This window comes from Canis lupus, chromosome 15 (genome assembly GCF_011100685.1).
Source record: "Canis lupus familiaris isolate Mischka breed German Shepherd chromosome 15, alternate assembly UU_Cfam_GSD_1.0, whole genome shotgun sequence".
NCBI classification, from domain to species: domain Eukaryota; kingdom Metazoa; phylum Chordata; class Mammalia; order Carnivora; family Canidae; genus Canis; species Canis lupus.
The window spans coordinates 43630390-43918747 of NC_049236.1; the positions used below are offsets into that span (position 1 = coordinate 43630390).

General features: G+C 37.9%; 1 protein-coding gene and 2 long non-coding RNA genes across 10 annotated transcripts; 1 reads left to right on the forward strand and 2 right to left on the reverse strand.

Moving 5' to 3' along the window:
- Positions 1-58956: 58956 nt before the first annotated feature.
- On the reverse strand, positions 58957-95917 carry LOC119869296. The gene is made up of 4 exons (XR_005370749.1): positions 94913-95917; positions 63389-63436; positions 60368-60465; positions 58957-58986 (listed from the first exon to the last, which is right to left on the reverse strand). It is a non-coding gene; the product is annotated as an uncharacterized LOC119869296 (long non-coding RNA).
- On the forward strand, positions 94759-188352 carry HHIP (hedgehog interacting protein). Of its 5 annotated transcripts, none has more exons than XM_038558889.1 (14): positions 94759-95581; positions 101271-101463; positions 107371-107527; positions 108194-108395; positions 151815-151966; positions 152339-152512; positions 153122-153265; positions 157066-157187; positions 159818-159941; positions 160899-161029; positions 163116-163197; positions 178496-178644; positions 181381-181509; positions 182341-188352. In XM_038558889.1, exons 1-14 carry the CDS (start codon positions 95303-95305, stop codon positions 182349-182351), a joined length of 2049 nt encoding a protein of 682 aa, XP_038414817.1. In that variant the 5' UTR covers positions 94759-95302; the 3' UTR covers positions 182352-188352. The 5 variants fall into 5 exon arrangements, with proteins under 5 accessions (XP_038414817.1, XP_038414818.1, XP_038414816.1 ...); XM_038558890.1 differs by having other exon boundaries at positions 181381-181505; XM_038558888.1 differs by having other exon boundaries at positions 181381-188263.
- On the reverse strand, positions 171648-241582 carry LOC119869295. Of its 4 annotated transcripts, none has more exons than XR_005370747.1 (5): positions 241438-241582; positions 228206-229811; positions 216725-216883; positions 203416-203478; positions 171648-171791 (listed from the first exon to the last, which is right to left on the reverse strand). It is a non-coding gene; the product is annotated as an uncharacterized LOC119869295 (long non-coding RNA). The 4 variants fall into 4 exon arrangements; XR_005370748.1 differs by lacking the exon at positions 171648-171791 and adding an exon at positions 172605-172756; XR_005370745.1 differs by lacking the exon at positions 171648-171791 and adding an exon at positions 191264-191291.
- Positions 241583-288358: the final 46776 nt, after the last annotated feature.

A 288358-nucleotide genomic window follows, 5' to 3' on the forward strand; every position in this document is an offset into this window, starting at 1 on the left:
TATAACTGATGGAGCACCTTTTTTAGATAAGAACACCTATCAAGAAATCAGAGTTTCTCTAATCTATTTCTACTATAAAATAGAAATGCACACTAGGGAGAAAAGGGGCAGGCTTCAAACTCCACTAGCATAGGATAGTATAAGGATCAAAAGTTTGTGTTCAGAGTCTGTCCAGCTCAGTTCAAATCAAGGCTTCATGAATGCCTGTGTAACCTGGATGAGTTGCTCATCCTCTATATGTCTCATTCTTCTTAACTACAAAAATGGAGGGAATAGGGACACCTGGGTGGCTCAGTGGTTGAGCATCTACCTTTGGCTCAGGGAGTGATCCCGGAGTCCTGGGATGGAGTCCCACATCGGGCTTCCTACAGGGAGCCTGCTTCTCCCTCTGCCTATCCCCCTGTGTCCCTCATGAATAAATAAATCTTTTAAAAAATGGAGGGAATAACACCATCCAACTCACAGAAATGTTGTGAGGTTTAAATAAATATGTACCTGTAAAGTGCGTTGCACTATTGCCTAGCCAATAATAGCCCACAATAATTATCAGATATTTCTATCACTTTCATTCTTATTTCCAGAGTTTGAGGAAGCCCTGCAGAGGTAGAAGGTGGATAGAATGAAAAGAACAACAGAAGAGGTATGAAGTTGGGAGATACCTCAAAATTCTGAGTGTTATGGCAACATCACAATATAAAAGCTCCACAGAGTAGCAGATAAAACCACTGGATCTCTTCCTTTCCAAGATTTTCCAGCTCTCTATTCAGAGAAGTTGTCCAGGGGAACACATCTCTGATTTTATAATTTAAAAACTCCCAGGTTTCATAAATAAAACCACAATGGAAGACCACTACATATCTATGAGAATAGCTAAAGTGGAAAAAAATAGACAACGCCAAGCACAGGGGAGGGTGTGGAGCAATGGAACTCCAGTACACAGATGGTGGTCACGTAAACTACTAAAAACCACTTTGGAATACTGGTTGGCAGTATCTATGAGAGCTGAGCATATGCATTCTTTGTGATCCAGAAATTCCACCTCTAGGTATATACCCAATAGAAATGAATACATATGTTCACCAAAAGGCATGCACAGAAATGTTCATAGGGACAATATTTATAACAGTCCAAACAGGAAACAACCCAAATTCCATCACAGAAGCATGGGTAAATAAATTGTGGTATATTCACAAAATAGAAGGCTATATATCATAGAGAACAAACAAACCATTGTTACACAACATAGTTGAATCTTACAAACAATATTGAGAAAAGTTGCCATTATATAAAAGAGTGAGTACTTTATGATTCCATTTACACAAAGTTTAAAAGCAGGCAAAACTAAATTATGGTGTTAGAAGTCGGAATAGTCATTGTCCTTCGAGTGAGCTGGTAATGGGAAAGGGAGCCAGGGTACTTCCAGAGTGATCATGCGCTTTATATGTGGTTCTGGGGACAGATCACATGAGTGTGTTCACTTTAGTGAAAATTTGCCAGTATGTGCACATATGTGTACACACACATACATACATGGGTATACAAACAATATATGCATGCTACACTTCAAAAATACACACATATGTGTATGCATGTGCATGTACGTTAAACTTCAGAAAAATTTTAAATGCAAATAGGTGTCTTGAGCAGTTTAACTATTAAGAAACTATCAGGACCTAAGAAGTACTAAGCTCCCCAGGCACTCTCTCCTTTGTGCTACCAATTAACCCTGTATCCTGGCACCTTAACACGATGCATCGAAATTGCTTGCTGAGATGTTTGTGTTCCCTACTCAGCCATAATCTGCTTAAGGCCACAGCCAAATAAGACTGTATCTTATTTATCATTTTATCTCCAGTGTTCAAGGCAGAGCTTGGCACATAGTAGGGTTCTTAGAAATGTTTCTTGAATAAACACAAAATAAAACGAGTAAGAAACGAGATCCTCTTACTTTATATTTCATAGAAATACATTTTGATGCCAAGATGGCTGAAACATCAGTTTTTGTCAAGTGAGCCACCCAATAGTTTATGTCAACTGTCTTCTGAGTTCTCTGCCAGATTTCACCTAAATCATTGACTGTCTTTCCCTGGTTTTATGGTATCATTAAGTAGCTCTTCTGATCAGAGGAAGCAGACAGCATCACCTTCCTCATTAAAGTTTTCTAGTAGATTCCATGATTGAAAGATGAAAACAAAACCTGTACATAGTCTAGCTAACTCTGAAACATAGCAGAGAAATATTATAACCAAACACATGCATGGTTATGTATTTAAATGATGTACTGAACTTCGCAGAGACAAAGTAAGGATGGTGGAAGCTTTCTAGCTTTGTTACACCTAAAACAATTTTCTGAGAGTCACGGTTTATTGCTTTAAGAAGTATCAAGAAAAATGAAGTAATCATCTGAGACACAAGATGCTATATCATTCTGAGTGTGGGCATTTGTGCTTCCCGCCCTGAAGGGCAAGCTCTTATTATTTTTGAGTCAAATCTGTTTAATTCCCTTGATGTCTCTCTCTTTGTAAAAGTGTCCTTACAGACAACTGCAGAGAGCTAGGACACCTCGGCTTTTATCGCATGTTGGCCATAGCTCTTTGCATTTGAGACTTACGGTACAAAGTGGAATTAGAAAAGTCCATTTCTTGAGGCTCAGAAATTAGTTTCATATTTGCTGTCTTGACAGGAGCCAAAAAGGACAAATTATTGCAACATTATGGACCGTCCTGAAAAGGGGGGGTCGGGGGGGGGGGTGGGATGGGAGCAGGAGATTTATGTCATCCGTTCATCAGTGACCCAACCGGAAAAACATTAGTGAACAATTAAAGAAAGATGACCCTAAGGGGAATGCGGGGGGGATTCAGACACTTTGGTCCAAGCCCCGAAATCTAATGTGATTTTAAGCCGGCCTCAACATTCAATTTGTGCAGAACCTCCGAGTCACCTACTCGGCAACGACACGCAGCATAATTGCATCTGAACAGCTTCCAGCACACAGAAGATGCCGTGTTCCAGGCGCCCGTGCCCCCGAGGAGCGCGGCCCAGATGACCACACAGGCGGACAGCCCGGGCGCAGCCTGCCCCCCCGGCCCCCGGCCCCCGGCCCCCGCGCCCCCCGCAGGAAGCACATGCTGCCGCCGACTCCCGCCAGCCCCTGGCTGTCAGGTGGGGCGTCTGCAGCGGCGGCTCCGAGGGCTGCCACCTGGTGCTGTCAGTCGGCCTCAGACCAACAAGAAGAGGGGAGGCATTCATCTATGTGCTTATTTTTCTGTGTTGAGGGTATTTCTTGGGACTCAGAGTGTTCACTTGGCAAGTTCACTGGTCTCTTTAGTTAGGAGGGGAAAAAGGGATTTTGCTTGCTTTCCTTTAACTCAGAATTCCCCTCTTTGGGCAAGCTGTTTAGTAATACCTGGTTCGCCCTCATTAAATCTGTGCAGCTTCGCGGTACAGCAAACTCACTTGAAAATGTGTTTGGAAAGTATATATCCTAATCATCAGAATCTGAGACATAGTCAGTAAGCCCCGTTATTTTTTAGTGTGTAGCTATAAACGACCACGATAGGCAACTACAAAGTTGGAGTTTTAGTGCCATTAAAAAGAATAGACAAAAACAAAACAGCAATAAATGTCTCAGGAGAAACATGGAGCACTCCTTAGAAAAGACCACTTTTTTGGCTCCTGTCTCAATAGTTTACAGCATGCAAAGGAATAAAAGATTCTCAGCGAATGTCAACAGTTAGATAATATTTCGACCTCAAAAAAGGCTGTTTGTTTTGATCCAAAATCAACTTACATGTAGTTTTAACTCCTTACTTGCATTTTGCCTCTACAAATGCAGTACAGCTTACCATGAAACCAGTAAGATATAATGAAACCTGTTAATGAGGAAGCATGATTTGCTTTTACCAGACGGCTTTAAATAGTAGGATAATTTTGAACAGAAATTAGCACTTGGGTAAGAAGAAAGCCTAATAACACAGATCATTTTTTATTTGATTTATGTTTCTGATGCATGACAAAGTTGTAATGATGATCAAATGTGTAAAGATGCTAGGTTAAGGACAGTGTCGGTGATAATAAGAAAATAATAATAGGAAAATAATCAAGCACTGGGTTTGCTCAATAAACTTAGGTGGTATTATCTAAGTACCTATAGGTTTACTTTTTAAAGCAGGCACCCATATCACCACTAGAAAATTACCTGTATCGCTCTAGCTCTGAACCATATCTTTTCCAGCAATTCTTTTCATCATGTGATTCTCTTTTCTTTCTTTCTTTCTTTCTTTCTTTCTTTCTTTCTTTCTTTCTTTCTTTCTTTCTTTCTTTCTTTCTTTCTTTCTTTCTTTCTTTCTTTCTTTCTTTCTTTCTTTCTTTCTTTCTTTCTTTCTTTCTTTCTTTCTTCTTTCTTTTTTGATAACAGGGGATGTTTGAGGAACACAACCATCACCTTATGGCAGAACAGACTGTTCTGAACTTCAAAAACATATTACTATGGAAATTGGTGTTCAGAAAGTCATGTGGAAATTGCCATTAGTTTATTTCTGTCTTAATGGCATTTTTAATACTGGAAAGAATGACAGTGGAGGCAGGATCAGAGAATGCTACATGGGCATATTTATGCACGTTTTCTAGTAAACATAAGCACTCCATCACCTTTATTTACATGGCCATATTTTCATTCTACCTGTGTATTTTTAGGAAGTTCAATAAAATATTTGCTCAGAAAGTATTCCGGACATGTGAAGGTCTGAGGTGCCAAGTCACACAAAGAACTGGATGCAAGGGAGGAACAGGAAGTTGAATGGGTGAAAAGTGGTTGGGCAGAGAAGCACAAAAGGGATTCAAAACACGCAGAATGAACCCTACTTTAAGAATCAGAGGAATCAGACCATAACATTAAAGCAGAAACTGTTCTCGTAACTTCTTTCCGCAAATGGTGTGTCTTGATTATCTTAAAACTCTGGTGAGCTGCCTGGGCTCACCGACACTTGGGGGAAGCCCCGACAGGGAATGAAAGGGATCGGAGCCTGTTGGGAAGTTTTGGAACCGTCTAAACATCTTCTCTGTGCACTTGCTGATTTCCATCTGTCGCTTACCACCGGCCCCCATGCGACAGCCACACTGTCCTGTGAGTTCGTCCAGGTGTGTTTGAACCATCCACTTAGCCTCCCACGGGGGTGCTGGTGGAGAGAAAGCGGCCGGGAGCGGCCGGGGAAGGTCTACGCTGTGTCCCTAAGGAGGGGGCTCTAACGCAGCTCCAGTTGGTGCGTGTGGGCCTCAGGCGCACTGAGGGAGCTCCAGGGGAGCCAGCAGGCCTGTTTGATTTTTCTGAGCTGTGAGAGCATCTGGCTGGCTCGCCGATAAGGGGAAGCTCCAGTCAGCCCCTTGATAGTCTCTCCTCAGGTTTTACAATGAACTAAGAGAACTGCCCTTAGTACGCAGGAGGGATTGCTGCATTTTAGCAAAGGCTCTGACTACAAAGAGTTCCCAAGTGTTTAGGCATATTCTATACTCATGTTCGCAGAAACAATATTCCCCATTACTTGCCTCCCATTCTGCTGGCTCTGAAGTGGAAACACCCATCCCCCTGCGTGCACTGTGAGAAATTCCTAGGTTTTGTTTCATGAATTTTTCATGGAAAGCAAAACAGTATTTTCTTTTTAACAGAAGAGCTTTTGAAATGTCTTGAACTTGCTTTGAGTATTTAATCGGATCAGTTTTCTGCAATGTTGCTTCCCACCCTCCTGTTCTCTCATCCAAACCCCAAACTCTTCAGCCACTAGCTTGCTCAGTGCCCTGGTTTGATAACCCTGCAATTGAAGGGTGGGAGTGGCAGGAAAGGCCTCATACCTTTGTTTTTCTGGTTCTCCCCAACACCCTGGTGGCCTACTTGGGTGTCCCACAAGCTCTCTGTGGAAAATAGTGTGTCCCATTTAGCAACAACTCCACCTAGCATGAGTTCCTGAGCTATACTTAAAAACAAGGGTAAGAGAGAGTTGGAATGATTTGAGGCCTGCATTATGCCATGCGAGGAGAACCATTTTCTCTCCATGGTGGTGGGCCACAAAGTAATTTCTGCTTCTACTTTGGCAACCCCTGGGGTAGAGGGAGTGAAATCATGTTATTTTCCAGTGTGACAAAAATGCAATTGGTGTTCAAGGGCATATTTTCAGGGGAAATTTTCAACAAAGTGGAAAGGGTTTTTTATTATTATTATTATGAGTATGATTATTGGGTTAAAAAAAACAAAAGAAAATTTTTCTGTTTCCTAGGGCTTCTCATAATGTTGGGTTATTTTTTATGTGAAGAAAGAGAAATATATTCTATATAGATCAGAGTATCTATATCCTCATAGCTACACAAAATGACCACACTTGTTCCTACTTTTTCTTCAAAATAGCCGTTGTCTTTTGTATTTTGTAATATTTATAGAAAAATATGGATTAACTTCATAGACCAGCTTTTTAAGAATCTCAACTATTTAGAATGTTTCCCCTATACATTAAAAACATGTTAAGGGAGGAGGAGGCATGAATCTGTCAACATTTGCATCTAGAGTATGGTGAACTGAGTATACTTTCTTCTTCAATGATGGGTCTGAAAAACATCCAAGCAATTTTTTTCTAAGTATGGGGTCACTAAAATTTAACATTCACACCCACCCATAAAAGTACTGTGATACAAAAACTACCCCCGACGTCTGAATTCTCTTACAACATTTCAAAACCTCTTTCTGCCCCCATTTTAATATTATTTACTGCCTTTCCTTTGGGTCCCATGATACTCAATACCTGTCCATCAGTCAGTTATATTTGTTGTAGTATTTTATTGGATAGATCATGACATTAATTTGTTACATGTTTATATTCAATTCAAAAATACAAAGCCTTTAAGTTCTGCAATGATGTTGCACTCATTAAGGAACTTCTAAGGCCAAGGACACACCTAGAATTTACAGATGACTAATAAATGTTGAAGGAAAGAATGAATGGATAACAGAAAGACTGACACAAAGACACACATTATATGTATGTATATAATGCTTTAAATATATATATATATATATATATATATATATGTTTAAAAAGACACCAGAAGAATAAGTGAAAGGACTTTTTGTACACAATTTTGAAAAGAGAAAAATAATTTCTTGGCCTTATCTGTGTATTTTCTAAATAAACTCCCTTTTTGAAGAGCAAACAATACACATGCTTTTACTAAGATGGGGACGTGAAGTACGAGGTGGTGATAATGGAGGAGAGACAGCTAAGTCTGGGCAAGGCTATAGTCCATGCTAAGAGTAAGAAGGGGGATCCTCTCCAGAGTCTTCCTTCAGCACTTTAGATCTTCTACCCTGGGCCACAGTTTTCCCTTATTTTATCACCTTGCTGCTAATGGAAAACCTTGGGTTTTTTGTTAAGGGCTAAAAACTCAAGTGCACCAAATCTGCCTAGTTTGGATTCTACTGGTTGAAAAGAAAGCTTCACCTTCTTGTCTCCTTTCCATGTACTCAGAGGATTGGGCAGAGATGAAATGAACAATGGGTTGAACTCATACACATTACAGTGAAAGCTTAGTAGCATAAAAGACTTCTCTGTCATCAAATTGATGGACATATGAGAGCAGATTTCTTTTAAACAAAACTAAAGTAAAAATGAAAATATATTTACATATGTATATATTGTATATCACTATAAATATAGGTATTCCCTGAGGGAAAAAGTCAAGTTTGTAATTAAGAATATTCAAAATTTAAAAAAAAGAATATTCAAAATTAGGCTTTCGAATCTAAAAGAGTTCTATGAATTACAAAAAGCACTCTGCTATCCCAAAGAGAGGCTTTATAAATAGAAGATTTTGTATATAAGCCTATTTATCTGCAGTCTTGTAAAGAGTTGAGCACTGTCTAGAGAATGTGATCTAAGTAGGCAAACAATTCAGATAATGTAAATTGCAGTTTGAGGTCTAAGAAATAGAGAAAACATGTTTAGTCTAAAAAAATATAGAGACCTAAAATGGCATGCAAAGGCTGAGAAAAGTTTTTCCGGGATGGGATAAGATGAGAACACTAAAATATAAATGAAAATCGAAGAGATTTTGCAGTTTAAAATGGTATGTCAAGGAAGCTCCTCCTAACAATTTGTCCCAAGCTCCCATTCAACTCCCACAGAGACATACAAAATAAAAACGAAGGCCAATTATCTATTACTAGAGTTAGGGATGTATTTTCATAAATGAAGCTAATTCTACAAAAAAAAAAGAAAGAGAGAGAGAGAGAGAGACTGCTTATGCTATGCTTTACTTCTTGAAATAGAGCAGCCTTTTTTACTTAGAAGGGAAGAAGACCTTTTTATTGACATCTAGGTCAGTGACCCAGAGCCCTTTACCAATAAGAAATAGGGGGCATCACTTTTCTGTGGGTCAGAACATGTTTTCTGAGTCCAGCAGAGTACTACATTCCCAGACACACTTTTCATATCCATTTTGTGGCTCTATATCCCAGAAAATAAAGGAGTAATAAGTTGGAAAAATACTGATGATTGCACATTGCTTTCTAGGGGGAAAAAGGTGGGGAGAAGCTGATTGCAGTATGGTTTCATTGGCTGAGTAACTGGAATAACAGTCTACAGTAGAGGAACCTGGCAGTTTTTACTTACTCTGCTGCTCTTCAAGGCCTTATGTTGATTGAGACAAAATTAATGAAAGAAGATCCACATAGAGACATGCTAACTTATCAGTGTGGAAAGATAAGGACAAAGGGAAAATATCCTATTAAAAATCTAGATACAGGGGATCTCTGGGTGGCTCAGCAGTTTAGCGCCTGCCTTTGGCCCAGGTCGTGATCCTGGAGTCCCGGGATCTAGTTCCACGTCGGGCCCCCTGCATCGAGCCTGCTTCTCCCTCTGCCTGTGTCTCTGCACCCCCTCCCCCTCTCTCTCTGTGTCTATCATGAATAAATAAATAAAATCTTTTTTTAAAAATCTAGATAGAGGGATCCCTGGGTGGCGCAGCGGTTTGGCGCCTGCCTTTGGCCCAGGGCACGATCCTGGAGACCCAGGATCGAATCCCACATCAGGCTCCCGGTGCATGGAGCCTGCTTCTCCCTCTGCCTGTGTCTCTGCCTCTCTCTCTCTCTCTCTGTGACTATCATAAATAAAAAAATAAATAAATAAAATAAAAAAATAAATAAATAAAATAAAAATCTAGATAGAAATGCAAGCTGACTACAAGAGGTCTGAAATCAGGTTGGTTTTCTTTGAAATAGGAAAAGTCAGAAGACAATAGAAACATAGCTGCACACAGTTTTACAGGAAGAAACTCAGGTAAAAGTCTGATACCCCAGTGAGGATGTTTTCAGTGTGAGAAAGCAACAGAATGATGCTATTTCTTGGTATGTCAGACCTAAAAACAAACAAACAAAAAGTCAAATGTTCTTCTGGAAAAAATTATACGACACAGTGGTCAAGATTTATTTCAAAAATAAAAGCCTACCAGTTGGAAAGCATTCTATAAAAGCATGGGGGGTAGAACACCCTGAACTCCATTCAATATAGTCGTCTAAGTAATAATATAAATAAATCAAAGACCGGAATGCAAATTTCCCAGGAAAATTTGAAATATCAAACATATAAGCAACTAAAATAATAATAGCCTCTATTGATTGCTCGTATTTGCCAGACACCCTTTTACTGTGCAAATTCACTGAATCTCAACAAGAAAATTTATCAAGTGCTTGCCATTATTATCCCTATTTTCCAGATGAGAAAATTGAGGCAGAGAGAATTTCAGTAAATTGTCCTGAGTTACATAACTAAAAACTGGATATAATAGCCTGAATTTACAAATCTGAGATGTTTTTAACTCAGAAATTGAGAGAAAGTGGGTAGTAAAATCCTTTAGGGGAATTACACATAGTTCAGATAAATGTGGTTAAAATCTCCCTCTCCTTCTTCCCCCCCCCAAATCATTATTTTCCCATCTCTCATCATTTCCCTAAATACTCACACCTTTCATCCATTACTCAAGCCAAAAAACTAGGAGTTATTTTTCATTATTTCCCTTCCTACATAATCTGTGTTTAATCCAACAGAAATGTCCCTTCTTTATCCAATTTGCTCTTTTCTTTGTTACACCCTTAGTGCAAGTAACTACCATTCTTCCCACCTCTGACTGCCTCTGTAACTTCCTAAATGATCTCCCTAACTTTTGTCTTAGCCCCCTTTAATCTTCTCTTCAGCCAGCAATAAAACACAGCACCATCTTTCACATTCTCCAAAGGCTTCCCACTGCTTTTGTAATAGAACGCTGACCCCTTCATGTGTCCTGCATGTTCTGGCCCCACATTGCTGCTTCAACCATATCCTAGATTTAGCATGCCTCTCAGAGCCTTTGACAGCTTTAGTTTTCAATAAATATATTTCATGGAATATTGGAATAATGCAGTGAAGTCATTTGAATCAATATGTATACCTCTTGTCCTTCACTCACTATACTCCAGCCACATTGCTGGATAGTTCCAAATAAATGTTGGATCTAATTGGATAGAAAATTAGAGGGTAACTAAAATATTACTAAAGCAAGGGCAAAATTTATCAACTGTCACCAAAATTCTATGTAAAGATAAGGCCATAGCTGTAAATGCCTTTATTAAAAAATAAGGACTAAAAATAAATTTTTTAAAACTTGCATACAAACTATTTGAAAAATATGCTCCTTTAAAAGAAGACATTCTCTCTCTCTCTCTCTCTCTCTATCTCTCTCTTTCTCTCTCTCTCGAATAAATAAATAAATAAAATCTTTGGGGAAAAAAAAAAAAACAGGGGGCAGCCTGGGTGGCTCAGTGGTTTAGTGCCACCTTCAGCCCAGGGCCTGATCCTGGAGATCTGGGATCGAGTCCCACAACAGCTTCCCTGCATGGAGTCTGCTTCTCCCTCTGCCTCTCTCTCTCTCTCTCTCTCTGTTTCTCATGAATAAATAAATAAAATCTTTTCGAAAAATAAATAAAAGAAGAAATTCTTAGATTTATAAATCATATTGTTTTCTGTTTCTGATCATTTAAAAATAGAAAAAAACTATAAAAGCTTAGTCAGGGAAAACTTCAATCAAATAATATGAGAAAGGACATATAGGAATATATAGGGATGATTTTTTTAATTTTAAAATTATAGAAAATAATTATCCTAATAAAAATTTGGATCTTAATTTTCAGTGCTGATTCCACAGCATCTAGAACAGTGCCTGAGACAGAGAGGTTTTCAAGAAATATTTGATGAATACATAAACTTTACCACAAAGTATTACTTGTCTTGAGAAATATAGAGACTAAAAAGAGCAAAAATTCTAGTGAAGGGAATACTTTATGTTATTAAAGGATTATCTCAAATTCCCAAGCCCTCTCGTTCAGTAGATATTTACTGAGCAATACTATATGCCAGAAGCTATACTAGACACTGAAAATAGGCAACTATGACCACCCAAAATAATTGCCTTCATAAAGTTTTATTCTTTTCCTATTATCAACAACAACAAAAAATGCACACACATACACACATAAACACACAAACAGGTGCTGATATGTGCTGCGAATGAAACTACAACAGAGTGAGAGGAAAGGGGCAGGGAGCCATGGATAGTCATTCCTCAAGGAAGTCAGAGAAGGTCCCTGTGGTGTTATCTAAGCAGCACCCCTGAAGAAATGAAGAGCAACCAATACACACAATGAGCAAAAATAGTTTCAGAGAAGACAAAAAATGAAAGGGCCCTGTAGTAAAAGGTGTGCCCATGTCTGGAGCTGAATGAGTCAGACAAAAGTGATAAGACCCAGGCAGGTCATGTGGGCCTCCAAGGCATTGCACTCTGAATAAGAAGGAAGCCACTGTGTGGTCCTGATCTGACATAATCTAACCTACACTTGAAATCCATACTGTGATCATAGTGTGGAGAATAGACTCTGGGGTACAAGGAGAAAGCTGGAAGAACAGCTAGGTCATTGCTATAATTCCATCAAGAGATGATGGTGGCTGAAACCAGGGTAGTCACAAATGGAAGTAGTAAACCTTGAGTATATTAGTGCCAGATTCTGGATTCATCCTAAATATGGAGCTGACAGGATTTGCTGATGAATGAGGAGAACTTAAACTCTAAGACAGTAAAACATCTTAATAAGCTGTAAAAACAAATAAACACACAAAAACCAAAGCAAACAGTAGAGCACTGGTTCAGTGCAAGGATCAGTAATTAGACCTATGTAAATAGATAACCCATTAACAGATGCTAGATTATATTTTTAAAATTAAGTATATGATAAGCTTGACTTTACAAATCAAATATGTGGAGAAGAAGGAATTAATAAATGGTGCCAAGTTAACTTATAATATATTTTCAAGTCATATTCTTAGCTATTACAAAGCCAAAGAATAGTGGATGGAGTGATACATTTTATGTGATCAATTCTTTAAAGGCAACTATTAATATCTAAAAGAAAATTTGGGGGGCACCTGGGTGGTTCAGTGGTTTGGTTCAGGTCATGATCCCAGGGTCTTGGGATTGAGTCCCTCATCAGGCCCCCCATGGGGAGCCTGTGTGTCCCTCATGAATAAATAAATAAAATCTTTAAAAAAGGAGAAAATTTTGATGAATTTTTATCTGAACTGAGTACCTATAGAACTTCTGAATTTAAGAGCAATAAAAGAAATCACAAAGAAAGAGGATATACTACAGCATAAACTAGATAAAAACATAAAACTTCTATAGATCAAAAGTATATAAACAAAATTAAAACCAAACTAGAAAATTTTGCCAAAAATGACAATAATTTTTTTTATCATATACAAATTTATTTTTTTATAAAAACCAAAACCAAACCCCAACCACCATGACCAGAAATAGGTTTAAAGACCAAGAATAGAAAAGGAACTTTACTGGAATCATGCTAACAATGTTTCTTCCAGAAAACAAATACCGGTGCTGGTCATATTCAGTATTTTCTTAAAATCTTCTGCACTGAAAATGCCACTCAATGTTTCCAGATAGAAGGAATATTGGAAATGTAAAACTGAGATGGTAAATGATAGTATCACAGAACATTCAAGCAGTCAGGTGAGCTATAGGTTAGATATATGGGAAGAATTGCTTTTGGAAAGAAATGCCCAAATGTAATACTTACAAGTGAGACTATCAGTTAGAAATTAGAGTTCTAAGAATCACTGAATGCTGTTTGCTGAATATAAGATACCTAATATTCTGCTGTGGACAAAAGGAGCAATAAAATATGAGATATCAAATGTGAAATGGCATTCAAAACGATAGTGGACAGTCCCTGGAATATTATATGCAATACTGATGGTTAGTGACCCTCTAGAGAGAAAGGAAAATAAAACATCTCAGGGATTGAGAGGCTATGAAAATAAACTTTAGAAAGCAGGATTCTTCCTCACAGGTGCAAAATTAAAATAATAATAATAATAAATGTACTATATGTTTACTGTAAGCCAGGCAATATGGTAAATCTTTGCAATGTTATCCCATTTAGTCCTCCCAACCAGCCTAGGAAGGAGGTATTCCCATCCTCACCCCACAAGTGAGGAGATGGGTCTAAGGGCCTGAGATCACATAACTGGTAGAGCAGAGAAGGGCCTCCAAGAATGGCCTGACTCTGAAGCACGTACTGTTGGTATCTTTAAGTTGCAAAAAAACCAACACGGACTTGTCTTCCACACAGTAGACCTAGAAGGCACTCCGCAAAATTTCAAAAAGGAAAACCCAAGGTTAAGGAATCTGATTCATGGAGGCACCAGTGGAATTCCCTTCCCCAGGAAGTTAGAAGTACAACAAACGCAGAAAGGGATTCATCCATCCATTTCCTCATCTCTTCAACAAATATTTACTGAGACCCTACTATGCACCAAGCACTGTGTTAAGCACTGAATCTTAAATTCACAATCAATTTCTAAGGTCAGAAAGGAATGCTTAGAGTGGACATTCTTGGCTCTTTTATATTGAATTTGCAAAGAACAAGCATGGTTAAAAAGGGAAGCCTTTCCTTCACTGGCGTAGTGAGCATGATAAACCACAAATCTGACCCATGTCCTTCTGCCTAAATTTAAACCAAGTACATTTTGAGAGGTGGAACATTTAGACTATGGGTCTGGTTTTCCGAACACTTGAAGAAAATAGCAGTAGTTCATAATTTTGGAATGGTAAGATGCTGCCTACTTTTTAAATATGAGATCTGCTGAGAATTTTTTGTACATTTATTCCTATATTCCCAGTGGCTAACAAAATAACTTTAGAGCTGGTCTGTTTTCTATGATGATTTATCTCATATTGGCAATGCTTCCTAATCTGTATCTTCCAAGTTTCTCCACCATCTCTCTCATGATTTCAACTTTGGGATTATTGTAATATGCCCTTTATAGACCCTGGGAAGAGAGCCTGGGTTTTCCTTAAGAATATGTAAAAGAGGTTTACTTGGGGTGAAGAGGTTCTTAAAAGCATTATATTCTATATTAGCAAATAAAAACACCAGAATATTTTCCATAATTAAATATTCTCTTAGAAATTATAAAGAAGTTCATTCCATCAACGGAATTTGAGCCTAGATGACAGTTTCCCAATCTGGAAATTTCACGTTTGTATATAACCAGTTTACTTGGAAAATAAAGTGGCTGTATGTTTATCAGCCACCAAAAGCCTACATGTGGGACAACAGATTCCCCAAGAGATGCTCCAGCTCAGTCATCATGAAGGTGAGGCTGGAGCCCAAGAGGGAGAAAATAGATTGCATTGCACATGAGCATGACCTAGTGGCTGATTCATTGAGTGGCATTTATGGCAGTAATAGAAAGGCTATTTGTCTGTTTTCCAAGTGTCAGGGTAAGTGATGTGTATGCAGCTGTTGTTCATGGAGAGGTGAAAAGCTGGGATGCATTATAGCATCCAATAAAGAAGGTGTAGGTAAGAGAAAGACATTCATGACCTCTTAATATTAAGCAGTTGGGACTCCCCACTGCCTCCAGGAATCTGGCCCATTAGAAGCACTTCCTTGCATAAATAAATAGAATGTTCTTACTGATTTGACACAAGGAACCAAAAATGATAAACTTTGTCTCATAGCGGCTCCCAAATCATTGTGGGGAATTTATTTACACTACCAGATACTTAACACAGCTTACCATGGTGAGTATGATTTGCCATCCTGGGTTCATGAGGGGATGACTGGCCAGTGTGCAATTATATTGTTAAATAATATAATGTAAGTGGGAGGCATCAACCTTAGAAAGAATGTAAAAGTGCTACATTATGCCTTGTGGCCAAATAGGTATTATATGTACATATATGCCTAAGTACTTCTGTAGTCCTTTGATAACATGACTTTGGATGCCTGTCAACATTTTTATTAAGGTTGACTACATAGAAAGTTATCTGAAGCGCTTTTTATACTCTTTCAATGATAACCACATTTAATTTTAAATGAGTATTGATACAACAGTTAATATTTTATTCTCATCAGATTTTATAGAACCAGATATTTCCTACCCAGGATCACGAACTTACTACAATATTCATATGATTGGTCTCAGTACTTTTCAGAAAGAAAATAAGGCCAGAGTCCTGCTTTAAAAAATCAACAACAACAACAACAACAAAAAAGTCTCAAACTCTTCATTTGAAAAATATGTGGCATAAATCTGCATATTATTTTCATGAGACTCATCTATATAAATTTAAATAGTTGTTGAGCCATATTGCCAATATACTCAAATTCATCATTAAGTAGTAAACCCCATGAGTGCTAAAAGATTTTTGAAATTATTACATCTCTGATAAGAAGTGAAAGAAATAGCTTTGAAAGTATGGGATAAAGTATGACTTAACAGAATGAGGTTTGTAGGAGTACAGAGACTGGATTCTATTTTCCACTTAGTCACAAATATGCTGCATGATCCAGGCCATCAGTTTCCTGTTCACCAAACATTGTGGGAGGGAGAGACCATAATGTTCTGTATTCAAGTGATTTATATCGCATGGGCAGAAAAATCTAGCTCAAATTATCTGAAAGGATAAGGGATTTTCTGATTTAGGGAGTGTGGGAGTCCAGAGGTAGGGAGGGTTTTAGGGCTGTACTCAGGCTCCATCTCAGTAATATTACGAAGGACTGATTCACCTCATGTCTCCACCCTTGGTGTTGGCTGCATCCTCGGCCTGTCCACCCTCATGGTCACCAAATGGCTGCCAACACCTGAAGATACACATTCAGAGACAACATGTCCGCCTCATATTTGAAGCAAACTGCTTTGCATTTTTCTTCTGATTAGACTAACGGGGACCACTACCCCAAAAGTGCCTTAGCTGCGTGGGAGAAGTGTGCCTGCCCCCTAAAAATCTGACATTTGTTAGAGGGGAGTAAGAAAGAATGGATGCTATGTAGACAACCAACAAACATCCAATATAAGGTTTTTTTACCGATAACGATTCTTCTACTATTCTACTATTCTAATTTCTGCTGTTCTAATTTCCTTGGCCTACACTAAGTTTATGCATTTATTTAATATTTATTAAGAATCTAAATCATGGCTCATGGCCCACCCCCAAGGAGATCATAGTCTGGTTAGAGAGAGAAAGAGAGAGAGATAAGATAATTATTTCAACAGCCAAAGGAGAGATTTATGAAAATAAATACATCAGAAACAAATGGGTGTGGGAAAGCTATAAAAAAGAGAGCGAGGCATAAGACATCAATCTGAGGGGCCTTAAGGAAGAAAGTGGCCAGAGAACAGACTGAATGGGAAAAAAGGCGGAGTGGGGGCAAAAGGACCACAGAGGATTGTTAGGGCCAGATTGTGAAAAGCCACATGCACACGTCTGGAAAGTTTGGATTCGATCTATGGAAATCAGGTAGAAATATTTTGTTTGGGAAGTGGAACATGATTGTAGTTTTCAAAAGTCTAAAAGCATAATTTAGGCCAGAAGGAATTATTTTTATAAGTCTCATTTGGTGCATTGTTGGTGCAAAAGTCTCATTCACAAACAAATGTGTACTCTGCACTCCTACTCCAAACCTCATAAATTAATATAGGTTGTCAACTTATTTTGTTGATTGTTTGCTTTGTTGTGTGGAAGCTTTTTAGTTGGATACTATAGCCTCATTTGTCTATTTTTGCTTTTGTTGCCTGTGCTTTTAGTGTCATATCCAAGAAATCGTTGTCAAGACTTACGTCAAAGAAATATTTCCTTATGTTTTCTCCTAGAAGTTTTAAGGATTCAGGTCTTTTTATTGATTTTAGTTGATTTTTATGTATGGTGTAAAATAAAGGTCCAATTTCATTATTTTGTATGTGGCTAGCAAAGTGTCCCGATACCATTTCCTTTAGGTTAACCTTCCTCCATTGGGCATTCTTGTAACCTTTGTCAAATATCAGTTGACCATATATGTGTGGGTTTATTTCTGGGCTCTCTATTCTGTTTCATTGATTTGTGTATCTGTTTTTTTTTTAAGACTTTATTTATTTATTCATGATAGACATAGAGAGAGAAAGAGAGAGAGAGAGAGAGACAGGCAGAGGGAGAAGCAGGCTCCATGCAGGGAGCCTGACACAGGACTCGATCCTGGGACTCCAGGATCATACCCTGGGCCAAAGGCAGGCACTGAACCACTGAGCTACTCAGCGATCTCCGTGTATCTGTTTTTATATCAGTACCATACTATTTTGATTATTGAAGCTTTGTAATATATTTTGAAATCAGGAAATATATTGCCTGCAGCTTTGTCCTTCTTGTTCAAAATTGCTTTAGCTATCTGTAATCTTTTGTGGTTTCTCATGAATTTTAGGATTGTTTTTTTCTATTTCTATAAAATATGCCTTTGGGATTTTTATAAAGATTGCATTGAATCTGCAGATCACTTTGCAGAAAACATCTGCAATGTATTTGATAAAGGGTTAACATCCAAAATATATAAGGAACCCCTTCAAATCAGTAGCAAAAAAACAAACAACCTGATGAAAAGGGCCAAGAACTAAATAGACATTCCCAAAGAAGACATACAAATGGACAACAGATAAATGAAAAGGTACTCACCATCACTAATGATTAGGAAAATATAAAGCAAAACCACAGTGTGGTATCACCTCACATCTGTTAAGGTGGCTATTATTAAAAAAAAAAAAAAAAAAAAAAAAAAAAAAGTAAGTGTTGGCAAGGACATGGAGAAATGGAAAGAGAATCCTGTTTTTTTAAGATTTTATTTATGTATTCCTGAGGGACACAGAGAAAGAGGCAGACACAGGCAGAGGGAGAAGCACGCTCCATGCAGGGAACCCAATGTGGGACTCAATCTGGGACTCGATCTCAGGATTCCTGGATCACGTCCTGGGTGGAAGGCAGGCACTAAACCACTGGGCCATCCAGGTGTCCCCTAATACACTATTGATAGGACTATGAAATAGGGTAGCCATTATAGAAAACAATATGGCAGTTTCTCAAAAGACTAAAAATAGAACTACTATATAATCTATTAACTGAGCATATATCCAAAGGAATTAAAATCAGTGTCTCAAAGAATTATCTGCACCTCCATGTTCACTGTAGCATTATTCACAACAGCCAAGATATAGAAACAACCTAAAAATCTCTTGATGGTTAAATGCATAAAGAAAATGTGATATACATATAAATCCAATGGAATATTATTCAGCCTTAAAAAAAAGAAAATCCAGCTATTTGCAACAACAGAGATGAACCTAGAGGACATTATGCTAAGTGAAATGAGCCAAACATAGAAGGACAAATATTACAAGATACCACTTATATGAGGAATCTAAAAAAAACAAGCTGATAAAAGCAGAGTGGTTACCAGGGGCTGGGGCAAGGGAAACAGACTAAAATATTAGTCAAAGTGTACAAAGTTTCATTAAGTCAGGTGAGTAAGTCCCAGAGAACTACTATACAGCATAGTACCTATAATTAACAATACTGTATTGTATACTTAAAGATTTGCTGAAAAAAAAAAAAGATTTGCTGAGAGCAAATCTCATGTCAAATGTTCTTATCACAAACAAATGATAATAATAAATAAAGAGGTCAGGAGAAAACCTTCAGAGGTGATGGATATGTTTATGGCGTAGATTATGATGATGGTTGCATATATATACACTTATCTCCAAATATCATCAAATTGTATACATTACATATATACAGCTTTTTGGATATCAATCATTCCCCAAAAAAGTGGTTTTATATCCAAATTACAATGGCCCTGAAACCCAAGTCCCTGTAAAATCCTAGTGCTTTCTATCCTCTACATATATACACCCTTCAAGGCCTCCCCAGTTTTTTTCTGGGGTCTCCACATTGAAAACCAGACTGTCTGCCCCAGTCATTAAGTAGAATCAGTGATGTTCTCCTCCTCTGCCCTGGCTTCTGCTTGTCTGTGTCCTTCTATAAGTAGCCCAAGAAGCTATTTATAGAAACCTCATTTACAACAGGGCTAATCCACTTATGGAGAAAAGAAGCCACTGGTCTGCAAAGCTCTAGAGTGGTGCTGGATTCCAGAGAGAAGGACTCTCACAACTAACTTAGAGCCTGGTTTCCTGAGCTCTGAAACAATTGTCTATGCCCAACAATGCACCAAATGAGACTTTTTAAAAAATAATTCCTTCTCACCTAACCATGGATGTTCATTTATTTTAAGAGACATGGTAGGATCTAAATACTATGATATTTCATATCACCTACCTCCTCAAGGTCCTTATACATATAAAATCTGCCCTCCTGCCACCAGCAACAAAGCCTTCAACCTTATCAAGATGCAGATGGAGATGTGGGGAGGGGGAGGTTGGCTTTTTGCACTACCAGCAAATGGGACCAAGCCTCTGGTGCTTCCATAGACTAATTTAGTACTTATCTTCAGTCCAGTGCCTGACACCTCAAAGGCTTTAAGCGTTACTCTTTGGAGACCTGACCCAGCAGCTTGACCAGCCTGGCCACCCTGAAGAGCTGCGGGAGAGGGATAATGAGGCCAGGCTGAGTGAGCTCAGAGCCCTCTCTATCGTGGTGGGTGACTGAGTCCTCTCTGCCCTTTGGAGATTCCGGGGACACAAGTCCGCCGCTCCGGTCTCTGTCCCTGTCAAGCTTAGGCTCAGGCATGAGCCAGCAAAAGGCCCTCCCCTGAGAGAAGCACAGGGACAGCAGAGCCCCTGCTCTACCTCACCAGCCCTTTGCAGTGACCTGGCACCAGGAGCCCCACACAGGCTGCTATCTCCCCACCCAAGAGCCCAGACAGGTAAGCAGAGCAGAAAAACTCCAGGGGTCTTCTCCCCTCCAAGAGAACCGTCCAGAGGGCATCCTGGCCCAGGGCCTGAGCAAGCTTCCAGCCTTCAAAGGCACCGGCTTTATCTGCTTACCTGGCATCAGCCTTGCTTGTAAGGTCGCGATCACTCTACCTCCAAAGACCCCTGGGGAGGCCACTCACCCTCATTGCCTTTCCACTCCAGACTCCTCTATTCTGACATGGGGAACAAAAGAGCTGTGCTCCCCCAGCCCATAGACCCCCTCTCCTCAGACACCAGCAGGTGACGCCAACTTTGAAAAATATTTCTGAGATGGAGTCACCAGATATTTACAAATGTCTTCCCTTACACCCTTCACCAAGATAGGAAAGAAATAAATGCCAAACAATCAACAAATGTCTTGTACAGGAATTTAGCAATTCCAACTTTCTACAATACTAAATTCCTTGGTCTTCGTCAAATATATACAAAACCAAGAGTCATCATCATTGAGACCTTTCCCAGGGATAACTGGAGTCTCAGGGGACTCTAGAAACTCTAGAAAGCCTTTGGGAAAGCAAAGGTCCAAATACCTGAGAAGCAATAAGGGTCAAGAAGGTTTCCTATGTGGAAGCATTGGGAAATTTAAGAGGCTGTGCTACAGAATGAAAAGTTCAGAACCCGGAAGATGAGAATGTATGAGAAGAAATACCTAGAAAAATAGCTAGCGTAGAAACCTTGGATACCTAGATTTAGATCATAATGCCAGTAAAAATAGTAAAAACAACTACTATCTTTTGTTATGTTCTGATATGTACCAGGCATCATGAAAATCCAGCTATTTGCAACAAATGCTTTACATATGATACTACATATATTTCTCACAACTAGGATGTGAAGGAATATTTCTATCTATGTTAGAGATAAGAACTGAGTCTCAGAAAGATGAAGAACTTTGTTCGAAGCAAATTTCTGGAGTTTTTTATTTCAAAATATGATCGTGTCTGTGGAACTTCATTCTTTAGACGCTGAGAAAATTTAAATTGCTATCACTTTAGAAAAATAATTACAAAATGCCACAATTGCTATGTTATTGCTTGCCAACCAAAGTAATTGACTACATGTAATCCATATCTGATCCTGATAAAAATGAAAATATCAATTTGATATAGACTTTTCTTTTTTCTCATGTGTTCTTCCTTCATAAATGCTTAAAAAAAAAAACCACTTGACAATTTTATAGGCGGTTCCATCACACTTATCCCTAATTCAAGAAGATATGACTTGCCCTCTTGTTGACTCTCTGTTTTCAAGCTCACCTATGTACATGAATCTGACTATGAGTTATTTCTCTTCCCACAAGGAAATATTTTCCCCATTTTCCACAAGGAAATATGCTGTTTTTCAAACACCTATACTATTTAAATATTCTTTGGGAATATAAAAGGATATTAAATACAGAAATTCAAAACTACATGCAAGAGAAACATATAGCAGTAGTCTTGATATTTAATGTGAATCAAACACGAGTTTCTTACTTTAGACTTCAGATCTCACTTCAAATGTCAGATCTCTATTATGAGTCTTAATTGTGTGAGCTTTCAGGTTATTAACAAGGGAAATATATGCAGCATAGACCCATAAACATAGGATTCAATTTGGCTGCAAAATCAGTTATTTCTGATTCCTAATAGTAAGATGAAACTAACAATCCACAGAGCTACGCCTGCTTGGAATTCTCTCTTCCTCTCCCTCTGCCCCTCCCACTTGTGCTCTCTTTCTAAAACAAAAAAGTAAATCTTAAAAAAAATATTTTTTTTTCATTAGTGTCCTATGAGACTCTCTGAATAACTGGAAATCTCTGGGCCCCTGTATTTTCTCCTGTACATTTCAGAACACCTGGAGAAGATATAGTTTTGGAAGAAGAAAAGACCAATATCAAAACAAAGCCCCCAAAGCAGCTGTGCATCCTGGAATCCCCAAGGATCTGGTATATTCCAGACAGACATTCCTTGAGTGTCTTGGAGCTGGACAATTTGACTACAAAGAGAACCCAGTGGTCCAGCTTCTAGTGCTCAGACCCTAGGGTAGTCCCAATGATTACCTCAGGGCCAAAATGTCCTTTCTGTGTTGCTGGGCATCATTTTCATGCCTCAGCTTGATATAGAACAAAAGTCATTGAGTTATGGCTCCATTTCAAGAAAGAGGCCTTGTTAACTAACTGCCTAACTGCCAGGTAGAAATGCACAAATCTATTTCGGAAGGGGAAGTGGTATGCAACCTTGGAATAGAGAGCAACTTTGATGGTCACATAGCTGAGGGCCAGCTGACATTTTCACTTCGTCTTCTGGAAAACTATTCAGCCATGTACATCAACTGGAGTTGGAAAGCAAAACAAGTAGTAAAGAGAAAGGGAAGAATTTTAAAGGAGAATGAAACAACCACAACAGGACAAATAATCCTGAATCACAAATTAGAACGCTCCCATTGGCAGAGACACAAAGGTAATATTTTCACTAGAATGAATAGTCCTAGAAAAATTTGTTCTCCAATATCAGACACAACCAGGCCTTTCCTTCCATAGGAGACATGAATGTCTCCTTTTTCCACTTCATCTTTTTCAGTAATCCAAACAAAATTTTAGCAGCAGAAAAAATAATGAATTTAGTCCATTTAGGTCCAGTATTTCCTCGTTAATGTATTAACGTCCTGGCAGTAGTCAAACGGGGCACTCTGACTCCAGAATATTTCCTTTTCTTTTATCACCTTTGGAATTCCAATGGTGCTGAATAACTAATTATAGTCTACTTAATTCTGTACCAGTGCAAGAAGCAGACACCATAAGAGCACATTAATTTCATCCTTCTAAACCTTTGGGAGGCCTTGTATGGTGCAGAGGCAGACTGCTGCTTGAAAAGTTCTTTTTTTTCCATGTGTGTCAGAACACTTTAATTTCAACCACTCTGCTAAGAGGCTGTTGTTTTAGTTCAAAGTGTACACAAAGGAGAGGATCACCACGTATGAACTAATATTTGCGTAACTGTCTTCATTTCCCTAGTGCCCCACAATTCAAGGGCTCTGTACTTTTTTTTTTTTTAAAGATTTATTTATTTATTCATTCAGAGAGAGCGAAGAGAGAGGCAGAGACACAGGCAGAGGGAGAAGCAGGCTCCATGCAGGAAGCCCGATGTGGGACTCGATCCTGGGTCTCCAGGATCACACCCCTGGCTGCAGGCGGTGCTAAACCGCTGCGCCACCGGGGCTGCCCTGTATTCTTTTCTTTTGCAGTCATGATGGTAAGGAAAGAAAATTGTGTTGTTCCTGAGAAGAACATCTGCCAAAGAGTCTAGTATTTGGCCTAGTGTTTCTAACAACTCTGTGGTAAATAATGCTTTTACTTTTATCAAGACTAAGGAAGCAACAACAGGGTAGAATGTGGCCCAGGGGGTTAGCTCAGGTAAATTCTCTGTCCCTGAGTGGCTGCTCCATACTCCAGAAGCCAGGGTGCCCATTTCTCTGCCTTCATGTGACAATTTTGAAAACCAATAACCACTCCTTGGGTGGTAGGATTAAAGTATACTTAAATACAAAATCAACACCAATAAAAGAAACACACAGAGACAGAGAGAGGAGAGAGGAAGAAAAGGAAGGGAAGAGAAGAAAAGAAAAATTGTCCCTGGAAGATGTGGAAAGGGACCTAAGGCAGCCATTGCAGTAGCTCATGGCCCTCTGCTGCGGGCAGTACTTGGGTACAATCCAGTGTTGTCAATCATTCACTCCCAAAGCTGTCATAGGACCTTAGGTTGCAACACAGAACAGCAATATCAAAGCTTGAAGTGGGGCAAAGAGAGGAAGAAAAACATCGCAGTTCCTTGAATGTTACTACACCGCTGCATTTGAAAAGATTTCAAAGTGCCCTCCATTGCCCTTCTTATCTGTCCTCCACCTGACCTTCATTTTTCCCTTCCCTTGTCTCCTCTTCACTGTGTCTTCAAAGCCCCCTCCCTAGGGAATCTAACCGAAGGGATACAGTCTACATTACGGAGGGTGGTAGAAGGGAAGAAAGACAACCAGTCTGCTTCTTCATACCTCCTGCCCTGCCCATGGGCACCATTGTCTGTTCTTCCTACCAGACTTCCCAGCCACCTTTGACTGCAGCCAGTGGCTCCCTTAACACCAGCTCCAGTGGTAGCCTCCATCATTTCAAAACCAAGATTCTCAACATCACCCTGTCTTTTTGGCCATTTCAGAGATAGTTTTTAGGCTACTCAGACTTTCCAAGATACAAATGCCATATCTTTTTTATCCATCTTTTTACTGCCATTGCTGCTTTGATCCATTCAATTAACCATGCTTAAAGCAAAGCTGTTTATCCTCGGTGCTTAATAACAGCATTGCTAGCAAATAAATAATGTCTATGTATGCCTGTTCCCTTGAGGGTCTCAGCTTTTTTTCAGGGTTATTATACAATAAAGGTCCCATTATAAGATTGTTTTTCAATTGAGAATTTGAAATAGAAAGGGGTAAGACAAGTCGTATTTACCTTCACAGTTTCACACCCATTCATCTCTAGAGAGAGTGTATGTCTCTTTTGGACCACTGGGCATTGCAGACACAGCCAGGAAGTACAAAACTGTGTTCTCCTTCTGCCCATCCATAAACCATGCTTTGCATCCAGAGCCAAGCAAGGGAGCAGAGGTACCACTCTCCATAGCAGCTAAGCCTGTGGTCTCTCCTCCAGGCCTCCCCAGGGAACAGAGCCTAGAACTAGAGTTGATCCACCTCTGAACATAAGTGTTTTACTGTCCTAAGGACAACATTCCCACCCCCAAGTCTTTTTGGATTTCTTCCCTTTACAGGCCCCACTGAGACGTCTCCCCACTCAGTCAACATTTCAGTTGTCTCTGGCTGGGCCCTCTGGGTAGTAAATAGGTCAATTGTGATGAAAAGGTTCCAGTTATTGCTATTGCTTCTTGCTGCAGGTGGAAAGCAGGTTCCTGTGTGTGCTTCACATTGGGTTCTGCTTACTATCACAGTATACCTTACCTGTTTTTTTTCCCCTGCTTCTTTTCTCTGGCCCCTGGCCCATTTCTGTAAAAGTAAGAGCGTCGTTTCTTCAACAAAGGATTTCCTATGCACGCTCATAGGTTTGGTAAAACTCCATTGCTTTAATATTTCTTTTCCCCACTTGGGAGTTCTTTCCAAAAAGCACTACACCACAAGTGCTATTGGATGGCATGCAATGTCAGGCTACTTTTTTTTTTTTTTTAATTTCATTTTGAGTGCAAGCACTTGCAAAAACCTTAGGCACAGAAGTCCCACCATTGCCCATGCCTGAGCTCTTTCCAGGCTGAGGACCCAGTTATGCAGAGATTGCCTATCCCAGTCCTTTTATCTATTTTTTCATTAGGAAAGCAATGGACAGGGAACCAAAATCACAGCAATTTATTTTGCTACTGTCTGATTAATTCTCTTCCTTGGGGAAAAGATGATGCAGAAATAGATTGAAAAGTTAGCTTTTTTAAAGCTTTGAAATAATCTATACATGTAGGTTTATAAATTAATTATTTACTGTGTGTTCACTTCAGGGACTGGCTACAGGCTTATGTGCACTGCCCTTTTAAATCAATACAATCATCTGATGACTGTATTGTTACTGTCTCCATTTTACAGATGTATACATAGGCTCAGACTAAGTAACCTGCATAAGGTCTCAAATGAGAAAATATCAAAGCAGAAATATGAGTATATGTATTTTACTAAATCCAAAGCCTGTGCTCCTAACTTCCTCCCCAAAGAGCCTCTCCTTACTGGCAAATTTATATTATCTAAGTTATCTTAATGATCATTTAAAATTGAAAGCACTATAGCTGCAAGCTTTTATTTATTTGTTTGTTTATTGCTAGCTCCTCTATTTATATTTTTTTTAAAAATCTGTACTGTGGGGCAGCCTGGGTGGCTCAGCGGTTTAGCACTGCCTTCAGTCCAGGGTGTGATCCTGGAGACCCAGGATCAAGTCCCACGTCGGGCTCCCTGCATGGAGCCTGCTTCTTCCCCTCTCTCTCTCTCTCTCTCTCTCTCAAATAAATAAATAAAATCTTTTTTAAAAATCTGTACTGCTGATATTTTTAATAGAGTAATATAAAGCCCCAGGATAATGGGACATGCTCCTGCCCCTCCTTGACCATGTAAGGTCTACGTGCTGAATTGGGAGGTCATCTGTTGACTACTGTGGCCTGTCATGTCTCAGTGTCATGACCTCTCCCATTACAACAGACTGACTGCCTGACAGTTGCAAAACTCCCTCAAATACATCACTAAAATATTTCAAACATGTTACCTGACATGCTAAATGTTCAGCATGGTATTATTGCTCTAGGGTTTTTTTCCTAAGACACTTTAGCATTTGCTCAAATTCCTTGTTAATTCAACTGTACTTCTTATGGCACAACTTTCATAAAGCTGTGCAGATGAGACTAGAAGTCATTCCAGGGAGGCCATGATGTCAATTTCCACATATAAACAATCCGGACAAATTTGTATGGACCCTGATATTTAGAAGACCCTTGGAGTTCTCCTATCTCTATCAACTATTAATAGTAGGCATTTGCACCATTCTTCTTTTAAATTTTTTTTTTGACGGTGAGAGAAACCAAACACAAGCAGAAAGAACAGCAGAGGAAAAGGGAGAAGCAGACTCCCCACTGAGCATGTAGGTTTATAGAGCCCAATGTAGGATCCAGATCATGACCTGAGCTGAAGGCAGATGCTTAACTGACTGAGCCCCCCAGGTGCCCCACACCATTCTTTTAAAGCTGTCTTCACAAAGTATAATCTCATTTAATACCCACAACATCCCTGTGGGTTAGATACTATTATCTCATTTTATAAGTGGAAAAACTAAGGGTCAGAGATCTTAGATAACCTTGCAAGAGCTCATAGCCAGGAGTGATAAAGTTGACAAGCTCAGACCTTTGACTCCAAAACCAAGGCCACTGATTCACCACATTCCTAATGTCAAATTGGCAGGTAGTAAGTCCCTTTCTAGATCTTTATAAGGACCTACAGCAAAAGCCAAAATACATACTTTCTTTTTACCTGAAGGAAGGGCTCCTAGAGTGAGCAAAGAGAGACAAAGCAAAACTTAAGGTCACACCAAATGTCATAAAAAACATCACTGAGATGAGCCATTACCAACTTGTGGGTTTTTATCTTTCTTTTCTGAAGTGAGGGATGATTCTGCTGACCCAATCCCTTATAAAGTTCAAGTCTAGACCTTTGTTGGAGCTAGCAGTCCATGAAATATGCTACTCATGGAAGCCTATTTGAAAAATCTAAGTCACTAGCAAAAATGAATATCATAAACTATGATAAATATATATACCTTAGCTGTTTTGCCTTTTGGAATAACACATTTCCATGCTCACATCAGGTAGGTTTTAAACAACATGTACTTCTACAGGATGGGTTCTTAAAGCTTGAAGGCAAAAAGTAAAGGCCAGTAGATTTGATAAATGAGATAGATTCTGGATATGATGTCTAAAATTTTTTTAACAGTGCTCATTTCTTATTTACTTCCTAGTTAACTACCATTTCCAGGAGTGACAAACAAGTGTCCCACACCTTTCTTCATTTTCTTTTTTTAAAAGATTTTGTTTATTTATTCATGAGAGACACAAAGAGAGAGGCAGAGACACAGGCAGAGAGAGAAGCAGGCTCCATGCAGGGAGCCCAATGTGGGACTCAATCCTGGGTCTCCCAGATAACACCCTGAGCTGAAGGCAGGTACTCAACCACTAAGCCTCCCATGAGTCCCCCCACACCTTTCACTATACCTAACTGTAATAGTTAATATGTCTTGTTCATCCACATTGTCACAAATGGCAGGATCTCATTCCTTTTATATGGCTCAGTAATATTCCAGTGTGTTCATATGTGTGTGTGCATGTCTGTGTGTGCCATATCTTCCTTATCCATTCATCTATCAATGGACATGGATTGCTTCCATATCTTGTCTATTATAAATAATGTTGCAATAAACACAGAGTGTATATATCTTCTCAAACGAGTGTTTTTACTTTCAGTGGGTAAATATTCAGTACTGGAGTTACTGGATCATATGGTATTTTCTATTTGTAATTTTTTGAGGAACTTCCATACTGTTTTCACAGTGGCTGCACCAGTTTGCATGCCCATCAACAGTGCACAAGGGTTCCTTTTCCTACACATCCTCACCAAAGCTTATTATGTTTTGTGTTTTTGATTTTAGCCCTTCTGACAGGTGTGAGGTGATATCTCATCATGGTTTTTTTAATATATTTTTTAATTTTTATTTATTTATGATAGTCACAGAGAGAGAGAGGCAGAGACACAGGCAGAGGGAGAAGCAGGCTCCATGCAGGGAGCCTGATGTGGGACTCGATCCCAGGTCTCCAGGATCACACCCTGGGCTGGGCTGAAGGTGGCGCTAAACCGCTGAGCCACCCGGGGAAGCCCTCTCATCATGGTTTTGATTTGCATTTCCCTGATGATGAGTGATATTGAGCATCTTTTCATGTGTCCATTGGCTATCTGTATGACTTCTTTGGAAAAATGTCTCTTCAGCTTCTCTGTCCATTTTTAAATTAAATTATTTATTTCGTTTTAAGTTGACTTGTCTAAGTTCTTTACATATTTTGTATATTAACCTCTATCAGATATACCATTTGTAAATATCTTCTCCCATTCAGTAGGTTGCCTTTTTGTTTCATTGATGGTTTCTTCTGCTATGCAAGCACCTTTTATTTTGGTATAGTCCCCACAGTTTATTTTTGCTTTTGTTTCTCTTGCCTGAGGAGACATATCCAGAAAATTGTTGCTGGGGCCAATGTCCAAGAGATTATTGCCTATGTTTTCTTTCAGAAGTTTTGTGGTGTCAGATCTCACAGTTAGATCTTTAATCGATTTTGAGTTTATTCTTTAATATGATGCAATAAAGTGGCCCAGTTTTATTCCTTTGTGTGTTGCTTTCCAGTTTTCCCAACACCATTTGTTAAAGAGACTGTCTTTGCCCCATTATATATCCTTGCCTCCCTTGTCATAGATTAATTAACCATATAAGTGTGGGCTTATTTCCAGGCTCTCTATTGTTTCATTAATCTATATGTCTATTTTTTTTTTTTTGCATGTGCCAGCAACATTCTATTTTGATTACTACAGCTTTGTAGTATAGTTTGTAGTATACTTTGTAGTATAGTTTGTATATAGTTTGTAGTATAGTCTGGGATTGAGCTACCTCCAGCTTTGTTCTTCTCATGCCAAGATTTTTTTGGATTATTCAGGATTTTTTTGTGGTTCTATATGAATTAAAAGATTATATATTCTAAATTTTAGATTTGACATTAACTTTCCCAATAAGCTTTCTCTGATATTGCTTCCCCTCTTCTCTAGCCAATCTATATTAGAATATGGGGTACTTTATATAAAAGCATTCACACACTCACTTAAATTTTTGTTAAGTATCTGGTTACTGCTCTGGATTCTAGAGTGAACAAGAGAGACACAGTCTCTGCTATCATTCTAGTTGGTAGAACAAGAAAATAAATTAGTTAATTAATAAATAAGTACTAATTAGTACACAGGAGAAATTTAGCTAGGACAGGCCCACAATCCTTTACCCAAAACCATAGGACTATACATATTTTCAAATTCAGGGTTTTTTTTTAATTTAGAAAGGTAATATAGTGCTCATACTATTTGTTGAACCAACAAGGTCTGAGGCAGCACCCCATAATCAAACACATTAATGGGACTGCAGTAAAATATATAAGTATTCATAATACATTGAATAAAGATTATAGTACTAATTAATTTGTACTCAAATTAAGAGAAAATTTCTCTTCGTTTTCAGAGATGTTTGCATTCAGGAACTGTAGATGAGGATGATGGAATAGAGAGGCTTGTGAGGGGGGCCTTGAGATTGGGTGAGCCAAGAAAGCCTCTCTTAGGGAAGCAACATTGAAACAGATATGGGAAAGGTGTATGAAGATGTATGACATGAAAAAGTCTGGGGATAAAGCACTCCAACCTGGAAGAGCTCCTCAAAGACTGAAGCTATATTTTAATTAACTCTTTAATTTTCTGCCTCCTACTTTATTTCTTTTTTTTTTTTAAGATTTTTTATTTATTTATTCATGAGAGACCCAGAGGGAGAGAGAGAGAGAGAGAGGCAGAGACACAGGCAGACAGAGAAGCAGGCTCCATGCAGGAAGCCCGACATGGGACTCGATCCCGTGCCTCCTACTTTAGATCATAAATTCACAAACTACGGAGATCATGTTGTTCTGGTCCATTCTGGCAATGTCCTCTGTGTGGACAAAGGTGCCTGGCACAGAGCAGATGCTCAAAAAACATTTATTGAAGCCATTTTATTGAATTAATAAAATAAAGTAGCTAATTATTAAAGTGTTAGGTCTGGCAAGACCAATATGTAACATAAAGAACAAGATCTTAAAAACCATAGAGGAAGCTAGTAAAAATGACACTCAGTGGCTTCAACTTCTATCATTTTGTTTTGTCCACTAAACTTGGGAGGCATTAGTTACTCACAAGGATCACCAGCAGTGCCTCTCTACCAGCAGACACTGAAGAAAGAAAGCCCTCCCTCTGGGATGCTTGCCCGTGGGGCAATAAGATGTGTTTGCTAAAGAGCAAAGCAGCTGCTGAGATGCAGTCATAACTAATAAGTCATGCCCTCCCCCCCAGCTCAGGCCCACACCCTTCTCTCTGTCCCAGCTCTTGGGCCCTCCCTTGGGCCAGCTAAACTCCCCAGCCTTCTCAGTGTGGGGAGACATTGCATTGCTCCTTCAGAGCATAAATCCATGTACCAAAACTTACATCAGACAAATAGTCCACATAAGTAAACCCCCTCCCTAGAGCCACCTCAGAGTGTCTCCCTGCTTCCTCCTACATGTTCCACTTTGAGGTTTCCTCATACTTGAATTCCTTCAAGTCTCTTCTGGAACCCTGTAGTCTGACAGACATATCAATCATAGCATCGGAGGCTAAAAGAAACATCAAGAGGTAATTTGAGCCAAATCTTTCCCATTTTCAGACACAGGAATATTTAAACAAATTGTAGAAGAGGAGAATCTATTACCTATTTTATTTTAAGCCCTGGAGACAGGAATTCCAAGATCTTTAATCATAACTCAAGTTATTGACAGAGATGGGTGGGTTACTTCTCATCCCAGAAGACAATGACGTGGTCTTTGGTTACATCGAGTAACATTAAAAGTTTAAGAAGTTATCAGAAACTTATATTAAGGAATGAATGCTAAATGGCAATAAAGTCAAAACCTATAAATATATTTTTTGTGTTCCTGGATGTGAATGTCCAGGATTGGTATAGTCCCAATCAGTGGGACTTTGGAGACTTAAAATAAGGAGATGGCTCAGATACATTACAAAAGGATAACCATTCACCTTTATCACAAATAAAGTCATCGATACATTGGTAAAACAATGCCCACAGGTCTATTCAGTCATGTCCACTGGGGTGGCAAATAGCCTTCATTAAGCAGAGCACTTAGACTTCATCTCTCTTCCTCCACTAAACTCTTAACCTGTTAGGTTCTCTTCTATTTGAGAGCCACTAGCTGTGGTATACTTGGGGTTCCCTCTAAACAAGCTGATTTCTAAAAACGCTCTTTTTCAAGAAAATTTGGAATCTACACACCTGTATTCCAGGTCCACTATTCTTTTTTTTTTTTTTTTTTTTTAAAAAGAAAAACAACACTGAATTTTATCTACACTATACAAATCATAATAGAAAAGTACAACAAATAACAAACAAATGATCTTTTTGAACAAATGCTATTGCACAAATCACCATGGCATATGCAAGGCATCATGATACACACTGCAGAGGATACAAAAGAGATCAAAATGCAGTTGACCACCTCCAGTGAAACACCTCTCCTATAAGACAAGATGCCTGAGGACATGGCTACCATCCACGGTGGCTTGTGATAGTTGCAAGAGAGAGACCCAACAATGTGCAATGGGCATACAGAGATCTTGTCAGAAGACACATTTGCCTCTGCCAGAGAAACTGAGGACAGTTTCCCCAAGAAAGTAGCGTTGGAACTTAGCCTTGAAGGATAGTGAATATCTTACTATTTTTTTTATTGCAATAAGAAAGCTATATCTCAGACTGGCTTCAATAAGGAAAGGTTTTTGTTTCACATGACAAGAAGACCAGAGGTAGAGAGGGCACCAGGTTCAGCATGAGTAGCTTCATGAAGTCCGTTAGATTCTATCCATCTCCTCCCGCCTCTTTCAGCCTCCATCTTCACGTGTATCCTTACTTGAGTTGCAGTAGTTCAAGCACCATATCCAGACACAGCCATGGCCTAATAAAGATGAGGGACAGTCTCCTCGTTGGAAAGAGAAAGCCTTTACCAGCAGATTTCTTTTATATTTCATTGGCCATGACTGGGCCAAAGAAAGTTTCCTAAACCCATCTCTGCAAAAGAAAGGGAGTCCCCAGGATTGGATTAGACCACTCATCCTTGATAGTGGAAAGGATTTGGAGGTGTCATCACAATGGATAGTCTGCAATTACACAGGCAGAAATAAAGGGTTGGGCATTTCCAGTGGAGTGTGTCATTATTTCAGGAAACACAGGAATCTAATTCAGCTAAAAAATAGTGTAAAAAAAAAAAAAAAAAAAAGAATAGGGTAGACAGACAGAGGGTATTGAAAAAATAAGACCAGAAAATAACTGGGTCTGTATTGTGAAAGAATTTAATACCAATATAAAGAGTTTGGATTTTATTCTCTGAAACAAAAAAGATGTTGAATATTTTTTGAGTGAAAAAATGAATGGTCAAGGTTAGAACTATATTTTAGTAGGACTATCTTGTTAGTGATTTGTACAATGGATTATGATAGAAAATCAGACAACTGAATGACCTAAGAGGCTATGACAATAATCTGGCAAATCATAAAAAGGAGCCAAATTAAGTTAATGGCAGTGGAGCTAGGGGGAAAAAAAAGAGTTTTTTTAGGAATTTGGCAACTAATTGTAGGATATGAGGGATTAGAGAGAGAGGTGGGGTAGAAGATGACTCAGAGCTTTGAAGTCTTGGAAGCTGGACCAATGGAGGCATTATTCACATTAGAAGGGACATCAAGAGGAGTTGTTGTTTAGCTGGTGGGAGAAAGGGCAAGGCTTTACCACTAACTTCTTAAAACTGTCCTTGACCAGGACCTTAATATTCAGCACAGATGAAACATAAAACAGGAGTGATAAGTGGTAAAGTCTGTAGAAGAGACATGCTAGTTGTTTTCCACCTTTCCCCGTCTGTCTTTGATTTCTTTCCTGGGTCCCTTCATTGTCTGGCAGTTACTCTCTCAGTGGATAAAATAAAACATATAGAGAAGATATGATTCAAATAAGCCCATTTTGCTACTTGACTCAAAGCTTTTTTTTTTTTTTTTTTTAAGATTTTGTTTATTCGAGAAACAGAGAGAGGCAGAGGGCAAAGCAAGCTCCACACCTGAAGCCCGATGTGGGACTCATTCCAGGTCCCCAGGATCACACCCTGGGCTGAAGGTGGCGCTAAACCGCTGAGTCACCAGGGCTGCCCAGCATTTTTTTTTTTTTTTTTTTTTTTTTTTAACAACAAAGTTTCAGCTAAAGGAGAAGTTTGCCATAAGGAAATCTAATGAAAGAAAATAGAAATCCTCAAAAATAAACTAGTGATTATCATATGATATGAAAAAAGATTTTCTTCCTTTCAAAACAGTCAACCCCAAAACCCCTTTTGAATACTCTCCCTAATACGGCTTTGTTTACAAATATAGTTGATCCTTGAACAATATGATTGAACTATTGGGATCCATTTATACACAGATTTTTTTTTCCAGTAAATACAGTATAGTACCATAGATATATTTTCTCTTCCTTAGGATTTTTTAAATAACATCTTCTTTTCTCTAATTTACTTTATTATAAGAATACAGTATATAATATATATAACATACAAAATATATGCTAGTCAACTGTTTATGTTACTATGTTATTATACATATACACGTTATGTTATTTATGTTATTAATGTGTCCAGTCACTGGTAGACTATTACCTGATAAGTTTGAAGGGAGTAAAAAGTCACACATGTATTTTTTGACTGCATGGTGAGGAGAGGGTTGGTGCCCCTAACCTCTGAATTATTCAAGGATCAACTGCGCAAACCCAAAAATGTTAACTGAACATGTATGGTGATGCAATTCTTATCATTTTAATATTAAAACTACATCAAATGGGATCACAATTGGGTTTAAGATTTCATTTATCTTTGTTCTCCTTGACTGTCATGGTCAGTGCAGAAAACCTACAACTTTGCTACTGTGACTATAAATTTTAACCTTGCCAGATGCCTAGAAGCTAATCAATAAGAGTTTTTAGCTGATTGAGCAATGGCATAGTGATTTCAATTTTGTATTATGCATTCTATATTGGTCTTCTACTGCTGAGTGACAAATTGCCACAAGTTTAGCAGCTTAAAACATGCCCATTGATTGGTTCACAGTTCTATAAATCATAAATTCATCATGGCACGACTAGCTTCTCAGCTCAGTATATCCCAAGGCTGAAATCAAGTTGTTAGTCATCTGAGATTGGAAGTTCCAAGAAAACTCTACTTCCAAACTTATATATATATATTGATAGAATTCAGTTTCTTGCAGTTGTAGGACTAAAGTCCCCATTTCCTTGCTGACTGGCTAGTTCCTAGAAAATACTCTCTGGTGCTTTCCATCTTGTCCCCATTGATAGTTTATACCATGATGTTTGCTTTCTTCCAGGACTGCCAGAGAGCATCTCTAGATCACTCTTTTTTTACTACCAACCAAAGAAAACTCTTTGCTTTTAAAGAACCTGTGTAATTAGGTTAGGCCTACTCAGATAATTTGTGTCTTAGTATCAGCAGATCAGTAAGTTGAAACACATCTCCAAAATCCTTTTACTATATAAGATAACATAATCACAGGAATAACACCAAAACACAGAGGTCATGGAGCCATCTTAGAACTCTGCCTGCCACACAGGCTATAATATTTTACTTATTATTTGCATTATTGTTTTTAATAGCTACTATAGCTATTGTAAATTCCTAATAAATTCTGAATACCTTAGTCCTTTAGTTATTCTCCAAAGATACTAAGCTCATCTCTTTTCTTCTAGTTGACTTTTTGAAATTTTTTTTGTTTGACCTTACTTCATTCTGTTACACTTCTTTATTTCTTTTTCCCTTTATTTCTCCTTCCTTACTCATTTCACTTTCCATCTCCACCTTCCTCTTTCTCTAGGTTAGTATATTATCAGTTTTGAGTACAGATGCTCTGTAATTACTTCTAATGATACGTTACACTCCTAAAGTGTTTCTCATCAAAACCTCAAAACTTATGAGTCTTAATTATGCCTTGTGATATATATATGCCTCAGGATAAGGAGGGTGATTATTCCATTTTACAGTTGGGAAAACCTGATATACAAACAGGTCAAGAATCTTCCCAAATCATCCAGTTGACAAAGGGAAGGGTGGAAGCCTAGATGTTTGTTTTCTCCTTCCTCTGATAATTCTTAGGGATTTTTTTTTTTAAGTCTCTACCAATGATTCTCACTTCAAAGCACATCCCCTTTCATTGATGGTGTCTTTGCTGCCTACCAGAATCCACTCAGGAATGCTATGCTCAGGAAGGAGCCATTGATGACCTCAAGTCCTGATAGAATGTGTTGAGGGAAATCATGTAGGGGAAAGAGAACCAGAGGCAAAGAATTGTCCTAATAGTGGCCGGAATTCATTGCCGACTGGGAGATCAGTCATACAGTCACCAGGGCCCTGAATGAAAAGGGAACATGGAAGCCATCTAGTTTTCCCTTGACAAGTGGTAAAATGAGTCTCAGAAAAGTAAAGTGGCTTAAACTTTATTCTAGAATGAGCTCAGAGCTGAGCAGGTATCAGAGTCCAGGTGTTGGGACACCCATAGCAATGGCCTTTCTACTCTGTCTCATATTTCTCTTTACTTTCCTATCTTTTGGGATAAGAAATGGATGTTTGGAGCCAAGACATTCACACAGGCTGGAAGTTTGAGGTAGGAGGATGAAACAGCCTTTAAATGTGTTTCAAACTCATACATACCTAATACATTTTCTATGATATATGAAGAAATTCTTTTAGTCATCAATGTTTGAGAAGAAAGCAAGTCCTTTGTCCTTCATTTGTGCCTTAACTCTTACCTATCTCCTAAGAGGAAGATGGTCTTACCATCTTATTTATCTTAAAATATTTCTCTAATTTCCAAAATCCACTCCTGACCACCATGTCCTCTGCCCAAAACTGAATGTTTGGGGCTGAGAGAAAATGGTCACATTTGAAGATAACACAGGATTACTCTAAACTTTGTGAGTTTCCCCATGTATTTGGTCTATTATTCTATAAAAGGAAATGGTCATTGACTGTAAGAGGATACAACTCATAATTGTAAAGTTATTCTTAATTAAAGAAGTTTTTCTTGGGCAATCTGGGTGGCTCAGTGGTTTAGTGCCACCTTCAGCCCAGGGTGTGGTCCTGGAGACCCGGGATCGAGTCCCCCACTTCAGGCTCCCTGCATGGAGCCTGCTTCTCCCTCTGCCTGTGTCTCTGCCTCTCTCTCTCTTCTCTCTCTCTCTCTCTCTCTGTCTCTCATGAATAAATAAAAAATAAATTTTTAAAAAAGAAGTTTTTCTTGAAGTACTTTTGAAAATAATTCTTAGAGGAAAACCAAACTTCTGTGGAGAACAGGCTGTCAAATAAACATTTCACATGTGCAGGTGGAAGCAAAAATGTCATCTAGTCAGAGGTTCATAGGTACCCAATACTCAAACCAGAAAATTGCAAAGCAGCATGAAAATTACAGAATTTGCCATTTTATTGTTCCTGAAATCTTAAAATTAAACTGCCTGTGTGTCCTTTTCTTGATTCTGGCCTTATAGCCCATACAGCTGAAGGATGAAATCTATGAAAATCCAGAAAATTCTTTGATCCACTCTAAAGTTTTTTCAAAAACAGTTATTTTTCAGAACATTCACTATTCTGTACACAAAATATCTAAAAAATCTTCTAACTGGAACTAGCCTGATATGGCTACAGAGACTTCCTGAAACATTTTTTTTTTTTTTCTGAAACATTTTTTAATTGAATTTGAAGTTAACTCTTTTTTACTTTTTTTTTGACAGGAGCTTTCAAATTTTATTTTATCTTTAGTATCTATCAAGTTTCTTTTTTTTTAAGATTTAATTTATTTATTCATGAGAGACACACACAGAGAGAGGCAGAGACGCAGGCAGAGGGAGAAGCAGGCTCCATGCAGGGAGCCCAATGCAGGACTCAATTCCGGGTCTCCGGGATCACGCCCTGAGCCAAAGGCAGACACTCAATGGCTGAGCCACCCAAGTGTCCCTTTCTTTTTCTTTTTTAAAGATCTTAGAGAGTCAGTGGGGGCAGGGGCAGAGATGGAGGGACACAGACGATCTCAAGAAGACTTCCTGCTGAGTGCAGAGCCTGATCCCAGGATCCCAAGACCACGACATGAGCATTTCTGTGGGTGAGACATGCCACAGAGAAACTGTCTTCTCCTCAGCCTCATTATTTATAGAGACATAGGAAGGCTGGTAGACTTTGGTTGGTTCTATCACCAGCACTGGAAATCTGAGTCCATTAGTAGCTTCATTTGTTGCCTCAAAAATCATATCTAACCAGCAGTTAAGCCGTTCTTGCCTGGGTGCATGTTCAGTAATGGATTTCATGAAGCGCTGAATTAATAACAAGTTCTGAACTAATGACCGGAGGCACCAAACTGGAGGTCTCAGTTTGAATAACCTCTCTGCCGCCTGGACCGCCTTCCCGACATCATTGGCCAACACACCGACGGTGACAAACTGACCCACATCCCAGTAATTGCTCATTTTCTCCAAGTTCCCTTTCCTTCCCAACAAACTGTTCAGCCGGACACCTATCTTCCTTAGTTCCATTAACTTGTAGACAAATGACCTTCATAAATGAATTTTTTCCATTGAATTAAATTGTCAAAATTTGATTGCAATAACTTTTTGGATTAAAGCCTTATGGAGGCCACCTTATTTCTAAATACAATTTTTATATTAACATCCTAAAACACATATAATTCTTAAGTTTGAGATGTTATTTTTATAATAATTATGGCCCGTTATTAGTATTTTTTTCAATTATGACAAAGGTAAGATTTTGAGGTACATTCACTAAAATGTTCTAAATTATACTATAATGTCACTAACAATGCTTTTCAATACAGGAAAATGTTTAGAATTATCAAATAGAAGGAAATGGGTATATAGTCTAGCTTTTGTTTGATACTTTGCATAATTAAGTGTTAAAAATTATACTTTTGCAGACTGTTCAAAGATATGAAGGGAAACTAATGTCATAATGTTCAGTGAAAAGATCAAGACAGCTTCTTGGTGCCTCTGGTTCTTAGGTTTCTTCTTACTCCCCTCCGCCGCTCAGCCTTCACAAAGTAGTAATGGTTAGGTTAGGGAATTAATAAACTTCAACATATTTCAACACAGCTTATCATTTTGTAGTTTTTCTTGATGTCACAAAATTAAATAGTTGAACTTCTTTAACTTGGTAAACATTATATACAGTGAGAATTATACGTAATAGAGAAACTGTAACTGCTTATGATATAAGATTATGCCTACTATCATTGCTATGAGTAAAGATGAGGAAGTAGTGCTTTAATAAACATTAGTAAGGAAAAGATATCACTGATTATTTTCAGATGATATGATTATCTGTATAGAAAACTTACAGAGTAAACTATTTACACTAATAAGAAAGTTGAGCAGTGCTGTTGGACCTAAAATCAACCTACAACATGCAATAATGATCAGCATTTCTCTACATTGCAAGTAATTATTTTTAAATATTTTTTAAAGATTTATTTATTTATTTTAGAGAAAGAGAGACAGCATGAGAGAGCACAAGTGGGGGGAGAGGCAGAGGGAGAGAATCACAAGCAGATTCCCTGCTGAGTGAGAGCCTATTGTAGGGCTTAATCTCATCACCCATGAGATCATGACCTGAGCTGAAATCAGGAGTCAGGCATTTAACTGACTGAGCCCCTCAGGCACCTTAAATATATTTAAAAGACCATTAAATATTTTTTAAATATTTTTAAAAGACCATTCAGAGTACCATTAAAAAAAATCTTTATGGTATCTAGGAACTAACAAAGAGTTAATGATACCTGTAAGGAAAAAATGTTAAAACTGTATTAAAAAACCATAAACAAAGATCTGATCTGATGGAGACAGCATTCCATGTACTTTAATGGACGATTTCATATTATAGATTTTTTTATTATTATTATTCATGAGAGACAGACAGAGAGAGAGAGGCAGAGACACAGGTAGAGGAAGAAGCAGGCTCCATGCAGGGAGCCCATCGTGGGACTCAATCCTTGGTCTCCAGGATCACACCCTGGGCTGAAGGCGGCGCTAAACCGCTGAGCCACCCAGGGTGCCCACGATTTCATATTATAAAGATACCATTTCTCCCCCAGCCCCAAATAAATCCATAAATTCATTTATAAATATAGCCTAATCAAAATTTCACCTCACTTTTCCTCAGAAACTCAGTAAGCTTATTTTGATATTTATATGGAAGGAAAAAGGCTTATCAATATTTAAAACAACTTTGAAATAAATATTAACAAAGAAGGGTGAGAGGGTGAGGGTGGCTCATTGGTTAAGTGTCTGCCTTTGACTCCAGTAATGATCCTGGGGTTCTGGGATTGAGCCCAGCATCAGGCTCCCGGCACAGTGGGGATTCTGTTTCTCCCTATCCCTCTGCCTCTTTCCCTGTTCGTGCTCACTGTCTCTCTCTGTCTCTGTCTTTCTCAAATAAATTAATAAAATTAAAAAAAGGAGGAGTGCCTGGATTGTTTGCCTCTGGCTCAGGTCATGACCCTGGGGTCCTAAGATCAAGTCCCACATGAGACTCCCCACAAGATGCCTACTTCTCCCTCTGCCTATGTCTCTGTCTCTCTCTGTGTGTCTCTCATGAATAAATAAATAAAATCTTTTTAAAAAGGAGGATGAATTACCCTATCAAAATAAAAACAGGGGATCCCTGGGGGGCTCAGTGGTTTGGTGCCTGCCTTCCGCCCAGGGCATGACCCTGGAGACCCGGGATCAAGTCCCATATTGGGCTTCCTGCATGGTGCCTGCTTCTCCCTCTGCCTGTGTCCCTGCCTCTCTCTCTCTCTCTCTCTCTCTCTCTCTCTCTCTCTCTGTCTCTCATGAATAAATAAATAAAATCTTTAAAAATAAATAAAAAATAAAAATAAATTAAAAAATAAAAATAAAAACATACAACAGAGCCATAATTAAAATAATACATGGATACAAACACCAGCTAAATAGATTTAACAGAGAGATACAAATCAAAACAACAATAAAATACCATCTCACACCTGGTAGAATGGCTATTATCAAAAAGACAAGAAACAACAAGTGTTGGTGAAGATGTAGAGAAAAGAAAACACTTGTGCACTGTTGGTGAGAATGTGAATTGGTACAGTCTCTATGAAAAGCTGTATGTAGATTCTTCAAAAATTTAAAAATAGAACTACCATATGATCCAGCAATCCCACTTCTGAGTATACAACAGAAAGGGAAAAAGAAACCACTATCTTGGAGATTTATTTTTTATTTTATTTAATCGTTTTAAAGATTTTATTTATTTATTCATGAGAGACAGAGAAAGGCAGAGACACAGGCAGAGGGAGAAGCAGGCTCCATGCAGGGAGCCCCACGTGAGACTCAATCCCAGGTCTTTGGGATCATGCCCTGGGCCAAAGGCAGGCACTAAACCACTGAGCCACCCAGGGATCCCCTATCTTGGAGATTTAACTGCATTCTTATTGCAGCCTTATTCACAATAACCAAGACATAGAAAAACCTAGGTGTTCATCAGTGGATGAATGGATAAAGAAAATTACATACACATACACACACATACACACACAAAATGGAATACCATTCATCCATAAAAAAGAAGGAAATCCTGTCTTTTGTCACATGGGTAGACAGTATACAAAGTGAAATAAACAAGAGGGAGCAATAACTTTATGATATCATTTATATGTCTTATCTAAAAAAGCCAAACTCATAGAAACAGAGTACCATGGTGGTTGCTAGAGGCTAGAGGGTGAGGGAATGAGGAGATATTGATTAAATGGTACAAGCTTTCAGCTAATGATAAATAAGCCTTGGGGATCTAACGTATAGCATGGTGACTATAATTAACATTACTGTGTTATATACTTGAAAGTTGTTAAGATAATAAATTTTAAATGTTACCACCACATACATGTGTGTACGCGTACACACACACACACACACACACACACACAGTGGTAATTATGTGAGGAAATAGAGGTGTTACCTAACCTTATGTGGTAATCATTTAATATATGTCTGCCAAATCATCACGTTTATACTTTTTTTTACGTTTATACTTTAAATAGTTATATGTGAATAATATATCTGTAAAGCTGGAAAAAATTAATAAAAGGGAGTTTAGTTCACACCCACAAACCTCTGGAGAAAGTATAAACTGGTAAATGATGTTGGGAAAACTGGCAAAGCTTAGGGGGAGAAATAAAACTAAACTCCTGCTTGAATTACAAACCTAAATGTGAAACATTATGTTGTAAAATTAATTTATTTAACATTGATTCAACATGCATTTATTGAGTACCTACTCTGTGCCAACTACTGTTCTAGGTACTAAGCATACATCTCAGTTTGCAAAACAGACCAAGATCCCTTGCTTTGAGGAGATTACATTCTAGAAAAGAAGATAGACAGTGAAGAATCAACAAAGTAAATAATAATAATCAAAGAAGTGAAAATGGGGCAAAAGGAAATAAGGGTGGTTAGGAAGGGCAAGTGTATGGGGTCGCAATGTTTAAAAGGAGTGCTCAGGGTAGGATTCAATGAGAAAGTGATATTAGAACAGAAGCTTGGGGCACCTGGCTGATTCAGTTGGTGGAGCATGCAAACCTTGATCTTGGGGTTATAAATTCAAGCCCCATGTGAGATGTAGAAATTACTTAAAATATTTTTAAAAAATAAACAAACAAAAAAGAACAGAAGCTTGAAGGAGGTGAGAGAATTAGCCATGTAGGTATCTAAAGGAAGAGGTAGCAGTGAGTGCAAAGACCCTAAAGGCAGATGTGCCCATCATGTGGTAGGAACAAGAGAAATGTCAGCATGGCTAGAATAGAGTTAAGTTTGGGGCTTCAAGTGGGAAGGCACTGGCAGATTTTGAGTAGCAAAGTGACATCATCTGATTTACACTTTAAAGGAATCCTCTGGCTGCTGTGATGCAAAACAGAGTAAGAGGGTAAGGGTAGTTGGATGGTAACAATATAGGTGGAACAAGACAGTCAAGTTTTAAACACATTTTGAAGCTAAAATCACCTGAATTCCTGATAGATGGAGTGATCTGTATGAGAGAAGAAGAATGAAGCTAATATGACCTGAGTTTTTGGTCTTAGTAACTGGAAGGATGGAATTACCATCAATTGAACAAATTAAGTACCATGTCAAAATATATATTTTGAGCTAATGGTAGGAAAGTACTTCTTACGGTCCTGAAGTATGAGACAGAAGGCCAAAAATTGATAACTTTAATTATATCATTATTAAGGATTTCAGTGAAATGAATAACATCATGGAAAAAATAATTTTAAAGAAATTGCTTGAAATTTCTAAAATTTACAAATAGTTAATATCTAAACTAGGTCAGGAAGTCTTACAAATCAACAAATAACAACAAAAAAGACAAGAAGTACTCCCCAAAACGGCCCAAAGATAATTATGGTAGAAATAAATCAATAGACAATCATATGAAGAAATGGTCAGAATGTAATTTAAAAATTACAGAAAATCAAATGAAATTGACAATGAGGTATCACTTTACATCTAGCATATGGCAAAAATCACAAAGCAGGCTAATACCTGGTAATGTTAGAGACATAGGGATATGGGAACCTGTGTGCTGCTTGTGGGTAAGTAGAACAGTGTATACAATGTCAGTATTTAGCCAAATGTAGTATATACATCCCTATAACCCAGCAATCTCATTCCTGGGCATGAGACTTCCAGAAAAATTTTTACATGTAACTTTAAGTGAGATAATATAATAATATTCCTTTTGCTGTTATTTGTGATGGCAGAGGGTTGGAGATGATTTAGGTGTCCATCTCTGATGGAACGAATAAGTAAAATGTGAAAGACACACGTTATAAAATATTATGTGGAGATTAAAAATGAAAAGCTGAGAAGAATGCAAGCAACCTGCATGGGTCTTAAAAATATAATGTTGAGGGGTGCCTGGGTGACTCAGTCAGTTAAGTGTCTGCCTTCAGCTCAGGTCATGATAATGAGGTCCTGGGATCAAGCCCCACGATCAACTCATTACTCAGCAGGGAGACCACTTTTCCCTCTCCTTCTGTCCCTCCCAACTCCACTTATGCTCCCTGTCTCAAATAAATAAATAAATAAATATTTTAAAATATATACAATGTTGAAGGGTAAAAGCATAAATGACAGAATGATTTCTGTACAAAAATATCATAATGTAAATGTAAAATATCCATAATGGTGGTATATCCATACAATGGAGTATTACTCAGTAATAAAAAGGAATAAACTACTGATACATGCAACAGCTTGGATGGATCTCAAGGGGAATTATGCTAAGTGAAAAAAGCCAATCTGGAAAATTACGTATTATATGAATTTATTTATGTAACATTTTCTAAAATTACAGAAATGGAGAAGAGTTAGTGGTTGTCAGAATTTGGGGATTGGTAGGGCAGAGTGTGGAGTCAATATAGAGGGGTAGCAGGAGGGAGCCTTTGTGGAGATGTTGATAGAGTAATTCAGCACCTGGAATGTAGAAGTGGTTACATGAAACTACACAAGTGATAAAATATATAGAACTTTAAGCACACATACATGCAAACAAGTGCTTGTAAAACTTCTAAAATCTGAATAAACTCTGTAAACTGTCAATTATGACTTACTGGTTTAGATAATGTCCTGTGGTTACAGTGTGCCATGGATATGGTGTACAATGGCACTGCAAGTGGCTGGGTGAAGGATTCCTCGGACTTCCCTGTACAATCTTTTACAACTTACTGTCAATCTATAATTATTTCAGAATAAAAGTTGAATGTACACACACACGCACACACACACACACTAAATACACATTTTTCAAAGAATCCATACAAAAATTAGCATATGTCAAATATGTTACAATGGCAGTCTGAGCTAAGAAGACAATAAGAAGGAATGAAGGAGAAGATGATAGATTACATGGATAGATGTGTAGGTTAAGTAGGTAAGTAGGTAGATAATAGAGAGATGGATAGAGGGGTACATAGATAAAAAGATAAAAATAAAAAGGAGACTTTTATGGGTCAATACTCACAGTAAGACATATACTGATATATAAAATAAGTCAACTTTGTACCTCTGATCAAAATGAAAGTCAAGACATAAGAAGTTTGAAACACAATGATCCTAACTTTGAAATAAAAAACTATTTGCTGGGGATTCCTGGGTGGCTCAGCGGCTTAGCATCTGCCTTTGGCCCAGGGTGTGATCCTGGAGTCCCGGGATTGAGTCCCACATCAGGCTCCCTGCATGGAGCCTGCTTCTCCCTTTACCTGTGTCTCTGCCTCTGTGTGTGTGTGTGTGTGTGTGTGTGTGTATGTGTGTCTGTCTCTCATGAATAAATAAATAAAATCTTTAAAAAAAATTTGCTTAGTGGAATGGGGGAAAAATGTGTTAAAAATAGCTACATCTGAATGATGGACTATAGGTTACTTTTATTTGCTTTTTATATTTTCCAGTGTTTTACAAAGAGTTTATGTGATATTATCATCAGAAACCAATACACATAATTTAAAGACATTTAAAAGTGTAAAGATTATTGCAGATTATAAGTACATATATACAAGTTTTATTCAAAGTAACAAATTATATATATGTTGTCCAACCTCTTCTTTTATATTCTTCCTCTGATATACTCATCACATTCCTATAATTTTAAAGGCAACCAAATGCAAAAACAGCATCCTCTGAATTCAGCATCTCACCTATATTCCCTCTTTAAAACTAAGTGCCTTCTGCACATCTCTGCCTAGATACCCTTCCAGAATTTCAAACACAACGCAGCTGAAATCGAATCTTATTGCTGTCCCCTGACTACTTTCAGAACTTTTTTTAAATAAATTTATTTTTTTATTGGTGTTCAATTTACCAACATACAGAATAACACCAGTGCTCATCCCATGAAGTGCTCCCCTCAGTGCCTGTCACCCATTCACCCCCACCCCCCACCCTCCTCCCCTTCCACCACCCCTAGTTCGTTTCCCAGAGTTAGAAGTCTTTATGTTCTGTCTCCCTTTCTGATATTTCCCACACATTTCTTCTCCCTTCCCTTATATTCCCTTTCACTAACATTTATATTCCCCAAATGAATGAGAACATACAATGTTTGTCCTTCTCCGATTGACTTACTTCACTCAGCATAATACCCTCCAGTTCCATTCACGTTGAAGCAAATGGTGGGTATTTGTCATTTCTAATGGCTGAGTAATATTCCATTGTATACATAAACCACATCTTCTTTATCCATTCATCTTTCGGTGGACACCGAGGCTCCTTCCACAGTTTGGCTATTGTGGACATTGCTGCTAGAAACATCGGGGTGCAGGTGTCCTGGCATTTCACTGCATCTGTATCTTTGGTGCAATTGCTGGGTTGTAGGGCAGGTCTATTTTTAAGTCTTTGAGGAACCTCCACACAGTTTTCCAGAGTGGCTGCACCAGTTCACATTCCCACCAACAGTGTAATAGGGTTCCCTTTTCTCCACATCCTCTCCAACATTTGTGGTTTCCTGCCTTGTTAATTTTCCCCATTCTCACTGGTGTGAGGTGGTATCTCATTGTGGTTTTTGATTTGTATTTCCCTGATGGCAAGTGATGCAAAGCATTTTCTCATGTGCGTGTTGGCCATGTCTATGTCTTCCTCTGTGAGATTTCTGTTCATGTCTTTTGCCCATTTCATGATTGGATTGTTTGTTTCTTTGGTGTTGAGTTTAATAAGTTCTTTATAGATCTTGGAAACTAGCCCTTTATCTGATACATCATTTGCAAATATCTCCTCCCATTCTGTAGGTTGCCTTTTAGTTTTGTTGACTGTATCCTTTGCTGTGCAAAAGCTTCTTATCTTGATGAAGTCCCATTAGTTCATTTTTGCTTTTGTTTCTTTTGCCTTCGTGGATGTATCTTGCAAGAACTTACCGTGCCTGAGTTCAAAAAGGGTGTTGCCTGTGTTCTCCTCTAGGATTTTGATGGACTCTTGTCTCACATTTAGATCTTTCATCCATTTTGAGTTTATCTTTGTGTATGGTGAAAGAGAGTGGTCTAGTTTCATTCTTCTGCATGTGGATGTCCAATTTTCCCAGCACCATTTATTGAAGAGACTGTCTTTCAGAATTTTTTTTTTCTTTCAGAACTTTTAACTGGTATTCAGGACTGGAGTTTCTGGGGCGCCTGGGTGGTTCATCCGTTAAGCATCCGACTCTTGATTTCAGTTCAGGTCATGATCTCAGGGTTATGAGACGGAGCCCCGTGGTAGGGCACACTGGGGCATGGAACCTGCTTAAGATTCTCTCTCTCCTTCTCCCTCTGCCTACCTCCCTCCCCTCTCTCACTCTTTTTCTCTCTCAAAAAAGAAAAAAACCCCAACAGACTAGAGTTTCCTCTGCGGTCTTTTAATCCACTGTATATATCACTACCAGTAAAATCTTTAAAAGCTTTCTATTGCTTACAGCTATGCCAGGTTAATTCCTTATTATGGTGTTCTAAATCCTCATCAATTAAACCACAACTCTACCTTTAGTAAGATTTTTTTATCCATCCTAATCATAAAGGAAAATATTGAGACATTGAACCTCACTAAAATTAAGAACTCCTCTTCATCCAAAGACATCATTAAGACAGGGAAAAGAACCCACATAGCGAGAGGAGCAATTTACAATACAAAAACAGCTTATAGCTAGAATATATAAAGAACTCCAAATCAGTTTGAAAGATATAGATAATTCAACAGAAAAATTAAAAAATCATTTTTAACAATAAATTCACACAAAAATATCTAAATGGCCAATAAGCATGAAAAGGTACTCAACCTCATTAGTCATTGTGAACAAATTAAAACTTCGTAACAAAACCAAAAATTAGTAAGGATGAAGAGCAACTTAAACTGTCATATAAATTGGTATAATCATTTAGAAAACTGTTTAGGAATATTTACTAAAGTTGAACATACTAATACCATATAACCCAGGAGTTCAATTTCATTTTTTATTTTTTAAAAGATTTTATTTATTTATTCATGAGAGACACCAAGAGAGAGGCAGAGACACAGGCAGAGGGAAAAGCAGGCTCCCCGTAGAGAGCCTGATGCAGGACTCCATCCCAGGCCCCCGGGGTTAACACCCTGAGCCAAAGGCAGATGCTCAACCACTGAGCCACCCAGAGGCCCTTCCAGGACTTCTATTTTAGATATATACCACATAGAAGTGCATATATATGGATGCAAAAAGACATGTACAAGAATATCCATAACAGTATCATTTAGAATAGCTAAAACTGGAAAGAATCTAAATCTCTACCAACAGTAGAATCAATCAATAAATAATGGTAAGCTCATAGATTGGAGTGCTATGTAACAATGGAGGTGAGCAAACTACTGCTATAAGAAATAGCCTGGATGAATCTGACAAACTGAATGCTAAGTAAAATACCTAACACGAAATCTTTCTTCTAAGAAATCTTTTATAGAAGATTCAAAAACAAGTAAAATTAATCTGTAATGTCAGAAATCAGGATAGTAGTTAATTGGAGGATTAATTAGTAAGAGATGGCACAAGAAGGATTTTTGTATTTTGCCGTTTGATTTTTTGATTGGAGTAGTAATTACACAGATGTGCTCACCTAGTGTGATTCATTAAGTCATATCGTTGAGACTTCTTCTTGTTATTCTTCAATAGAAAGTTTGTTTAAATATATATCATTATTTAGCTACCTTTAATGGAAAGAGATTTAAATTATTTTCTTATGGCAACATGTATATACTGTATAAAGAAAATCATGGCATGTGCTTCCAACATGACACAAAAGTCAAGAATTTCTTTTTGAAGCCAGGTACTTCATATTACATCAAAAATAAGCTGGTGGTGCAATTAGTCTTAGAGAAGGAAAAAAAATGCGGAGTTTCTCAGTCCAGAGGAAGATGATAGATGATCTAGGTTTAGTAAACTCAAATTCTCAGTCTGGGACTTATAATGCACAAAAGTTTTGCAAAAACACAATTATAAATTATGAAAAATTAAGATGAATGAGACAGCTTATAGAGATTAAGAATGATGGAATAAAGTCAAAGATTTTCCCCTCAGAATAATTCCTGAAAAAACAGAGGCCCTAGATTCCTTGCCAAAAATCTGAATGACATGGTAGTGGCTAAGTCCTGATGATGATGATCATCCCTTCCTTTGGAATAATGTGCCTGTAACCCTTATGAGACTTTATTTTTAGGAAAAGCTGTCAATGCTATGTTGTTTCTGGCAAATTCATGGCATGACATGCCATCCAGCAGAGCTTTTCATGACGCCAGGACATGACTATGCCACACATAAGCTCCCAGATCTCACCCTCTCTGAACAAATTCAAAAGATGCACACTACCCCACACACATATATAGTAAGGCAGACAGGCCCCAGCAAATGCAATTTTGCTTTCTAGTGTTATGTAATCTAGTGAAATATGAAACTCACTAGGTGAGGATCTCTGAAATTTGTGCAGTTGATTTGCCTGGGAAATGGGGAGAATTTGAAATCAAAATCCTTAAGAGGAGAGATCTTAAGGGGATACCTCTTAATCTTGTACTTAAGTGTGCTATTGCCAAAATAAACATGTTTTATCTCATGGCCAGCTTCATGCATTATTGAGTGACTTAAAAATCAGCAAAAATGGGGGCACTTGGGTGGCTCAGTTAGTTGAATGTCCAACTCCTGATTTCAGCTTAGGTCACAGTCTTACAGTCTTGGGTTCAAGTCCAGAATCTGGCTCTATGCTTAGCTGGGAGTCTGCTTGAGATTCTCTCTTTCCATTTCCCTCTGCCCCTTCCCATTGCATTCTCTGTCTCTAAAATAAAATTAATAAATCTTTTTTTTAAAATAAAAAGTGTGGCTAGTAGTTTCCCAAAATCCTAAGTTTAAGCTATTTCTTATAAGATGCATTTAAAAATACATGTAATATAGATGACCAAATAACTTAAATATATTAAAGATGTGGATCAAAGTATTCACACTTGCTGAACCAATGAATAAATATCTTATATTGCACATGTCTAGCAAAGTCTGAAGAAGAAATAATATCTCTAGTAAATTATAGCATAGCCTCTTGGCACATACATCCTTCAGATATCTAGTAAAGAAAAACAATTGAAAATCACTTAACTGAATAATTAAAAGGAGATGTTTTATTCTACCAAATAACTTTTTAGAAAATAAATGCATAATTTATCCAAAAATGTAAGTTTATAATTATCTATGGTTCTTTTCCTCCTATCTTCTTTGAGTCCTCTTAACTGAAAATGAAGTAAATAACTCTTTCAGAATGATTTCAAATATTAAGAATAGAAATATTCTAAAACATTTAATATATGCACAGGATTTTATTTTAATGTCAGGCTTTCTTTTTTAAAGAAAATCTTTTTTTAAGATTTTTTTTTTTAAAGAAAATCTTCACCACAGTATTTTTATGTAAATGTTAAGTCATTTAAATTGAAAAACATCTTTAGTTAAGTTGGTTTAAATCCTAATCAGAGACTATGTGTAATACAAACAGACTGCAATGTATATAATAATATGGCATTTTACAGCAAGAAGAAATTGGAGGAAATTTGTTGAAAAACAGAAATTAGAACATTTTAAAACATTAAAAAGCTGAACTCAAGAAACTGACTTATCTATATCAGCTAGCAGAAGTAAATATATTCATAACTTAAATGATGACAAAAATAGTAAAGCAAATAAGTCAAAATCATAAAGACAGAAATAACCTCTACAAGTTGTTTCAACTCTTCTCCCACAATTAAACAGAATTCAAAAACCCCAGAAAAAAAATCATCAGCCCATTTCTTTAAAAATCTCATGTAAATTTAACAGCAACCTTAGCAATGCATACTAATGATTCACTGTAAGAAACTCCTTAAGTCAATCTAATTTTTTCATGCTACAATTAAATTCCATTTTCCATTCTTAGTAGACAAAGAACACCTAATTACCAACTTCTATAATAAGCACTCTAACTTACCCTTTTTTTTTCTTTTCTATAGGTGAAACAGTTCTCATTTATTTTAATTTTCTTCATGTCTTTTTGTCAAATTTTACATATATACATATATATTTAGAATTATATTTTCCAAGAGGTTTGTGTGTGCATGTGTATAAGATTTGACAAATAAGAATATATTTAATTTGGGATAGGCAAAGGAGGCTTTATTATTATCCTCATTTTATAAATGAGAAAGAGCCCAAATAATGATACATAATATATACATGCATAATCCATTTGGGGAACTCATGAACAAGCACTGTTCTAAATATTTTATATACATTAACTCCCAACAGCCATATAAGGAAAGTACTATTTTATTTGTATTTTACAGTTGAGAAAACTAATGCATTGAGACTTTAATTTATTCTAACTAGAAGTTACGTGACTTTCCCAAGGCTTAGGGACACCCAAGGCACAGTTGGATCCATCTTAGATCTGGTTCTAGGGCTAAGCTAACCCATTATATATATCATACTGCATTAGATTTTCCTTGTAAAATGAATTACACTGAACTTGTATACCATAGATTCTCCCATTGCCTATCCTAGAACTCAGCAGAGAGACTGTAAATACAACGGGAAAGCATTCTAAAGCATTAATTAATTCTCAGCATTTTTACACATTGGTTCTTCCTCCATTCAAGCAAAGTGGTTTTTAACTATACCACCTAAAGAAAGAGATGAGGCAGCACAAACAGGAAAATGGAGCTGCTTCTGTCTTTTGAATTCCAAAGCCTGGAGAACCAGAAATGACTCTGGTGACTGGCATTACTGACCCTAATTCTTCCCAATCTGTACTTATACCATTCATCAGGACTTAGAAATTCCTCCACAAAGACACAGTCTATTTCCCCATCACTTGACTTTAGGCCCAAACGTTTCACTTTCTCTGACCAATAGAATGAAGCAGAAGCGCTAGTAGGTTGTTTACATATGTTGTATATTTATACTTGCCCTCTTATGTTCCTGCTATCACCTTAAGTATACACTTGGCCATCCCACAGGTCTAAGGAAGAGGATTAGAGAAATGTGGACCAAAGACATCCTGCTGAGCAATCCCACTTGAACCCAGTTTATATCAGCCAATCCTCAGACACAAGAGTGATAAGAAACACTTTAAGCCATTGAGTTCTGGGATGGTATTCATCACAGCAAATGTTAGCTGCTAGTATATAGAAAGAGATTTAGGAGATTACGTGATAAAGTAGAGCAAATCTTCCCAACCCCCAAATCTAGATATTATTTCCTAGACTGAAAGACTTTCATTGCACTATACTCTACTTTCCATCCTAAATTAATTGTTGGACAAGAGAGTGGAATAAGAAGACAAGGAACTGCCAGAAGCCTCAGTTAGTGTGGAGGAATCAATAAAACAGTCTGTGCCTTGCCCCAAAATTGTGGTTGTTGAGTGATGTGTTGACACAGACAGGCCTAAGAGAGCCTCAGAGAGTTCTGATCCTATACACCCGAGAACAGCACAGGGGTAACAGGGAGTTTCCATGGCTCAACAAAACCCTGGAGGAGCAGAATGTTTTCACTGCACCCAAGATGGACACTGATATATGCATGTAACACAACAGTCTGCAGGGACAGATGGATCAACTGAAAATGCCACCATGAATTGGCTATACTCACAGCTCTGACACCTTAGCAACCCTAAATTTACTGGGACTATATTCATTCCTACAGAATAGGAGTCCAAAATAAACAGTAAATTATGGAAAATAAAGATTACATTTTTGCATACATTTGTTACATTTGTTTGTTGGCTGAGATTTGTATCATATACAAGCATGCTAATCTTATCAGCAGAAACATAAATGAAGTCTCAAACGTTAACAGAATCTATTTAAACTTATGTCTTTTTAAGATTTCTAAATTACAATTAGGAGCTGCCTGGGTGGCTCAGTCAGTTGAGTGCCCGACTCTTGATTTTGGCTCAGGTCATGATCTCAAGGTTATGGGATTGAGCTTCACATCGGGCTCTGAGCTCAGTGAGGAGTTGGCTTGAGAGTCTCTCTCTCCCTATACCTCTCCCCCCACCCACTCATGCACCTGTGTGCATGCTCTCTTTCTCTCTCTCAAAATAAATAAATCTTGAAAAAATAAAATAAAATAAAACTACAGTTAGTACTTCTGAATGGTAATGACAAAAACTGCCACTGAAAGATAAGAATGAGCACATAAAGGAAAGAAAATATGTATGAAACAAAAAGTAATTTTTATCTTTGATTTACACATAAAATTTCAGACTGCTGATGAATTTTTCTGAGGCTTTTACACAGAAATATGTCTTACATCAATGACAACATTTATAAAAACAAGACAAAAAAAATAAAAAACCCATGACCTACTCTCTATAATTCTATATTCATAAGTAAAATTTATAATAATTTCAATAAGATGTGAGACCTTTCCAAAATCTATTCTAGGTTAGAAGTTTAAGTTTTTAATTAAAATTCAGAATTTTAACCACTTGTTCCTGTGATTTCTTACTTTTAGGATATGTTGCTTACTTAATTGTGGATGCAGAATAGAATAAAAATATGCTAAAGAGTTAAGAATCATCTTTAGAAAATATATACTCTATAATTATAAAAGCCTGAAGGAAAAGTTTCAAATAGGAAAAACAATATAGGGGTAACTACCCTTTTGTTTGTATTTTTAAGATCTTATCCGAAGACCCCAATATATAACAATTAGCAAGAATATATCAAATTTAATTATCTAAAATATTACTCTCATAGAAGATTCTGCTTCTAGCCATGAGATGATCGCATAGCCCAAATTTATTCTTCCACCATAAACAACTAGAAAATTGAACGATATATATAAAACAACAGTTTCAGATATTAGAATATAGGCAACATAAGACTGATCACAAAGAGAAGGGGAAAAAAAAATGAAGTGACCCCTAAGGTTATACCAACTTTCTAACTGAGGACAATTTTTGGGCCATGACACAGGAGGGTAAGCCAAACAAATTGGCAGTACAGTTACATTGAGAGAGCAGCCATAGGAATCGATTAGAACTGGAAAAACAGAGTACCAAAGGAGAGACTCCATACAGGAAAAGCTCCACAAATCTATACAGAGATACTGTGAGTTCTTAGTTAAATATGCGCATGTGGAGGGTGAAATTCCACAAAGCCAGGCAAAAACAAGTTCTAGGTAAAAAAAACAAATTACTAGAGAATTGTAAGCCAAAAAATTCCCAGAGTTCACCCATGGTTTGGAATGGTTTAGTTAAAGCAAATCAGATTATAGCTCAGTCTAAAACAAAACTAGGATTAACAGCTATTCAAAGATGTGGGTGGCCGTGAAAAACAAACAAACAAAAATTTGGTTTCTAGTCACTTAAGGTGTTAAATAAAGTATAGCAAGACATTTGATAAGAAATCCAATTATCAAATATGTAACATGACCAGAGCAGCTTCCTTGAAGATCTACTTACTGGTCAGTCCCACATCATTTTGTGGATTATCTGTTCCCAGTTTTGTACAAGTTATTAAAGAATTCACGGGAATGAGCCTACATCTTTTAAGTCATGCTAACAGTAGTAAAATGAAATGGGATTTTAGTAAGTATCCTTTTCCGACCTATCACCATTCTCCTTCTACCCATCTCCTACTCTAATCTGCAAGATGCTTCCTTTACTCTGTCATATATTTCTGTACTAATAAACAGTGATTTTTATCTTCAAATTACAGATTGATTTCCTGAAGTGACTGAGTTTATTGGATATTTGTTCAACTCATTTCACTTTGCTTGGGTAGGTTTATTGAAAAGGAATTATTTCCAGGTTGTGCTATAAAATGTTGGACAACTGGCTCTCTGAAGAAATAAATCCCTATTTTGTAGCATTAGCCAATTTTAGCAATGTAACTACTCCCACTATGGCTAATTTCAAGATACCAGCATGATGTCACTGAATATACACTTGGGTGGTGCACTGGTTTTTTATTGCAGTCATTAAAACACTAGCACAAACATAGTAGCTTAAGACAAAACAACTTTATTATCTCACAGTTCTGCAGCTTGAGATTCTGACCTACGTCTCACTAGGTTAAAATCATAGTGTTGCCAGGGCTGCACTATTTTCTGGAATCTCTAGGTCAGAATTCCTTCCTTTGCCTTTTCCAGCTTTTAGAGGCCAGGCACATTCCTTGACTCATGGCCCCTTCCTTCATCTTCAAAACCAGCAGTGATGGGTCAAGTCTTTTCTACATTGCACCCCTCTGACCTTTCTTCCATCCTATATCCCCCTCTGACACCCAGCCAGGAAAAGTTCTCCACTTTTAAGGATCTTTGTGATTATATGGACCTACCTGGATAATCCAGGATAATTTTCCCAAATCAAGGTCCTTTACCTTAATTGCATCTGCAAAGTCCTTTTTGCTTATTACCACATAAGGTAACATATTCACAGGCTTCAGGGAGTAGGACATGAATATCTTTGGAGGTCCATTATTCTGTCTTCCATGGAAGAGGAAGCTAACGATTGCTTCTCATGAGTCAGTAAGCACTGGCTCTAGTACACCATTATATTTCTCTTTGTGTTCCCCTATTTTCAAGATACATCACAAAGTAACCTGACCGGTTTTCTCTTTTTGTCTCAATGATGAAGTACACAGCCATTAAGATTTAAATATTTGCACAAAACCAGATGGAAAAAAAAAAAAGCCAAGTCAAATGTACAGTCGCAAATTAAAAACAAACTATAACAATCAGAATTGTCTTACCTGTCAATCCTCACACTATGTTAAAAGTAACACTGTTTATAGCAGCATCATCAACAATAGCCAGTCATGGACAGAGCCCAAATGTCCATTAGACTGATGAATGGATACACACACACACACACACACACTGGAGTATTATTCAGCCATCAGAAAGAATGAGATCTTCCAACACTGTAGATGGAGCTAGGGTGTATTATGCTAAGGGAAATAAGTCAGTCAGGGAATGATATATACCATATGATCTCACTCATGCATAGAATTTAAGAAAGAAAACAGATGAACAAATGGAAAAGGGGGAGAGAGGGAAACAAACCATATGAGATTTTTTAAAAATATTTTATTAATTTATTCATGAGAGACACAGATTGAGAGGCAGAGACATAGGCAGAGGGAAAAGGAGGCTCCATGCAGGGAGCCTGATGTGGGACTTGATCCCAAGACCCCACGATCATGCCCCGAGCCAAAGGCAGACCCTCAACTGCTGAGCCACCCAGACATCTCACCCATAAGAGATTCTTAACCATAGAGAACAAACTGAGGTTTGATGGAGGGAGGTGGGTGGGGGATGGACTAGACTGGTGATGAGTATTGGGGAGAGAACTTGTTGTGAGGAGCACTGGGTGTTGCATGTAAGTGATATATCACTGAATTCTATTTCAGAAACCAATGCTGCACTATATGTTAAATAATTTAAATTTAAATAAACAAATAAATAAATGTAACATGGGGAGATTAATTTACAGCACTTCAGTCACCACTACCATGCATTAATGCAAAAGTATAACAGAATGCTAATGACAAAAATTCTATAAGTACAGGTACAAAATTCAAAAGCTCATCTTTACTCTCACATAGTTAAATGGATTTCCTAGTCACCTACCTTGCATAAAAATGATATATGAAATATTTGGAATCTCATTTTTATTATGTTCGCCATATATTACTAATGCTATAAATGATGATGATGATGATGATAATAATAATAACAATAATAATAATAAATTAATATCCCAAGAAACGAGAGGCACTGTATGGTTTTCTGAGACTCTGTGCTTAAGCTTCAGCGTTCTTTTTTTTTTTTTTTTTTTTTTATGATAGTCACAGATTGAGAGAGAGAGAGAGGCAGAGACACAGGCAGAGGGAGAAGCAGGCTCCATGCACCGGGAGCCCGATGTGGGATTCGATCCCGGGTCACCAGGATCGCGCCCAGGGCCAAAGGCAGGCGCCAAACCGCTGCGACACCCAGGGATCCCAAGCTTCAGCATTCTAAAGTCAAAGATTTCTGCCCTAATTGAACAAGAACAGATCAGAAACTAGAAATTATGAATATTTATCCCTGTTTTTCTTGATTTTCTATGTGGTCTTTTAATGGGTTACTAAATTCTTTATAATTTCAGGTAATTCATCCATAAAATAAAATAGGCATAATAATATTTATCTGCTATCCTTAGGAAGTTGTCAAATAACTAGACACTGCACTCTGAAAGCTAAAATTTTAAAAATCTTGCATAGTAAATTAATATATTAATGCTATGTATGACATTTCATTGCCTTGAAGTCCTTTATAATTCTCAAATGACTTACAATTGCTAGTATGTAGAGCTGCTGGCTCTACATAGACATTTCCAGGCAAAGCTCAAATGCATCTAACTTACAGGCAGTAAACCCACTTTTGTGGTGGGTATAGCTACTTTCTCTGCTCAGCATCTCTTTCTTCAGTGAATCACAGCTCTAGCATTTCTAATGGCCTACCCTGGCTATAGGAATGCACATTACAAAGATCAATAAGAACAAACAAATTCTCTTTTCTCTCAGGTCATTAAGCTAATGCTGCCATTGAAAATATTCCTTCCGCCATAGAAAGGAGGAGAGTATTATTGCACCAACATAGAAAGAGAACACACAAAGTTCAGACATGCTGCACGTTCAGTTCTAATCCTTCAACCACTGATTTCTACCAGGCCCAACCCAATATCTTTCCTAGACATATCTTTCTTTGATATATAAATAATAAATTTTCTTTGATTAAGTTAGTTTCTGACACCTGCAACCAAGAATTGCAACTAATACATCTGGTATGAGGGAGTAGTTGGTTTAAAAAAGGAAATGCCTATTGCAGTAAGTAGATATTTTTACCTTCTTTCAAAAACACAACAAATGAAGCACATGTATGATGCTTCTGAAATGAATTAAGGTTTATATTATAATTTTCAACGGGAAGTCAATGTCAAGAAGTGTGAAAGCGCTGAGATTTTGCCCTACTTGCCAGCTAACAAGTTACCCTGCCATGTTTGCTAGTAGAGACATGACACTCCCAGATCAGAAACAAAGGACAGTTTATTACTCATAACAGCTTTTTTTTTTTTTTCCAGATTCCCCAAGCCCCAGTTCCCACAGAGTAAATTGACACTGACACATACACTGGGTGTGTTACAGAAGAGAAAGGAACCAAAATCTTTTATAATGAGCATTAAGCTTGCCTGACCTTTGCCCTAGAAAGAGATATCATCTTTATTTTACAGATAGTAAACAAACTCACCCTTTGCTCAAGAGGGAGGTATATCTTCCAAGGCTGTTCACTACAAATATTGTTGACAAGATAGTCTGAAATAAAGGTACTCAGTGTCTCTGCTCTCAAAACCTACAGTAATACAAGAGACCAATGGAGAACTATGACTCAATAATCAGTACAGCAAGAAGCATTAAATATTTATTGAATAGGTACCTTTTGTCTGCTATAAAGAATCTTATATTTTCCTTTTAAACTTATTATAGACTAATATTTAGAGCTATTGTAAAATGGGGGATTGTTGATATAACATTTCAAGGTTGGTTACTTAGGAATACAGTTCATATGATTTTGAACACTTTTATTTCCAGAAAACAAATAGAATATTATCCTTCAAAGACATATCACTCATAACCTATTTATTGATAATAAAGGATGAGATTTTTTAAAAAGGAGTACATCTCAGCTAGATATTGAAAAGAGATCAATCTTATATAAATGATTCACAAAAAAGATATCAAAACCAATAGTGCAAAGATAATATGTTCAAGATGATTTATAAGTCCAAATAAGCTTCTAATTGTTGAAAGTGGGGAAAAGTTTTTCTACAGTAGAAGCATAGGGTGGATAAAGATGAGAAGGATTTCCATTGTTCTGTGTCACAGTCTTTCTTTCTTTTTTTTTTTTTTTTTTTTTTTTTAAGATTTTATTTATTTATTCATGATAGTCACAGAGAGAGAGAGAGATGCAGAGACACAGGCAGAGGGAGAAGCAGGCTCCATGCACCGGGAGCCCGATGTGGGACTCGATCCCGGGTCTCCAGGATCGCACCCTGGGCCAAAGGCAGGCGCCAAACCGCTGCGCCACCCAGGGATCCCCACAGTCTTTCTTTCAATCTGGTCTTCTCTCTCTGTCTGCATCACCAGAATATTAGAAAAAAATGTTTAAGGCAGAAAAGGCAGAGTTGTCAGGCTTTGCAGTAACCTCTCCATTTTACTAAAAGTATAATCAAAAAGCTTTACAGTGGCCTTCAGGAAGCTTCATGATCTGCACCTACTCAACCACTAGCTCTCAAACTTCATTCCAGTCCAGCCCCACGTACATCTCGGTTTTTCCTTGAACACACAAGGCTTGTCTTGGAGACTTGGCACTGTTGTTATTTGTGCCTGAATTGTTGTTCCCCCCAAACATCTACATGGGCAACTCTCACTTTCCTAAACCTTTGAGCAAACGCTGCTTTCTTGGGGCAGCCCAGGTGGCTCAGTGATTTAGCACCACCTTTGGTCCAGGGTGTGATCCTGGAGACCCAGGATCAAGTCCCACGTGGGGGTCCCTGCATGGAGCCTGCTTCTCCCTCTGCCTGTGTCTCTGCCTCTCTCTCTGTGTTTCTCGTGAATAAATAAATAAAATATATTTTTTAAATGTTACTTTCTTGTTGAAACCTACTCTAACCACCCACTTTAGGAATGGCTACTTACATTCCCACCACCCTCACTCTCTTGTTCCTCTTTACCCACCATGTTTTTTTTAAATTTTCCCATAGCACTTCTCACCTTCCAATATGCCATATAATTTATAATATTTGTTTTCTGTCTACTCTCATTAAAATATAAACGACATAAGGACAGAGATCTTTTTTGTTTTGTTCATTAATATATTCAAGTATCAAGTATAAACTATGTCTACTACATTGTGGGCGCTTAAATATACTGAATGATGAATAGGTGAATATAGTATCATTCACTTAGCTTTAACTCTCGTGTCACTTAACATATACAAACCATGGAAACTCACACAACTTGATGAACCTTTCTGAATAAAATAGGAATAGTCGGGGATCCCTGGGTGGCGCAGCGGATTAGCGCCTGCCTTTGGCCCAGAGCGCGATCCTGGAGACCTGGGATCGAATCCCACATCGGGCTCCCGGTGCATGGAGCCTGCTTCTCCCTCTGCCTATGTCTCTGCCTCTCTTTCTCTCTCTCTCTGTGTGACTATCATAAATAAATAAAAAAACTTAAAAAAAAAAATAGGAATAGTCGCACCTGGTTCACTGGATAGTTACATGAATTAAATGAGACTCTGTATAGAAGGCATTTAGCACAAAGCCCAGCATAGAATTAGAATGAACTATTGGCTATATAAACAAATTTGAACTCCAATTTAGAAGAGTGCCAAATTCCATTAAGGACCAAATATTTCTAGATATCTTTCCTGAGTTGTAATTGAGAACTCAGACCCTCAGAATGGAGAAAAATATTTATTCCCAGATGTATTACCATGCTGTGGCTTACAGACCTGAAGTTCACAATGTTCCAACTTGCCACTTCTTGTCTAAAAGAATTTTGTTTCATCCAAAACTTGGAGGTCTCTTCATTTAATTTTCTTCCACATCACTAAAAGAAAAAAAATTAAATAATTCATCCCAACACGAATTCATGAGATCTAATTATTGGCACTTTACCTTACAAAAATATAATCACTTACCACTTCTTCTAGTTCAGTTCCAGACAGACAAACAAGATTCAATCCTGCCAAAGACTGACCCTGACTGTGGACTTTCTTAGGAAAGGAGCAGGTTTGGAACAAGATTTTTTTTTCAAAGATTTTATTTATTTATTCATGAGAGACACACAGAGAGAGGGAGAGGCAGAGACACAGGCAGAGGGAGAAGCAGGCTCCACACAGGGAGCCCGAAGTTGGACTCGATCCGGGTCTTTAGGATCAGGCCCTGGCCTGAAGGCAGCGCTAAACCGCTGAGCCACCAGGGCTGCCCTGGAACAAGATTCTAAACTCATTTCTGCTTCAGGATTCTTATAAGCCTGAGCTTCCTGTGGATAATAAGAGACCTCAGAATAGTAGCAACAGTAGATCCCAGCCCCCTGGGGTAGTTATTGAGCTTATAATGAACTCTAAGAACCTGAATCATGTACTAGACATGCAATGCTCTAGAAGATACAAGGGTAATAGAAAGTGGTTTGAAAAGTTATAGCAACAGTTATTGCAAAAATGGCAGGCTATGAATTGACTATATGAATGCTAAATCAATGTAGAATAAAGAATTGAAAGAAAACCAAAAGTAGGGGCACCTACTTAGCTCAGTCAGTTGAGTGTGCAATTCTGTTTCTGCTTGAGTCATGATTTCATGGTTGGTGGAATTGAGCTCTGGGATCAAGCTCTGTGTCTGGCTCTGTGCTCAGTGGGGAGTCTACTTGGAGATTCTCTTCCTCTGCCCCTCCCCCCACTTCTGTGAGCTCTCTATTTCAAATGAACAAATGAATCTTAAAAAAAAATAAAAGGAAACAAAAACTATCGGAAGGATCAAGCTGCAGTCCTTCAGTTCTGCAGAGGTTCTGTAGAGGCCCTGAATGCTTCTTTTCTTAGTCAAAACACCAGCTTAAAATAGTATAAGTCAAAAGAAACAATTTACTAAAATGAGACAGACATATCTTATGGAACTCAAGGGTAGTTGGGCTTCTTATAGGGATGTAACCAGGAAATGGAAAAGTGTCCATAATTCAAGAAAATATTTGTTCTCTCAGTCTCTCAACTCTCTTCACAAACTCATTTTTTTTTCTCTATGCCTACATGCTGTCTCTGCTTCTCAGTATGCAGAAGTTGGCTGCCCCGGAGCTCCCTAGTTTACATCACCCCACTTCCAGCCACTGCAGAGACTAACACAGCCCTCTGAATCCAAATGCCAGACTCCTGTGCTAGAGAAATGAATTCGTATAGCTTGGGTTAGATATATTCCTATTCCTTTCTTTCCCCTCACCTGCCTCCTCCAATTAACTGTAGCCCAACCAAATATAGCTGACTTGAAGGAGCAAGACAGCGCACCTCCACAGGTGTGTGATCATATTGAATTCTGAGGGAATAAGACGTTCTTGTAATTTGGGCAAGTATTCAAGAACTTATTACTCCTCCATCCTTACCCCACACCTGTGAAATTCTGTGCTCCTTTGAATTCTTCCTCTATGAACTCTCTGAGGGCCTAACCATGGGGTAGAAAGAGAACAGATTTCAAGTCCTGAGTTAGGATTTCCACAGCTCCTTTCTTCCAAATTCTTGCCTGTAGCCTATCCCTATTGAGCAGCATCTGGATCAAACCCTGAAATTTCCGCCTCAAGTTCAGGGATTGAAGGCGGCTGGCATTTTCCTTCCCTCTGGCTTATTACAGGTAGTTTCAGATAAAAAGTGACAGAGACTTTACCAGCCACTGCTTATATAAGAAAAATAAAATATGGTCACTCCCCTTCATTAGTAGAGGAATGACAAAAAGAACAAAAAATTACAAAACACTATCAGAAACACAATCACGTAGAAAAAATTGACAGCACAGAGGAGAAAATCAGCAACTCATGTTAACAACCTTTTTTAGGGGACACCTGGGTGGCTCAGCCAGAGCATCTGCCTTCGGCTCAGGGCATGATGTCAGGGTCCTGGGATCAAGTCACACATCGGGTTCCCTGCATGGAGCCTGCTTCTTCCTCTGCCTGTGTCTCTGCCTCTCTCTCTGTGTCTGTCATGAATAAATAAATAAAATCTTTAAAATAATACCCTTTTGGGATCCCTGGGTGGCGCAGCGGTTTGGCGCCTGCCTTTGGCCCAGGGCACGATCCTGTAGACCCGGGATCGAATCCCACGTCGGGCTCCCAGTGCATGGAGCCTGCTTCTCCCTCTGCCTGTGTCTCTGCCTCTCTCTCTCTCTGTGACTATCATAAATAAATAAAAATTTATAAAAAATAAAAATAAAAATAAAATAAAATAAAATAAAATAATACCCTTTTTTTAAAAAAAAAGCCATTATCCTTAGAAAGCAGCAAAGGGAAAGCAGCAGTTGTTGGTATTTTGTGGATAAAAAAGTTCAAGCAACCAAAATTAAACAATAAAATGGCTTCTCTAGAATGTTACATGTGATTGCAAGACTGAATTTTCTCTTTGTATATTAAAGAATTCTATGGTAAAGAAACAATTAAGATTTAGCCTTGGTAAAGCACATGAGCATTAGTATTCTTTCTAAGTTTAAATTGATAGATGATTTTTGGTACATTCAATAAAAAAATTTAACAGTACATCTTTTGAGTGAGTTATGCGTAAATTAACCGGAAATACTCATGCTTGGCAATAATTTCATTCATAAAGTAATTTAATTGTGTCAGAGTGCTGCTAATTTAAACAAGATGACCTATCCCAAACATGACATTCTTGCATCAGCAGGAGATTCTTAGCTAATAGTATCATAATTTCCAACGGATATTCCAGAAGACATACACATAGCAGTGTCATTATTATAACAGCTCCACAACCATCACTCACCAAAAAAACTATCCTGGTACCTCCATCTTTTCATTCAGAAAACAGCTCCTGTAAATAAAAAAATGAGTGATAGGGCTGAGGCAGTACTTGGAAGAAATTGCGAAAAAGTGAACATCTCTGTTTCTCAGAACCACCACTCTTCCTTCGTAGTTTTAACAGAAGTCTTAATTTATTATATTATCTTTGCTTTTATGTTGTCTTGAGTGAAATTCAATTCCATCTCTCCCTTTGAGTCATGTGGAGTGGCTGCTAATGGGAATGATGACAGCACAGGATTGAGTCATACAGTCAAGAGGGAAAGAAAAGCTGCTACAGCTGATTATCATTTCTCCAGATGCCCCAGCACAGCTCAAGTAGCAGTGATTATAAATTATAAGTGCAGGTCCTTTCCAAACAGCAATGGCAAAGTTAATCGGAGAAAAACAACTGGACATCTTTGTGCCAAGTATTTATTGTGTGTGGCACAAAGTGCAGGGTTACAAAATCTCTATCTTCAAGAAACTGGTAAACCAGTTCCAAAGACAAGCCATAGACATATAAAAATTTGCAAAACAAAACCATGGTTAAATTTACCAATGGTAGTAAGGAAAGCATTTATTTACAGGATAATAGAGATTTACATAAGCACAGTACAACAGTATACAGAATTCTCACTGGCATAGTCTCATTTAATCCTGATAATCAATCTGAGAAATTGGTCTTGTCTCTCTTTTACAGATGAGAGTCCAATGGTTCAGCAATTTCAAAGTCACTTTCTGACAGTTCTAGTAATGAGGCAGCTTTCCTGATATTTTCTTTTACCAGTCGTTGAGTTATTGTGCTATGTTTAGATAGAACTAAGATACGGAGGACCAGGTTAAGACCATAGGTTGTCATGATCTCCTTTGTTGGGCATAGGTATTACCAGAGTTGAACATCTGGAAAACAAGCAGGTCTCCAAACAAGAACCCAAAACTTTTACATTCAGCCTGCAGGAGAAGGAGCTTTTATTCCTTTGGGCCTCAGTGTCTTGATCTTATTCTTCAAAGAGGGTGGAGACTCCTGATAATTGATATAGAACATGTCCACCCACCACAAAGTGGCTGGCCAGGTCCTCAGAGTGGGACAGGGTTGTCTAGTCCCAGAGGACGTAAACCATTTGTAACCCTTACTATCCTCAATTCATGGTATTTTCTGGCTGTGTTTGTTTGTTTTCCCTTTTGTCCTCACTCAGCCCCAACTTTCAACATCTTAGCTGAATATATTGGTCTTCAGTGCTGAGTTGCAAAGAGCAAATGTACTCCTGAGACATTTGTGGTGTTAAAGGTGGTGGTCCCTGAGGTAAAAGTGAGTCTTAGTCAAATCTACCTATTCTCAAAGTGAAGATTTTTCTATGAACAACTAAGGAGTAGTTGAGGTCATTTTACTAGTAGGGAAGGCAGGAGTTTCCTGTTTGTGAAACAGGTTAGTAAGTAAGGTGGGAGTATTGAACTTCAGTTTTCTGACCTTAACATCACCCCTCTTCCTATTGCCACACCCACCTAACACAGAAGAAGAACAATGTGGAACAGTGCTTTTCATGAGGTAGAGACATGACTAATTAGTTAACACTCCTCAGGAAAACCAGTAGAGAATCTTTGATCCATGGAATAAAATATATTTGTATGTAATCAGAGAGATAAGAAAAGAATTTGAATGTAATGGTCCCACAAACACCTAACAAGGTGATTTTCAAGATGGCAGTCATCAGAAGTTTTGAATGCTGAATTTACTCAAGGCTTCATTTTTCAAAGTGCTCTTAAATCTCTTTTGTATCCCCCACCTTTTTCTCCATTGAAAGGTAACTTCAGACTTTAAAACTCCCCACCACTCAACCACCATATCCACTGGACAGTTGGTACATAGTGTGATTATACTTCTACTATTCACCCATCATATCAAGTCTTTCTACCTCACAGCCACAGCTATATCCCAACAAGGTTGTGAACTAAGACATGCTAAGGCAGTCTCCTGTATCCTCAGTCTTTTCTGGAATTCTTGCAACTCCTATGTTTGAAATGACTAAGCTCTAGAGGAGTTTGAATTTGCCTCCATCAGTATATCACTAAAACTAAATTTTAAATTTGTTGGTGCTGTGACTGCTGAACTGCTCTTTAGCAAATGTAACAGGAACAGATACGTTGCACAGTTTGAAACCAGTGACTAATATGAAATTTTGCAGTATTTATGCAAGGTGTCACTTCACATTAACCAAAATTTTTGAGTTTGAACCTACCTTAAATATACATAAAAACTATAATAATTTACTCAGATATTTATTTCCCACAAATGATCTACAAGTAACTCTACTCTGCTTCTCTAGTTAAAGATGACCTGAAAAATAAAAGAAGAAAAAGAACAGTTTTTAAAGAAGCACTTAGCTTGTAAAATTACAAGATGATTTTTTCTTGTGGTTCATAAACTGGCTCTGAGGACAACTCTGAGAAAGTGATGTTAAAATGCTGGAGCTGGGATCCCTGTGTGGCGCAGCGGTTTAGCGCCTGCCTTTGGCCCAGGGCGCGATCCTGGAGACCCAGGATCAAATCCCACGTCAGGCTCCCGGTGTATGGAGCCTGCTTCTCCCTCTGCCTGTGTCTCTGCCTCTCTCTCTCTCACTGTGTGCCTATCATAAATAAATTAAAAAAAAAAAAAAATGCTGGAGCTAAGGAATCATCAGGAGAGTTAAGTGTCTAGTTTTCCAAGGTAACAATTTTCAAGGGTACAGTGCTGCCTTCTCTTTATGCTTCCTTCTTTTTTGAAGAGGTTTCTGTTGAAAAAAGTTGATCTTGCTTTTTAATGGTTTTATATATATATATATATATTTATATATTCAGATATATATGAATATAAATATATATCAATATAAATATGAATATATATTCATCATTCATATAAAATATTCTCATATATTTCAATAATAATTTGTGTTCACTTTATTAGCTTTAAAGCAATACAATTATAAAAAATACACCAAAATATATCAGTTTTCATCTCAGGCTAGGGGACAGAGTGTGATTGTTATAGTTTTTGTTTCCTTATGGCTTTCTGTATTTTCCATATTTCCTACATTGAGAATGTATTTCTTTTATAATCAGAAAAAATTAAGAATTATTTATAAAGTAAGCTTATTCATACTGAACTCTGGGGGGGCGGAGGGTGCTTAAGCAGTACCATTATTCCTTCTGAGAAAAACCAAAATTTCCTTTCATAAGAAGAAATAAGGTTTATATAAGAATTATATAACCAGACTCTGGTTGGCACCCTATTGAAAGAATTTTCTTTGAGTGGATTTTATGATCCAAAATATTAATTCAGCACATTATTTCAATGTTCTCTGCTCTGGGTGGCACATTAATTTTCTCTCATTGACTTCCAAGGAGTTCTGTGTGTGAACAAGCTATCTAGGGAATGGAACTGAAACCTGGCTCAGCAGGCACTCAGCATCTTCTGTCATGGTTCTCTTCATTGTTTACATAGCCCAGAATTCTTTTGGGCCAGGGAAGCATTTGTTTATTGAATTTTCCTTAAGATGCCAGTAGGTTTAAATTAAGGAGGACTTCATTTAGAGAAAAAGCATGCAGAGGGGTTTCATAACACAAAGAATTTGAGAAATAGAAATATTTTACCCATTCATTTGTTCTTCTCATCTTGAGTAATTTTACGTGTCCAACTTAGACATGGGCAAGGCTCTTTTTTTTTTTTTTTTTTGTAGGGTTCTTTTTAAATTAAAAATTATTCTGTAGTGTAATTAAAATCCCAACTTTTTAACTGCCCTAAGGACTTTCCTCTTTATTCTTATTCACATCAACCCTTCTGGTTCAGGTAACAATAGAAAACCTGATTTAACTCTCATATACTGATGAATAAAGTTAAAAGTTAGATTCTTCTGGTTTCTACAGTTTTCTTCCAGTTCCATAAGGAATTGTTATTAGGGAATCAATGAGCCTTATTTCTCTAAAGATAGAATTTATATTTTGCCCTCTGACATGTGTTGTTATTCTCAGCATGACTCTAGACTAGATATGAAAATCTGATATTGCCAGTGGATACTCACTCAGTAATGAAGCAGAAGTAAAACAAAATTTTCCAGTCTCGTTTTGGATTAGACACTAGCTACTGAGCTTTACTTGACTCTGGGTTTTTGTTTTGTTTTGTTTTGTTTTTTGACTCTATGTTTTAAGGCAACTCAATATCCATTTTATTTTCTTTATGTACCTGGACATCAACCTCCATTCAAAGCAAGTGTGAAATGGTATCAGTTAAGAAAATATTAGCAGCCAGAGACATCTTTTTTTTTTTGCAAACATTTCAAGCTCATCTCATTTCACTAGATTTCTATTCATATAGAGTATCTATGGAAATATCCATATGCAGGGGTAGCCTGTGTGGCTCAGCGGTTTAGTGCCGCCTTCAGCCCAGGGCCTGATCCTAGAGACCCAGGATTGAGTCCCACATCGGGCTCCCTGCATGGAGCCTGCTTCTCGCTCTGCCTGTGTCTCTGCCTCTCTCTGTGTGTGTCTCTCATGAATAAATAGATAAAATCTTAAAAAAAAAAAAAAAAAGAAAGAAATATCCATATGCAAAATACGAAGATAAGGTAAAATACAGTCACTGGGGGTACCATTTCTTTATTTATGAAGGAGTTAATACAAGTTTAAAAGACACAATTCCTAAAAATCATTCCTTTGGTTTACTTGGAGTTCTCAAGGTTCTAATATTATAATATTACTTTGAAGGTGTAACAAAAAGAAAAAATGTACATAGATTCACAAATCTCTTGGTTCCTCAAATAAAAGTACATTTCTTAAAAAAGAAAACTTCCAAAAGCATTTTAAACTTATATTCCAGTGTAGTTAACATACAGTGTTACATTAGTTTCAGGTGTACAGTATAGCAATTTACCACATCCATACATTGCCCAGTGCTCATCACAAGTGCCCTCAGTTTGTTTTCTGTAGCTAAGAGGCTGTTTTGTTGGCCTTTGTCTTTTTTCCCTTTGTTTATTTGTTTCTTAAATTCCACATGAGTGAAATCATACGATATTTGTCTTTCTCAGACTGATTTATTTCACTTACCATTATACTCTCTAGCTTCATCCATGTTATTACAAATGGCAAGATTTCCATTCTTTTTTTATGGCTCAATAATATTCCTGTGTGTGTGTGTGTGTGTGTGTGTGTGTGTGTGTGTGTGTGTGTAAAAACCTCTTCTTTATCCAATCATCTATCAGTGGACACTTCGGCTGCTTCCATAGTTTGGCTATTGTAAATAATGTTGCTGCAATAAACATATGGGTGCATACATCCCTGTGAATTGATGTTTTTTTTTTTTTTTTATAAATACCCAATAGTGTGATTACTGGATCATAGGGTAGTTTTTAAGTTTTCGAGGAACCTCCATACTGTCTTCCAGAGTGGCTGCACCAGTTTGCATTCCCACCAACAATGCACAAGGGTTCCTTTTTCTCCATATCCTCACCAAACACTTATTGTTTCTTGGTATTTTATTTAGCCATTCTGGCAGGTTTCAGGGGATATCTCATTGTGGTTTTGACCTGCATTTCCCAGATGATGAGTGATGTTGAACATCTTATCATGTGTCTTTTGGCCATTTGTATCTTCTTTGGAGATGTATCTGTTAATGTTTTCTATCCATTTTTAATTGGATTATTGGAGTTTTTCATGTTGACTTGTATAAGTTCACTATATATTTTATATATTAACTCCTATCAGATATACCATTTACAAATATCTTCTCCCATTCAGTAGGTTGTCTTTTTGTTTCGTTGACGGTTTCTTCTACTGTGCAAGCACCTTTTATTTTGGTATAGTCCCAACAGTTTATTTTGTTTCTCTTGCCTGAGGAGACATATCCAGAAAAATGTTGCTGGGGTCAATGTCCAAGAGATTATTGCCTATGTTCTCTTTCAGGAGTTTTGTGATTTCAGATTTCACAGTTAGAACTTTAATCCATTTTGAGTTTATTTTTTAATATGATGCAATAAAGTGGTCCAGTTTTATTCCTTTGTGTGTAGCTTTCCAGTTTTCCCAATACCATTTGTTAGAGAGACTGTCTTTGCTCCATTATATATTCTTGCCTCTCTTGTCATAGATTAATTGACCATATAAGTATGAATTTATTTCTGAGCTGTTTATTCTGTTCCATTAATCTATGTGTCTCTTTTTTTGTGCCAGTAGCACTTTGTTTTTGTTACTCTAGCTTTGTAATATAACGTGAAATCTTTAATTGTGATTCCCCTAGTTTTGTTTTCATTCTTCAAGATTGCTTTGTCTACCTGAGGTCTTTTGTGGTTCTATACAAATTTTAGAATTATTTGTTCTAGTTCTGTGAAATTGCTGTTGGTATTTTGATGGAGAATTAAATCTGTAGATTGCTTGGAGTAGTACAGACATTTTAACATTTTAACAATATCTGTTCTTCTAATCTATGAGCATGGAATGTCTTTCCATTTCTGTGTCATTTTCAATTTCTTTCATCAATGTTTTATAGTTTTCAGAGTACAGGTTTTCACCTTGTTGGTTAAGTTTATGCCCAGGTATTTTACTATTTTTGGTGCAATTGTAAATGGGATTGTTTTCTTAATTTCTCTTTCTGCTGCTTCATTAGTACTGTATAGAAATGCAATGGATTTCTGTACATGGATTTTATATCCTGTGACTTTACTGAATTCATTTGCCATTTCTAGTAGTTTTTTGGTGGAGTCTTTAGGGTTTTATATATAGAGGATAATATCACCTGCAAACAGGGAAAATTTTACTTCTTCTTTACCAACTTGGATGCCTTTTATTTCTTTTTGGTTGTCTTATTGCTGTGGCTAGGACTTTCATATCATGTTGAATAAAAGTGATGATAGTGGACATCCTTGTCTTATTCCTGACCTTGGGCAAAAAGTGCTCAGTTTTTTGCCCATTGAGTAAGATGTTCTCTGTGGGCTTTTCATATAAGGCCATTATTATGTTGAGGTATGTTACTTCTAAATTTGTTTTGTTGAAGGTATTATCATAAATGGATATTGTATTTTGTCAAATGCTTTTTCTGCTTCTATTCAAATGATCATATGGTTTTTATTCTTTCTCTTATTGATATGATGTATCACATTGATTGATTTGTGACTATTGAACTATCCTTGCATCCCAGGAGTAAACTCCACTTGATCACAGTGAATAATTTTTTTAATGTATTGTTGGATTCAGTTTGTTAATATTTTGTTGAGAATTTTTATGTCTATATTCATCAGAGACATTGGCCTGTAGTTCTCTTTTTTTGTGGTGTCTTTATCAGGGTTTGGTGTCAGGATAATACTGGCCTCATAGAATCAATTTGGAAGTTCCCCTTCCTCTTCTATTTTTTGGAAAAGTTTGAGAGGAACAGTTATTAACTCTTCTTTAAATGTTTGATAGACTGCTCCTGTGTTGCTATCTGGTCCTGGACTTTTGTTAATTGAGAGTTTTTTGAGTACCAATTCCATTTTATTATTGGTAATAGGTGTACTCAAATTTTCTATTTCTTTTGGCTTCAGTTTTGATAGGTTATAAATTTCAGCAATTTTTTAAAAGGGCAGTGTGGGGAAAGGGAAGGGAGAGAGAGAATCTTAAGCAGGCTCTATGCTCAGTGCAGAGCCTGATGAGGGCTTGATCTCATAACCCCAAGATCATAACCTGAGTCAAGATCAAGAGTCAGGCACTTAACTGATTTAGCTACCCATACACCCATTTCAGTATTTTAAAATATTGTAGAAATGTATAATTGAATGAGTGGGGGGCTCCTGAGTGGCTCAGCCAGTTAAGTGTCTGCCTTTGACTCGTGTCATGATCCCAGAGTCCTGGGATCAAGCTCCACATTGGGCTCTCTGCTCGGCAGGGAGTCTGCTTCTCTCTCTCCCTCTGTTCTCTCTCTCTCTCTCTCAAATAAATAAATAAAATCTTTTTTAAAATAATAGTTGAATGGGTGGCACAATAACCATTTATTGAGAATGTCTATGATATCAAGAATTTGTTTTTAATTTCATGGATAAATATATATTATTACATTATGGAATTCCTTCCAAAAGATGTGGGAATTGGATTTGCAAAGACTTACTCTGCAGTTTACAGATTATCTCTACTTCATACATTTTATGAAAATTGTTTAAAAATATTTTGTTTTCCAAACTGTGGTCAAAGTTATTCTGTCCAAGGAAGTCCCATCTCCAAAAATTGCTTTATTTTAGAGGGAGAGAGAGAGAGAGAGAGTATGTGTTCATGATTTGGGGGAGGAGGGCTGAAAGGAGAGGGAGAGAGAGCATCTTAAGCAGACTCCATGCCCAGCATAGAGCCTGGGGTAGGGCTCCATCTCACAACCCTGAGATCATGACCTGAGCCAAAATCAAGAGTCAGATGCTTAACTGACTGAGTCACTCATGTGCCCCCTTTAGGAATTGCTTTTAATTACAGGTAATTAGGATGGCATACCAATTACTTGCAAGCACTTCTTACTTTTTGTTAACCAAGTCTTGATTTTTAGTTCATGTTTTAATGTTATTTTCAGTTCATTTAAATTTCAGAAAGTTAATGTGGACAATACAATTATAAAAGCAGTCAGCTTTCCTTTCTCTTAGAGCTGTTTGTAATTGGTTTGGCCCTGGCCACAATTATTCTAGAACTAATATCCATCAATTGCATACAATGTTCCAAACACTATGCTTGGTGCTAAGTAAATAATGGTATGACTAAGCACACTATTATCTCTAGTCACCAATAATGTAATGGGAATAACTGCTACTCAACCAACAATAACCAAACAAAGCAAAACAGGTTCTAAGAAGAAGTGCAAAATACTATGGAATCCCATAAGGAAAAATTAATATTGAGTGAGGTTTTAGAAAAGGTTCTCTGGAGGAAATTACATTTAGGCTGAGACCTAATGGTAGTTATCTCCCAATATTTTTCTCCTTATACCACTGTAATAGGACTTTACCTGGATATATAGAGGTTCAGAACAAAGACTCCTTCCTTTCTCTGGAGCTAAATGAAGTCAAATGACTAATTTTTGGCAAAGGAAATATGAATAGAGACAATGTATGGAACTTTTGTACCCTCAGAGGGAAAGTATATGATCTTATTTCTCTTTTCCTCACTTTCTACTGTCTAGAATATGATAATGGAGACAAGGCATCCTAGAGAACATGATTAAGGGAAATCCTATGAGGATAGCAAAATAATAAGAAAAGAGTATGGGCCTCTGTTGATATTAAGAGTATAGTAATCATACCAACTTAAATAAACCTGTCTTATTTAAATCACTGTTATTTTTGTTCTCTGTCACACACAGTTGTACATATATGTTAACACTGTCTTGAAGGAACAGGCTACATAAACCAGAAGAAGAGCACAGCTTCCTAGACAAATAGATAATTATGCAGAACTCATTCATGAAACTAAACTTATTCAATATTTCTGGAATGGAAGTAGATAAAGGCAGATTTATCAAGATGAAGTTGTAAAAGTGCTATAGCAGATTGTTGTAGAAATGACCACCAATTTATTAGTGTCTCCAAGTATTCATCTAAGCCTGACCATGTGATTTCCCTTGGCTAACTAGACAGCACCCAAGAATGTTAGCAAAGACTTGAAAAGTGCTTATACATAACGTTTTCTCCCTCACATTGCTTTTTTTTTTTTACATTGCTCTTTTGAACCCTGAAACTACCACCTGTGAACAAGCCTGAGCTAGCTTGTTGAAAGATGAGAGACCATGTAGAGCAGAAATGTATAGTCCCAGCTGAGCAACTTTAGATAAACCAACCATAATGAGTGAGGCTGTATCTAACCTCCAGCAAAGCTGCAAGATGACCACAGAGATCTGCCAAAATAGCCCAGATGAGAAATGCCTAGCTGACCTACAGAATCATGAGCAAATAAATTGTTTTAAGCTGCTATGTTTTGGGGATGCCTGGGTGGCTCAGTGGTTGAGCGTCTGCTTTTGGCTCAGGGCATGACCTTGGAGTTCCGGGATCAAGTCCCACATTGGGCTTCTTGCATGGAGCCTGCTTCTCCCTCTGCCTATGTCTCTGCCTCTCTCTCTCTATTTCTCATGAATAAATAAATAAAATCTTAAAAAAAAATAAGCTGCTATGTTTTGGAATGGTTTGTTACACAGCAAATGCTAACTGATACAAGTAGAGGACAGATATATGATTATGCTTATTATTAATTCACCCCATATTTATTAAGCCACTAACTATATATCAGACAGTGGTTAAGTAGGCAATGGAGATGCACCAGTATCCAAGACACAAGGTCTCTGCCCTTGATGGAGCTTACATTCTTATTGGCCATACTAAGGAATTTGATTTGTCATAAGGAAAATTAAAAAAAAAAAAAACTATTAAAAGTCTTTAAAACAAGAGCTAATTAATTCAATTTGCATTTTTAAAAGATTGTTCTAGTTACAATGTGGAGAATAGATTGGAAAGGGTAAGTATATACACTGAAAGATGAGTTAAGAGACTGACACAATAGTCAGATGAGGGATAATTGTGACTTAAACTGAGATGATACCGGTGGACATAAAGAAGAGAGATTAGTTAGCTAAGATACAGAAAGGACAGAATTTGGTAATTGATTAAAACTATAGAGTAGGGAAAAAGGATGATCTAGGATGACTCACAGGTTTCTAGCTTGAGCAAGTCCTCAGTAAATAATTCTGCCATTTACTGGAGTAAAGAACATGAAAAGTAGATAAGGTCTATGTAATAAAGATTGTCAGTTCAGATTGGAAATGCTCATGAAATATTAAAGTAAAAATAGCAAAAAGATAATTCTGGAGCTACATGAAACATCTTATCTACATATATAAATTTGGAATTATTTAGCATAGTGATGGAAATTAACCCACAGGAGTAGATGAGATTGCCTAGAGAGTAGATAGTGAAAAGGAGAAGAATGGAAGACTTTGGACAGAATTTGGAGGAATGACAACATTTAATGGTTTAGCAGAGAAGGAGAATCTATCTAAAAAATTTTTGAGAAAAAAAAATCACCAGAATGGGAACCTAGAATGTGTCTTAATGTAAAAAAAAAAAAAAAAAAAAAAAAAAAGGAAAAGAATATTTTAAGAAAAAAATGGTCAACTCTATTGAATGCTGCTGAGTGGCTAAAATAACTGAAGACTGAAATATCTTACTTGGATATAGTAACTGGGAGGCCATGGATGAGATAGCAGATATTACTATAGAGGAGGACTGCAGTTGGAAGCCAGGATGGAATGGAGTGAAAAGGCAGTGAAAAACAAGGTAAAAGTGACAGTGTACACAACATTGTCAAGAAGTCAGGCTGTGAAGGTGCACCTGGGTGGCTCAGCTGGTTAAATCTCTGGCTCTTTATTTCAGCTCAGGTCATCATCTCCAGGTCATGGGATTTTGTCCTGCAATGAATGGGCTCTTTATTCAGCCTGGAATCTGCTTGGGATTCTCTCTCTCCGTCTCCCTCTGCTCTTCCTCTTGCTCACACATTCTCTCTCTATATCTCTCTAAAAAATTCTTTAAAAAACAAAAAGACGGGGGATCCCTGGGTGGCTCAGGGGTTTGGCGCCTGCCTTCTGCCAGGGGTCGTGATCCTGGAGATCCGGGATCGGGTCCTGCGTCAGGCTGCCTGTGTGGAACCTGCTTCTCCCTCTGCCTGTGTCTCTGCCTCTGTCTCTCTCTCTCTCTCATAAATAATAAAAATTTTTTTTAAAATAAAAAACAAAAAGATATCAGGCTGTGAATAGGAGAGGAAAGATAAGAATGTGACCGCACAGGGAAACATGGGGTCAAAGAATGGCTTAAATATTTACATATTTTAATACTGACGAGAAGAAGCCAATAAAGATGAAGAGGTTGAAGCTATACGTTAAAGTAGGGATGAGATTCAGGTGAAGGAGATGATTGTTTATAGGAGACAAAGCAGTTTGTCCAGAGAGGGGGGGGGGGGGGAAGAAGAGATAGCAGCAGATGCAGGAATATTTGTGAATCTAGTGGCAAGAAGTCAGAGGAGATCTGATATGATGATTTCTCTCTTTACATGCAAAATACAGGAGGTAGTTGTTATGCTGATAATAAAGAGATGAGGGAAGTGAGACTTGGAGATTTCAGGAGAGTGAAGAAAGTTTGGAATAGTTGTTATGGAAAGAGGGAAAGCAAACTGAGTTGGGAAGCTGGGTAAAATTGCTGAGCACTGTTGAGAACCAAGTTGAATTTGTGAGCATGAATTTTATAGTAGTGCCATTTGAGTTTAGACTGGGGGAGAGGGATTATTGGGATAACCTAGAGTTGAAGGCTTTTCAGGTGAATGTGGCCAATAGGCAAAAGGTCAAGGGAATCATTAGCAAGATAGTTGAACTACCACAGGAGCAAGGAATCTAATCTAAGGAGGATAATGAGAGAGGTAAAAATAGGAGGAAACTGATTTATCAAGAGAAAGAAGAGAGGGGATCCCTGGGTGGTGCAGCGGTTTGGCACCTGCCTTTGGCCCAGGGCACGATCCTGGAGACCCAGGATTGAATCCCACGTCGGGCTCCCAGTGCATGGAGCCTGCTTATCTCTCTGCCTCCCTCCCTCTCTATGACTATCATAAATAAATTTTTAAAAGAAAAGAGATCAATGGCCTAGAGCACCAAATGAGGTAGAACAGGGCAGAAATAGTTAAGCAGGAAGCCTTGAGGACAAGAGGACAAGCAGACCCTAGGGTGACCCCCATGATGCTCACCTCCCAGTGCTCACACTTTTGTGTGATTCTCTTCACTTGAGAGTAAGTAGGACCTATCAATTGCTTCTAACCAATAGAATACAGCAAAGGTAACAAGATGAACATGATTACATTACACAAGACTATAATGGCCATCTTAAGAGGAACCTTGTCTTCTTTGCAAGTTTGAAGAAGCAAGCTGCCACATTGTGAGCTGAACCATGCACTCATGTCAAGGGCCATGTAATAAGTAACTGAAAATGTCCTCTTGCCAGCAGTCAACAAGAAACTAAGGCTTCCTCTCTTTCTTTTTTTGTTTTTTTGTTCGTTTTTTTACATGACCATGTTTATCTTTTATATACATATCTTTTATATATATATTTTTATTGGAGTTCAATTTGCCAACATATAGTATAACACAGTGCTCATCCCATCAAGTGCCCCCTCAGTGCCCATCACCCATTTTTATTTTTGTAAAGATTTTATTTATTTATTTGACAGAGAGAGAGAGAGAGAGCCAAAGATCATAAGCAGGAGGAATGGCAGAGGGAGAGGGAGAAATAGGCTTCCCGCCAAGCAGGGAGCCCAACTTGTTGTGCCCAAGATTGCGAATCCGAGAAAACCACTAAGGAGCCGACACTGATTCAAGTACATGAGGGTTTATTAACAAGCTCGAGATTGGGTCCAAGTATACCCGACACAGCGGAGCAGGGACTTGGACCCTGAGATGGGTTACAGCTGGGTTTTTATGGGCTGGTCTAAGGGTAAGGTGGGGGTGTGAGAATCTCCAGTAAAGAGGTCTCACAAGCTCTTGCTTCCTTATTCCCATAAGGGCATGCTTTGTGGTTTTTTTCTGTAGCCAAGGTAAGGTAGAGTTCAGTTCCTGGTCACAGTGGCCTGGTCACAGTGGCCTGAGATGGCTGCCGAAGCTACAATGGCTATACTCGTGCCAATGTTAAACTTGAATGGCCCTAATTTTCTCGGCCTCCACACGACTCAGGGCTCGATCCCAGGACCCTGGGATCATGACCTGAGCCAAAAGCAGACACTTAACTGACTGAGCCACCCAAAAGCCCTGAAACTAAGGCTTTCAATCCAACAGCCTGTAAAAAACTGCAATCTGCCAACAATCACATGAGCTTAAAAACAGATCCTTCTCCAGTCTTGCCTCAGTTTAGACTGGATCCCCAGTCAACACCTTTTTGGCAACACTGAGAGACCCTAAAGCTGAGTCTGTACTCCTAACACATAGAAACTATGAGGTAATAAATATGTTTTAAGTTTGTAATGATATTATCACAAAGCATATATAATTAATAGAGAAGATGTAGTCAAATGAAAAAATATCAAACCAGAGGTGATGACAAAGCACAGGGTATTAGCTCCAGAGGAGGTAGAGGACATGAAGTAAAGAAAGGGGTCAGTGGAAACAAGGAGAATTAGAGAAACAAGTTGTGTTATTTGTTTCACAATGACCAAGAACTTATATCTGCAATGAGCTTCAGACTTTAAAAACATGTGATGAAAATAAGTACCAAGAATCCTCAGCTGTGCATATACAGAAAGACGTAGTCTCACATCAATAATGAGAAGATAAGCACCATACTGGGACATCTGTGTTTAGTATAAAATGATAATACAAACCACAAGCTCTTTTGGAAGCACCATCATGAACATGGTCTTTGGACATGTCTGTGTTTGTACCATAGCTCTGTGATTTACCAGGTATATGGCCATTAGAAATTATCCTCAGGTCACTGAGTTTTTGTTTCTTTCATGTAAAATGTATTTATTTCAGTGTGGGGTTGCTATAATGATTAAATGAGATGATAGATGCAAAACACTTACTGCTGTGCCCGGCATAAATATAGCTCAAATACAACTCTTTGCTTCAAGAAACTTTGATTTCACAAGAGTAATTGATCAAATGGACTAGAAAGCAATGTCACATAGGCAGTTAAAGAGAGAAAGCTCTTAGAAGAACCAATATGAAAAAATAGCCACTCATCTGTATACATAGAATAGCACATAAGGAATGGAGAAATTCATTATGTCTCACCAAAGATGAAGAAAGAGGAAAATCCTAGTTTTTAAAGAAATGAGATAATGGGTTAAAATTTTACAGAATGTAACAAAAACTTCAGAAATATGATCTAAGTTTTTCCTGAAGAGACACTGAATCAATATCCATACTTCACAAGATCAACACACTTTTAAACGTTTCTTTTCCTGTGAGTAAAGACTTCATTTTAGGACTATCTCCATGTGTACTGCTGGCCTTTGTGTTGGTTTCACATGCAGAGCCTCTCACTTCTTCAGGAGTAAAATAAAATTACACTTCCTCAGGTGCGTATTCTTCCTCATGTTAAGTTATTCTTTAAAAGCAATAAACAATGTACATTTGATGATTAAAATAGAATTATTTTTCATAGGAAAATGAAGTCTAGCTCAGTATGTTTTAAATTCATGCTCCCAAGAATAAACCCACAATTCTCCATTTCTTTACCAAAAAGGGGGGGAAAAGTCATCTGTTTTAAAGGATATGAAATCCTGACATTTGGGTTAATTTACACTTAAATTATCCAAACATATTTCAAAAACTAGTTGATATTTGAGAATATATATTTCAGATATTTTAAATAGAAAAATCACATTTTATGTAAGGTAAACAAACCAAAACACCAAAAGATTGAATCTTGTGGAACCTATGGTCTTATGAAATACAAATAGATTTTAAAGTTAGAAAGCTTTCTTTCTCATCCAACATTTATTCTAAATTTGTGCATGTAAAAATATCTGTAATGTCTACAAAATGCCCAGGTGTTTATAATTATTAATAAGTGAAAATGTTTGCAGAACTTCATGCCCTTGGCCAGGACATAACATTTAGACACATTTCCAACAAAGAACTGAAGGATTTCTTTGATGAGTAAACCACCCATTTTGAAAATAAAAGGGTACATGCAATTCATGAATTTTAGAATAAGGCCAAATTTGTGGTCTCAAACCACCCCACACAAATAATTTTTTAACTATATCATATTCTATCAAATTTTGATATATTGTTGCCTTAGATGTAATGATTTCTTTGGCCCTAAAATTTAAATGCTAAGTTTTTGTTTTAGTTAGAACATTTTTTTACAAATAAATGTATCTGTCCCCGTCCAGACCAATAACCACAAGACTACTGCAAATCCACATTTTAAACTATATGATAAAGGTTTCTATAACATAAATTTTCTCCAGGACAATTATGTTTAAGATAAATAATGTTTTAAATGTTTACTTGAAAATGTTTAAATGATTACATATTTAACTTTGATTTAATTAGATTCATATTTCTCATTTCTAAAGAAATGTTTTGCCAGATTGTCAAATTGAGAAAATTGTACACAGCTTGGCATCTTTGAGAATTAGGTCTTCATCTTGATTAAGGTAGCCTGTTTTGAATAAGTAAGTCTTAGTATTTTTACATTACTCTTGAATTAAACACATCTAGAAATAGAGCATGTTTTCATTCAATAATTAGTAAAGTTCATTTGCATATGTTATTTTGGTGGCTTAGTTGCCAAACATTTAGCTAAATGATAAATAGATACTCATTGACGAATTAAATTTTGCTACAGGGTGGTCTTGATATGAGTCAAAGCCAGAAAATTAATGCTCAAGTTTCCAAAACACCTAATGCACACAAAAAGAATTCTATAGCTGTGTGGGCTTTCAATTCTGTGGATTTATAATGTCTTACATATTTTATTAATTGTCTACATAGTTAAGGTATTATACTTTTTTACATCATTTACGTAGGGTTGAGATACAAATGAGTTAATTTACTTGATGTAATCATTAATTACTGAATCATCTCAGTTGTAATTCTGTTTATGAGGTCATTTCATGATGTAGACTATTTTCCATTATTTTATAATTAAGTACCATTTCTGAACACCCTCTGGTCCCATTAGCTCACCCTTCCAATTCCATTGAAGTAAAATGTATTAGCAAATTATAACACTGCAGCTGATTCAGGTATTTTAAGAAATTGACATTTACTAAAGAAAAAGTCTAGCATATACTATAAAAATAACACTTTAAGTCACTACCGTTAAATAAAACTGCTTTTTAAAAATAAGTTTGAGGGCAGCCCCGGTGGTGTAGCGGTTTAGCGCCGCCTGCAGCCCAGGGCATGATCCCGGAGACCTGGGATCAAGTCCCACGTCGGGCTCCCTGCATGGAGCCTGCTTCTCCCTCTGCCTGTGTCTCTGCCTCTCTCTCTCTCTCTCTCTCTCTCTCTCTCTCTCTCTGTCTATGAATAAATAAATAAAATCTTTAAAAAATAAAAATAAGTTTGAATCAGTAACAATTCCAAGAGACATAACTTCTACTTCTAGCCATCATGAGAAATATATGCAAGAAACTCCTGTTGCAGGCACCCATGGACCTCCGTTCTAATAGTCCCTCTCTCTGAGACCTACTCCATTCAATGAGCAGAGAGCAAATCAGTGAATTGAGGATTTTCAAGGGCACATGAGCAAAGTTTTTGGAGACAAAAAAAAAAAAAAAATTAGATGTGGAGCTGGCTACATAAAAGAGCCTGGTGATAAAGGCAGGTTACAGTCCTTGCAGCTGTGATGAAGTACCGTGAATGCTGCAGATAGAATCCACCTGGGGGATCCCTGGGTGGCTCCGCGGTTTAGCGCCTGCCTTTGGTCCGGAGGGGGGGGGCGGGGGGCGACCCTGGAGTGCCAGGATAGAGTCCCACGTCGGGCTCCCAGCATGGAGCCTGCTTGTGTCTCTACCTCTCTCTCTCTCTCTGTCTATCATGAATAAATAAATAAATAAATCTTTAAAAATCAAAAAGAATCCATCTGACTCCGACATGATTCCATCATTCCATCAGTGATTCAACATGATTAAGAATCAACTGTATGTATTTAGTAAAGGTCAACTATCTGTAAAGAAACACATGTAAATGCCATCTGCTAACTGGTGCTCCTGCTCTTAGGGAATTTATATATAGCAATAAAACTTTATTCAGTTAAATTAAATAAGTAAGTATAATGTGTAATGTATAAGAAAAAAGACCTAATTAACCTGTGGTTTTTTAAAAGTTGTTTTACAACAAATGATATGTAGCAAAATAACTAAAATTAATTATGAATAAATTAAATATAAATGGAATATAAATGGAGCAGGGACCAGAGGTAAAGTCTTTTGTGTATCTTACTATAGATTTTATTCTGAATTCACTAAAAATTTACTGAAGAATTTTATCCAGGGGAATCATATGAAATTATTTGTAGCATACAAAAATCCATTTAGTCGCAGTGGGTATAAAGAAGACAAGTTAGAGAAAGAAATTATAAGTGTAGAAACCTTAAGAAATTGTTGAAGTAAATCTGGTAAGAAATGATGGGTTCCTAATAAATAATGGACCGACACAATACTTATCAATAACTGGAGAAACCACTAGATGAAACACTATAGGGATTTTTTTAAAGGCTGGATTAGTGTGATAACACACTAAGCCACGAAAATGCTCTGCATCACCTGCCATCAGGGAAATACAAATCAAAACCACAATGAGATACCACCTCACACCAGTGAGAATGGGGCAAATTAACAAGGCAGGAAACAACAAATGTTGGAGAGGATGCGGAGAAAAGGGAACCCTCTTACACTGTTGGTGGGAATGTGAACTGGTGCAGCCACTCTGGAAAACTGTGTGGAGGTTCCTCAAAGAGTTAAAAATAGACCTGCCCTACGACCCAGCAATTGCACTGTTGGGGATTTACCCCAAAGATTCAGATGCAATGATACGCCGGGACACCTTCACCCCGATGTTTCTAGCAGCAATGTCCACAATAACCAAACTGTGGAAGGAGCCTCGGTGTCCATCGAAAGATGAATGGATAAAGAAGATGTGGTCTATGTATACAATGGAATTTTACTCAGCCATTAGAAACGACAAATACCCACCATTTGCTTCAACGTGGATGGAACTGGAGGGTATTCTGCTGAGTGAAGTAAGTCAATCGGAGAAGGACAAACAGTGTATGTTCTCATTCATTTGGGGAATATAAATAATAGTGAAAGGGAATATAAGGGAAGGGAGAAGAAATGTGTGGGAAATATCAGAAAGGGAGACAGAACATAAAGACTCCTAACTCTGGGAAACGAGCTAGGGGTGGTGGAATGGGAGGAGGGTGGGGGGTGGGGGTGAGTGGGTGATGGGCACTGAGGGGGACACTTGACGGGATGAGCACTGGGTGTTATTCTGTATGTTGGTAAGTTGAACACCAATATAAAATTAATTTATTAAAAAAACAAAAACAAAAAACAAAAAAAAGAAGCTTGTTTATTATATGCCCCCTGAAATGACGAAATAGTAACCATCCATAGAGCATTCTTACAAAAATTCTAATCAAGCTTCTAGATCTAAATATGAGTTTATAGACATTATAGAGATAGAGAAATATCTTTAAAGATACCATGAGGATACAATCAGAAAAATCCACAATGTGGGAAATTCTATAGGAAAGATGACCTGATTCATTCAGCAAACAAATAGAAAGGAAAAACAAAAAGGAGGAAGAATCTCTAAACTAAATGAGACTCGATAAAGAAATATAAAGCAAATGCAATGTGTGGTACTTGCTTAGTTTCAGATTTGAACCGATCTACTGTAAAAACAAGAAACTATAAGACAACCCAGGAAATATAAACACTTACTGGATATATAAATATATTATTAAGGAAATGTTATTATTTTATGATGATAAAGGTGTTGTGCCTAGGTTTTAAAAAATCTTTTCCCTTTAGAAATGAACTGAATTTTTTACTGATAAATGAAATGACAACCTGGTACTTGTTTTAAAATAATCCAGCGGAAGGACAAAATAAGAAGGGAATAGAAATGAAACAATATTAGCCAACTTCTGGTGATTGTTGAAACTGAGTGATAGACACATTTTACCATGATTAAATTTTCCTATAGTAAAAATTAAGAATAATGGCAATAAAAGAGGCAGAAGGTAAAGGGATAGAGGCAAGATGTTACAGGCAAGATGTTGTATTTGAAAGAGGGAGGACAGATGGCTCCTAGGTTTCTGGCTTAGTGATTAGAGGTATAGAAGTGCTGTTCACCAAAGTAGAAGGTACAGATGAGGAGCAGATTTAGGAGTGAAGTTGACAGGTCTGGGTGGGGTGTGCTGAGTTTGAAATATCAAAGTGCAAGTGTTCAACAGGTATACTCGGCAGAGCAGAGGATCAAGAATGTAAGTCCAGGGTATAGAAACATGTAAGAGGTGTAGAAAGGAAGTGAAGACTGAGGAGTAGAATCCAGGTAAATAAAAGGAAAATCATTTGAGATTGGAGTTACTAAAATAAGGAAAGACACAGCTTCAGGGAAAGGAATTGGTCAGTAGTGTGAAAGACCTATAAGTAACAAAAACTAATCCTTAGCTTTAGTAACTAAACAGCAATCGGTGCCCGTTCAAGATTACAAACTGAGCATATGAATTCGTTTCCCCTCATTCCTCAGAACCCATTAAAATTAGAATATATCAGTTTAAAAGGAAGAGGTAAACACAGAGCAGGAAGAAGGACATGAGGGAGTTACCAATGGATGAACTATTTCAACACAGTTATGGGAGGTGGAAAGTGAGAGGAAAAGTTAAGTAGGCTAGGAAAAGACACAGTCCAGAATAAATAGAAAGAGGCTGCAGCCAACGAAGGGGCCATCCTGCCTTTTAGAACTTATGAGGGGTTATTGACTCAAGGATGCCAGGTGTGATGGCAGCAGAGTATAACAGAGGGCTGAAAACAGAAGCATGTACTTAAAGTCTGCTATTTCCTCATCCTTATATTCAGAATACACAGCAGCCAGGTGTTACCCTCTAGGCAGAAAAAAAAAAAAAAAAAGTAAGCGAAGTTTTTTTTGTGTGTTTTCTAAATAAATTTAATACACTGTTCAGCATAAACAAAATAAATAACTGCTGCTGTTGGAGCATACAGGAAAAACATTCTGAGAGTCAGGGTTCCCCAGGGTAATAACAGAGCCAGGAAGAAGGTCTGGCATGAGTCTGAACAAAAAAGATGGTAGACAGAGCTAAAAGGGCTTGATAGAAGGAGAAATACAGTTAGGATCATTAGCTATAATGAAGAGCAAAAATGGTAAAAGACTGAAATAAACTCTTGCCAATTACTTCATGAGGGTACAGATTATATAAAGCTATAGGTCTAAGGAGGAAGAAAGACATGAACATTGGCTGGCAATAAGAAACTGAAATGAATCTTCCACTAACTTGGTTACCATTATTTTCTAAATCAAAAAATTGGTCATCAAAAACTTTTTCACACACAAAAAAGATACCATTGGATGCCTGCTTCTAACCAAGATGGAGTAAGAGGGACCAGATTCACTGTACCACCTGAAACAACTCAACAGGTAATATTATAATGTTATAACCATGAAAACGAAAATACCAGACAAGATATTCAGGTATTGTATATCAACTAAGTAAGTAGAGAATGTTGATCTCTGAGAGCTAGGTGAGCTCTCTGACTATCCCCATCATACTGCCTAGACAGAATTTCCAGGCTGCAGTGCCGGGGAGGGAATCCAAACAGAAGCAGGCAATAGCCTTGAGTTGACAGAAAAGACACATGGAATCTAGAGAGGCCAAGAGGTGGAGTTCAAAACGCCAAGTCCCAGAGATGAGACAGCTGCACAGAAAGAGAGCTTTGCAAATCCATAGAGGATACCCCTCAAGTCTTCAGCTGGGTTTTTAGTAGCATATGACTATGGGGAAATTGCCAGAGGAAAGGGAAAGAACCACTTGAAAGGAGCAGATACCTAGAACTCAGACAAGTCCAAGAATAGTACATGCTCCAAATAGCTACAAACTTCATAATGAAAGGAAAATCAGAAAGAGCATCTACAATGATATCACTTCAGTAGTGGAGAAAATTAGCCTTAGATTGAAGGTAATTCTAGCTTCACCTAACACTGTTTAAAAGCAAGCTTAAAAAGATCAAACTGTTAACAAGTCATTTAACTGTACTTCAGAGCAAAGCTCAAGAATGTTTATAGGAATATTAAGCATCTAACAAGGTAAAAAATATTTGGGATTAAATAAAAAACTAGCAGGCATGCAAAGAAATTGGATAATATAAACCATAACAAAGACAAAAATCACTAAGTAAACACAGTTCCAGAAAGTGGCCACAGATGATAGAATTGTCAAACAATGACATCAAAACAGTTGTGCAACTATATTGCATATGTTCAAGAAAGTACTTTACCTGCTCAATCTTTCCTCTACAAACTTGAAAATATTAAGAAGGCTGAAAAAAAAAAAAAAAAAAAGAAGGCTGAAATCAAACTTTTTGAGATGAAAAGTGTAATGCCTGAAATAAAAAATATCTGGGATGGGATAAATAGCAGTTTACACATTGCAGAATTAAAGACTAGTAAACTTAAATATATAGAATTCACCTAACATAAAATACAGAGAGAATAAAGACTAAAAATAAAATAAAATAAAATAAAATAAAATAAAATAAAATAAAATAAAGGTGCACCAATAAGCTGTAGAATACAACTGGTCTAATATACATATAATTAGAATTCCCAGAGGAGGGGGGTTGGATATTGGAAGACATAATGGACAGAAATTTTTCCAAATTTGATGAAACTGTAGACCAACAAATCTAAGAATCTCAACAAACCCCAAACACAAGAACTATGAAGAAAACTACACCAAGATATATTACAATTAAAGAGCTAAAACTCACTAAAAAAGGGGAAAATGTGACAAGCAACCAGAGAAAAAAGACACATAATATACAAAAGTAGATAGTTAAGAATGAGAATGAGTTCTTGTTGGAAAATAAAATTAAGACAGTAAAACAGTATCTTTAAAGTACTGGCAGTGAGGGGTGGAATAGTCAGCCCCAAATTCTATACCCAGCACAAATACCTCTCAAAAACCAAGGCACAAGAAAGATTTTTCCAGACAGCCCAAAACTAAAAATTAAATAATCACAATTAGACCCTTATTTAAAAAAACTGTTAAGACATGTTCTTCAGGGGATCCCTGGGTGGCGCAGCAGTTTGGCGCCTGCCTTTGGCCCAGGGTGCGATCCTGGAGACCCGGGATCGAATCCCACATCGGGCTCCCGGTGCATGGAGCCTGCTTCTCCCTCTGCCTATGTCTCTGCCTCTCTCTCTCTCTCTCTGTGTGTGACTATCATAAAAAAAAAAAAAAAAAGACATGTTCTTCAGACACAAGCAAAATCATGCCAGATAAAAATCTGGATCTATGTTAAGGAATGAAAAGCATCAGAAATGGTATATGTGTGAAGATAAAACTTTTATTCTTATTTTCAAATCTCCCTGCAGGGAATAAATAAAAATACTCAATCTAAAAAAAGAGAAAAAGAATAACAAGCAAATAAAGAATAAATAGAACAAATAAAAAGCAAATAGTAAGGTAAAGGATTTTAAACCAAACTGAATCAGTACTTAAATCAAATATAAAGGGTCTAAACACCTCAAATAAAAGTCATAGTTTGCCTTATTGGCAAAAATAAACAAAACTCAACTATATGCTGCCTACAATAAATGCACCTTAAATATAAAGACAGAAATAAAGTAAAAACAATAGGATGGGGGAAAGCCTATTAATACTAATCAAAAGAAAAAAAAAGAGTGGTTGTATTAGTAATAAAGTACATATTAGAGCAAAGATCATTCCCAAAGATAAAGGACATTTCATAATGACAAAGGGGATGATTCATCAGAGAGACATAACAATTTTTTTTTTAATTTTTTTTTTTTATTTATTTATGATAGTCACAGAGAGAGAGAGAGAGGCAGAGACACAGGCAGAGGGAGAAGCAGGCTCCATGCACCGGGAGCCCGACGCGGGACTCGATCCCGGGTCCCCAGGATCGCGCCCCGGGCCAAAGGCAGGCGCCAAACCGCCGCGCCACCCAGGGATCCCGAGACATAACAATCTTAAATATTTATACACTCAGTTAACAGAACTTGAAAATATATGAAACAAAGACTGATAGAACTGTAAGAAGAAACATAAAAATTCTTACCATAGTCAGAAATGTCAATATTTCTGTCTCTCAATGACCAATAGAACATGTAGACAGAAAATTAGTAAGGAGGCAAAACACTGAACAACACTATCTACTAAATCAACCTGATAAACATTGATGCAACACTCCACCCAAAATATACATTGTTTTCAATTTTACACAGAATGTTTACCAAGATAGACATTGTTCTACCCATAAAAAGTCTCAAGATTTTTTTAAAATAATCAGTTTGTGCATATTATATCCTCTCACTACAATGTAATTGAATATGAATCAATGTCAGAAAGGCCTCAAAAATATCACAAATATTTGGAAACGAAATAAAAAATTTTAAATAACCTCTGATTCAAAGACTCAAAAGTAGGGATGCCTGGGTGGCTCAGCGGTTAAGCGCCTGCCTTCAGCCCATGGTGTGATCCTGGAGTCCTGGGATCAGGTCCCACATCAGGCTCCCTGCGAGGAGCCTGCTTCTCACTCTGCCTCTCTCTCTGTGTCTCTCATGAATAAATAAATTAAAATCTTAAAAAAAAAAAAAAAAGACTCAAAAGAAATAATGGAAAGTATTTTGAACTGATTGAAACTGAAAACGTAGCATTTTAAAATTTGTAGCATGTGGTTAAAGCAGTACAAAGAGGGAAATGTATAGTGCTAGATGCATACATTTAGAGAGAGAGGTCCCAAATTAATGACTTCAGATTCCATTTTAAGCAACCAGCAAAATCAGAGCAAATAAAAACCCAAAGTAAGCAAAACAGAGTAAAAAATAAAGATCAAAGGGGAAATCAAATAACAACAAAGTAATGGAGAAAAATCAATGAAACCAAAGTCTGATTCTTTGAGAAAACCAATAAAATTGATAAATTTTCAGCCACATTGATTACGCTGAAGCAAGACAGAGACACAAATTATCAATATCAGAAATGAGAGAGGTGACATTACTACAGATTCTACATAATAAAAGGACATTTAGGCAATGCAGCTGACTCTTGAACAACATGGGCTGAAACTGTGCAGGTCCACTTACACACTGATTTTTTTTTCAGTGAAAACAATACAGTACTGTATTTTCTCTTGCTTATAAGAATAAGCATAAATAGAATACAGCATAAAATGCATATAACATACAAAATATGTGCTAATTGAGTGTTTATGTTATTGGTAAGGCTTCTAGTCACAATAGGCTATATTAATAGTTAAGTTTGGGGGGAGTCAGAAGTTATACATGGCTATCGAAGGTAAAAGGATGGCAGGAGAGCAGCCCGAGTGGCTCAGAGGTTTAGCACCGCCTTCAGCCCAGGGTGTGATACTGGAGTCTCGGGATCAAGTCCCACGTCAGGCTCCCTGCATGGAGCCTGCTTCTCCCTCCGCCTGTGTCTCTGCCTCTGTGTGTGTGTGTGTCTCATGAATAAAAAAAATCTTAAAAAAAAAAAAAAAAGGATGGCAGGAAGGATGCATGTTCCTGTCTGCATCCTCCTGGCAATGACCCTTTCTTTATATTGTGTTGTGCACTGAATTGTGTCCCCCCTCAAAAGATATTAAAGGCTTACTCCCCAGTATCTATGAATGTGCCCTTATTTTCAAATAAGGTCTTTGCAGATGATCAAGAAGAGGTGGACCTTCATCCAGGGACTGGTGTTTTATAAAAAGGAGCAATATGGACACACAGACAGATATGGACATAGGGATATGCTATGAGGACATAAAGGGAAGTCCATCTACAAACCAAGGAAAAGAACTCCTGGGCCTATGAGAACTAGGAGAGAGGTGCAGAACAGATTCTCCCTCATAGCCCTTACAAGTGGCACATTGCTAACACTTAGATTTCAGACTTACAGCTTTCCAGAGCTGGTTGTTTTAAACCACCTAGTTTGTGGTACTTCGTGATGGCAGCCTTACAAAACAAATACATCCTGTTAGTGGCATGCGGCTCCAGTCCCCAGCTTTCTTCTAGCACTCCCAGAACCAACCTCATTTCACCATTCTGGATGGTACCCCCCATGGAGCTGGGCAGCAGCCCTATCTCCAAGGTGCCCTCAGGATCTCAGAGGTCAGCTTCTTTTTTTTTTTTTTAATTTTTTTTACTGGAGTTCAATTTGCCAACATATAGCATAACACCCAGTGCTCATCCCGCTAAGTGTCCCCCTCAGTGCCCATCACCCAGTCACCCCAAGCCCCCCTCCACCTCCCCTTCCACTACCCCTTGTTCATTTCCCAGAGTTAGGTGTCTGTCATGTTTTGTCACCCTCACTTATATTTTCACTCATTTTCTCTCCTTTCCCTTTCACTAATTTTTATATTCTCCAAATGAATGAGACCATATAATGTTTGTCCATTTCTGATTGACTTATTTCACTCAGCATAATACCCTCCAGGTCCCTCCACCGCGAAGCAATTAGTATTTGTCGTTTCTAATGGCTGAGTAATATTCCATTGTATACACAGTCCATCGAAAGATGAATGGATAAAGAGGTCAGCTTCTGAGTTCTGTAAACCCCAATTCCTCTTTTGTTCCTCACTCCCTAAGGATGGGAGCTGCTCCCTGCAGTTACTGTTTTTACTTCAGTGCTCCCTTTTTGCTTTTTTCAGTTTCCTGACACCCATTTAACCAATGCCTTATATTTAATTCATTCTGTAGATACAGGAAATAACCAGCAGTTTCTTTACCTCTGATGAGGACCCCCAGAGATAATCATTCATTCAGAGTAAAAGCCAAAGTCTGAAACACAGCTTACAAAACCCTGTGTGATGTCTGCCCTGCCCTTGCTACTTCTCGTCATTTCCTCTGTCACCCACTCTGTTCCAGCCATACTGGTCTCTTTGCTAATCCTTAGACATACCAAGCATGCTTGCTTCCTGGTCTTTGACTTGCCGTTCCCTATGCTTGTAGACATCTGCGCGGATGTGGCTCACTACTTCAAGTCTCTGCCCATGCCTCTGAAGACATCTTTCCTATTATTTCCTGACTTTCCTAATTATTATTTCTCTCAACTCCTGCCTTGTCTTTCCCCATAATCCCTTTCCTCTATAGCACACATCACCTCATGGCATACTTTCTATCCATTTGTTATCTACTGCCTTCTCCAGTAGCATACAAGCTCCCAAGAGAATCACTGTTGACTACTAAATGCCCAGTGCCCAGAGCAGAGTGCCAATTTTTGAAAGGAAGACTGAATAACTGTAGAAAAACCATTATTAGCAGCCCTACCATTGAATCAGTGTGCTTGAACTATAACGAATCTTTAATTTTAAAAAGCTATGTGATTTTCTTTGGCTTTGTTGGCTGCCTTTCCTCCATGGAGCCACACTTTGTAGTGGCATCTCCTGAAATTCTTTCATGATAGTGTGCTTTAAGTTGTGCGCTCCCTTCTGTTTAACAACTTGGATTTTTTATAATCCAAATATTTTTCCATTTTAAACCTTTAAAAGTATTAAGTCGAGCAAGACTGGTCAGCCAGCAGAATTTACGAAGAGACTGGTCCTGGCACGGTGAGGCTGGCGTATGACACTGTATGAGTAGGTTGATGAGTATGAAATGTATAACACTGATAAGACTCTTCGCTGGGAAGCCAAACAAGAAGGAAATATAATTCCTACCCTCACAGAGCTTAAAATCTCATGGATATTTAACTCCACAAATGAAAAAAATCTTGACAGTTATCAACAGGCACAAATGAAAACAAAAACATAACACCTAAGTGCTGGTTAGGTAAGATGCAATGGCCATTATCATGCATGGCCATTCAAACTACAATAATCCCTAGAAGTTGAATAAAAACTCACAATTTAAAGAAAGACAAAAAATGAGAACTAGGTACTCGCAAAAGGAAACGAAAAATACATGAATATAACTTCATTAGTTACCTAGAGTTTATAAACTAAACTATGAATTTAATCTCTCACCTTTCTTATTTACGTCTTTATTCTGTGCTTTCCCTTAAATGTCTCATATTCTGTTCTGAATTCAAATGCTTCTATACTTTAAACGTCAAGGTGGAATTACACCATAAACTCATACCAACTCACCTCAGGTCTCAACTGAATGTCATTTTCACAGAGACTTTTCTCCAGTCACTTAATGTGAGGTAAGTGTGCTTATTATTCTCCATCTTGGCATGTCTCACAGCCCTCACCACAATTTATAAAATCATAAGTTATTTTGTGACCTTATCTTTTGTCCTCCTTGCTAGAGAACAAATTATCTAGAAGCAGGGTATATTATTTGTCATGACTGTATACATGTATATAAGTACCTGGCACTTAATACACATTTGTTGAAATGTAATAGTATGTATTTCTGTGAAGACCAGAAATCCATTTCCAATACCTAAAATAGTTTTATTTTCAACATTTACTAAGTTTAAGTTGTGCTAATTTTTGACACATAGAAATGTGTACCCACATAACTTTTTTATGCATAAAAATACCTACAAATATAATTCACATCCATAGTAATATATACATACACATATACATACATATAAACAATTCATATCCATAGCAATATTTTGAGCTTTATCTATGAAATTAATTTCAATTTGGGTCAAATAATTCATCTTTTACGATAAACCTAATCTGTTCATGAGAGTCTTCATTCTGTCAGAGGTAAGGAATCCTGGGTAGAACTGGGATATGGTACTGGTATGGTTAGAATTGCCCCCGGCCCACACAGAGTGCCTTGGTACAACTTAGAAAAGGAGCCACACTGCCTGAGTAGACACAGCCTTATACCCATAAACTGAGCTTGATCAGTGGAGCTTGGCAGGATTTCAGGTCTCATTGGCTATCTCAGCGAGGTGCCCTTGTACAGGGCATGATTTGCACATAGGGGGCAAAACTAGAGGGGGCAGGTCAGTGCTGGTGCAGGCAGAAAGGGGTGATCAGGCCACCCTTGCACAGCTTTACTCCTTGCTCAAAAAGGCTGATTTAATTTGTCTGGCTGAGTTTGGTCAGATAGAGGGTCTCTTCTTTGAACCACTTCTGTTGATTTCGCTGAAGAGACAGATTTCTTTGATGGAAGATCATTTTCACATTCGAGTGTACACATGGTTCACTATATCCAAGTGGACCTTCAAGGATTACTCTTAAGAAACAAACAAAATTTTTGATTCCTAAATATTCTGCTGTCAAGTTGGCTATATGTGAACTATGCAACTTCCCCCCTGCAGAAAGAAAGAAAGAAAGAAGAAAGAAGAAAGAAAGAAAGAAAGAAAGAAAGAAAGAAAGAAAGAAAGAAAGAAAGAAAGAAAGAAGAAAGAAAGAATCAGAAGTTAGTTAACTTCTATGGCACTGCTCATAGACTTTTTGGAAATTTTATCAGTGGCACTGAGAATAAGCTCAGCTATCTCATCACTGACTCCATTTATTTACCGTCATGATACCGTCATGACTAACAATGTATAGGATCAATTCTAGCTCCCATGTATCAAGGAAGAACATGTTTATCTCATTTCAGTAATCTTTTATAAACTCTATTCTTAAACCATAGGGTCACAGATTATAAAAGCCACAAAATTTTCAAAAACCAAATTAATTTACCTTTTCAATGTCTTTAGTCTCGAAGCACAAATCATAAGGAAAGCCTGTTCCAAAACTACTAAGATGAATTCATCACTTAGAGTGGGAGCTGAAACCACTGAAATATAATTCTAAAAGGATTTTTATTTTGGAAATAGAACATAAAATTGGGTATTTGGGAATAAAGTATTGGATAGTGGAAAACAACCTAGATTGGGCCCCCCGAGTCCTGGTTTTTAAGCTACCTAATTACATGAGATTATGCAAGTGATTTAATCTTGGTGGAATGTCTGTCTTCTCCCGTTTATTAAATGAGTTTAAAGTCTTAAGTCCTTTTAGCTCTATGATTTATTTTATATTAAAAGTCCTCAATGCAGGAAGAATGTCAGATACGGCAGTCTGTGGGACACATAAAGAAGCCATGTATACAAGAGCCCCTGAGAGAAATGCTAAGTATGTCATCCCGGACCTGCACTGAGCTCAGGACTGGACCAAATATCGCAGCAGATTTTTTTTTTTTTTTTTGGTTATTCTAATCGGTCATCACTTCCGTGGAAAAATCTTCGCTCCACTGGTAAACCTGGGTCCAGAAATCGAAAGGCGCAGAAGCAGCCTTATCTAGGCACTGTGGCCACTTTAACAGTAATTAGCTTAATCCACCATCACCAACTTTCACGTGGGCCGGGCGAAGTTTATACCCGAGAAGCGAAGCCAACCCAAATATGGGGACTATTCTTCCATTGCCAAAATGGGACAACTGCCTTATCTGCTCTCCAAAATCCTACCTACCAGAAAATCTCCTCCCCTGTTAAATGCTCACAAGGGCAGAAAGCACATTGAGCGTGCGACCCTGTACTGGCTCCTCCTCGCGTCAACTTGCGGGGATCCCGGTAACACCAAGTCAACACTCTCGATAACGTGCAGATGTTTTTAGAAACGCTTACAGACTTTGTCTCTCTGGGGAAAGGTTTGTACTGGGGTACTTGGGATGCGCGGGGCATCCCGCTTCTGGATGCCCGCATCTTGCTACTAATTCTTCCTCCAGAACTAACGCCTCCGTAGTGGCCTCGGTATCTACACTCCCGGGGAAGTCTCCCCAGGACTTTTTTCTCCGCGTTTAAACTGAACGCTGATGGCAAGGCGCGGCCAGCTCCTCCTCTCCTCCACCTGACGGGGCGGACCTGCGCTCCCGCGCTCGGGGAGGTCTCCAGCGCACCGGCGGGCCCCGGGAGCGCGCCCCCTCCGCCCCCCGCAGGCACGCGCGCCCGCTCCACTTCGGGAGCGCGCAGCTCCCCGGCCGGGGATGGAAACTTCTTCTCGAACAGTCTTCGAACGTCTTAACCTATTCGGCGGCTCGCAGCATTTGCGTTGGCCTCCCGCCTCTAAATCAGAAGCCAAAGGAGCTCTTTACCGACTCGAAATTCAGGTTGAAAATCCGGGGGCTGGGGGGAGTCCGTGCGGCCAGGAGACGGGAAAGGGGCCGCAAAACTCCCTCCCGCCAACCCCAGCCCGCCGGGCTCGTCCTCCCCGCGCGCGGGGCGAGGGGCGGGCGGGGGCCGGGGGCGGGGGAGCCTGGAGGGCCCCCCCCTTCTCACCTCCCGCGGCCCACTTTCACTCGCTCGCTCTCCTGCCTCGGCTGGGCCGCCTTGACCCAGCGGGAGCGCGGGGGGCTGAGGGGAGGCGACAGGGCGGAAGAGCCGTCTCCGCGCCGCGCCCTCGCCCCGGGCCCCGCACGCCCCCCGCCGGGCGCCGTGGCGAGGCCCGCGCGCTCCGTCCAGCCCCGGTCGGCCGCGCCCCCGCCCCCGCCCCCGCCCCCGCCCCCGCCCCGCCGCGGCCACCAGGCCGTCGGGCCCGGGGACGCTCCTGCGCCGGGGCCGCCCCCTCCCCTCCCCTCCCCTCCCCGCCCGTCCCCTCCCCCCGGCCCGGGCGGGGGCGCGCGAGGAGCGGTGACGTCAAGGGGCGCGCGGTGGCAGCACCTCCCCGCGCGCTAGTTAAAAAGAAGAAGAAAAGAGGGAGCGAAACATGAGAGGCTGCGTGAGAAGCTGCAGCCGCCGGCAGAGGAGACCTCAGCATCATCCGGAGCCCAGCGCTGGCCCTGCCCGCGCCTGCCCCGCCGCCGCCGCCGCCGCCGTTTCTCTTCCTGCTACTGTCTCACCTAAACAACTCCCGTTACACGGAAAAGTGAACCTCTGTGGCCGTCTTCTCCTCCTCTTCTTCCTCCTCCTTTTCCATCCCCTTCTCCTCCTCCCACTTGCCAGCCGCGGCAGGAAACCCCTAACCCAGCTGACACTGGCACAGCTGCAAACGGTGCCATCCGCACAACTTTATCTTGCTCCTCGGACTCCCCCAAGGCACCGGACACATCGCCTTGTCCTTTATTTTTTGCAAAGTCGCATCGCTCTACTTATTTTCGCCCCCGCCACCGCTCTCTGCCTCTCGAGTGTCCCCCGCAGCCTCCTCCTGGAGCTGCGCCCTAGTGCCCCTGCTGGGCAGTGGCGCTCCCCCCCAGCCTCGCGCGCCCAGCCCCTGCCGCTCCGGGCAGACGATGCTGAAGATGCTCTCCTTTAAGCTGCTGCTGTTGGCCGTGGCTCTGGGCTTCTTCGAAGGAGATGCTAAGTTTGGGGAAAGAAGCGAAGGGAGCGGAGCGAGGAGGCGAAGGTGCCTAAATGGGAACCCCCCGAAGCGCCTGAAACGGAGAGACAGGCGGCTGATGTCTCAGCTGGAGCTGCTGAGTGGGGGAGAGGTGCTGTGCGGCGGCTTCTACCCGCGGCTGTCCTGCTGCCTGCGGAGTGACAGCCCGGGGCTAGGGCGCCTGGACACCAAGGTAAGCGCGCACCCGCCTCACAGACGCGAGGTTGACGTCCGGGCCGGCTGGCTGCGGGTTCCGGTGCCTCCGGAGATGCTGGCGGCTGGGAGAAGGGCGAAGCTGGTTTAGAGAGTCCTTTTGGATGACTTTTGTGGAGTGCTGGCGTGATCAGAGCTGTGTGTTTCCCTGGGGTGCACAGAGAGCTCCCCCAGCCCCAGGAGTCCGTGGTCGGGATGCTGTGCAAAATCTGCCTGTCTCAGAAGAGGGACGCTCCCGTGGTACCCGCGTTCTGGGCTGGGGTACATAGTTGAAAGAATCGCGATTAACACTGTGTTTGGGATCGAATCGGGCATTGGCTGCGGCGCAACTGTAAATTAAGGTGGCTGTGGTTTCCGGTTTATTTTTCTAGGGTAACAGGATTTGTGCAGTTTTCTCCACGTGCTCGGTTAGGGAGAGGATTGAATCTTACAGGATGTTGAAGCTCGGTTGGGGTAAGACCCCCCCCACCCCCGGCCCCGTCAGAAGGGATTGTCTTGCATTACAATAGTTAAACGCTGCGGAAAGGAACTCCTGGTACTCCAGTTGAGAACCCGAAAAACTGGGGAAAGATTTTGCTGGGGTATATTTGTCACCTAAAACTGAGATTGTTCTCCGCCTCCGTTTGTAATGTTTTGAAACATTATAAATTCAGGCTTTCGGTGTCAGGTTAGTTGTCCAGGAAGATCTGCTCTAGAAATTTGTTTAAGGAGTCATGCATTTACACTTTCCTTGTGTTCTTAAGTTTAAACAAATATGAAACAGTGTTGGTTGAGCGTAAAGGCAAGCTTATTTTTGAGTTTGCAACATCTTTCTTGTCATGGGATGCAGCAACGTGTGCTATCCACTGTACTGCAAGGGGGGGTGGAGAATCACGTCATTAACAATCACTGCACGTGAAATAAACAATCAGGTGTCTTTGCTCCCCCTCCCTTTCCCCATTTTAGGTTTAATTAAGAATTCCTCGGTTACAACACTGCAGTTGTCAAGGTCTGAGAGACTCTTGGAAAACTTGTGCTTCAGTCTTGCTGGCCCAGGCATTTAAAAAAAAAAAAAATACCCAGGCTGAATCTAATTTTTATGCTCAGTTCACGGTAGATTTCACTCTATTCTCATGTAAACAGCTCCTACGAATCAACATATGTGTCTGGGTGGTATCTCTCACTTTGTTTTGTAACAAAAAGCCATATTGCATCATTTAATTTGCTCAAGTCATGCAAATAGGAAAAAATCAATAGGACAAAAAGGGGTCGACTTATCCTCCTCCCCACTAAACTGCTGCCCACACACAGAGTCCTGTTGCTTATGGCAAAAGAATAACAACAACACCATTGTGTTTGTTAGTTGGTTCACTAATGGGTGAAACTAGAGAACATCATTCTCTTTCAGTCCCCAGCTCTGTCCAAATGTTCATGCCTTTTGAGGGAGCATTTGTCCAACTCCCTCTATTCCCAGATGAGTGAGAACTGTCTTGCTGCAGGTTTTCAGCTGCAACTCTCTCTTTATTCTTACCATATGCAGCAGTAGTCTTGAGATTCAGGGAACAGATATTCCAGCATTTGATTCAAAACAATGTCCTGTGTGGTAATTGAATTAAATTACAAAAAAGCTACATTCATATCATCTGCAGGGTTTTACCAGGAGCCCAAAGGAACCAGGAAATTCATAGAAAGGTTTAGAAATATTTGCCATTAAGTCTCCCTGTTTGCAGTGTGCATTGTGAATATACCAATGATCTGCAGACCCCTGCAATACTGAACTCTTCCAGGAACATGAGGAATGAAAACTTTGCTAACTAAATATAGTAGGGAGTTGGAGGGGTGGGGGGAGGAACTGAGGGGAGTTATAACCCTTAAGAGGAGTTATATAAATTTTTTTTCAAGAAATCATTCTTTAGGAAGAAATCTGCCACGTTAGCTATCCACATTCCTTTCCGTTTTACGTGCTTCCAATCTCCAACAAACCCCTACTCATTTGGAAAATGTGTCTGAATTAAATTTGGTACACTAGACTTTGCTGGTTCCATTACAAGTGCTTTATAAACTAACAATACTCAAATTGTTCAAACCAGGAGAGTGATATAGCTGTGCATGTGCATTCTTGACCTGTGTTAGTTCTCAAGTTTTAATAGTTTTTAAAACATGTTATTTTATAATAAACTTCAGTGTTTCCCTGTTTTCCCCTAAGCCTTTCTGGCTTATAATATATGTTAGGGTCTTATTTCATAATGTGTGTACAGGAGAGATGATGGCTATTTGAAAGGACCCGTTTTCGTTTATGAAAAAAAAAAAAATACCAAGAAGGATTTCTGCAACTTTTCAAGAAGGTACAGGCATAGCATTCTCCTACAGGAAGAAATTTCATAGATAGTAGCCAACGAGGTAGGAATACTGAGCATGCTCAACTGTGCAATTAAATCCAGTTTCTGAACTAACACATTTTCTTTAATGTAATGAACTAGCATTGAGTTCAATTCTTTGGCCGTGGTATCACGCCTTTATATTTTAATTTTGGGGTATATTTTAGTAATTTTATGTATTGTAACGAGATAATTAACTACCATTATAAATAAATACTACCAAAATTTAGGAGGTTATATTGTCTTGGCAATATCTTTGCAGCTTCTAAACACAACATGCTAAAAGGATCTAATTCCCATTAGCCAAACTGAATCTGCAGCCAACTGAAATACCCCCATTTCTAAAACTTAACTTGTAGCCACAGAGGCATAGACGCTCTCTCTACCTTGGGTGGTTTCACAGCGAAGCTGTCAAGGAATGGGTGAAAAGTAATTGTTTTCAAGTGTGCCCTTTTACAATCATTTGTTTGCTCTGGCTCTTTCAGGGACAAAGGCTATTGTTGAACACATCCAACTAAACAAATAACTCATCCTGGGGTCCCTTTAACAGCTGCCTTAGTACAATGATCTATTTACATATTAGCCTAAAATTGAAACTGAACTCTTTAATGACATAATCCAGCACTATAGTCCAGAGTCGCATGTGTTCTACCCAACAGCTGAACAACCTTGTAGGCATATGATTTTTAGAAATAACTTTTTGTGTACCAAGTGATCTTAAGGCGACATCTTAATATACTGTCATGTATTTTCTCCTTTTGTCTGCTCATCGAACCCATGTGGGTGCCTTTTTATCTTCTTTGTTCAGTTACTTGATAAATAAAGAGAAATACAGAAGGTCTCTGTCACCCATTTTACTATTTGTTGATAAGCTATAGTGGTAGGCCACACGCTTCACTGTGTATTTCAGTATTTATCTTACCTTTCTTCTATGGATTTTACTTTCTTGTGGCTAAAGATTAAAGGATGACCTGCCAGATGTTATAAATTAGTCAGCAACAGCCACAATCATTACTAGGCATGCTGTAATAATGTTTCGAAGTTTTACATGACTTTCAAAGTATGTTTAGTTTAAACCACTATAATTTGATGGTTTCATATATGGCTTTTTAAAATCGAAGCAGGAAATTAGCTTAAATTTCTTCTTAAGATTGATGATGTTGTCAGACATAAAGTTAAGGACCTATATCGACAGGAGCACATAGGCGAGAAAAGAAAAACTTCCCTACACACACCAAGACTCATCTGTCTAAAACAGTGTTGCATCTTGGACTGAGTCAGTTTAATTGACTTCAGTAAGACTATTGGTTCATTGAAACCAAAGCCAGAATGATGGCTCTATCTATCTTCAAATAGGTATTTACACTGCAGACCTCACACAGAGCAAAATGTTACCATCCTGCTGGGCCAGAACAGCATGAAACTCTACAAAGAATAATATTATACTTGATTTCAGATAATTTATTGAGTCTTATTTCTGAAACTTTTCATGAGAGATCTTGTGGCCAGGACACATTCCAAAAATTGTAAAAGAGAAAATTCTTTAGGTACTAAAATCAAGCTCTTCCTGGACAGCAGCTGGGAGAGTATATGGGAATCATTTTGTTTCAGCTGTAAAAAAATGGAAGCATGCATATTCTCCATAAAACTAAAGGTAGTTACATTCCAGTTTTTCAGCCAGCAAAAAAGGTGGCTTCAGCATCCTGCAGTTGTTTTGTTCTTAGTGGACTGCTATACGATAAGCAAACAGAACAAAGTTGAACAGTATTAATATTGAATAGATCTGGTGAGGTCTGCCAGAGTATGGACAATAAAAGACATTTAAAACATTCTTGGAATGCAAATTCTAAGTGCCTGGCATATGTTTCCTTTTAGAAAACTTTAACCATTTAAGCAATTGTCATTTAAATAAATTGATAAAAATCAAAATGTAAATATAATTGTGATTAATAATAACTTTTCTAACTGTTGTAGAGAGTTACAACACATTGCATATATATATATTTTTTTGAAATAGGGTAACATAGAAGGAACTTTCAATCCCTGCATGCTAACATTTTAGCATGCTTATATTCAATGATATTTTTTAGTTGCTTTGTTCTTTCAGGTCCAAATTTTGTGATCAACTAGAATATGTTTATCCTAAAAAATAGAAGCCAACACATTTACTTAGATCAGAATCTCCTTGTGAATGAAGTATTTGCCTTAAACAATGATCTGAAGTTTCAGATGGTAATTTCAGTTCCTAGTTCTAAAGAAATAAAGTATAAATATAGATACATAAACAAAAAAGGTATAAAATTCATTCCCATTATGTTTTTTATTATGAAAAACCAGTGCCGTCTAAATATTGTCTCACTATTGTGCTGGTATTGTCTTCTATATTTATTAAAGGAGCTCTTAAAATAATTTTTTTAAGTTAGTACTAGACATCAAGACCTACTTTATCAACCAATTACTAACTGTACTGAATTTGTAACTCCCAAATTGGTCTTACTGGAATAAAAGACATTATACTGTATAGATAAAGATAAAGATATTCCTTGTTTTACTAAAATTCACTAAATCCTATACAAAAGCACTTTTATTAAACTCCTGTGTTGATTCATGCATATAACATACCTGAGGAGCTAGTTAGAAAGTTTTTCCTGGCTAAGATAAAATGAATAATAAAAATTGGTCTTAAATCAGTTTTATTCAGCTTCATATACTATTTTTATGCAACATGAAAAGGAGGTATTTCCCCCACTTTAGGAAACTCTGCCTGTGCAATCTGTAGACTGAAAATTAACTGAAATTAGAGAAATGTAATTCCAGTAATATCCCTGAGAATATCATATTAGGAATATCAGGAGTGAAATATATTTTTACCTAAGACCCAAATAACCATGTCTTAAAAACTGCTTTGCTTGCAGTTGGATAAAGTTTTAAAGAGTTTTAAAGTTTTATAGTTTTAAAGTTAAATATCAGTCACCATACACTTTGATGCAGAGTAAAATGGTAAAGGGTCTCAATACAGTTGTCATTTAATTTTTCATACCCCAAAAGATAAATAGACTTTGATTTGCAAGAGTAAGAAGCACTTTTGTGCATCCTTACCCTCTGCTTCCCCATTCCAGGCCAAGAGACCTTACTTACATCCTTATTTAAAGCATTCTGTATTTGTGACACGGTAATTTCAGACAACAGCATTGGCTAAACTACGTGATTCTACTTATATGATTACAAAAACAAAACAAAACAAAACAAAACAGAACTAAACCTAACGTCACCTGACTAAAAAGAAGTTTGTTTCTGATTTATGGCTTTCAGATATTTTCTATGACCAACAACACAGAATGTGGGAAGTTACTGGAGGAAATCAAATGTGCACTTTGCTCTCCATATTCCCAGAGCCTGTTTCACTCACCTGAAAGAGAAGCCTTGGAAAGAGACCTTGTACTTCCCCTGCTCTGCAAAGACTATTGCAAAGAATTCTTTTATACTTGCCGAAGCCATATTCCAGGTAAAAAATAAAATAAAATGGATAAATTAAATAAACTACTGCAGAATATCCTTATAAGATACCTGTTCTTACATGCTCACTTCTAAGAGGGTAAAAATTTTCTCACCTTCCCATATACCTGTTTTGGCCTCACAATTAACCATTTACAAAGTTGTAACATTTCCTTGCTGTTAGAATTACTGTTATTTCAGTATACAAACAGTATGTTCGTTTTGATGAGGTGTTTTACATTTGCTAAATCGATAATACATTGGTAATCTTTACACACATTGGATTTTCAGTACAAATTTCTTGTTGGTGTCATCTTCATCCATCAGCATCAATATCAAGACAGCCTCCTCTTCTACTTAGCTGATAAAAAAGTGCAGATTGTCCACGGACTTGGACTTGGACTCTTAAGGTCTTTCTTCCTTGAATAAAGTATCATTAGAAATCCAAACAAAGTAACATCTTACAAAGCACCTTCATGTACAATGCCTTCATGTACAATGCCTAATTTGCTCCTCAAAAACTCTGTGCTGCAAGTAGGAAACGTGGAGTCCTCTCCATTTGACCAATGAAGATAACCAAACCTCGGAAGAAGTTAAATGCCTTAACCAAAGCTGTGTGGCGAGGAAGTGATAGGATAGCTAGAGAAGTTCTTAGGCTGACAGTGTCACAAATATACCTCATTACCATATTTGGACCCTAATATACACATAGGTCCCTGGACCTTGATTACTTTTACCATCAAAAGTTTATAGACTTTGGTTGTTGTTGCTCTAGTTGGAAGAGTCAACATAGAGATACAAAAGAATTTAATGAGACAGATTCTGTTTAGTTAGGCAAAGTCACACACAAACAAATCTACTGAAGCTAACAGTTTCTACAACTAAATGACACTCAGGGAAGGCTAAGCTTTAAGAACTGTAGGATGCACTTGGAGAACTTTTTTAACTGCTATGCATATTTTACATTTTTCTCTGATCCAGAAAAGTGTACATTTTTTTTGAAAAGTGTACATTTTTAATTTTTGTATAGAGTTGCCTTAATAACCTAAGAAAACATTTTGACTAGGATTGCTTGCTTCCTCTGGGGTACCATGACAAGTATCTAAACCCATTCATGTGAAAATATTATTATTGTTTCTATAAACTACAGCCATGTTTGTAAGGCTTTTCTTAAACCAGCTGTTTCTTCCTCTTTATCACATTCCCCAAAGCAGAGTGGGACAGGTCAGGGTAGCCTAGATGTCCTGCTGAGAAGCGATAACAGATTAGGTACCATAAAGGTTTACTGCAAATTTCAAGTCTCCAAGGTTCGGCTTTACCAATATAATTTGAAAGTAATATGGACACTTAACCATTTTCTCCTACCTTTATCTACCTGAGATAAATACAACTATGGTGGATTTAAGGACTCACCCATAAGTTCTCCATAGATGTGACGTTATTTTAGCTTCCAAAACAAACAACAAAAAGCAGTATCCAGCAAAAGAGAGAGCGCAGCAAATAGCTCAAAAGCCAGAACTGCAAGCACCTCGCTCCCCAGGATCAACATATGTGGTGACGAATGACAAATTTATTTTTCTACAAAGTTTGTATATATGTAAAACTGCTGAAGTGCATCAAGATGTCAAGTGCTTTTGGTGGCCACCCAGGCTGCCTTGAAAGATAACCAGATGAAAGCTCCACTCCAGTGGTGGATAGAGCAGCAAGGGTGCTTTCCAGGGACAGGCTACAGGCTTTAGCAACCAGCAGAGGGGACTTCCCCTGCATCTGTCAAATGCTAATAATCACCCTAAATACTTGTCCCAAAAGTAAGTTGTAAAAACACACTTTGTGTTAATTTATGTTAATTGATTTGTTTCCAGACTGATCCTTGGCACACAGTTGACCATTTTCTAAAGTATGATAGATAAGATGGTAATCCTCCCCACAGCCCTTGTCCCAACACAGAGGCTCTTTACAATTATAGAACACTTATTTTTCAGAAATTGCCCTCAAAGCAAATTTTTAATATTTTCAACTTCTTAAGTCTACTTAATGACACGGTTTACTTTTCTCTGGAGTTCAAAAGTGTGAAAAATAGATTTTTTTGTGATACTTTCTTATAAGAAGTCAATATATTTGACTATTCTCATTAATAGCCTCATCTTTCTGCACATCAAAAACTTGAAAATACATGACTAAGGCAAATGCTGTAAGGAGTTGAGAGAGGAAAAAAAGAAATTTCAGAGGCATCTTCATTTTTCCCCAATTGCCCAGTAGGCCAAGAAATAAAAATACAAATGCTCTATCCCTTTGCTTCACCTTCATGACTTTAAGAAAACACCAGTCACTTCGGGATACATGCACATCTGGAAGATAACTGCTTTTTAGAAACTTTAATTCAGAAATATTCAGTCTGCCTATTTTCAAAACATAAGAAATTAAGTCCATCATGAGGATACACTAGTGTTTTATTAGTCGTAGTATTCTCCAGTTGTGAATTGACTTAGGGAAGTAAATTCTTAAAGCTTCTAAGAATAACCAAATTGCATTCGAAAAAACAAACCACACACGCACACAGGAGCTCCTTGCTTGCACCACTGGTCCTGTTTTTTGCCTGCAGTATGGGAGCAGGGTAAATGTTTTGCTATTCAACTCGGTGATGGCATAGTACACTGTGTGGGAAGCATATAAACGGACCTGCTAAATTAGCCTTGCGTCTTCACCTGTTACCATGAGAATCATGGTATAGTTTTTATCACTCCTAGACCACCATCTCTTCAGCTGTAGGTTATTTAGTGTGAAACGCTTGTATACAATTAGTTCGGTTGGCTTAATCCTGTTGCTAATGAGGCCAAGGTCAAGGGTTTGATTCCATAGCCACTCCTGACCCCCGTCAGATATCTTACACATGTGTCTTATTTGTCCCCAGGAAAGCAAACAGGACAGAATGGATGGATACATCAAAATCCACTACCTCTATTAGAAAATGCTGCCAAATGCAGCCTTACTGACCATGGGTTTTGTTTTGTTTTTTCCTTATCATGGTGAACAGCATATACAATGAGGAAAAGTAGCTTTTCCCTAGCATACATGGCCAAGAGAAAAGCCAGAGCTTAGAATATTCCACAGAGAATATTTATTTACATCAGTATGTTACAGGGTGTTTTGTGGCATAGTAGGACTGGATTCATCATGACACAGGAGAATAATTTTAGGTCAACGATATTTGATAAATTATCAGGAATTTTTTTTTAATGCAGCTGCTGGAATAATCAGTGCATTTCCATCATTAGTAGACTTGATCATACTGTGATGATCCAGGGTGAATTAAATACCCACCTTCAGTAAAATGCTCTTCAGGGTATTGTTCCAAATAGACAGGTGCCATTTGGTAAATTATAACTTCCCTGGCAATAAATGTAAGCCCAGTGTCCTGAAACCAGGTCCCTGTTAGCTCTTCACAGCAAAATATATCTTACTAATCACTGTCCACAAAATCAGATTCTTTAAGTTAAAGTATTAATAAAAGTATCAGATGTTGCAATTCAAATATTGTAATTATGAGGAAAATGCCCTTACTTTTATGAGAAAGTCTTTTGAGTTAGCTCCCTCCTTCACACTTAACTCCGTTTGCTTAGATTCTGTAAAAAATTTGTAGTAATTCATTAATAATGCCTTTTTGTTTTTGTTTTAATTTGGTAAGAAAACACCTCTGGAGCCATAGAGTTTATTAATCTGTAGTCATTAATTCTCAGATATTCCATTTGAAAATGATTTCTCGCTGCTGCATGTTTGTCTCCAGCTAATAACTCCTTGTAAAATAGAATCAGCCATCAGCACTGTTTATTAATTTTCTCTTAAAATGGCATGATTTTGCATACTGTAATCCTGGAATACAGTTACTTTTTGAAAAGCAAACTTGAAATTTCTTCTCAGTTGCACTTTGAAATTTTTTTGTGATCCTTCAGGCAAATATCACATTAAAACAAAATTTCTCATTTACACATTCAGTTATAAATATATCCATAGTATGACAGTATTTCTGCATGCATAATATTGGCATGGAGATCTTGCTGCCTGATGGGAGCTCTGTGTGTGTCCCCAAAAAAAGATCTAGCCCAAAACTGCAAAAAGTTTGATTTAGCAATGCAGTTTTCCTTTTCTTCTTTTTACATCAAATAGACTTGTTCAACACTACTGGGCAGTTTTCATCTATATGCTTAGCTGGGAAAGAATGGGGGAGAAAAAGTTATCTTTTGTAAACAGGGAATTGCTGAAGAAGAGTGAATGCGGCTGCAGCCTTCATTCCTCTCCCCAATTTCTAATCCCTGAATTTTTTCAAAGAAAGATAACCTCCTTCCAGCTGCCTTGTCCCTCCCATAGAGCACCCCTCCCAGCTGCCATGCCTCCTTTCAGTCTCACCCCCACCCCCACCCAGACACACTCTCTCTCTCTCTCTCACACACACACTCTCTCTCTCTCTCTCTCTGTCTCTCTCTCTGTCTCTCTCCCAAGGACATCTGCTCTCACTTGCCTGATTTCCAAGAAGATGTTTCCCAATAGCCTAATCACATACTAGCCTTGAAGAGTCTGTCTCGGAAATTTAGGAGTGATACATTTTACCCAAAAGTTAGGTCAAAATGTACCTCAAGACCCTCAGAATTCTAAGATTAGTTTTAGGTTTGAGGGGCCGTAGGTCTAGCTCATAGAAAATAGAGTTTTACCATGTTCTACCGGTAAGTGTCACTTGGTTGTCCCAAATTCTTGTTCTTGGAAATCCTTGGAATCCTGGGTGAATCATACAACTTCTAAACATCAGCTAAGTTACAAGGTGCCTTTATCACAAAGCTGTTAGGTGTACAGTAATCTGATTTGTTAGGTAAAAATCAAAACATTATCCATAAAGATGTGAGACCTGCAGCAGGAAGTTAGGACATTATACAAGGTCAAGTCTGGTAGCAATATCATATTTTGAGAGCAGAAATCATCAGAATATGGAAGGAATCTTAGTAATATGCCCTCCCCCCAAAACACCTAATACCTTATTAATCCAATTGTGAAAATAATGTCAAAATTCTTTTTTTTGTCATAAAGTCCTGTTCTTTTTTAGTCAAATATAGCTGTTTTTATTTGATAAATATTGTCAATTTGTACAAAAAGAGAAAACATCTTTCAGATCTCTTTAAGTATCTGTTTTGCATTTTTGTTTTGACTTATTATTATTATTTTTTGGTGTGGGTGGCTTACCAGCTTTCTAATTGAGAAGACTAAAGGGATATTTTATTTTTTTTAATTTTTTTTGAAGGGATATTTTAAATACAGTTTCTGTCTTAGAAAATAATCATGGATTTTCTATAAGAGGGATAGGAAAAGGGCATATCACATATGTATTTGAAAATGGACGCTCTGTTCTTAGCACCATTGTAGTGAGCCAGACATTTATTACAGCATATAAGGAGTGAGTGACAGTACAAAAAGAATTATAAAATGACCCAACTTGGCCCCATGATGGCCCATCTCTTTCTCATTCTAATGTGTTCTTCTTAAGAAGTTATTTATTATTACTGTAGGGGGAAAAAGTGCTGAATAGTGATCAGATAAACTTATAAGTACAACATATGGTAACTGAAGAAGCTTGCAAACAGAGCCAATGCAATAACAAGATTAATGCTGGATTTGTATTATGTGTATTTTGTTTGAGTCTTTTGAAATATCCAATGCAATATTGTTTCATTTTAATTGAAATTCTTAACTTTTGGTTAAAAATGGAAATCCCAAGCCCCCCCCAAAAAAAAAAAAAAGTTTTTCTTTCATTATTTTTCTAGGATATTCATATTGTTTCTAAAAAATTTTTTCCTGTATTTTATCTCTTAAATAGGATGTTTTTACTGTGATGCTAAATATTTTTCATCAGTCTTTTTGCATTTCTTTAAAGGTTTCATTCAAACTACTGCTGAAGAGTTTTGCTTTTACTACGCAAGAAAAGATGGTGGGTTGTGCTTTCCAGATTTTCCAAGAAAACAAATCAGAGGACCAGCATCTAACTACTTGGACCAGATGGAAGAATATGACAAAGTGGAAGAGATCAGCAGGTTCATAAAGATAAATGCTCTTTAATCTTAAAAAACAAAAACAAAAAAACCAACTGACAAATCTTGTGGTTTTGATAGTGAATCAACTGTCTGTGCTTGATTCCAGCAGCTATATCCTCCAGATGCTTTTTTTTTTCCTTTTTGGTAGTTTGCTTCTCTAATATCATATTTGCTTAAATGCTTTTAATGCTTAGACTAATCTTTTATTATAAGTTTGGCTTCTCTGTGATTCATGTGAACTTCATGATTATAGTTTTAAGCTTGACCTTTATGATTGTTGTTAGCTTATGGAAATATTCAGCACAATTATTATTAGCAAATCAGAGTTTTATAAATAGATCTTAGAGCTTTCTCTCTGAAGGCCTTTTATTAGAGTAAAGCTAAATTTTAATTATAGTCAGTGAAAGATAAGATGATGAGCATATTAAATTTTAAAATATGTAAAATTTTTATTTTAAATTTCTCTTTGACTTTTTGATAGAGGCTGTTTTATTTGTTCCACTGAAAAGAATTTAAAAGACTCATATTGTGACTTGGGTTAACAGCATGTCACGATTCTCAAAACCATTGGTACCTAGAGGAAATATATTTTGAAAAGGATGCTAAGTGCATTCTTTACATCCTTCACCTCAAGAAAAGCTTACCGGTTTTCTTTAATTTGTTTAGAAAGCACAAACACAACTGCTTCTGTATTCAGGAGGTTGTGAGTGGGCTGCGCCAGCCTGTCGGCGCCCTGCATAGTGGGGATGGCTCTCACCGTCTCTTCATTCTGGAAAAAGAAGGATACGTGAAGATCCTTACCCCCGAAGGAGAAATTTTCAAGGAGCCTTATTTGGACATTCACAAACTTGTTCAAAGTGGAATAAAGGTTGGCTTTTTAAATTTTATTTATTTTTGTTCTGGCTATGTTAATTTTATTTTAGTTGTTACCATTCTCATTAAAAGTATTTGTAATAAAAGAAATAATATTTAAGGAGAAAATAAGGATTCAACATAAGGGGACAATAATTATGGCAACTAAATTGGGACGGCGACATTAAATTTTAAATGTTATTTGGTAAGCAGTGCAATCAGGTTGATATCTTGACATGCTTTCCTTATGTAATTTACACATTTAAAATAATTCTTGATTTTATGAAGTATGTGTTTAAATGTTGCTTAACAGGCATAATACTTAGAATTGTGTATCAGCACTTGCTAGTAGACACAAAGAGGTCTTTCGGTTATTTTGGCAATAGCAAAGCATTCTCTTACCACATCTGTTTTTGAGTCTGTGTCATAAAAAAATGCTACTTTTACTGTGCCTTTGTTGTACAATGTTTTTACAGGTAAGTCAAATGTTTTCATCTATAATTGGCCATTTTTATATTACATATGCGCATATACTGCCTTCTTTCTGACTTCTCCAATTTGAATTCTCATGTTAAATAATCTAGTAGTGTATAAATAAATGTTTGTCAAGTGTGTTTGACAAGAGCATAACATACTTTACTATGAGCAGTGCTAAGCTATAAAGCAAATTGTGGCATTTTAAAATCAATCAAGGCACACTCAAGAGCTCATGACTAATTTAGAGTGAAACAAAGAAACAGTATGATTTGAGAAGAACTGGTTTTCTTTTTTATTTTTTACCTGGGGAAAAAAGTCAAAGGAGGATTTATACTCTTCTACTCATATGGAAATGAACTCCTCCTTGCTGTATTGAGCTCTTCTCAAAGGTAAGAACATCAGAACCAGAAGAAACAAGTTGGAAAAAGTAGAGGTATATTCCTGATATCGGTTCATTACCTACCATGTAAAATAATTAGAATGATTCAGTTAGAATAGAGGGATTCTAAAATCCATGTTGTTGGTACCACCCAAATTCAGGTGTGCATTGTGACAGTGTCACCAAGACATTCTGCATAAGAGAAGCACTTTGTGGTACTTATGGTCCTTTTTGGAAAAGGACTTTAACACCAACACACAGATCATTTGGAAAATCTGTTTAACTCAGTAGTTTCAATTTTCCCCAGTAAAAATTTTCATTAGAATTCAGAGCAAATCACCAAAAGTCTCTTAAAATGAAGCATTAATGTTTTGCACATGAGACTTCAGTAAATACATTTTGAAATGTATTCTGGTAATTCACTGCCAGTGGTACCTAAGGAGCAAGGATTAAGATACAACAGCAAGAACATTACTCACTAGCAGTGTATTTTTCTTACTGTGCAAGTTAAGCATACTCTCTATGAAGGAAAAAATTTGGAGAATGTATTTTCAAAATCATCACCTATAATCTCATCAGTTAAAGGATACCACCACTAACATTTTGATATACTTCCAGCTTTTATATTAAAACTAGATGAACTTATCCTGACTGCACAGGTAATACAGGTCCATATTAATAAATGTGGAAACACACAAGAACATGTTTTCTTGTTGTTTTTCTCCTAAGCAGCTTTAAAATAAAATTGAAATCAAACTGTATATACATCTTTTTAGCCTTCTTTTTTTGACATAACACTTTGTCATGAATATGTTAACAGTTGAAAACTTCTCTCAAAACTTTAGTTTTTATCTTTTCTGGGTATTCCATTTCCTAATTACGAGACATTTAGAGTGACTCCAGTATTTTCTTTTTATCAGTGTAAAAAATATGACTTATCATTCTCGTGTGTATTGTCTAACCTGCTCATGAATGACTTCTTAATGTCCATTTATAGAAGGAGCATTACTGAGATGAAGGACATAAACCGTGATACACATTGCCAGTGGCTTTGGAATATATTTTCAAGTATTTGAAAGAATAATATATAGCTTCTAAATATTATTTGAATAACAGTATTGGTTTTAAAAAGATAATGCATGATAAAATGTAGGTATAAGAAATGGTCTCAATTTTGTCGTACGAAGTAAGGAACTCATGTTCTTGTTTCTACTTCAATTTAAATGGCTAATTAATGACTGCCTTTTAATTGGGGCTCCTTCAAAATGCCTCTTTTAATTGGGGCTCCTTCAAAATGCCTCAATTTATGCCCATTTATTGTGATAATGAATGAAAGTTTATCTTCTCCGACTTTGAGACATTTCATCATGCAATAAAATTGCACAAGCCAGATTATGACAGTGCCATGGTTCTAGAGTATCTATGTTCTGCAGGCCTCTGGAAATTCTGTGGAACACCCTTTGTGTCTTGTTTCCTAGGACAGTTCCAGGGCTTTTAGGACTTAAAAAACTTCAAGCTCATTATTCAACATTTGTAGAATATATAATATGACATATTTTAAAGTGCAATATTTGAATTCTCTTGGAGTTTGGGACTAGTGATGTCAATAAGATAAGAACCAATCACATGGATATTTGAGTGCATACTGTATAGTGAGCAATGAGACCACAGCCTTGTTCCCTCAGGCAGGTGATGCTATGACTGTCCCTTATCTTAGGCTCCATGAAACTTCCATCACAAGTCATGAATTGGAAGTGTTAGAAGAGGCCACTGTTGGTATGTTGGGGCAGATGCCAACACAATTGTGGAGTGATCCTACCACTGATTTTTGTGATATGCCCCTCAGAGACTTCTGCAGTAAAAATATTTTCACACCTATTTCACAGTAATTTTTTCAGGCTTCTTGATATATGGGTAACGTTAGTGTGTTTGTGGCAGTATTCTGTGCTCATCAACAATCATTTTACATAAAAACACAAATACCATTTTCATAAATTATTATGTATATAACTTCTGTTCTTTCAGTTTTAAAATTCTAAGAGAGGACATAAAGCTTTTTCCACTGACTAAAATGCTGATTGCAATACTCAGATCACAGAAATTAATAATGTATACTAAAACCTAACCTTCATATGTTTGAAACGGAAGCAAGACAAACCACAGTGAAGGTTTCCTCCCCCCCATGAATATTAAATAATGACCAGTTTGAGTCAAACATAAAGAGGAATTCCTGATTATAAGAGTTTCTAAAAGCTAGTGCTTGCTATAAGGGAAACTGGAATTCCATTTCTGCTAATTGTCAATTAAGAATCAGCAGGAATTTCTGTCACCTGGTAAAGGATTGACCCTTTCGTGGCAAGAAACTGGACTTGGTTGATATCCTCAAACCTTTACCAGCCCTAGTAAAGCTGGTAAATTCTTGAAATTCTTCAAGCTACTTCAGAGAAGTGCCATCAGCATAGCCGATCACCCAGGGAACTTCGACAACTCTTCCCTAAGTGGTCCTATCTGAAGCTAAAAATATGATGTCTTATTTTAAACACCCATATTGTGCTGCCTATACTTGTAGGAGATTTCAGCACACGTAATTGTCTATGTCTCACCAAACCAAAGTTATATGCAAAAATGCAAAACACAAGCTGAAGAATTGACTTTCCTTCCTACAGGAAATAAATTGTTGAGTTGGATTGAATGCAATAAATTCCTATGCCATATGAATTTAAACTGCCATTCATTTGGGAAGAGATGATTCCATTCACAACAGCTCAAACCCTAGAAGACTGAGCTTTGTGAAATTGCCCTGTAAAGGGTGAGTCAGAAAAATGTTTTAAGAGTGTGCAGTGATTTGATAGACTTTTGATTATAGTGCACCGTGTAAATTAACCATTAGTACATTGAAGAATGATCCAAGTGCTCAACTGGTGTGCAATCTTTAAAATCATCATTTGTGGGTGTGTATGTGTGTATATGTTTGCACATGTGTTGTTTGTTGTTGTTTTATCCCAAAGGCAGAAATTTTTAAAATTATACTATCTCCCTGGGTAAAAACTTCTTTAAGATACTGGTAGTTTGAAATCTTTAAATTGAGCTTATATCTGAATCCTGAGTCAGACCTTGCAGCAAGTTCTAGAACCAGCTTCATCTATCTGAAGTCCTAGGGAATGACAAACCAGTGGTTCTCAAGAATGGCTGCACAGTATAATTGCCTAAGATCTTTCAGAAATCCTGCTGTTCAAATTAAATTGCATGTCTGGGATTGGAACTTAAGCATTGGTATGATTTTACAGCTTTCTCGATTTCAATGTGTGCCAATATGAGAGGCGCTGATCTAGACAGAACCAAACCCCTGGGTCAGTTACACATTGAATGAGACGCGTTTTCTCTGCCCAGAGTATACCCAAGTGCTATTACTGAAATGACCACTGGGAGCAAATGGTTGGATCCTAGTTGTCATTTAACCTATGCCTTTTGTCACTTATTTGGCCTATACATACTGCTTGTCCACTTTGAGTGAGAAGATGAGTTCATTCTTTTGCCCTGTAAGATTCTTGATATAAAGTTTTGAAAAATAATATTTTAAAATCTCAACAATTCTAATTGGACAGTTGCTTTGCCTGTTAAATTTTTCCTGTTTTTGTTCCTTTTGGAACCTAGTATTCAGCTAGTTGGCAAAACATTATTGTTCCTGTTCCTAAAGTATGTAGTTTGCATTTATATCTGTAAACCCTTTTAAAAATGACAAGGACACCAAAAGTTATTCTAGGGTAATTTTACCAAACTTCTGACTACCGCGGATCTGAAAGTCAGTCTTAGCTCTGTGTGTGTGCAGTAAGGACAAGCCTGCACCTGTTACCTACAGGGTGGCCTCTCAAGAAAACCAACACGCAGCTTTCTCTGCCACTCAGTTCTCATGAGCGGCCAGAAGACAGAGAGGCTCACACCCACAACAGCCCTTTTGGCTAGCAACGTGCAGCAGACAAAGCCAAAAGACTTGTCTATCATTGGAACAAGTGTGACTGGACTCCTGTCCCTCTCTATCTACTTGGATCCTCATTTCAAAAGATGCTTTTTGAAGCAATCCTTTTACCAGGGGAGGAGAGGACATAAGGCTGAAAGCTGCTGATTGTCCGGGTGACTGAACCCATTGAGGTGGGACTCTTGAGAGACAGTGGCCTGGGCGCCCGGGAGCCACGGGAGCATGTGGAGGAGGACGCAGGGTGTGCCGGGGCAAGCCCCAGTGGGGCAGCCTGTGATTTCACATGCTTGTAAATCACACGCATAATTATGAGCATCGAAAGTTTAATGAAATCCAAGTGCTCATCAACCCATTGGGGCTGATGTCCTATTTCACTGAAGTTTGTCAGAGACTTAACTTTTCACGTTTTCCTCTGCCTTCAAATTGCTGTCTTACGGCAGCCCATGAAACATTAGTATTTTTTGCTGGAGTGAAATAAGAGCAGAAGTGGAAAGCAATTTACTTATCAAAAGTGGTAGTGGAAAACCGCATGCACACAAATGCATATGTCGATGATTGTACCATGTGTCAAATAGTTCCTCAGAAAATCATGAGAAGCCTGCTTTTAAGCATACTTTAGGTTGGAAGAAAGTATGTGTTCCCTTGAAAGAAAGCTGCAAAATATATTTGGTAAATATTACAATAGATAATCACCATCCTAAAATGTTTTTGTGTATATGGCATTTTTCAAGTTCCTGACCGATCAAATTACTGCATTAGAAGAGAATTGCTACAGCGGTGGAAATAACCATGAGATAACTTTACCCTAAAAATGATTAGAAAGTTAATTAAATAGTCTGCCCTCAAATAAAAACTTTTTAATGCCTTCCCTTTCTTTGTAGTTTAACGTTCTGGTTCCAAACCATTAAGTTAAAATGCAAGCAAAACAGATCTGCAAGTAAAATTTGGGGCCACAGTTATTTTTTTTATATCAAGGTAGTAATGAGATGGTATTAAACACAACCATTTTTTTTTATTGAGTGTCACTGACACTTTACAACAGAATGCCCTGTACTCTGTGAAAAATGTTGTTTGTAATTTTTAAAGAGGTTGAATCTCATTTCAAATCTATTAGAAATGTCCACAGAGCAATTATTTTATGTAAAGCAAAAAGTCCCCTGGTGTTGTGAAATAATGTCTGTATCATTCATCTCTGGTGTCCTTATTTCTTTATTTTGGCATTTGCAATCCTATTGATAAAGCATTTTAATAAATATAAATGTGCATATATATAGTGCATGCCAGTATAAGCCAGTTTAATCTATAAATTATTTTTCATCATGCATCCTGTTTTTTACTGAAGCAGAAACTGAAGTGGCAGATGTAATGTCCCTCCATTGAGTAGAGAAAGGCCCCTTCTCCTACATTTTAGATCCCATAAGTCACAGCTGAGGTGAAGAAAGTTTTTACATTAATGTCTCTATATTTATCTAAGACTTAAAGGGCAGAGGAAATAGAGCCTATAAATCTCAGAAGTCTGTGGTAATCATTAAAACAGGTGAAAAACTAAGAAATCGGGACCCTAGAGAAGGACCCTGCCACTTCTTAAAAAGCATCTGTCTGAACATGGCTGCCACCACCTCACAGATCTGACTAGAAAGAGAAGAAAGAAGAGCTATTGTTGATACCACCTGTCATTGCTGCCCAGTAGCTATGTTATCTCACAAAAAGAAGATAGCGGGCATCAGAAAACAAGCTGTAAATGGAAGAAAGTAGCATAGCACTGTTTTAGAGACATTCAATAGCTTTTCTTTCCCCAAACTACAGTCCTCAGGCAAGCCTTGTTGTCAGCAAGTATCCTGCAGTCTTCGTTACTAATCATATTCACCATTTTTTAAGCACTTACTTTGCTCAGCCGTGACACAGATTACCCCAGTAATCCTGACAGTGACCCTGTGAGGCACATATTAATATCCCATTTCACAGATGGAGAGACTGAGACCCAGAAGCTTCCCAGGATAACACAGCTAGCAAGCACCAGAGCCAGATTTCCAAGGCAGTGTTCTGATACTATGCTCTCCCGCTCTCTGCCTCTGGCTCTGGTGCTTGCCCAAGGAAGCTGACAGCCTAGACCTAGCATCAAGCATACAAACTTGGGTTCCAGTCTCTGCATCCACACCATGTGCTGCTTGTTTGTTTGGCCTTAGGCAAGGTGATTTAATCTCTCTAGTCTTAGTTTGTCTGTAGAACAGGGATAATAAAAGGTGGTGTCTAACACTTTCCATGTACAATCTCACATGAATCTGAAATACTTTGTAAGTATTAGCTCTTATCATCTATCATACTAACATGAAAAGGGGGTGGAGGAGAGAAAACAAGACAAGCCCCAGAATGACACACAAGCTCCAGGGGCTACTGTGAACCTTATGCCCTGGCATATTACAGACCCCTTGATATGGGATTGAATGCTAACTAGTGGGAGCTCTGTGATAGTATTAGCATTTCCCCCAAAGATATATAACAGACCCATGGAAACAAAGTTATATTGAGGTATGTGTGTGAATTTTCTTTAATTCAAAAAGATAAACCTAGAATATATTTTTATTTAAGTGTGTAACTAGAGAAAGACAATACCTTCACTTTTATAGCATTGTGTCTTGATAGTAGGTAATATGGCATTGCTACCCTGCCTCATGATGCAAAAGTCCCTAGTTCTGGGATTTCTCAGAACACATGGCTAAGGATGATTAAGCACAGAGCAGTGACCCCTAAGCATGGCAGCAGCCTTTCCTTAGAATTTCTGTGCTTCCATACTAGTTTTTCTCAACCTGGATATTATAGTAATGAAGGTCTTTTTGTGTGTTTATTTTGGAACATGGTTTGTGTCAATCTGCCATGGAGTTAATAAATTGTAGGATTTGCAAAGGAAATATACTGGGACTGAAAACTAAGAAGGCACATATTTTTGCCCACTAGCAACTATTGCCCAAAGCATAGTTGTAAAATCTCAGGATTTGGGAGGCAAGCCGTTGGGCCAAATTGCTATGAAGTTAACATGTAATGTCATGACAAAGAGAGTGTATTACTCAACAAAATATTTGTTTAAAAACAGAGATTAGTAAAACATACCATGAAGTCAGGGATGAGAGAACTTTAAAGGAAAACTTCAAAGTTAAACAAGAGCAACCACAGTGAAAAGTGCTGGAGATCAGTTTCAAGAATATGTAAATGGAATGACCTCAACTATCTCCTTCTTGTTTATGTAGCATTTTTCTTTTAACAGACATTAATGTTTACATTTCTATAATAAATATATAGATTTATTTATGTTATGTAATATGTAATAATCATATACAATAACTATGTTCTCAATTACAATTACATTTTAGTTTATTTCTCGGTAGTATTCATCAATTGGCTTTTAGTTTTTAAGCCGTAAAGAGTGTGATTATGTTGAGCTATCATAATGTCAAGATGACCAGAACTGAGGGCATGTATAAAGTATTTTTTATTATTTATTTATTTTATTTGTTTTGAGGGGGAGGTTTAGAAAGGGAGGAGGACAGGATAAGAGAGAGAGAGGGCATCTTAAGTAGTCTTCCATGCCCAGCACAGAGCCCCACACGAGGCTCTATCTCCCCACCCTGAGATCATGAATTGAGCTGAAATCAAGGGCCAGATACTCAATTGAATAAGCCACCCAGGCGCCCCTATAAAGTGTTTTTAAAACTTGGATCACTGCCTGGATATTAAATCAGCTTTGGACTTTGCAGTCAAAATATACTTTGAAAAACAAAATGCTGTTTATTGAGGCCATTCTGTAATGTAATATAATGAGAAAAGCTTGAAAAACTCTTTCTTTCAACCATCTAATTTTCTATCTCAGCATGATGTTGTGATACCAGGTGACAACACATGTGGTCAGAGTGGCTCAGGAATTACCATCAAAAGGGAGGTAAAATTTGAATCCTTTAGTGAGTGATTTTTTTTTTTTTTACTTTATCTGGACATGACATGTACAATTTAATTTTAAGTTCATCCATTCACTCATTTAAAAATATTGTGTAATTCCACAGGTCTAAATTCCAAATCACAGAAAATCTGTAAAAAAGAAGTTATTTAAGATAAAATATGTGCTAATTACTCTATCAAAGTATATGTAGTAGGACAAAAACAGAAAAAGATAACATCAATGAATTTGATTAATACCATCATTGTTAGCAATTAAAGTCATTCAATCTAATTGTGATCTGAACCCAATAAACTGAAGCTAAAACATTATGACAAAAGGATCTTAAAATTTTACATATTGTTAAAAAATTCTTGAGAGAAGAATATTCCTTTCAAATGCCCAAATATAAAATATTCTGGCTTTCTCTTTAAATTCTTAGTTTTTTAAAAAAAGAAATTTAATAAGCTATTTCTAAACCAGCCTCTTACCCTAAAGCACCTTTGATCCAAATGGATCACAAACTCAAATAAAATTACATCTGACCATAGGCTATTTCTAGATATGGAAAACACATCTGTTCTAAGAACTCTTAGCCAACAGTTTGAAACTGTTCAAAAAAATTCCTATAGGAAAGCACTACTGTAAAAAGGATAAAAAGATAACCAAATTTAATTCCCATTAAATCTTGGGCTTTTTTATGAAAGAATGGCGATGAAGTTCTCACAATTCCAACATGTTTCTTGGACGGATGTGAACACACCTGTTCAGAAAAGGTGAAATAAAACTTGAACTGACTTCCTTTTGCACGCAGGTCACCAGCCATCTGTTAAAAGTGATCAGTTCCTAACCTTACACCAGACTCAAGCCTGTGAACTGAGGTTGAAAAAGCCACACAGCTTGTACTCTCTTATCCAGTCTGCTGTGGGTTTTCCCTGTTTAACCACCATTAAAACTTCTCTTTAAGTCTCCAGGGGTTTGGAAGATCAGATTAACCCCATGACAGTAATAATGTATTTACACTCAGGGTCTCTGTGTGTATCACTTGGGGCTGATTTCAGGATTTTGTGACTCACAGTGATGTGGCTAGCTCCAAAAAGATTTAGCCAATAGCTGGCATATCTCTCTCTCTTTTTTTTTTTTTTTTTTGCTGGCATATCTTTAATTGCAACCTAAAGACAATGTCTCTTTGTCCAAGGAAGCTTGTGTATGAATGTGTGTATGTGTGTGTGTGTCTGTGTGCGCGTGCGCCTGCACATAAGCATGTTGTGTCTATTTTAAGATTTTGGCTTTGATTAAATGTCAATACATATAAAAACTTCTGCACAGAAACAAACAAAAACAAAACATAGCTTTTTGGACATGACTGACTAGGTGAGCTTCTACCCTTGTAAATAATTATTACAGGCACCTACCAAGGGAAGGAAACCTGTGTTGACAGCATCCATTTTCAACACCTTTGATCCCTAAAGTGTTACATTCCTGTCATATCCCACCTCACCTGGGTATGTGTGAGAACAAATCACTAGTGGCCATAGCACTCATCCACTGCCAAGATAAGGGTACCAGTTTTGCCAGTGGTTATAGGACTTGGAACAGTCCGCTTAACTTTCTGGGATCTCTGCGTCCTCATCTTTGAAGTCAGAGGAGTAGGCTAAATGAAACTTAGGTCCTTTCTAGCTCCAAATTCTGTGAAATGGAAAGCAGTACAAGTCTCCAGCTGTTTCCAGGGGGAAGCAATCAGTGGGACTCAGGCACTAGACACTTCGTGCTTGCCCAGGTTCAGAGAGTGTGAGGCTTACTTCGCTTTATTCTGACTTTTTTTTTCCTCCTTTGTCCGGATGCAGAAACCCTGCCAGTGTCTGCCAGTGCAGGGCTTACTGAGCACCCTACCACACTGGCAAAGAAGTGCCCTCGCCTTTCTGTGTGGTCCTCATCACTCCAGTTAAACTTTTTTTTTTTTTTAAGATTTTATTTATTTATTCATGATAGAGAGAGAGAGAGAGAGACTGAGACACAGGCAGAGGGAGAAGCAGGCTCCATGCAGGGAGCCCGATGCGGGACTCGATCCCGGGATTCCAGGATCACGCCCTGGGTCAAAGGAAGGCGCTGAACCGCTGAAACACCCAGGGATCCCCTCCAGTTAAACTTTTAAAAGCTATGAAAGTCAGCATGGACTGAGACATCAAGTTTCAGTTAATAATGGCAGGATAACGTCTTTAGTGTGTAGGGATAACAGGGTGGCAAGTTTTCAAACCTCCAAGAATGAAGGTGAAGATGTATTATGACCTTAAAGTGGGCTGAGGAGGAGACCAGTCTGTAGCTGAGTGAAGGAAGAGAAACGTAGTCCAAGAAGGCAAGGTCACAGAGTTGCACATCTGTGTGTTGGTGGGGGTGGGAAGCCTGCATTGTTTAGTGGAGGGTCTTAACATGTTCCAAGGTCTTTGGCTTTTACGTCGAGTGAAATGGGGAATCATTGGAGGATTTTCAACAGAAGAGTGATATGATCTGACTTTAACGATTTCAACAAGATCAATAGCAGCCTTTTTGAGAGTAGACCAGGAAGGGTAAGAGAGGTGTATAGGGGTATAGGTGAAGCAGGGATATAGAACACTGACTCCTAGCACAAGCTCTCCTGTGAATGTGCTTTGTGCCCATGGGCCAGTCATTGACTACTCAAGCTTCAATTTTTTTCACTTGTAAATTGAGAGGATCAGTGATAGCTGAGGTTCCTTTCAGTTCCAACTTTTAGTAGGTGAATACTTGGAGGAATATTCAGAAATTTACCCTATTAGGAGATCTGGGTGGCTCACTTGGTTAAGCATCTGACTCTTGATTCCAGTTCAGTCATGACCTCAGCATCATGAGATTGAGTCCCATATCAGGCTTCAAGCTGGGCATGGAGCCTGTTTAAGATTCTTTCTCTCCTTCTCCCTCTGTCGTCCCCCCCCCCCCCCACTGCTTGTGTGCACTCTCTCTAAATAAATAAATGAATAAATAAATAATCTTTTAAAGAAAGGAAAAAATTTACCCTATTAAATATAAGCATTTTTACATATACTGCTTACTGAATTTGTACCTCCTTTCCTATAGGTTTAAAGTACAAATTTTTAAACTCGGTACATTAACAACGTTGAACATTTAATGGGTTCCAGTGAAAGGTTGTAAATGACAGGAAAATATCAGTCATGGTAATATAAAGGAGAGGGCTCACTCCACACTAGTTGTAAATAATTCCTGAAAATAGTAACCACAGTGAAATACTGTATGTGTGCACACGTGCACACACATACACCTCCTTAGGAAACGCAACTTTAAGTGGAGAGAAAGGGTCAGAGGATTATCTTTTTTAAGTATAATTATACTTGGATTTAGCATACAAGAGGCCAAATCCAGGTATCGTGAAGTCAGAGAGGATTAAAGTGATGACAGAACACAAAACTATAGACTTCTAATAAGGATACTCAAATGTTGCAGGGGATTTCTAACGATTTAATTATATAATATTTGCATTATATATATTTACATATAATATAGTATACACAATTATGTTATATAATATACTATATAATTACATATACTACATATAATTGTATATACCGTATACAATATAATTTATATAAAATATAAGATAATGACCTGATTTAGACAGTACTCATAATTCAATCTCAAAAGTGCAATATTCCCAAATATACTCAGTGAATTTCTCCTTTGTTGTTGGCTACTGGAGCTCATTTAACTAACCAGTCCTTCAGAGTATAAATTCAGCTGCCAAAAACGATCTCCTTTTCTACCTGCCTGTGAATCTACAGAAGTTAATTTGGTTGTGGATAGAATAAACTAGATGTGAAAAATTGAAAAGGGAAAGAGGGTAGTGCTTGATCATTTTACTTGCACTTGTAAGGATTTCAGTGCACTGTGTTTCTTTGAGAGAAATCCCATGGTGCCAATTAACCTAACTTATTCCAAAACAATTCTCTGTTTGGAAAGAATAATTTTCATTGTGGGTGTTCCTTGAAATTGTATGCCTCATCCCCTGTTATTACTGAGATGTGTGCTGTGCAATTGAAAGTACCAGCTTCGTTTCCATGCGCTGTAGAGATTAGAGCTGTATCCCACACACAGTGTCAGATAATCTGCTTTAATTTTGTTCAATGCACACTTTTAACCTTTAGTAATTTTTTTTAATGTGGAAAAGCCATCTCAACCTAATATTAAATCAAATATTTCATGTCAACACTATCAAAAACACGAAAAGCTGGAGATTTGTTTTAGTCAGGAAATCGATTTTCTTGCAAAAATTTTAAAGTAAGTCAACTTTCTTGGCTTGGTTTAAATGACATTTTCATTTTTTCTTTGAAATGATGTGAATGCCTTTGTTCCTCCAGCATAAGACAAACTGGACTAGAAAAGATTGAAAAGGATTTAACTAACTTAGTAAATCCGTTCTCCACTTTATTAGGTTGTGTTGTCTATTTGGATTTCTGGGGTATTTTTTTTAAACCTAATAAATCAATTAAGCAATATTCATTCTAAGATTTAATTTGGTGAATAGAATATATGTGCTTTTCATCAGGCCACACATCTTTTTTTTTAAGTCTGAAACCACCACACACAAAGAATTTAATTCTGACAGACATTTGTTCTCAGCATAAATACTTTGGGGCCAATAGTTGTCCCCACTTAATCATGCTTCTTAAAAGTGAATTCCAGAAGACTTGAGGCCCCCAGTGACCCCTGGTAAGGTGAGTTGTCAGTAAATTACTTTTATGATGTGCCCTAGGGAAGCAGGTCTGCTAGAAACTTGGTAGGGAGCTGGCCCCCTCTTGCCTGTAGGGGGATGACCTTTAACTTTATCTAACCTTTGCATTTCTAATTCTAAATTTCTGGGAGGCACTTAGTCACATTGTTGGATATCATATGAAAAGTGAAAAAAGAAAAAAGAAAGAAAAGTGAGACCTTTCCTGTACCCATAAGATAGGCTTAACTACACATTTGTTGTGAAACTTCCAGATGAAGCATACCAGTCAAGTTTTTATTTCTACAATTTAATTTTTTCCCTTTCTATAATTCATTACAATTGAATTTTAAATGCCATTTAATGAGTTAAAGTATAAATGAGTTCAAAACGGATTCATAGTTAAATTACGACTGCCGTGGGTGACATTTGGAAAACACTGTAGAAAATTTAATCCCATAATTTTGCTAATTTGAATTTATTGGGCACTTGAAAATTTATAAGAGATATTAAATATGAATGACAGTATTGCATCAGAATACATTTAATTTTTCACAAAATATTTAGTTATTGAAAACAAGTCTTGTCAGTTTTTTTGTTGTCTCCATCATGAGAAAGTTTTTATTGTGCTTTTGGAATAATAATGTACATTGACATTATCAAACAAATTTAGATTCAAGTTTTGGATGAAAAAACATACCTTTACTTGGCTATGTTAGACTGAAAACATTGGGAAATAATGCCTTCTTATGAGATAGAAAATACAAAGTGATCATTAATTTCTCGTTAATAATCAGGGCATAACTTTGTTGATCCAGATGTTCATGTTTTATTTGCCTCAATGTCTAATTTCTCTTCTTTTCCCATTAGTTTTGGATGACATTTAATGGGCCAATATTTCATTGTTCGGTTTTATTGTCTATAAGAGTATTACATGGTTTAAAAATACGTAATACTTGGGCAGCCCGGGTGCCTCAGCGGTTTAGCGCCTGCCATTGGCCCAGGGCCTGATCCTGGAGACCCGGGATCGAGTCCCATGTTGGGCTCCCTTCACGGAGCCTGCCTCTCCCTCTGCCTGTGTCTCTGCCTCTCTTTCTGTGTCTCTCATGAATAAATAAAATCTTATTAAAAAATGTAATACTTACATATTTACACATATATGTATATACCAGAACCCTGTGTGGTGAATGAAATATTGCTAAAGATAAGTTTTTCCCCAACATGGCACACCTAATTTTGAATCACACAGTTTAGGTATAAGTGTAAATGCATAAACTAAATGTAGAATATTTCTATAATCTTTTTGACTTTTATTTCGGATTATAGCTATCTAAGCTTTGCATTTGGTATCAACCCTTTAGGAGAACAACAATAACGGTCATAGACGCATTTACTGTAACAGTAATTTTTCAGTGGGGAAAGAAAGAGATCAGCAAATTCCTTCCTGTAAATCAAAGATTCTGGCTCAGAGCATATATAAACAAGATGTAAGTTTTAAATATAGCTTAAATGCCACCCAGGAGAGAAACTCAATGGTAAAAGAGTTGTCAACAGACAGAAAGGAATCTTTAAATGATGGAGACAATATTAAATTGGTGACACTAATGTTAGGAGTACAAGGGGGCATGTGCTTCCAAACATTTCAGCACAGAATGTCCTCTTCCCTGCACCCCACCCCCAGTTGTTTATTTTTGGATCTGGGAAGTATAATAGTAAAGTAGAATGTAGATGTAACCTGCTGATAACCCTAAGAAGATCTTACTTGAGAAAATGGCAAACTCACAGTTTTGAACCAAATTTGGAAATAAGAGAATAAAATGATACGTGTAAAGACATTAATATTCTGTCTTAAGCTATTTGCTTATTTTAATCCTACCAAAGCATTCGTTTTTCATCATGTCTACACCTGCTGAGATATGGCTAGGTGGTTTTAATTTGTGTGTTTGTTTTTGTTTTGCTTCATCAAAAATTTTATGTTAAAGCATCTTGATGATTTTAATCAATACAGCCTACTCCATATTGTCATTGTCTGGAGTCTTGCTATTCAATTACCATTAAACATGGACCAGGAGACAATTCATAATATGCATTAGGTACCAAACAGGATCTATCTTTGGAACGTGACCCAAAACACAGGACTTGGAGTATGGAAGGTAATCCCCTAAAGGAAAATCAGAGTGCTCTGACCACAAGGAATGGATGGTGGGCAGGAAAAGGAATAGGGATATGAGAAAAATTTAATGAGGGAAAGGAAACAAATTAGCTGGTACATAGGAAATGACTCTTAAAGGGTATTGGCAGAAAAGAGACAAGAGCCGTTTATTCAGGAAACATCGTAAGAATTGAGATAAAACTAGACATGTAAACTGAGGCAAGGGACCCATAAAGAGTCTTATGCACTAAGCAAAAGATTCTGAGTTTCTTACTATGGTAGACAATACGGACAGTTATGGCCAGCCCCCAGTGATGTGGTAGGCTTCTGTGGAACCAGCTGGCTTCTTCAGGTGCTGTGACTGCTCTATTTCCCCTTGTAGGGGATTTGGGAACTTTTCCTAGTCCAGAGGGCAAGGCAGCTTGAGAACTGAATCTAGAAAGAATTGAAAACTGCATGCAAGGGGAGAAGATCCTAGGAAAAACAGAAACTCAGTTCAAATGGGCTTAATCCAAAACCAAAACAAAACAACTGTCAGCTTTGCTTTCCCCTGTTTTGACTTGGAGCTTTCCCTTATGCTAGCTTCATGCTTGGGCAGACTTGCTTCCCGTGGCACAGACTGTAGCAGCCTCAGGCTCACTAGTTTAGCAAATCCAGAGGAATACGAGCTGCTTTTTCCTAAGAGTTCCAACATGTGTCTCACAAACTGATGCCACTCATGGATTTCAGAACATGTTGCTTCTGTGATTGGCCAGGCGTGGGTCACCTGCCCTTCTCTGGAGCTAGGGGCAGAGATCAGCATAGTCCAAAGCACTGAATCCCAAGCGTAAAAGGAGTAGTGCCCCGGATGAAAGTTGAAGTGTTCTAACTAAGGGAAGAGGGTGTGGATGTTGGGCCCCCTGTGTAGACAGCTGACATTCACTGCTCATGGGGCAAGTAAGCCTTCTCGGAATCAGAGTCCAGGTTCTTAATATTTAATTCTGTTTTCCCTCTTCCCCATGCTTCTTTATTACTGAGCTTTCATCTGTCATATCTTAGGGACATTCAAGAGTCCCTAAGCAGCCCAACTAAATCTTTCTTTAGGTGCAATATACCTAATTAGGTGGTACTTTCTCAATGTTAACTTCATACTATTTTTTTGCTTATGTCCACTTTTATTTTTAAGACATATAGACCAAGATACCTATATTTGATGATCAGTAAAATATCCCTCAGGAAACATTGGTGAATCACCAGAAACAATGTGGTCCAAGAGACTGAATAACTTCTAAGCTGCAAAATATGGCTGCTCCAAAAAAGGATAGATGAGGTCCTTTAGGAGGCACATCTACACAACCCACAGGCCTCCTTAATTTCAAAGTCTTCTGTTGTAAAACTTCTATTTCAATTTCATCCATTAATCATATTTATTAATAAGTCACTATAGAGTTTGCATCCAAATCTACAAGGATACCAGATGTAGGTAGGGAACTGCCCCAACATGCTTAGAGAATATGAAACATTTAATGATAAGGTTTTGTATTTTTATAACATATAGTTTTGGGATATTTTGCACCCTAGAGCTGTAAAATTCACACTTTCTTTCCATTGATGTTGAGCTCCATTATGTGCAATTTAATTAACTTTGGTAAACAAGTATGACATGTTTTAATTTGTCTTTAGTCATAATAGTATGATTAATGTGCCTAAAGAGTAATATTGTCACTTTTTTTATACTTTCAGTGTTTACATGAGTCCATTAATGTGCCTTTGCTAGGGATTTAATATGCATGTTAAAATCTGTTCTTGTTTATTTACCTAAATGAAAGCAAGAGGAAGTTTGAAAAGCACAGATCCTGACTCTACCCAAGAATGTGTATGCTTTTATCTCTAACAAGAAAATCTTTAGTCATTTGTTTTCTCATAGGAAGCATTTGTCACATTTAAACATGTTCTTCATATTAATGCTAACTACATACCATAAGCATTCAAAAATAAAAAGCTAATTTCTTTTTGATGAAAAAAACTATACCTTGTATGTCTGAGTTTTAAATAGGAATAGTACTACACAAGTGTATGACAGACTTTCCCTTTTGTTCTCTCTGCCTGAATCATGCCTAAGCACTCACTAGCCTTCACTTAAAAAGTTTGCTTGTTTTCTATAACACACATTATACCATTCTCAGTTATATCCATTGTATTCATTCCTTCTAAAGCAATGTTTAATTTGCTCATGTACAAGTTGAAATGACTTGACCTTCTGCTTTATTTCACTACTCTGACCCCTTGTCAGACTGTTCATTCTGCCACTTGGTTCTGTCATATGATGGGAAAGCATTTTTCTTTGAAAGTGGCCTTTCACTCTTAGAAGGTCCAGGTGCAATCCAGCCAAAGGATTATCAACCAGAAGCTGGTAATAAAGCTACTTTCAGTTTGTTCGAAAAGCAAGGCTATGGAATTCAGCTCAGAGGAATAACCTATTTTCCACTGGGTTTCTGTGTAGGAACTTACGGAATGTCTCCCCTGTGCTTTGTAGATCTGCAAAAGCCATATGGCTCAGTTCCACATGGGGGGAGATGGCTTTAGGTATGTCATTCATTCATTGATGGATTCATTCATCAAGCTAATGTTTATTGCACTTCTTTGGATTGAGCCAGAAGAACTGGGAAAAGTCCAGAAATGTTCTTTTTGTATGTTGATGGATTACAATGAATTAATTATAAACATTCAGATAGAGACTGGTAGTGTTAGAGAAAAAGATGGAGGGAATGAAGAGTTTTGGATTTGTGTCCCAGGGTTACTCTCCAAGCAGGTTCAAATATCTCCCCATTTATTTGCTCACTTATTTGGCATGAGGCTGATTATTCCCAATATTGACCTGCAAATACTAAAATGCATAAAATTCCCATTTATCCATAACAGGAAATGGGAACTTCTTATTAACTGAATATTTTGATTAGCTAATAATTTAAAAGTTGCCTGGTGAGAGTTATTAGTTTTCAAAGAATACACACAAAAGTGTCATGAAAAACATGAAAATAATGCCAAGTATCATTTGTCCTTAGATGCAAAGTTTGAAACATTGTAGTATTAAGGTCATCCTTTGAAATATATCAAGTTTGCCATCCCCTACCGTCCTTTACATGAAACCCTTGAGACAAGATAAGTTTTCAGAATTCTAGGATTTTCTGACTTATACTAAATCAATATGGTTCACATATTATGTATTACCTGACAACCCTAGTGGATCTGGGATAGCACTTTTAAACAAATGTACAGAAAAACATCTGAATATTCAAACTCAGTGGAATAAAGACTATAAAATGCTTCACAACAGTTCAAGTCTAGTTTTTCTGGCAAATAAAGCTTTTTGGATTGCAAAAATGCCTAGAAGAGATAGTGGACCTCTCAAATCATAGTACTGTGCTTTAGCGTCTATTTGTCTGGCAGTTGGTTCAACATCAACTCTTAGGGACAGAGCCGGAAAAGCAAAATTAAGCAAAAATGGCTTCTGAGCTTCAAAGAAAATAGCTGTCACTAACCACCATGTGCTTTAGTCATAAAATCATAAAACTTTTAGAAGTCAAAGGGACCTTTGGAATCACTTACATTCTACAGTTGAGGAAACTAGAGCCTAGAGAAATGAAATAATTTGTTTGAGGTTGGTTAGCCACACAGAGTCATGCTGACATTGAATTATATGTAAAATTTATCTTCATTATTTAACAAGTCTGATGTTCTGCTAGTTTTCCCAGAATGTCCTTGTTTCTGAGTGACAGTGAAGAGTGGATTAGAAATGTGGAGAACCTAGAGGGCACTCTAGGGGCTGACTTACAAGAAGTGGAAACTGATAGAATGTACCATAACCTATCCTGGAGTCTAGACAGCATAACAGAGTCCTGTCCGGATGACAATACCTGTGAGTTGTTTGGGTGCTCCTTATAAAAGAAAATAATGTTTATTCATGAACACAAAGTGAAGGTCAACATGGCACTACTTGTTGCCAACCTATGCACCCCGAGTTAGATCTATTTCTTTTAAAACATCGTCCAATGTCAAAATTGAAAAAAGGAATTGTATTCACTTTTCAATGATATTTCAGTTAAATGGAATTTCTTAAGGGAAGAGAGACATGAAACAGCACTATTAATGCTATTGATGATTAGAGTTATTTTCAGGAAAATGATTTCCAGGTATGAAACAAAATACAGATGAGATCGTTCTTTAAAAGGATGACACTAAGGCATTAAAATTGTATTTTCAAAAGCAAGAATGTACGAAATATATTTTTTAAAGCTCAACAGAAAAAAAAGTTCAACAGAAAAAAATTTTATTCATTTGCTCTCTTAAACTGCAAATGGCCCTGAGAAAACTGACTCTTAATCTTACCAGTGTTTTTAGTTTAGTGATACTTTAGCTCTTTTCTTAAGTGCAGATTTTGATGTTAAGCAAGTTTGAGAATGTTTGGGGTTCAAAGAGGAAGAAATAAAAAATGTGAAACCTGAGAAACAAATCTCTAGTTTTATAATCTGACCCACATTAACATAGTACCTTCCAGAATTATGCTCCATTGTCAGATCTCAGGATTTTAAGGTGTTTTTCTTCTTTCATTTCATGTATTTATTTGAGAGAAAGAGAGTAGGGGGTGGGGAGCAGAGGAAGATGGAGAAGCAGATTCCCCACTGAGCACAGAGCCCCACATGGGGCTGGATACCAGGACCCTGAAATCATGACCTGAGCTGAAGGCAGATGCTTAACCAACTGAGCCATGCAGGCATCCTTTTTTTTGGGGGGGGGGGGGGGGGGGGGGGCAGGGCAGGGGGGTTATGTTCTTGTCTAAGAATTTTGAAGGCTTATTAATTTGCTTAGGCTATTCATATGCAACGTGACGTTCCTCATTTTCTTCTTAAAGAAGTTGGATCAGACTGAACAGAGATAAAATACTTTTCAGTCTCTATCCTCACTTAGGATAAATGTCCAAAGTGAATGCTTTTACTCTATTCTTCATTTTTATAGAAGAAATAAAGAATAAGTATGATATACTTATGAGTTTTGGAATGTAAAAGGTGACCCATTGTTAAAAAACTGGAGCTAATCACATCATTTCTTTTTGTTCTAGTAGTGTTAAAATATTAACAAAAGATCACTGTGGTTTCAATGGTTGGTTATTGGAAAATAAATTTAAGATTATAGTTAAATAATTGAATTTAAAGTATGTAATATATTATACCAACTATCAACATACGTGGATATTATATAGTTTGTAGGCCAGAGTACAGTATACTTAAGGCATACTATATAATAATCACTTAGATTAGGGGTTGGCAAACTACAGACCAAATCTGACCCGCTGCCTGTTTTTATAAATAAAGTTATATTGGAACACAGCCATACCATTTGTTTACATATTATCTGTGGCTTCTTTTGTGCTCCTACAGTAGAATTGAGTAGTTGTCAGAGCTTTTACAACCCACAAAACCTTAAATATTTACTGTTTTGCCCATTACAAAAAAGTTGACTGACCTCAAATTTAGATGATCAATTAGTTATTCTCAGTACACTCCTCTCTGAGAAGTTATGTTGCTTTAAATCTTTAAAGACCACTAGAATATCATTTGTACAATATTTTAACAAAATTGGGGGTATCTTTAAAAAGTTCCTGTATTTGTCTAAATGCACATTTTAGTCTTATCTGAAAAACCTGATTTTTTATGGTTTATATTTCTTAGAGTTTTTCACTGTTTAAGATACCATTACCAAGAACTGTTTTTAAGTGTTCTATGTATGGTACTACTGAAAAGAAAATATATAGGTGCTTTTGATTGCATTCTGCTATTTCCTATTCTAAATGACTTATGTTGGATTTCCATCAGTCATTGGCACACCTTGGGATTTTATACATGTCTCAGATCCTAAATGTGTTGTCTTGACCCCCTGGATATGCTGCTGCTTTCTTCCATTAACCGTGGAACATTGTCTATATTGTCTATATATAATTCCATCCTTCTGCTCTCTGCAAAATAGCCTAAGAACATTCTTTGTGAGTTACATCCTTTATTGTAAGACTAACCACATTACACTGCCATTATCTCTCCATGTAGACCATAAGCTCCTAGAAGACAAGGACCATACTGATGTCATCTTCCTATATGCCAGCCTTTGGAATCATTTACTAAACAAAACCTATACTTTTATCTAAAAGCATACTTTTAAATTTTTCCTCCTTTATTCATGTTTAGCAGATGAAATAGGTATGAAAGTAAGGGTGACAGGGGTGCCTGGGTGGCTCAGTGGTTGAGTGTCCCCCTTTGGTTCAGGGTGTGATCCCAGGGTTCTGGGATCAAGTCTCTTATCGGGCTTCTCACAGGGAGCCTGCTTCTCCCACTGCCTATGGCTCTGCCTCTCTCTCTGTGTCTCATGAATGAATGAATGATCAATCTTTTAAAAAATACCAGTTGGGATGACAAGTTGTCACCCTTTCTTTCCTTCTTTCTTTCTTTAAAAAAGATTTTATTTATTTATTCATGAGAGACACAGAGAGAGGCAAAGACCCAGGCAGAGGGAGAAGCAGGCTCCTTGCAGGGAGCCCAATGTGGGACTCGATTCCAGGACCCCGGGATCACGCTCTGAGCCAAAGGCAGATGCTCAACCATTGAGCCACGAGGCATCCCCAAACTGGTATATTTTTGCGAGTGAAAGGAGAGCCTCCTGATTTTATAAGAACATAGACCAGAACTGTAGCCAAGCAAGCCAGGACAAATGGTCACCCTAAAATTTCATTATTTTAAAGTTACAAAATGTCCTTGACTATACCATACCCGATCACTAACTCTTTACATAAAATAGGCATAAAAATGACTTTGATAATGGCAATAAAATGACTAAAAACAAAATGTTTTAAAAATTGAGATAATGTCAGTTGACTTTAACCCAGTATTTTGTGCCTGATGCAAGCAACACAAAGACCAAGCCTCCTTCTTTTGCTCTCCTACTTCTCTAGTGTCTTCTCCTTGCAGTCATCAAGAAGAGCAGGAAAAGCAGGTGGCTGTCACTACAGACAATTGCCAATAAAAGAAAAAAAAAAAACAGGACTAAGAAGGGGGCTGATCTAGGCTTGTGTCAGGATTAGGAAACAATATCTTGCACAAGGAATCTTGTTTCATTTTTTTTTCTTTTTTAAATCAGTTTCTTAAAGAAAAAATGTAATCAAGCATGCATCAATCTTGGAATAAGCTTCACTTATACAGTAAAACTTGAGCACATGTTAAATTATGCAGTTCACTATATTCAGCCAGGACTTTCCAGTCCACCCAAAGTTTCCAGTAAAGTTCTGTTTGACCTTTGTATAAAAAGACCACCTTTACTAGGTGACTTATTTTTGCTGCCCTCTTGGGTGGTCAAATGAGGCAGATTTCCGTGTTGAACAACATACAACCTTCTTTTTGCCAACTGAACATTACACTGGGATGTGGCTTGGAGGAACAGTTTCTCAATACTATAAACAACGGCTTTCTTGGAACAGCTTGTTGCTGAAGCATAAAGAGAGGTTACTCTTGGTTTAGCCTTGAGTAGCATGTGAATTGGTTAAGGAAGTAAGTGTGGCTGACCCACCAAATTACAGTGGCCATAATATAATTAAGTTCAGTATCCTCCCTGGAGGCTCTGAGAAGTATTATTATGACACCAAACTTAAAGAAAAGGAATTTTTAAGAGCCAGGAAATTAGTGAGAAGCAGTCTTTGGGGAAATGTTGCAAGGTTTAAAAAAATCAGTAGAAAAAAAAATCAGTAGAAACAGCATAAAAGTTGTTCAAGGAAAAAGGCTGGTTAAAATGCAAAATTTTGTTATCCGTGATCCTGAGTGCATTAAGTGTATCTTTCTAAAAGAGTAAGATGTCTTGGGTTAAAGATGCTATTGGAGTTAGAATGAGGGGCGGGGGATGGGGAATTAAAGATGTGTTCAAATATTGAAAACAAATAAAAATAGGAAATATTCTTAAAAGAAATTATTGGGAAGACATTTGCTCTCTGCTTATCCAAATTAAATTGTACTTAAAAATAAAATTTCTGATAATTTATACTAGTAAGTTACAGACTTCACATAGACTATTAAAAGGTTATTAAAGATGTAAATGATTCTGAGTGGAAAGAAGGGGACAAAGGAATGAGATAGTAGAGCTATTTACTGGCTTGTCATAAGGCCACAGCATTCTCGGCAAAACAGCTTGTGTGGTTGTCAGAGCTTCCCAATAGACTTTAGTCTGGCTCAACAGTCACAGGGACACAAAGTTTCTCAGAATATGTATGAAATCACAAAACACTGAAAAGAAAGATGCTTAGCCTGGATTTCTTTCCAAATTATTGTTGTTCAAGACATTACTCTTTATTTCTTAGGCTCCATGGCAGATTGGCTTAAAATAGACGATCAGGTCTTCAGGGCAAGGGTGATTTATTCTTTGGTAATATACCACAGCTTTGTCATTCTATAGAATTGTTATATTTAGCCAGTCCTCTTATCATCCATTGGTTGCAACTGAATAATATAGCAGGTAATCCTACTTATGTCTCCTTCAATGTCCTAATAATATTCTCTCCATGTGACCTGCCTAGTGACATTGCAATAAACATTGTTTTCATAAAAGCATAGTGCTTTGGGGTAGAGAAGGACAGCTACTAAATGTAAAGTATGACCCTTCAGATGACACTGGCCAAACAAATCAAGGGGCTTAATATAGTCTCTGGCAAATTCATCTTTTATACAGCCAGTCTTCTACATATCTTTGGTTTAGAGAAGGGGATGCACCTTTTAAAAATCCACTACATTTCAGAGATGTTACAAAACACACTTCCATTTAATCCTTGCAATAGTCCTATAATCTGGGCATTATTATCCTATTTTATAGATAAGAAAACTCGCATTCAGAAAAGTTACATAATCTTATAAATGATATGTATCTGGTAAATGACAGAACTACGGTTCAAATTCATGCTGTCTGACTCTGGTAGTTGTGCAAAATTCATTCAGTAACTGTCTAAGATCCAATCTGTGAACATTTGGAAAAAACTTTGTTCCAGAATCAGCACTGATTTCCAATAAGACTGTCTTCTTGCGCATTACATAATAAACTAATAGAAAGCTACACTTAGCAAGTTCCTGCTCCAAGCAGCCTGTTTTCAGGTAAAGGCCAACCTTGGACTAACTTGTTGAAGCAGAAAAAATGGCTCCATTTGATCTGGCCTTAAGCAGTATAAATTGTAAAGGAAGCCAAGTGTGGCTTGCTAGAAGAGTCCCAGTTTGATACTGGTTGACAGAGTGCCCTTCTGTAGAATTAATTATAGATTCTTTTTTTGAAGTCGTAAGCAGCTAACAGGTGAAAATGCTCTTGCAGGTATTAGGGAAAAGGTTCACCTGTGGTGAGATAAGCCTACCCCTATCCTGAGTGAGTGGGAAGTTTGATTTTTCTGCCAAAATAAATTGAGAGTCTAAATATTAGAACTATGGGGAAGGGTTATGCCCTTCTAATTTATTTAAAGAAACCCAAGGTTCTTTTGTTCTTTTGTTTTCCTAAGTCCATTTTATACTCCAAAAGGCACATGTCATGGGGAGCATGTTAAATGTCAAAGAAGCTAGGTAAAATGGTAGATATTAATTAATTCTGCCAGATGAAACACTTGTAGAGTGGGAAGTGAGGAAATGCATCATCCAGGAAGTTATTTGCCAAGAATAGAGGTTGAAAATTCATCCTCATACAGACAAAACTTCTCAATTCTCTTGTATCTCCTATTCTTTGCAAGATGTAATTACTTGTAAACTGAATGTGGGTACAGGGCATAGATGTTTGATGGGTTTACAGTGGGAACATCAAAAACTCTTAACTATAAATGTCATTGGAGCACTCATTTCTCCAAAAAGGTTGGTGTGTTGCTAATGTCATCCAGAGCCCATGCCACACCACTATGCAGATAACATTTGGGAGCTGGTTTTAAAAATTGAAATCATTTCAGTGATTTCAGATAAATACCTTCCAAAAATACAGATAAATTCCTTCCAAAGAGTTTGGGTTGCAAAAATGAAAAACTATTTTCCTAATACGCCAGATTAGGTCATACAGTTGTCTCAGGTCATAGTGTTTAAGCTACACCTGCACATATGTGATCTGAAAAGATAGTTTAACTTCAGAAAACTTTTATTAATGTATTTTATTTCACCCAGAAGGTGTTCTTTGTAACAAACAGGAAACCTCACTAAATATAACCCAAAGTTTAAGCAATGGAAAGGCACATAGATGATGTCGTACATTATAAATATTTTTTGTACTCACTAGTTTATTTCTAAGGAAATTATGAGAATGACATCATAATGATGACTGACTTTTATTGGTGTTTGTGCTCTGAAGCTCTAGACAAGTAGTTATAAGGAAAAACAAATTGTCTAGTGTTACTCCCTAATACTTTGCCTTATGTTTTCTAGTGACATTAATCCTAGGAAGTGATTCCAGGACTATTATATTATCATTAGTTGTCTTTTACCCATTTATCCCAAAAAACAACATGGTAGTAGAGCACAAAATTTGTTAAAACTCATAATGGGAAATAATTACCTTTTATTTTTGTCTGAACTACTGCTTCACTTAGCCTACAACTCAAAAAACAATTTTAGACTAGTATTTTATAGCCTATTACTTACTGGTATCAGAGAAAAGCTTTTCATAACTATTTATCATATATGTTACCAATAAGCTTCTTTGTCCTATTCATACCAAGTGGAAGTCATACATTCCCTAGATAAATCTCTTTAAATCATTTATTTGATACAATTAAGTCTTAAAAGAGTATAGGGTAGAGATATACATAATACAAAGGATAGAGCTATAGGTCTTATAGTCTTCATATACTCAACATATAGTTGAGTGCCAATTAGATATCAGTCATGGGCTGAGTGCTGGGGTACAGTAAAAAAAAAAAAAAAAGACTTCCATTGAAGACTTCTTTATGGTGTAAGGAGACTGGTAGGTACAATCAACACCAAATGATACGATGGTGATGTTGTGTGGTGTGGTGTTCTGGTAATATGTAGAAAGTACTAGGTAGAAAAGAGAGAGGTGTGTTGAACTCTGGAGTCAGAGAATACTTTGTAGAAGAGCTGGATCTGGAACTTAAAGATCAGTACATTCCTCCAGAGCAACTGGATGGCGGTGGTCTTCCAAGCAGAGGGAATACCCAAGAGTAAAGGCATCAGGATGTGAAGTTGACTGGCTGAAATTGGAAGAACATGAGATAGAGCAGAAGATGTTGAGGCCAGAGAAAAAGATTAAGACTGTTTTGTGATTGGTCTTGTGTTTCCTGTTAAGTAATTTGGACTAGTTCTTTAGGTGATGAGAGTGAGAAAGTTTCATTAATGTTTTAAGAAGACAAGTAAAATAATTGGATTTTTCACAAACCTGCATGAAAGAGGTGGGGTACAGCCTTTCTAATCATCTGACACAGCCAATAGAAACAAAAACTTTCATAGCTAAAGAACAACAATGAGTCATCTTTTATCCTGTCCATGCTTTTCTTAACTCCATTTTGACCTGTATTAGAAAATTACTTGGTTCAGGGGATCCCTGGGTGGCGCAGCGGTTTGGCGCCTGCCTTTGGCCCAGAGCGCGATCCTGGAGACCCGGGATCGAATCCCACGTCAGGCTCCCGGTGCATGGAGCCTGCTTCTCCCTCCTCCTGTGTCTCTGCCTCTTTCTCTCTCTCTATGTCTATCATGAATAAATAAATAAATCTTTAAAAAAAAAAAAAAAAAGAAAATTACTTGGTTCAAAGGAACCTTAGCTTTATCTGTGTTTTGACCAGTGCAATGGACAGATGCCATTGCACTGTTACCCAGCATTGATGCAAGTTACTCCAGCATTAATGAAGGCAGTTCTGTCTTGGGCCATTTCCTGCTTCTAGACTGTTCTGGAATGATATATGGTATTATACAAAATAATATTCACCGTACATTTGAGAGTTCTCTAGACAATCTCACATGTTTCTGTGATAGTCTGCTGTTTATCATGCAATGGCAAGATTGCTGTTTTTCAATAAAAGGAATAAATTACTTTATTATTATAGTGATAAGAAATGTGGGCTTCCAGATACTGGATTTCTAATATTTACATCATCAGGACCTTACATTTTGGTTATAAGAGTAAGACAAAAAATTTCTTTAAAAGTTTTATATCGAGATCCCTGGGTGGCTCAGCGGATCCTGGAGTCCCGGGATCGATTCCCGCGTCAGGCTCCCGGCATAGAGCCTGCTTCTCCCTCTGCCTGTGTCTCTGCCTCTCTCTCTCTCTCTCTCTCTCTCTGTGTGTGTCTATCATGAATAAGTAAATTTAAAAAAAAAAATCTAAAAAAAAAGTTTTATATCATGCATATTAATTCTGATAAGTAATTTCACATTTCCTGCATTCCTGATTCCCACAATCCAGGCTTATAGGTGGAATATAAAAGGCAATATATTTTGTGTTTGGAAATACTTAAAAAAAGAGAAGAACAGGGACACCTGAGTGGCTCAGTGGTTGAGCGTCTGCCTTCAGCTCAGGGCATGATCATGGAGTCCCAGGATCGAGTCCCACATCAGACTTCCTGCAGGGGAGCCTGCTTTTCTTTTCTTTTCTTTTCTTTTTTTTTTTTTCCTGCTTTTCTTTCCTTCTGCCTGTGTCTCTGCCTCTCTCTATGTCTCTCATGAATAAATAAATAAAATCTTTTTTTAAAAAAAGAGAAGAACAAAGTAGTTTCTTAATATTGATGATATTTGTGTCCAAAACTTAGCTGATCAACTGCTGTTTCTAGAATTTTACTTTTTTTACATTTACGATAATTATTAAAATATCTTTATAGTTTTTGTTAATGTGTTTGTGTTTATATTTTCTTTATTAATATTCACACATCACATATAAGTATCTTATATAACTGAATGAGCCTATGTAAATTGAGATTTCATATATAAGAAGCCCTTTATAAATTGGTTCCTTTATTTGATTTCAAGTAATTACAAATATACATTAAAACAAGCAGCTTTACTGCAAATGCTACACATGAGAAAACCAATTGTTCTCATCAGTGCCCCTTTCAAGGCCCTCACCCTTAAAGTCACTTGTCACACACACACCATCAAATGAGGAAAAAATATCAAACATTTCATCTAACTGCAGTTTTCCCCTTGAAACCATCAAAGTAGAAAAAATAGTTTTCCCTATTGAAATGAAAAAATCCTGAGATCATGACCTGAACCAAAACCAAGAGTCAGATGCGTAACTGACTGAGCCACCCAGGTGCCTCAATCCTCTCTTTTGAAGCTGACCTTTTACTTTTCAAAAGTGGCATCTTAGTTTGAGGTTATATTTCTGACAGAATAATCAATGAATGAATGGATGATTATTCATCCTTGGTAATAATCTCCAACTCTGAATCCTCCCTTACATTTAAGGATAGTATTCCAGTTGCCTTCTGCTGTCTACATGAACCATAAGCCCACCTCTCTGCCCTCTAGCATGAGGAAGAAAAGAGCTGATTAGTGAGCATCGAATAGGTGCCAGCTGAGTGCTAGTAACTGTAAACTTTTATTTTGTGTATTTGCCATTTAAAAAGAAGCCCTGTGAAGTAGAAGTTGTAATTCATTTAAGTAGAAAAAAACCTTGAAGCTCAAGGGTGTTCTATTACTTTCCCAGAGTCAAACAGCCTGTAAGTCGCAAGGCAAGGATTCAAGCCTGCCTCTCACGTCGAAGAACCCTCATTTGTTCCACTCCATTAACGTTGTGCCCTCAGACACCTAACACTCCCATGGCCAGAGGGCACATGTGGGAGAGTGTCTCTACTCTTGTGCTCTTCCCTCGCATTTCTCTTTTCCTCAAGAATTAAAGTTGATAAAATTTCTCTCTGGGAGATGCTGTTCTTCTTTCCTTGGATTTTTCTTCCCTCTCTTTCTCTGTCCTCCCTGAAGTCTTGGCTTGAATGTACATCTTCACAGAAGCTTTCCCTGGCCCCCTAGTCTAAATTAGATTCCCCTTGATATGCTCTCCCTGAACATCCTGTCCTTTTGTAAGTCCTTTTCAAAAATTTAATTATGTATTAATTTGAGAGCTTACTTGTTTAAAGTGTCCTTCTCCAACTAGAATAAAATAGCCCCAGCCATGGCATCTAGTAACAGTGGCTCACTTTACTGAGTATCAACTGCCTGTGAGGGCCCACTCTACACCTCTCCCTTAACTACCTCCTGGACAACCTAGGAGACAGAAAGTGTCCTTTGAAGTTGATTAAACGGAGACACAGAGAGGTTAAGTCAAAAAGCTAACAAGTGAAGCAGCCAAGTTACAAACCCAGGCAATCTGAACCCCTGAGCTCATGCTCTTAAACACGAATGAGTAGGAATTTGATGCACCATGACATGGAAGCAACTGGCTTACCATATTTACCCCTGATGACTGAATGGGGTGCTGGGAATCTCAGCAAGGGCTGGGCAGTAAGTGAGGATAAGTGGTAATGACATTACAGGTATTGAAGAGAGTGGATGCCGCCAGTCAGGAAGGTGGAACCTTTATAAACACTTCATTTGATTTAGAACCAGAAACGTTTCTTTGCATGGGGATTCTGTGCATTAAAATGGGAAGCATTTGCATGCCATCAGTTTTGTCCAAATTGCTACATATGTTGAATTCTAAACATTAAAAAACTCTCATCTGTCTTTCACTCCTTGGCTCTTACCTCAGTTCACTAAGAACATTATCTTATGCAGTTTGAATATCAGAAGTTTCCCCAAATTCTGTCTTTTGGCCCAAAGTTATATTATCATAGATATTTAAAGTAAATTTGTCATTGTATTAAGAATTGTAGAGAACAGAGCTTCGTTTGCATGGAACACTGCCCTACTGTGACACTTGCATGGAAAAGGGGGACAGACAGACATTGTCCTCCTTAAGATTGGTCTTCATATGTTTGAGGCAATAACATGCATTGTTCTTCATGTATGTGTATGCGTTCGCAGATTTTTTTTTTTCTTTTCTGAACTTAGGATATCCAAGCCCTCCCTTTAGTCTTCCTTCATGATTTTATAATTGGCTTCCTGTCTTTTAATGTGGACTTCAGATTTTTTGGATACCTATAAGTATCTATGTATATTATACGTATCTATATATTATAATATATGGTTCCACACTTATTCCATCCCAATGAAATAGTATCATACTTTCCTGATTACAGAAAACATGGGACTGCAAAAATTTATATTTTAAATTGTTACATAATTTAACATTAAGGATGCATTTTTCAGAAGTATATATCAATTGCTTTTATTCAGAATTAGTATAGATATGTAATATGTCAAACACCAAAAAGAGCTGCTGAATTTGGATATCTGACACATAGCAAAAGTTTGTTTTCTAAATGTTGATTTGAAGCTAATGATACTTTGAAATAAGGATGGTTTTTCAATATAAAAATGTTTTAATTGATCACTTTTTAGTCTTTTAGTGTTGCCAAAATTCTGCATTTGATCATTTTGCAAGATAGTAATTAATAAAAGTATCAACAATTCAAAGAATTTGATTTTGCCATTTTGATAAATTGTGAGTTTAATTGACATATAAATCATGTGAATACAAACCCTACTCAGAAAAAAATTTTTAAAGTACCATAATTTTTATATGACCTTGAGGTTGCAGTAATCTATTGCATAACTTTTGAAGAGAAGTCACATAGAAGAAACCTCATATTTTCTTAAATTTATTAGTGTTCCTTGGTGGTCTAAATGGTTGGGGGTTTTTTCAAGGTCTCTTTTCAAAGCAATAATCTTACTTAATCGTTTAATGTTTGTTCTCATATAAGTCAATTTGAGTTCTTAGAGTAACAATAGGAAATATATAATGGCCAAAAGCAGTGAAACATGGCTATGAAACTCAAGAATCCGAGTGTTATATTTCTATATAATGATGTGAGGATAATGCTTTTAGCTGCATGACCACCATATTAGCCACACATCATAAACAACAAATTTGATAAAAGCAAGAGGTCAAATTCATTAAAAACAACTTTGTACCTTTTCCTGTAGTTAAGCATTTATTTTTAATATTGTGATTTTCTTTTATTGAAAGGACCCTGAATCTTCCATTTTCTGACAGGACAAAAAGGACTTCTCAAACTACAAAGGCATAGACCAGATAAAACTATCAAGGAAGCATGCTTTATATTTCTAGGTTTAATGTTTAAAACAAAATGGTCAGACTTTATGCCTCAAAGATTTTAGCTTTAAGGATGGGGAGTTTGTATTAGTCCATTTTATTTCATAAGTTTTCCAATTAAACATTTAATATTCCTAATAATTCCATAAAAATTTACTTTCATTCTTACAAACATAAGAACTATTAATTTTCTTAAGACCTTAATTAATAAAATGAAAATTATTCTTCATTATCATAGACCAAGTCATTCTAAGAAACAATTTCCAAGGGATCCCTGGGTGGCACAGCGGTTTAGCGCCTGCCTTTGGCCCAGGGCGCGATCCTGGAGATCCGGGATCGAATCCCACGTCGGGCTTCCGGTGCATGGAGCCTGCTTCTCCCTCTGCCTGTGTCTCTCTGCCTCTCTCTCTCTCACTGTGTGCCTATCATAAATAAATAAAATTAAAAAAAAAAAAAAAAAAGAAACAATTTCCAAGCTGCAAGACAATAGAAGGACATCTACTTTTTCCTACTCATTAAGTAAAATAAATTTGGGGGCTTTGTAGAAATTACTAACAAGATTTGCCAATACTTACCAACTTAATAATTTTTAAAAATAATATATTTAAGAATGATCCTATAAAGGAATCTTTGAGAGAGTATGAGATGGAAAAATGAAACTCCCCAAACATAAATATTTCCTTTATCCTATAGCATCACCTAATCTTTGGGCATATGAATATTTTTGAATGGATGTGCATTGTCTAATACACTTTTTGAATAATCTTAAATTCTCCCTTACTTTAATTGGATATGCAAATTTGAATCTAAATTCAGTATCTTTTATTCAGATAAATGTGTTGTACTATTCAATATTGCTCTGAGGTCACTGTCACAGCTGTTTGTCAATATCAAGAATGCATTTGTGTTTGTCATAAATCTTGGAAGTGTATTTTTAGATATAGTTTGTTTTTAGTATAGAGGAGAGATGCTTGTGATTTGCATCAGTATCATTAGAGAACACTCAAATGTTGGACTTGACTTCTAAAAATTCACTCTATGTTTAACTTTAGAGTATATGAATACTATATGTATTTTTTTAACTAAGAAAAAAAAATAATTATAATAATTCCACAGTGGCCAAAGTATGTATGTTTCAACTCAAAGATAAAATCAGGTTACCTCCAGTCTTGCAAATCATTTATTAATAAGCCGTTGGTAATAAATACTATCTAAATCATTTGAAAAGATGTGGAATGATCTTTATCAAAACTATGTGCTGAGCTTGGTGCTAAATATAAGTATAAATGTGCCTTTCCATTCCTGTAATTTTCTGAAGTCTGAAAGTTCTTTGAATGGTAGGCAGCAAGATAATACTTCTTGTACATAATTTAAATGTATTCCTCATCCGATTAAAATAAAACACATTCTGTGTTTCAAAATAACATTACCTTCTAAAATCTTCACTATTTTACGGGCCCGTTGAATTTGAGGATGGCTCTGACCTCTATCTATTTGGAGTAGCTTTTTTTTATTCAAAGGGCCTGTTGGAATTTACAAAGTTATTTTACATTCTTTGATTATCTAAAGCAACCTTCTGAGAGGGAGGAAAGATATTTACTAAAAAGTTTTTACTTGCCCCATTAAATAACCAAGTAAACGCCTTGAAAGGATTCTTGAGTGTTCTGCTCTATTTTTTGGTGGTATGTTAGTTTTTATGTATGTTTCATTTAAAAATCCAGTAAGAAGAATAATAAATGAAAAATAAAATGAATAAAAATCCAGTAAGAAATACCTCCTCCCTCATGTTTAAATAATGATGTATTTAGTTATTTTAAACCCCTGCTTAACTCACAAAAATATTTGGGTGCTTCACATTGAAAGGGACAGGTAAATTAAAATTTTAAAGCAGGAGAAAATAGAAAGCACAATATAATGGAGTGAAATAATAAAAGAGATTTGAAGGAGAATAGAAGTATTCAACAATGGTAGTCATTGGGAGCTAATTGTGTTCATCTCTTCACATACCAGTCAGTGACATCAAGTTGCCAGTTTGAAATGGGCCACGGTGGGAGTACTCACACCATGGAAATATACACAAATCAGGAATTTTTTTTTTCCAGATAGTCAATTTATCAGCACATTGCCCTAAAACCAGGTTAACATTTGTGTTAAAATAACTGATATATAACCTTCATTTTATTCCCTCATAAAGCTTTGGAAAGTTAAGACCATTTCAGTCATGCCTCAAGCCATGAACAATGGGTACTGATGAAGAAATACAATCTATCCATTGTTTGTTCATTTCTTCATTTAGGAAATAGTTGGTGGGGCAGTGTAACATAATAGTTTACATTATTTGTCCTCCAATCACAGACAGTCTCTGCTTTGCCACTTCTGATTGTTCATTTTGGGCTAGTTACTCAATTCCTCTATGCCTCTGCATCCTTATCCAGAAAATAAAGACAATGACAAAATAGTGTTAAAATCTAAAGTTTTTATAAAGTTTAAGCAAGATAATGCTTGCAAATTACTTAGCGTGGTCTCAGGCACATAGTAAGAATTCAGTAGTTATCTTTTAGAACAAGGCTTCGACTCTGGATAAAATTCTTCATAAGATACCAGAAAGACCAGAAATCCCTGCCTTCAGGAAGCTTACAGGCTAGTGGAGAATGATCTAGTTCCTAATTTACATATCTGACATTTTGCTGTGTCTAACAAGGTGGCTGCCCAATATTTTATCCATTTACAGTTTGGTCAAGAAATGTATACTTTTTCAAATGTAAGGTCTAATGAGTATTAAGCCTCTAAGTTGTAATAGCAAAGTTTAGTGTAGCTACAAAACTTTTCTAAATTATCTTTTTTATTCATTTTTAATTCCCATGAATATTCTTACAGTTTTTGTCAAACTCTTAATTTATTTTTATGTCACCTAAACACATAGCATAAAAGCTTTGCTTTCTCTAGATGCTTCCAACATCTCTATAAATTTTCTTTCTTCAAAAAGTGTTTAAGGCCAGTATTTTGCTTTTGAGAATTTATACTTTTTGTAGTTTTATTATTTTGCTATTTCCAATAGGTGTTTCACACAATTTTAATGAAGCATTTTTTTTTCCTTTAGAGAAGATGTTTTGGAAAACTGAAATTTGGAATATCACAGATATTACTATCCTTTGACACATTTTGAAACAAATAGTCCCCAGTGTTCAAGCCATTCCCTGGTATCATACTGGATTCCTTGCGCAGTATCTATTACAGGTTCTATGGCAGCTCAACACTGCCTGGACAAAGGAAAAGGTCCAAGTCAGTCCACTATCTAATATGCCATACTATATCAAAAACCACAGTTCAAATAGGTAAAAAGCTTAGGGGAAGATAGAAATATGAGATTTCATTCCATCTGACAAATAGAAAGTTTATGGAAAATAAATCAAATATATATATATACATGTACTATTATGGCCATAATAGTTTTTAAGTATGTAAATGAGTATGTTTATGTTTTTCCCCATACATGTGAATTATCAAGAGAACATTAGTATTTGGGATAAGGAGCAACTGGGAAGCTGGATTTCTAGAAAAGAACCACTTCTAATAACTTTATTCTGTGTAGGTCATAACTTAAACCCAGCATGACTGATCTATATGGCTTATGTTTAAAAAGAGTGGAGAAGAGAATTGTTGAGGGAAGCTAGAGGTCTAGTGATTTTCATCCACAATAGCTGCCATTTGTACTTTTCAAGTCTGTTTTTGCATTTGCATCAGAAGATAAAATGTAGAGTCCTAAACACAGATTTGACATGGACCAATTGCTACATAACAGAAATCATACACTTCATAAAATACTTCCTAAAAATTCCGAATTGTTGGGTGTCCAGCAACAGCTCTCCAACTTCCTTTGAAGCAGGACAGATCTCTTTGTCAGGGGAGTGTGGTAGAGGTGAGCTTGGGTACTGCAAGAATTTGAAAATTGTATATAGGTTCTTGAAGAACTAGAAGAGTGGGTGAATATAATTAGGCAAAAATGAGGCCTTGAAGAGACAAGACAGTGCTTTGAAGAGCATTCAGTTATCAAGAAATGAAGAGAATAATTGGAGTAAGTTAAAGATGTATCTAAAAGAAAAGCCAAACCTGGAAAAATAGAGGCAATTTTAACAAGAAGAAAACAAGTACTATTATAATTGGCCCTCACTATATTCTGGCTTGTTTCATTCTCAGAGAATAATAAAGGTAAGAAAAGCCAAAAGAGTGGATAATAAAATGTTAATTTCTTTTAATTTATAAAAATGTTAATTTCCAAGTAAGATATGTATGACAGGAAAACTACCAAATTTTTCCCAAGTACTCTTTAACTTCAGTTTCTTTGATAGAGTTGATCAAGCTCTCCTTCTCCCCAGGAAGGAGGATGGGCTAATAAACCTCTCAGATTTTTTTCTGGAGTATTTTCTGACAGCAGGGGAGAGAGTTTTTTTTCTCACACCAGCCAGTTGTGTCCAACACCAACTGGGTGTCCATCAATTTCAGCCCTGATGCTAACTAGCCAGAGTTAGCCTAGAGATTGCTGATTAAGGGCTCAGTACCACAAGACTGCCTCCACTTCTGGGACCAGTTGCACAGAGGGTGCCCAGGCTGCCCACATTTCTACTCAGGTGACTACAAATTCAGGGGTTCCCGTAAGCCTCCCATAAACCCCACAGAACTCAGGAAATTGCTTTAATTACAATTACTGGTTTATTATTAAGTCTACAACTCAAGAATAGCCAGATGGAATTGATGCATCTGGCAAGGTATGGGGGAAGGGGACGTGGAGCTTCACACCACCCTCCCAGCACCTTATTATGTTAACCAACCATGAGGCTGTCTAAACTCTGTTGTTTAGGGGTTTTAGGGAGGCTTTATTATGTTTGACTGATTAACTCATTAGATGTGACTGGTTAAATCCTATGCACTGATAATTGAACTCAACTTTCTGTTTCTCTTCCTTCCCTGGAGATTGGCAGGGGTGGGGGTTCAAAGTTACAATCCACAAATCACATTTTTCGGTTCCTCTGGCTATCAGCCCTCATTCTGAAGCTCTCCAGGGGCCTGCCAAGAGTCACTTCAAGTGACTGCCAAGTCTGCCAAGACTCAGGTAAGGTTGACAGGGGTTTATTGTGAATAACAAAAGATACTCCTGTCACTCAGGAAATTCCAGGGGTTTTAGGAGCTCCAAGCCAGGAACCCAGGACAAAGACCACAAATATATTTTTCATTATACCATAGAACCAAATGATGCAGGCCCTCCCATAAACTAACCCAGGATCCTCAGGGAATTGACTCCTTCTGAGACCAAGTTACACTTTTGGAACTACTGAAAAGCATTGCTTCTCATTTTTCCCAGGAGTTGTGAAGAAATTAATGCTCTATAGGATGTTTCGAAACTTATGAACAAAACAAAGTAATACAGGTATAGTGAGCTTAAAATCCTCTAGTTAGTAGAAGTGGTTTGTCTACATTTAATTTTTGCCTTCTTTGCATCCTGTGTTGACACAGTAGTATTGCTCATGATTGAGTTCATGTATGTCCATATGTTACCTGACAGTCTTCTCTTTCTCCTCCTCCTCAATTCTGAAAGGTGTTCTTACTTCATTTTGAAGGGTGGTGGTTGCCCTTTCATCACTGACAGTAAAAGAGTGCTTGCTGTGACAAAGCTTCCCTTAAGTATCTCTCTGTGAATTTATAGATGAACTTCACTTGTCTCCTCTTTCAGGATGCTCCCAGTAGGGCATGGCCAAGACGGCTCAGGTCATAAATTCTTTTGATTCTTTTTTAAAAACAGATTAAAATATCCATGTAGTAGGCAGAATAATGTCCCTCTCCAAAAGATGTCCTCATTCTAATCCCTAGAATATGTTACTTTGCATAGCAAAGGGGAATTAAGGTTGCAATGGTGTTGAATTGCTAGACCACACCTAGGGAGATTATCCTGGATTATCTGGGTAGGCCAGTGGCATCATAAATTCTTAAAAGTGGAAGAAAAAGCAGAGGAGGTCTGAGTGGTGCCATAGGAGGATTCATCCCCATTACTGGCTTTGAAGACAGAGGGAGGAGGACAAAACCAAGGAATGCCAGATGGCTTCTAAGAAGCTGGACAGGAAGAGGAAATGGATTATCCTCTAGAGCCTCCAGAGAGAAACACAGCCCTACTGACACATTTATTTTAGCCCAGTGAGACCCATGTTGGATGCTAACCTACAGATTTTAAGATAATAGATTTGTGTTGTTTCAAGCCACTTAGTGGTAATTTTTTTACAGCAACAACAAAAAATGAATACATCTGGTATTGTCTTTGAACTAACAATTCTCAGACAAACCTATTTCTCATTTCTGAATAGCAAAAATTTCTAGTCTAAGAGAAGCAATGTTTTTTGCATGAGGAGGAGCCCACATTGATTTCCAAGTTCTCTTGTTCCTTTCCTGGTGTGTGACAACAAACTGTAGATACATGAATGACAATAAGGGAAACCTGCCTCCTAAAAAAAAGTATATATTTTATAGAAAATTTTAAAAATATCACCATTCTCTTCTTATATTAATTGTCAGAAACTCCTTCCTTATTAAGAGAACACCAATTCGACTCAAGGTCTTGATTCATATCTGTGTCCTATGCATAAAATAAACTGGAAGATGATCTTACTGTTCGCAGAAACTCTACCTAATATTCTTCATGTAATTTAGATTTCATAAAACCAAGCTTTTTTCTTACCAAGTTTTAGAGTGGAGAAACTGTGGGTGCTAATATGCTAATTAGCCTGTGTGTCCAAAATTTCCCAGAATATAAATTCCGTTTACTGCTTGTTTTTTGGGCCATGCACTTGTCTGTCTAACCATGTAGCAACATTTAACTCTCTCCCAACCTCGCACCCAAAAATCAGCAGCACAAAGTATGATGAGTGAAACAACTAAAAACTTACTATGTTATCTGACTTTGTTATTTGTTTTCATATATACTATTAGCTTCTGAAGGATAGAGATTGGTTCTTACCAATTGTTTTGTCTTATCCCTGGTACAAAGCATAATGCCTAACACATAGTAGGTATTTAATAAATATTTGTTGAGTGAATGTCAAATACAAACTTTTTTTTATGAACACTATATATAACAAGGTACATCTTGAGCTTAGCACTGCATTAGTTTAATTTACATTTCATTGCTTTCTCAATACCGTAAGGCCATTCTGTAGACTCCAAACTTGAAGTTAGTCATTTGCAAAGGGTCACTAAGAAAAACTGTGTAGAAATGAGAAACGATGGGATGCTTGGGTGGCTCAGCAGTTGGGTGTCTGCCTTTGGTTCAGGACGTGATCCCAGAGTCCCGGGATCAAGTCCCACATCGGGGTCTCTGTGAGGAGCCTGCTTCTCCCTCTGCCTGTCTCTGCCTCTCTGTGTCTCTCATGAATAAATAAATAAAATCTTTAAAAAAAAAAAAAGAGAGAGAGAAATGATGCTTCTCGTTCAGGGCTGCCCAGTCTTGTCCGGTAAAATATAGAAGTCAGCATTCCCTGAAAAAAATTAAAGCACATTTTAAAGATTGAAATCAGAAAAAAATTAACTAACTACATTGGAAGTATGAAGAGAGTATTTTCCTTAAAAATTATAATGAATGATTATGCCTACAATTTATCTTAAAAAGAATAATTATATATATAATATAAATATTCTATGTATTATATATCATGTATATTATATAATCATTTTACTATTATGTCTCTTTTTCTAATGGATCCCTCCATTGTCTTCAAAGAAGAATATTTTTGGTCAGTTGGTTAGAACTTTGATGTGTTCCTCAGGGAAGAGTTGGTCCCAAAACTAAAGGACAGGATCTGATCTTGTATTCACATCGAAGTCATCAATACTCTTTCTTTGGGGCTTTTGTTTCTTTTCTGTTGACCATGTGAAATTACTCCTGAAAGCTGAATGATAACTAGAATGGCAGTTAATTAATTATTTAAAGTCTCTAGGAGGGTTTTATGGTTTACTCTGAAACATGGGTCAATTTAAAGTCTACAGGGACATTATTTTCAAATCGTTCAACTACTTGATTTTTAAAAATCATTTGAGCTTGGCATGGCACTGCCCAGAAGTTGATGCAGTTTGAGAAAGCTGAGCAAAGGGAAGAAAGGGTCCTGTGGTAGGTGGCCTTATGATGCCTGGGTGACATTTCAGTCAGTAAACTTAAAAAAAAAAAAAAAAAGCATTACTCTCAAACTGAGGAAACCCTAACGCATTATTTGTAAATTACCTGTTGCCCATCTCTACCATACATACATTCTCAGAAGCATAATATGCACATCAAGGATTCAGTATTAATAATGAATTACAGAGTATAATATGAATGTTTTGATAAATCACTGTTTTTCACATAAGTCAGGATAAGCATTTTGGACATTAGTTAATGTTTCCAAAAGTATAATGTTAGAAGTTAATATCTTTTTGAAAGGAATGGTTCCCTGGACCATGACTTTTCCATTTGCCATTCTATTAATTGTTTTTTCCCATTTTTGCCAGCTTGGCTAAACTAATCACTAGAGATTCATTCTCCCCAGATGCTCACTAGAAACAATTTGATAATTTGACATTTCTGGAAGGAATCCATGATTTTCATTCCATAAAGCTACACATAATTGAGGGGAAAGGGTAGAGAAGAAGAAGAGGAGAGTCAATAACATTAGCGCAGGGCTTTCCCCTGAGCCTGGAAAGCTGGTTTCTGTTGGCCTGCCATGCCTCTAGGCACCAATGCTCAAGATTTCAGGCTGGGCAGTTTTCTGGTGAAGACTAGTTGAAGCAGCCAGAGAGCCCTGAAGGCCTCAAATGTCTGACAGTGTTTCTGGTATTGTAGCCTCTAATAGATGCTGCTCCAAAATTAAACCTTTAAGCTCAATCAACATATTTCTCCATATAGATCTTGAAAAATGGCCCACACCTCAAAGATGGGTTTGCATTTGAGAGGTAAATCATGATTCGTCAGTCATATACTTCAAATAGACAATGTAACTCTGAAGACCCAATTCAAGCTAAATGTGAGTCTATAGATACTCCTGACATTGGTGGTATATCCCCCCTTCTCAACCCCTGAGTCATGTTATACCATGTAGTTTACAAAGCCAATTTTGAAAGACACTCTAGCATATTTATATAATACATTACATTTTTTATCAATATAGTTATGAAAGTATTTCTCAGGAATAACTTAAGAGTCATTAGTCCTATATCTAAGCCAACCAGATCACTACCTTGTACCTGGAAGTTAAGTTTAAAAATGTGAAATCATATGTAACAATTAAACAAAACGTACAAGCTAAAAATTTCAGAATTATGGGCTTTTTAAAATTGTGTTTAAAAAAAAAAAAAAAAAAAAAAAAAAAAAAAATAAAATTGTGTTTTAAATTTATTTTCTTGTCATCCAAATATCTCATTCTGTTTCCATATTTGGCACTTCAATAAATGCCACTGATGCCCCAAAATTCATTCATTGGATAGGTGAATCTCTAAAGTGAATAATTGTCTTCTGTCACTTGTGGATTCATTTAAATATCTTTCCCCATCTTTCTACAGTGCATGAATTCTACGTTCCTAATTCCTGAGAAGCAGTTAGCACAGTTTTAAGCCATGTTGCTCTCCAACTCAAATTCTATTTCAGATGATTTGCTTAAAAACTACAAAAGAACTACTTTAAGCAAAAGCTTCTTATAGTGGAACACAAATATTTGTGAAGTAGGCATAAAGTACTTACCCTGCACTCACAGCTTTTAAAGTGAAATACATTCGGAAGAGGAATTAATCACAAACTAAATCCCACCCCCCAGCTTTCTTATCCATTCGCCAAAGAGGTTTAAATGTGCTTTTCTGCAAGCAGTCCTTAGTTATGCATTCCAGCTTTCATTGTCTCATAAGATAAGATACTTGTTTAATGAAGATATAAAAAAATAACATCCAATCAATATTAAAATCACTATAAAATGACCTGAAAAATAGAGGTTCATTTTTCATTAATCATAGTCATTAGATCTATACCCATCAATGAGATTGTTTTGATTGAAATTCATACTATGCATATTATGACATACAAATGGAGAGGTTGACTTTTTTGACGTTTGAATAATGCTTTGGTAGTAGTACTGGGAGATTTGCATCCACTTTAGTATTTATACACTCTTAAAATTTGGTTGTTTCCACTTTGTATGGCATATATCTGAAGCAGTTTTTATCTAATCCAAGAGATAAATCAAACGATGTTTACTTAAAGTGAGCTTTTACGCCTAAAACTTCAAACTCTTCAATCCATATAGAATCCAAACCACGCACAGCTCTTTGCTTTGGTAGTAATGCATGCTCTTCTGGGGAGAGAAGAGCATAAGGGTGCTTCCATTACTGAGTATACCCTGTGAGGAAGTCGCAGGGTTTGGAGATTATTGCCCTCCTGTAAGACTTCTGAGGGTAAGTTCCAGCTGTTGGCCACAGGAGATGTGGTGTGTAATGAAATCCCCTGGGCAAAGTGATGTACTAGCAGCAGTTGCTTCATACAGTTTCCATGTCACGTTTTTCACCAGTTTGGATAATTCCTCAGACTACAGAGAAAGCGCTCCCTGATTCACTAGAATTTGAACTTTTAGTCTCTGATCTGGATAATTTCAGATACTTTAATTTCATGATAGAAATTCTTAGACTACTTGTGGGATAAAACAAATGCTACAACCATATTGAGTTTCATCTAGCTGAGTTAGCAGAAAATAAAGATAAAATGCCTTTCTGTTTAAGAACATGATGATGTTTTAATTGTTACAGCATTTGGCATGCCTAATGTATACAATCCTTGACATTCATACAATAACAAAGAAAGTTGTTTGGGAATCTTTCTTTTATTTCCTAGTGTCCCCTTTCCTCTCTGGTATTTCTCTCACCCCCGTGCCAGCCCTGGTTTTTAGCTCTCCTCCTATTTCTCCATCCTTCTATAAAGAAAGCTCTATGCTGTGAAAGACACACGTAAAAATACCTCATTCCTATGTAGATGGGCCAAGGCTGCTTATTACCTAGTTATGATGAACAGACCACCACCGTTGTGACAACTGATGTAGATGCCTCCAGGGTAAAACAAAGGTTTACATATTACACAAGCAATTTAACTGTTTTCTAAACATATTGCCAAGACAGTGGGAGTTGGCAGCCCACACTGTGTTTTAGGTTTGGGAGACTTGGATTAGAAGTGACTGCTGATTATGAACCTTTTTATTTGTATTCTATGAACTACAAGCAACCTAGTAACCCAGCAAAGAATTCTTCACAGCACTTAAATTTGTCTTCCTAGCTTCCCAAGATTGCATACACAAATCACTTGACAAAAGTGGTGTAAGGGTCTTGTGCACAGATAACCACACAAGACAATTGTCCTGTTCTAACCCTTAAGGAGTGCTACAAAGTGAAATGTTTTATAATCCTTTTTTGTGCAGTAGCCCAGGAAGAAAAGAGTTTGGGCAAAGATTATCCAGAAGAAAGAAAGAAAGACTCTTTTGGGGTTCCAGTTGAAACACAATAAAGAACATAATTAACTTCACAATTCTTTGTTTTTCATTTGACTGCAGGGAGGAGATGAAAGAGGTCTGCTAAGCCTTGCATTCCATCCCAATTACAAGAAAAATGGAAAGCTGTATGTGTCTTATACCACCAACCAAGAACGGTGGGCTATCGGGCCTCATGACCACATTCTTCGAGTTGTGGAATACACAGTATCCAGGTATCACTAAAATGCCCTGCGGCATAAATATTCTTCAACCGTATTTTCTCATGATCTCTTCCTAATTATTTTAGACGTGAAGGTGACAGTAATTAAACCACAATCCCCATCTTGCTGAAAACCGCACATGTGTACTTAAGGAGAATTGAGAGAAATGGTAGCTTTGGCACTCAATGCTCTTTCAGCCTACATGCTACTTCTGAAACAAAAAATAATGTCATTTATCGGTAATTTTTATTAGATCCATTTCAAGTGTATGTTTCCTAATTTACATGCCAAGTGTCTGCTCCCCTATTTGTGTACCATTTACTTTCTGGTGGGCTCATGTTCCATCTTTAACAATTATGGTGTTGCTTCCTCATCACAATGTAGAAAAAATCCCCATCAAGTTGATTTGAGAACAGCCAGAGTATTTCTTGAAGTCGCAGAACTCCACCGGAAGCATCTAGGAGGGCAACTGCTCTTTGGCCCGGAGGGCTTTTTATACGTCATTCTTGGTGACGGAATGATCACGCTGGATGATATGGAAGAAATGGATGGGTTAAGGTAAAAAAAACAAAAAAAAAACACCCCTCCCCTCCCCATGATGTTAAAATATTAAGAGTCAGCCAGGGAAAAGGGGTCAGAGCCAGTCAGTCAAGAAATGTCTTTGGGGAAAGAAACAAACCAAACAAACAAAACCTATCTTTGAATTAGGTGGCCTTGGTTAAATATTTAACTTTGGTTATGAGTGCATTTGTAAAGTAGAGAAGAAGAATTCAGTCGTATGCTGGAGGGTATTTTGGGAAGGCCTCGTAGCCAGAGTTGTAAAGTGCATTATCCGGGGCCAGGTTTACACTGCGCCCCCAGATACACACAGCCCCCGCGCCCTTGGGCTGCCACCCTGCGTGCATGGGCTAAGGCTGCGGAGCAGCTGCAAGATGCGGCTCAGTAAGGGTGCTGCAGCCTGGCCCCGAGGGCTGCGTCTCGGTGTGCCGCTTGTCTGAAACCAGACTCCCCCTGCTTCCATTTCCCGCAATATGGAAGATGTAGCATTAATACTTCGGTCTCGAGGGAGGGAATTCTTTTGACCATAGAGCAACTCCCCACATTTCGGTTTAGGTGAAGTACATAACGGAAGCAGAACACACTGAACGTTGTCCTACAATTTCTCAGTGATTTCACAGGTTCAGTGCTCCGACTGGACGTGGACACGGATATGTGCAATGTGCCTTACTCCATACCGAGGAGCAATCCGCATTTCAACAGCACCAACCAGCCCCCAGAAGTGTTTGCACACGGCCTGCATGATCCAGGCAGGTGAGAAGCAATCTTGTCCTCTTGCCTGCCATAAAGACAGGCCGGGCCTCGGGAACTGGGAGAAGAAAGAGGAGCATCCATGGGTGGCATCCAAGGCTGCGCCTCCAAAATCACCAGCTCATTATCTGAACACTCTTTCTTCTATTAATGTGTGAAGCAGATTGAGGAGACAGAGTAGACATATGTAAAGGAACACATTCATGGAGAAAAATTGCCATAAGGTTCTAGAGTGTTATTAGATCAACACTGTTGGACTCGTGTAATGAAGACTTCAGTTGTTCAAACTGAGAGAGATAACAGACCTTTTAAATTTTCTCCTTAAACCCTTCTAAATGGGGATCCCTGGGTGGCGCAGCGGTTTGGCGCCTGCCTTTGGCCCAGGGCGCGATCCTGGAGACCCGGGATCGAATCCCACGTCAGGCTCCCGGTGCATGGAGCCTGCTTCTCTCTCTGCCTGTGTCTCTGCCTCTCTCTCTCTCTGTAACTATCATAAATAAATAAAAATTTAAAAAAAAAAAACCCTTCTAAATGAAATTTTCCATACACAGTAATTTTTTAAGTTTAGTTTTTAAAAACATTTATTTATTTATTTGAGAGAGAGGAGAGGAGGGGCAGAGGTCAAGGGAGAATCTTAAACAGATTCCACACTGAGCACTGAGCCCCACGTGGGGTTCCATCCCTCCCTGAGCCAAAACCAAGAAGTGCCCCATTTCCATATACATTAACTGGAGGTGGTAATAGCTATCTTGTAAGGGTGCTATAATGATTTAATACAAATCTAGAAGTAAAGCACAAAGGGCCTGACACACCTGGTAGTTTTAAATAAATTATAGTTCTTATCATAGTTTCACTTAATATATGATGATCAGTGTCAGTTTGTAAGGAGTTGAGCCCAATGTTAACATATTTTCACTTAAAAAAATGGTAAATACTAAAGTAATTCATATGGACTGTTTACTATAATGAACTATAAAGAAAGGAATACTAAGATGTATATAGAGTGAGAAATTTGGGGTACACTTAAAAATGCTATGAAGCATAATATAGCAATTCTATGATGAAAGCTTGATTCAATCTGTGGTCTCTTATTCATACTATGGGATATTTGGCCATATTCATTCATTTACTGGCTAGGTTATTATTGCTATTTAATGTTTATTGAGTGTTCACTATGTGCAAGGTGAGTATTTCTCAAACTTTTTATTTTTATAATCCCTCATGCCCTTCATCTCCCCTCCATCAAAGTCCAAGTCTACAGTTCATTTCCTTTTTGGCATCTCAGCAGATCTTAAAATCTGTGCGACAGGGAATACTTAAGGTGGGTTCAGGATGTGGAGGAAACTGTCACATTCCATTCCTATAGCTCAGAACTCACAGATACCACCGCAAAGCAGCACTTTGAAGTGAAGCTGCCTGAGTCACCACAATCTCACTGGGGTTTTCATGCAACCTTCCCGGGGGTCCTGGACCCTCACTGCAAAAACACAGGGTGAGGCGCTTGACAGGTCTTGCAAGTGGCAGGATGCCTGTGCTGTGGAGTCTTACCTGCTGGCAGCAGCGGGCTAAAGGGAAGTCGTGCCTCCCTCCAAGAGTATTTCAAGCAGAGAAAGATTTAATAAAGCAGAAAGGAAACTAAAACAATTATTGGCTAAAAGTAAAACTGGCTTGTATTAAGCACTTGGGTGCAGAGTACTGTACTAAGTATCTTACCCCATTATCTCATTTATGCCCCTCAGCAGGACTCTGTGGTAGCTGGCATTGAACAGAAGGCCTAGATATTTCCCATAGACCACCTGGCCCCCACGCAGGCGTAGCCTCCCCATTTGCAACATCTACCACTGGAGTGGGACATTGTTACAATGGATGAACCTACACTGACACTTCGTTATCACCCAAAGTCCAGAGTTTACCTTAGGGCTGCCTGGAGGTTGTACACTCTATGGATTTGGAAAGATACATAATGACATGTACCCACCACATGGTATCATACAGAGAAGCTTCACTGTCTGACCTCTTTTTTTCCATAAGAAAGTAAAGGTTAGAAGGGCCAGGTGGTTCACAGTGGCCATAATATTCATCCTGAGCTAGGACTGATGGCTTCCCCACCTTCGGGAGACCTGGCCTTTTCTTCTAGATTTACTCTTTTCTGGATAGAAAGAGGTCAGACCTTCTTTTGTCTCGGTTTCTCCATCTTTACAAGAAAGACAATACAGGGAAAATTTCTCCCCCTGTATGGATTTATTTTTTTTATATATTTTCTTTTCTTTTTTTTAAGATTTTATTTTTTTATTCATGAGAGACACACACACAGAGAGAGAGAGAGAGAGAGAGGCAGAGACACAGGCAAGGGAGAAGCAGGCTCCATGCAGGGAGCCTGACATGGGACTCGATCCGGGGTCTCCAGGATCAGACCCTGGGCTGAAGGCAGGTGCTAAACCGCTGAGCCACCCAGGCTGCCCCCCCGTATGGATTTAATTCCACCTTAAGTCACATCATGTCTGTGTCATGTTCCCTGCCAGGCATTGTACTCTGTGAATCATTGAATTAAAGAGGACAATAAAGGGACTGTTGCCACAGAACAACTAACTCATCTTTGGCAGGTCAGGCTTATAGTTTCCCTATTATGAATGGGATCATTTGGATGTAACAGTTTTTGTTTTGTAGTTGTTACTGTTGAGATGATTGCTACATATGACTCTTAACATCTTTTAAGATCCAGAACTTACTCTCAGGTTGTTTTTTTTTTTTTTTTTTTTCTATTTTATTTAATAGCCCCAAAATGGTTTGGTTTGGTTGTCAAGTCATTAATGTATTTTGTTGATCTAAAACAGTGATTCCCAATGGCCTGATTTTGCCTCCAGTGAACATTTGGCAGGGTCTAAAAACATTTTTGGAGGGGTTCGGCTACTGACATCTAGTGGCTGGAGGCCAAAGGTGCTGCTAAACATCCTAGTGTTCCTTACAGAACCTCCCCTCTCCTCCACCTTCCAGTCCCCTGCTCAAAGAATTATCTGGCTCAAAATGTCAATAATGTCAAAGTTGAGAAACCTGAAAACAATTTAACACTATTTTCCACATTTGTGAGAACTTCAAAAATTATATTATACAGCTTAATTTTTTCCCCAACCCAAGCTTCACATGCCCATTCCCTCATGAACTTAAACATCCAACAAATATTGAACCCGTTTTATGTTCCTGGGTTTGAATTAGGTAACAAAAATACAGTGATAAAGAAGCTGGAAGTGGTCCCTGTGCTCATGGAGTTCACAGTCAATGGCTTACGTCATAGAAATATTCTAGCTCCAGATTGCAGGTGAGATGAAAACAAAGTCAGTGTAGAAGAGTGCAGTGGTCATGAGGACCAGCTTTATTTTATTCTCTAAATTGTAGTGCTCACTTTCTTTCCTTTGCTAGAGCAGCTTGAGCTTTAGAATATAGCAATCCCATGTAAAAAACACAAAACTAATGCCAAAACTAATTCTGATTTGTGTGTTGCAACTGTGAATTGCTGCTGCTGCTGCTGGTTCTCATACCTCATAACAAACCAACAAATGTTTTAAGTCACAGTGCACATTCATATTAGAGGGAGATACCAAGGGAAATAAGGAAATATTCTCCAGAGGTCATTTAGCTTCAGCAGAGTAAACAAAAAATCTGAATGTTTCTGTTGAGGATCCAAATGAAATAGCTTACAAGGTTCTTGCCAGTCCACAATAGGGTTCCTAAGTCAGGAATCTCCAGTATGAGTTTAGAAAAAAACCCTGGTAGGAATTCATGGATGTCCCCCATGTGTTATGCAGATGTGCTGTGGATCGACACCCCACTGATATAAACATCAATTTAACAATACTTTGTTCAGACTCCAATGGAAAGAACAGATCATCTGCCAGAATCCTACAGATAATAAAAGGGAAAGATTATGGTAAGTAGAGCATAATTCGTTGATTTGGCTTCAGTTTGGGCTTTGTTTTATTTTACTATATTAACTGAAGAGAAAAGGATTTCTGCAAAATTTGGGAAAGCATAAAAACACTGACCTAACAGTGGTAAGGGATTAAATTGCACAAGTCTAAAGGTCCAGTGACACTTACAAGCCCCAAGAGTTCAGTTTGGGGAATTACCTTTCCCATGGGTTGAAGTGAGCTCTGTAGGTCCAAAAATTTAATGGATCTTAAAAAATTAGCTGTTTATATTTTGCTCATCTGAGAGTCAAAATGAATAAGTTCTCTTTATTTGATACATGAAGGAGAACTTGTCTTCACATCTTATATACAGAGGAAAAAACAAGTTAAAGGTAAGAACTTTTTCAATACCCAATATGCTAGTCTCAGCAATTAGAAAAATTATGTGTTTCAAATAAGAATGTAATTTTTAAGGTGCTATTTTAGAGAAAACAACCTAATAGACTTGTTATTTACCCATGTCATGAAAATGGGATGTTTAGACATTATTTTTATTTTTAAGATTTTATTTATTTATTCATGAGAGACACAGACAGAGAGGCAGAGACATAGAGGGAGAACCTGGCTTCTTGCAGAGAGCCTGATGTGGGAATCGACCTCTGACCTGGGATCATGCCTGGAGCCAAAGGCAGATGCTCAACCACTGAGCCACCCAGGTGTTCCTAAAGAGTTTTAGAGATATATATACAAAATCAAGTTGCATAATGAAGGCCAAAAAGCTTAATATTTTTCGGTGTTTTCCTATTTACTTCTTTTGGAGGAAGCAATATATAGATTATTATGATTCAGAGAACACAGTAGATTAGGATTATTAAATTGAATGCTCCTTCTATTTACTCATTCAATGCAGATATTTATTTAGCGCCAGGAATGAAGCAGCTGTGTTAGCTCAGTGGTATTCAGTTATTTTACTTAATTTTTTTTCAGGTATTTGTGTGTGTGTGTGTGTGTGTGTGTGTGTGTGCATCTTCTGAAAGCCAAACCAAAGAATGATGTGGTTTGAAAAAAAATCTTATGAGTCACTGGTTTGATGGAATTTTGGCTATATTTGTAGATTAAACTAAATTCTCGATCACATTCATTGGGGTTCAGCAGAAACTGGCTACACTATTGATAACGTTACATTTATGTTTTCAAAACACATCCGCAGAGTCCTCTCACAGCAAACACATATATCAAATCGCCATGATGCACACTTTAAATACTTTACAACTTTCTTTGTCATCTTGACTTCAATAAAGCAGAAAACAAAATAACCACATCCACAGGACTTACTACATGCCAGCCCCCTAGTAACTTTATAAACTTGACCCATTGCATTCACCAAACAACTCTGTGTAGTGAGTCCTGCTATTGGCCACATTGTACAGATGAGGGACCTGAGACACAGAGAGGCTAATTATCATACAACACAAAGTGGCAAGGCCTGGATTTGAACCCAGGATGACTCATTACAGAGGTCATGACCTTCACCATTCAGTTATGCTGCCTTTCAGTGAACTAGTTAAAACTTAATCTTTTCTACTTTTTAAAATACAGTCACCATAACCACGTGGGAAAGGAGAATTACTCAAAATTACCATCTTCCCACAAAAGCTTTTGCCTAAAATACTGCCTATTGATACTGACTTATTGACATGAAGCACATAATAAATTTTCAGATTAATTTGCAACTGGCTTTCAATCTTTTCCATTGCAATTAGTGTAAATGTATTCAAGTATATAATGACATGCGTGGAAAGATTGAGATATTTGACTACACACATGTAATTAAAAAGAATGGCTGCAATAACATTGTTAATCATACAACTCTATAAACAAAACTATTAAAATGGTTTAAATGAAGATATTACTTGAGTGATGATATTTTAAAATATACAAATGTGGTTCAAAGAACTTTTATGTACTATACTTTTATTTTCATTAAAATATGAACTTTCAAACATTTTATATGACTTGACAGAGGTCTGGCTTAATTTACTAAACATATGCAGAAGCATTTCTACCAAAAAATCAATATTAAAACAATTATTATTTTTTTAAGATTTTATTTATTTATTCATGAGAGACAGAGAGAGAGGCAGAGACATAGGCTGAGGGAGCCCAGTGTGGGACTGGCCCCCAGGACCCTGAGATCATACTCTGAGCCAAAGTCAGGTGCTCAACTACTGAGCCATCCAGGTGCCCCAAAATTATTATTTTTTAAAATATTTTAGTTCAAAAACTAAAAAACTAAAAAAAAATAAAATAAAATACTTTAGTTCTTAAGTAAATAACCATGATTTCCAAAATACTCAGATTCTAATTTTATTGAAAATTTGGTATGTGTGGCAATTTTAACAACAAGCATTGCAGAGCATCCCCATTTCAATAAGCTGCACAGGGAAGCTCTTTATATGTCATACTATTTTAGCCACAGACAATTATATTTATTAAATATCTATAACAAGTATTCATCATGGAACACATTTCATCATGGAACACATTTCAAATTTAACGTAAATTACCATAATAATATTACTGAGCCTGTGTTACTTTTATTTCATAAAAATATTTCATTTGATCTAATGTTGTGTTTATTTCTTTCCAGAAAGTGAGCCATCACTTTTAGAATTCAAGCCATTCAGTAATGGTCCTTTGGTTGGTGGATTTGTTTACCGAGGCTGCCAGTCTGAAAGACTGTATGGAAGCTATGTGTTTGGAGATCGTAATGGGTAGGTTTCCTGATACCACAATTTGATGTATCAAATGACATATCCATTGATGAGTGGACACACTACCATAAAATATTTAAATGATTGTCTCCCTTTGGGAGTCAGGTCTGGAACACCCATAAAGATTATTATTTTCTCATTGTTTCATTATGTATGACAGTTTAATTAAAGAACTTCCTAAGAGATGCTCTTTAAACAAATTTGATTAAGTTCATAAAATAATTTTTTGGAGCAGAGAAGTCTTCAGGTGGACTTTTCATATCATGTAGGCTTTTCCCTTCATCCTTAACATAATTTTACCATGATAATGAGTAATTTGAAAACTATTGTTATACATGAGTTGTGTGAATATTTTCCAAATTATTTGGAAATGGAAGGCTCAGAACCTTTATTTTTGCCAGACTTTCAGGAGTTTTAGAGAACTTAATTTGTCTCTGTCAATAAGAAAACTACAAAATTAAATCTTAGCCTAATTTTTCGAGGTCACTTTGTGGACGATTTCAGGAACTCTGTGATGAAACCCAAATTATGAATCTTGTTTCCCAAGTCACTGGCATTCAGGCATATGGCAGAGCTGATATGCTTGGTCGCTAAAAGGAACCAGAAAAGTTTACTGACCCCATGATCTCCCCCCTGTCCCTCTCTCTGATTAATAGCACAGCATGGAGTCTAGTCCTGGAGAGGAAGTATCATTCTCTGGATGAAGGGGAGGGCTTTTCTCATACTCAGGTACTTTTAGTGCCCCCCTCCAAACAAAATACCATCTTTAAGTACTTTCTCACCACATGAAAATTTCACAGTATTCGCACACATTATGGGCTATTTTATTTTTCCTTTTAGAAGCCAGGTTTATGGCACAATTATTCATTGTGAGTTTTATTTTAAGAATTTTATTGTGGTTTTTTTTTAAGCTAAAGCTTATTTTCATTGTAAGTTTACGGTATCTCTTTGTTGTAGGAATTTCTTAACCCTCCAGCAAAGTCCTGTGAGCAAGCAATGGCAAGAAAAACCACTCTGTCTCGGCAACAGTGGTTCCTGTAGAGGTTACTTTTCAGGTCACATATTGGGATTTGGAGAAGATGAATTAGGTACTGTACACACTATTTCTATGAAATTCCATTCTCACTCCCTTGCCCAAGAGGCTTTGTTTTGTTCTGAAGAATAAGTGTAACAATCTCATCCTCCATTTGCTGGCAGTGTACCTGCAGCAAGGGTGACCTACCATGGAGATTAGAGACGGCCCAGCTACCTATTCTCTCCCAATGACCTTTCTCGGGGGGGGGGGGGGGGGGGGGGTGTCTTTAAATCTTATTTCCACTCCAAAAATATAAAACTAACAAAGCAGTTGTTTGTAATGAAGGCAACAAAAAAAGAAATTTTTAGTCCTAAAAAGAGAAAATCTTAAATGTCTACTGATATTTTAGAAAATCTGAGCTCATTGGTTTCTGTTCTCTATCTGAAAGCATTTCCACTTGTCCATGTCTCTTGGAATAAGTAAAAAATTTGTTATAATCTCAGCCTCACCTTATCCTCTATTTCTAAACTTTTTTTTTTTTTTGGTCCATCGAGGCACGCAGTTTGTACATGATAAGCTAAATTTGTAGATCTGCTTTCCAACAGAATAAAAGTTATCTTCTGAATGATGATCTGTGTTAACATACATTTGCTGGTGTGTTATGAAAATGTATGCAGCTTATAAGCAAAAAGAAGCTGATATTGGAATGCTATCACAGAGTGAAAATCCTCCTAATTTTAAATTATAGAGATAAATGTAGCTTTTATAATGACTCAATCTAAAGAATAGCGTCCAAACAAACCATGGCCACTATGCTCCTTTCGCCTCTAGGATGAATTTTAGGTGTTAAAAAAGAAGAGTTGTGTTTCCCATGTAAATCAGAATATTTTCCCTAGAAGTCCAGTTTGGGTTTTATTAATCAAATATAGAATTCATCAGGAAGAGTTCCATGCCATTCATTTAGGTTAACAAGAGACTTAGCGTGTATTTCAGAGCTATAGGACTGTAATGACTTAAAGATGAGAACTCCAATCCCTTTTTTTCTCATTCCAGAATCGAAACATTTACAATTAATTTTCCCTTGATACATCTCCTAGCTCACTCAAAAGTACCAAGAGATACTCTTTCTCGCTGAAATCCTCTATTATAGAATTTAAATTTCACTGGCAAACTCTAGTTTTAAAGTATAAATGAGAATTAAAGTGTTTGTGGCAGAGTTAGAGATGAATATTTAGATGTTGTGACTGAATCATTCTGATTTCCCCAGACCTTACTGCAAATGATTCACTGTCAATCATCCTGTTAGTGTCACCATCATTGGTTAAAATATCCAAACATCTATCTGCACATAATACTATGTTGGGAGCAGAACTAACAAATGAAGCATATACAATCCTTAGTGTCCAAAAGCTATAGCATTGTGTATACTTTATAATTAAAATTAAACATATCTTCCTTGAATTATGCTTTAATGTGAAACTCTTTAGCTTTACTTAAGAGCCACATGGGGGTGCCTGACTGGCTCAGTCAGTGAAGCATCCAACTCTTGATCTCAGGGTTATGAGTTTGAACCCCATGTTGGGTATAGAGATTACTTTAAAAAATGCAGATAAGGTTAGAGCAATAAGGGAGGACATCATAGGCCACTGTCAGGACTTACTTTTGCTCTAAGAGATATTGGAAGTATTGAAACAAAGGAGCATGACCCAACTTAAATGATCTGACTGAAAGAATTTCTATAGATGATACATTGAAATTAAACATAGAAGAAAAAGGGTAGAAGTAGGGAGATAAGTTAGGAGGCTGCTGCCTTAATCCAGGAGGGACGGATGTCTCCTTGCTCTGGAATAGGAGTGGACAGGATGTGGAAAGAAGTGATTGGATTCTGGATGCACTGTAAGGCAGACTTGTGCAACTCTCATCATCTTCAGGCAAGTGATTTCCTGAGGATATACAGAGATACATAGGCATACAGATACACACACACACACACAAATATGCATACACCTACACATACATATATACATAGATATATAAATAGATATAAAAATAAATGTAAAATATCCCATCTACCTATTTATATAAAATACCTGTTTAGGCAATAGGAAGGAAGGCCTTATAATACTATAGATTAACATACTGTATTTCTGTCTTCACAGGTGAAGTTTACATTCTGTCGAGTAGTAAAAGTATGACCCAGACTCACAATGGAAAACTCTACAAAATTGTAGATCCCAAAAGGTGAGATCTCTTTACATTCCTTTAAGTCAAGTAGTGTTTCTCCAAGTTGTTTTACTGTGTTCAAATTGGTAATGAATTGCAACTACCAGTCAACCAACATGAATGCTTCTGCCTTGGCCAGTATGCCAAGTGCTGCCTGGGAGGACCCTCAACTCCAGGCTGTGAGGGCTAGACTTGACTCTGCTGGACTCTAAAGCTTTAATGTGTCCACATATTCCTGTCATTCTTTGTGCTATCAGGGAGCGAATTCTATTTGTGGAATCAGCAAGCCCAGTTACACTCCAGAGGAGGACCTAACATGTAGGACTGTGGCTTCGGCTTTCATTTTGGAAACAATAAACCCTCCTCTTTTTTCCAGAAAACTGGAAACATACTAGCAGAAGTGACAGCTGTTTAGTATGATTTTTTCATCAGGTAATCAAGATAAGCTATTTGGCAGTTCAACATCTGAGCCTTATTTCAAAACTGTCTGGCAGCTCACAGCTCTCATGCAGGCTTCTGTGACTGAACAAATGGAAACTGAAGAAATGTCCTCATTTACCTCAGCAAGAGGAAGACTTGAATGTTGAATCTTTCAAAAAATACATTTGGTCCCCTGTTCCTTTCCACTTGCCCGTCACAACAGCATTATCTTGAACCATAATTAGAATATTTCATGAATAAAGGCAGAACTGTCAGCAACTGCTAAAATTATATACTATCAAAAATGTATTAGTCATAAGCTTAGAAATGACTGTTACCAAAACCTAAGTTCTCAGATACCACCCCTGTTGTCAGACTGTAGGTACAGCATGCTGTGAATTTCAATTTCTCTCTGTACTAACTTATCTTTGTGAACCTATTTGCATATTTAAATTCCCATATTTCAAGTCTCTTTTAGAAGAATAAATTCTAATAACCTAAAAAGCTTCCTAGAAGCATGAATTTAGTTCCACTTTAAAAATATTATTTATAAGTCATAGCATATGTTTTTTTCCAGAAAAAATCACAGACTAACAAAATAGAGATTTTCATCCTTTTCCCATACCACAAAACATGATGTTTCTTGAGAAAACTGTAAGTTGGTGTTGGTACTACAGAATAAAAAGAGGAGTAATCAATTCTACATGGTCTCTCGGCATATCCCATATACTCACCTGTCACACCCTGATCACATTCCTCCTCTATGTAACAATCCAAATTCTCCTCCAAAGAAAGAGAAGTACCCATCTATGCCTTGTAGAAGACCTTTTCCTCCTTGGGTGTGAAATGAATGCCCTCTTTGTAAAAAGCAAAGTAATGAATGAAAAAAATATCAGACACTTCTGTGCGGTTGAAGTTGGCAATATTAAAACAAAAATCAAACAAAGTAGCAGCATTCTCATGATGAAAAATAATGCTAGGGATTTTACTCAGATCGAATGCTCTTCCTTTCCAAATAGTGGTCGTTAGTCCATTATGTTTGTCAAAGTTGATCTGCTTTTACAGGCTTCCTGGTAGTATTAGAATGAATTCTTCCGTCTTCTCACAAAATCTTTCTCTCTTCATCTGGATTGTTTAGTCTGCTGGTGGTGAATTGAGGTGAATTTTACACCTTCAGTCCATTATTAGTGTCTAATTACCAGAGTTTCCATAAGGGACCTTGGCTTTGTGATCTTGGGGCCTCCTCTAGTAGGGTGGTCTCAGAGTGACATACCTGAAAGGCCTGACTTCTCATTATGGTGCCTGTTTCTGGTGAGTCCTGTCACGTGTGGGGCCAGGGTTAAGATGTGTGTTTGGTTTTCAGAAGGTGGGGGGAGTAACAGAGTCCCAAACATGCTGTCCTCATACACAGGCATAGGCATAAATTTCAAAATGAAGCTGACTATAAGAAAACAAATGTTTTCATAAACATTTGTTGGGAGCTTCATGCTGTTTCAATTTGGATGCCAACATTTATTATTATAGTATTTCTCCCTAGATGAGTTGAAGTTTTATATAAGCAGACACTTTAGTGTATGTGAACAGGATTATTTTAGAAACACAAGCTAATTACTAGCGTAACAGAGTTCAGAATGTCTGCTTCAGAGCCCAACTGTTTCTCCAAAACTTTTGAGGGAGAATTTGAAGAAAGAGCCTCATCAACTGAAAAGACATTTCTTGTTATAGACATTTCTTGTTATATAAAAAATCTAACTCAAATTCAATCTTAGGTTAATTGTATTTTAGATCTACTGTCTTTAGAATCACTTATTTTCAAACAGCACTTGACTCATGGTCCTGGAAGAGAATAACAAAGAATCATAAAATTTTTGTGGTTGGGGCACCTGGGTGGCTCAGTTGGTTAAGTATCAAACTCTTGGTCTCAGCTCAGGTCTTGATCTCAGGGGTTGTGAGTTCAAGCCCCATGTTGGCCTCCATGCTTGGTGTGGAGCCTACTTAAAAAAATTATATTCTATATTACATGTAATAGAAGTGACATTCTTTCTCACCATAGGATTTATGTTTTTTTTCTGTTTTTCCTTATACACACATACATACACACATTCACATATAAAAAAGACAAGGGAATTTAAAAACCATCTGCAATATTCTGAAGTCATTCTTGCAAAAGTAGATTAGGTTACAGCATTACCACCTCAATCTGTAAGGGCAATTTGGTCTAAAGTTATATGTTACATAATCACTTATATGAGTGTAAAATCATTTTGTAGTGAGTGTCCATCTCAGAAAAGGGTGGCAAGATAACCTTTTATAAAAATCAAATATCAAGGGGCAGCCCCTGTGACCCAGTGGTTTAGCGCTGCTTTCAGCCCCGAGTGTGATCCTGGAGACCTGGGATCGAGTCCCACGTCAGGCTCCCTGCACAGAGCCTGCTTCTCCCTCTGCCTGTGTCTCTGCCTCTCTCTCTCTCTCTGTGCCTGTCATGAATGAATAAATAAAATATTTTAAAAATTCAAATATCATTATTTATAATTTTTTAAAGTGAAAATGCAGTAAGACTGCAACCAGGTTTTCCTAAGGCTTAAGTAAAACCTAGGAGTCATTTAAGGAAAAAGTAAAGAAGGAGTAAATTTTCCTCCATGCTAGAATATTGAACACCTCAGGAATATTGTCAAAGGTAAAACAGCTGCATCTCATGAGAGAGTGCAGTTAGGATCCAGTCAATACCAATATCCAGCTTGCTGAGTCAACTCACTAGGTCTCAAAAAGTCTGTAGTCCTGGGTCTTGTCTGCTCTAGTAAGCACAAGAGGTGGGCAGTAATTTTAGTTTCATTTACTTGTGCCATCTAAGACTAATCAAGACTAGGAACAGGGGCATCCTGGAAGGACAGGGAGTCAACTGGTCTTGTGTCCGGAATCTTCCTTACTGGGAGACCCTGCATCAAGTTACTTCACCCTACTGTGCTCTTTGCCGATGAGCAAACTGCAGATGATCATTCTGCCCCTTCCTCATTTCCACAGAGCGCTTTTGAAGATAATTAAATAATACACTTAAAACATAGTAAGTTCTTTAATATTGTTGGCATTCATTCTATGCATTCAAGAGTTATTTTCAGGTGGTTTCTCAACTTTTAAGGTTGTCTTTCCAAAACTGGGGTAAGAATATCTGTGGAGCTTTCAAGAGCTCTTAATACTTAGTTTCCAAATGTCCGAATCATGTCCTGGATGCGTGTTCTTAATTAAATCTTTTCAGAATCAAACAAATGCTCCTGTGGGGTAGAAATTAAAGAATTCTAACAGTTATGTACCTTCTAAGCTTTATTTTTATAGAACACAATTTTTTTTTCACATTGCTGCCAAAGATTCTTTAATTTTTGTATCAGATGAACTTACACCAAATGGCTTTTTTTTTTTTTTTTGAAACGTTTCCAGGGTTATTTCTCCAGGAATTTGTAAAACAAAATTATTCTTAATCATATTAATTTAATTACTGTGTACCCAGTCTCACTATATTTTGATATATCATTTATCTGTAATCTAACCAAGTCACACAGACCATTCCCTTAAGAGGTCTATAAATTAACAATGCAAATTCCTGGCTTGAGAGGTCATTTTACAGAAACGTGTATCCTCAAACTCCTGTGTGACCAGTATCAAAAACAGCTCCCCCCAGCCTCCTCCCCACTCTTCCCCTCCATGGCCCTACTTACTGCCTTTTGTTTATTTTTTTCTTAATATCTTCATCCTACTCCTTATTATACTGGATGCTAAAGAGTGTTTTTTTTTTTTTCCAAAAAATCACTTCATAAGAGGAAATCAGTTCTGTTTATCCTTCACATATGTCTCAGGGAGCCAGCAGGCAGCTCTGCCATCCTAAAGAAAGTCACACATAATAGAGAAGCTTTAGCCCAATAAGCCAGTCTAGTCCCAATTCATCAGTCAAAGTTTTATGCAAGTGGCCCCCCTAGGTTGATAAATCCCCACAGTGCCTGTTGACCCAGCTGCCAAGTCCTCTTGCTGCAGGCGGTGTTTTCATGGCCACCCTGACAGTAATACAAACTGTTTAGCAGCTCCATTGACCTTTCAGCTATTAACAGGGACACAGGCTCCACTAGGGACTAGTTTTCAAACATGACAGAATTTCTTAACACTGGAGGTCATGAACAAGTATATGCCCTATAAAAATCCATTCAGCATGGTGGATTTGAAGTCCAAAAGACCAGGAAGCATGTTCTACATGTTTGCTGTTATTATTTTTTTACATACCAATAACTGAAAGTGGTTATATTCTTATCTGCTGCTTACATTTTAGTTTTAATGTACTATATTTTATGTTGTGTTGCATTTGTTAGTACATTTGTGACTAATAAATCCTTTCCAAGCTGCCATATAGCATTTGAAATTTTGAGGATTTATTATAAAAGAATGGGATAAGATCAAAGTAGAAACTTCTAATGAATGAACGAGCATACGTACATAATGTATGGTAATGGTCTAAGTGTAACTGGAATTTTAGTCCTACTTTACCAGGATTTGCATATGTAGATATCTGCACACACATTTAAACATATTCAGGTCACACACACCCTGCTGCGTAGAGCCATCACCTATTTCAAAATGAGTAGCAAATATTATATAATGATTCACAGAAAAAAAGTATCTAAAAACCATGTCATTTAAGATGTCCATATGAGGCTTCATATATATATATATCCCATTTCCTGGACATGTGGCATATGACCATGGCACTCAAAGGAATGTTCTGTTTTATGCTAATTACAGTCTCCCTTAAACTATCAACTTTGAATGTTGGATTATCAATTCCTAGAGTAATTGTACAGACTGCAATGAAGACTTGGTTGAGTTGCCACTTACAAATAGCATTTGTTAAAAAGACATAAATTGAAAAATACGAATAATGAAGCGTATATTTTTTCAAAATGAGACTCATTTGTTAAGAGTCAAAAATTCTTAAAAGCATTTCTTTTTAATTACCATGTTTCTTCTTAGCCTGGGACAAAAGTCAGATATTATTAGATCTTCTGAATTTTTTATAATTTGATTGTAAGGCAATTTATCATCAGATATTGCAATACTCGAAATAAAAATAGATTTAACCTTGCATAAAACGCTACATAAATTTGTAGAAAGATGTTTTCTACAGGAAGGTTTTCTTTTTATTCTTTTTTATTATTTTTGTAAGATTTTATTTTTAAGTAATCTCTGAACCCAACATGGGGCTCAAACTTACAACCTCAAGACCAAGAGTCACATGATCTACCAATGGGTCCAGGGATGTGGAAGAAGCTCTATTTTTTAAAAAGATTTTATTTATTTATTCATGAGATATACAGAGAGAGAGAGACAGAGACATAGGCAGAGGGAGAAGCAGGCTCCATGCAGGGAGCCTGATATGGGACTTGATCCTAGGACCCCGGGATCACACCCTCATGCACAACTACTGAGCCACTCATGCATCCTGGAAGCTCTATTTTTTTTAAAGGAAAAACTGCATCTTAGCATCTTAGCAGCTTTTTTTTTTAACTAATCCATCGTAGTCGAGTTAAATGCTTATGTGACTTGTTTTTGTCAACATTTACAAATGAATCAAAAAGTGTAACATCAAAATTTGGGAATTAGTCACCCTAAGAGTCTTGAAAGAGAATTTAAACCAACATTCTTGTGTTCTCTTAAAGGGAAGAAACTTGTGTCCAATTTTTGTTTCCCATTTAAAGCATTTAGTGTTATTTAAAATTTCTGACTTCCTATGATGTAAAATTAAAACACTGGTACTTCTACAACTTTAAGTGGAAAAAGATATTTTTTCGGTGATTTCTTTAAAAAATAAATACCGTAGGCTTTTAAATCTTGAATTATGATGTAACCAAGGTGGTTTTTTAAAAATGCCTATTTTCCCAATTATAGACATTTCTTATTTAGTATCTAACATTATTTTTTATCAATTATGGCTTATGAATTAAGTTTTTAAGTTCAAATCTTGCTTTTGGACATAAAATTCTGAACAGAATATATTTCCTTCTTTATATTAGGAAGCAGTGGCATTGACTTTAAATGTACCTTAATTTTTAAATCAGGAGATTTTATCAATCTACAAGAATCTTTTATCTGCTCACGTGTTCAAGATAATGTATTATCTGCTACAATGGGAAAATATAAGTGAGAACTTAGTCCCATTCTCTGAGGACTTTATTTTTACTCTAAAGTGGGAGATCACACATGTTATCAAAAACATAAATATTGTTTGAGATAAATAATACTTTGGGACAAAAATATTAAGCAAGAATATTATATGCTGTCAATTGCCGAATTAATGGTCCAGAAAGCTATGGAAACTGTGATAGGTAAAATTTGCCATGATTTGGCTCCGCGGCCCAGTCCGTTCTGCTCCACTGTGCATTTAACACTAATTAGCTCCCATATAAAAGAGAATGATGACTCCATAACATGGAAATTATGTAGCTTTTCAAGCAAGTATGGCCAGAATTACAGGAAAAATCACAACCCCTCAGCCCAGCTGTTAGCTAAGGGGTAAAATGAAAAACAAGTGTCCGCACTGGATTTTTGTCCCCAGTGGGGCCTTCCTGAAGCCTGGGCTCTCTACAGGTGCTACTTGACCCTGGTGTTCATAGCCCACCTCCGCTCCACTTTGGGTTTGGGTGTTCCTGAACTCCCCTGAGGCAACCTCCAGCTCCTGGGGGCGTTCCCAGGGCTGCCCCAGCTCTCCCACTAGGAACCAAGTTTTGCTGTTTTAGTGTTTTAGTTACAAAGTTGCACACATCTTCAGGGGTCTGTCCCATCCCTGTTTTTCCCATAAGCCCTGTTATTTTTAGTATGCAATTATGTAGCATACAAGATTTTTCAGCAATGTGTACATTAAATTAAAATGGAAATGCCTGTTTTTCTACATTCATTGCTAATAATTGGGTAGTCTAGTTTCTGAATTGAGGACGTTGAAAAATGCAACGGACATTGAATGCAATTTAATAAAAGTGAACTTTTTTTTTTTTTTGGTTTGTAAAAGCAAATGACGTTATCATCCAGTCTCCTTAATTATTTTTCCTAGGTTTTCCCTTTAAGGAAATAATGACTTTTTCATTTCCTCATTTTCCCATGGAAATATATATACATTGAGTTAACCTGAAAAGTTGAATGAAGGACATCCACACACCCTTTTACATACTTGTGTATTGTGGTGGTGGTGTTTGGATAGTGAGATTAACAAGGCCTTAAATATGGGTGCCTTTCTCCTAAAGAGGGACAGTTGACTGGAAAAAACACTGGGCTAGTAGATACTTCTAGACCCACAGTCCCCTTCACCAAATCATCAGTGCATGTTTCCCCTTTGAATTTACAGCTTGCTTAGTCTCAGCCTAACCACCAATCAGCACTATTTTGAGTGAGCACATGCTCAGCATTTAAATTGCAGACCTCAACATGAAGACAACATTGGTCTCAGAAAAAAGGGTCGAGACCCAGGTCCACTTTTTCAGCACGTTGCACAAGAGAGAAATATAGTAGTTCAAAGTGATATCTGGAAAGAAGACGAAACACTGGCTTTATTCATCCTAAATTGAAATTCTATAAATATACAATACAAATTTAAAATTTTAATATGACACAGAATGTATATAAGTTCAGAGCTCTTCCTGAATTTGAACTGTTTCCCTCTACTCCAGTATCAAGATTGCTTGGGACGTATGTAAAAATATTTTTGCAGCCTACATGTGATATAATGTCAAGGACAGTATTCCTTAAGAATACCTCAAATAGGGGCACCTGGCTGGGGCTCAATCTGAAGAGTATATAAGATTCTTGATCTCGGGGTTGTGAGTTCAAGACCCATGTTGGGTATAGAGATGACTTAAATAAGCAAATAATTTTTAAAAATAATACCTCAAATGGTACTTGAAAAATACTATTAGGAAATGGTATTGCCATCTATACTGCCATGACGTCCCAAAGAGACAAACGTTGCATGGTTATGCAGAAATAGATTCCATTTTCGCTGTTCTTTTACCTGAATATGATTGTATTATGAATGTGTAAGATTCCGTACAACCAAGTGGAATTTGTATCATGTACTAGCTGCCACAAAATGGTTATCTGTAGTCCTAAAACAGGCTGCAAATTCAGTGGAATCCCAAATTCTACTCCTTGTAGGTAAACTGACTCTGAAAAGATAAATATCAATGTAAACAAAAAGAATTTAGTGAACATCCAGACTTAAAGAAAAATCAATTTATGTGTTGACCTTGGAGAAAAGCATTGAAAGGAGTATGTGAGAGATGACCATGCAGTCCTACCAAGCTAGACAGGTGGAAAACAGTAAAATCTATCCCATCATGAGAAGTATCCACCCCCTTACCTTTTTTTTTTTTTAACGTAAAGTGCTGAGTATTGGTTTTAGAAATAAGCAGTGGTTACAGATTATTGCTGCATATCAAAATGTTCACAGTGAGGAAACTCGTTAAACCGTAGAATCTGTGGTGGCTTCCAAAGCCTGCCTTTTTGTGTAGAGGTGAAGACTTCCATCCAAGCATACAATTTCAAAGCATTCTCTACTTGGAGGCCCCTGGCCACACTAATTCATGGCCACATTATTTGCTACTGGCTGGGAAATGGCCTTAACTTAGAACAGTGGGTCTCAAATTTGAATATGTATGTGAATCACCTGACGAAAGTGTAGAATCAGTAAGTCTATGGAGGGGCCTGATAGTCTGTATTTCTAACAATTTCCTAGGTGATGCTGGTTCTTCTGGTCTGGCACCATGCTATGGGTGGTAAAGATTTAGACTTAGCACTTTGTTGTTTCTCATGAGAATAGGAAAAACATGGAAGAAAACCAGTTTTGCAAAGTTTACAGTTGCAAAGGAACACCTTTCCAAGTGTCTCAATGTGAATATATATAAAAGAATAAGACAGTTCCTTTTTTAAAGATTTTTTATTTATTCATTTGAGAGAGAGAGAGCAGGGTGGGTCAGAGGGAGAGGGAGAGGGAGAGGGAGAAGACAACTCCCTGTGGAGCAGGAGGATTGATGGGGGGCTTGATGCGGTGCTCAATCCCAGGACCCAGGGATCATGACTCCATTCAAAGGCAGACGCTTAACTGCTTGACCGACTGAACCACCGAAGTGCCCTAAGAGTAAGACAGTTCTTACATCACCTTCCACCATTAAGCAGATGGTTGATTAAGAGAACCTATAGAATTATTGCTTCTTCTGAAACCCCTTAATGAGTCAGGATTTTATAAGTGAGTATTACTTATGGTTTATTTACCTTGGTTTACAATAACATGAATTTAAAATATAAGACCCTAACAGAAATTTCAGAATGAAATCTCTTTACTTTTTATAAAAAACACAAAAGATTTCTAACACTCTCAATCTGAAGAGCAGGCCTACTCAGACAGGATTTATCCTGTGCTTCTGTATGGATATACAGAATATTTCTCATTTATTGATTTACTTATTCATTATTAATTTAATATCATAAAATTAAAAATATTTATAATCTCATAACCTAGAGACATTCACTGGGTTGGCTTTAGCTAATCACAAAAAGTCATCACATGGGATATGTTACAACCTTTTTTTTTTTTTTTTTTAAGATTTTATTTATTTATTCTTGAGAGAGAGGGAGAGGCAGAGACACAGGCAGAGGGAGAAGCAGGCTCCATGCTGGGAGCCCGACGTGGGACTTGATCCCAGGTCTCCAGGATCACGCCCTGGGTTGAAGGCAGGTGCCAAACCGCTGAGCCACCCGGGCTACCCTACAACTCTTTTTAATTCAAGAAAGTATCTAAAACCTTTATGCCTCTACTCAAAACCAGACAAAGGGGTTCTGGTTTTCTAAGGTTTCTAAAAAAAAACATCTTAAATTCCAGAAACAATGCTTTATGCATTAAAGAATGTTGGACAATTTTTGGCACTAGTCCTTATTGTTTCATTGTCAGGTACAAGGTTTATAAAGTGTGTTTTTCTGATTTAAATTATGTTTGAGGACTATAGAAATAACTGTCAACAAATGGGTCTGATACATTCTTTATTATAAACCTAATATCCTTTTGTGTAAGTTTCCTGCTTTGAAAGCTACCTTGGACTTTATTCAGGAGAGGTAAGGATCCTAAAGTTAAAAAGTAATTGTTTAAAAGATATCTTAGTATATCTACATTAAAACACCTAATTTTCCAGGCCAATAAAAATAAGAATGAAAAATGGGGAAACCTACTACAGGTATATACTCTAGATTTTTGTTTAGATTCCATGTAGTGTGTATATGTAATAATTATGTACGAATATTATGGTCTATTTCTAGGTGACACTAATAATTAAGTTCAAATTTCTTTGTTTTATTCCCTTTTCTGGTTCCTCTTTGCTTGTAAGAAACTTTATTCTTTTCAATGGAAGGAAGAAATATCACTAGAACAGAGAGTGAGTGGAGGAGAATGATTGGGAAGACCAAAACTCTTTGTTAGACTTTACCAATATATAACCAGAAAAATGAATTTCAACATTGACTTAATTCCCAGCTGGAGGAGAAAATAATCCTATCTTAGTGTCATGAATACTTATTAGTCTGTTATTTATTTACCATGATTATAATTAATATAAAGAAAACAGTTTCATTTAAAATGAATTTGATCATGCCTTAAAAGAATTTTGGAAGACTTGAGTTAATTTAGGCAATGGAGAGAAATATAGCAAGTATTTTTAGTTTTAAACTTATGATATAAAAGTATAACAACTAGATTTTAATGATATCCCTCCCCTAAATAGTCTGTATATTCCTAATATCTTTACTCAGCACAGAAAAGAAACACTCTCTTAAAACTCCATATTCTTATTTATTCATTCAACAGACTATTTTCCATATGCTACACATTTTCCTAGCTCCTGGGGGACACAAAAGAAGACAGGGAAACATTTGTCTTCATGGAGTTTATAGTTCAGAAAAAGCATTTGAGAAAGTTTCTAGTGTTTTCCTAACTACTATGAATATAAGTAATTGAAGGAGATAAAATATTTTGGTGGTTTAAATGTCATCTTCTAAAACATCCTTCAGTCCTAAACTAATTGCTTCCTTGTCTATATTCTTGTGTTACTTCACATGCACCTATATCATAACAAAAGTTACACTGCATTATACTTTTGTGTTCTAATGTCTGCCCCATGGTATCTCCATGAGGTTTGGGACCCTGTTTTGTTTATGTCTTACCCCATGAAGAGCATAGCACTTGCCTGAGTGAGTGACTGACTAGTCTTGAGGAGGATTGAATATGTCAGAAAGCTTTCATTTCAATTGGGATAGGAAAGGAGATAGGGGAACCCATTCATTAAGAGAAGTGAAGTTCTGGGGATCCCTGGGTGGCGCAGCGGTTTAGCGCCTGCCTTTGGCCCAGGGCGCGATCCTGGAGACCTGGGATCGAGTCCCACATCGGGCTCCTGGTGCATGGAGCCTGCTTCTCCCTCTTCCTGTGTCTCTGCCTCTCTCTCTCTCTGTGTGACTATCATAAATAAACAAAAAAAAATTTAAAAAAAAAAGAGAGAGAAGTGAAGTTCTGTAAGAGATGATTATCCTTGAGGCACCTGGCTGGCTCAGTCAGTAAATCATGGGACTCTTGATTTCAGGGTCATGAGTTCAAGTCCCATATTGAAAAAGAAAGAAAATGACTTAAAAAAAAAAAAAAAAAAAGATGGGCTGTCATTCATGTAAACTTTCAACTAATTGATCCCTAATAGAATAACAGTTTAAAGAGAGAGGATTTCTTTAACATGCTAAGTGAGGAATGTCAGTTGGCCACTTCATTAAAGAAAAAAAGGATTATTTTCCTGCTATTTAAATAAAAACTTAAGGGAATCATGTTCATATATGATAGCCACATAGTTCTATATAAACTAGAGTAAACAAGCCCAAGTGTGAAATAATACAGATAGATAAGCATTTACTAAACTTTAGGCAAAAAAACTTAGAATCCACCCCCCCATCTGAGTTTCCACATATTTGAATGTTTGGTGAGAAATAGTCAAAGCATCTAATTAGAGGATCAGCAGGGAAACAAGAGGCAGATGCGCTGCCCTGAAGAATTGTACTTCACTAATGGGTCCTTAATTGTCATATCCTTGTTCCTTTTCCTAGTGCACATGAATCGGTGTCCTTACACTTTGCCTCAAATGGGCAACATCTTCTGGTAGTTGTTATTTAACAGGTCACTTACGTTCTTGATCTAAATGGTGTCCTCTCCTCTTTAAATTCATCTGCTCAGGCATAAACCATATTGTCAAGTAGTGTATGAGCTATGTACCTGCATATTTTGCATCATATATAGCATGTAATATATATATACATATATGTATCTTTATATATGTATATATACATATATATGTATATATGATGTATATATATGTATATGTGTATATATATATGTATATATATATTACGATTTATTTTAGAGAGGGAGAGAGTGAGCATGGGGTTGGGGGGCAGCTGGAGGGGCAGAGAGAGAGAGAGAGAGAATCTCTAACAGATTCCCTGATGAAGTGATGAGCCTGATGCAGGGCTTAATGCAGGTCTCGATCTCAAGACCCCAAGATCATGACCTGAGCTGAAACCAAGAATTGGACACTTAACCAACTGAGCCACTCAGGCGCCCCAACATGTAATAGATTTTTGACATGCTCTACTTTAGAATCTCCTCTTGAATGAGTCAGAAAGAGGGAGGATAATTGAGTAATCAGTAGAAATTATCCAATTTCTAAACAGAATTTCCATTACCAGTAAAATACCTGTTCACTGAATGCCATAGCCTGTGACAGAAGAGTTTCATAACCTTTGAAAAATGGTTCTTCTGATGATCAAAAATGCCACCATTGTTTCACAAAGTAAGAATTTTATCAAGGAAGACCTAGAGCCAACCTGGGTTATTCAATAACATAAAAGGAAAGCGAAGTCAATGCCCCCACCTTCCTTGGCATACCCATTTCACTCTTTCTCCACTTCAACCCCTCTTTCTCTTACCCCCAGAAAGATGACCTTGGGGAACACATGGAAATTATTCATTAATGTTGTCTGAGTGAAAATATGCTCAGTTCATAGAATGCCTTGAGAACCTTTCGCATAAATTGACAGATGTAATTCTTCTAGATTTAAATAAGAGGTCGAATAAATTTAAGGGAGTTTTCTGAATTGTCCCATTAGTTGCAAAACACAGTACTTTCAACATAGAGGGAGACTCTTACTGGAGAGAGGAGCCAAAGAAGACACTGTATTTTGAATACAGTTTGGAGTCAGTGAAGAAACAGCCTGAAGTCAGGCCCTAAATTATTATCACTTCATATTGCCAGAAAGACAACAAGATAACCTATCTCAAGGAACTGGAGTTTACAGGGCCAAATTATTTGCTTATCTCTGAAGGCTCTATCATGTACTTATTTTAGTGGCTTTGACCTATAATTATCACCTTCTTTGTTATGATACTTAAGGAGTCCAACTGCCTTGGCCATCCTACTGGTGTTTGACCTAACTTAGTTTACATTCCTGAACTGGAAAGAGCCTTCTCACCACACTGTGGCCCAGGCAACAGTGACCGATAGAGAAGTGCCACTGTGCATGGTTTCTCTAAGATTAGGTAATAAGCAGTGGTGACCCTGCTTCCAGCCTCATCTCACTTGAAAGACAACCTCTTATTTCAAAAACAGTAAGCACTGTAAACATCTGTGAAGGCATCTCTCAATGCTGGCAGTTGTAGAGCAAGTTAAAGTCTATGACTTTTTACTTAGATACTATGTTTCTGTTTGCTAATAACATTCTTTTTCTTCATAGCAATACAAAATAAAAAATCTGAAAATGCATATGTATATGGATAATTTTTTGCATAAAGTGCTAAAATGTGGAGTCAATAGTATACACACACACACACACACACACACACCCCTTCCAGAAAAATCAGTGTGAGATAGGTATTTCAAGAGAAATGTAAAATGAAACAAAAATGGATTCCCAAGGTATTTTAGGCTGCAACTGCTCATTTAGGTGAATGCCTTCAGCTCTGTAATATTACCAAATATACCAAAACAAGCAAAAACTATCTCAGATACTATTCCTAAAAATAGTAGGAAAAATGTTGATATGTCTTTAAGAATTTTAATTGCTAGAGATGTTTAGCTACTGAATGGAAAATATCAATTTAATTACAGTTTTAATCAATGAATTTTGATCATGTTACAGTTTCTTATAATGTTTACCATGTTCTCTGGTTCAAAACTGGTTAGTTAGATTTTTCCTCACTGGTGTGGATTTTTCTTTCTCAGACAATTGTCTGTCTTTTTGAGTCACTTAAAATAAGTCTCCTTAGCAAAAGAAATGCTTTGCAAGCTGTAAGATCACGCGGTTTCTTTCTTTCTTCCTTTCTTTTCTTTCTTCCTTTCTTTTCTTTCTTTCTTTCTTTCTTTCTTTCTTTCTTTCTTTCTTTTTTCTTTTCTTTTCTTTCTTTTCTTTTCTTTCTTCTTTCTTTCTTTTCTTTTCTTTCTTCCTTCTTTCTTTCTTTCTTTCTTTCTTTCTTTCTTTCTTTCTTTCTTTCTTTTCCTTCCTTCCTTCCTTCCTTCCTTCCTCTCTCTCTCTGTCATTTCTTTTTGAAGATTTTATTTATGTATTTGAGAGAGAACAAGTAGGGAGAGGGACAGGAGGGCAGAGAGAAGCAGACTCCCCACTGAGCAGGGAGCCTGACACAGGACTCGATCTTAGGACCCTGCAATCATGACCTGAGCCGAAGTCAGATGCTTAACCAACAGAGCCACCCCGGCGCTCCAACACCACTAAATTTCATTCTCATGTTGATTTTCAACCAAAATACACATTGAACTGTTGTCTTCTGATGCAGACCTCTAATGCCTGAGGAATGCAGAGCCACGGTACAACCTGCACAGGTGTTGACTTCGGAGTGTTCCCGACTCTGTCGGAATGGCTACTGTACCCCCACGGGCAAGTGCTGCTGCACCCCAGGATGGGAAGGGGACTTCTGCAGAATTGGTTAGTATTTCTGTTGTCCCCAGGAAAGACTGGGCAGAGGACAGTCCTTGGGAACTCAAGAACTTAATGTTAGCTATTTCTTCTAGAATTATCTAATGTTCAAAATTTAGCCATTTATAATATTAACGTGCTGTTTCTGAACTTGTCAATGAAATCTTTCCCATTTTCTTATTGTAAACAATTCACTTATATAAGTCAACATAAACATAAAAGAATTGAGTCCTTTCAAAAAGTCAAAAATGAAAACAGTACAACTCAATCCTCTGTACACGCTCTCAGTCCTAGGTTTGAGATTTCACACCAGCCAAGACCTAGTGTTTGGAAAGCCCCTCTCCAAGTGCCAGCATTTTCCAGACACCCCATAAAGGCCTTCCCTAACTTTACTGCTTGCTTTCTTGCTACAGTGCACTAAAAACAGGGTTTTTCAGGGGGTGTTATTAAATAAAAGGGGAAAATGCAATTATCTGGAGGCACATTATGAGATTTTTTAATTCTTTTTGCCACTCCCTTGTGAACCATCAACTAGGTGTGCAGCTGCTCAGAGACAGCAAAAGAGATTTATTCCAGGGTTACTCTATCCTTTTACCAGGGATTTCCTCAATTACATGCAATGATGTTTAAATTCTACTTAATGTGAAGAAAATTAGGTAAATTCAGATACCTGGTTTAAGATGTACGTGTTGAAAATGCATTTTCAGGAGAAATTTTTTTTTTCTTTTATCTAGATGAGATGATGGGTGTTAGTTAAATCAATTATGGGAATCATTTCACAGCATATGCAAACTAAACCATCATTGTGTATGCCATTTATTTATCAGTAAAACTGGAAAAGATTGCCATAAGAATAAATGCACTTTTAATGCATTTTCAACAACCAGCATATACATATTCTTACAAAAGAATTCAATCTCTGCTATCTTCAATATTAAAGCTTCTCTTGCCAAAGAAAATTTGTTTCAAATTAATATTTAATATTAATATTTAATGCCTAAATGTTATATTTTCTTTATTCCAAACATATGTTTGTTCCAAAAATTATAATCACAACTTGTCTATATATTGTCTAACACAATGTAGCCAGCATTTAGTCACATACACAGTATACATTTTAAGCTTAAATTGCTTCGGCACAGATAACTCTACCTGGTTGATTAATACTATATATATCTCAGAGAGAGCTATCATAATTAAAGTTCTACAAAAATTAAGTAATTACAGCAGTTAAAACAAATACTTACCTTTTACCTGTTTTCTTTTTTCCTTAGTTGGCCAAAAAAAAGTGTTCAAATGCAGAAATATTCTAATTCTTAATATCTTCCTTCTGCTCCTTAATGCCTGACAATACCTATTCTCTCTAGTTCTTTTATATAGTGTCCATTCTGTTGTACTTCTTACTTTGCATTTTGCCTGACCTCTTAAGTCACCTCAAGTTACCAAGTAACAAAAATTTACTGAGTGCCTTCTGGTAATAGTATGTTTAAACTGAGAGTAAACAAGTTATTTTGAATATAGTTGGCATTATATATGCCATTTTAGATATTAATCATATCTATATATGAAGCAAGAACTCTATTAATATACTGACATAGTTCATCTCCCAGAAGTTTTTTTAAATTGTCTAATTTTTCTCTTGCTTTTGTCTTTTCCATTTATCAGCCACAGACCCCTGGGTTTTGATAAATGCACTTGAAAAGGTTAAATAACCCTGTCTCCTGAATGGATAAAAAAACGTGTTCAAGGAATTTGATTCTGTCTACAGTGGCTACACATCCCAGTTTTATCCCATCACTAAAACACAATTAACTTATACAACCAATTTCATCTCTACATCTCATCTTAGTAGTAAATCTTTTTTTTTTTCTTAGAAACCATTTATTTACTTATTTTTTAGAGAGACGGTGTGTGCAAGCTGGGGGAGGGGCAGAGGGAAAGAGAGAGAGAGAGAGAGAATCTTTGGCAGACTCCCCACCCAGCATGGAGCCTGAGGCAGGACTCAATCTCATGACCCTGAGATCACAACCTGAGCTGAAACCAAGAGTCAGAAACATAACTGACTGAGTTCCCCAGCAGTATATCTTTACATTTCCTACCTATATCGTAGTGGTAAGAAGCCTCATATGAAGAGATTCTGTGTGTAGAGTAACACTGAAAAGGATTGCTAAGAATGTCCTTCCCTGGCCAACTGCACTGACCCAAGAATGGGCTACAAAGTGTAATCAGAGATGAAGCAATGCACTGCACCCCCTGGGAGCAAAGGGAAAGGGGAATCCAAGGGAGTCCACATGGGAGATATCCCATCTAACCAAAATTGAGAACTGACTGTTCCTTTATACTGCACTGGAGATGCTGAAGCCGCTAGGTCTCCGTCTCGGGCCAGGCCCTTCCCACATTTTAAGGTCTTACCCTGGAGGGATGGAAACAGAGAGTTACTTGGAAGGCCCTCTGTTGGAAATAGCCTAGTGGAACAGAGGCTTGAAAGACCTGAAATCCTCATTTTAAATAGAGTCGTTCTGCAAGGGATTGAAATTGTGTGCCATGATCTCTGCTTCCCTGCAAATGTCTCCCATTCTCTACTGAGTTCTAGCCCCCACATAACTATGGCTCTGGAAACCTTTGGCTACCTGTTTCTTCCCCTTCCTTCCCTTACTCATCAAATATTTGTTGGCCTCATACTTGGTACTGTTTCTGACATACAAAACGAAAGTGTGATTTTATTGATTTTTTTTTTCCTCCCAGCAAAATGTGAGCCAGTATGTCGTCATGGAGGTGTCTGTGTTAGACCGAACAAGTGCCTCTGTAAAAAAGGATATCTTGGTCCTCAGTGTGAACAAGTGGACAGAAACATCCGCCGAGTGACCAGGGCAGGTATTCTTGATCAGATCATTGACATGACATCTTATTTGCTGGATCTAACAAGTTACATTGTATAGTTTCTGTTTGGGACTGTTTGAATATTCCTTTCCAATGGGCATTTATTTTCTATCTTGTCATTAAAAAGAAAGACTGTTATCCTGCTACACACTTCCTGTGATTTCATTTTCTTTTCTTAATTTAAAAATAATTTCCAGAAATGTGCAGATCCTGTGTGTGTATGTTGGCACGTTTGTTCACATATGCACGTACACACGCACACTCACAACCCCTATACACGTGGTTGCATAACAGATGGGTTTTAAAAATACATATTTCCTTGTGTGGAGTAATTTACACAGAAATTCCATTGTAAATTGATAACGGAATTTTTATGTCACCAAAAGAGATTATTTGACTTCCCAGAAATTTTCTGTCTGTAATAACTAAAGTCAACTTTAATGGAGTTTTGAAACATTGCTGTGCAATCTGATGGACCTAATAAAAAAGGCAATATTTTTATATTAAAGGATTGTAATGTGAGAAAATGTTTCAGAACTCCCTGATGAATTTCTAAATGGGCGATTTGATATAAAACTGTAATCTTCATTTGTATCGATGTATCCAATTACAGAATGTTACCCACATACCTTTTTATTGGTGGAAAAATCTGGTTACTCTAGTTTAATCTCAAGATTGTTTTCAAGTGTTTTATAATTAAATCATAACAGCATATTCTAAAATCAATCTTCCTAAAAGGTCTGCTTTTATTATATATTGTATCTAACAATAGGCACTGGGTTTATGTTACCTATTTATATTTTTTATTTTATTTTTATAATATAGACATCACCTAGATGAAACACCTTTGCCCTGTCCTGTAAAATACTAAAGTTACATTTTTCACCAACTTAATTGGAAAGAAGGGGAGTGAGAAAGCAAACAGTCTTTAATGTGCTGTGGATCTAATCTAGCAATGTATCCTTGTGCCAACATGTAATCATTAACGACGGATGAAAAAGCAAGAAAACAGCCAATCCTTATAAATTCCAGCATTAAACATATGTAAAATGCTTTTCACCATAGCAAGACTGTCAGTGTATATGTGAATAGAACGTTGCAGATTTCACACTGAACGAAACCTCACTGGAGAAGAGCTCACTCATTTTTAACAAACCTTGGCTATGTAAGCTGTCACTTGTACAAATGTTTTAAATAATAATTCTTGCCAAATATGAGTTTTAATGTATATGTTCCTTTAGAACTCAATGAAAATCCTCTTTGGTTAATGTATGAAAAATTTCTGTAAGTGTTCTGTTCAGGTTTTTATAGAAACGCCATATTCTGATTTAAAACAGCAAAAAAAGTCTGATAGACATTTTTCTTAATGGTTTTTGAGGCCAGTTCTCCACATTTGGATTAGAACAATATTATAAGGCCTCTTTGCACTACTGAGAAAACATCTATTCTGACGTGCACACACCCGCTATAGGTTGTCCTTCTGTAAACATCTGTTTTTCCAGAATCTGAATTATAGACTAGTATAGATTATGCAGCACAGGCTGACTTCTCAAACCTGCTCCATACCTAGAGGAATATGAACCTCAATTAAAAAAGAATAAAATCGTGTAACCTGTATTTCTCTATTGTTTTAAAGCGAGAGATTTGCAATTAAAGCACAGTGAGCATTTATGTAGAAAGGTTGTTTAAGTACACTGCTCTTGTCTTCCATATATGATTACTTAAGTTTCAAGTGACCTCATGCCAAATGGAAATGGGTTGAGAAACCTTGCTTCAGTGCTTAGTGAACAATAGCCTGCATTAAAAAGTGCATGCATAATTTTGCACAATTTAGATTCAATTGACAGTCTATTCAAAGAAGTCTCAGGATTAAATGAGCATGGAGACCAAATTGCCCTCTTACCCCAGAAAAGGGGTGGTCCCTTCTAGTCACACTAACACTTCATTGGCCCAAGAGTGTGACAAATCTTGCCATGAACCTGCAGTAGCCTGCATCTGGAGGTTAATAGCAGTCTTTTGTCTCCATTGCTTTCTCTTCATAGCCCTTTTACTGAATTCCATCACAGAAAGTTTTACAATTAAAAATAAAATGTCCTGACAACCATTTTTGTAAATGGACCTTACCATCTAATCGTCCCTTATTCAACGTGGGTGACATTAACAAAATGTGAACTTCTGGAGAGGGAGCCAGCTGTCTAAATCTGTCAAATTGTGCAGTTTTATTACACATTCTCCTGTTCATAGTTTCACTGAAAACAATAAGGACCCTGCTGTATATTCAGCAAAATCTGAAAAATCCAAGGTTTCTTCTTACACACTTAATCTTTCCATCTCTTCCAAAAGAAAAGGTGTTATAGTGCCATTCATCCTCCTATTTAAAAATATCTCTGTTCAGTTGACCAGGCCCAGACTTTTTACACAGACCATTCCCAGATGAAAGAGTTTCAAATGTCTTAGAAAAACATATGTACCCCAGGTGTCACAGCCTTTTTTATCATGAGTCATTAGAATAAAAGACCAAAATCTTCTAAAAGAGAAGATAGCAAGATCCATGGGTATTAAATCTGAGCAAAGACAGTCAAGTCGTTGGAGTCATTTCTTTCTGTTCTTGGGAGAGACATAAAGAGCAGTGGCTAATTGATGGCTACAAACTTTAAACCCTCTGATCATTAAAAAAAAAAAAAAAATCTTTTAACCTTTTTTTTTTTTTTCAATGAGATTTTTAACCTGTGTGACTGGAGAATTATCTTAAATGCTCCATGGTAGACACGTTGGAATTGGTTTCAAGTATGAGCTAGGGAAAAGTTGATTGTTTTATCATGTGAATGGCAACATCTACTTGGTTCTTAAAGTAGAATGGAGAAAAATGTTCTTGTCATGAATGTGGATTTGCAAGATAAAGATAAAATAAAGAAATAGAAAAATATATATTATTACCCCTTTGTCCATACTGGAGCTTAACTTTGGGTGTCGATTTAATGTGAAATGCTGTTATGGTAGTTATAAAGAGCTGGAAAAAAAAGCTTTCTACCACTGCTTTTGCCAAACTCTTGTCCTGGTTAATAGAACCTTTTTTCTTGCCAGTTTTTAAGGTAGTGAGAAGAAAACTGAATCACTAAACTACAGAGAAAGGAAGGATTTAAAAAAAAAAAAAAACTTGTGTGATGATAAAAAGTTCCATCCATACCTTTTCTTCTTGGAATTTTGTTTCAGTGTGGCTATTATAAAATATTTTATCACAAAGAAGACTCAGAAGTTTTCTCAGATATAATGGACTATATTATAAAGAAAGAGCAGAGAACCCTACACTTATAACATATACACACAATCTAAATAGAAAACCATTCTCTTTTCCATTTATATACTTCAAAGGGGGCACCTCTTCTCTTTTGATTTCTTTGAAAATGATCACATACCAATGAATTAACAACTTTAATATATTTCTTTTGATATTGCTTTTATTTCTGAATCATAAACTGTAACAGGCCTACCAGGTGTAAGACATGAGGTTAGATGCTGCATCTAGGGTCTTTTAAAGTACACATTAACTTTAATTATTAATCTAACATTATTAACTCTGAAACAGAAAAGAGAAACCAAACCCAAAATTTTTAAGTGGAAAAATAAGGTATACAATAGGCAGATGTAGTTGGCTGATCAATAAGTTAAAGTTTCTGACATCTCTATAGAATGTTACCTACAGTATTTATCTCTAGCCCCCACCTCTGTCTCTAGCTCTTTCTTTTCACACCCATCTCCTATGTATCCTTCTTTCTTTCAGCCTCTTCCTTCTCTACCATATTTCATAAACAGATATGTTCTCAGTACACCCATAATGAAAATGTTGTGGGGTAGTTTGCTATTGCTTTTGCTCATTATGACCTTTTCTTTTATTTTCCTAAGAAATGCCCTCTTCCAGGGTCACATTTGCTCAGACTCTCTATCATGAAGAACAGTAGACAAATATGAAAATATTAGATTGAATATTACAGTTATTGAAAGAAAAAACCAAAAGCATAAATGACTACCAGCCTGGATGCTCCAGGTTGACTTGTATTCCATCATTCATATAGGAAAACAGAATATTCCAGTCAAGAGTTTGAGCTAACAATAGGAAAAGTTAGTAGCTATTTCCTCTTCAGGAATAGGAAATATTCCTATTTATTAGGAATAGTTCTTATAATACCTGAATAGTTATTCAGATCTCTATGTAATCTACTTTGAAAAGGATTATTCCAAATCTCTTCTTTCCCCACCTCTGGGATGAGGCTTGAACTTGCAGAGAAATTAGACCAAAGTTCTATGCCCAGAAAATGTACATATTTCTGTATTACTGGTAGGAAGTTAGTTAGCTCATTGTTGTGAATGCCGGCAGTACTTTCAGAAAGTTCTTCTTTAGAATATCTAAAGAAATACATTTACTACCTTACATTCTTTCATCACACTAACCCAAATTAGTCATGCCTCCAATAATTAACAATGTCAGAGAAGGTGGAAACCTTAGAAGCATTTCGATATTAAAACTACTAAAAACATGACCATAAGACCTGTCAAACACTAATCCTAGCCAATTTCAACACTTCTTTATCTTAAATGTCTTCTGCTAAGTTTTGGAAATTGCTTTAAAATAGCTGCTTAGGAGAGTAAGTTCTATTCAAGAGAGCTTGAGGGCTGTAGTGCCATAATCTTCTCAATCAGAGTGGTAGTTTCCCTGGCTGCTATGAAAAGATGTATTCCTTTATCAGATTAGCACTTTTCTAAAAATCTCCAATTAAATATGAACCCAAGAGACACCTGTCATTTACCTTGCTTTCTTTTATAAAGATCATATGTAAGTGGATTGAAAAAATAAAAAATAAGTAATAGATTCCTTGTATCAACATAAAGTCTTAGGCCTAAAACTTGTTATTGCCTTTTTTATAGCCAGACTGTACATACTGACTTACAAAAAAAAAAAAAAAAAGTTTCAGTTCAGCATGAATTCTAAAGTCACATCTTATTGCATATCACAAAATCAGACATCAAGTTTCAGTAGGGATATTTTTTTCATGTGTTGATCATATATTACTTAAAATCAAAATACATGTATACATATACATGCAAATTAACAAATGTTTGGTGAGTTATCTCAATGACTATAATATTTTAAGTTAAAAAAACACATTTTAACACATAGGATAGAAAAAGCAGAACATTAACAGTAATGGGAAATTCATAATGGATAAATTTAAAATAAGCTTTGTCTTCACAGTTAGAAGTTAATTCCTATATATTTCCTTTTGCACTAAACAACAACCAGCCAACAGTTTCCATTCATTTGAACAATGTGTTGTCAGGTTTGGTGTAGCCTATGCCCCAAATGTATGTTGGATATTTCTTTACCTCATTCTTAAAATCTCAGACATGCCTTTCCTAGAGTAGATTAAGATTTCATGTATAGTAAGTAGAACCTAATAGTATTAATACATTAATGCATTCTATTCATAATACTGAGAAGTTGAATTGACAACCTTATGGGAAGTCAGGTGTTTCCCATATCTCATATTCATAAGACATTTATGGACATGAATTTCACCAAGAACCATGTAGTAGCAAGGTAAATGATACAAAAGTACTATGGAATTTGGGAGGCTTGATTCCCTAGAACATGTTAAAGAAGACTATTAATTTGAAAGAAAGGAATCTAATTCAAAGAAAAAATTATCAAATCATTATCATCAGTAAGCATAGAAGAAATCTGAAAAGAAACTCTTGTGTCTTTCCTGGCTTTATCTGTGACTAACTTCGTCCAGTTTTAAAGAATTGTTCACTTTATCATTCTTCCAACATAGTTTAGTGTTCTTAGCTGTTCATTTTCCTCTGGGTTGTGGATAAATAGGACAATTTGTCCATAACCTTATTTACAAAAGATACCATAACAAATCCTTGCTTGAACTTCTGTTAAGAGGTGGAAAGCTATGGGAACAAGTAGTAAAAGCAGGTATGTGTTTGAGGGAGCCGAGTTAATACAGGTACTAGTTGGGACTTCTATAAATGTTCTTAGGAAGAGTAACATGCAAAGCCATTGGCTCAGATAATCCCTCTAAATTTGACTTAATCTGATGTATTTAACCCAGTTATTATAATATGCAGTTCTCTTTGATCAATCCTCTATTATTCAGCTATCATTCCACTTATTAATCCAACAAATATTTATTGAAGTGCCTAGGATGATTATGTGCTATAGAAAAGGCAAGGACGTTTACTGTGGGGGATTGTGAGCCCAGTGGGTATGATGAACATGTTTGAAGCAAAAGACAATAATCACACCCAACCAGCTCCAATTCAGCTCAACTGTAGAATCCAGCAATAATAGTACAGATGGCCTAAAGTACATCTGTGTGTATCTGTACGTGTGCACACACCCATGTATATATATTTATCTATCTGTACAAACACTACATATGTATACACACTATCTATGTAATATATAATATATGTATAATGCATATAAATTCTAACAAGTGTATTTGTGTTATCTTTAAAATAGAACGATTGTATCTTGAAGTGGTAAATGCAGAGAATTGGTTTTTATTGTTGATCTGTGGATTTAATGATTTTTAGGTGAAAAGGATGTTTAAGTGTACAATTTCTTTTCTTAATTTAATATATTTATGTAAATGCATGCCTGAAATTTGGTTAGATTGGCTGTGTTTTGTGTCCTTTAACATGATCAAATGTATTAAACTTTATCTTATGACCTGATGTACATGTGCTATTCTAAATTTCTTTTTTATTTTGGTATTTAAAAGTATTTCCTAAATATTCATATTGTTATATAAATGCTTATTTTAAATATTCTATACTCAAATGACTTCTTCAAAATATTCTTGCTTTTTGTCACTTTTCATGTTCTAATTTTAAAACGTTATTCCCCAAAGTATATGCCAATGTTAAGGGTCAGTTATTGCATATATATGACCATATCAAAATATTTAAACATGGTCAATAAGCTATTTTGAGCGTAAATTTTAAATCTGCCAATATTCTTTAGAAAGCAAAATTATTTCACCTGAGTCTCCTTTCTTCCTGAATAAATACATCTTTTTGACTCATTGAGAAGAAAAGCTGTTTCTCCCTAAAACATGTTTATTTCAAAGGGAATAAAAAGCATTATAAGTGTCATAGTCCCTGAGGCCAGATTAGTCTCTAAAAGTTTTAAGTTAGGCAAAATCACCCCATGAAAAGTATCCTGTAGTTCATTTCACAGTGATCTGGGAAGGCCCAGAGTGCTCTATTCCTCAGGCACGGCCCTTCTGGTTCTTAGCTTGCATCCCCACCACTCAGCACTTAATCACCCTGTGTTTCCTGTGCAGAGCTGGTCTTCCCACCAGATTATAAATCTCCTGAGGATACCTTCACTTCTTTTTTTTTTTTTCAAAGATTTTATTTATTTATTAGTGAGAGACACAGAGAGAGAGAGAGAGACAGAGATATAGGCAGAAGGAGAAGCAGGCTCCATGCAGGAAGCCTGATGTGGGACTTGATCCCGTGACTCGATCACGTCCTGGGCCAAAGACAGACACTCAACCACTGAGCCACCCAGGAGTCCCGATATCTTCACTTCTATAATCCCTGACAGACCTAGAACAGCTTCTGAATAATTGCCATAAAGAAAATGATAATCCTATGTATGTAACAGACTAGAGACTCAAGTGTTTCTTGCTGTTGCTAATCTCTCTGGGTTCCCTCAGTCTCCCTGGATTGGCTTCTGAACTCTGCCATCACCAATGTAATAAATTCCCCTGCATTAAATTCCCTTTGTTGTGAACACTGGAAATGGTTCCTGTTTTCCTTTTTTTAGAAACTGATACATGTATTCATAAAAGTGCTTCAGACACAGATGAGGAGAGAGAACATAGTGGAACTGCAAAGGGACATGATGAGATCTCCCGGAGGAGAACACATTCAGAAATCATTGCCTTGAATCCCAGCGTGATCACAGGAAGATGTAATCAGTGAGATCCTACCTAAACCAGATACAAACTCTTGAATTATTTAGGCAGCTACCGATGGAAAAGGCCATTATACTCAACAGTTGACATTAAGAATCTTCATACCTCACATATGTACTATCAGTTTCTAAAACAAAACAAAATGAAAAACTATCAGCTTCTAATTTTGTCCAGGAATCTGATTGCTAATGTAAGAGATAGTTCTTTGAACTTGCTTCTTTGCACTCACATTTTTTTTTTTAAGATTTTTTTAAGCTAATGTACGATTTCCAAAGGAAGTACAACCTAAAATAGCAGCTACACCTAGTATCTCATCAGAAAAAAAACACAGTTTTTCCTATTTGGAGTCCCAAACAGGTCCCTCTGGAGATTAAATCCTATCATCATTCAAAGAAATGAGAAGATAAAAGGAAGAAAAACAACTTGGATGAAATATTTCTTCTGCATTTCCATAATTTGATTTATGTTTGATTTCCATGCAATATCTTTGATGATTAAAACAAACAATTTTAAAAAGGGAAAGAGGGGCAGGAAGAGGGAGTGAGAAGCCTGAGTAGCTCCTGACTGAAACTCATTCTTCTTGGGGACATGCCCACATCAGAAACTACTTGAGCTCATTCTTATAACTTAATAAGATGTTGTCAGATTCTTTTGACATATTTTTAGCTTTATAATTAAAATTACTTGATGCAAAATCCGTGTGCTTCATGTAAAGCAATTTATATTATCATAGTGTGTTCTATGATCTGCAGTTACTAAAAGCCATGTGTGCCAGGTGTATTGGCAGCAACTCTGGGCTGTAGCTGTGAGATGTGGATCCTGGGCTCATGTCTCTAGCTCATAAGCCAGGTGATACTGCATAAGTTTCTCAACGTACCAGGACTCAGTTTCCTTATGTAGAAAATGAGAGACTCAACCTTAACAGGTATTGCTATTAGATGTTACTAATCCCAGGATTTGTGTGGATTGCAGATCTGAAATTGGCACATCTTAAGAGTCTGTTAATTACCCCATTTCATTTATTTGTGGTGGCTAAATAATTAGAAAAGAAAGTCTTAGTCATTTTTCTCGAGGAGTCTCCCAGCCTCTTCTCCTACCTTCTGGGCTTCTCTATTGTTTTCTCTGATGTGCTCTTGGAATCTCCTTTTTCTGCTCCTTCCATCTGAGCATGGTTCATTCTTAAGTCCTTTCAGGTTTCCTACAGTTCTCACTCTAAATTTCTACCACACTATCTAATCATTTTCTTTTGTGCTGAAGAAATACACTGTTATGGGGAGGCTACATTCCCTCCAGTACCCTAAATGTTTACTTTTGCTACCAGAACCTGTCGGGAACATTATTTTGTCTTCCACGAACTATATTCTCAAAAAGACTGCTCTAGGCACCCTACCTGGCAGATAGTACCATATTCTAGCCAGATGCAGGGCATAAATGCCTGATACATACCATTTAAAAAGTGGACAGTTCATGATACAGAAGTGTCAGCCTTAAAAACAAAATAGCCAGTTATTTAACCAGCAAAAATAGTTTATTTGAGAATAGCAGAGGAATTACAATTTGGGACATGCAAGATATGGTGAACCATAGGCAAATCCAAAGAATAAAGGAGAGGGGCTTGCTCTTATAAGGGAAGGAAGGGAGTAGGGAGGGATTATTTTAAACAAAAGTCTGTTGGAGGAGAGCAAGAATTCAGGTAGTGGTGGTTTCTCATTGGCTGGGGTGTTGCTAGGCAAGAGGAAAATCTTCCTTCTTTCTTCTGGAGTATGTAAAGTAAGCTTCTTCCTGGTGGGGGATGTAAAGTAAGCTGTGATTAATGGTACATGAGTGAGAACTCTCCCTTCCTTGCTCTCTGACTCTATTTTGAATTAGGTTTTCTTTATTTTCACATTTGCCCCTTTGGATCTAGATCTTTCCTCAAATGCATCAGTACTCAAGTATCTGGTTATTTATTTATTAAATGTTTGTCTATGTTCCTTGATGCCAGGAAGGACCTTTCCTGAGAGTTATGTCCCATATTGCAGAGGAGAGCAGGTGGTGATGGAAACTATAGAAGCCACATTTGAACAACAATGAAAGTATAAGGCGGAGCTCTTAAGCATTTTCCACCCTCACATTCATACCTTGTCTAGATTGTATGCATTGTAAATCATCTCAAAGCATTGAGCTAACATCATTCTATTTTTAGTGCATCACTTCTGCAGAGATTTGACAGGCAATAGGTATGAAGTTTAAAAATAATTATGCAAAACAGAATTAAAAATAACATGTCAAATCCAAGTTATAGGACAGTTCTAAACCATGACTGTAAGACCTGAAAGTAGCCAACTGAACAAAGAATCAGGGAGAGTTGGGCAAAATTTGTTATAATCAGTGTGCTTGTTCCCTGATCTTGTATAATTGGGCTTCTACCTCTCTACTGGCATTTATTCAGATACAACAGGTGGTATTGGCTATTGCACAAATGCCTCCTTCTTCAGCAAGTAGGTAATCAAGGGCTATAAGATTGTCCAAAACTACCTTAGCCAGTGAGTCAAGTGATCATTGTTGGGCTGCTACTGCTTTGGCTGTGAATCTCTTAACAATGGGGAGAGATTTCTGATCATGGACATTCATTGGCACTTACTGTGACCCAAGGGAAAAAGGCTGTCCCTACTGAGGCAAACTCAGAGTCATGTGTGGCTCCTGGAAGTTGCTGTTTAAGATAGCCATGGAGGCTTAATGGGATGAACCAATGGGAGGACAAATGGAAAGCTTCTAAGTTGTTATGGATATCAAAAGGGACAGTTAAATGTCCTAATAAACATTGACCTCCAATTCACCAACTATCTAACATTCATATGCCCGTGAAAATACCATCCACCACAGACAAAAAAGAAGCCAGGAGGAGCACAGAGGCTCTAGATAAGGTCTGGTCATTGAAAGATCCATTAGCTGAAATGTCCTGATTGACCTTTTAGGCAAAGAACAACATTCTGTGAGGTACCATCCACTCCTAAAGAGGCCTTTTTTAAAAGCCTTGAAGAAAGAGTTAACCTTTTGCATCTCCCTTGGGTGCAGGGGGACAGATCATATTTAAATAAGGAAAAAAACATGGGGAACTGAATAGCATACGATTTTCAAAAGTGGAAGTGTTTAGTTGAGATAGTACAGTATGGGAACACCTGGCTCTAATATCCTAAGCCAATAGTTTACACTGGTAATCTTGCAGGTATAATTGATGTGGCAAGGGGAACTAAAGAGATTGTTACAGGTTAAGACCAAGAGGAATCAGATATCATGAACATATCCAACCATCAGAAAGGTACCCCTCTCCTTTTTTTTCTTCTCTCTTTTCTTTCAGCAGGCTCCACACCCAGCATAGAGCCCAATGTGGGGCTTGAACTCACAACCCTGAGATCAAGACCTGAGCTAAGACCAAGTCAGACACCCAACTGACTGAGCCACCCAGGTGCCCCAAGGTTTTCCCCTTTTGCAACAGATTGGGGAAAGTGAATAAAAGCATTGTCTTAAAGAAAGAGAAAAATAAGGTAAACAGGGAAAAGGTATACAGGTCTGAAGAAAAAAAAAAAGCTAACTTAAAAAAGGTATAAAAGTCTAGTCCAGTCACCTTGGGAAAGCTGTCTGCTTCAGCTGTCATCTGCTCCAATTCCTGGTAAGTCCCTTTCAGGGAGGGAGTCTTTCTGAAGGCATCCTTTCCAGTGATGAAATCTTCATCATACTCTTTAGATTATGATGTCTGATGTTTTTGTTTCCTGGGAGTGCACTTTGGAAAGTCTACTCTACTGAAGTACAGTTCTTTCCAACAGAAGCAGTTGGACTTAACCACACTGAAACTACCCCCTTTTATCAGTTGTGGATTAAAGTAAACTGGATGCAGTGGGCATCCTGGGAGTATCTCAAAAGAAGAGAGGATACGGGTTCCAAAAGAAGGAGATCTAAGATTCAGAAGAAGCAACGGTGGTGCTTTTAGCCAGGGTATTTGAAGAGTTTCTACAAATCTGTCAATTAAGTCTTCATAATCCCATTAGTCCTGGAAGTTGAGGGTGATAATCTCAGTGAAAATGCTGTAGAACTGGCCAAACAGCGCAAACTTGTCAAAGTACCTGGCCAGTCAAGTGGGTTCCCCAATCACCATGTAGTTCAAAAGTTGGGGGGTGGTTCTCCAAGTATGAAGGATCCTTTCTAATAGAATTTTAGCCATGGAGAAAGCAGTAGCCTGTCCACAAGGAGAACAGGCTCTTATTAAACTTATGCAAATAGTTTTATTACCATGAAAATAAAAATACTCATTGAGTTCTTGAATTCTTGAGGTATCAGATAGGGAGAAAAAGTCATTGTTTTATGTATGTTCACAAAGATATATTTTACCAAATTGCTGCAATTCACAGATAGTTTGAGAAAAGTTTCCTTTAATTCAATTCAAAGGTATGAAGTTACTAGAGATCTGTATTCAAAAGAACTTGTCAGAGTCCTTTTTATGAATTTCTCTGAAGGAGAAACACATTTGGTTTTGTTGTTGTTGTTTTAAAGATTTATTTTAGAGAGAAAGAAAAAGAGAGTGTGAGGGGAGGGGCAGAAGGAGACTCAAGCAGACTCTCCCCTCTGAGCTCAGAGCCCAACCTGGGGCTCAGTCCCAGGAGCCATAAGATAATGATCTGAGCAAAAACCAAGAGTCTGACACTCAGGCACCCCAAGATGAAACACATTTGTAAAAGCATTGAGTAAAGCAATAACTGCCTATAAATGGCAAAAGGTTTATTTTTCTTATTTTTGTGACATACATTTTATTTTTTTTTTAATTTTTTTTTAATTTTTATTTATTTATGATAGTCACAGAGAAAGAGAGAGAGAGGCGCAGAGACACAGGCAGAGGGAGAAGCAGGCTCCATGCACCGGGAGCCCGATGTGGGATTCGATCCCGGGTCTCCAGGATCGCGCCCTGGGCCAAAGGCAGGCGCCAAACCGCTGCGCCACCCAGGGATCCCTGTGATATACATTTTAAAATGATGACTGATAACATTATTTCAGGACATGTTGAGAATTTTAGAAATTGTATATAATTTGTGGGACACTTATATGAACACATGCCTATAAAAATATAAGGTAAAGAAGGTTTAGTGTTACTTTTGACAATGTTTCCCATGTAATTTAACATATCAAATAAGCCTCATTGGATTAACATCTCCCTTTTTATAAGGAAAGAGAATGAATCCTTTGAGATGTTCTAAGGGTCCTCTGAAAAAAAAACCAACCTAGTCCCTATAGTCTAAAAGACTTGGAATTTGGTTTGGGGAAGTTTGTGAAAAATATCAAAATGTTTTGCACAGTTGACCAAATAGGATCACAGGAAATTATAAAACAATATTTAATTATTCATTTAACCAAAGTGCCCAAAAGATTTCAAAGACAAGTAAAGGTGGCATGACAGCAAAAGCCTTAGTTCATTTTATAATCGTAGTACAATTAACATGTGGTGCTATATTAATTTCAGGTGTACAACATAATGATTCAACATTTCTATGCATCACTCCGTGCTCATGGAGGGAAGTGTACTCTTAATCCCCTTCACCTGTTTTGCCCATCCCTCCCCTCTGGCAACCACCAGTTTATTTTCTGTATTTAAGAATCTGGGGGTTTTGTCTGTTTGTTCTTTTAATAGAGAAAACTCAGCTTTTCTAAGTAATCAATGACCCGATAAAGAAAAAACACAGAATCTCTGTTTGCTAGACAAATTACATTAAAGATAAATAAACTTTGTTTACAATTTCTTATTAAGAGACCAATAATCCAAACAAATCCACAACAAAAAGTCATCCTTTTAACAGAGAGAAATTCTAATTTTGCATGAATGTATTCTAATATTAAAGCTGATTTTTAAATAAGTTCATTTTAATCTTAGCCAGCTTGACCACATATTAAAATTCTTTTTTAAAGATGTCTATTCCGCAAACTTTCTAGAACTTACTATTCTCTTACTGACAATGCACATCTTACTTTCTTTGCCTCCTTCTCATATATGGTCATTCTCTTCCCTCCTTATTGTCCCTACGAGTTTATTTTTACATAGATTAATTAGAATTCTTAACCATTAGAATCCTTAATTCATAGTGAAAATTAAGAAGTAAGCAATTGTGGACTGACAGATTTATAAATACATTTTATGATATCTAGAAGCATATGCCCTTTTCAATAGTACGGTCTTTCGGTGTGGCACAAGACATGATTACTTGCAGTCCCAAATTTAACTTTAGTTTCTCTGTAATAAGAAGCCAAAAGTAGATAAACCTCTGTTCAGTGACTAATGTTTTAGTGTTTTATCTTCCTTGGAAAATGATCCAGATATTTAATGAAATTCCAACGTTTAATTTAACTTAGCAGAACTCGACAGTTTCAAGTTACCAAAAAGATTTGTGGAAGCTACTTCTTTAACTACACATACCATAAAACATAATTATGGCATCTAAAAACTCTTATCCCATTTTTATCTGTCTTAATCATTCGTTCCCAACAATTATGTTTACATTACTCACAAAAACATTATGAGACATTAGGCAAAGTTAGTCATCATCTCAAGTGGATTTTCTTGCTAACAAGTTTTGTAACGGAACATGAATTTATTTGACTAGTAAACCCAGGTGGAATCAGTTATTTATTGGCATTGTATTTAATGCTGTTAACTCTGAAGACATGCCTATTTTTATTTAAGCAACAACTTAAAAGGAGCTTTTATTTATCGAAGATGATCTCAGCTCATGTGAACTCAAAAAATATTTGGGTTTGTTAATTTACATAAGTGCTTATTTTTCTTTAAGCCAATTAAATAGGGCTCTTTACAAATTAATTTTGCCAATATGATCTACAGGTAGAAAAATACCACATATCCATAACATACATAACATACAAATAGGCCCAGAGACCCTATACCTTTTGTTTAAAACATTTTAGCCATGTCTCAGTATGTTGGATTTGGGCTTACCTTAGTGGCCTCATTCTAACTAGATGACCTCTGTAAAAGGTTGTATCTCCAAATAAGGACACGTTCTGAAGCGCTGAGGTTCGAACTCTAACATAGGAATTTTGTGAGGGAGACACAATTCAACTCATAATGCCATGCTCCAGAAATGGCACCACACTTACTGAGGCCCCGTTTCCACTGTCTTACAGGTAGGTGCTTCTCAAGCTCCCCTGTGCCTCTAGTCACTCGGGGACTTTACTAAAGTACAATTTTGATTCAGTAGATCCAGGGTGGGGCCTGAGATTTCGTGTCTCTAATAAATCCCCAGGCCAGGTCACACTTTGAATGGCGAGGATCTAAAGCATGGTCCATAGGCTGTTTTCACTCTAAGGACAGCAGAGTATCACTGTCCTCGATGGAAACATGGCTCTGTCTCCAAAAGGGAAAGAAGCAAATGTCTTACATCTTAATACCAGGCTTGTGCTTAATGGAGTAGAATGTGCACCAGAGCACAGAGTAAATATTCATGCGTGGCAGTCAGTCATTCCCACGATGTGGAGCTGGGGCTGCCCGTTGTTGTTACTACAGTTACTGTTTTCATTTTCGGCATTGTAATCGCACAAACAAGTACAATATTTTCATGTATGCTGGAATTCATCTATCTGTTCAAAATAAACTTAAACTGGGCTGCTGAGGCTGTATGTCCCATAAATAAAATCTATGTTAGTTTAAAGCTGTGGAAATTGTGCCAAGATAGTATGTAATAATAACAGGAAACTGTGAAAGACTCCTATCAAGAGAAAAAACCTTAAAAAGGAAAATATCACTATGAATAAAAATATTTAAATGAAGATATAGACTTGAAAAAATAGAAAATAACTTCTGTGTTATATTGAGTTTTCAGAGATAAAGTTTTATACCTTTATCATAACACCAAGATATAATCATGTTACTTAGAGTTATAAACATAAAAGAATTATATCAAAATGCCTTGGAAGCAACTTTTAACACTGTTCACTAAAGAATAATACTATCTGATTCAAATATTTATGCACTTTTTAGCGCAGGTCTGTCCACTAGAACTTTCTGTGATGATAAAAATGTATTAGGTCTGCACTGTCTGTTATAGTAGCCACTAGCCAGTTACATGTGGCTATCGAGCCCTTGAAATGTGGCTGATGTGACTGAGGAACTGAATGTTTAATTTTATTTAGTTTTAATTAAATTTGAATTTAAGTTACCAATATGAAATAGAATGTCTTTTTATATTGGCTGCTTCAAAAGCTAGAACTAAAGGTAATTCAGACAGGTTAGTTTAAATGTTTTGGTGATGTGCTTGTTTCATAATCCCTTATATATATATTATTCACATTGAAATGTTTCGTATTCCCTGTAACTTTGTTCTGTTTTGATCCTGTAGCTTATTCGAAATAGCATACTGTACTATTGCAGTACCAAAGAGTACTGTATACTCTTCACTCTGAGATTTTTTACATTGGCTTTGGACCAAAACCAATAAAATTTTTAACTCTAGGTATAGTTTTATAGTACAGTTAACCATTATGCATGTGTGGAAACTATGCACTGTAATAATGTGTATGCACATCTCTGAGTATAAACAAGTGAAGAAGTAGCACCACACACACAGAGTGCTGGTGGACAGACACTTGTCATGTGCCAAACTTCCCAAAGCACAGACAGAGGAACCAGGGTCATGAGAGTATAACTGTGTGCTTTTATTTTGGGTTGTATAAAATTCTCCTGGAAAAGAAGAATTTTGGAGCAATAATCAACATTTAGAGAGAGAAAATCAAATCCGTTAGGCTGCCTGTAAGATTCAGTTCTAACAATTTTACCACATGCAACCTGATGTGCCTGTGAGGCATGAGCCTGTGAGGCTCCCATATTGTACAGACTGACTTTAGAGCCCATAGACATAACCTCTGTGCTCTCCCACCTCACAAAGTATATTAAATGTGTACAGAACTTTAACTTAATTCTCTGTTCTTCTATTTTCATTATTTAACAGAGTCACAGTTTATTGCATCATGCAAGCCCTGCAGGGCCACTATGTAAGGTATGGCCAAGCAGAAGGTCTGGGACCCAAAGGAAGTGGAAAGTGGAGTGAAGAAAAGATCTTTCCCTAAATGAAAATAGACACAAAAGGCACAAGACGGTAGCAATTCAGCTAAACCAAGTGGAAATAAGTGGGAGTGAAAATAATAATACCTAATCCTTACATAATGCTATGTGCCAGGCACCTGTTCTAAGTACCACAAGACCATGAAGTCTGAGAATTTCACTCTCCTTAGAAGCTAACAAGTTAGCCTGCCACACTTTCATGAACGCTGGCAGGAGACACGACACTCCTGGCTCAGAGACAAAGGACAGTTTATTACTCAAAACGATAGCCATAACCAGCATCTAGTTTTCTGAGCTCCCAATTTTATAAAATAACACAGGAAGGGCCAGGTGGTACTTGCACACACAGTGGGTTGAGTTGCAGAAAAGGAACTTTGAGCTTAGGAATGCCAACTCTTTATGATGGACAGTAGGCAAACCTACCTGATCATTTTGTTAGAGGGAGAAGCCACCCCTGTTCTCCAAGGCTGTTTGCTACATAAGCATCCTTGAAAAGAACGTTCAGAACAAAGGCTTTCGGGGCTTCTGCTCTACAAGATGTGCAGAAACGTGGAAGACCCATGAAGGATTGTCGCCCAATGAACACTTCACAAATATTTTTAATTCGCTTAACCTTTACAACAGCCGTGTGAGGTCGGTGTTCTCACGCCATTTCACAAATGAGGAAATAGAGGAACACAATGTTCCCACAGCTATTAAATGGCAGAATGATAAAATAAAAATAAATAAATAAATAAAAATAAATGGCAGAATGAGAATTTGAAGTCAACAATTGGGCTCCAGGAGCCGCATTGTCCAACAGGACCATTACGTGAGCCCTGTGTATCACCTAACATGTTCTAGTAGCCACAGTTAAAAAGTAAAATAAGAAACAAGTGAAACTATTTTTAATAATATATTTTATGTAACGCCATGTACCCAGGATATGATTTCAACATGTAATCGATATATAAATTATTCATGAAATAGTTTATATTCTTTTTTACACTTAGTCTTTGAAAACTAGTGTGTACTCTACACGTACAATACATTGTAATTCAGACATGAAATTTTTATCAAAACTACTTGACAGTTGAAAAAGTAGATTCACGTACCCAATTTGTGGCAAGTAGACTTAAAAGCTTCCAATAACTGAATCAAGTCTTGGTTTTTGAAGGTGTACTAATCAGGATGAAACAATTTAAACGTTCATTTCTTCAGTCACAGTAGCCACATTCCAAGTGCTCATCAGCTAGTGAACAACACAGTGGCTCCCATATTGTACAGACTGACTTTAGAGCCCATAGACATAACCTCTGTGCTCTCCCGCCTCACAAAGTATATTAAATGTGTACAGAACTTTAACTTAATTCTCTGTTCTTCTATTTTCATTATTTAACAGAGTCACAGTTTATTTCATCCTGCAAGCCCTGCAGGGCCCTTGGGAGAAGCAAAGAGAGGGTAGTGCAGTGGGGAAGCTCAGAGCACAGGCTCTGGTCAGACGGCTCAGCTCGACCCATCACTTCTTAGCACTTCTCGGGTGACAATCAACATATTTCCTGACCTCCTGAAGCCCCAATTTATCCTTAAAGTAGGGCAATAACACCTCTGAGGATTAAATGAAGCCATTCACATAAAGGGCCTGGCCCAGTGCTTGGCACGTAATTCATGCTAAATAAATGTCAGTCATTGTTTGGTAACTAGAGAAAATTTAACACGCCACCAAAAATGTTTAATAGTACCTCATTTTACGATGCCCATTTGCTTCCTGGAGAGAGGCCTTGTTCCCTCAGCGACGTGGCCCAATGTCACCCTCTAGTGCCAGAAACCTTGAACAGCAGGCAGCACATACCAAACCTCCAGAACACCAAACCTCAGAAAAGATGCCTTCATTACTTCAACTTCAGATGCTGGTTGGCTCCAGGTCCCCCAGGCCCTGGCCCTGTTCAACAGTATGCTGGCTTTTAGGCCAGTGCTTCTCAAACTTTAATGTCCTTTCTTACCACTTGCCAGCTAGTCTTGTGAAGAACAGTTGACTCACTAAGTATGAAGTGGAACCTGAGAGTCTATGTTTCTTTTTTTTTTTTTTAAGATTTTATTTATTTATTCATGAGAGACACAGAGAGAAAGAAAGAGGCAGAGACACAGGCAGAGGGAGAAGCAGGCTCCATGCAGGGAGCCGGACATGGGACTCAATCCTGGGTCTCCAGGATCATGCCCTGAAGGTGGCGCTAAACCGCTGAGCCCCCCGGGCTGCCCAGAGTCTGTTTCTAAGCAGATTCTGATTCCAACGTTGCTGCCCCATAAACTCCTCTCTGTGTAGCAACATTTCTGGAAATTCTATTTCACATTCCAACTTTTTTTCAAAAGTAACCTCCAAAGTGTTCGACTAAAAAACTACAGGAATAAACTAAAAATTGTCTTCTTCTCCTGTAGGCCTGTGCAAGGGGAAAAGCCTTAAATGAATACGGAAGCTGAGAAACACCTGAATTTTAAGGATGGCTTCTAAGAACTATGCTCTTAGCAAGAGAAGATGGGGGTGGATGGACCCCAGGGCAATGCTTATTCTATTGACTTCAGAATGTAATTCAAGATCATGTATTATTCTAACTGGAAATCTATGAATTAATGATGACTAAATGAGTTACTCTGTGTTCATAGTTCGAGGCCCAGGGTAACTTGGAGTAGATAATGACATAGTGCTGGGATCACTGGACCAGCACTGGAAATTAAGTCAGAAGTCACTGATCAGTGGTCTTCCCAGTGCCATATTCAAGAGACACTGGAAGGTTAACATTTGGAAGATGTCATGATCTCTTGTTATTTCATATTTGGTAAAATAGATATAAGGATAACTGCTATATTTCTGCAAATGTTAAATAAGGTAACATTGTGAAAGTGTCTCAAAAATAGTGTTCCACACATATAGATGTAATTCATTTGAAGTCTGACAGACAAAATTGGCCATTATCTCTTTGGCATAATAGACAACACCGTTTGGTTCTTCTGTCTGGTAAGGAGAAAAGGGGGAAGGGAGATTGGGGTTTCCTTAAATGTGTCTATTTCTTTGAAAACCTTATTAGGGTTACAATGACTTAATTACTACAAATTTCTAGGTATTTGTGTTGCCTCCCACAAGTGACTGCCAAATTCATGATAATATTTATTCTCATCTTGTTTTCAAACATTTATTTCCGATGATGAGTTTAATACACCATGATACAGTCATATTTTGTTGGTAAGTTTGCTCATTGTCTAGCCAGACTCACTATGTTACCAACTTTGGTAAAAACAAAGTCCACAGGATTTTTCAAAGGCATGCTGAGTATCAAACATGGCAATCACATAGGGGGCCTATAGCATTTATCTCAAAGTGCCGTGATATCATTCTGGACATGAGTTCACATTTTTTTTACCTACTTTCAACCCCTGTTCCCACCAAAGATATATGTGCAGACTGGCCTCTGTACTTCCTTGTTTCTTCGTAAGAAATGATTTGATTTGTTCCTGTTGGCTTCTTAGAAGCTTGTTTTAAAGTGTTTTGCTCCCACTTGTTCTGACTTAGGATCTCATATTAATGTGCTCCCCCTAATTGATCCCATCTACAACATGAGAAATCAACAAAACATTCATATCAATGTATTGTACTTACTACAACATAAAATGAGAAAGAAGTTTGATTACCAAAGTTTTAGAAAAAGAACCAAAAACTGTTGTGCCCAAGATTGCGAATCCGAGAAACCACCAAGGAGCCGACACCAATGCAAGTGCATGAAGGTTTATTTACAAGCTCGAGCTTGGGTCCAAGTGTACCCAACGCAGCGGAGCAGGGACTTGGACCCCGAGACTAAGAGGGGTAGCAGCTTTATAGGGGCCAGTTGCCAATGGGATTGTATCATACGCAGAAAGTTGCACAGTCATGTCGGTTCACATGCAGGTGGCCGATTGAATTACATTTTACCCTATAGTATCCATTTGAGCTGGCCTATTATTTTGGCCAGAATCGGTGGGCAGTTTTGGTGGGCACAAGCGGGGGCGGGGCGGGGGGGTTTACATTGTTATGAGCCGATTTCCGATTTGGGTGTGCCTAGCAGCTTGACTAGGGTGGGGCAGCGCCTTAAGCAATAAGCAAGTCATGGGGGGGGGTAATACAGGAGGTGGCAGGTGCAGCACAAAATGGAGTTAGTACTGTTCTGCTTGTCCAGGGGTAGGGGATTTTTGTTAAATTTCCTGGGTCCCACAAAACAATATAAACCCAGCCCTGCATCTCTATAATGAGAGAAAATCAAAGAAAGAAGGTACAAGAGATGAAGGGAAAGAAGAAGGAGAAAAAAGAAGGAAGGAGAGAGAGGGGAAGAAATTGGGAGGTTTCTTTGCTATACGCTTTCTCTTGCTTTTTTTTATAAGATTTTTTTGCTTTTTATTTATTCATGAGAAGCACAGAAAGGGGCAGAGACACAGGCAGGGGGAGAAGTAGGCTCCCCGTGGGGAGCCTGATGTGGGACTCAATCCCAGGATCCTGGGATCACAACCTGAGCCAAAGGGCAGATGCTTGACCACTGAGCCACCCAGGTGCCTCTTTCTTTCACATTTATATAAAACAACTAGACATTAGGGCCAGAAAACACTGATTTAATCACATGATGGTGTTAAGAACATTTACAACAATGCACCAATTGATAAATAGTTACTGAAGAGCAGTCCAGGCCCTGTTGGGAAGACAAAGGTGTAGAGGGCAAGTTCTTCTTTCTCAAAATGCTGAGAGACTGTGGGAGAAGGGAAAATATGCAGACTTAAAAGATAATATTATTTGTATCTCAAAGTACTTACCTGGCAAAGCAAATTTTTAGGCTTAAATCCAACCCACTTCGATTATTCGCCTGTGTTTGGGGCCTGAGTGAAGAGAGAAGGGTGAGATCTTGTGTTACAATTAAAATTCCAGATGAGATTTTTCACTCAGTCCATTAAATGAACCCATCATCATTTGTCACCCTGGGCACCGTGGAGATTCCCTGCTCTTCCCATTTGCCTATATCCAGACTGACCAGACCCTCAGGCCAGCCAAACAATCTTCCCACCATCACCGTAAGTGTCATAAGCTCCTGCTTTCAGCCTCTTTGATCAGCCTGTCAATTCAACTCCACCTCAGGATGGATACTCTTCCTTTCATTATTGCGTTTATGAGCTACCTCACTAGAAGCAGAGACAGCCACGACATGTACATGCCCAGATTCAGAAAAGTTTACTCACAGGCAGGCAGCCTGGGCCAATATAAATGTGGCATTGTCAGACTGCTACAAACACAATATATTTAGTTAATGTTTCTATGAAGTTAAATTTCCTAACAAAAAGATACCACCTGAACATCACAATAAAAGTGAAACAAGATTATGGAACTTTTTGATATTAAAACTTCATACTACCAGTCTTTCTTCATTATCTAATTTGCTTCTCTACTCAGTAGGGAAGAGAAACAGCAAGGCTAATATTTGCAAGGAATTCTTATCTGAAAACCACCATGTGAAGATACATCATTACTCTTCCTTTAGGAGACAAAGTGCATTTCACATACGAAAAAAAAAAGCAGCTTTTGAGATCCCCCCCCAAAAAAAGTCTACTTGGAACACTTTGATTGAATCTATTCAACCTCAATTCTACTTGTCCCCAAATTCCTTTCCAAGCAATTTAACAAAAACACTTGTAGCATGTGTAGTGAAAGTAGAGCTAATTAAGGGAAAAAACTTAAAGGGAGCCCAAACTGTTCAGGAAATAGCTCCTTACCCAGATATAAAACATTATATGGAAAGCTAATGAGTAGCCAAACGTCTCACTATCTGACTAGGTAAAATGCGATCCAGTGATCAGTCAGTGGAGTATCTGCAGCAGAGAACTCCCTTGATGTACCCACTGGCCTGCCTCGGGGGCTCGGGGGGCTACAGGAAAGACTAGACAGGGCAGCAGACCAGAGGGAAGGAAGGTCCTTGCTGGCACAGCCTGCATTTCTGCAATGTGGGGCTGGGTGGTGGGCTTCGAGGACAGGAAGGCCCAGAAACGCAGGGCATGTCAGAATGTCTGTGTCTTCCGAATAGGAACTAAACCACTGGAGGAATGTTGACTTGGGAGGAAGAAGGGGGTAGGGCAGGCTTCTCACCCTGCTGTATGGTTATTGTTGCGTTCTTTTTTTTTTTAAGATTTTATTTATTTATTCATAAAGATGCAGAGAGAGAGAGAGAGAGAGAGAGAGAGAGAGGCAGAGACACAGGCAGAGGGAGAAGCCGGCTCCATGCAGGGAGCGTGACGTGGGACTCGATCCAGGGTCCCCAGGATCACGCCCTGGTCTGCAGGCGGCGCTAAACCGCTGAGCCACCGGGGCTGCCCTATTGTTGCGTTCTTTAGAGACTCTGTGGGTCAAGGGGAAAGATATTGCACAAATTCTGTGTTTTTAACAAAATTGAGTTAAAGCATCGGTTTATCCTGGCTTTGGGGCATTCATTCAAAATTCCATTAAACAATAACTGCACACTCACTTTGGGCTCTGTACAAAGACAGACAAAGATCCAAGCCTGGAAGAACTTTCCTACTAAGGAGGGAGACATAGTAGAGAAATTCACAATAGACAGTGAATTTCGGAGTGATTTGTTATATATTGTAACAAATGGCATTGTGGCTGGCTGTATCCTCCAAGGTGGCCGCAACAAGATCTCCTATCCCACGTGCCTTCCTGGGGTCAGCTCGCATGGAGACATAAGACTTATTGCCCTGATCTTGAACCGGGGCCAATAAGAAGTAGAAGTGAAGCTGCAAGCCCTTCAGTATCACCACGTCATAAAAGGTCATGCAAGTTGCACTTTGCTCACAGGAACACTTCCCTTTTGAAGCCTCAACCATGATGTAAGCAGCTGGATTACCCTGAGGCCACTATGCTATGAAGCAGCTAAAACTAGCCTGCCTGGAGAGACCTTGAGATTACATGAAGGAGAGTGCTGCCCAGCCGAGCCCACGCTCCTGGCCCCCGTGCTGTTCCAGCTCCGGTCACTTCCTAACTGCAATTGCATGAGACACTCTGAACAGAAGCCACTCAGCCAAGCCTTTCTCAATCCCTGTCCCAAAGAAACTTAGAGATACATTAATAGAATGATTGCTTTTGCTTTAAGCCTCTAAGTTTCGGAGTGATTTGTTGTACAGTAGTTGATAAATAAAGCAGTTAAAAGGAAATGAACGGGGTGATGGCAGAGAGTAATGGGAAGTGAGAGCTACCTGAAATGGAGAGGTCACCGAAATCACGTCTCAAGAGGAGGATGTGAAGCATCTGGAAAAGGCCATCCAGACAGAAGCAACACCCAAGATCTTGAAGGAGGAAAAGACCAGTCGTGGTCAGGGGGGTCAGTGTGGTGAAGTATTGGAAGCAAAAGGAAGAATGAGTTGCATGTAGTTAGGAGACAATCATATAAGGTCTTGTAGGCACCTGAGAAGCAGTATGGGTTTTTAAGTGCGTTGAAAAGCCTTTGGGTGATTTGAAGCCACTAACTAACACCAGTCCAAACCATTACTACAGACGCCTTAGTTCCAAGGCTCTCCCTCCAGGCCACCTGTCCCAAAAATGGGCCTCGGTATCCTATGGAAACTGAAGTTGACTGACATCAATAAACAATACATCCACCATCTCAATCAGCAGTGTCTGCTCATAATGCAATGGCAGATGTCTCTTTTATCTCAGAGACTGGCACCCTATGTTCTATACAGGGTTTCCTGCTGACCAAGATGTCCAGTTTCAAACCCTCTCAACTGTGCATAATCTTCATACTTATTTCCAGACAAGGAATTTCATTTTTGCATTTCCCTGCAGACCCTCCTACTGAGTAGAGACTTGTTGAATGAATGACTTGCTAGAACAATGCAAAACCATTAAAGACACACCAAATGTTTGATTTAGTAGCCAACTCTGTGCATGCAATAAAATGCAGCCTGCAAACCCTGCTCTTAACCCTGCAAACTCCATCCTTAACTTATCTTGATGGGTTCTTCTGGATGAAGTCCTTTGTGCTAAGGGCCTTCAATAAATCTGCCTTGATTTCTGTTTTTGTGGAGTCTGTTTTTTAAATGGCATTTGGAATTTAGAGACATTCCCAGACATCAGAGTTCTGTGAGCAAAGAAGGGAGGTAGAGGGGGAGTGGGATGAGTTGGGCAGGTTGGACCGGGTGGTCAACTGGTTCTTATCATAACTGTTTAGTTTCATTTACATTTTTCTCTGGGTTTCTCAGGTCCAGGGCAGTGTTATTTGATGTTGAACACCTGCCTTCACACAGGGAGAGCTGCAGCTAGCCCTGCCAAGAGCAGCATCGACACTGCTGCTCTATAGAATTGTGTAACAGGGCTAAAAGATGGACACCCACAAGCTCCCATCTGCTTCATGGGATTCCGGTTCCAGAGGAGTCACCTTATCCATGATTATAGAAGAGAAGACTCTCTACTTGTGCTTTTAGTGCTTGTTGTAAAAGCAAGCTTGTCAGCACACTTAGGCTACTTGATTTTGTTCATTGATCATTTTTACAGGTCTCAATTCACTCTTTAAGGAGACATGAGTGAAAGACAAGAAAAACCTAGACTACATTGTGCTACGCTGATTCTCAGGGAGTCCTTGGACATACTCTATCAGAGCTGTATTAAAACTGGAAGTTCTGCAACTCAGAGAGCTTTCCATTCTGAGAATCCAGAACAACTCACAGGTTACTAGATAATAACAGTTATACAGGAACCTCGAGAATGGCACTTCTCACATTTTCATTTCTGTACTAATTGCCTGGGCATCTTATAAAAGGCAGATTCAGATACAACGGGTCTTGAGTGGGACCCAAAACTCTAACAAGCTTCTAACAAGCTTCCATGGGATGTCGATGCTATTGTCCAGAAGCACACTTGAGGTAGGAAGAGTCTAGATTCCAGATTCTAGTTTAGACTCCAGATTCTACAGCCCATGCCCCAGGACAGTGGTTCCCAAAGCATGGTTCCCAGACCAGCAGCATCACTGGGGAACTTATTAAAAATGCAAATTCACAGGCCTCACCTACTGGATCTGAAATTTCAGCAGCAAGGCTCCTCACTCAGTATGTTAGTGAGCACACAGGGGATTCTGATGTACAAAAAAGAGTGAGACCTAAGGCACTATCATGATTCCCTCACTCAAGGGGACATAAGAATTTTTAGCCCCTCTCTCAAAACTTTGATCTAATAATCAACAACTCTAGAATCAACAAGTTTGATGTATTTAACACAAATCTAGAGTTTAGAGTTGAAAATCATTTCAAAATGTTTCATCATCACCAGAATGCAATTTCCATATAAAAATCCTCAGCATTTTTCACATTTAAAAAGATTAATTGTTTAAAAATAATATGATCTCGGGACAAGTCCAAAATCCTGAAAGCCAGGCTCTTAATGCCCAAGTATAGACGCCAAGCCAAGGAGCACTGGAGTTCTTGGAATCTAGGCACATCTTTGAACATTTCTGGGGGCCTGGTGGTTATCCTTAGAGGGAGGTGAATAGATGGCTCAGGGATATCTCAGGTTGAAAAGTGGTGGACTTGAGTCATTTCTTTTACTCCAACGGAGTAGGCCAAATGTAGCAACCTCCTAAAATGATTGGCAGGATCAGTAGTCTAGCAAGAATTAGACCGCCCTCCTTGCGTAGGCTGGAAAAACACCTCTGACCCCAGACCTTGAGGCAAAATTTCCAGGGTTGCCAAGACCCTGTTAACTGTCTATCACCTCTGAGAGTGTGAAAGGGCAGGTTACCTCTCAGGTCACCAGAGAAGGTGAAATCTGGAGCCTGTCCAGGCCACAGGCCACCACCTGAGACACCCATGAATCAGGCTTAGAGCCTTCATACCTACTCTGATTTCAGCTTTCACAACTGGGATCACTTTGCAATTTCAGTTTTAAGAGTGATCTTGTGGAGAAATACATAAACCCCTCACCAATGCCTCCTCAACTGTAACTGTGGGAGCACAAGACCTTGCAGCAGAATAGTGCTAACAGGATGTTAGGCTCCTACAGCCCGTTTTGGCCTCTGAAGCCCTCAAAGCACCAGCCCGCACGACCTCTCCACTCCTTCAAACAACTTCAGTGAAACAGAAACATCATGGTCTCCAATCCTCATCAGACGAGAGAGAAGAGAGTGTGTTTGCCCAGGCCTCATCGGAGCTTCTGACTGGGCTCAGGGCTCAGCGCACCAAGAGAGATTTGGGTGCCCAAGGGCGCTCTGGAAGAGGGGAATTAAAAAGAAAAAGGTCATCCTGAGAGGAAACAACTCTGCTTGTGATGTAAGCGACATTAATCACGAAACCAGCAGAATTCCCAGGCAACAGAAAGAGGGCAGGCTTCCGGAAATGTTGTTTTTGCGTCAGAATGTGTATTTTTCTCTCTTCATGTCCTGTGCTAGTCTTTCGACGGGGTCGGTGTTGGTTTGAGGGGAGCAGGGTTGAAGGGAGGTTCCAGCTCTCTCCATGTTGCTCAAATTCATCTTGTGATGTGCTGCCTGAGGGTCAGTGGCTAAGCTTACACTTAAGATCCTGATACTTGGTTTCCTGATGGTTCCCTATGAGTTTCCCAATACCACTTTTGTAATCCACATTTTATTTATGCAACAATTACAAAAATTTCCCCAAGGGGGTCATTGAGGATGTTATCAAAAGTACCTCAGGTTTTCTGAACTGATAAGTTAATATCTAAAGCTTTTTAGAATGCTGTGATTGCTTTTCTTTCTTTTCTTCTCTCTCTCCTTTCTTTCCTTTTTTTTTTCTTTTTCTTCTTTTTCTTTTTCTTTCTGTCTCTGTCTCTTTCTCCCTCTCTCTTTCTTTCCTATTTTAAAATGTCAAAGACTTCCTGACATGCTTTGGCCATGGAAATGGAACATATTTTCTCATTAGGTTAATTAATGGCTCTGCTTGGGTGGCATAATTTGGTGTAAGTTTCCTTTTAGAATTCTGTCATAACTAAAAAGGATCTTATTTTTGTTATGTTTTGTGGTGTCTTTAAATTTTTATGACTTCTACTTTGTTTAGTCTGTGTGTAATCCTTCTTTTGAAACCTAATGTCCTAGAAAATTTACAGTTTTCTCTCAAAACTGGCACTTTTTACATTTTATAGTGATTCCTGTTTCTTTGGTTCTCACTAGAACTTCATTGAAGTCCTTAAGGTATAATTCGCAGCTCAGGGAATTTATGATTACATCGTCAAAGTCAACTCCCCAAATGCAATATATTAAATCTGACAAGATGCTGTTCATTAATCTTTGAAATACAGCCAGGTGTGATGTAGTGAAGGGAGCCTTCCAACTAGGAACAGCTGAGGAGCTCCAAACTGCCCCCCGCTGGGGAGGATTCCTTCCTGCTCCCTGCCAAGGCTGCCTGGGTGGGGAGGGAGCCCGCCAGATGCCTTCCTTGGCCAACCGCGGGGTTCCCTGGCTTTGCTGGTGTTCCTGCAGCCCTGCAGCGGCTCACTTCTCTGTGCCTTCATCCAGTCAACAAATATTTATTAGGAGCCCGCTTTGTGCCAGGCACGAGGTGGGCCTGGAAAGACCGTGGTTACCCACACAGAATCAACCTTTGCCTCATGGGCTCATGGCTTCGGGCCCAGCCCTACCAGCTATGAACAAAGGCCTCAGAGCTCCTTCAGTCGCTACCATGCACCCATGCGAAACACAGCACACCAGTTGAACGTGCAGCATCGCTCCTGTCCCTGACACACGGCTTTGGTGCACACTGACTTCCATCCCCTGCCAGGGGGCCTGCAATACAACCTGATGAGCCAGCGCCCTGGCTGGGCTCTGCACACGGTACGGCAAGGGGGACAGCCAAAGCCACTTTGGGGGCAATCGGTGGCTAGATAAGCACTGTGCCTCTAGAACCGTGTGGAGGGGAACTCTAGATGAAAGGCAATGCTTCTTAGAGGAATCTGTGGACCCTTCTGCCTGCCCATAGGAAACGTGGCCAGCCAAATGCGGCATGGTATTCTGGTTTGGATTCTGAAAGAGAAAAAGGCCATGAGTGGAAAAAAGGTAAAATCCATACAAAGTCTGGAGTTCAGTTAATAACAACATGCCAATATCGATTTCTTAGTTTTGTGTAATGTGCATCGCAGTGTAGATGTAACACTGGGGAAACGGGGACAGATGTTTAGAAACTCATCACACTATCTTAGCAACTTTTCCACGATTCTAAGACTATGCCAAAATAATAGATTTGTTTTTTATTTTCATTTTTTTTAAAGATGTATTTACTTGAGGGCAGCCTGGGTGGCTCAGTGGTTTAGCACCACCTTCAGCCCAGGGTATGATCCTGGAGACCCAGGATGGAATCCCATGTCGGGCTCCCTGCATAGAGCCTGCTTCTCCCTCTGCCTGTGTCTCTGTCTCTCTCTCTCTCTCTTTTTTCTCTCTCTCATGAATAAATAAATAAATAAAATATTTTTTTAAAATCTTAAAAAAAAAAAAGAAGATGTATTTACTTGAGCAGGAGAGCACACATGTGCACAAGGGGAGAAGGGCAGAGGGAGAGTTTCTTCAGGCAGACTCCCTGCCAAGTGTGGAGCCTGATGCAGGGCTTGATCCCATGGCCCTGAGATCATGACCTGAGCTGAAATCAAGAGTCAGATGCTCAACCAACTGAGCCACCCAGGTGGCCCAATAAGTTTATTTTTTAAATGTTTGTTTATGAAAAAGAATCCTTAAAATGAATAATAAGCTACTAAAAAAGAAGAGCACATAGTTGGTGTTAGGAAACCATCTAGCTCCCAGTGACAAAATACAAAGTTTTCTGAAGCTAAGGAGAAATATACGTAAAAACTCCAAACCTTGGAAACGGATGGTCTACGAAAGACAATACTCTGACTGGACTTTTCCCTCTCTCATGCTATTTTGAATTTGCTCTCATTGGTTTTAAGATCACCTTTCAAGGCTTGTGTAAAATGAACAAGTATGTAGTGGAATCTTACATTCCAGGTTAAAGAAGCAAGATTCTTACAATTTTATTTTTTAACTCTGAATTTACAATACTCGTTCTTTTATTCATTGCCACCTTCCCTAAATCTCTTTTCCTTTCTCTCTCTCTTTCTCTCTCTCTCTCTCTCTCTCTCTCTCACACACACACACACCCCAGAACATTGCTGAAACACAGTTAGCTCGTCCTTTCGTGTATGCACACATGCTCTTCATTTTCCTATATTTGCCTAGCCATGTAGAAATTTCTTTTTAAGTAACATAAGTATTTATGTGTGCAGATTGAAGATATTCCTGGCTTAGAATTACATTCAAAAAGACTTGGCTTGCAGCATCCAATAAATGATCCTTGTTTTTGTTAGACTTGTTACACGGTGGGGTAGTTACACAATATGTGCAGTACACACTCCCACTTAAATCTTTTCAAGGAGAATTTTCTCTTTCAAAATAGAATGGTGGTGATGAAGGCAATTTTTTTAGCTAGTTGCATGCTTGAAAAGATAATGGTTTTGTAAACCAAGTATAAACCTCTGAACAAACTGCTGGCTGCAATACAGTTTCCTCCAAGAGCAGAGACAGCCTTTCTTTTTCTTTTTTTTTTCTTTTTTTCCTAAGTAGGCTCCAATGCAGGGCCTGAACTCATGACCCTGAGATCAAGACCTGAACTGAGATCAAGAGTCAGGTGCTTAACCAACTGAGCCACCCAGGCTCTCCAGAGATAGCCTTTCAACATTCTAATGATGCCTTGTCTAAGATGAAAACTTCTCCCCATCAAGGGAAACAGATCATAGAATTAGACTGTTAGTGCTGGAAGGATTCTTAAAGATCATCTCATGTAATTTTATTGCATTAAAGATGAGAAAACATGGGCAGCCCGGGTGGCTCAGTGGTTTAGCGCCGCCTTCAGCCCAGGGCGTGATCCTGGGGACCCGGGATCAAGTCCCACATGGGGCTCCCTGCATGGAGCCTGCTTCTCCCTCTGCCTGTGTCTCTGCCTCTCTCTCTCCCTGTGTCTCTCATGAATGAATAAATAATTAAAAAAATAATAATAAAGATGAGAAAACAGATGGGGGCTTATGCTGTATTCAAGGCTTTGATGACAGAGCAGAACCAAAACCAGATACCTAGATCCCGGGCCCACGTACTCCCGCTCTGTGCTGCACTGGAGTGACATCCTGGGGCCTAAGCCCTGGGGGCTTTCAATACAAAATCTCAAAAAGTTTGCTTTGTGCTCCATACCTTCATCATTTAAATGAAATAATATGTGCAAACAAGTCACTGATGAACTGGGATGTGCACAAACGTCCTCTCTGATGCTGTTGTTTTCATTATTAGTACCTCCAGTGGGCGAGGAGAGGGACATGACGCATGCAAATTCCACAAATTCTATCCTGGAAAGACAGGCACACTTGACATGCTGATAATCATCTTCTGTGCTATCCCTTCTGATTCCATTGCTTCCCCGTGGGATTCCCTGTTCTCTTGAAGAAACTGCTTTTTAAAATTCCTTTCCTTCTTTTGGACTTTCATTCTCTCTCTTTTAATATGTATATAAGCCGACAAGAAGGACTCACTGAAGAACAGGGCCCAGGTTTCTAGAAAGGCTCTACAAATAGGAAGTAAAACCACATCACACTATTTATCGGCCAAAAGTAATAAACCCAGCCAGCCTCAGCGCCCTCTTGACTTCGTCAGCAACTAACACTCCTCATTTCTCCCTTTCCTTGCAAAGGCAAAGGAAAAAAAAAAAATGCCAGGCAAAGAATGCCAGGCAAATCAAACCATGGGAAAAATAACACCTTCAAACTGAGGGCAAAATTCTCCTTTCCAATCCCTGTTGCAGATGTCCCATCCGGTATGCTTGGCCAAGTATGCTGCTCTTGGAATAAGATATGGAACACAGGTTAGAGAGAAGATTTTGGCCAGAGATTCGTTGTTAATTTTTAATGCATAGTTGTAAAGCCTGAGAAATCTCACTATGATTTAGTTTCAGACACTAATCAAAACATACCCATGTGAGATAGTTCCTCATACATCTTTAATAAATATGCCTCTGATTTCCCACAAATTATATTAATTAGATGCTCCTCAAATCAGTGAGTCTGTGCTTATCATTAATTGATAGAATAAATGGCAAACTTGAGATTCAATATTCCAATATTTGCCCCAAACAGAAACTTCCAGGGTGATTGCAGCCTGGAAAAGCCATTCTTGATTCTTGCCTTTTTGGCCCTGGGAATCCATCTGCCTCTTCTCTTTCAAGTCAATAAAGGATTGTTTGAAGACAAGCAAAAAAGGCCACCTTCTTTTTTTTTTTTTTTTTTTAAGATTTTATTTATTTATGAGAGACACAGAAAGAGAGGCAGAGACACAGGTAGAGGGAGAAGCAGGCTCCGCACAGGGAGCCCAATATGGGACTCAATCCTGGGACCCCAGGATCACGACCTGAGCCTAAGGCGAACGCTCAACTGCTGAGACACCCAGGCGTCCCAAGCCTACCTTCTTAATGTCAGCTTTCATCTTTCTCATCAACCAAGAGTAGCAGCTAAGAGAAGAAACACACAACCACTTGCAATGAATCACCCTTTCTGAAATACAGGGTTTTGGATTAAAAATCAAATACTCTGGATTTTAAATCCTGCTCTGTTGTGAACTCACTGTCTGGCATCTCCAGGTTCTCAAACTCCTTCTAAGTCCTCCAACATTCTGTTTTTAAAATAAGGATAGTTTCTCCCAGTCCTAATATTTTCTAAACCTCAGAATGAGATTCTTGTCAAACAGGTAGGAGTATGTAAGTATCTTCCAAGATGCGGTCACATGGGTAGAGAAAGGCACATACACACTTTCATCTCTTGAAATGGTATTAATAGGGGCAAATGAAAATTCTATGACCAGAAGAAGAAAAAATCTTCCTGATTAGGACACCAGTTGTGTTCTACTCATTTCCCATTCGCCAAACATTGTCTTTAACTGCCCTTCTTGTACCTAGGGTTTCTTCCAGGAGAGGGAAAACAGAACACTCCAATACATCCAGGAAAACCTTTTCTCCTGTGATTAAAATTTGACCAAGAAGACAACATTTTAGAGGTGCTGCTTCATGATTGATCCTTGTTTTAAAACAGGTGCTGTCACAAATCAGGAGTTGGCAGGCACCGAGCCCATATTCTGCATGAGACTGTATGCTCCACACTTAATATTAGGCACTCAGCCACGGCACTTAAAGAGGGAGATTGTATCCCTTCTTAGGGAGGAAACTAAGGCACAAAGAAGATAACTTGTCCCGGGTCATTTATGTGTAATAAATGCTGACTTAGAAATTTAAATCAAATGTGCCTAGTTCCAAAGCCTTGCCTTTATGGCGGATGAACTTGTTTGTACAAGGTTTTGCCTCTTAGAAAAAACTTAGCTTATTAATGGTATCAAAGTCAAGTTTCCTTTCTCTCTCTCTCTTTTTAAAGATTTTATTTATTTATTCATGAGAGACACAGAGAGAGAGGCAGAGACACAGGCAGAGGGAGAAGCAGGCTCCAGGCAGGGAGCCCCACGTGGGACTTGATCCCGGGTCTCCAGGATCACACCCTGGGCTGCAGGCGGCACTAAACCGCTGTGCCACTGGGGCTGCCCAAGTTTCCTCCCTCAAGACAAAAGCATGCAGAGTCATGAGATCATAACACTTTATCAGGCACAAACTATTGAATTCAATGAGTACTAACATGAAATCAAAATAGAGGATAAGAGAATAATTGCATTTTACAGGTCTGAAAACCAGTGTGTGATGGATCCAACCAATGTTTCAAAAGTCACCAAAGGGGTCGGCTTACACAGCCGACTAAGAAGATTTCATAGTGGTCATTCTTTTCAAGTATTTCCCTACCTCACCCTAGCTTCCACCACCCAGGGAATTTCAAGAGGCAAAAGAAGCATGGCTGGCAGAGCAGTGGGTCAAAGGCAGGACCTGCAGTGCTGCAAGGGCCACCAAGGTGAAACTCAAAGAACCACCCCTTGAGAGCTTTGTTTTCACGCCTGAGAGGCTTTTTGAAATTCACTGACTGGGATTAAACTCCCCAAATGTCTCTTCATCCCTTCCCCCCTCCACAGACACAGACTATTTATTTACTTCTCTCCACCTCCCAGATCTGAAAAAAACAGGGACTGTAAGTGGGAAGTGGCAGGAGGAGCTTCCAGGTGTCCTAGGCCAAGAGATTAGAAGAGATCATGTTTCAACTCCCTACCGTCCCACCCATTTACTCGGCCCTACCGCACCCATCACTCACCCTGACAGGCACACCTTACACCTTTGGCTATCTTCATGGAGGGTGTTTATAAATAAGGGCACCTGTCTGTGAGAGCCAGACATTCATGGGAGCAGCCAAGGAGACAATAGAGGATATGTTTGGGTAGTGTTTATGCCTGAATTTTCCCAACAGCTGGATCTGCATTATATAATAGCCTATATAGGCTTTTGTGACGTTTGTGTTGCAGGAGAGAGAAAGGAACAGGTTCCCTGTCTTCGTATTGGAGACACATCCGTAAACCTGTTGCATTCTACAGCAAGTGAACCAAAGGTAAACATCTAATAGTACTTGGAACTCTACTCCTTCTCTGTTAGGGAAGGTTAAAACATGTTGGTTAAATGAAAAGCTTGGCTGAAACTAGATTCTTCCCCAAACACAAAAGAAGGTTGTAATTTCAAGCATTTTCCTCCTTGGACTTAATCGTGAATATTAAGTATTGGTACCCAAGTGCCAGAGTAACAAAGTAAAATAAAGACCACCCATCAACTTAATTCCAAAAGCTTATTTCATGCAACTCAAGCTTCAGTTATCTGAGAGTGAGTGATGCTATTCACAACTGCCCATAACAAAAGTTAAAGCGTTTATGGTAATTTGACTTTTTCATTTTTCACCAGTTTGCTTTCAGATAGCTGGGAAAATATTTTTCACTTGTATTCGATGACATGATTTCTAACATATCTTGACTAATTTCTCAATTAGCCAGGATCACCCCAAATGCCACTCACACTGAATCATGGGCCAAAATGTCCAAAACATAATTTGAACCCAATAATCCATGAGATACTCCTTAATAGAAGCAACTGACTCTGTGTTACATTTGTAGTATTTGCCACATCTTAAATATCATACCTTTTATTTCCTTTTATGTAGTTTCATTCTATTCAGACCCAAACACTCCAACCTTCTCCCACCAGCACCAACACTCCATCCTCCTCCCTTGAAATTTCAAGATGGAAATGAAAGATTCTATCCTTTATCATTTCAGAGTCCAGAGTGCACTCCTCTTTCCTGTTGAAAACAAGAAACCACAGATGTTTCAGTCAAATTTCTGTGATTAAAATAATTTCTGCAATGGAGACATCATGCCAAAAGCAAAAACACATTCTAATGCATTGTTTGTCTGGAAAAATAAACTGCATTACAGGGAGGAATGTAGAGCAAGGTAATCATAGAAACCCAGAGGCATAATCCAGTTAAACTTCTTGACCTGCATCAAATGTTGACAATTCTAACTTCTCTGTTCCAAGAGAACTTTCTGGGACACATTACCAACATTGCTTAAAAGTCCTGCCACCTAGTGGAAGAAGTAAATAAACTAGACCTCTGGTACCCTGCTAGATGGAGAGACCTTGAGAAAAATAGCTCCTCTGTCAACAAGACTTCACTTGAATAATCATATTGGGTTAGCATTAGACCTGATATTCATAAAGTATCAAGATTTATTGAAAAGGGTTGTTCTACTCTTCCTGTTCAATGCATCACATTCAAGATACGTAAGACTTAAGATCAAGCCCTCAACTATGGGTGGAATCCACAAAGTTAAGAAATAAACCAAATCCATTCCAGCTTTTCCTGGTGGAGGGCACTCAACTAGGCACTTAATCCTCCAAAAGCTCAGCAGGAAGACTCTTTATAAAAAGAATTTCTTTATTTGGCAAAAGGAAAATATCCTGCCTGAACAGGAAGGTAGATCATTAGTGGCTGGACCTCACAGATAGCCACTAAGTTTCTGAGAAAACTTCCTGATGAGTCACATTGGGAAGGAGCTCTCCAGAAGAACTTTGAGCATAGTAGTATTCATGAATAAGATCAACAATGCTTGCTTGGCCCAAATGATAACAACAGATGTGTTATGACAGCAGTCAGTTCCTCAGTGACTTGAAGAAGGGAACTTGCCTCCCTGTCTACCTGGCTAAGGAAACAAGAGAGTCTGTGATGGGCAAGATCAGAAATAGTGTGGGATTACTGTACATCGCAAATTGACATGTTTCTATGGTGCAAGGCCACTAAATACACTTGCCATTTGCCAAGGCCGATTTTAGATTCTTCTCTGTCCATGATTAAATGCAAACGCTACTAGGCCACTAGCCCTCTCCAAAGGTCCAGGGCTATTCTGAGAGAAACAACATTTGCTTCTGGTAAAAAAAATTATGATTCCAGGCTCCAATATTAATTGTATCTTCAATTCCATCCTCTATCTCTGAGACAAACGATCTACTGGCAAACACTTGTGGATAAATGATCTACCAGTGAACACTTGTGATGTTTAAATTAATATGTATAAAACACTTTGGAAGGAGTTATGAAAGACAATCCTACCACTCAATATTCGAGAATTATGTTCTGTGTCTTTATCCAAACTTGCCATTATTTGTTCAGGTTTTTTTTTAAAACAAACACCATTGTTTACCGACTTAGATTTGATTTCATGAAGAATTTATTTCACAATTGAAGACTGAAGTGCTTTTCATAATTTAATTGTTAGTATTGCTACATTCAAGAAAGGTTTTTCCATCACTCTTACAGAATTTTTTTTTTCAGTTTTAGAAACAAGAGAACCTATAGAACTGGATCAAAATAAAAGAACTACAGTATTTCCAAAGAATGCAAAATATTTTTTATAACAAGGACTAATTTTTGTTTTATCATTTAATCAGTTATCTCTAAAGATTTCATAGCCACTTCTATGGTTACATCATCTTCTTTCTAAAAAAAATTAAATAAGAAGCCAGTAAATGAACCTGAGGCTTGCCCTACAAAAAATAGCAGAGTCCTTCTGGGTGAAATGAAAGGACACTAGACAGTAACTTAAATTTACATAAAGAAAAAAGAGGGCCTATAAAGGCAAGTATATGGATAAAAATAAAAGACAGAATAAATGAAATTTTGTTTATAACTCTTCTTTTTCCCTCCTCTCTGATTTAAAAGACAACAGCACCTAACAATAGAACACCAAAAAAACATGAAGCAACAAGTGACAGGATTGAAGGGAGAAATAGACAATTCAACAATAATAGTTGAAGACTTCAAATACTCCACTTTCAATAATAGAACAAGAGACAAAAAAAAAATCAACAATTAAATAGAAGACTTGAAATGCATTCTAAGCCAATCACACCTAATGGAGAGAACATTTTACTCAAGAATGGGAGAATGCACATTCTTCTCAAATGTACATGAGATATTCTCCAGGCTCTCAATGTTTTTATTGATACAAATATCAATAAATTTGAAAGGTGTAAAATCATACCAAGTATCTTTTCTGAGCACAAAAGAATAAAATTAGAAATCAATAACAGAAGGAAATTTGAAAATGTCACAAAAGTGTGAAAATTAAACACCTTCTTAAGAAACTGCTTCAAAGAAGAAATCGCAGGAAAATCAGAAAATGCTTAGAGATGAATAAACCTAAAACACAACATACCATAACTTATGAGATGCAGTTAAAACACAACATACCATAACTTACGAGGTGAGCATACCATAACTTATGAGACTAAGTTAACCATAACTTAGAGGGAAATTTATAGCCGTAAAATGCCTATATTAAGAAAGACGATCTCAGGGGCACCAGTTGGTTAAGCATCTGCCTACAGCTCAGGTCATGATTCCAGAATACCAGGATCAAGCCCCATGTCAGGCTCCCTGCTCAGTGGAGAGTCTGCTTCTTCTCCCTCTGCTCCTCCCTCCTGCTCATGCTCTCTCTATCTCAAATAAATAAATACAACCTTTTTTTTTTTTAAAGAAAGATAGATGATCTCAAATTAATAACTACTCTTCCACCCTAAGAAAAGAAAACTAATGGATGCCCAGGTGGCTCAGCAGTTGAGTATCTGCCTTCGGCCCAGGGCATGATCCCAGAGTCCCAGGATAGAGTCCTGCATCGGGCTCCCTGCATGGAGCCTGCTTCTCTCTCAGCCTGTGTCTCTCTCTCTCTGTGTGTCTCTCATGAATAAATAAATAAAATCTTTGAAAGAAAGAAAAGAAAAGAAAGAAAGAAAGAAAGAAAGAAAGAAAGAAAGAAAGAAAGAAAGAAAGAAAGAAAGAAAACTAAACCCAAAGAAATTTTCCTTTTTGACAAATTAACAAGATGATTCTAAAAGTCTTATGGAAATGCAAGGGACAAAAGGATACCCAAAATAATTTACTGAAGAACCAAGGTGGAGAACTTACATTTCTTAATTTCAAATTTACTCTAAAGCTATAGTAATTAAGACTCTGTGGTACCAGCATAAGGATAGATCAATGGTACAGAATTGAGGGTCCAGAAATAAACCCACACATCTATGGTCAGTTGATTTAGACAAGGCTGCCAACAACATTCAATGGGTGAAAAGAATGGTCTTTTGAACAAATAGTATCCAGACTTAAGGAATTCTTACAACTAAATAATAAAAAGATTAAATAACACCATTAAAAATGGACAAAAGATTTTAGTTGATATTTTTCCAAAGGAAATACATAAATGGCCAATAAGCACATGAAAAAATGCTTACCATGATTAGTCATTAGAGAAATGCAAAAACCACAGTAGGATACCACTTTATACTCACTAGAATAATTATAATCAAAGACTGATAGTAACAAGTGTCGATGAGGATGTGGAGCATGAAAGCCTTCAGACATTGTTGGTGGGTGTGTAAAATGAAGCAGCTCTGTGTGAAAAGGTTTGGTACTTTCTCAAAAAGTTAAACATAGAGTTTCACTCTTAGATATATGTAAGAGATCTGAAGTATGTAAACACGTAAATATGCACACAAATGTCACATCGCTATTCATAATAGTAAAAAAAAAATGGAAATAACCTCAAATGATGAGAGGATAAACAAAAGGTGAGATGTCCATTCAATGGAATATTGTTCAGCCATAAAAAGATTTGAAGGCTCAGGCTTGCCCTGAATGGATGAACCTTGAAGACATTATGCTAACTTAAAGCAGTCAGACATAAAAGGTGACACATTATATGACTTCATTTATATGAAATATCAGGAATAGGCAACTCCATGGAGACAGAGGGTCGTTTGGTGGATGCCAGGAGCTGAGGAAAGGGAGAAGTGGTGAATGACTACTCATGGGAGAATTCTTTTGGGGATTATGAAATGTTCTGAAATTAGATAGTGGTGGTATTTACCCAACCGTGTGAATACACAATATGCCATTGACCTGTACAGTATAAACAGATAAGTTCTATAGTATATGAATTGTATCTCAATAAAAGAAATTTAAAGTTTTGAATTATATATAACATAAAAATAAAAAGATGATTATTAGTATCAAACTGTTGCTCCACACACAATTTTCCAATGCCTTGTTCTCACAATGTTGTTCATAGGTCAGCACCAAAGGCATCGACCTGTGAGTTTGTTACATGCAAATCTCAGGCTTGCCTCTGATCTACTGAATCAGAATCTGTATTTTAACAAGATCCCCAGGTAATTCATATGCACATTAAAATTTGAGAAACACCACTCTAATTTAAGAGTTTTCATTCTATTTTAGGGTATATATGAAAAAAATTAAATGGTGTCCCAGAAGCACTCTAATTTCCTTTGGGGGATTACAACTGTGTACCATATTAGTGGGATGGTAAATTCAGATGCTCTGATTGGTCTTCAGAGGTCAAAGGGATCCTGGAACATCCTTTCTCTTATTACTGACCACCCGCCTTTCATGACCACTCCTTTCCCCACTCACTCTAGCCTGACCCCAGCCAACAGATGAATGGGTATAGGATCAACTCTATCAGACTCCCTCTTCTGCAACTTAAAATCTTAAGGGAAATGACTCAATGAGAGATGTAATTGCTGGTTTCTGTCACTCCAGGAGTAGCCCCCTAGTGACTAAATATTCCTTTTTTCAAGTCTGTTTCCCCATCAGTTTGGGGAAAATGTCCTTTTGTTTTATTCTTTTTTTTTTTTTTTGTATATATTAGTCAGAGGTGGATTTTGGTGCTTGCACAAAATCCTATTTTAATATTGGTAGATATTAAAATAATTGTTAATGGGTATAGTTGTGATTGTTAAATAACTAGTCAAAGGTTCAAAGCTAGTAAGTGGCAAAATGTCCATTGACTGCTGACTGGATTAAGATGTGATGTATCTAATACAATGGAATATTATTCAGCCATAAAAAGAATGAAATCTTACCATTGGCAATGATGTGGATGGAGCTAGAGAATATTATCCTAATCAAAATAAGTCAATCAGAGAAAGACAAAATTAATGAACAGGGGGAAAAAAAGAGAGGCAAACAAGAAACAGACTCATAACTATAGAGAACAAACTGTTGGTTACCAGAGGGGAGGAGAGTGGTGGGCTGGGTTAAATGGGTGATGGGCATTAAGAACACACTTGTTGTGATAAGCACCGGGTGATGTATGGAAGTGCTCAGTCACTAAATTCTATACCTGCAACCAATATGATGCTGTATGGTAACAGGAATTTAAATAAAATGTTGGAAGAAAATAAACAAATAGCAGTCTAGTAAGTGGAAGAGGTAGGAATCAAACAGAACTGTCTGACTACAGGATTCATTTATATAATTCACTTTGAAAGGGATAAGGCAATAGGTAGGAATATGAGAGGGTGAGATATTGGGGCTCTTAGCCAATCTTGAGGCTGTGGAAGCAGCTGCCCACAGAGTACGCTGAACGACACCTCAGGACTGATCTGAGCTCCTACTGGCAGAATGTGCTCATGCCCCAAGGTTCACAGCAGCATTGTTCACAATAGCCAAAAGATGGAAACCACCCAACGGGTTCATCGACAAATAAACAGAAGAACGAAATGTAGTATATACATACAATGGAATAGTAGCCAGCCTGAAAAAGGAATGAAATTCTGACACATGTTACAACACGGATGGCCCTTGAAGACATTATGCTAAGTGAAATAAGCCATATGCAAAACAAGGAATATTGTACAACTCCACTTATATAAGGTATCTAGAAGAGGCAAATTCACAGAGAAAAAGTAGTACAGTGGTTAACAGGGGCAAGGAAAAGGGGTAATGCAGAGTTATTGGGTTTATTAAAAAAGATTTTATTTTTTTATTCATGAGAGACACGGAGAGAGGCAGAGACACAGGCAGAGGGAGCAGCAGGCTCCCTGCAGGGAGCCTGATGTGAGACTTGATCTCGGGACCCTGGGATCACAACCTGAGCCAAAGGCAGATGCTCACCCACTGAGCCACCCAGGTGCCCCCAGAATTACTGTTTAATAGGCACAGAGTTTCTGGTTGAGGTGATGAAAAAGTTCTGTAGATGAATAATGGTGATGGTTACACAACAATGTGGAGGAACTAATAAGACTTAAAAATGGACAAAATGGTGCTAGGGACTGAATATTTGTGTCCTCCCCAAAATTGTGTGTTGAAGCCCTAATTGCCAATGTGATCCTACTCAAAGGTGGGGCATTTGGGAATTAATTAAAGTCGTGAGAGTAGAGCCTTCATGAATGGGCTTAGAGCCCTTCTAAGAAGAGACAGAAGAAAGTTTCTTGTTCTTTTGGCCACATGAGGATAGAGCGAGAAAGTGGCCATCTATAAATCAGGAAGAAAGCCTGCACCCAAACCCAACCATGCTGGCACCCTGATCTCAAACTTGCCAGTTTCCAAAAAAGTAGAAATACATTTCTACTGTTTAAGCCACTCAGGTTACGGTATTCAGTTATAGCAACCTGAGCTAAGACAAAAAGTATATTTTATGTTAAGTACATTTTACTACAACTTAAAAATAATAATAATAATTTGTATCCTAAAATGTTAAAATCCGAGAAAGAAAAGTGAAAGTAATATATGATTTACAAGTATTTTTAACGGTAAGATGAACCTCTTCCAGTTCAAAATAACAAAAAAAAAAAAAAAAAAAAAAAAAAACCAGTTGAAATGAATAATTTGAGCAAAGGGAATTGATGGATGCGTGTAACTAGGAGGCCCAAGCTTAAGTCTGGATCCTGGGATGTATCCTTTTTAATTTTTTAAGATTTAATGTATTTATTTGACAGAGAGAGGGAGAGACCGAGAGCGCGCACAAGCAGGGGCCGCCGTGGGCCGCCGTGGGCCGCCGTGGGCCGCAGGGCCTCGCCCCCGCTGGGGCTAGAGCTGGCGGCCCGCAGCCTACAACCCCGGGGCCCAGGCAGCCCCGCCCGGCGGCTCCCGCAGGCGCTCTGCAACCGCACAACCGCAGGCCGAGGCCGGACCGGCGCGGGACTGCGGGCGGCCCAGGCTCGCGGCCCAAGGGCGAGGGAAGGCTTCCTCCTCCGCAGGGCCGCCGGCTCGCCGGGCGCGCGGGGACGGTCCCCGGGGGCTGCTCCCCAGAAGCCCGGCTGCCCACCGCCGCCGCTGAGGCTCCGACTGGGGACTCCCTGAGCAGAGCGCTCAGGCCTCCCGGGGATGTGAAGCTTTCAGCCAGTGACAAATGGATCTGATGGGGGAAATCCTGCGCCTGTCTCACTCTTTTTTTTTTTTTTTTTTTTCTTTTCTCTCACTATGTCCTGGGTTTACATGACATTCTCTTGCAATTTCCGCCCTTACTTGCCTGTGTCCCCCATTTACCTTCCAACTCCTAAAGGCGGGGTCTGGAGTAAGTAAATATATGAAGAGACTTGTCCAAAGTCACAAGGTAATACGGGATGAAGGTGGGATTTGAACCCACAGAGTCTGGATTCAACTGGGAGCTGAATAAGTGCTATCCCACACCACCACTATCTTCTTTTGGTGCTTTCCCACCCCTGGGCCCTCACATTTCTTCAGGAAGCCCCAAATGCTCCAGTGGGCCCCTCTGCTGGGGGTTCAGGCTCATTCAGGTGGGCCCACTGGGCCTGGCATGTCTTCTACAGGACGAAGGCCCAGCTATGGTTAGGTAACAGACGAGGTCCCCGTGCCAGTGCACAGAAGACTGAGAAGCCTTGATTCATCCCTAGTGCATTTAGCCAAGATGTCATCACGTGTCACCAACGCTTGCATGAGACATTGCAAATAATTAACACATTCTGGGAAAATTACTCTGATGGGAGTTTTTGTGTGAGTGAATAACACATTCTCCCAAGCAAGGAACCACAGGACAGGTGGCCTGGGCATTTTATTTAACAAGACTGGTTTTTTTTTTTCTTTCTAAAGATTATGTTTGAGTGAATTGATTCAATATTAACATAACCTCCTGTCAGAGGAGATAGAAACTGAATTGTAATTGGGTAAAAACATGGTTATCATGGGCCTATTCACCACACAAATACTGACACTTACAACGCTGTTATAAACACAGTAGGAAAGACTGGTTTCATTATTGGCAGGGAGTGCCATCTATGCCTCCCCACCAAAACGACTTACTACGGTTGACCATTGAGCTGTGGAGGGCCAGGCCCCCAGAGCAGCCCAGCCATCCACCAGAGTAATAGTAGCCACCTTAACAATGATGATATTGATGGTGAGCAACCATTGTTTTATGCTGTTCCAGGCATGGGGCTAAGCACTTGGATGTCATGACCTAATTTTTTCCCATCATGATAAGTGCACTCTTTAATCTCATCCCCTATTTCACTCATCCTCCCTCCCACATCCCCTCCGGTAACCATCAATTTATTCTCTGTAGTTAAGAGTTTGTTTCTTGGTTTGCCTCTCTCTCTCTCCTCTTTCTCTCTCTCTCTCTTTTTCCTTTGCTTATTTGTTTGGTTTTTTAATTCCATGTGAGTGAAATCATATGATATTTATTCTTTCTCTGTCTGACGGACTTTTTCACTTAGGATTATATTCTCTAGCTCTACCCATGTTGTTGCAAATGGCAAGATCTCATTCTTTTTATGGCTGAATAATATTCCGTTGTATATATACCACATCTTTATCCAGTCATGTATTGATAGACAATTGGGCTGCTTCCATACTTTGGCAATTGTAAATAATGCTGCAGTAAACACAGGGATACATGTATCCCTTTGAATTAGTGTTTTTGTATTTTGAGGGTAAATACCCAGTACTGTGATTACTGGATTGTAAGGTAGCTCTATTTTTAACTTTTTGAGGAACCTCCACACTGTCTTCCAGAGTGGCTGTGCCAGTTTGCATTCCCACCAACAGTGCAAAAGGGTTCCTTTTTCTCCACATCCTCACATATAATACCTGTTGTTTGTTGTGTTTTTGTTTTTAAGTGATTCTGATAGGTGTAATGTAATACCCCACCATAGTTTTGATTTGCATTTCTCTGATAATAAGTGATGTTGAGCATCTTTTCATTTGTCTGTTGGTGACCTCTATGTCTTCTTTGGAGAAATGTCTGTTCATCTTCTGCCCATTTTTTTAATTGGGTCATTTGGTTTTTGGGGTGTTGAATTAAGTTCTTTATTTATTTTGGATGCTGATTCTTTATTAGATATGTCATTTGCAAATATCTTCTTCTTATCTTTAGTTTTGTTGATTGTTTCCTTCTCTATGCAGAAAATTCTTTTTTTTAATTTCTTTTTATTGGAGTTAAATTTGCCAACATATAGCATAACACTCAGTGCTCATCCCATCAAGTGGCCCCCTCAGTGCCCGTCACCCAGTCACCCCAACCCCCCCACCCACCTCCCCTTCCACTACCCCTTGTTCATTTCCCAGAGTTAGGTGTCTCTCATGTTTTGTCACCGTCACTGATACTTTCACTCATTTTCTCTCCTTTCCCTTTATTCCCCTTCACTAATTTTTATATTCCCCAAATGAATGAGACCATATAATGTTTGTCCTTTTCCGATTGACTTATTTCACTCAGCATAATACTCTCCAGGTCCCTCCACGTCAAAGCAAATGGTGGGTATTCGTCGTTTCTAAGGGCTGAGTAATATTCCATTGTATACATAAACCACATCTCCTTTACCCATCATCTTTCGATGGACACCGAGGCTCCTTCCACAGTTTGGCTATTGTGGACATTATGCAGAAAATTCTTATTTTGATGTAGTCCCAATAGTTTACTTTTGCTTTTATTCCCCTTGCCTCAGGAGACCTGTCTGGAAAAAAGATGCTATAGCCAATATCAGAGAAATTACTGTCTGTGTTCTCTTTAAGGCTTTTTATGGTTTCAGGTCACACACTTAGGTCTTTAATCCATTTTGAATTTATTTTTGTGTATGGTATAATAAAGTGGCCCAGTTTCATTCTTCTGCATGTTGCTGTTCAGTTTTCCCAACACCATTTGTTGAAGAGAACTGTCTTTTTCCCATTAGATATTCTTTCCTGCTTTGTCAAAGATGAATTGACCATATAATTGTGGGTTTATTTCTGGGTTTTTTGTTTTATCCCATTGATCCATGTGTCTACTTTTGTGACAATACCATACTGTTTCAATTACTACCACTTTGTAATATAACTTGAAATCTGGAATTGTGATGTTTTGTTTTTCTTTTTCAAGATTGCTTTGGCTGTTCGAGGTCTTTTGTGGTTTTATACAAATTTTAGGATTGTTTATTCTAGTACTGTGAAAAATAATGTTGGTATTTTGATAGGGATTGCATTAAATGTATAGAATGAGTAGTATAGACATTTTAACAATATTTGTTCTTTCAACCCATAAGCATGGAATGTCTTTCCATTTCTTTGCATCATCTTGAATTTCTTTCATCTGTGTTTTAGTTTTCAGAGTACAGATCTTTCACCTCTTCACTTAAGTTTATTCCTAGTTATTTTGCTGTTTGCACCCACCTCACTCTTCAAGAGCAACAGTTTTGAGGCATGTTCTACACCTTCTCCCAGAGTTCTGTGATAGGATTAAGCCCCATTTGCCCAAAATGATAGCCTGCTTTTTAACCCAGCTTTTCTGTTTTACTTCTCTACAATGGTTTCCTGTTGTCACTTCCCATAATAGTCTATATACACTTCAATCCCAGTCTGTGGATCTGATTTTATGGAAACTCAAATTAAGACAACATTGGTGGGGCACCTGGGTGGCTCAGTGGTTGAGTGTCTACCTTCAGTTCAGGTCATGATCCTGGGGCCCTGAGATCGAGTCCCATATCAGTCTCCCCACAGGGAGCCTGCTTCTCCCTTTGCCTGTGTCTCTGCCTCTCTCTGTGTCTCTCATGAGTAAATAAATAAAATCTGTATTAAAAAAAAAAGACATGTATCATGGAGGGTAAATTCATACTGTTGTCTGTCCATTTTATGTGAAAAAAAATCTGTAGGGGCTATTTGGCATTATCTCTTCATTTTCTTTAGAACACTCAGTATTTATTTAATACTTAAACTTGAAGAAAATATTTATCCAGAAAAATACATCAAATTGTATGTGGATATATTCATTTGTTAGGGATGCCATAACGAAGTACCACAAACTGGGTGGCTCAAACAACAAAAATGTGTTACCTCACAGTTCTGGAGACTAGAAGTCCAAGATCAGGATGTTGGCACAGTGGTTTCTTTTGAGGCCTCTCTCCTTAGGTAGTAGACAGCTGTTTTCTCTGTGTCTTCATATAGTCTTCCCTCTGCATGTATGAGGACCTGAATCTTTTCTTATAATAACACAAGACATATTATATTATGGCCTACCCTAGAGTCCACATTTTAATTTAATTACTTCTTTAATTATTTACTAACTTCTCCAAATACAGTCACATTCTGAGACACAAGGGGTTAGGCCTTTAATATATGAAGTGAGGGTGCATTCAACTCATAACAGGAGGTATCTGTGTATTGTGTCATGTTTGTCATTAGAGGCAAAATGGATAGATGATTTCCCTGTCACACTCTTCTCCACAGATTAGTATAATGCATACCACAAAATAGTGTCCTTTGTTTAGACTTTGACGCTTAGCATTACAGAGTGGACCAAAAGAACTAAAGGGAAGAGATACTGAAAACCAAAATATACAGCAGGAAGGAATCTGTGCGCTTCCTGAGTAACATGACTGACTGTTACTTGATGAAGAGTCCTATCACAATCCCCGCAGTGAAAGGCTGGGATTCTGTCCTGGTTTCAAGTCTCCACAAAAATCACTAGCCAGAAGTTCTGGTGGTCTTCACCTCATCACCCCTGAAGATTTGATATGACAGATTTATTTTGTATCTTGAGATTGCATTACACACTCATTCCTCTGTGACTTAAATGAGGACATTGAGGTCCAGTGGATAATGCTAAGCTCTCTTCAGCCTGTAGATGGATAGGGGAAATTACGATTGGCTCTGCATGATTGGAGACTGTGATGATAGCATGATTTATGACCAGCATTGCCAATGTGGCTATTATTCAGTATTATGTTATAAATACACTGAGAAATACACTCATGTCACATCACAAGCCAATGTCATCTGAGCAGCTTGATGATATTATGATCCAGGACTCAGCAAAGTATTTCATTAAGGAGACAGGTGGAATGTGAGACATAAATGCAGGGATCAAAGAAGCAACAAAATTGGCTTCTTGCTGCATAATACATGACCTATCGGTTAGAAAGACCATCTCCACTCAACTGCACGTTTTTGTATTTTGCCACAACAGTGCCATCTTTCCTTACCACTGGAATTTCTGGCCCTTCTGGGCTTCCTTTCTGCACATATTTCATAGCTCAGAAAGCATCTTAAATACAGATAGAGATATCTTGGTCAGAAAGTCAACCCAAGTTTGTTTGTTGCCCAGTGCATGTCACCAGGCCACGGGGATTTATGTCTTGTTTTGTTTTTAATAGAACTTTCTCTAGACTCCTGATCTTTCCAGATCTGTGGCAATCTGGATCCTGTTTTCTCTTCCCCAGATGTACTTTCAGTTGTTGCCTTTTTTCAATCAATTTCCAGATGTCATTTCTTATTCATTTTATTTCCAGCACATTTTATCCTTTCCTGAACTTTTGCATAATTCTCTCCCATGACACCTTCCTGCGCCTCCTCCACTCCATTCAGATGAATTCCAGAAACCTGCTGCAATTACACCAAATTCAGTTGGCTTTTCCATGCCCCAACTGAATGTGCACCAGCTCTGAAAGAGAAAGGAATGATTAGTCTGCAGGAGGAACTCCCTTGAATGAGCTCCCAGCTGATAGCCAAATGCTGTTGAGGTCCGAGGTCCAGGCCGACTATTTTCTAAAAAGTCTCTATAGAGAGGAAGAATGTTCACTGGTGCCCTGAAGTCCAAACCACAATTTGTTTTAGAATTTTTTTTAAAAAATCATCTCTTTGTGTAAATATCAATCCAGTAAGCCAGAAATGTTTTTTAAATTATCTTGAACAATACAAAAATTGTAAAAAGGTCTTGACTTTCTGTAATACTTCCTGCATTTGGCACTATTTGGAAATGAGATCTTTCACATAAATTAATTCTTTAGACAGTTAAAACATGTCGTAAGGCCCCAAATTGTTGCAAATATTAACTATTTTTACATAAATCTTTCTAGAATGCATTATATTTTAGGATATATGCATCAGTATACATATATTTATGTATACTGATCATAATCTAATGTTTTCCTAATGATTCAGGGTCAAGGTTATGAATGTCAGTAGCCATGTCCTGAGGTTTATGAGATGTTAGTTTGCTTTCCTTTACATCAAGATTTCTCAACTAGGCATTATTGTGATTTGGGTCTGGATAATCCTTTGTTGTAGGAGTATGGCCTGTGCATTTTGGAGGCTTAGCAGCATCCTTGGCCTGTACCCACTAGTGCTAGTGGCACCACCTCCTCAGTGGCGACAACCAGTAATGTCTAAGAGCAACAATGTGTACCACCAATGCATTTTCTCAGCATTGTATGGGAAGCCCTAGTCAATACAATAGAAAAGAAAAAGAAGGGAAAGTAAAAAGATAGGAAAGAGAAAAAGCACTAGCTTTATTTGCAAAAGACACGACTATATACATAAAAACTTCAAAGTAATCTGCAAACTATTAGAATTAATAAGTGAATTTAGAGCATCACTAATATCAAAATCAATATACAAAGATTAATTGCATTTCTATGACCTAACAAAAAGACAACTGGAAACTGAAATTTTAAAAAAATACTGTATATAATCTCATAAAAAATAAAATAACTAGAAATGAATTTAACAAAAGATTTATATGAGCAATATATACTGAAAACTACAAAATATTAAAGGGAAAGTAAAGAAGACCTAAATAAACTGAGACATGGAACATGTTAATGGATTGGAAGAATTCAAGATTATTAAGATTTGATTCTCCTCAAACTTTTCTATAGATCCAGTGACATTCAAAATCAAATCCCAGGCAAGGATTGATCCCATAATTCTGGGATAGGGAACAATTTTTAAATAAGACACAAAAATCCACAAAGAAAAATACTGATAAACTAGACCTTATTAAAATCAAAAGGGCAGCCTGGGTGGCTCAGTGGTTTAGCGCCACCTTCAGCCCAGGGTGTGATCCTGGAGACTGGGGATCCAGTCCCATGTTGGGCTCCCTGCATGGAGCCTGCTTCTCCCTCTGCTTGTGTCTCTGGCTCTCTCTCTGTGTCTCTCATGAATAAATAAATAAAATCTTTTAAAAAAATAAAATAACATCAAGTACTTCTGTTCTGAGAAGACACCCTTGGAAGTATGAAAGATAAGCTAAGGACATTGGGTGATGTGTATTAAGGAGGGCACATGATGTGATGAGCACTGGGTGTTACAGGCAACTGATAAATTATTGAACACTACATCTGAAACTAACGATACATGTTGGCAAACTGAATTTAAATTAAAAGAAAGAGATGATGTACAGAATATATTAAACACACACACACACACACACAAAAATCCCTAACATATCAATAAGAAAAAAAAGATAGCCCAAAGACTTGAAAAAGAATGGCACAAAAGAGTATATACAGACAATAAAAGGATATTCAACTTCATTAGCCATTAGACCCAAATTATAAAACACAATAAAGATACCACTATGCACCCACAAGAAAGACTCAATAAAAAATACTGACAGTACCAGATGTTAGCATGAATGTAAAACCACCAAAATTTTCATACATTTCTGGTGGGAGTTTAAATAAGTACAATGTCCTTGGAAAATTGTTTGATGGTATCTACTAAAGTTAAACAAACATATATCCACCCAATGACCCTACAATCCACTCTTACTTATATGTAGAACAGAAATATGGAAATCTTTCCCAAAAAGACAAAAACAAAAATGGATATAAGGATGTGAGAATATTGATCATAGTAGTAGTATTCATAACAGCTGGAAATTGGAAACACCCAAATGTCAGTTAACCAGAGAACAAATTGTGGTATACTCATTGAGAAGAATGAGAAAGAAAGATCATTGCCACACATACCATGAATTTCACACACATAATACTGGGCAAAAGATGACCTTAAAAAATACATACTATATCTATTTATTCTACTTATATAAAATTAACGAAAATACAAATTTAATCTGTGACAGCAGAAGTCAAGATAGTGGTTACCTTGAAGGCAGTTTTTATTGGAAGAAGGCACAAGTAGATTTCTGGTGTGCTGGTAATTTCTGATTTCTTGATCTAGGTGGGTGATAACATGGGTGTGTTCTTTTTGTAAAAATTCATCATTATATACCCAAGATCGGTACACATTTTTGTATGATGTATACTTCAATTAAAAAATCACTCAACGGAGATGCTGGGTGCACTATAAACTTCTCCCTCTGCCTCTCTCTCTCTCTCTCTCTCTCTGTGTGTGTCTCTCATGAATGAATAAATTAAAAGATCTTTAAAAAATCACTCAAAAGGAAAAATCAGTAAGTGTAAGTCTGATGAGAGTTTTAGAAAATAGGATGATATACAAGTACATCATGGAGTACAGATGAAGTCAGGGCAGGTGTCTTCAAGGACATAATATTTAAATTGAACTATAGGAATTAACCAGGGAAGGGTGTGTGCTGTGTGAGGAGTCATAATGAGGAAACTTCTCCAGGGAACGAACAATTTGAACAAAATCCTGGAAGCATAAAAAAAGCATAGCTTATTCAAGATATTGACAGGAGACTGCCAAGAACAAAGAGAGCTAGGGTACAAGTGACAAGCTTAGCTTCACTAAGCTGGAGACACAGATAGAGTGTGGTCTTCAAAGCCACAGTAAGAATTTTGAATTCCATCTTATGAACATAAGAAATGCATAGATGGACTTTTAGCACAGACTCATGTGACCTGGTTTATATTATGAGAAGATGGCTACCATGTGGAGAATTCATGAAAGGGAAAGAAGACTGGAGTGGAGAGACAATTTAGGAGGCTGTTGTGGTAGCACAGGTGAGAAATGACAGTGACAGGAGTCTGGTCAGAAGGAATAGAGAGAAAAAAATGTAGGATGTACTCTGATGATTGAATGTCACATGTGAAGGAAAGCCTCAAGTCGGAGAAGGCTTCCCAAGGATCCTCCCAAACAATTGGGTGGATAGTGATGCCAATTACTGAAATAAATGATTACATGAGAGCAAGAAGATGTGTTCACTTTGGTCGTGTTGAGCCTGAGATCTCTACAGGTCACCCAGGTCTGGAGGTCTGAGGTAGACAACTGGATATATAGATCTGAAATTTAGGAGAGAGGCCTCAATAGCGTGTTAGCAGTTCTACTTTTTATTGATAACAGAATGTGCAGTAGGGTAATATTGTACCATGTTAACATTTACTTTTTTTTCCCCTCAGAATTTTACCCCATAACTATCCTCCATTCAGGCAACAAAACTTTACCATAAGACATTAATTGCATGAAAAGAACAAAAGAGTCAAATTCTAGACTTCCAAGTTAAAAGCTTTGAAGGATACCAAGGTCCAAACTTTGCACCACAAACAATAGATTCGGAAGAATACACAACCAGTTGATTAGTTTTTCTGCTCCAGGAAAGAGAAAGGGTTTGAGTGAAGGGCTGGATAAACGAGAAATAACAGACCTTGGCCTTGGGTTATTTCTCTGATAAAGAAACCTATTCCTCACCTTGTAGCTCTACCTACCCTGGGCTGAGTCTTAGGGGAGGAAGAGGAAATAACAGAAATCCCAGATATGTTAGTCAGGGGGTAAAACAGCAGAGGAAACCTTAGACTTCGTGCAGAGCCCAGGGAGGTTCACGTCCTTCAGAGTTGCCTCAGTATGGCCCAGGGAAATAAGCAGACCTGCCTCAATAGGTTGAGTTTCCCACACCCTGGTAAGGCATGAGAAAATCACAGAAGTAGCTGAGAGAGATCTGAATTCTAGGGACCTTCTGGTCAATATAAGAAAAACATGACAATGATTTCAATGGATTTATGATCGAAGTATAGAGGAGGACAAGGATGTAGCAAAGAATCTTACCAAGACGCCACTCTCTTGAGCCTAATGGACTTAATGTATCATCTCTTGCTATAAAAATGCTGCATAACTATCCCAAAACACAATGATTTAAAACAACCACTTGCTTAGTTGCAGATCAGCTGGGTTTCACTGGCCTAGGTTGCTGTAACTGGGGGATGAGTTCGGCTCTACCTGTCTCTCACCATTTTCCTGGAACTAGTCAGCTAGTCTAGGCTTTTTTTTCTCTAACAGTGACAGTGGAGGCTCAAGAGTGAGCAAGTCCAACTCTTCATACATGTTTCAAGCTTTTGATCACTTTATGTTTGCCAATATCCCACTGACTAAAGCAGGTCCTAGAGTCAAGGGCTGTGGATAATCTTGTCCATAGTTGGAGGGCAATACAAAGTTACATGATAAGGGAATGGTAGGGAATGAAGGCTATTAATTCTGTCTCTGCCACATCTAAAATTAAATAATGCCCCTGAAAGAGAAGGAAGAAAAAACAATGATGGGACTGTAAAAAGCTAAAAATCTGTGATTAAAAAAAATAAAATCACATTTTTCTTGATGCTTGCACATGTAGGATTTTGTTTTTTTGTTTGTTTGTTTGTTTTTACATATTCAAAGAACATAGTGAGGTATAAAAAAGTATTCTCTTTTTTTTTGTTTTGTTTGTTTTGTTTGTTTTTACATATTCAAAGAACATAGTGAGGTATAAAAAAGTATTCTCTCTTTTTTTTGTTTTTTTTTTGTTTTGTTTGTTTTTACATATTCAAAGAACATAGTGAGGTATAAAAAAGTATTCTCTCTTTTTTTTTTGTTTTTTTTTTTGTTTGTCATGTAGGATTTTGAACTGAGATTCATATCCGCCGCAGACAAGAATATTAAAATAAGAGTACGAACAAAATGCGAAGGAAGTCTGGCATCTCATCCTGACATCAGAGTAACACCACAAATAACACAATGTTTGATTTGGTCTATGTTACAGAAAATGAGTAGGATTTCAAACAACTGAGGTTAAACAGAAGCACAGCATTATTAAAACTATTTTTTCAATGGCAAATATTTTTGTGGCTGCATAGAATACAGTGATTATCTTCAGACCAGACACCTGCAAACAATAGGAATCCACAGCTGTTATCTTTCTGTTTTCTCAGTGCTCATAAAGAAGGATGAGAGGAGCATGGTCTGCATCCTGAAGGCAGGAACTGTGCAAGAAGAAAATGTCAAGGTAGGAGTAGGTATGGGAGGTCTGGGATGGGTAATTCCATCCAAAGTAAAAAGCAGAGAGAAGACATAAGGGAAGCAGAGAGAAGCCAGTAAAGCTGGACAAGGATTAGAGAAAATCACAGGAGGACCCATTTAACCCTAATTTCTGTGGTTTTTCTGATGAAGATGTGGTGTTAATGGTTTCAGAGTTAATCAGAGAGCCATGTGTCTTCAATCTCAGATATAAACCAGATGAAAACAGACATCCATCCCACTTAAGTGGTATTTTAGTGACACAAAGGCTGAAAGAGAAAAAAAAGAAAAGATTTGCATAGTAATGACTCGATCATTGCTTTAAAGCTGCATGGTATTTTCAGAGACCCTAACAACCACCAAATCAAGAATTCAAACCACACCTTGGGAAGGCTGGGCTTCCTTTTGTTAAGAACAAAAACTGGAGATCTCTGAGGTCCTCTAACCACGGAATATCTGCCATGTGGACCTACACCCACCTAGGATATTGCCAAAACCCCAAGAAAGTACCATGACTAAGATCCGTGTCTTTCCCTGGGTACTATTTCCACAGAGAGCTTCTTATGTCTCTTCCCTGACATTTCACAAAAGAGAGAAAAAGGAAAGGAAAAAATATGCCTGAGAAAAGGCCAAGTGTGAAGAAGAATTTGATTTCAGCATCCCATTTAAAAATCTCTACTTACTTCCTCAATCCATATGAGGCTTATTGTCAAACCAACACCATGAAAAGAATCCAGCTTCTGTTTCTATGAAACACTATGCCATGAGCAAAAGCACAGATTAGACAGATAAATAATAACTATAGCTAATAATCAGTAAATTCCTAACGTGTCAGACACAGTACTAGGAATTTTACATATAAAACCCGTGAGATCCTGACAATGATTTAATGAAGCTGGTACTTTTATTACCCCATTCAATAGGTAGGAAGGCTAAGGCACAAAGAGATTATGTTACTTTCCCAAGGTCAACACACTAAGAAAGTGGCAAAGCCATGATTCACGCTGGAATCAGCAGTCTGATTTCAAGGCTCATATGACTTAAGCACTATGTATACGGACTCTTAAAGAAAACATTGGAAATAACACCCTCTTACATTAAACTTTTCCAGAGACTAGAAAAAGAACATTTTCCAACTTATCTCATAAGACCAAAATATTCTTCGCTCTGAACTGAGAAGAATATTACAAAAAAGGAAAATTATCAGCCAATCTCTCTTGGGAAGATAGAAACAAAGCATACTATACAAAATATTAGCATCTGATTTCAGAGAATTCTTAAGAAAAAGACAATCAAATGGAAAAATGGGATTTCATAGAAGTAATCCAAATGGTAAGTAAACATATATTTTTTTTAAATGTTCAACATCATTAGTCATCAGGGAAGGGCAAATTAAAGCCATGGCATATCCACCAGATTTAATAAAATGAAAAAGATGATAATATCAGGAGTTGATGAGGATGTAAAATAAGAGGAACTCTCACACACTATTGATGAGAGCAAAAATTGGTACACTTTGAAGAAGAGTCTAGAAGCATCTGCCACAAGTGAACATTTATATACTCTGTGGCCCAGAAATTCTACTCCTACGCATATACTCAACAGAAATTTATATATGGACACAAAAAGACACAAACAAAAATGTGCATAGCATCCTTATTCATTTAGGATACAATCTAAATATCTATTAACAGTGAAGATAAATAAATTGTGTTATATTTATACCATGAGGTGATATACAGCAGTGAAAATGAAATACTGCTGTTCACAATGACTTGAATGAATCTCACAACTTATAATATTGACCAAAAGAAGCCAGACACAAAGCATATACTTTATGATTCCATTTATATATTGTTTTAAAACAGGCGAAACAAATCTATGGTGATAGAAGGCAGAACACCACCTACATCTGAGAGGAAGCTGCAGTGACTGCAGAAAAAGAAAGGTGCCAGGAATGCTTCATTTCTTGACCTGGTCATTGGTCACATGAGAGTATTCACTTGGTGTTTCAGGTATAGTTTGAGAAGGAGCACCTTGGTGACAGATGTGGGCCAATCCAAATTCATGGTCTACAATAAGTGAACATGGTTCAACCAGATGAGAAAGACATTAAGCAGAATTGATTGCAATATCAACTACACATTCATTGCTTCACTTTTTGAGTATCTAAAATATGCCTGGAAAAATGCTAAGTCCTTCAGTCAAGAAGATGAAAAGACAAACTTCCTGTCAGCAAATTGTTTACAACCTAACTGAAAGAGATGTATAAAAATAATCGATTTCAAACCATAGTGTGCAATCATGGAATGGTGCAAACTGTTCTGAGAGTTTAGGGAAACCAGGGAAGGATTTCCAGAGGTGGCAAACTTCAACCTCAAAAGGGTTTTGCAGGTGAAAGGGCTGGATGGAGGGTGTAGAGGGAGAGGGTCTGGGAGAAGTATTTGCCTGAGAATTGACAGCATTTGCAAAGAGAGCACAGAGAGACAGTACTGTGAATATTAGGGACATTGGGTATGTAGACATGGCTAGAGCTTAAAATGCAAGATCGAGAACAGGTGAAGGTGGGCAGGTAAATCTTTTACTCTATCTTGGATATCTATCCTGTGGCACATGGGAGCTACTGAAGAATTTGTATTTACTCTAGTGTGAAGGATAAATGGGAGGAAGGTAAAACTGAAGACTAGAAGATTAGGTAGGAGGTTTTTGCTGAAATTCAGATGTATGTGTCAGGTTTACCACAGTAATACACAATCCAAAATCTTAGCGGCATACAACAACAAATACTCATTTCCTCCAAAACCTTTGTATCTTACAACAACAGACTCAGGGGTCTGTTGGTCAGCTGTAGGTTGGTATTAATTCAGCTGGGCTGTGCAGGACCGAGTGTGGCTTGGCTCCAGACATGGCAGATCATGTGTGCTCCGTGGGTCTTCCACATTGGGACACAAGATGAAGGAGCAATGACTTCTGTGGGCCATGCTCTTCTATTGATGGATGACAGGCATGCAGGGGAGGTGGGTAGGAATGTGTGATGTCCCCTAAAGCCCCTGCTCAGAGATAGCAAACTATCCCTGCTGCCCACACTACACCAGCCAAAGTCACATGGCCAACCTCAGGTACAGGACACAGTAGGATTCTCTACCCATAGGGTAAAAGGGGACAGTAAATATTTGCTGAACATATTAACTCAACCTACCACACCAAGAAAAGATTATGAACACCTAAACCAAGGTAGGCAGAGTAGGAATGGACAAGAGGGAGTCAGGAAAGCTGAAACACCCCATAACCAGAGTCTGGGGGCTGGAACGAGGTGGGATGGGCAGGGATGAACCTTGTCAGGACACTAAGAAACTAGATCAGAACCTTTAACTCAGGAAGTGTCTGACTGGCACAGGGAAGTCAATCTAAATCAATTCACTGATTTGAAAATTTTAGGCAAGATGAGAAATACAAGAATAAACCTCTCAGAAAAGGAGCTAATGGAAGAGAAGATTGCAATGAATGGGGGGAGCAGAGTAGTGACAATATCAAACTGGTCTCAGTTCTGTGGCAATGGGCATCTTGGGAGCTCTCGAAAGGTGGCCCCCAAAGAGAAAATGACAGGACTGATGTGGGAGGAAAGAGAGAGGGGAGAATTTAAGATAAGTCCCAGTTTTCTAGTCTAAGGAACTGGGAGGACACTGGTACTGTCTGCTGACTCAGGAACACAAAAGGAGAGAGGGTTTCAGAGAGAAGATGGTTACATTCAGTTGGGTTTGGTTTCTAGATCTGAGCCCTCTAGGTGGCCATACCTAGGGGACAGTTGTCTAAACCTCCCTTGTGCCTTTCATCTGTTTTCATATTTGAAACTACCCCCCCCCCCAACCTAGCCAACGTCTTAAACGCTCCTCCTGATCATTTACATTTCTGTGCTTCCTTTCTTTGAGCTGCTTGCATCTAGGATTAGCATGCCTCATTCAACCTTGATCATTTATGTTATACCCACATCCCACCCCCACCCACCCAGTAATCGTGTGGCCTAAACTATAAATTCCATCAGGTCAAGACTTTGTGTGTCTTTAATATCTCCTATGGAACTTAGCACAGTGATAGGCAAAAACCTAAATTAAAAAACTAAAAAATGAATTTTAAAAAAACCCTGAAAATTGTGTGATGATTAACTACCTCAGTGAAGAATAATAATCAATGACTATCATCCTAAATAATGATGTGGTGTCACTGTAAAGATCATTTTAAAAGGTATCTCTTTTTATTTGGAGAGTGCATCTTACAAATTTTCTTTAAAATGGCATCTTTTTTTACCTAGCTTCAACATTTAAGGTGATTCTTATTTTTTAAGCATTTATCTCCTGGTGTATATCTGCATGATTGTATCTTGTTCAAGAAATACTGTTACAGGGCAGCCCTGGTGGCTCAGTGGTTTAGTGCCACCTTCAGCCCAGGGCGTGATCCTGGAGACCTGGGATTGAGTCCGACGTCGGGCTCCCTGCATGGAGCCTGCTTCTCCCTCTGCCTGCATCTCTGCCTCTCTCTCTCTCTCTCTCTCTCTCTCTGTTTCTCATGAATTAATAAATAAATAAAATCTTAAAAAAAAAAAGAAATACTGTTACAATTTTAACTTTGATACGTTAAGTGGCAAATGAAAAGTCAGCCTCCTGTAAAAATTAGGCCAAATAATCAACAGTATCAAGAGTTCACAATTTAGATGATCAACTATTTTGTGGTTTCTTTCCAAGAAGACACCAATCCAAAGAGATAGTACATGCTGCGAACATAAAAACACCAGTAAATGCAAAGTATTTTGGAAAGGCATGCTTATGATTCTTCACATCAAGTCAGTGTTCACTTTAGAAGAAGAGAAGAAGGGGTACCATTTCATAAGTTCACACTAACACCACTTTTTGTTTTGGGTGCAAGAGTAGAAGACAGGTCTCTAACTTCCAGACCAGAGCTCTAAGACCCACTCCTAACTAGTGGCTGCATCCCAGTAGGGTAAGAATAAAAGATATAGTTGGAGCAGCTAAAATTTAAAGGAATGTTTTAAAATATTTTAGTTCTTCTTTTAAAGGTAGGCTTCAAAAACCTTAATTTTGTGAGGTATTCAACAGGGACCTGGAAAACTGCCCTTAGCATTTTAACATAAATTAAAAATCATTTAAGCAGACCTCTTTTCAGCTCTTGCCAACTGCACATTCATTTTTCTGGTCAAGGGCTTTGCCGTTACAAATGAAGGGGGAAATGAAGGTATTAGAGCTTGGGCATATCAGTTTTTTAAAAAAAGGAAGTGAATGTGGATGTTGGATTAACTTCTCTCATATTCGCAATTGCATTTATCTGGGCAAAGAATGTATCCCCCCACAAGGTACTCTTGAAAACATTCTCTGAAAAATTAGGTTGCTGTGTAAAATCTGGAGTTGCTGCAAGTGGTTCTTAAAACCTCATTAGCCCTCCAGAGAGCTATGAAAGTAAAACAGCTCCAGACCTACTGAGAGCTCAGTAAACAGGTTTCCACTGCACCTGTACTGAGAGATGGGTGACCTCCAAGGAGCCTGGAAGCTTAGTTCCATTTTGAATAAGCAACCTTAAAAGTGGGGGGATGGGAAACAGGGAAATGAAGGATAAGAACCTTACTTGCTAATTCTAAACATATGTAGCCTGCACATTAGTGAGCTGAGGTGGCAAAGGGGAAAACAAAATCTCGCTGAACTACTTTCCTCAGTGGCAGGTATACTTGTTCATTTTTCCACGGGCACCCAGCTTTGGGAGGCTCCACTTTCCTAATATGGGAACAATAGAGGGCAGTCATCACTCATGTCTGAACATGACACTTGCCATCCATGTATTCATATAGAGACGATCATCTTCTGTGAGTCTGCAAAACATCAGTCTTGCTCAGGCTTAGAGTGAAGAAAGTTATACCCACAGCCTAGTGGATTCAAAGTCACCACAGACGGTACCTCTCCCTTTCCTTCGGGGCTTCCTGCATTTCCCAAAGCCAACCAGCAGCTGAATAGAAGAGGCCAGGAGAGGTTTCTTCTCCTCCCATTTTCCCCCGTTAGTAGAACATGGCAGAGGAAAAATTGTGACAGTCAACTCACCTGCTGACCTAATTAACGATGGCCCATCTGGAGTCAAAGCAATCGGGGGTCCATTCCAGCAGCAGGAGGAAGCGGAGTTGAGAGGGACGCCACCAGTTACTGGTCATGGAACTTGACAGTCACCTGCATCAGGAAATTGTACATACACGGAACTGTAGAGAGACAGAGTATGTCCCAATGACCATGAATATAGCCAAAAGGCCTTTTTTTCCCCCACTATGCTTAAGCTAGGACTGGCTAGGAAGTAAAGCAAACCTGTGACTAGGCTATTAACTCTTTGTTATGGCTCAAGTACTTCCCAGGCAAGACCTTATTCATTAAAAATAAGCTTGAAGGGAGTAAGTTCCCCCACACTTCTCTAATTGAGTCTTGCCCCAGTAGGTTGTGAGAGAACCCAACCTACTAATTGTAGCCCCAAGCAAAACATTATAAATTTTGTCCTCTTCTAAGCCACAGGACTGAGATGTCCGATATCAGCAGTCTATCCCTGAAGAGTGCCGTCCATGCTCTTTTTGGTATTTAGCACAGGATCTACCAGAGTGTGTGTGGATCTGTTTCAATTTGCATCAGCAAATATTTACTGAGAGTACACATTGTCCAAAATACTTTATTAGTATTACATGGGTTATAAAGGAGGCTAAGAGATGACTCCTATTCTCAGGTCCTTGTCCTGCAGAGGAAGGGAATTAGAGATAGATTATACAGGAAGGCCAGGTAAAGTAAGAGCAGTGTCATGAGAGAAGTACCAAAATGTGAAGGAATTTTATTTATTTTTAAAGATTTTATTTATTTATTTGACAGAATGAGAGACAGGGAGGAGAGGGAGAAGCAGGGGCTCAATCCCAGAATCCGGGGATCATGACCTGAGCCAAAGGCAGATGCTTAACCAACTAAGCCACCTGGGTGCCACAAACATGAAGGAATTTTAAAGAAGGAAGGAAGCATCTGTTTCTGGAGGCCTGCAGAAAGTCTAATGAGAGGAAATGGTGATCGAGACAGCAGTGACAGATCAACAGGATTTCAACTTGCAGGGCTAAAAGGAGGAAACTGCTTGGTATGAGTACAGAAAACGAGCAGTCAGAGATTCTCTAGTTGTCCTGTTGGCTGGGGAAAAGGAGATACAAAAAGAAAAGTGAAGGCTGGGGCTGGAAAGGTAGATTCAATCAGCAGTGTTTTCTCCAGGCTCAGGGTACGAATGCCTGCAATAGTTCCTACTGGTACTTGGTATGTACTCACAGCTCTTTCAATCCTATACCCTGCTCTCATACAGCAGGATCTAGAAAGTTAAATATTATGTTTGTAAGGCTCCTATGCAGCTAAGATTTTATATACGATTTAGATTATGTCAATGAGGGACGCCTGGGTGGGTCAGTGGTTGAGCCTTTGGCTCAGGGAGTGATCCCAGAGTTGCAGGATCGAGTCCCACATCGGGCTCCCCGCATGGAGCCTGCTTCTTCCTCTGCCTGTGTCTCTGCCTCCCTCTATGTCTCTCATGAATAAATAAATAAAATCTTTAAAATAAATAAAATAAAAGATTCTGTTGGTGAGATGTACTCTTGTGAAATTTGGAAAGCAGAAGGAAGATGGAAGCCAGGTTTGTGCAACAGCAGTATCCACTGACAAGATTGAAAATTTGGAGGACATTTCAGGGAAGCTTTCAGGAGTCTATTTTTCTGAAGTCAGGTAGGGATCACTCCTCCAAAGTGAAGATAAGTCACTGCACCTTGCAAACCCTAGAATTATGAAAAAGGTGGGATTTGGTAGCCTCTTTTAGGCTTAGAGGCGATGTATGTAGGTGCCAACTTTAAGTGTGCTGTTCCTATCCACTTACCAAGAGCATAAGTTATCAATAGTCTCAGTAATGCTGCAAAACAAACTAAGCCCAAAAATTAGTGGCTGAAAATAAAACTCATTTATCATTTCTTATCAGTCAACGGAGGATTGGCTGTTCCAGCTGGAAAAACTCAGCCCTCCTCCACATGATCTCAAATCCTCCAGCAGCCTACCTAGTAGAGGATTCAGGGGAGGAAGCAGAAACACATGAGGACCTTTCCAGCTTCTTCCTGAGTCATCTATTATCCTATTGACCAAGACAAATCTGGTAGCCCAGTCAGAGTCAGAGTAGGAAGAGACTACAAAGTTACAAGTCCAAGTATATGGATACATGCAGGCCATTAGTTGGGGGCTAGTAAAATAATGGTCTTCTAAACTGAATAAATTTTAAAGCTGCCAGTTTTGAGTAGGGCCCAGAGCAAGAGAAGGCTCTGCTACTAGTCCAGGCTGCAGTTGAAGCGGCTCTGGCTTTATGACCCAGTAAACCCAATACTATTTAAAGTGTTTACAAAAGATGCAGACACAACATGAGTCCTCCAGCAAGCCTTGAGAGGAAAATCCTAAAGTTTCTGGAGCAAGATATACCCTCTGCAATAGGTTTTCCAAGTAAGTACTAGTAGTGACTAAATGTTTGCTCTTGAAAAAGTGAGTGAGCATAAGATCTGAACGGCCAATAAAAGCTGGTGCTATCTGATACCAGAACTATAAGGTTCCCAAACTGAAGAGGCCACTGGGTACAAGCAGATACAAAAAATATGTAAGTAAGTGACTCAGGTGCCCATGGCACCCACCCCTACTACACTGCAATCTTTCTCCAAACCAATAGCCTTGCTTTATGAGGAGTTCCCTATAGCCAACATGCTGCAGAAGGAAAAAATGTCAGGCCAGTTTATAGCTTTGCAAGATATGCCAGCACCAGCTAAAACTGAACTGCTGCACAAGAAATCCCCAGTTAGACACAGCCCAGCAGAAAGACAATCAGAAAGAGAAATATATTCAATGGGCAAAAGCTCAAGCTGTGTACCCAGTTCTCCACTTTGACTGAAAGGAGAGACAGAGAGGTGTGAGTCTATAGTGCTCCATAGGCAACAGAATATGGTTGGCCAGACAGTCATGGGTAGAAACGGAACAAAATTAGAGGACTGATTATGAGAAGGTCTAGAGAAAAGTCCTGTGCACAGACTTCAGAAATGGCAGAGAGATGGGGAGGCCCACTTAGGAGGAGAAAACCCGTTCTGTGAACTTCAGTCAACCTCTTCTCCTACCTTCTCTAGAGCCTGCACATTCGGCATAGCATCACCTCGGCCTGATAGAGATGGAAATGATGTGCAGCTCAGCAATGTGGACTTTCTCTCACTAGGGAAGATAAAGAAAATGCTGTACTAAATGCCTTGCCGTGAGGAAACATCAGAAAACTTTTTTTTTAATGTACATTCATTCATTCTCAGGGAGATTTGAAAATATTACATCCATAAGATAAAACAGGTATGATATGAAAAATAGTCTAAAATTATTTTAGAAATAATTGGAAATTTGAGATATAACTATTGATTTAAATAATTCAAAATAGAGACTGAAGAGGGGAAATGGATATGAGTGAATATTAAATAGTTTAGCTGGAAGATTGAGAGGAAAGAATATCCCCAAACACAGGGCTATGGCACAGAAAAATGGAGACATGGAAGACAGATGATAGGAATTAGGAATTTCAGAAGAAACAGAGAATAGAAGTGATTATTTAAGAATAAAAGAAGGACTGGGTGTTATATGCAACTGACAAATTATTGAACTCTACATCTGAAACTAATGATGTACTGTATGTGGGCTAATTGGATTTAAATTTAAAAAAAAAGAAATAAAAAAGAAAGAAGTTACTCAAAGTAATAAATTCATATATTTAAAAGTTTCAGAATTAGTAAAGAAAAAATACTAAATACATCTTGGTAAAATTTCAGAACTCCAAGCATAAAGTACAAATCCTAAAAATGGCCAGAGTAAAATAAGGAGCTGTTCACAAATAAGTGAAATTCAGATTGGTATTCACTTTCTCATCACCAACTCTGGATGCTGGAAGACAATGGCAGGAAGTAAGAAAGAAAATGAAAAAAATGCGGAGTAAATATAATGGAAACAATAAATCAAAACAATTATTAATCATAATATTAAAAGATAACAAAACTCAGATTGCAGAGACAGGTGGCAGGAACCAGCTATATGATGATTATATAATAGATATTGTAAAAGAAAATGATGCAGGGGAGCCTGGCTGGTTCTGTTGGTAGCACATGTGACTCTTGATCTCACGGTTGTGAGTTCATGCCCCACGTTTGGTATAGAGATTACTTAAAAATAAAATCTTAAAAAAGGAAAATGATGCAGAAAGGTTTATTGTAAAGAACTAGGAAGATGTACTGGAAAAATAATGCTGGAGTACTAATATTAATATTAGAAAAAAACAGGAAAAGATATAATTAAGAAAAATATTTACATTGATATTGTCATAAATTACATTGATATTCTTGCAGAATCTACCAAATGATGCAAATACTGCACAAAACCTGCCTTTTGAGAGTGGAAGGCAAAATCCTAAAAAGTATATGAACTAAGTATCAACTCAAGAAGCTAAAGAAAGAGCAAGACAGAGACAGGGAAGGAGAGAAACAGAGAGGGAGAAGAAGAAGGAGGAGGAGGAGATAGAAGAAGGAGGAAAACCAAATAAGCTAAAAAATAAGTTAATAATCATAAAAATTAGAAAACACAAATAAGTGGATGATTAATCAAATGAAAAATATAATTTTTTGATGAGTTCTTTAAAAAGAGCAATTAAATAAACAGACTGTCAAATGTGACCATGGTAAAGAAGAAGAAGAAGACAACTAAAATAATCAACATTAGGACTGAGAAAAAAATGTGGAAAAAACTTGAAAATTAGTTGAAATAGATTATTTTTGTAGGAGAAACTAAATAATGAAATTGACTCAAAAAGAACTGAAATCCTGAAAAAACCAATAACCGTAGAGGAAACAAAAACCCTAAAAAGGGCACAATGCCCAGATAACCTTCTGGGCACATTGTATTAAACCTGCAAAGAATAGATAATTCCTGCATTATTTACACTATTAAAGAACATTGAAAGAGGTGGAAAGTTTTCAGTTCATACAAATACAGCATAACACTAAATCATAACCAGATAAAAATAGAGAGAAAAACCACCCACAACAAAACAAGAAACCCAAAGACAAATAGAGGCAAAAATCCCAAATAATATATTAGGGAATTTAATGCAATACTTCACAAAGAGAATTATATCATGAACTAGTAGTCATTTTCACAATAATGCCTAGGATAAGGGCACATGGGGGGCTCAGTGGCTGCGCATTTGTCTTTGGCTCAGGTCATGATCCCAGGGTCCTGGGATCGAGTCCCACATCCAGTTCCCCACAGGGAGCCTGCTTCTCCCTCTGCCTGTGTCTCTGCCTCTCTGTGTGTGTCTCTCATTAGTCTGTCTTTTAGTGTAATTCACTAGCCTAAGAGCTTAAAAGAGAAAATTATTTGATTATCTCAGTACATATGAGAAGGCATTTGCTAAAATTAGCAATTTTTCCTGATAAGAACAGTTTTTCTTAAGCAACTTGATAGAAGATGCTACCAGACACTTGCATGATGTTTTCAATGAATCATAAAGAGCATTTCCACTAGAGTGAAGGGTCTTGCCACTGTCAGCAGAAACTACTCTGGTAGAACAAGGCAGCAAATGAGGGAACAGGGAGATGTATGACCCAGGAAACAGGTAATGCAACACAGCAGAAAGGCAAATGAAAGCCCCAGAATTGTGGTGAAAGAAAAGCCAGCCAGATAGATGTGCAGCAGCAGATCTAGAGAGTGAGGGGTAGGAGCTGAATGGCCACAGGCAGGATAATTTGAACAAAAGAGGAAAGAAAAGCAAAGACAGAAACTGATAAAACACTGTTAGAATATAATGAGAAGAGATGTAGACTTCAGGCAGAATTTCCATATGAATTACTAATATGTACCTAGATAATTAAACAAACAAACAAAAAGTAGTAAACTATTAACTCTGGGGAGAGTTATTTAAGAAAAATAATCAGATTATGGTACATTATATGACTTATCTGCAAATAATATATATATAATCATAAATGTAAACCCTGAATATTGATTTAACCAAAATTGTGATATAACCTTTCTGGGAGAGTGGGATGGTGGGAGGGGCCATTCGTACAAGAAAGCTAATTCCTTATCTTCCATAGTCGGAAGTCATTAGATAATATCTAAAATTTAAAAGTAAAAAAAGACACTAGCAGCAGCATATTATTTAGAAGTATAAACGTAAAAACCAGAAGAAGCAGCTGTAAGAACTGAAAGTGATGCTACTGGGGAGTGCAGGGGTAGACAGCGATGCAGCTAGGACCGCTGGGTTTTGTTGCAGGCTTGTTCACTTTTAAAACTCATTCATTTATTTAAATATCTGCATGTATTACTCTGATAAAAACTTAAATGTATTATGTTTTTTAAATTTGAGTATAGTGGACACATGTTTCATTCCTTTCAGGTGTACCCACAGTGGTTCAACAACTTTGTATGCTATGCCATGTTCACAAGCGTATATAGCTCCTACCTGTCCCCGTGCAACACTTTTAAAATACCATTGACTACGTTCCCGACACTGTGCCTCTTATTTCCATGACTTAGTTATTCCACAGCTGAAGTATCTCCCACTTCCCTTTATGCCAATCCACACCCCCCAACAACCCTCTCCCCTCTGGCAACCATCAGTTTGTTCTCTGTATTTTTAGGTCTGATTCTGCCTTTTGTTTATTTATTCACTTGTTCTGTTTTTTAGACTCCACACGGGTGAAATCATATGGTATTTATCTTTCTCTGTCTGACTTACTTCACTTAGCATAATACCCTCTAGGTCTATTCATGTTGTTGCAAATGGCAAGATCTCATCCTTCTATGGCTGTGTAATATTCCTCTGTGTGTGTGTGTGACCTCTAGATTTTTAGAAAGCAAGAATGACAATACCTACTAAGGATGTGGAGAAATATATATACTTGGACACTACAGAGAGAGAATAAATTATTATAAGCTTTTCAGTTGAGCATGTTGGCAGTAAGTATCAAAATTTCAAATGTTTCTCTCTCTTAGCCCAATTAATTCCTCCTCTGGCAAATTATTTTCAGGAAAACACAGCAGATATGCCAAGATTCACCTTAAAAACTATTCAAAGCTTCATTCTTTAAAATATTGAGATACTTGTGCTATGCATATACATTACTAAGGGAATGATTAAGTAGATTATGTACTTCCTAACAGTGGAATACCTGCAGGCTTATAAAATAATTATATAATGTAGTGGTTTCCAAATCATGCTCCAAGAGGCTGGACTATTTTTCCAGGGCTGCCATAGCAAAGTACAAAACTGGGTGGCTTAGAGCCACAGAAATTGTCTCATAGTTCTGTAGACTAGAAATCTTAGGTAAAGGTGTCCAGGGGGTTAGTTCCTTTCAAGGGCTGTGAGGGAGAACATCTTACATGCTTCTCTCCTAGCTTCTTGTGTCTGCTGGCAATCTTTGGTGTTCCTTGGCTTGTAGAAGCATCACCCTGATCTTGGCCTTCATCTTGTATGGTGTCCTCTCTGTGTGTATCAAATTTTCTCCCTTTCTGTGATCAAATTTTCCTTTTTGATAAAGACACCAGTCATATGGGGTTGGGGCCAACCCTAATGACTTCATCTTAACTTGATCATCTGCAAAGTCTATTTCCAAATAAGGTCACACTTACAGGTATCTGGGGTTAGGATTTCAACATCTTTTGCGAGTTACAATTCAAATGCACAACAGAGTCTTAGCTTTTCTGCGAAGTGCCTCAAAAACCACTACTGAGGAACTGTGGGTACTGAGCTGATGAGTTCTGGACTTCTCTTATTCATTTTAAGTAGAAAAGTTCCCTCCCTTATAAATTAGTATTCTGAGAGTTCATATGAAGGAAGGTCCACTATTTTAAAGAATTTTAAAACTACCAAGTAAAACTATATTTATGTATGTCTCCAATATATTGCAAATTAAGAAGAGCAGTTTGCAAGCATGTGAACATGTTTCCAGTTCTGTAAAAATACAAAATCTCTATCTATATTCATATTTACAGTACTTAGGTTTAGATTTAGATTATTATTTTTCAAATAAATATTGACAGTGCTAAGATGGCTACAGTTCTAGAAGTATCCTTTATATTTGTCTTCACACTTTTTCATATTTTCTAGGTTTCTAAAAATGACATATCTTTGTAATAATAAAAGATTATAACTCTTTTTTAAAGAGAGAGAGAGGTCACTTATGACATTTGGCAAATACACATCAGTGAATTTATTGATACAGTATTGTCCATTTGACTTGGCTTATAAGAATTTCAAACCAATATAATTTGAATGACTATTCAGTTCTCTCCAAAACTTCAGTCTTTGCCATTCAAATCCCATTGATAGAATTGAGTCTGCAAACCCAAGTGTCTATCAATGGATGAACACATAAATAAATTATGGTGTTTACAGAGAAAGGAATATTATTCAGCCTTTAAAAGAAAGGAAATTCTGACACATGCTAAATATGGATGAGGCTTTAGGACATTACGTTAAGTGAAGGAAGCCAGTTACAAAAGGACACAACAAGCTGATTCCATATGAGGTACTTAGAATAGTCAAATTCATAGAGATCAGAAAGCAGAATGGTGGATGCCAGGGGCTGAGGAGACGAGAGAATGGGGAGTTATTGTTTAGGGTACAGAGTTTTGCAAGATGAAAAAAGTTCTGGAGATGGATAGTGGTGATGGTTGTACCCATATGAATGTACCTAATCCCACTGAACTGTACATTCAAAATGGCTTTTGGTGAAAAACTCTAACAAGGACATCAAGAGATTCCTTATTTGGAATATTTAGATGGATTTGCCTGAACTCCACATTAACTCCCCTTGCCCAGGGCAACCTCTCTCCCCAGCCCACCACTCTCCATATCCCACGCCACAAAAAGCCACAAAAAGATTGAATGAGATAATCAGAAAAACCACCCAAGAAAAGAAAAAGGGAGAATCAGTTACATATTCAACAACTCAGGGAACAAGAAAACTCAAATCTGTTCCAGTTCTCTAGTTTCACCTTAAAAGCAGGGAACTGTGGATGTTTGTGTGAAGCCCTTGAAAGCCTAAATTTTCAGCCCCACCACCATGCAGGAGGTTACCAGCATCTCAAGAAAAACAACCACTACCAGAAAAGCTCTTCTTTGTTTTCATTCTTTGCAGTCCTTCAGGAAACTCTTGATAATGTGAAGTGTTATTACTGTGAATGTTGGCCCAGGCAAGTTTACTCTAGAGTCTATCACTGACTGTTCGCAAAATAAAACCATTTTTAAAGCCTGAGAGGAGAGCCAAGTGCAAACCACAAATCAGAAAACCACCAAGGCGGGCTGGCCTCGCTGCCAGAGTTTAATGTGATCTAATGGGAGGACAACAAGATGTGAGAATTTGATTTTACGATGCTCCATGTAACATTTGGCAATACAAAGGGGCCGGGCCCAACTTCCCGATCCTTAAGCAAACATTTGAAGTAATGTTTTACTTTCTCATCAGTTTTAATTCTGTCAACCAGGGTGTTGAGATTCAGCCTGCCCTAGTCATTCTAAAAATGCTGTCTGCTTTGGGTGGTTGTACATTTGTTTAATATCAATTCATATAAGATGAAGATGGGCAGGTGGGGCAGGGGCCAGGAAAATCGGATGAAGCTATTCAATGGCAGTGGATCAACTGGATTTCAGCTCTCTTCTACATTTGTGATTTATTCCATGGGTGGGAGGGCAGGGATTGGGCTAACTGAAGGAACATGCTTTCATAAGCAAAAGCTAATCTCGAGGAGAGAGACAAATCTGGGCTGGATGGGGTCGCCCAGTCTCACACCAAATGGGATTGGAACTCAAGTGTAGTTCTATTTCCCATCACTTGCTAAAGAAAAATAAAAAAGGAAAAGAAACAAAATGGTTAGCAATACCCAAACTCTTCACATATGGCAAATTAACAACCGATGACATTATGGAATAAAGAGGGGGCAGTCAGGAAATCCCATTAAGGGCACATGAACAATGGAAGATAAACCAAAGCCACATTTCGTGCTGCTTCTGTTTCTATAGCCAGGACTACAGAATCAGAATCAGACCTCCTTTCCTCTTCTTACAAAATAATGCATTCCTGACAACACCAAACTCTTCCTCCCATTGTCACTGTATAGTTGACTCAATGAAGAAATGTGACACCCACTGACACAAGTTTCTTAAAGCTATAGTTTGCTAAGTGAAGTCATTTCTCAGAATGCAGGAAGAAATATTAGAACTTCTATTTCTATTGACTCCTGACATAAACAATAAGAAAAAAAGAAAGCCTCATTAATAATTAAAATCAGAACGACACCAGGTATCCTCACTTCGTCAGATGTAAATGGTCACATATCACTGTGGACTGTTGAGTCTTCCTGAAAGAAAGCTGGGGTCAACAGTGTTAAGGGCATGACAGGTGCTATGTCAGTTCAGGTAAGATGGGCTGCAGCAATAACTAGACCAAACATGTAATGGCTCAACACAATAGAAATCTATTTCTTGCTCAGGTAATAGTTTTGGTGATCATCAGGATAGCCCAAGGTACACAGGAACTTCCACCAACGGTCAGCATGGCCATCTGCATTTCTTCCAACAGAAGGGTGGGACGTGGAGAATTAGTCTTAGGAGATTTTTTATAGGCCCAGCCTAGAAGAAGCACACATTTCAGCCCTCCCTGGTAAGAACTTAGTCTCATAACCACACCTAACTACAAATGAGGCCAGGAAATGGAACTTGGTTCTGGGCCCAAGAAGAGGAAAATGGATCATGGGGAGCAGCCGGCAGTCTCTACCATAGGCACCCTCAGCCATCTGGTTATCACAACATGTCACAGTCTACGTGTTCCCCTTATGCAGGTTTAACTGTTGTAATGAAATTTAATCTCACAAAATGAACATGAGAGACACACACAGAGCGAGAGGCAGAGACATAGGCAGAGGGAGAGACAGGCGCCCTGTGTGGAGCTCGATGCGGGACTTGATCCCAGGGCCCATGGTCATGCCCTGAGCTGAAGGCAGATGCTCAACCACTGAGCCACTCAGGTGCCCCTTATGTTACAGTTTAGTGTAATAATATACTTAATATATTATTTTGAGAAGTTTTCTTAACCTTGTTGATAGATGTGTAGAAGCTTCTTTTGAGATTTCTTGTTTAATAACAAAATACAAAAGGCCACATAGCACTGGGTTCTCCTCATTTTTCCTTTCCTTTGTATTAAAATGTCAAGATAAATGTGAAATAAATGTGAAACAATCTGGCATCAAATAAAGGCATATTCCTTTGTCAACATTGAAAAAAATTGCTAAGATTATAAGAAATAATTAAAGTATTCTATTAAATATTGGGGTTTGATTTATAAATGAATGAAAGTACAGTTATTTCCACATATCCCAGATTATAGCACTTGCTAGATCCTTTATCAATATACAATGATCTGTGTGTAGGTGTCTGTTGCACATCTGTGCCTACCTGCACACTCACTATATATATATATTTCATATATATTATTTCATTTCAAATACATTTCAGTATTTATATACTTGAGAATGTATCTTCTCAACAGTCATTCAACCAGTACTTATTAAGCACCTACTCTTACCATAATGGAGTTTTCATTAAAGTATCAATAGTAAAGTTAGCAAAACCAGTATTTTAAGAGAAAATTGTACTGTGTAAGCATAGCCACTGATGGGACAATTTCTTTGACTCAATGTTTTAATAGGTTTCTGGGATAAGTTTACTGAAGTAGCACAAGTGAAATGTATTTGTTCCACCATTCATAGGTAAGCTACTGCAAGAAAATGCTATAAAATGTCATGGATATGGTTACTTTTATAAAAACTAGACCTTTAAAATATAGAGGAGTCAATCATCTCATACTCATTAGGATGGCTACATCAAAAAACCAGACAATCAGTGTTGAAGAGGATATGGAGAAATTGGAACCCTTGTGCATTGTTTGTAGGAATATAAAATGGTGCGGCCATTATGGAAAACAATATGGCAGTTCTTCAAAAATTAAAAATAGAGTTACCATATGACCCAGAAACTCTACTCCTCAGTGTATACCCAAAATAACTGAAAGCAATGTCTTTTTTTTTTTTTTTTAAAGATTGATTTATTTATTGTGGGGGGGAGAAGGAGAAAGAGAATCCTGAGCAGATTCCCCACGGAGCATGGAGCCAGAGGCAGGGTTGTCATGACCTGAGCTGAAACCAAGAGTCAGATGCTCAATTGACTAAGCCACCCAGGTGCCCAAAAAGCAGTGTCGGAAAGAGTTATCTGTATGCACAGATTCATAACAGCATCGTTCACAAAAACCAGAATGGTAGAAGCAACCTACGTGTCTACTAACAGATGAATGAAAAAATGAAATGTTGTATCTGCATACAATGGGATATTATTCAGCCTTAAAAGGAAGAAAATTCTGATACATACTACAACATGGATGAACCTTGAAGACATTATGCTGAGAGAAATAAGCCAGCCATAAAAAAGACGATTTTTTACATTTACACTGGACGATTTCATTTACATGAATACCTAGAGCAGTCAAATTGAGACAGAGATTGCCAGAGGCTGGGGAACAGGAATGGGGAGCTGTTATTTAATCACTATAGGGTTTCAGTTTTACATGATGAAAAGAATTCTGGAGACTGGTCATACAACAATGTGAATGTGCTTAACACTAGTGAACTGTACACTTAGAAGTGGGTAATATGGTAAGTTTGCAATATGTATTTTATTATAATTAAAATTGTTTTAAAAACAAAGGAGTCTTAACAATATTTTGTAGTGAGATATGGAGGAACCATGAAAATATTTTCTACCACTCAGAAGTTTGCTGGTTTTTTTAAAGAGCAAAGAACACACACACACACACACACACACACACACACACACACAATCTGCTTCCAAAGTAAGGATGATATTTTACAATAGCTAAAAAAATAACTGTTCTTTAAGGGAACTCAAGCTATGGTGAGAATATTTCAAAACATACCTAAAAGTACTCTTATCACTCTAGGTGTTGTTGCAAATAATTATACAAATGTAGCCCTATGTAAATTTTTATAACAGAACAATTTCACTTAAAAATCTAGTATTTAAGCTATCTAATAATTTATCAAAGAGTTTTAATGATTTAGAATCTGATTAATAAGACAATGCCAATATAGTAACTTCCAATTAGCCTGTAAGAACAATTGATTGACATTAAGAAAGATGAAAAATTTTTACCCAGATTTCCATAAATCTTTGCAAAATTGAAAAATAGGAGTATTATGATTTAGTAAGCCTAGTCAATAATGGGTTCTTTTTATTTGGATCTACAAATATTTATAAAGCATCTTTTTAAGATAAGATAATCAAAAATTCAAAACTGAGATTTTGGATTCACTACATTACAAAATATTAAACCATAAGTTAGGAAAAATAATGAAGCATATTAATTCACATAACCTTCACTGATAAGAGCAAAAGGGGGATTGGTACAACAAATAAAACAGGAAAATAATTATTTCAAAGATTTTATTATTTACTTGACCGAGAGAGAGAGAGCATGAGAGAGAAAGAGAAAACACAAGCAGAGGGAGAAGCAGGCTCCCTGCTGAGCAGGGAGCCCAGCGTGGGGCTCAATCTCAAGGACCCTAGAATCATGACCTGAGCTGAAGGCAGACACTTAACCAACTGTGCCACCTGGTGCACCCAAAGTAAAATAATTTTAAAAATATTTTTCATTTCATTTAAGCCTATGTTAATGTCTCTTTTATACATTTTATAATGTGCATATCAATAAATAGTATATGGATATAATTCATGAATGAGTTAATTTTGTTCATACATAAAATTGTTTTTAGGGATAGGGATATAAAATTTAATATATGTGCTGCCAAAGCAAGCACTGATAGGCATACAAAATTGAGAGAACACTGTTGTAAAAATTCTGGGAAACCAGTTGGGAAGAAATGTATTACTCTTCATTATAAAAGCAAATGGTCTAAAACTGATAAAACTGATATAGCAAATGGCCAAAACTGGATATGAGGAAGACTTTTCTTTATAGTAAAGGTAAGGAGACACAAAATAAATCCTCATCCATCGGAATGATTTAGGTATTATTCTTCCTCAGAATAGAGAGATCAGTTCATTTATTCAAGGAATACTATGTAGCTCTTTTCTTCTTTGTTTTAAATGTTGTCCATGAAAGAATTCAGAGTATATATCTGCAGTCAAGAATATGCTTTCTTAGGGAAATAACACTGTACATGTAGATTTACCTATATAATATTCAATATACTTCTACTTTCATAAATAAGGTTCTCAAATCTGTTTTGGAATGTGCTGAGATGTATTTAAGTAAATAATTACATAAATAAACACTATATTATTTTCTTTTTATCTGACCTCTCTCTTCACATAAACACACAACAGAGGGAAAAACATTATGCTTATATCACAAAACAGATTATATTCTCATTATTTAGAATGCCTTATCTCACCTTCTTCCATCTTACCTGAGTTTTCTTTGTCCTTTGGGGTCCATACCCAAGTTTCATTCAGCAACTTTTTGGGGATACTACTGTGTTAGATATGACTATGATAGATGACTTGCAAAAATGGTCTTGTTTCCTATGCCTATAAGCTCTTTGCAACGCGGCTTTGCAGTTCACCTCATTAGGGAGTAGAGTCTACTTTCCCACTTTTCACATGTGGATGACCTTTGGGACTTTCTTTGGTCAATAAAATGTAGCAGAGGTAATAGTGTGTCTTGCCTACTTGTAATATGTCACTTCGGACCCTGACCATAGAATAAGGGAGGGCTAGATGACTGTCCACATGCCAGATAGCTGACATGCTCCAAATGATGGCTCACAAATGCTCTGAAGCTGAGCGACCAGACTTATACATGGATGACAGCATGAGCTAAGAGCAGAAGAACCACCCAACTGAACTCTAATGTGGAAACTCACAGAATTATAAGCTAATGAACAGCTATTGTTTTAAGCAACTAAGTTTCGAGGTGTTTTGTTAGGCAGTTTTGGGGTACAATACAATTATGTATTAGGTATAATAAAGAGATGGAAACTGGTCATTTCTTCCCTTCAAGGACTTATCTTCTGGGGACACAATTTTTTAATTGGGGGCCCACTGAGGAATTTAAAGAGACCTTGACTTCTCCGAAATGGTATGTGATATCTGGCATGGACCCTCAGGCGTTTTTTTTCCCTATGTGTAAAGTGGAGCTCATAGTTTTCATCAATTTCTCCAAGGAGCTGGTCTCCTCCCAAAAGGTTAATACAGTGCAGTCATGGAAGCTATTGACTCATTTGTAAAGAATTATAATATAATGCATCAGATCCAATAATGGAAGTACATGTCAGGCGGTATAGCAACAGAGAAGGAAATTTTAAGTCTCCTGAGGAATGCAGAGGCTTTCTCAAAGAAATTATTCTTCCAATGCAAGAGGAAGCCCCACAAACAGAAAGAGTCTTTCAGACTGTGGAATGGCAGGGATAACAACAACGCAGAAATGTTAAAAATGCCTGATTTATGTAAAGAAAAGCAAATAGGCGCAGCTGGAGGGTGAGATACATAGTTAAGGTTAAGGTATGGCAGATACAACTGGAGAAAACTGGAATCAAGATGGGAAGGGCTTTTATTCCAAGTTAGGAAATTTGAATTTTATAACTGTAAGAATCTACCCCTAAAGGTTCTGAGCAAGGGCAAAACATAATTAGAACTGCATCTTAGAAGAAGTCTCTGGTCTTTCATGTTCTAACCATGAAAATATTGAGGTCCATCTTAGGAATGCATTCTTTGGTCAGAGGGTGCTTAAAGAACCACAAATCTTTCCTCAGTACCTGGAACAAGAATGGTACCCTTCCCAGCCAAGTCCTGTGAGACCAAGCTGGGCTTGAGGTCAGAGTCACTGGGAATGCAAATGCTGGTGAGTCTCCATTCTACACCGTGGATATCCTGCACATACTTCTTGCAGACCAGCTCATCACGGAGCAATGCTACCTAAACCAACACTTCCTCAGAAGGAAGGATAACAGTGGGGAGACACCGAGATATCCCCAAGAGCTACCTGAGTGGGATCAGCTAGCAACAATGGCTATCAAGATATATCTGATGTGAAGTTCTAGGCATAAGATCCATGGGAAGGACACCTGGATGGCTCAGTGGTTGAGCATCTACCTGAGCATCTCCCTGGTTGGCTCAGGGAGTGATCCGGGTCCTGGAATCTAATCCCATATTGGGCTCCCTGCATGGAGCCTGCTTCTCCCTCTGCCTGTGTCCCTGACTCTCTCTCTGTGTCTCTCATGAATAAATAAATAAAATCTCGTCCTACACTCCAGCTCCAGCCAGGTGTCACCAGCGACAAGCGTGGGCAGCACAAGAGACACCGGCCCAGCAGGCCGTGCCATGTTGGAGTGCACCCCCGCACCCCCCCACAGCCACCTCGACCCGCATGGGACCATGACAACTGTGGCCACCCCCAGTCTGCAGTTTTACAGATGATAAAACAGGCTCAGAAGGGTCAAGTAACTTGTTGGAGATCACTTGTTGGTTTTAAACAGCAGAGGTAGGACTCAGATCCAGTTTTCCCATGTAACACAGCTCTCTCTCCCTGCTTCATGGGCTGGTATGAGTGGGCAGCACGGGACCAGGTGAGGATGGCTTCCGGCTCTCCTGCCAGGTGAACCAGGACGAGGATTCAGGAAACAGGAAAAGATAACTTTTATTATTTTTTTTAAAGATTTTTATTTATTCATTCATGAGACACACACACACACAGAGGCAGAGACACAGGCAGAGGGAGAAGCAGACTCCATGCAGGGAGGGAGCCTGACGTGGGACTTGATCCTGGGTCTCCAGGATCACACCCCAGGCTGCAGGCTGCGCTAAACCACTGCGCCACTGGGGCTGCCCAAAAGATAACTTTTAAATCATTCTGAAAACCTACGAATTCGACCTGAGATTTAAAGAGAGAACAGCTAGAATGCTACAGAGAGAAGAGTTTGCGCTGCTAACAAGTACAACTCATTTTTAGCCACTCTGCACTGAGCAAAATGAATAGAAAGGAGAACTCACCACAAAAGAAAGGATCAGAAACAGTCCTCTCTCCCATAAAGTTACAGAATTTGGATTATAATTTAAAGTCAGAAAGCCAATGCAGAAGCACAATTATAAAGCTACTGGTGGCTCTGGAAAAAAGCATGAAGGATTCAAATTCTTCATGACTGCAGAATTTAGATCTAATCAGGCCAAAATTAAAAGTCAATTAAATGAGATGCAATCCAAACTGGAGGTCCTAATGACGAGAGTTAATGAGGTGGAAGAAAGAGGGAGCACATAGAAGACAAGTTGATGGCAAAGAAAGAAGCTGAGGAAAAAAGAGAAAAACAATTAAAAGACCATGAGAAAGGTTAAGAGAAATAAATGACAGACTCAGAAGGAAAAATCTACGTTTAATTGGGGTTCCATAGGGCGCCAAAAGGGACAGAGGACCAGAAAGTGTATTTAACAAATCATAGCTGAGAACTTCCCTAACCTGGGGATGGAAACAGGCATTCAGATCCAGGAGATAGAGAGATTCCCTCTAAAATCAATAAAAACCATTTAATAGTGAAAATTGCAAATTCCAAAGATAAAGAGAAAATCCTTAAAGCAGTAAGAGACAAGAGATCCCTAACTTGTATGGGGAGAAATATTAGATTAACAGCAGACCTCTCCACAGAGGCCTGGCAGGCCAGAAAGGGCTGGCAGGATATATTCAGGGTCCTAAATGAGAAGAACATGCAGCCCAGAATACTCTATCCAGCAAGGCTCTCATTCAGAATAGGAGAGAGAAAGAGCTTCCAAGATAGGCAGAAACTGAAATATGTGACCACCAAACCAGCTCTGCAAGAAATACTAAGGGAGACTCTGTAAAAGAAAGAGGAAGCCCAAAGAAATAAGCCACAAAAACAGGGACTGAATAGGTATTATGATGAGACTAAATTCATATCTTTCAATAGTAACTCTGAACGTGAATGGGCTTAATGATCCTATCAAAAGACGCAAGGTTTCAGACTGGATAAAAGAGCAAGACCCATCTATTTGCTGTCTACGAGACTCATTTTAGACCTAAGGACACCCACAGCCTGAAAATGAAAGGTTGGAGAACCATTTACCATTCAAATGGTCCTCAAAAGAAAGCAGGGGTAGCAATCCTCATATCAGATAAATTAAAGTTTATCCCAAAGACTGTAGTAAGAGATGAAGAGGGACACTATATCATACTTAAAGGGTCTATCCAACAAGAGGACCTAACAATCATGAATATTTATGCCCCGAATGTGGGAGCTGCCAAGTATATCAATCAATTAAAAACCAAAGTTAAGACATACTTAGATATCTAATAATACACTTATACTGGGAGACTTCAACATGGCGCTTTCTGCAAATGACTGATCTTCTAAGCACAACATCTCCAAAGAAACAAGAGCTTTAAATGATACACTGGACCAGATGGGCTTCACAGATATTTACAGAACTTTAAATCCAAAGGCAACTGAATACACATTCTTCTCAAGTCCACGTGGAACCTTCTCCAGAATAGACCACATACTGGGTCACAAATCAGGTCTTAGGATACCAAAAGATTGGGATTGTCCCCTGCAATTTTCAGACCATAATGCTTTGAAACTAGAACTCAATCACAAGAAGAAATTTGGAAGAAATTCAAGCACGTGGAAGCTAAAGACCACCCTGCTAAAAGATGAAAGGGTCAACCAGGAAATTAGAGAAAAATTAAAAAGATTCATGGAAACTAATGAGAATGAAGATATAACCACTCAAAAATCTTTGGTATACAGCAAAAGCAGTCCTGAGGGGGAAAAACATCGCAATACAAGCATCCATCAAAAAACTGGAAAAAACTCAAATACACAAGCTAGCCTTGCACCTAAAGGAACTGGAGAAAGAACAGCAAATAAAACCTACACCCAACAGAAGAAGAGAGTTAATAAAGATCCGAGCAGAACTCTCTACAGAAGAACTGTAGAACAGATCAACAAAACCAGGAGTTGGTTCTTCGAAAGAATTAAGAAGATAGATAAACCATTAGCCAGCCTTATGAAAAACAAAAATAGAAATGACTCTAATTAATAAAATCACGAGGGCACCCCGGTGGCTTAGCAGTTTAGCACCGACTTCAGCCCAGGACATGATCCTGGAGACCAAGGATCGAGTCCCACGTCAGGCTCCCTGCATGGAGCCTGCTTCTCCCTCAGCCTGTGTTTCTGCCTCTCTCTCTCTCTCTCATATAAATAAATAAAATATTTTTTTAAAAAAGAATCCATCAAAATCCTTGAGGAGAACACAGGCAACACCCCTTGTGAACTTGGCCACAGCAACTTCTTGCAAGATATATCTGTGAAGGCAAGGGGAACAAAAGCAAAATGAATTACTGGGACTTAATTAAGATAAAAAGCTTCTGCGCAGCAAAAGAAACAGTCAAAAAACTAAAAGACAACCTACAGAATGGGAGAAGATATTTGCAAATGACATATCAGATAAAGAGCCAGTTTCCAAGATCTATAAAGAACTTACTAAACTCAACAGCAAAGAAACAAACAATCCAATCATGAAACGGGCAAAAGACATGAACAGAAATTTCACAGAGGAAAACATACACATGGCCAACAAGCGCATGAGAAAATGCTCCACATCCCTTGCCATCAGGGAAATACAAATCAAAACCCCAATGAGATACCACCTCACACCAGTGAGAATGGGGAAAATTAACAAGACAGGAAACCACAAATGTTGGAGAGGATGCGGAGAACAGGGAACCCTCTTACACTGTTGGTGGGAATGTGAACTGGTGCAGCCACTCTGGAAAACTGTGTGGAGGTTCCTGAAAGAGTTAAAAATAGACCTGCCCTATGACCCAGCAATTGCACTGCTGGGGATTTACCCCAAAGATACAGATGGAATGAAACGCCGGGACACCTGCACCCCGATGTTTCTAGCAGCAATGTCCACAATAGCCAAACTGTGGAAGGAGCCTCGGTGTCCATTGAAGATGATGGATAAAGAATCTGTGGTCTATGTATACAGTGGAATATTACTCAGCCATTAGAAACAACAAATACCCACCATTTGCTTCAACGTGGATGGAACTGGAGGGTATTATGCTGAAAGAGGAAAGGAGAGAAAATGAGTGGGAAATATCAGCAAGGGTGACAGAACATGAGAGACTCCCAATTCTGGGAAACAAACAAGGGGTGGTGGAGGGGAAGTGGGCAGGGCGTTGGGGTGACTGAGTGATGGGCATTGAGGGGGGCACTTGACTGGGTGTTATGCTATATGTTGGCAAATTGAACTCCAATAAAAAAAAAAACTAAATAAGTAAATAAAATCTTAAAAAAAAAAAAAAAAGCCCATGGTAATGGATGAGGCCAACAAGAAGACAGGGAGAAAAGCAGAGGCCACCAATGGCAGCCTGCTCTGGACTGAACCAACACAGGAGTTTTGTTTGCCCCACCCAATGTTTTTAAAAACAGTGCTATCTGATGACACTTAAAGGTTCAAAAATTTCATCCAAAAAAAAAAATCAATTTAGCTTTATTTGAAAATTAGAAGACTTTGTAACACTGGTCTCGTGCTTCCACTTGGCAATAATTAGAAGGAATTGAGAAGCAATGGCTACCTTTAGAATGACCACTGGTCCTTCAGTTAGCTACTGCTGTCATTGGCTTCTTTTTTTGTTTAATAAGATTTTATTTACTTATTCATGAGAGACATAGAGAGAGAGGCAGAGACACAGGCAGAGGCAGGCTCCATGCAGGAAGCCAGATGCAGGACTCCACCCCAGGACCCTGGGATCACGCCCTGAGCCAAAGGCAGATGCTCAACTGCTGAGCCACCCTGGTGGCCCTGTCATTGGTTTCCCTGATCTTATTTACCTGCTGCTCCCTGTAGGCACCTGAATTTGTAACCTCCTGGGTAGAATCAGAGACATGGAAGAATTTGCCTTCTGCGGTAGCTGCTTATAACCCAGTTTCTCTTCCTCATTAAAAGGAAGTTCTTTGATATGAGACCTTAGGCTTTATTCTCCTTTTGATTCCCACAGCACTCTGCCATGGGTAGATAATAGGTATTCCCCCAAGCATTTTCTGAAGCTTTTTGCTTTTTGGTTTGAGGTTTTTATGGGGTTTGTTTTCCTTTTGGCTTAGGATAAATCAGCATTTGTATATCACTGCACTTTTTAAAATCTGAATTTTATGTCGATTTACCCAATGGTACATCCATAGTTCACTCACCCTTTCACTGTCATTACCTTAAATATCTGCCGTGATCAGAGTAAAAAACGCTAACTGCCTATTTCATGCCTAATTCGCTTAAAATCGGAGGGTCTTGTGGAATTTTTATTACCTCCTACTATAAGTAACAAGAAATTGCACATCCAGAGACAATTAATATAGGGAGTTCTGTATTATGTAAACAATACAATAAAAGCTCAAAGAATATCATTCTTCACTTAGAAAGAGAATAGGGAAGGACTGACTGTGACCATGTTTTGATGATTGGCAGAGTGAGGGAGGGAGAAACAAAAGAAATTTCCATTCTCTCTCTCTTTTTTTTTTTAAGATTTATTTATTTATCCATGACAGACATAGAGAGAGAGAGAGAGAGGCAGAGACACAGGAGGAGGGAGAAGCAGGCTCCATGCCGGGAGCCTGACGTGGGACTCCATCCCGGGACTCCAGGATCGCGCCCTGGGCCAAAGGCAGGCACCAAACCGCTGAGCCACCCAGGGATCCCCAAAATTTCCATTCTCAAAGAGAAGAAAAAAAATAAAACTAAAAAATACTCATGGTTAGAATCTGTTATATCAGGATCTCATGGTTAGAATCTGTTATATCAGGATCTCACAAAGTCTCACTGGCTTTGGCAATAAGTTTTGCTGCATTATGGAAATACAAAAGAATTTATGTCATAGAAATGCCAAAGCCACCTATCAACATACCCTCAGTCATTGCATTTTAATAATTCTCACCTTTTTTCTGCTAATTGAAGAAAGCAAGAAATGAGCTCATATTAAAAATAGGATACAGCAAGTCTGATATGAAAGTTAAGGGATCAATCAGAAAACTTACTGTCAAAAGTTTCCTCCCACATTCATGGTTCCCATGAAAATGAAAGATAATAAAAATAAATTTTATTTAATCACATTAATTCATTAATCCCGTGAAGACCCAGGTGTTGACTTTCCACCTTTCCCATAAGGCTGAGAAAGTCAATAAAGTGATAAATAAAATGAAGTCTCTCTCAGAACTTTAAAAAAAACAACAGCAACAACAACCGTGTTTAATGATTAAGAATAATGTACACTTGAGAGTCAAGTCAATTTCTCAAAAATTTCATGAAAAATACTGGAATGTTAGCTGTACCGGACAAATGGGATTTTTTGCAATCTCTTTAAAAGGGAGAATTTTTAATGAGCTTCCCTGTTCACCTTGATTAAATCAGAATTTTAGAGAAAGTAACCTAGCAGAACTTCAGAAATGTGAAGTTCACGTTCAACTAATGAAGGGACAAAGACTTTAATTTTCACTGAATGGTCCTCCCATTTTTGTGTCAGCTTCGCACTCTATTAGATCCTCCAGAACAAAAGGCTCAGACCCTCCTACTGGGAATCTTTAGCAGGAGCCCTGGGCACTATTGTTGATTTTATCCTAAAGGGCTTGGGAACACGTTTTATAAACATGAAAATAGAGAGCAAATAAGTGTGAGAAACATTCAGTGAAAGAAGGTCAGTGGAAGTAGCTCATATGCTGTCAAAGCCCCACTGGATTTCCTTTAAAATGATGTAGGTAGATGCATTTCTGGTTAGTGTGTTTAGTCTGATAGAGGTTTGAAAATGATATTCATTTGTCTCTTTCTTTGCATGTGAAAATAATCACAATTTCTCAGGGAAGAATCGCCCGCTGGGTTACCAACTGCTGAGCTCATCCTCTCATACAACCGAATACCTTATTTTCAGCCTGAGATTCAAGGATGCTTTCTTTGGACAAATCAACATTGGCTACATGTATGGAAATTCTCCTTCCTAGGGTTACCCAATGCAAGTGAGACACTGGAATTCCATTACACCTGCAAACCATCTTTACCCCCCTACTGAATTTGGCACAGAAAGGGATGGATTTGGAACTAGAAAGTCCAGGACCTACGTGCCAGATGAATGCTATTTCATGATGTCTTCGATGTTGTTGTTTTCCTTTTAAACAAAAGTGAAATAACACCAAGATGAGTTTCACACATGCTAAAACAGAAAAGAGAAGGCATTATTTCTTGACCTTTCAATATATGTGAAACACATTTTTAGCTGAAATAAACAACCTGAAAGTGTATTATATTCACAAACGGCATCTGAATGAAACAGTTGCTTATGGGAGGTGAGAGACACTCCATCTATTAATAGAGAGCTGCCAGAAATTAAAAACTCAAAAGCTTTCTCAGTTTAAGTAAAAATAAATAAATAAATAAATTTTAAAAAATGAGTTTCCTACAAATCCTACCCCTAAATCAAAAGATGAAAATCATTCAAAAAAAAAAAAAAAAAAAAAAAGAAAATCATTCAGCTTTAGTATGCAGACCTTTCCAACTAACCATATGAACAATTCAGCCTAAGAAAGCCACTATTAGCCAGCATGGAATCTCTCATATGCAACAGAAAGTTTTCTCAAGCTCTCAGAGGAGTTCCAAGATTGCATTTTCATGACAAATGATGGTTATGACTAACTAAAATTCTACCACAAAATTTAAAGTTGACAGTAGGCTAGAAATCTATTCAGTCAGCAAGCATTCAGTAACTATGAGCCAACTGGAAAAGACACACCAAATAAAAATCTATATCTATTCCATCATCTATTCAGAACATATTTATTAAGGGCCTACCACATACTCACTCAGTCCTGTGCTGGGAGCTGGGGTGTGAGCAAGATAGACATAGTGCTCTTCTCATGTAGAGTAAAAATGGTCTCACTCCAATACTGGGCTTGCCAAGCTATAAATGGTAGTGACATCTCAGATTGATGAAAGAGCTATTATCATTGGTGTCAGAATGGGAGAACTCTTGCTCCAGCTTCCTCCAGGCCAAACTACTGATGGGGTTGCAAAGAACAAATATGCTTAAAACACTTCTGCGAGTTAAAAAAAAAAAATTACATAGGGGCACCTGAGTGGCTCAGTTAAGCATCTGCCTTTCACTCAGGTCATGATCCCAGGGTCCTGGGTTGAGCCCCATATTGAGCTCCCTGCTCAGTGAGGAGCCTGCTTCTCCCTCTCCCTCTGCCTGCTATGCCTGCTTGTGTTCTCTCTCTCATTCTCTCTCTCTCTCTCTCTCTCTGTCAAATAAGGAATAAGTTTTTTAAAAATTTACATAGAGTTTGCTATATAGACTGAATGTTTGTGTCCTCCCAAAATTCACATGTTGAATTCTATCTCTATCTCCCAATGTGGTGGTATTAGGAGGTGAGGCCTTTGGTGTCTGATTAGGGTTAGATGAGGTCACGGGGTCAAGTCCCTGTGAATGAGATTAGCACTCTTAGGAGTTAGGAAAGCTTCCTTCCTCAGCTCTCCACCATCTGAGCGTAGAAAGAGAAGTCAGCAGTCTGCAACCCAAAAGAGGGTTCTCACCAGAACCCTTCCATTTTGCTACCCAGTCTATGGTATTTTTGTTATAGAAATCCAAACAAACTAAAATTTATTATGAACTTTTTGTTTTGTTTTTATTGCAGTTGTTATTGTGTCCTCTGTCTCCTCTCTCTGTAGACCCAATCATGAGTGGATTGGAGTAAGATTAAAGTTACTAACCACAGAACACTAACTCTCATTTAGAGCCTTTGGCACTGAGCTGATCCAGACAGACATCACCGTTGTCATCACGGTCATCATTGTCACCATCACTGGAGTCATCAAGAGGACTGCAATCCCTACCCGACCAATCCTATGTATTATATCCATAAAATGGGTGTTAGTATTACTCAAATGGCACGAGGGACTTGGTCAGAGAACATATTTCAATATATATCTGCATATATTGAATAACTAATGGATTAGGTATTTTAGAAATTGCACCCAGGCTGGCGAATGCAGATGGGCTGGAGCTGCATGAAAATGTAATAAAAATCTAATAAAACATGTGAGCAAACTCACACATCTGTGGACTGATGGGAGGCATTATGTAATACAGGTCATTGCCACAGCAACCTCTAACCCTCTCCCTGGCTACTGCCGCTGGGCCAAGGTTGTGTGTAAAGGGCCTCTGTGAGTTTTCCTTCTCTGTCAGCATTCAGAGAAATCATTTTTAACCTCTCTAAAATGAGCTATTAAAATAGAAAGTCTTTGACCCACACTTATGAAAATGATGCTCAAAATACCTCAAGTCTTTGACCTAGGACCCAAGGTCTCACTGCTTATATTTGTTTTTGAAAACATATTTCAATGAACACACTTTGCTACTTGCCAGAAGTTTTTCTCTCTGACAAATGTACTAGATGGTAATGTTTGAGATGGGCTACCCAAGGTAGCTTTGGGGAATAATTTCAGAAGTAGTTGAACAATCAGCTATACAAACCACAAAACAGAATGAGAGAAAGGTTTGGAATTTTTAAAAGGCTATATTCACCAGACTATGTGAATAATTTCATATTATTTGGCACAATAATATGAAATTAATACTCAGAAGTCTTCATTTGAAGGAGAATTTAATATGTGTGGGTGTGTGTAAATTTTATTGAATTCCAGAATAACATTAGAATTTCCTCTTTCCATCTACTGACTAATCTTCAACTTGATATTCTAGAATGGCTCTCTTCCATGGATGGAAATTATATCTTCTACAGTATTAAATATTTAAGGCGTGTAAGTCTGGAAAGTGGGGGTTAGAGGGAAGAAGGGAATCTACTTCTGTACCATCTGAGTGAAAAGCTATCAAAGAGAACTTAGAGAACTGTGTTTTAGAAGTGGAACATTACATGCTTTGGGATCAACCCTACCTGGATTCAACTCTATCACTTTTTTGGTCATGTGATACATTCCTTCATCTTTATTGCTCAGTTTCTTCATCTGTAAAATGAAGATAATAATAGTACCTATCTCCAAAAACAGGTATGAGTTTTAAATGAATCATTGTATATATAAAGCACTTAGAATTGTGCCTAGAACATAATAAGTACTCAATAAATGTTAGTAATGATTATCATAGTTATATTTTAGGTCATGGTGCAAAAAACAATAATTCAACAAAAAAAATTATTGTTCAATCATCAGAATCCTGAGTCCAAGCAGCAATGCCAGTGAAACTCAATGACCTCAAAGTGTTTAGTAAATGTGCCATGAGTCAGTTCTTAAAAATTTTCATTAGAAGCTGAATCACTTCTCACATACTTATTGTTAGCTCTCTTAGCCTCTTTTGGCCTATTGGTACCAGAAAACTGCCAAAATGAGGACTAGCACTGATAAAAGGTATGTGCCTAGTCTTCCTAGCGTAAAATCCTAAGAATAAGAACTGCGAAGTGGAGCTTGACTATCAAATTCATAGGTCTGAAAGATTATTTTTCCCCAGATCAGGTTACATAGAATTCCATAGATGGAATTAGAACTTTCAATTATAATTTATAGAATATTTTATTATAAAACCTTTCTTATATATACAGATTTGGGTTTTTTTTTTTTTTTTTTTTATATACAGATTTGTATACATTCCCAGTACACTCAGGGCTGGCATGTCCAGCAACTACTGTGCACAAGGCACTGTACTTCCTACAATGTGGATGAATGATTCCCGTGGAGGTTACTACAATGTATTCTATGTGAAGGGTGTCCCCTAGGATTGAGCTATGCAACAATGAACCTGAACACAATCCCAGACCTCCAGTTACTACTACTTCCATGTATCATTCAGGAGCCTGCATCCTCAATTTGGTGTTGATTATTCCCATTTTGATACTTTTATTACATATGTATCTATTTGTATAGATTTCCTCTGCTTTGGGCTTTATATGAACAGTATCACTCTTACAAATCATTCTGTAACTTGCTTTTTTATAAACTCAACATTATACTTGTAAGAGATAGTCCAATTGACTGGTGTAGACCCGGTTCATCCATTTTTAACTGCTGAATAGAATTTCAATATATGAACAACCAATGTAATTATTTATCGAGTCTCCTTTTTGAGGAACAGTTACGGCTTTTTTTCTCTCTCTGCTTTTTTTTTTTATGAGAACATTGTAAATATGCAATAAATGTTAGCTATTATTACATGTCTTGTTTTGTATTCAATACACTGGTGAACAACAACTATTCCATGCTCCTTTTTGTGTGTCCTTCTATAAATCAGTATCTAAAAAGCTAAAAACTACATTTATCAGTTCCCCTTACAGCAAGAGATTTAGGTTTAGCTAATCAAAGGCAATCATGAAAAGTTTTCAGCTTGGAAGTAAGATAGACGCTAAATGCCTGCCATTTCTGCTGCTGCTGTTTATTCACATGTCATGGAGGTACCGAATTTTTCTACATAGAGATGGCAGAAATCCTAGTGTACAGTCATTTTGTGAGGTTTGAGAGGCAGGGCATAGTGTATCCATTCTGTCAATGTGAATCGTTGCAGACCTGCTGTGGGTTTGGAACTGGCAGCAAGTGATGCCTGATGACATGATAGCTTCCTGTTTGTGGCAGCTTCCTGCTCAGGGTAGTGGGTAGTTTGGTTCTATGGCTGGCAGCTTTCTGATCATAAAAAAGCTGGCCTCAGGAGCCAATTCTGTAGTGTGACTTTGGATGTCATACCTGAGAGCTCAACCAAGAGTCTATTTTTTCATACCACTAATGATTTAATTGAATCCCTATCATTAGAGATGGATTTACTATGCTTAAGCTTCAGAGATCCTCACTGTGTGGGGCCCATGGCTGGTATGTGTTTTTATAAAAATTGCAGAAGTAAGATATTTTCACTACTCTAAATTAAGGCTATTATCTCTTCCCACTCGAACTTCCTCTCAGTTACATTTGTTTCTAGGGTTGATGGAGTGGCCTTAGGCATTTTGGGGATCCAATTAAGGAGGAATTAAGGGTATATATTTAGATAGGGTTAAAAGATATACTTTTGTGACAGGAAGGGACAGATTTGGAGATCATATTACAGTCAGAAGGTATCCTACAGTGCTACCACCGTAAGAGTGAGTGCTGGAGGAGTAACAAAGTTTAAAGTCGACAGAGCAAGAAGATAATTGGTAGAAAACTTCCAAATTTTATAGTTCATATAAGAAAGAGACTTGACAGTGATTTTTCCAATTTTGACAATAATTCTAAAAATATACATGTCATTATCAATAATGAGTTGTAAAGATGAAAGAAATTTTCTAAACTATGGATAATAAAACCATAGTTACAAAAAAAAGGAAAGACTAACTTGTCTTTTTATTCTCTCTATAAAAGTGACAATATAAAGTTATTATCAAGAGGCAATCAAAGCATGTAAAAGGCAAAAAATGTAGGAAAAATAGTGTAAAGATACGTTAAGTATTTGATTAGTAAAATATTATTTTACTTTACTGGATTTTGTGTTCTTTGTGGTAAATGTCAGCTTTTTAGAATTTGTAATTTGTGGTGATTTCTTTTCTTATTATGAATAAATTTTGAATTTCATACCCAATTTTGTTTTTGTGATATTGTATTTTTTTCCTAAAGAAGCTGCCAAATTTTGTATTAAATTCATGTCCCCAAAGAACTAGGTCTTTCTTTGTCAGTAATAAATCAATTGCTTAAACTAACTAAAGTGGATTCTATTCCCTGCAATGGAATTCTAAAAGAGTAATTAATTAGGATCAGGTATGGTTGCATGTAACTGATTTTCAAAGAAATGGTCTGCTGGAAATAGTTATCTCACCTGGGTGGGTTTGAAAGCTATGACATTTGCAACAGATGATGAATTATGTTTGCCAAGAATGAAATACCTATCAAATGGAAGGCTTAGTAGAACAGCTGGCTGTTGCACAACCCTTCTGGTAAGAATGAGGAATAAAAGAAATGGGGAGTGAGCTGGCTAATTCTAACTGCATTAGAGAGTTAAGGAGGAGGAGGAGCAGGACAAAGTCCACATTTTAAGTTCTTAATTCAGTGCACAGAGGGTTTGGAATTGGACCTGATGACATGATATGCTTCCTGTTTGTGGCAGCTTCCTGTTCGGGATAGTGGGTGGTTTGGTTTTATGGCCCTAAATGAACACCTTACCTCTTCTACCTGCAGGACAGATATAACTAAAAAGCAGATGCAACAGGTTGCCAAAATACAACTTAGGTTAATTCAGTTTCACTTAGCCTCTTGTGTAAAAACACATTAGTTTGGAGAGAGTGGGACACTATAAATAAGGATGGGATGTTTGAATGGATTTAAATGTCTGAAGGTACAAGCCCTGCTGAGTTCTCCAGGCTAGCAAATGTCACACTCCCACCTCTGTCAGATAAATCTGTCATACTTAAAGACCCAATGCAACTGTACCTGCAATTGTAGGAAATATTAATTCCTCTTATGGTTCATCCTGCTAGTTCTTGTTCACTCTGGTCAAGGAGTAAGATACCACGCAAGTACAAAGTTTGACTAAGGAGGAGAAACCTTAGATAACAAAATAGTGTTAAGATTTTGCTAAATTGTATTAATAAAAATCTGGAGATTTATGGGAATAAATTCTGAGAATGATCATTCAGGCTAAATTTATCAACATGGAGCATTTACTAGAGATTCTGGATTCAGTATTCCAGTTCGTAGGGTTTGGAAGTAATCTAAAGTGTTTGCTCAATTAGTTAACTGAAAATGAACTCACGAAATAAAGTTAGGCACCAAGAATTCCTTGAAAAAGGCAGAGATTTTGGGAGAAAGGAATGTTGGGAAAATTTAACATGCATGACTGACTTACCCACCCATTATCTGTGAGCCTTGAAAGGACTCGGAGGACCCTCTCTTTACCAAAACATTGAAAAATCACTGCAGTGTCATTCTTTTGCAGGCTACAGATCAAGATAGCAGACATTTTCCCAGAAATAGAATCCTGAGTTTAATAAGGATGAGGCCATTTCAGAGTAGCAGAAACCATGTGGCAGCAAGTAAAGTCAAAGAAATAGACCTATTGAATAGAAATCAGGGATAGTCAGAATGGTTTGATCTATTCTATATACCTTCCACCAAAAGCAAAAAACTTCTTTGGCTGGTAAATGGAGGCTTGACTTGAATGAAAATGATAGACAATGAAGGTTGCTCCCCAATTCCTAGATCTAAGCACCAGAGCCCCATGACTGAAGAAGAAACCAGGAATACCTGAGGAAGAAAGTCAAAATGTTGCTGAAAGTCCCCTACTATCATTGTTCTACCTCACCTTCCTGGGGACATTTAATAGTATAATTGCACCCTGGAAAAAGAGAACTACCCATACCTTTACTTAAAGAATTATAATATGGGGGGCTCTGAGTACATGCTAATCCCTGGGGCCCTATATTGCCTTTGTAATCAACTATTAAGAAGGGGGATTTATTGGTGTCAAGTGATAAATGGAATTTTGATCCAAGTCCATCTCACAATGGGCCCAGCGTGTTCTTGAAGACATCCTGTAGTTATTTCCTATTCCTGTAATGCAGACTTGAAAAAAAATGACAACTAGGGGCACCTGGCTGGCTCAGTCAGAAGAGCAAACGACTTTTGATCTCAGGGTTTTGAGTTTGAGCCCCACATTGGATACAGAGATTACTTAAAAAAAACTTTTTAATAAAGAAAAGATTGACAACTAAATCAATTCTCACAATAGCTTCCTGATCTGTGGACTGATGTCTATTATACATGTAGGAAAGCCAAGGGGAAGTTTCTGGAATTACCACTTCTCTCCACAGTAGAAAACAAAAGGTAATATCAAATCTCTAAGAGGGATCAGAGATTAGTGCTATCATCAAAGATCTAAAAGACATAAGGATGGTGATTCTTATCACATATCCCTTTAACTCTTATTTAGATTGTGCAGAAGACATTCTTGGAGAACAATAGTGGATTATCCCAAACTGGCTTGGTCTGCTATAACAAAATACCATAGACTCGGTAGCTTAACAACAGACATTCATTTCTTGTAGTTCTGGAGGCTGGGAATTCCAAAATCAAGGTGACCATAGATTCAGGGTCTAGGGAGAGCCTTGTTCCTGGTTTATAAAGGGATGCCTTCTTGCTGGATCCTCAGATTAGGGGAGAGACCTCTAGTCTCTTCCTCTTCTTATTAGGGCATTAATCCCATTTTGGGGCTCCACCCTCATGACCTCATCTAAATTTAACTCCCAAAAGCCCCACTCCCTAATACCATTATATTGAGGTTATTGTTACAATATATGAATATTGGGGAGATATAGCCATTCAGTCCATTTTGGAATGACTCTGATAAGCATTTGATTAGCAGCTATAGATCTAGCGACTCTCTATCCCTATTTTAGTAAGCAGAAAACAACAGAAGCCCTTCCATTGCACATGGCAGGGATAGGCATGTGCCATTACTATCTTGCCACAAGGCTAATTAACTCTCCAGCTCTAGTCACAGCGTCCTTTATCATCTTACTTTCCCCAGGAGGTCACAGTGGTGATTAAATTGATGACATCAGACTGATAGGACCTGGTGAGCAAGGAGTAGCAGTTACCCTGAATCTCTTCCTTAAGGAGATGCATGTTAGAAAATAAGATGTACATAGAAGATAAACCTCATAAAAGTTCAAAGTCCTGACAATTCAGTTCATATGTCACTGGATATCAAGATAGAATTATAAACTAAAATAAAGAAGGAATAAATAACTCGCAAAATTACATGCAAGGATTGATGGGACTTTAGTTTTCCCCTACTCTGGTGGAGATAAGCAAGTTCTTATTTGTGTGAGTGACAGAAAAAAATAAGTTAAGCTTTTATATTGTTGTCGTTTGGAAACCTAAGTCAGAGAAAAAGGGCATGTTGGTGCGCTGATAAACCACAGAGGTACAATGTGGTATATCACAGATTGAGATTCACACATGCAGACACTAGACAGATAAAAACAATTCCCCCTCACCTTTACAACTAGGTTCTGGAAGTGATTTAGATTGTTCCAATCAGATGAACTCTAGATTTAGGAGGTAGAAGTGAGGCAGAGCCCTTCTTTAAAATAAAATCTTCTTTAAAATATAATCTAAAAAGGCACAGCTTTCTACTGCTTCTGTGCTCTCTGGCAAGAGTGATCATGGACTGTGTGTTGGCCAAATCCCAGCAGCTAGTCATGAGCTTTGTAGGTGTCAAGAGCCCGAGCAAGTTATCTGTTTTGGTGATGTGATCATCGTAGGCATGGCACTGATCTGGATCCAGCAGTGACAGCAGCAGCTTTCTGATCACGGTGGTTTCCTGATCATGACAGTTACCTGCTGTGACAACTTATTGAACCTGGCAGTGGCAATCTGGTTCTGGAACCAGCAGCTTCCTGATCGCAGAGGAGCAGCAGCTCCCATGTTGATCTGGTTCTGTTATCCTGGGAAGTCATTCCTGAAATCACAACCTAGAGTTTTTCAGCCCTCTCAATCATTCTAAAGCCATTTAACTACTTCTAATAAATGCCTTCTTGCTTAACAAGCTAGAATAGATTCTATTCCTTGAAGAGGAACTGAGATTGATACCAACTGCATGTAAGTTTCTCCAGGGTATATATCCAGGAGTGTAATTCTTGGGTTACAGTATAAACACTCTTAGCTTTATTAGATATAGATAGATAGATAGATAGATAGATAGATAGATATAGATATATATTGCCAAAATATTCTACAATCTACTGTGCCAATTTGCATTTCTCATAAGAAAACTCCACCAAAATTTGTTATTATGACACTTTTAATTTTTGTTAAATGGATAGGTACAAAAAAGGATCTCATTTTAATTTGCAATTAATGATTTTTCATATGTTGATTGGTAATTCAGTTTTCTTTTTTAATGAATTGCCTGGTAATATGGTTTGTTCATTTTTCTGCTGAACTGCTTATTTGTATTGATTTGTGAATTCTTTATATATTATGTACACTATAGTTTTGCAATTCCAAATATCTTCTATCTAGTAGCATGCTTTCTCATTTTACTAGGGTTATTATAGCTACACAAAAAAATCTTCATGTTAATGTAGTTAAATATATCAAGCTTTTGTTTCATTGTCCATGCTTTTTGTGTCTTATCTAAGAAATCTGTTATTACATGTCATAAAGATATTCTCTTATGTCTTCTTTTAAAAGTTTTGAACTTTTTCATTTTTACCTCTGTAAGAAATCTGGAATTTATCTTTGTAGCTATATGAGATAGCAATGTGATTTTTATGTTTTGCGTAGTTATTTCAGAACCATTAGGTAGTTAGTCTTTACCCCACTAATTGCAATGTTGCCTCTGTCCTGTTCCAGGATTCTACATACTCACACGTTTTTTTCTGGGTCTAGTCAGTTTCACTGCTTATTTTTTCAAGCTTGCAGCAGTACCACAGATTTAATTTTTATAAGCTTTGACATCTGGTAGAGTAAGCCTCACAGCATTTTTGCTAAAACTTGTTTTGGCTATTCTGGGAAGGCAAAAGGCTATATTTGTGGACTACAAGAAATGAAGTTAACCAATACAGATAGATTAGGGTGTATCATGTGACTCATACTTTTAAACAGATAAAATACCACATTCTGGACTCTATCAATATGTTTTCCCTTAACTGAATTTATTATTTTAAATTTTTGACCTTCAACTTCAATAACCTTTTGTTCATTCTGATTAACTAGGAATAATTACACATAATTCATCAAGTAGATCAGTGGATCCTAAAACCCATTTTTTAAACTTGTGCTTTAATTACCATACTCTTCAGCCACAAAGACAATTATAAAATGATATTTCCAATCTGTTTATCTCTGGGTCTACTAATTTCCTTTGATACTAAAAAGAAGTGTACATGTATATATTTGTGCATATCCAGTTCATCTTTCAATTTTCCCTACCTCCAAGTAACCTATTTTGACAGTCTGCTTTTCATTTAAATTTAAGAGTGATCCTCTCTATACAAAGCATTCCATAGACCTGACTCATTTAATCCTCACAACATACATATGAAGTAGTGTTTAATAAGAAATACAGATTTGGATTCTAGGGAAGGAAGATGGTGGTAGAGTAGGAGGACCCTAAGCTTGCCTCATCCCAGAAATACAACTAGATAATTATCAAATCATCCTAAATACTCCAGAAATTGATCTGAAGACTGGCAGAACAAATTCCATGACTAAAGGTAGAGAAGAAGCTACATCAAAGAAAGTAGGAAGTATGGAGATGAGACTTGGGAGAGAAATGGATCATGGCCACTCTAATGGGGAGGGAGTTATGGTCACAGAGAAGGGTGAAAGACAAACTGACATACAGGAGAGCACACAAGGAAAATGTTTGCCCATAGCAATTGGCTTGGAAAGCAAGAAAGCCTGAATTTCCTCAGTTCTTGCAACCAGGGGGCCTTAAAGCCTGGAGTTTTAAAGGTCACCATGCTTGGCTCTGGGGGAGCTTGGAGGGCACTGAGGCTAATTTTGGAGAAAACACAGGGCAAACATCCAACAGACATACAGTATGGAAACAGTGATCTGAGGAATGCTTGGAGCACACAGTGGGGAGATTATTTGCTCTTCTTGGAGCATGTCCCAGAGAGGCAGTGTTCACAGAAAGACCATTCCAGGAACATGGGAACTGGCTGGTACCATTTCCCTTCCCTGCCCCTCGGTATAAACACAGAGCCACCTTCAGGAACCAGCACAGCTGCTACCTAACTTGCATACACCCTTCCCAGTCACACCTGCTTCAGTCCCAGTATGGTGGGACCTGTCCTTCAGAAGACCAGCTCAAACTCCTGCCATCACCATGTTTCCTGACCAGGGAGTTTTGCAAAGCCTCAGTTCTGGCTCAGTGGCAACAGGTCTCATTTTACGAGCAGATCAGAGCACACCTAGTTAGAATGAGCCACATTCAGGATAGGGACCAAACACTACCCACAACAGGCAAAGAGAACCTTTGCAGACTACTTGCCTAAAGGATAAAGAAGCCAAGACACAACAGCAGAGTCACACAGCACACATGGAAGACAATCCCAAAAGCACCTTGGGGAATAGGGGACAATATACTGCAGGACACTACAGAACCTCTTCTTCATAAAAACATAACCTTCAAGAACAGGAGAGATAGCTGACTTTCCTAGCACAAAGAAAGAGGAGACAGACAGAGACAAAATAAGAAGACAGAGGAATTTGTCCCAAATGAAAGAACAAGACAGGGCCACGGCCAAATATCCAAGTGAAACAGATATAAGTAGCATTACTGATGGAGAATTTAAAGTAATGATCATAAGTATCCTGGACTGGACTGAGGAAAAGAGTAGAGGGCTCTAGTGAGACCATTAAGACAGAGATAAGAAATAACATAGCAGAGATAAAAGGTTTAGTAAATGAAATGAGAAACATGCTTGAAGGGATGAACAGCAGGCTGGAAAAAGCAGAGGAACAAATCATGACCTAGAAGACAGAGTAATGGAAAGTAGTTAAGCTGAACAAAAGAGAGAAACAGAATCATGCAAAGTAAGAATAGACTTAGGGAACTCAGTGACACCATCAAATATAATGACATTTGTATTATAGGAGTCCCAGAAGAAGAAGAGAGAAAAAGGGAGACAGAGAATTTAATTAAAGAAATAATAACTGAAAACGTCCTTAATCTGGGGAAGGAAACAGATATCCAGATCTAGGAGGCACAGAGAACCCCCAACAAAATCAACAAAAGCAGATCCACATCAATACATATTTGTAATTAAAATATAATGATAAAAAATATTAAAAGCAGCAAGACAGAAGACAGTTACATACAAAGGAAACCCCATAAGATTATAAGCAGATTTTTCAGCAGAAACTTTCCAAGGCAGAATAAAATGGCATGATATATTCAAAGTGCTGAATGGGAAAAACCTGCAGCCAAGAACATTCTATCCAGCAAGGCTATTATTCAGAATAGGAGAGATAAAAAGATTCCAAGACAAACAAAAACTAAAGAAACTCACTAACCCACACCTGCAGGAAATATTAACCCACACCTGCAGGAAATATTAAAGGGGACCCTTTGAGTGGAAAGTAAGGGCCAAAAGCAAAAGTATGAAGGTAGGAAACAAAAAAAGCAGTAAAAATTCATATTTCTGTAAAAAAATCAGTCAAGGAATCACAAGATAAAAAGATGTAAAATATCATACCTTATATCTAAAACATGAGAAAGGAGTAAGGAATTAAAACTTAAACAACTATCAACTCAATATAGACTGCCATATGCAGAAGATGTTATATACTACTGCAATGGTAACCATAAATCAAAAACCACTAATAAATATGCAAAGAATAAAAAGAGAGAAGTCAAAATATATCACTAAAGAAAACCAGTAAAGCATGAAAGAGAGAATGACAAGAAAGAATCAGTCTTCAGAAACAACCACAAAACAAGTACTAAAATGCCAATAAATACATACTTATCAATAATTACTTTGAATGTAAATGGACTAAACACTCTAATCAAAAGACACAAGGTGACAGAATGGATAAAAAACAAGACCCATCTATATGCTGCCTCCAACAGACCCTTTTTAGACCTAAAGACACCTGCAGATGGAAAATGAGAGGACTGAGAAACATTTATCATGCAACTGGATGTCAAAGAAAGCAAGAGTATCAATACTTATATAGAACAAAATAGACTTTAAAACAAAGATTAAAAAAAATTTTTTAAATAAAACAAAAATTATAACAAGAGACAAAGAAGGACACTATATAATAATAAAGGGGACAATCCAATAAGAAGATATAACAACTGTAAATATTTATGCACCCAACATGGGAGCACCCAAATACATAAAACAGTTAAAAACAAATATAAAGGAACTAATCAATAATAACACAATAATAGTAGGGGACTTTCACACTCACTTACATCAATGGACAGATCACCTAAACAGAAAATCTATAAGGAAAAATGGCTTTGAATGACACACTGGACCAGATGGACTTAACAGATATATTCAGAACATTCCATCCTAAAACAGCAGAATACACATTCTTTTCAAGTGCACATGGAATATCCTCCAGATTAGATTATGTATCAGGCCACAAAATAAGCCTCAACAAATTTAAAAAGATCAAAGTCATACCATGCATCCCTCTCTTTTTTTAAAAAAGATTTTATTTATTTATTCATGATATATATATATATATATATATATAGAGAGAGAGAGAGAGAGAGAGAGAGAGAGAAGCAGAGACCCAGCCAGAGGGAGAAGCAGGCTCCATGCAGGGAGCCCGACATGGGACTTGATCCCGGGACTCCAGGATCATGCCCTGGGCCGAAGGCAGGCGCTAAACCGCTGAGCCATCCAGGGATCCCCCACGCATCTCTTTTGACTACAATACTATGAAACTAAAAGTTTGTGAGGATCACAAATACATGGAGGCTAAAAAACATGCTACTAGACAATGACTGGCTCAACCAGGAAATAAAAGAACAAACTAAAAAGTACAAGGAAACAAGTGAAAATGAAAACCTAATGGTTGAAAACCTTTGGGTGCAGCAAAAAAAAAACAATTTTAAGAGGGAATTTTGTAGCAATTACAGCCCTACCATAAGAAGCAAGAAAAATCTCAAATAAACAATCTAATCTTACACCTAGAGGAGCAAGAAAATGAACAACAAACAAATCCTGAATCCAGCAGAAGGAAGGAAATAATAAAGATTAGAATGGAAATAAATAGAAACTAAAAAAAAAAAAATACAATAGAACAGATCAATGAAATTAGGAGCTGGTGGGATCCCTGGGTGGCGCAGCGGTTTAGCGTCTGCCTTTGGCCCAGGGCGCGATCCTGGAGACCCGGGATCGAATCCCACGTCGGTCTCCCGGTGCATGGAGCCTGCTTCTCCCTCTGCCTGTGTCTCTGCCTCTCTCTCTCTCTCTCTCTCTCTCTCTGTGTGTGTGTGTGTGTGAGACTATCATAAATAAATAAAAATTTAAAAAAAAAAAAGAAATTAGGAGCTGGTTGTTCAAAAGTATCAACAAAATTGATAAACTTCTAGCTAGACTTATCAAGAAAAAAAGAGAAAGGACTGAAATAAATAAAATCACAAAAGAGGGAGGAGAAATAACAACGAACAACACAGAAATACAAACAATTATAAGAGAATATCATGAAAAACTATACATTAACAAATTGGACAATAAAAAAAAATTGGACAATATAAAAGAAATGTATAAATTCCTAAAACCATATAAACTATCAAAACTAAAACAAAAAGAAACAGAAAATTTGAACAGACTGATAACCAGCAAAGAAACTAAATCAGTAATAAAAAAATTCTCAACAAACAAAAGTCCAGGATCAGATGGCTTCACAGTTAAATTCCTTTTTTTTTTTTTTTTTTTTTAAGATTTTGCTTATTTATTTGAGGGAAAGAGAGACCACACAAGCCAGGGGTGCAGGGATGCAGAAGGAGAAGCAGAATCCCTGCCAACACCATCTCAGGACTCCAGGATCATAACTTGAGCTGAAGGCAGACGCTTAACCAACTGAGCCACCCAGGCGCCCCTCACAGGTGAATTCTATTATTTATTTGTTTATTTATTTATTTATTTATTTATTTATTTATTTATTTATAGAGGAGAGGCAGAAGATGGAGAGTGAGAATCTTAAGCAGGCTCCACACCAAACATGAAGTCCAACATAGAGCTCAATCTCACAACCCTGAGATCATGATCTGAGCTGAATCAAGAGTTGGATACTTAACTGATTGGGCCACTCAGGCACCCCTCTAACAACATTTAAAGAAGAGTGAATACCTATTCTTCTAACATTATTCTAAAAAATGGAAAAGGAAGGAAAACTTCCATTATCCTGCTAAAAAAACAAACGCCACACGAAAAAAACTACAGGCCAATATCTCTGATGAACATAGATGCAAAAATCTTCAACAAAATACAGCAAACTGAATCCAATGATAGATTTTAAAAAATCATCACCACAATCAAATGAAATTTATTTCTGGATTGCAAGTATGGTTCAATATTTGCAAATCAATCAACATGATATATATATCACATCAGTAAGAGAAAGAATAGGAACCATATGATCATTTCAATAGATATAGTAAAAGCATTTGACAAAGTACAACAGCCCTTCATGATAAAAACCTTCAACAAAGTAAATTTGAGGGAACATCCCTCAACATAATAAAGGACATACATGAAAACCCCATAGCTATCATCATCCTCAATGGGGAGAAACTGAGAGTTTTTCCTCTATAGTAAGGAACAGGAGAAGGACATCCACTCTCACCACTTATTCAGCATAGAATTGGAAGTCCTAACCATAGAAATCAGACAACAAAAAGAAATAAAAGTCTTTCAGATCAACAAGGAAGAAGTCAAACTTTCACTATTTGCAGACAACATTATACTATACATAGAAAACCCAAAAGACCCACCTAAAAAATTCTAGAACTGATAAATGAATTCAGTAAAATCCCAGGATACAAAATCAATCTACAGAAATCTGTTGCATTTCTATACACTAATATTGAACCCGGAGAAAGAGAAATTAAGAAAATAATTCCATTTATAATTGAACCAAAAATAATAAGATACCTAGGAATAAACTTAACCAAAGAGGTGCTTTCACCTGGTACTCTGAAAATGATAAAACACTGAAAAAAGAAATTGAAGATGAAACAAAAAAATGGAAAGACATCCAATGCTCATAGATTGGAAGGACAAATATTAAAATATCTATACTACCCAAAGCAATCTATGATGTTAATGCAATCCTTATAAAAATATCCAATGGGATATTTAATAATCCCATTAATAGTAATCCCAATAATATAATAATATCCAATGGGAAAAAAGCACTCTCTTTAACAAATGGCACTGAAAAAACTGGACATCAACATACAAAACAATGACACTGGACCAGCTTCTTACGACATGCACAAAAATAAATTCAAAATGGATTAAAGGACTAAATGTGTGACCTAAAATCATAAAAATCCTAGAAGAGAGCACAGGCAATAATTTCTCTGACATTGGCCATAGAAACTTTTTTTCTACATGGATCCCCCGAAGAAAGGGAAATAAAAGCAAGAATAAGCTATCAGACTACATCAAAGTAAACAGTTTCTGCACAGAGAAGGAAACAATTGACAAAACTAAAAGGCAATCTATTGAATGGTAGAAGATACTTGCAAATGACATATCTGAGAAAGGGTTAGTATCCAAAATATATAAAGAACTTAAACAATTCAACACCCAAAAAGCAAATAATCCAATTAAAAAATGTACCAAAGATATGAACAGACATTTCTTCAAAGACATAAAGATGGCCAACAGACACATGAAAAGCTGCTTATCATCAGGGAAATGCAAATCAAAACTATAACGAGTTATCACCTCACACTGGTCAGAACGTCTAAAATCAAAAACACAAGAAACAGCAGTTTTTGGCAAGGATGTGCACTGTTGATGGGGATGCAAACTGGTGCAGCCACTCTGGACAGCAGTACAGAGGTTCCTCAAAAAGTTAAAAATTGAACTAGTCTACAATGCAGTTGTTGGGTATTTACCCAAAAAATAAAAAAATACTAATTCAAAGGGGTACATGTACCCCTACAGCAGCATTATTTACAATAGCTAAGATATGGTAGCAGCCTAAGTGTCCATCAACTGATAAATGGATAGAGAAGGTATGGTATATGTATACTATGGATATTATTCAGCCATAAAAAAGTGGAATGAAATCTTGCCATTTGCAACATGAATGGAGCTAGAATGGTAAATGAAATGTCAGTCAGAAAAGAAAATACTGCATGCTTTCACTCATATGTGGAATCTAAGAAACAAAACAAGCAAAGAAGAAAGAGAGAGAGAGAGAGAGAGAGAAACCAAGAAACAGACTCTTAATTATAGAGAACAAACAGATGGTTACCAGAGGGGAGGTGGGTGGGGGGTTGGGTGAAATAATAGGTGATGGGGATTAAGGAGGGCACTTTTGATGAGCATCTAGAGATTAAAATAAAAGCTTCAAAATATATAGATTTGGTCTTCTTCCCCAGTTCCTGTCACACAGCTCCTAAAACCTTATAATATCCTGCAAGAAGTTACTGTGGCCAAGTTCAAAAAAAGTGTTGCCTGTGTTCTCCTCTAGGATTTTGATGGAATCTTGTCTCACATTAAGATCTTTCATTAATTTTGAGTTTATCTTTGTGTATGGTGAAAGGGAGTGGTCTAGTTTCATTCTTCTGCATGTGGATGTCCAATTTTCCCAGCACCATTTATTGAAGAGACTGTCTTTCTCCCAATGGATAGTCTTTCCTCCTTTATCAAATATTAGTTGACCATAAAGTTCAGGGTCCACTTCTGGGTTCTCTATTCTGTTCCATTGATCTATGTGTCTGTTTTGTGCCAGTACCACACTGTCTTGATGACCACAGCTTTGTAGTACAACCTGAAATCTGGCATTGTGATGCACCCAGCTATGGTTTTCTTTTTGAAAATCCCCTATTCGGGGTCTTTTCTGATTCCACACAAATCTTAAAATAATTTGTTCCAACTCTCTGAAGAAAGTCCATGGTATTTTGATAGGGATTGCATTAAACGTGTAAATTGCCCTGGGTAACATTGACATTTTCACAATATTAATTCTGCCAATCCATGAGCATGGAATATTTTTCCATCTCTTTGTGTCTTCCTCAATTTCTTTCAGAAGTGTTCTGTAGTTGTTAGGGTATAGAGCCTTTACCTCTTTCGTTAGGTTTATTTCTAGATATCTTATGCTTTTGGGTGCAATTGTAAATGGGATTGACTCCTTAATTTCTCTTTCTTCAGTCTCATTGTTAGTGTAGAGAAATGCCACTGACTTCTGGGCATTGATTTTGTATCCTGCCACACTGCCAAATTGCTGTATGAGTTCTAGCAATCTTGGGGTGGAGTCTTTTGGGTTTTCTATGTACAGTATCATGTCATCGGCAAAGAGGGAGAGTTTGACTTCTTCTTTGCCAATTTGAATGCCTTTAATGTCTTTTTGTTGTCTGATTGCTGAGGCTAGGACATCTAGTACTATGTTGAATAGCAGTGGTGAGAGTGGACATCCCTGTCTTGTTCCTGATCTTACGGGAAAGGCTCCCAGTGCTTCCCCATTGAGAATGATATTTGCTGTGGGCTTTTCGTAGATGGCTTTTAAGATGCTGAGGAATGTTCCCTCTATCCCTACACTCTGAAGAGTTTTGATCAGGAATGGATGCTGTATTTTGTCAAATGCTTTCTCTGCATCTATTGAGAGAATCATATGGTTCTTGTTTTTTTCTCTTGCTGATATGATGAATCACATTGATTGTTTTACGAGTGTTGAACCAGCCTTGCATGCCGGGGATAAATCCCACTTGGTCATGGTGAATAATCTTCTTAATGTATTGTTGGATCCTATTGGCTAGTATCTTGTTGAGAATTTTTGCATTTGTGTTCATCAGGGATATTGGTCTATAATTCTCCTTTTTGGTGGGGTTTGGAATTAAGGTTTTGGAATTAAGGTGATGCTGGCCTCATAGAACGAGTTTGGAAGTACTTCATCCCTTTCTATCTTTCAGAACAGCTTTAGTACAATAAGTATTGTTTCTTCTTTAGACGTTTGATAGAATTCTCCAGGGAAGCCATCTGGCCCTGGCCTTTTGTGTCTTGGGAGGTTTTTGATGACCCCTTCAATTTCCTCCCTGGTTATTGGCTTGTTCAGGTTTTCTATTTCTTCCTGTTCCAGTTTTGGTAGTTTGTGCTTTTCCAGAAATGCATCCATTTCTTCTAGACTGCCTAACTTATTGGCGTATAGCTGCTCATAATGTTTTTTTTTAAGATTTTATTTATTTATTCATGATAGACATAGAGAGAGAAAGAGAGGCAGAGACACAGGCAGAGGGAGAAGCAGGGTCCATGCAGGGAGCCCGACGTAGGACTCGATCCTGGGTCTCCAGGATCACACCCTGGGCCAAAGGCAGGTGCCAACTGCTGAGCCACCCAGGGATCCCCTCATAATATGTTTTTAAAATCGTTTGTATTTCCTTGGTGTTGGTAGTGATCTCTCCTTTCTCATTCATGATTTTATTCATTTGAGTCTTTTCTCTCTTCTTTTTAATAAGGCTGGCTAATGGTTTATCTATCTTATTAATTCTTTCAAAGAACCAACTCCTGGTTTTGTTGATCTGTTCCACAGTTCTTCTGGTCTCTATTTCATTGAGTTCTGCTATAATCTTTATTAACTCTCTTCTTCTGCTGGGTGTAGGATCTATTTGCTGTTTTTTCTCCAGCTCCTTTAGGTGCAAGGTTAGCTTTTGTATTTGAGTTCTTTCCAGTTTTTGGATGGATGCTTGTATTGCAATGTTTTTCCCCCTCAGGACTGCTTTTGCTGTACCCAGAGATTTTGAATGGTTGTATCTTCATTCTCATTAGTTTCCATGAATCTTTTTAATTCTTCTCTAATTTCCTGGTTGACCCTTTCATCTTTTAGCAGGGTGGTCTTTAACCTCCACGTGCTTGAATTTCTTCTAAATTTCTTCTTGTGATTGAGTTCTAATTCCAAAGCATTATGGTCTGAAAATAAGCAGGGGACAATCCCAGTCTTTTGGTATTGGTTAAGACCTGATTTGTGACCCAGTATGTGGTCTATTCTGGAAAAAGTTCCATGTGCACATGAGAAGAATGTATATACATCCATGAAGGCAAGGGAAACAAAAGCAAAATAAATTACTGGGACTTAATCAAGATAATAAGCTTTTGCACAGCAAAAATAACAGTCCACAAAACTAAAAGACAACCTACAGAATCGGAGAAGATTTTGCAAATGACGTATCAGATAAAGGACTAGTATACAAGATCTATAAAGAACTTATCAAACTCAACAGCAAAGAAACAAACAATCCAATCATGAAATGGGCAAAAGACATGAACAGAAATCTCACAGAGGAAGACATAGACATGGCCAACACGCACATGAGAATGCTCCACATCACTTGCTATCAGGGAAATACAAATCAAAACCCCAATAAGATACCACCTTACACCAATGAGAATGGGGAAAATTAACAAAGCAGGAAACAACAAATGTTGGAGAGGATGTGGAGAAAAGGGAACCCTCTTGCACTGTTGGTGGGAATGTGAACTAGTACAGCCACTCTGGAAAACTGTGTGGAGGTTCCTCAAAGAGTTAAAAATAGACCTGCCCTACGACCCAGCAATTGCACTGCTGGGGATTTACCCCAAAGATACAGATGCAGTGAAATGCCGGGACACCTGCACCCAGATGTTTATAGCAGCAATGTCCACAATAGCCAAACTGTGGAAGGAGCCTCGGTGTCCATTGAAAGATGATGGATAAAGAAGATGTGGTCTATGTATACAATGGAATATTACTCAGCCATTAGAAACGACAAATACCCACCATTTGCTTCGACGTGGATGGAACTGGAGGGTATTATGCTGAGTGAAGTAAGTCAATCGGAGAAGGACAAACAGTGTATGTTCTCACTCATTTGGGAAATATAAAAAATAGTGAAAGGGAATAAAAGGGAAAGTAGAAGAAATGAGTGGGAAATATCAGTAAGGTGACAGAACATGACAGACTCTTAACTCTGGGAAACAAACAAGGGGTGGTAGAAAGGGAGGTGGGCGGGGGATGGGGGTGACTGGGTCATGGGCACTAAGGGGGCACTTGACGGGATAAGCTCTGGGTGCTATGCTATATGTTGGCAAATTGAACTCCAATAAAAAAAAAACTAAAAATAAAATAAAAATAAAAATAAATAAATAAAACCAAAATGCAAAGTCAAAAAAAATTAACAATGAATCTCAATTGACAGTAGCTTAAAACAAAGTTTTATTTTTTCACTAGCATTTCACCTGGACTTCAGGTCCACCACAGCTGTTTTTGACAATGTGCAGGCTGTGGTTCTGCTCTGTGAGTCTTCACATTCTAGAACATAGACTAAAGAAGCAGCCCCCGTGTGGGGCATGCCATTCTCACTGCAGATGAAGAAGAGAGCCATAGTCAAACACATCATGGCTCTCAAACCTCCTGTTCAAACATGACATATATGATGCCCACTTACCCCTTATTGGCCCAAGAGTCCCACAGCTAAGCTCAATATCAATGAGTCAAAGTGGAGAGACTGAATATACAAGTGAACAGTGATCAAACCTATGCAATAAGACTCAGACCCATACCTGGGCAGCAACCAGCCCAGGAAGCCAAACCACAACATCTTTAGCAATTGGCCCTAAATGATCAGGACTTTGTCGATGACTGCCAGAAATGTTTGCCCCTGCTTCCAACTCAGCATCAAGCAGAGCAAGCCGACTATGCTCCCAAACCAATCACATTACATTCCCCACTTCCAGTTAGATCTGCCGCCAGCTTCCCCTTGCCAACAACATCCAATCAGCATACCCAAAGCCTTCCCTTTCTTTCTCCATAAAATCGCTCTCCTACTCCCCTGCGTACCTTTGAATCTCTGCCAAATGCTAGTGATGGAGGCTGACTGCCTTGCTATGTAGCAAACTCTGAATAAATAGCCTCTGTTTATTCTCAGTTGGGTGGTCTTTGCTTGTTTCCACAAAATATACCCCTCCCATGCTGGGAGGGTCAGGTGGGGAGGGTTACCGCAAATCATATGGCAATGGGTGAGTATGAATAATTCCCTGTGAGGGAAGGGGAGAAAAAGTAGAGGGGGGACAATACACAATTTGCCACAGTTTACCCTCTGGATCATGAAGAGTTGCTTTCATCCTCTCCACATGCAAAATCTCATGAATTATGAAAGCACATCTGAAGTCCAAGGATCTCCTGATAGTCTCTACTTTGCAACTGGGTATGAGTACTCTTTCTTCAGAGATATATGGACTAAAACACAAGTTATGTGGTTAAGCTATAATAGTAGCTCAGGAATAAGATAACAGCAACAAACATTCTTCAGAAAGGGGAAGAATGAGAGATACACAGCAGTAACATGATAATAGCAATTCTTTTTTTTTTATTTAAATTCAATTTGATTAACATATACTGTATTATTAGTTTCAGAAGTAGAATTCAGTGATTCATCAGTTGCTTATAACACCCAGTGCTCATTATATCATGTGTCCTCCTTAAGCCCATCACCCAGTTAGTTACCCCATCCCCCTACCCACCTCCCCTCCAGCAACCCTCAGTTTGTTTCCTATAGTTAAGTTTATTATAGTTTGCCTCTCTCTTTGTTTTTGTCTTATTTTATTTTTCCTTCCTTTCCCTTATGTTCATCTGTTTTGTTTCTTAAATTCCACATATGAGTGAAATTATATGGTATTTGTCTTTCTCTGATTGGCTTATTTTGCTTAGCATAATAAATTCTAGTTCCATCCACATCATTGCAAATGGCAAGATTTCATTCTTTTGATGGCTGAGTAATATTCCATTGTGTGTGTGTGTGTGTGTGTGTATAACATATAATATGTGTGTGTATATTATATACATTGCTGCTACATATAATATCATATATATAGTATATATTCCATAATAGCCAAAATATGGAGAGAACCCAGATGTCTATCGATAGGTGAATAAAGAAGATGTGGGATTCTTGCTGAAGGCAAGCAATCTGCTAGGGACCAGAGATCAAGGGTAGAAGGAATTCTAGAATGGGAGTCAGAGGGGAAAAGGAGTTGAAAAGAGGGCTCCTAAGGGTCAGCATCTTTCACAGCCTGCTTTCTATCTATAGATATGCAGGGACTGAAAAGTTTG

Excerpts from the sequence above, each read along its gene's own strand:
- HHIP (XM_038558888.1), top strand. The coding sequence starts at position 95,303 with ATGCTGAAGATGCTCTCCTTTAAGCTGCTGCTGTTGGCCGTGGCTCTG. Across the intron at positions 151,967-152,338 it reads GTGGAATACACAGTATCCAG|AAAAAATCCCCATCAAGTTG; the intron begins GTATCACTAAAA and ends ATCACAATGTAG. Across the intron at positions 161,030-163,115 it reads ATTTGGAGAAGATGAATTAG|GTGAAGTTTACATTCTGTCG; the intron begins GTACTGTACACA and ends CTGTCTTCACAG.